Source organism: Echiichthys vipera (genome assembly GCF_963691815.1).
Source record: "Echiichthys vipera genome assembly, chromosome: 13".
Taxonomy (NCBI): Eukaryota; Metazoa; Chordata; class Actinopteri; order Perciformes; family Trachinidae; genus Echiichthys; species Echiichthys vipera.
In genome coordinates this window covers 863,163-1,151,520 of record NC_139838.1, presented here as the reverse complement: position 1 = coordinate 1,151,520, position 288,358 = coordinate 863,163, and the positions used below count along the sequence as shown (strand labels likewise).

General features: G+C 43.0%; 6 protein-coding genes and 1 long non-coding RNA gene across 9 annotated transcripts; 4 read left to right on the top strand and 3 right to left on the bottom strand.

Annotated features, from left to right (window-relative positions):
- Nucleotides 1-30,042: 30,042 nt before the first annotated feature.
- Nucleotides 30,043-33,834, top strand: LOC310955345. Its single transcript, XR_014593443.1, has 3 exons — nucleotides 30,043-30,157; nucleotides 33,363-33,465; nucleotides 33,746-33,834. It is a non-coding gene; the product is annotated as an uncharacterized lncRNA (long non-coding RNA).
- Nucleotides 33,835-33,843: 9 nt separating this feature from the next.
- LOC310955344 (uncharacterized protein) lies at nucleotides 33,844-62,206 on the top strand. Its single transcript, XM_083925158.1, has 7 exons — nucleotides 33,844-33,859; nucleotides 33,987-34,043; nucleotides 35,929-36,066; nucleotides 38,540-38,587; nucleotides 38,793-38,906; nucleotides 49,820-49,909; nucleotides 59,529-62,206. The coding sequence occupies exons 3-7, from the start codon at nucleotides 35,992-35,994 to the stop codon at nucleotides 59,634-59,636; spliced, it is 435 nt and encodes a 144-aa protein (XP_083781284.1). The 5' UTR covers nucleotides 33,844-33,859; nucleotides 33,987-34,043; nucleotides 35,929-35,991; the 3' UTR covers nucleotides 59,637-62,206.
- Nucleotides 62,207-116,823: 54,617 nt separating this feature from the next.
- Nucleotides 116,824-139,705, top strand: ilf2 (interleukin enhancer binding factor 2). Of its 2 annotated transcripts, none has more exons than XM_083925114.1 (15): nucleotides 116,824-116,933; nucleotides 118,499-118,558; nucleotides 119,107-119,149; nucleotides 120,834-120,938; nucleotides 121,044-121,121; nucleotides 121,484-121,586; nucleotides 123,547-123,612; nucleotides 124,553-124,669; nucleotides 133,878-133,956; nucleotides 134,063-134,150; nucleotides 137,618-137,679; nucleotides 137,770-137,884; nucleotides 138,114-138,204; nucleotides 139,269-139,432; nucleotides 139,555-139,705. In XM_083925114.1, exons 1-14 carry the CDS (start codon nucleotides 116,929-116,931, stop codon nucleotides 139,418-139,420), a joined length of 1,164 nt encoding a protein of 387 aa, XP_083781240.1. In that variant the 5' UTR covers nucleotides 116,824-116,928; the 3' UTR covers nucleotides 139,421-139,432; nucleotides 139,555-139,705. The 2 variants fall into 2 exon arrangements, with proteins under 2 accessions (XP_083781240.1, XP_083781241.1); XM_083925115.1 differs by having other exon boundaries at nucleotides 139,269-139,438.
- A 217-nt stretch (nucleotides 139,706-139,922) lies between these two features.
- pex11b (peroxisomal biogenesis factor 11 beta) lies at nucleotides 139,923-145,092 on the bottom strand. 2 transcript variants are annotated; one of them, XM_083926166.1, is made up of 4 exons: nucleotides 144,899-145,092; nucleotides 143,805-143,920; nucleotides 143,523-143,724; nucleotides 139,923-142,281 (listed from the first exon to the last, which is right to left on the bottom strand). In XM_083926166.1, exons 1-4 carry the CDS (start codon nucleotides 144,952-144,954, stop codon nucleotides 141,873-141,875), a joined length of 783 nt encoding a protein of 260 aa, XP_083782292.1. In that variant the 5' UTR covers nucleotides 144,955-145,092; the 3' UTR covers nucleotides 139,923-141,872. The 2 variants fall into 2 exon arrangements, with proteins under 2 accessions (XP_083782292.1, XP_083782293.1); XM_083926167.1 differs by lacking the exon at nucleotides 144,899-145,092 and adding an exon at nucleotides 144,208-144,831.
- A 36,614-nt stretch (nucleotides 145,093-181,706) lies between these two features.
- Nucleotides 181,707-243,602, bottom strand: smad10a (SMAD family member 10a). Its single transcript, XM_083926294.1, has 13 exons — nucleotides 243,474-243,602; nucleotides 218,105-218,180; nucleotides 212,247-212,487; nucleotides 192,367-192,541; nucleotides 192,164-192,187; nucleotides 190,839-191,051; nucleotides 190,367-190,624; nucleotides 185,814-185,915; nucleotides 185,267-185,320; nucleotides 184,780-184,963; nucleotides 183,939-184,107; nucleotides 183,608-183,746; nucleotides 181,707-182,238 (listed from the first exon to the last, which is right to left on the bottom strand). Exons 1-13 carry the CDS (start codon nucleotides 243,475-243,477, stop codon nucleotides 182,027-182,029), a joined length of 1,851 nt encoding a protein of 616 aa, XP_083782420.1. The 5' UTR covers nucleotides 243,478-243,602; the 3' UTR covers nucleotides 181,707-182,026.
- Nucleotides 243,603-264,860: 21,258 nt separating this feature from the next.
- On the bottom strand, nucleotides 264,861-275,179 carry snapin (SNAP associated protein). Its single transcript, XM_083926296.1, has 4 exons — nucleotides 275,055-275,179; nucleotides 270,134-270,180; nucleotides 269,906-270,024; nucleotides 264,861-267,929 (listed from the first exon to the last, which is right to left on the bottom strand). Exons 1-4 carry the CDS (start codon nucleotides 275,168-275,170, stop codon nucleotides 267,822-267,824), a joined length of 390 nt encoding a protein of 129 aa, XP_083782422.1. The 5' UTR covers nucleotides 275,171-275,179; the 3' UTR covers nucleotides 264,861-267,821.
- A 67-nt stretch (nucleotides 275,180-275,246) lies between these two features.
- chtopa (chromatin target of PRMT1a) lies at nucleotides 275,247-287,948 on the top strand. Its single transcript, XM_083926295.1, has 6 exons — nucleotides 275,247-275,491; nucleotides 280,883-280,972; nucleotides 282,063-282,213; nucleotides 285,656-285,830; nucleotides 285,984-286,133; nucleotides 286,675-287,948. Exons 2-6 carry the CDS (start codon nucleotides 280,908-280,910, stop codon nucleotides 286,875-286,877), a joined length of 744 nt encoding a protein of 247 aa, XP_083782421.1. The 5' UTR covers nucleotides 275,247-275,491; nucleotides 280,883-280,907; the 3' UTR covers nucleotides 286,878-287,948.
- The last annotated feature ends 410 nt before the right edge of the window (nucleotides 287,949-288,358 follow it).

Sequence of the window (288,358 nt, the reverse complement as noted above, 5' to 3'; positions counted from 1 at the left end):
CATGCTGGATGATGTTACAGGCAGCAGAACATTCACCACAGCGTCTCCAGACTCTATCACTCCTCACACATGTGCTCAGTGTGAACCTGCTCTCACGTGTGAAGAGAATGGTGTGCCAATTTGTAATTTGCCTGCAAATTCACATGGGATTGTATTAAGCAAACTCACTCTTGAAAGGATTTTAAACAAGAAGAGGCTCTGGCTTCAAAAGAATAAAGCCGATGTGGCTGCAGTGGCAACCTTCATTGGACAGCAACTGGAGACATCTGGTCAGTGCCATGGTTACAGATGGATGCACCAAAAATGTTGGTTAAATGGAATCCTGACTGACAGAGAAACATTTTTGACTATAACTACTGTTATTGGATGGTGAATAACTGTACTGTTGTAAAGCCACGTTTAACGTGTCCTCTATGTACTCACAATCCATCTCAGTGTCAAATTGAATAGATCTGACGGCAATGAGCTTTTTAAAAAAAACTGCTGTGTAAAAGTATCTCATAATTTAGACTTTTAATTCATTATTTCAATTTTTTTATCTCGTAATTTCAACTTTTCTCTCATAATTTCAACTTTTTTATTTCATTATTATGACTTACCATTGCAGTATTTTTTCTTTCAGTGGCGGAAACAGGCTTCCATATCTAGCAGAGATCTAGCAAAAAACAACAGCAAGCCAGCAGGCAGCCGCTTTGAATGGGAAGAGGAAAACACAAACTTTGTGTTCTGTTCAATGTGACTGAACAGTGTTTCCCAGTCAATGGGTAGTGACCATGCTGACTTCATATCCATACAGTCTACATGCATGGGCACTGAAATAACCTAAATATGGCAATAATTGAAAAATACCTTCCAAAAACAACAGTCTTTTTTACCTTTTATAATAGCTCAGGTGATATAATCTTCTCATCTGATTGTTGGTTAACACAGCAAATGAAATGGCTGATCCATTAGAAATATGTAATAGATTATGTTTAGATTTGTGGCCTGCTGTAAGCTATCTATCCAAAGGTTCATCTTTATAATTTTCACAATCACCACATGTATTATCTTTGGGAAGACAATGTCAATGCAAAGATTTCTATGTCACCCTGGCAGGGCTATTCCGTAGGTAAAAGAAGTAATCTATAATACAAGATTATGTCCAAAATATGTTCAACGTGAGGTTGGAGAGTGCCACAATTATGAAAATCCCTCATTGGAATGTGACGTGATTAATGATTGTGGACAGACTCACCAGCTGCAGCTGCAAGAATGTGAACTGTGAAAAATGCATTTCTTAGCTCCACAACATGACGCTGAACCCAGCTGTTACAACAAGACAAAAGAAGTGCTAGTTTCTAGGCTCGCACAGAGCGCTCAGTAAGACAGGCCTGTTCATGCATTTCCAACCAACTCAATACATTTTTTTTTCTGCCCATATGTAACTCCTACCATGCCACCATAAATCACAACTTCTTAGAGGCTCACCATATCATTCAAAAAGCACTGCACATGGAATCATTTCTTTTAAACCTTTCTTGTTTATTTGTCCTCAACAGCCAACAGAGTAACACTGATTACTTAACTGTTATATTAGTAAATCATAATTTTACTGAACTGTTATATTAGTAAATCATCATTTTAACTGTTATATTAGTAAATCATAATTTTACTGAACTGTTGTATTAGTAAATCATAATTTTACTGAACTGTTATATCAGTAAATAATCATTTTACTGAACTGTTATATTAATAAATCATCATTTTACTGAACTGTTATATTAGTAAATCATCATTTACTGAACTGTTATATTAGTAAATCATCATTTTATTGAACTGTTATATTAGTAAATCATCATTTTACTGAACTGTTACATCGTAGTGTTTACTCAACTTCTCACCTTTATTTTCTCCCAGTGTATAGGAGAATGCATGATTTATTGATGTGGATGAATATGAAAATATGAAGCCCTTTTTTAAAGCCTGCTGATCATCAGCGTATGTGTAAGAAACTCCCCGTTCATTTGTGTTGTAGTGCAGTTTTTTTGACTACTGTTAGTCAGCTACTATTTCTACCACATTTTCATAGAATCCTTTTTTGATTGACAGCTAAATGAGCGAATCAGCTTATTCTTCATCTTGAAGAATAAACATCCAGCAGAACATTTTCCAAGTTTTTCATTCCGTTGTTCTGAGCTGATCCGGAGTGTAGGAATTTTACACACAATACTTTAGTCAAATCAGAAGGACCTCACAGAGTATATATTGCGTAATTCAAATTCTACAGAGATTCCTGGAGTCAGCAGAGTCGTTGGCAGTTTAGTGCGCCAGCAGGCATTTATTAGCAAATGGACATCGGATGATACAGACGTCTGGAGAAATGTTCAATTCTCTATCTAGAGTAACTGTGTGCAACACAGTACCCGTGATCGGAGGCAAGAAGTTCTGATATCTATTCTAACTACTCCAGCATTTATGCTTGTTACAAAGGCGTGGTTTATGTGTCTGCTTGTGCATGCATATGTGTATTTCAAAAGTAGCCGCTGCTCCAGCGTCCATCTTCCTCCAGCCTCCATCTTCCTCCCCGCGTGTCGGGGAAACCTCTGTTTCTGCATGACTCTTCTTCTTTATCTGTGAAAGAAGCACATACTCTCATCCTCCCTGTCCCTGCTTCCTTATATGGTTGTTCCTGCCTCCTTATATGGTTGTTGTTTGCGAACGGCAATTCTCTAATCTCAACTAGTTGCTACGTGCGTTTGTGCAAGCTGGCTATTTCATTGTCTTGTGACCTTGACTGGCTGCCAAAGGTTTGTGTGCTTTGCAGAAAGCAGAAAAGCTTGAGCCTGGACTAATAATCACACTATCACACTCTTAAATGATTATACTTATTGCTTCTTATTATCACACTCTCATTAATCATTACTAATACACACGCTAACACATGATTATGATACTTCACTCATTGATTATTAATTCTTCAATTCCCCCTGTTGATCACTCACCAGAGTGTGGTGAGTTGATCACTCACCAGAGTGATCATTCCTCTGAGACCACAAAATCCTGGGTGTCTAAAGGGATGCCACGGACGTGGCCTGCCAAGTTCCATAACTCTAACAATTATCTGACCATGCCCATATGAGATAAATTACCACTAAAATAATGAATATTACAATTAACACACTAAGTGTCCACACACACACTGTTTGTTTTTCTGCTCCATTTTTTTTACCCTATTTATCCACTCTATATACTGTGGTGTTTTTACTAATGGTGTATGTGGGTCAATCATAGATTGTATGTATTTACAGAAGTCCCTTAACCCTGTTTGGTTAGATCTGTTCTGACTTGGTCTAGGGACCTTTTGGGCTCCTCCCCTGTCTACACCTTGAAAGGTGAATCCACTTGTCACTGCCCTGCACTTTTACTGCAGTGGAGGTTCTCTCCACCACCTTATGGGGTCCTGTCCACCTGGGGTGTGTCCACTTTCTTTTCAATGTCTTTACATATACCCAAGGTTCTCCTAGCAGAGTCAGTGGGGCGGGTGCTGGTCCTGACCCGCCTTGGCTTCCTGCCATTGTCTTCACCCAGCCCTGAAGCTGAGTCACGTAGGACCGTGCTAGTCCGGGTGTGGCCCCTGGCTGCAGAGGTTCCTGTTGTCTTGGTCCGGGGATGGTGCGACCTGTAAGTAACTCATAAGGGGTACATTTCTTTTCTCTGTTCACACTAGCCCTCATAGAGTGTAATGTCATAGGCAAGCAGTCTAACCATGATAGACCTGTAGTTGCCATCATTTTTGCTATTTTCTCTTTCAGAGTCCTGTTACATCTTTCTACTCCTCCCTGACTCTGGGGATGGTATACGGTGCCATAAGTGTGTTTGAGCCCAAACAACCCTTCAACACATCTAAGGTCCTTTGATCTAAAGTGAGTGCCATTGTCTGAATGGATCACTCGGGGCATGCCATGTCTAGGGATCCACTCATTAGTCAACCATTTACAAACTGTCTGTGCATCCTCTTTCTTTGCAGGTACGGCTTCTACCCATCCTGAAAATCTATCATAGATAACCAACAGTTATCTAAAACCTCTGCATGTATCCATCATGTCTGTATAGTCAATGCATATCTCCTCTCCTGGCCCTGTCAATTTTGGACGAGCCCCTGGCTGAGGTGAGAATGTTGGCGCTACATCATAGGTGTTACAAACGGGGCATGATTTCACTTTGTTTTTTTTATCATAGCTGTCATGAACGGATGCCACCATCCTTCCATAGTATTCTGCATTTGTCTGGTTCCCTCATGTGTTGGTCCATGTGCTTCGTCTAACAGGTCAGGTCAGCTAGTGAGGATGGTAACACTGGTTTCCCTGTCTGTGGACATCGAAACAGTCCTTCTGCATCTTTAACTGCTCCTCTCCCTATCCACATGGATCTTTCCTCTGGGGAGGCCTCTTGCTGGCGAGCTACTAGCTGATCGACTGTCCATCTTGGAGGTAATGGCTCTGTTAATTCTGCCTGCATCATTAGCAACGGTACTCTATACCCTGCTGCTTTCTTTGCTGCTGCGTCTGGCACCGCATTTCCTGCCGCTGTGTCTGTCTTATCTGTACTGTGACCTTTACATTTTACTACCGCTAGTTCCACTGGTTTCATAAGAGCTTCTTTCAGTTTCCTCATTTCCTCCTCATGCTTAATAGGCAGACCTGAAGCTGTCACAAACCCTGCTCTCTCTCCCACTCTTTTAGCTGACAATGCACTGCTGCACGGGCATACGCTGAGTCTGTATATATGTTTACTCTCTTTCCCTCACCATGGTTACAAGCGGCTGTCACTGCCATCACTTCCGCTAGCTGAGCTGACGGTTTTTCTGTCACTTCTCCTGTACTTAGTGTCTGAAACTTTCCCTTATCTTTGATAACCACTGCCCATGCTGCGCTTAGTCCTCCATTATCTTTTCTTAAACAGCAGCCGTCTACATACAAGTCCATGTCTGGTCGGTCTAGTGGTTTTGCATGCAAGTTGGGTCTCACTTTAATGGCTTGCGCTGTCAGTGGAATGCAGTCATGCGGGTTTGTGTCATCTGGAACTGCTAAACAGCTCGCTGCATTAACTCCTTCGTGTGTGTACGTTATGTTTGGCGCATTTAAGCCGTCCTCTACTTTCCTCAGTTGAGAGCCTGAAAACGGATGATGAGATTAACGCTATTACACTATGCCTGGTCAAAGTTTTGAGTGGATGCCCTGCCACTAGGTGTTCTACTTTCTCTAGGACTCTGGCTAGTCCTGCTGCGTGTCTCACACATGGAGGTTGTCTTAACTTTATGTGATCTAATGGTGTGCTTACATATCTCAGTACTGCTCTCCCTTTTGGTGTTTTCTGGTATAGTACTGCATTCATTGTCCCATCTTTCTCTGATGTGTCTAGATAAAATGGTTCTTTGTAGTCTGGAGTCTGTAGAGATGACGCTAACGCCATCTCTTGCTTGAGTCGTATGAACGCCTCTTCTGCCTCTATATTCCAGTTCAAAATCCCCTTCTGATTTCTCATCCCTGCCTCTAAGACCATTCTTCTCAATGGGCCTGCTTTGTTGTTATAGTCTGGGATGAAATGTTTGCTATATCCTGAAAGTCCTAGGAAGCTCAACATTCCTTTCATGTCTACTGGTTTTGGATTTCTTAAAATCGTCTCTCTGTGTGCCCCTGAGAGACTGGTTCCTTCTCTGTGTTCTGCAACACTGGAGCTTTTTCCTTGAGGCTTTGTAGCCTGTTTTAGATAGTGCTTTTAAAACTGATTCTGTTGCTTGTAGGCAACGGTCTGCACTGTCTGATGCTATCAACAGATCATCTACATATTGTAGAAAAAACAGTGTTCTCTGGGAGTGCTACCTCCTTCTTTAAATGCTGATTTAATACTTTCTTGAACACTCCGGGTGAGAGATTCATTCCTTGTGGGTAACATGTGTATTGATATCTCTGTCCCTCCCATGTGAATGCAAAGTATTTTCTTAACTCTTGTTCCAGGGGAATGGAAAAGAACGCATTAGCCAAATCTATAACTGAGAAATGGGACATTTCCCTAGTGAGTTCTGCTAGTGCTGTGTGTGGGTTTGGGACCGGAATAGGAGGGGTTACTATTCTTCTGTTGACTAATCGAAGGTCATGTGCCATTCTAAAAGTGCCATCTGGTTTTGGGACTGGTAGAATAGGAGTGTTCCAGTTGCTGTCGGAGGGTTCCAACACTCCATTCTGTTTTAGTTCTTCTATGGTTTTAGCTATGGTTTCCTTTGCTTTTACATTTGTGGGGTACTGGGGTACCCACACTGGCGGACCTGGTTTTACCTTAAATCTGGGTGACTCTGGCGGTTCACATCGTCCTACGTCATTCTTTCCCTGTGCCCACACTGTGCTAGGTATTCTTCCTAACATGGCTTCTGTCTGTTCATGATCTGTACTTTCCCTGCCATGTGTTTGTGTGATTACCTTTTTCTCTAATTCTGACTGCGAAGCGGTGTGATGAGGAATCTTGTACACCTGTCCTTCTTTAGAGTATGTGACTGCCGGGATTGTGGTTTGTTGGCATTGGCTGTCCTCCAAATCCCACAAGGTCTATGGAATATTTGGAGAGCTGTTGACCGAACTGAGGTTGTATCAGAGTCGAATGTGTTGCTCCTGTATCGACTAAAAAGTCCACTTTTCGTTCGTTCACTACTCCCCGTAGCAAGGGGTCAGCATCTCGCCTTGCCCTTGACCCTGGGCACCCCTAGTATTGGTCTGGATACCAGGTGCCTTGGGGCAACTGCTTACCTGGGGCCAGTTGTGGTTGCGGTGGCACATGCTGTTGTTGATGCTGTGGAGGGGGTCCCCCTCTTGGTGGCCCTCTCTTGTTTTGTGGACAGTCTCGTGCCCAATGTCCATGACCTCCACACACGAAACACCCATTGTCCCTAGCGCCCGGTGATCCGCCCCTGCCCCTTCCAAAACCTCCTCGAGGATTAAAGCCTCGTCCTCTTCCTCCTCTATAATGTGATTGTGGTGGGCCCCATGGTCCTAGCGGGTTCCATGGTCCCTGGGAAGGGGATTCCCATGGACGCTGGCTCCGCCTGTTGTTGGCTCATCTGTGCTTGTGTCTTTGCTTTGGGTGCTTGTTTGTGACTTGCGCCTTCCTCTCTAGCTTTTGCTAACTGTAATTTAGTCAGTTGTATTTTCAAATTCTCTACCTCTGTCTTGCTTGCCCCTCTTCTCTCATCTGCTCTACGCACGTGATGTTGGAGTGTCCTCTTCCATATGTGTAGTCGCTCTGTGTCTGCCCTGGGGTCATCCTCCATTTTTGCCTGCACTTCCTTATCTGTTCCTTTCATAACAGCGGCTTTAAACATTGATCCCTGTAATGGATCTGACCCTGAATTCATTCCTGATCTCTCCTGCCAGTCTTTTCTACATCTCTCCACATAATCTGCTGGTCCCTCTCCCTCTTTTCTCACAAATGCTACGGTGTGATGACTACCCTGCTGTGGGAATCTTTTCATCAGGGCCCCTCCGTATGCTGTGGCGTGGTGGCTGTAAGGGTCTTCGTTAGGAACTTATATGGTCCCTGCATCTTTATCTAATTGGTCTGTTGTCCCTAATCCGTAATTCTGTCCAATTAATTCTCTCACATCACCTATGGTAAGCTCTGTGCCTACGGTTAGACCAGCTAATTTCTGTAACCATATTCCAGCTCCGTCACTGAGCGGTGGTATTTGTGCATTCATGTGTTCCTTGTCTGCTAAACTAAATGGTTTATATATTGGTGGTCCTGACCCTTTCGAGAGCACCAGCGGCATCATGATGGATGCTTTAGCAACACCGCTACGTGTTCTACACGATATTGGTTCTTCTATTCCCTGTTGAGCTAATTTCTTCAGTCCTTCCTCTAATTCATGTTTGTTTCTTCCTTCCATTTCCTCTAACTTATTCATATAAGCTTCCACTACACTACCTTTGGGCCTTCCTGCCCCGCCTTTTCTTCTCTCTCTCACTGAGGCATCCTGTTTTGATGAGGCGGCGGATCCTTGGCTCGCACAATCTGACCACATTTCTTCATCTTCTCCTTCATCCTCTGAATCTGAACTAGCCACGCTTATTTTCAAACTAATGTGCTTATCTTTAAATCCCCCTTTCTTTTTCCCATGTCTATCACTTTCCTGACTCCTATGGTCATAGTCAGAGTCATGATCTGAATGGTCTGAGTCAATCTCATGTTTGGGTCTGCCTGCTTCGTGTCTGTGTCTGTTAGTAGGTGCTTTGTCATTGAAGATCAGCCTTGTTACTCCCCCTGTTGCTCCCACTGTCTCTTCCTCTAATTGCTCCCCGAAAGCCCTCCTTTCTGTTGTGCCTTCTCATACACCCTCTCTTCCTCATATCGCGCTCCTCTCTGATGCTGTCTCTCCTTCTCCTTCCGCTTTCCTCCTTCCTCTTCTGTCTGAAGTCTCACCCTCTCAGATTCACCTGTTATTATACTATAGTCATCCTCTCTTTCTTCCCTCTTTTTTGTATCCTCATAATCTGCGTTTCTTCTCATTCTTACCCTCATACTTCCTTTTGCTTCAATAGTAGGTAACTGTAAAGACAAATCTGGATAAATGCTGCTTGAGGGTGGGGCTGACGGTGGCGGGGCTGGGCCTGGATAGGGTGGAGGCCCTGCGTGTGCCTTTTTCTTCTCTACCCTATTTCTCAGCTGTCTCTGCACTACCTCAGCTGCCATTCTGGCCATGTGCAAATCTGCTCTTCGCACCTCCCTATTTTCTTGTTCCTTCTCCTCCTTTTTCTCTTATGCCACAACCTACTCTGACCATTATTTCTATTTCCCACTACTTCTTCACGTGCCTTGTCCTCCTCTAACTGAAGTATTTTTACCATATTCTCCGGCTCGCCCTCACCCCAACCTTTACACGTCTTTAAATATTCCTTCAAATCTGTCAATCTAGTCTCATGTTTCTTTTTATCCTGACTATGAGCAGGCCTTCCGAAAATGGCCTGTCCTACTACTCCCTGCCAGTATTCATCCCAACCTAATCCTGGGCCTGCCATAGTTATTTCAGCTGTTAAAGTACTATTCACAGGTATTTATTTGTTCTTTATTCACACACACTCGTTATCCGGTCAGTGGATCCAATCCCCAGTGATCCTCCCCTCACTCAAGCTTCTACTCTACCGTGATAGAGCGGAGTGAGACAATTAATCACCAGTTTTAATGACCAAAAGCCGAGTGTCACAGCCCCGTTATTTATGTACCCCCAGATAAGAGAAGACCAGTGGTGAGTTTAATCGTCAGGCTTTTCCGTGAGGTCTGCAACAAGCTTCTACTGACAGTGTTTCAATATCAGCGGCTCCAGACAGGGTGTATCCAACCTCACATAAACCTACTCAAACTTTTATCTGTGTGTGTTCTCTATTATCCTCGAAACCTCCCACACAACAATCCCACAGACAAACACAACTTTTAGGTATTTCTTATACTTTGGTTCCCAGAACCTCAGGTCCCAGACCTACAATTTTTCTTTGGTTCCCAGAACCTATCTCCCAGAGCTACAGTGGCTCTCTAGGCTCACCTAGGGGCTATCCCCCTGTGGCGCTTTTAGTCTTTAATGCCTAATGTATATTTGAGGGTCTCTACAGCCTCCCGCCTTTCTGCGTTCCCTGAACGTCTTACTGAGCACCGCTTATGCGCCTAGGACCTGTCGGGATTTAAGATCCCAACACTCCTTTACCTTTTACTCTTATACTGATTCCAAATCAGTTTACCAGGCCTTTCTTTCAAATTGTCAGTCCACCGGCTAAATTTGGATCGAATTACCCTCTAGGAAACATACTGACTTTCTCCACCAATTTAGATTATAGGCCAAATCACAGTCTCTACTTCTTAAGAAGAATAGGTGACTGCTTACCTTTTGTCAGTGATGGGCCCTTGTGGAGAAGTTCAGTCGGTCCCAGGAGGTTCCCAGTGACTCCGCTTGGTCACCGGTCCAACCTCTGCAGCTCCTTTTACCTACTCCTCCTTGTAAGAATCACGTCGGGGTCACCAACGTGTAGGAATTTTACACACAATACTTTAGTCAAATCTGAAGGACCTCACAGAGTATATATTGCGTAATTCAAATTCTACAGGAGGCTTCCTGGAGTCAGCAGAGTTGTTGGCAGTTTAGTGCGCCAGCAGGCATTTATTAGCAAATGGACATCGGATGATACAGGCGTCTGGAGAAATGTTCTATTCTCTATCTAGAGTAACTGTGTGCAACACAGTACCCGTGATCGGAGGCAAGAAGTTCTGATATCTATTCTAACTACTCCAGCATTTATGCTTGTTACAAAGGCGTGGTTTATGTGTCTGCTTGTGCATGCATATGTGTATTTCAAAAGTAGCTGCTGCTCCAGAGTCCATCTTCCTCCAGCCTCCATCTTCCTCCCCACGCGTCGGGGTAACCTCTGTTTCCGCATGACTCTTCTTCTTTATCTGTGAAAGAAGCACATACTCTCATCCTCCCTGTCCCTGCTTCCTTATATGGTTGTTCCTGCCTCCTTATATGGTTGTTGTGTGCGAACGGCAATTCTCTACTCTCAACTAGTTGCTAGGTGCGTTTGTGCAAGCTGGCTATTTCATTGTCTTGTGACCTTGACTGGCTGCCAAAGGTTTGTGTGCTTTGCAGAAAGCAGAAAAGCTTGAGCCTGGACTAATACTCACACTATCACACTCTTAAATGATTATACTAATTGCATCTTATTATCACACTCTCATTAATCATTACTAATACACACGCTAACACATGATTATGATACTTCACTCATTGATTATCACACTCTCATTAATCATTACTAATACACACGCTAACACATGATAATGATACTTCACTCATTGATTATTAATTCTTCAGGAGACTTTACCTATCCCCAGAGACTTTGTCTTTGCTAAAAGCGACTAGTGCTGTGTTTGGTGACTCTGTTCTGTCACTGTGCGGCTTCTTGGATTTGGCCTCTCATGGTTAGAGGTCAAATCTGACTTTCCTCCACATATTCATAAAACCTTATGGTAAGCATTGACTATGTGAGACATTTTCTTATAAAATGCACAATTGTTGTACTTATCCGCTTCACTAATCTTGCTTTTGAGTTTTCTAGTTGTTTTTTTAAAAAAAAAATGTTTTATTGATTTTTGCAGACCGGAGCACAGAAACAGGTAGAACACATGTACATTGTGTCTGCTTTAAGGTGAAAAAAAAAAGAAAAACATGGACAAAAACAGAAAAAACCCAAAATGAATCCCGTTATCCCTCCCAACAACCCATGTCAGACACGGTCACATAATAATAATAAAAAAGTAACCGAATAACATGTAACATAAGTAGATAACGTGAGATAAAGTAAGAAAACTAAATAAATAAATAGGGGGGGGGGTGCTGGAGGTTCCTACTTTCTAGTGTCCTTCCAGCACTAGGAAGTGTCCTCAGCATCATCAGGAATAACAGTGATGCTATTGCTAATAAAAGCCAGCAGTGGGTCCCAGGTTTGGGAGGATCCCCTCTGTGAAAACCTTAACCTCTTCAACCAGAAACATTGTAAAATTTCACGGATCCAACTATTATGAGTCGGAGGAGAAACATGTTTCCATTTAAGGAGAATGATACGTCTGGCGAGCAGAGTGGTAAAGGCCACGACACGTTGTGTAGTGATGGGTAGATTTTTAGACAGTGAAAGCCCAAAAAGAGCAGTCAGGGGATTTGGTTCCAAAATTGAGTTAAGAGCCTGTTTGAGGGTTTGAAATATATCAGACCAAAATTCAGCAAGCTTCGGGCATGTCCAGAAAATGTGTGCATGGTCGGCTGAGGACTGCTTACAGCAGTTACAAGCGTCACTGTGACTAGGGTATATCTTAACCAGTTTGCATTGGTGAAATGGGCTCTATGAAGCGCCTTCCACTGTAATAGGCCGTGCCTGGCACAAATTGAAGATGAGTGGACCAGTTTCAGAATGTCCCTCCACTGGTCATCAGTAATGTCTACCCCCAAATCCTTTACCCATGCATTTTAGGCGATACAGTGGGAACTGGGCTCAGAGGACGAATCTTATTATCAATGACAGATATCAGTCATTTGTGTTGTATGTTGAGAGACAGGAATTGGCCCATCTCAGCTTCAGGGGGGCAGTTTGGAAAATGTGGGAATTACTTTTAGATAAAATGTCTGGCCATAAGGCAGGATGTATTTGTCCGACATAAGAGTATTCTATTTATTAGGATGGATAAATCTTAAATATGTGTGATATTTTTCATTTTCTGATTTTCATTTATCCCTTAGCATCTGAAATCACTCTATTAAGGCAGGAGCACTGCACTGAAAAAACATATTTTTCAGTTTCATGGGAAGGAGTACAACTAGCATGCCACTTTTCACGTCATATTACACATTTCAAGCTTTTCATTGTCCTCATTCATAACTCATCACAAAGGCTACAGATGCTTTCAGGACCGTCACTTTTATGCATTCAACTATGAGGTTTCACAATGGTCTCAGGTTTGTGAATTAAATGAAACGTAACTTTAGCCAAAAAAAAAACCCCAGGTGTTTAAAATCAGCAGTTAACATAAGCAATATAAATTGAGTTTATATTATTGTAAGTTTCTGAAACATATTGTGGTTCGGGTCTTTGGGGGTCTGGGTTAAAATTAGGATAAAAGGACATTATGTAAATGAACCTATACGTTACTAAACTACTGTCACCTCAATTATCTTGTTCTCTCTACCATATACAGAATGAAATCACAACCACTTCTGTCATCCATCATAAGAAGGACTTAACCAGTGTTTTTAGTACACTATTCAATTCAATCAACTTTATTTATCCCCGCAGATTAATTCAGTTTGCAGCCCCAGTAACATAAAACAGAGACAACCAAAACACATACAGCATCCATACTGTCAGTACAACAGGTTGACACGGGCAATCTGAGGTAGTAGCAAGAGCAATAAGAAATAAATAATGAATAAATAAAATAAATATACACATCCAGGCTCTCAAATTTACAATGCTTGATCTGTCAGCTGTCAACAGCATTTAAAAGCCTGAAGGCTGAAGGAATAAATTAATTTGCAAATCCGTTTGTCTTCCTCTGGGATGCAAGGTAAAGCCGCCCTGAGGGCATCAAACAGAATTCCTGACTGAGGATGTGGTCAGGATGACTAATGACCTTCCTAGCTTTCTGGATGATCCTTTTTTTCCCCAGATGGAGCTTAATCTGTTTGCTGGACTCCAGTGATCTTGGAACAGACTTTATTATTGCTGCTCAGACAGTTCTTCTCCTTCACAGATAGACCATAAAACCATGTAATCACATAAAATGTCAACAGACTTTCAATAAAAGAATGATAAAATTAACATAAAATGCTCTTGGAAACTTTAAAAGAATTCAGCTTCCTCAGTAAATGGATACATTGTTGGCCCTGTTTAACAATAGACTCCGGACTACTTTCTACTACAGAAAGTAAATGATAATAATAGTAATAGCCTAAAAAAGGATTTAAATTTAATCATTGCAAATAATAATAATGAAAATAATAAAAAAGACAATTGCAATTGTTATTTGTATCATTATTATATTTACAATCCAAAGAAAACATCCTATTTCAGGATCAAATTAGTTTTTTTGTTTTTTAATAACAAGATTTGTGAAATGTTATGTTTACATATGCAAATAAATGGGACATTATCTACTGAAAATGCATACATAGTCAGAATTCCAAATATTGGAAAAATCCTGTTTCAAAACTCATGCTTTATTTTATACTGTACATCAGAGCCAACTGTTTTTTACAGAGGGGCAGTTGGATGTCTCTTTTTATGGCCAGATCCGGCCCGCGAATGAATCATCTTGGCCTCCGGGATGATATTTGATTAGTATTAGAACCAGCCCGCACGCCACAGCCGCCTGCTGGTGTTTTTACGCACCAAAACAACATTACCCACAATGCAACGGTAGCCCGCAAACTCACTGCAGCGCCGCAAGTGGTCCGTACCGTGGCCCTGAGGGGAAAATCACAACGACAAATCCAAAATGACAAATCCAAAACGACAACGACAAATCCAAAACGACAACGACAAATCCAAAACGGCATCGACAAATCCCAAAAACACAACGACAAATTGGAAATCAAAACAACATTAACTTAAACCAGAAAGGGTAGGTCTCTCTGATCAGAGGATGGACCCTCCTGATTGGACAGACGGACTGTCTGTCGTATAACAGGAAGAGAGAGGTGGAGAACCCTAAGAAAAGCCTATTTTCAAAGCATGAGTATTTCCGAAGATACTTTCGCTATTATTAAGGATTATTTTTGATGCAGGTCATCCGTACGGCGTGACAGATGATATGTTGTCGCCAAACCTAAACATCAGGATGAGTATATCGGACTATGTGGGAAGTACATCAGCAAAAACACCAGCTGCGCGTTAAACGCAACCTTTGATAACGGCAGATAGCCGAGTAGCTGCCCTTGTCCACGCAGCTCCGTGAGGACGGCACGTCTCACCTCATCTGGATGTGAACAGTTTTCTTCTGTACAACCCTGCTTCACTCAGACGTGACTTTCATTATGTGCCACTACACTACGTGTATAGGGCTGTAACGAACAGCAGGAGAGTGAGGACAGAGAGAACTCATTTATTATTTTGTTTTATAGGAAATGTTGACTCATCTCTGAACTTGCAAATACGACTAAATAGATGAATAGTAATATTAAAAAAGGGTATCCTATAAATAAAACAGTAAATTTAAAACAATGTGGGTTATTTTCTGTACTATTTTTTCAAGTATGAGATCATTACCTATATCTACCTTTGAAATGTTTCTCTCATTAACTGTAGGCAAGGCAAGGCAAGGCAGCTTTATTTGTATAGCACTTTTCATACACAAGGCAGACTCAAAGTGCTTCACAGCACAACATGTCATGAATTCAAATGCATTACAGGAAGACAAAGAGAATAAAAACATAGACAATAATCAAAACAGTGCGGACGTTAAAAGTGCGAAGATTTAGCAGAAAGCTAAGGTGAACATAAAAGTTTTCAGTCTAGTTTTAAAAGTGGTCAGAGTGGGTGAAAGTCTCAAATCTTCAGGAAGTTTATTCCAGCTGTTTGTTGCATAATGACTGAAAGATGCTTTCCCTTGATTTGAGTTTACTCTGCGAACCACTAACAGATTGGTCTCAGAGGATCTTAGTGATCTAGAAGGCTTATGTAGTGGGAGCATATCAGTGATATACCTCGGCCCTAGACCATGAAGTGATTTATATGTGAGCAGGAGGATTTTGAAATCAATTCTCTGACGTACAGGAAGCCAGTGTAATGATTTAAGAATTGGTGTAATGTGCTCACATTTTTTGGTCTTTGTTAGAACTCTAGCAGCAGCGTTCTGAACAAGCTGTAGCTGCCTGACAGTTTTTTTGGGAAGACCTGCAAGGAGACCGTTACAGTAGTCTAGCCTACTGGTTATAAAGGCATGGACAAGTTTTTCTAAGTCTTGAGCTGACATGAGCCCTCTAAGTCTTGTTACATTTTTAAGGTGATAGTAGGCCGATTTTGTTACTGATTTGATGTGACTGTCGAAATGTAAATCAGAATCCATAATAACCCCAAGATTTCTGGCTTTATTTGAGGTTTTCAGGGACAGTGATTGAAGGTGTTGGATGACTTTAGACCTTTCTTTCTTAGCACCAAAAACAATTATCTCAGTTTTATCCTCATTTAGTTGAAGGAAATTTTGGCACATCCAGTGTTTGACTTGCTCAATGCACTGGCACAGAAGATCTATGGGGCGATAGTCATTTGGTGATAGCGCTACATAGATTTGGGTGTCATCGGCATAGCAATGGTGGTCAATGTTATTATTTTGCATGATTTGTCCTAGTGGGAGCATATAGATATTAAATAAAGTCGGCCCCAAGATTGAACCTTGGGGGACTCCACACGTTACGTTGGTTTGTTCTGATACAAAGTCGCCAATGGAAACAAAATAGTTCCTATCTTGTAGATATGACTTGAACCAGTTTAGGACTGTGCCTGAGAGCCCCACCCAGTTTTCCAACCTGTCCAAAAGTATTGAGTGGTCGACAGTGTCAAATGCAGCACTGAGGTCCAATAGCATTAGTACTGAAGTTTTGCCAGAGTCTGTGTTAAGACGGATGTCATTTATAACTTTAATAAGGGCCGTCTCTGTGCTATGAAAAGGTCTAAATCCTGACTGGAGGTTGTTGTGGCAGCCAGTAGAAGCCAAGAAGTGAGTTAGTTGTTGGAGTACAACTTTCTCAATTATTTTACTTATGAATGGTAGATTTGAAATTGGTCTGTAGTTGTTGATAATAGAGGCATCTAGGCTCCGCTTTTTTAGAAGAGGTTTAATGACTGCGGTTTTGAAGGCCTTTGGGAAATTGCCCGATTGAATAGAGTTATTAACTATTTGCAATACGTCTGTTGATAGGCAGTCAAAAACATTCTTAAAGAAGTTGGTAGGTAAAGCATCGAGACAGCAAGTGGTTGCCTTTAGATCGGTCACTGTTTCCACTAGAGTTTTAGAGTCTATGGCATTAAAGCTTGCCATCATTGCTGTGTTATTTTGGCCTAAACGGGGTGGTGATCCAACTTTTTTGTTTGAGATATTGATGGCACGTCTGATGCCTTCAATTTTATCAGTATAAAAGAATGCAAACTCATTGCATTGCATGTGTGGAATGGAGTTCGGCTGGTATTTGTGTTGGGGGGTTGGTCAGTCTGTCGACAGTTGCAAATAGGGTTTTGGCCTTATTAGTGTTGCTGTTTATGATATTGGAGAAGAATGTTTCTCTAGCACTTTTTAAGACTAAATTGTAGGCCTGGAGCCTCTCTTTATAGATGTCATGGTGAATATGAAGTTTTGTATTTCGCCAGATTCGTTCAGCCTTCCTGCACTCTCTTCTCTGGGCTGTTACAACAGCAGCTTTTCTCCAGGGTGCCTTTTGCTTACCAGAAATCGTTTTAACTGTAACCGGTGCAATGACATCTAAGATATTCACAATTTTGGAATTAAAGTTGTTTACAAGATCATCAGCATGGCATGGGTTTAGAGGTGGTAGTGAGGAGATGGCATTTTTAAAGAGTACATTAGCATGTTCATTGATGTAGCGCTTTTTGACATTCTTTGATTCTGTTTGTGTCTCCGGAATTAAAGAAATATTAAAGAAAACACAGAAGTGATCAGACAATGAAAGATCAGTCACAAGAACATCAGAAACATTGAGACCTTTTGTGATAATCAGGTCCAGGGTGTGTCCTTTACAATGAGTAGCCTCTTTCACATGTTGAGACAGGTCAAATGTATCTAAAATAGTAAAAAGTTCCTTTGCACCCTTGCCATTCGAATCGTCAATATGAAAATTAAAGTCACCAGTTATAACTAGGCAGTCAAAGTCAGTGGAGATACTAGACAATAATTCGGTAAAATCATCGAAAAAAATTTGCTGAGTATTTAGGTGGCCTGTAAATAATTAACAGAAGAATTTTGGGAGAGCATTTCAACACAGCACACAGGTATTCGAATGATGTAAAATCACCAAGTGACATCTGTTTCCCCTGAAATGTGTTTTTAAATATAGCAGCAACCCCTCCCCCCCTTTTCCCAGATCTACATACATCAATAAAGTTATAGTTGGGGGGTGATGTCTCGATCAGAATGCTTGCACTGTTATATTGCTCCAGCCATGTTTCAGTTAAAAACATAAAATCAAGTTTGGAAGTAGTAATAAAATCGTTGACTAAAAATGATTTGTTATTCAGAGACCTAACATTGAGCAGACCCATCCTGATGGTGTTATTGACAGGCTTCGATGTTGACTTTGATTTGGAGAGGATAGGAATGAGACTGTTAAGGTTTGCAGGGTGTCTACGTTTCCCAATGTTCTCTCTCTTGGTAGTCACAACAGGAATGTAGAAGGTGCCAAGCTTTGACGTAGGCAGCCTTGGGCCCAGCTGATAATGTGGTCTACTGCTGAACCCTGTTTTGTATCAATAATATTCAGGACTGCTGTCAGGGCGGGGCGGGGGTGGCCATGAGGGGGGGGGGAGGAGGAGTGGGCAGCGTCAGAGCTGGAATGAACTACTGGAGGTGGACGTTGAGGGAGTAGAGGGGGTTTACGTAAGAGGGGCGGAGTAGGGCTGAGGGTTTGTGAAGCACACTTTCGTGGAGGGGGGGGGGGGGGAGGTGCCACTGAGATGACGCTGAGGGGGGGATCGCTGAGGTCGGTCAAGGGGAGTAAAAATAGGAGTAGGGCGGGGAGTGGGTGGGGGTAGCTCCCGGAACTCCAAAGGGGATAAGGGGGGAGAAAGGCTTACTTGAGGAAGGGAGAAGGATGGAGACCTGGATTTAGGCTTGGGGGGTGTGGGGGAGGGATCTTCACGCCCATTTGAAATGAAAGGGGAGGTAGAGGGGGATGGACACGTCTCCTCTTTGCTCCGGTGTCTCTCATGGTCAGCGCTCTCCTTTTGCAATGGGGGTCCTCCTTCGACGTTCATGATAAGCTGTGTTGTGTCTGTCTTTTCCGTTGGCTCCTCTTGTCTCTTGTACTTGGCAGTGATGATAGATGGATGACGCAGTAAGTAAGACATGTTGGTCATGAAAAGCTTTACTCCCAGCTTATTTAGACAAAGTCCGTCTGCCTTAAAAAGATGCCTGCGGTCCCAGAAAAAGCTAAAATTGTCAATAAAATGCATCGAACTAGCAAGAAAAACGCTGGAGAGCCACTCATTCAGCGAGTAAAGTCGACTGAATCTCTCAGCTCCTCTCCTGATCGGGGGTAGAGGACCACTGATAAACACCTCAGCATTCACAGCGCTGACTGTTTCAAAGAGTTTATTGAAGTCCTCTCTCAGCTCCCTTGATTGTTGTTTTTCAATGTCATTAAAACCAATGTGCAGAATGATATTTTTCACATTTGGGTGTGCAGCCACAATATCCAGGATTCTTTTTTCCAAGTCAGACACCGTATCCTTCGGAAAGCAGAGTACTTTGGTGTTATTATTGCTTTTCATATCTTTTACAGAAAAGTCACCCACAATCAGATTTTCAGGCCCACTTGTTAGCTTTCTCGGTGGTTTTAAGTTAGCAGGTCTTACCCTTCTGCGTGGTGATGGTGGGTTATTCAGGCAATCAGAGGGGGATCCATTGTCCGACAACAGTGGAGCAAACCTGTTCTTTAGTTGAACACTTGCTTGCTGGGGAAGTTTCTTGGTACTTTTCCTCTTCTCAGCTGTCCGCTGCTGTGTCCTCCGTGGCAGGGGAGTTGATGAAGCGCTATGCCTGGATAGAGATGGTAGCGCAGGCCAACCGGTCAGATCAGAGATATCGGGGCGCTGGGTCCTCCCGGTTATCCGTTCTCCCTTGTCGCAGGGAGGTGGTCTTCTCTTTGGCTTTGCCCCAAGTGTGTTCCAGGGAGGATTATCGCTGGTAGATTTATTACCCTGTACAGGGACCTCCCGTTTCCTCGTAGCTTCATCATTGCTAGTTTGCTGGGTTCTGGCATGCCCCTGTCCACTGTTTTCAGTCAGTGCTAGGGTGGTATTGTTGTCACAATATCCATTCACTTCTATAAATACTTCTAACCGATTAATTTTTGTTTCCAGCAGCAAAATCTTCTGTAGTAGTTTGTGGTAATCTTCCATAGAGAAGGGAGGCATCTTCTGGTGATTACCTTTAGCACTGTAGCACAGGCTCAGGGTTATCTTGAATGGTAGGCCTCCCTGCCTAGCGTTGAGGAAGTCGTAAAAATATTGAAAAATGCCTGTTATCTAAAAGAAATATAATCCCACTGGTTTTGTAAGTATCCAGGAGCTGTTGCTCTTTGTTTCTTATTGAGGAGAAGCAAATAGTAGCAGATAGTAGCAAAAAATGCAAGCAAAGGCGAGAGCAAGCAGAAAAGCGTCCGCACTGTAGCAAAGCAGTGTGTTATATCTGTATATCTATATAACTGTAGATATTGTGTCCATATAACAACGCACTATTATTACACAGCTAGGATGCAGGTCGTCTGCTCGGCCTGTGGCCGGCACAGAAAGCCCTTACCTTCACTAGGTCCATCATCAGGAGACAGTTTCCAGAAGGAGAAGGACTTTAGATTATGAAATGTCCCGTTTAGGTGACAGTCTACAAAAATACTCAGTGTCATACTGTATAAAAACATTTTATGCAGTTAAGATCAGTTACAGCATTAATGTTAGGTCTGCATACAGAAGTGAAACTATTTACCAACATCCCAAAATATACAAACTATTCATGTACTTTTATATTCAGGAACTACAGTTAAAACAATAAGAAACATTCTGCAATACAAATGTAAAATAAGTATAACTGCACCAGCAAAACTTTAAACACAAGACTGGATCTTTTTGAAATATGAATGTGGATGTGCCAAATGGTCAAAAGTTTAAAAAAAAACAACTAGAAAGCACTCATTAGATTTGTACGATCCTAAATTAACTATTTTATTATTAGAAAATATTTTAATTGATCAAAATACATAGACAATCATGAGTTATATGGAACTTTTTTTTTTCAACGTAGTAAAATATGCAAACATGAATAGTGACAAAGGTAAAAACAAACATCTTGCAATGTTTTAGTAAACATTTTTTTTATTCATATGAATTTTAGACTTTGGTCTGACTTTTTCTTGACGAATAATAATCTTAAGCTTAAAACTTTCACACTGATGTCCTGTGTTAAACTGCAAATGTTGTGTGAGAGACAGGCTGTCCAGCTGTCCCCGATGATGTTCTGGCAGCATGTGGAAAGGGCAGGCAGCACGGCTCTCTGGTACAGCAGTCTTTGATGAGGTGATGATGTGATAAAGACCTCTCTGTGACTCTGTTAGGGTCGACGTGAAGGCTGAGGAAGCAAACACATGCTTTTAGATCACATTCAGGGATTCAGCTTCTCTTCTTGATAGGGCGATCAGACGTCACCATCACTGGTCCATCAACCTCTCAGCTGCCATCATGGTTTATAAGCAGGGCTGCCAAGAGAAGCCTGGAAAAAAATGTGGATATGTAAATATGTCTATTTCTATTTCTTCCCTTTTTACTTGCTTATTTTTGGTATTTTTTATCTTATTTTGTATTATGTTTCTGCTTGTTATATTCTGTTGCTGCTGTGACAAACGAATTTCCCCGTCTGCGGGATATTAAAGGTTTTCTGATTCTGATTAGGGGATCACTACCACTCTGATAAAACTGTTGTATTAAACACTGACAATAAATAAATAATGTAGTCAAACACAAGGGCCCTGCAATGAATTCAATATGCATGACGTTTATAATGTGTTTGTTCAAACTGTTAAAGAGATGCTTTAACTTTATTGTTTTTTTATGAGTCTGCAGTTGAATCGTATTTGAGGTGTTTATAAGTCCAGCTTTACTGAGATAAGGTCATCACATTATGTCATTAAGATTATCATATAATATTATCATTGAGGTCAGAGGGACTAGTAGAGTTGTGTCTGACTGCATTATACTCAGTGGTGTTATTTTACACAGCATCATGTCAGTGGAGTGGCTATATCTGTTTACTATAGAACATGTACAGTCAACAGTTCATGCTTGATAGCAGAGTAAATGCACATGTTTTTGCTCTGAATCTACAACATTAACAGCTCTGTAACTGTAGGTGCATCTGTCCCTACATGAACGTTACCGACAGTCTCTCCATTAAACTTAGAAACTGACGCTAACACACCAACATCGCTGTTAACGTTACGTGCCTGATAGCTCCGTTTAACTGTCTGTGGGCTGTCTGGGCCCAGGCAATAACAGTCCTTACAACCGTAAATTATAAATACATTAGCTGTGCAAACATATTATCAAACCAACGCTCTGTAACTACACTACGAGGTTTTAACATTAGCGAACTGATGTTACAGATTTCGCCGGGTTAACCTGTAACGTTAGGTTTGATAAAATCCGATGCTAACCGCTAATGCGGGCTAACAATAGCGTTAGCTTGTTAGCTGGTGTGTTTAGGCTGCTTTACAGCAAGAGTACTAACCACACTTCGGTTTTTATGACTGAAACACTTATGCTGGTTTATGTGGACGCTGACAAACATAAAGAAATTAAGCTTACGATGCACAGTTCATGTTTTCATCCAGCTGAATCTTCACGGCCATTGCCATCCCTCCCACCGGGGCGTCGACAGCATTGGAGGAGCTGTTCAGTGAAGGAGGTGCAGCAGCTGTCTGCCTCACATGTGTGTCGGCTTCGGCTTCGGCTTCAATATCTCACTCTTAAACCCGTCATATCACCGGGAAATTCAGAGCACCCTAACGTTACACGGCCATGTAGAGCTGCAGCGGGTTCCCCACCTCTCTCTTCCTGTTATACGACGGACAGTTCGTCTGTCCAATCAGGAGGGTCCATCCTCTGATCAGAGAGACCTACCCTTTCCGGTTTAAGTTAATGTTGTTGTGATTTTGGATTTGTCGTTGTGTTTTGGGGATTTGTCGTTGTCGTTTTGGATTTGTCATTGTGTTTTTGGGATTTGTAGTTGTCGTTTTGGATTTGTCGTTGCCGTTTTGGATTTGTCGTTGCCGTTTTGGATTTGTCGTTGCCGTTTTGGATTTGTCGTTGTCGTTTTGGATTTGTCGTTGTGATTTGCCCCTCAGGGCCACGGTAGGTGGATTCACCTTATATATGCTTCCCTTAGGAAATATTATTAGGAAGCACTCCATAAATTTTCATTGTTATGCTGATGATACACAATTGTATTTGTCGATCAAACCAGAAGAAACAGATCAGTTAGATAAACTTCAAATGTGCATTAAGTAAATAAAAGCTGGATGACCTGCAATTTTCTGATGTTAAACTCAGAAAGAACTGAAGTTATTGTACTTGGCCCCAAAGGCCTCCAAAACTCAATATCTAAAGATATTGTTACTCTGGATGATGTTGTGTTGTCCTCCAGCACCACAGTAAGGAACCTGGGTGTTATTTTTGATCAGGATATGTCGTTCGATTCTCACATAAAACTAACGACAAGGACTGCATATTTTCACCTGCATAATATTGCGAAAATTAGGAACATTGTGTCTCAGAAAAACTAGTCCATGCATTTGTTACTTCTAGGCTGGACTATTGCAACTCCTTAAACAAATCGAAGAGAACATTTTTCTCCTGTTTTAGCCTCTTTGCACTGGCTACCTGTAAAATCTAGAATAGAATTTAAAATCCTTCTCCTTATCTACAAAGCTCTTATTGGTCAGGCTCCGTCGTATCTTAAAGAGCTCATAGTACCGTATTACCAGACTAGATCGCTGCACTCTGAGAATGCAGGGTTACTTGTGTAGGAACATCGAGGTGAAAGTTCTCCTTTTTGGGACATACATACCTGATCCTCCTTTTTTCTGCTAAGCGTCACAGGAAGAAAGTGGGAGATAAGACGTTTTATACTTGTTTCAATGTGAGATAAGGTGTTTTACAACCTCAAACCCTCCTAGGGTAATTAAAACCCAGAACTCCAGGACACTTCCTCCAGGATGGAGAACCTTTTATCCTAAATCAACGTCAAATCTGATCGCAATTTGAACTGAAGGGTCGGTCTCTCCCTCACCCAGGAGAAAGAGTGACAATCAGTGATAAGGACCAGAAACATAACTTGGAAAGTTGGAAAAACAGTTAAAGTTCGCTGTTTCATCGCAACTGGCTGTTCAAAGACATTCTTTCAAATGTGTAAAGGTGTATACATTATTGGTATCTTGGTTGTGATTATGTTTATGTGGTTTCAGAAGTGCAAAGTCTCTGTCTAATTCCTGAAATATTCTGTGTTTTAATAATACTTCACTTCACTCAGTAAGGTTATCTGTTAAAACTGCCCACCTAAAGATTTTGTTTAATTTGGATATCAGAAAGATTAATAAGGGAAAATCAGCCAGAGATAGTTTAATCTTCCCTGTTAGAATTCTGGAATATAAAGCAGTTAATTCGCTCAGAACCAGAGGGTTGGGTTAGGCCAAGACCCCTTTCTTGCTCCTCCAGGGAAATAAAGAGTCGATTCTCCCCCTCTTCTGCGCTTCCTGCGTTTTGTTTTCTATTGTTTTTTTTTTTGTTCAACTTTGTTGTCCCAAAGTTCGCAAGAGACGTTACTTTATATTTTGTTTTCTCATTAAAATATTTTTGTTTATTAATCTATTTTTATCGCGCAACTTTATAAGTTTTCTACCCTACGTTTTTATCTTCTATAAGTATAGTAAAACCCCTCGTGCTGTCTTTGCTTTTTTGTCTGGCAGGCAAATTGCATCGAACTCGCAACACTAGTCCCACAGAACCGGTCAGAACTTCTTTGACCACTAAACAAAAGCCACGTGCAGAGCTGCAGCCACTTGAAGAGCTGAATCCAAGCCAGGACAGGAGCAGACAATCCCCGCTGATCCAACTGCGCAGACGACCCAGTCTACAGACCAGAACTCAGGTATGCCAAACACCGGGGCTCGGACCTACGGAACCTGATTCGGTACTGTAAGATGGACGAGCTGGCGGGCCTGGTGAAGACTCAGTGGATGTATCGTGTGAGCAGTGTGCTGTGTTTCACAGAGACATGGCTCCACGAGGACATCCCGGACTCTAACGTAACTGTGGAAGGCTTTCAGACTGTTCGGGCGGACAGGAGTCACCGTGAGAGTGGCAAGAGAAAAGGTGGGGGACTTGCTATTCTTATTAACAACAAGTGGTGTCATCCTGGACACGTTACTGTAAAAGAGCATGTGTGTAGCCCGGACCTTGAGCTGCTTGCCGTGAGTCTTCGGCCTTACTACCTGCTGAGGGAGTTTTCACAGGTGATCTTCCTGGTTGTTTACATTCCGCGACTGCAAACGCGGCGCGCGCGAGTGACGTCATCCACACCGTCGTCGTGGGCCTTCAGACATGGCACCCAGACGCATCTCGGGACTTCAACCACATCACTCTGGCTGCAACACTGCCCACTTTCAAGCAGTTTGTGGACTGTCCCACCAGGGAAAACAAGACACTGGACCTGCTGTATACTAACGTTAAGGAGGCTTACAGCTCCACTGCCCATCCTCCGCTTGGAAGATCAGACCACAACCTCATCCACCTGCAGCCGCTGTATAAGCCCCAAGTCCAGCGGCTTCCTGTGACCACCAGGACTGTGAGGAGATGGTCACAGGAGACTGATGAAGCTTTACAGGGTTGCTTTGAACTCACAGACTGGGATTTGCTCTGTAATTCACAAGGAGAGGACCTTGATGATCTCACGGACTGCATAACAGGATACATCAATTTCTATGTGGACAGCGTTGTTCCTACAGTGACTGTACGCTGGTTCCCAAATAACAAGCCGTGGGTCACCAGAGACATCAAGGTCCTGCTGAATGCGAAGAAGAGGGTCTTCAGAGAAGGGGACAGAGAGCAGATGAGGCAGGTCCAGAGGGAGCTTAAGAAGAGGATCCAACAGGGCAAAGACACCTACAGGAGGAAGCTGGAGCACAAACTCCAGCAGAACAATTTAAAGGACGTGTGGAGCGGCATGAAGAGCATCACTGGTTATAAACCATCTGGTAGCCAGACAGTAGGAGGTGGTACTGAACGTGCCAATGAGCTGAATCTGTTCTTCAACAGATTTGATGAAAGGGCTCTGGACCACCCCCCCCATGGCTCCTCCACAACCATCCACCTCCAAACCTCCAACCCTGCTGACACCTCCCCCTCAATTCCTTCCTGATTTTGCCCTACCTGTCCCCTCCCCCCGCCATCACCTCTCTCCACCCCCACCAACACACACAGCAGACAGACCTTCACTGCAGAGCAGGTGAGGAAGGAGCTGTGCAGACTCCGCCCAGGCAAGGCAGCAGGTCCCGACGGTGGCAGCCCGAGGGTCCTCAAAACATGTGCGATCCAGCTGTGTGGAGTCCTGCAGTACATCTATAACCTCAGCCTGAGTCTAGAGAAGGTCCCTGTGCTGTGGAAGACATCCTGCCTGGTACCAGTACCAAAGAAGGTGCGTCCCAGCACCTCCGAAGACTACAGACCGGTGCCGCTGACATCGCACCTGATGAAGTCCCTGGAGAGGCTGGTCCTGTCACTTCCCGGCCCCTGGTCAGCTCATCACTGGACCCGCTACAGTTTGCCTACCAGCCGAGACTAGGTGTGAAGGACGCTATCATCTTCCTGCTCAACCGTGCCTTCGCCCACCTGGACAGACCGGGAACCACATTGAGAATCTTGTTCATGGACTTCTCCAGTGCGTTCAATACCATCCGGCCTGCTCTGCTGGGACGTAAGCTGACGGTGATGCAGGTGGACCCTCCCCTGGTTTCCTGGATTACAGATTACTTGACGGGTCGACCACAGTATGTCAGACTGCAGGACGGAGTGTCTGACACTGTGGTCAGCAGCACTGGAGCTCCACAGGGAACTGTTCTTTCCCCATTTCTGTTCACCCTGTACACCTCAGACTTTCAGTTCCTCTCTGAGTCCTGCAGAAGTTTGCTGACGATTCTGCAAATGTTGGCTGTGTCAGTGAGGGAAAGGAGGAGGAATACAGGGGCGTTGTGGACTCCTTTGTCGACTAGTGTGCAGCTAATCACCTGGTTATAAACGCCACCAAGACTAAGGAGCTAGTGGTGGATTTCTGCAGGAGTAAATCTGCCCCCACACCCAACTCCATCAACGGCGTGACTGTGGATGTTGTCCAGGATTACAAATACCTTGGAGTATACCTGGACAACAAACTGGACTGGTCCAAGAACACTGAGGCTGTTTACAAGAAGGGCCAGAGTCGTCTCTATTTCCTGAGGAGGCTCCAGTCATTCAATGTATGTAACACCATGCTGAGGATGTTCTATCAGTCGGTGGTAGCCAGTGCCATCTTCTTTGCTGTTGTGTGCTGGGGCAGCAGACTGAGGGCAGAGCGCCAAGAGGATCGGTAAGATCATCAGTAAGGCTGGCTCCGTCCTGGGGGTCGAACTGGACTCTTTGGTGGCGGTGTCTGAGAGGCGGATGCTGTCTAAACTGCACAGCATCCTGGACAACAACTCTCACCCTCTCCACCATCTGCTGACTTCCAGCAGAAGCACCTTCAGCCACAGACTCATTCTCCCCCGGTGTAATACTGAACGCCGGAAGAAGTCTTTTCTTCCGGCGGCCATCAAACTTTATAATTCATCTCCCCCTGGTCAGGTAAGAAACAGTGGAGACACTGTATCCTGAAAAATGTCACTTTGTCACTTTATATCATCACTGCACCACTTTATTCAGTTGTACTGTCACTTACTTCAGTAAGAAATGCTGCTACACTTACACTGTCACTTTATACCACCACTACTTCACTTTATTTTGTGGTACTGTAACTATCTGCTGCTACACTTACTGTGCTTTAGGACATGCTGCTACATTTCACTGTGGTTTACTGTAACTCACTGTAACTTACTTCAGTAAGAAAGGCTGCTACACTTCACTGTACTTTACTTTAACTAACTTACTTCAGTATGAAATGCTGCTACACTCCACTGTGCCATACTGTCACTTAGTTCTGTAGGAAATGCTGCTACATTTTTAACACTTATAACTTATCGCTCCTTCTCACTTATTTAGTTTGTACTTATTTCATTTCAATCTGCTGCTAAACTGCACAGTGCGTATTGTTGTATATTGTATTTACCTACGCTTAACCACAATGTCTGTTGCACTCTGTCACACTGCCGGGGGATAATACTTTTCCTGATAGTCTGACCTTCTCTCCTCTCTGTCTGTATCATTCATGTCTCATCAATGCATGTTACTAATTCAACTAACTAACTTCTTCCCCGGAGTTGTTTGTGCTTTGTCGTCTCGCAGGTCTCTGCTGATCGTGGTGGTGCCTGCTGCCGTGGTCCTGCATGACGCTTCCTTCTACTATTATAGCTATTAGTCATATATACTATCACTAGCAGGGGTGAGGTGGCCTGCACCGGCCCACAACGGGCTCAACCCATCCCCTCCACCAGGGCAGGGGGGTGCCTCTCCGTGTGTGTGTGTGTGTGTGTGTGCGTGTGTGTGAAACTCGCGGTGCAGAACGTGATATGACGTCACCGCCCCACTGAGGAGGAACTATGCAGAACTCGGCTCAAATGTTTTGCTTATTCGCAACAATGTCTAAGCTTGAGCTAACCGTTTTCCTGTCAACTCACCTGCATCACTAGTTTACGCATGCTTGTTTCAGAATAAATCCGTGATTTTTGACCATTTTGACTATACCTACTCTGTAAAGTGTCCTGAGATAACTTTCGTTATTATTTGGCACTATAAATAAAATTTAATTCAATTGAATTGAATTAAGGCAACATCTCAAGACATCAGCCAGGAAGTTAAAACTTGGCCACAAATGGGTCTTCCAAATGGACAATGACCCTAAGCACACTGCCAAAATAGTTCAAAAGTGGCTTGAGGACAACAAAATCAATGTCTTGGAGTGGCCATCACAAAGCCCTGATCTGAATCCTAGAATTCCAGCAGAGTACTGTCAGAAGCTTGTGGAAGGTTACCCAAAACGTTTGACCCAAGTTATGCAGTTCGAGGGGAATGCTACTAAATACTAAGGAAATGTATGTAAACTTTTGACCTTGAAGAAAGTAATAAAAAATTATACAAAATATACTCTCTCTCATTATTGTGGCATTTAGCAAAAAGAAAATAATTTTGATAATTCCTAACTGACCTGAAACAGGAGCGGTTTAGTCTGGCTTAACTTCAGACAGTCTTTTTGCACTGTGTATGTAAACTTCTGGTTTCAACTGTATATATATATATATATATATATATATATATATATATATATATATATATATATATATTGCACATGATTTAGTTTACACATTCTGAATGGAGGGGTGTCCCCCCCAATTTCTGAAAAACATGAATTCTACCCCCAATAAAAATACCCTAAATTATTAAAAATTGAACCAACATCTAAACAGAAATGATTGAAATGGCGAAACAAATGTTTTAAAAACATATTTCTGACTCCACATTCCATCTATGCTCTCCTCCACAGTTATGCAAATTAATGGGTAGACCCTTAAAATGATGACTCACTAATATAACAGTTCAGTAAAATGATGATGTACTAATATAACAGTTCAGTAAAATGATGATTTACTAATATAACATTTCAGTAAAATGATGATTTACTAATATAAGAGTTCAGTAAAATGATCAGTAATGAATATAACAGTTCAGTAAAATGATGATTTACGAGTATATCAGTTCAGTAAAATGATGATTTACTAATATAACATTTCAGTAAAATGATGATTTACTAATATAACAGTTCAGTAAAATGAGGATTTACTAATATAAAAGTTCAGTAAAATGAGGATTTACTAATATAACAGTTAAAATGATGATTTACTAATATAACAGTTCAGTCAAATGATGATTAACTAATATAACAGTTCAGTCAAAGGATGATTTACTAATATAACAGTTTAGTAAGCAGTGATACTCTGTTGGCTGTTTAGGACAAATAAACAAGAAAGGTAAGAACAGTAAATAATTTCATGTGCAGTATGAATAATAGCCTATGGTGAGCCTCGACAACGTTGTGATGGTATGAGTTGCATACCAGCAAAGAAAAAAAATACTTCTGTGTCCTCCCCAATCCTGACAACGGATCTGCACCCCTGCGATGATGGTAAACAGAAAGGGCATGCATTACGTAATAACACATGGCGTGTGTGTGTGTGTGTGTGTGTGTGTGTGTGTGTGTGTGTGTGTGTGTGTGTGTGTGTGTGTGTGTGTGTGTATTTAATGTGTGTCCTCCCACAGTGACCTGAGACTCTCAAATTGTATGAATAAAGCATCATCTCAACATCCTTCAGTGTTAGCTGTGAAAGTAGCCTACGGTCTTCTTCGTAACAGGAGCCAAGCCTGCTGGCTGCTCTGTCTGCAGTCGTGCATGTGACGTGCATCAGACAGCAAGTCTGCAGAACAAGTCGCAGCATCAGTGTGCTGCAGTGCTGCTCCAGCTCCTGAACACACCCTGCTGCAGCCTGCAGAGCATCAACACGACACTGACAGTACAGCCGGCTGGACACCTTTACCGAGCGGACAGGAAGACACGGAGCTGCTGGAACACGGCTGAGGTAAGATCATCTGCTCACCGCAGTGTTATGTCCCGCAGGAGGAACTGGGACAGGTGAAAGGACAGGACGAAGTGCCGTTGCATCACAATATTCTGTATGGACACAGTTCAGAAGGAGGACGAATTACTAAAAAAAAGATCCAGGAACTCTACACGTAACGGCCCGACCTGTGTTAGGGCGGCTCCTGGAGATGCGCCAAATCCCACTGCGGAACTGTTCAGACGTCCCGAAATATCCGGGACTGTCCCATTTACAAGCAGTTGTCCCCAGTCATGTCAGGGGCACCTCATGTCCTACATGAGTTATGGCTGTTGTAGATTTGATTGCGTATCGAGGAGACCTGGGATAGTTGCAACATTTTTGACATTTCTGTCTGTATCTCGGAGTTCTTTTAAGCCAGTGCATTCTAAATGTGACATAAACAAGAGTTATGAAGATGTGTCTGCTATTAAGTGGTGTAGCCTAGTAGAGTGTGTTCATGTTATTTGGGGGGTATTTTGCTGATAACGATAATTGACGACATTTTGTCCCTCATAAATGTGTTTGTAAAAGCATCAAAGGCCTATTGTACCAGATGATTAGATGTGAATGATCATATTGACAAAAAACAGGTCTTATTTATTAACTTAAAACTGAGTTATTGTAAGTACTATCCAAAAACGCTGAACTCACCAGTGCAAGTATTGAGATCAAAGAAGTATACGGAAACATGTCAAAGTGGCTTATAGGATTGATATCATAAATATTGAACAACCAACAAAATCATGAGAGCATTTTAATTTAAAGGTATAATATGTAGAATGAGCAGAACATCGCCATTTAGTGTCTCAAGATCGTGGATGCAACAACCAAAAATAATTCCACCCGTTGGGTTGCCAGGTTCGTTGCCGAGGAGACAGGAGGGCGGAGTCTGTTTGAGCCTGTTTGAACTCATCCCCTCCGGCAAATCACACCATAAAAACAAGTATTAGGGGAGTTTGGCTGACAGTTAGCGTTAGCGTTAGCCGTTCCAGCTAAGTAAAGATGAAAGTGATGTTAGCGATCAAGGAGAAACATAGCCATTTGGGCGTGCGTTTTAATGGCATTTCTCTCTTGGGCGTGCGTTTTAATGGCATTTCTCTCCTTTCTCTCAGTCCATTTCACCCAGTGCAATGGAGTTGCAATACTTTCATTTTGTACCCCTCAAAATGCCCCGCTGGTGTATTCTTTTTTTTTAAATATATAGATTTTAATGAAAATTCTACATATTCAGCCTAAAATGAATGTAAACAATGCTCATCATATTTGAACTACAAGGAATGAACATTAGAATGTGGAGAGGCATTTAACTGCTGTTCTCTAAGGCACTGGTTCTCAAACTGTGGTACTTGTACCGCTGGTGGTACTCAAGCTCTCTCTGGTGGTGCACAAAAGAATCTCCAAAATAAAAAAAAGGAAACATTAATTACTCAATTAATATAATACTTAAACTTTTAGGATCCTTGAAATGTAATTTTGAAGTTTAGCATTTCCCGTCATATTTTTGTTTCTGGAAAGTTTCCAGGAATTTACCAAAAATGTACTGCCCCTTTGCAACCCCAGTGTGATAGGTTGCCTATAGTGTCTCAACCACATTTTAAGAATGCAAGGTAACTGGAAGGTAGGAAATCAATGGCACCTCTTGGTATGTTTGATGAAATAGTTCAGGCATGTTAAGAGAGCCGAATTACAAGCTATACTGTGATGGAAGAGAGTAATGATTGGTTTGAAAACACTGACATGTCAGTTCTGATGCTACACCTTCATACAACAATAAATAACCTGATTAGGAATAAACCTTCCTGTCTGTAAGTTAATTGTGTCTTAGTGGTGGGACTTAATAGAGCCTGATATTTTCTGAGGTGGTACGTCATGTACAAAGTTTGAGAACCACTGCTCCAAGGTGTTTTCTTGTCGCGGTCGACTGCTGACTGTCAAATGTTCTTCAAATGGGTCGACTGTGGCTCAGTGGCAGAGGGGCAGTTTCCCCCACCTCCCCTGGTCCACATGTCGAAGTGTCCTTGGGCAAGACACTGAACCCCGGATTGCTCCCCGTGCTGCGCATGGGTGTGAGGATGTGGTGTGAATGGTTAGATTAGATGGTATGTAGATGTCCACTGCCAGCAGTTTGTCACATTCACTTTCTGGTGCTGTTTGTTCACTCATTTTTAACTTCAGCCATACATGCAGCTAGATTAGCTTGGTTTGTTGTTGTGAAGCGTGAACATGGTATGTGTTCTCGATGCACACGTGCTGCAGTCAGGGCTGCCGAATTGAGATTACATTTCCAAGCCAGACACAAAACCCTGACAAAACCGCCCAAATCTTTTGGCTTATAAAAGTCCAACCTGGCAACAGCGGCAGTAGTCTTGTCTTACTAGGCTTTATCAAGCAGTGAATGCGTGGCCTCTCAAAAAGGTGTGTTTTGTTAGTTTTTTGCAAAATGAGGGACATACTTGATATTGTGATATCACACATCGTGAAAAAGAACAATTTAGATACTATCGTAGACCACATATATGGCACACCCCTGTAGCCTAGCTGTTATTTCTTTAAAACAAACAGAAAATGCATGGTTTAGTCTCAAACTCAAGGAGTCAAATGTTACAAGATAGTCTGGGTTAGTTACAGTATATTTACCTAAATGTATTCCCAAACCTTTTAACCATCCTCTCTGTTATTTTAACCAGACTCTGCCAGATGAATTGATTCTCATTGTCTCAGCATATCCAACTGGGAACTCTGGTTTGGAGTTCTTTTGGGAAGGGGCGGACATACTGGTTGCTGATTGGATAAATCATCTGTCTATCACCAACATACGGGCCAAATCAACCAATTTGATCAATAAAGCATATCACGTGCTAACAGCATTGGGGCAAAGCTCAGAAAGTAAACAACATGTGGGTAAAGGATATTTTCCGTTTGTGTAACGTGAATTTATGGAACAAAGGCCCAATTTCCGGAGCCCGATCCATATTAAACAGAAGGATCCCAGAGATTCTTGTTGCATCACACTTTGAGCTGCCTCAAAACCAACACTGATTGGTGCGGTCGCTTGGGCAACTGTCTCCAAATTTTCTCTGCCGCAAGTTACAAGACTAATCTGTGAGTAAAATACAATGGAGCTCGTACTGTTATTTAGCTATACTTATGCTCTTTGACTTAATCATTTCTTTTTCTCTATCAGCAGCAGAATGGCTCTTAATGAAAAAGACCCGATGCCTGCAGTGGGAACACTCTCCCCAGGCCAGCTGCAGTCCCACCTCAAGATGGAGCCCAAGACTCTAGGGGTGAGCAGGAGCATTCCGAGTTTGTAAACTAAATCATGTGTAATATCAGATGTCTACTATAATAATAATTATAGTAATTAATAATATTAATAATGTTTTCAAGGAGTCTAACCCAGAAAAAAGAGGAAGTATTGGCTTGGTTTTTCGAAATCTGATTTAAAGAGCTATTCCAGTGCATTTTCCCAAAAGAGAGCTTTGTTACTATTTGCCGTATTTTGAATGCATCTGTAAGACTCAATATGCTGATCACCTCTTCCTGTTCTTTACCCGCCCGCCTCAGGCAATCCAGATCGTTATTGGGGCTTTGATTCTCTGTCTGAGTGCCTCGGTGCTCCAGATCCATGAAGTCCACTTTACGGGGGATGTGGCCCTATTCCTGATTGTGGTCATACAGGTCAGTTAGAGGCCACTGAATGGAACATTTTGGTATATAAAGTATGGGCTTCAATGGACTTCAGTATCCAAATGCTTTGTCAAAGTAAGCTTTAATGTAAACCCCCCCCCCCCCCCCCCCCCCCCAGGTGACCTTGTCGGGTTCAGTGTTGGTCCACAGTGGGAGGAAACCTACTCTGTTCTGGGTGAGTATACTGAAACATATCACTGTTGTACACACACAATCAGCTAGACTCGACTCATTCAGTCATAATCTAATCATCCACCCTACAACACACTATAACACATAGGCCTCTAGCTTCTCACACACTTGGTAAGCCGGCAGTAATAGTGGTGTGTGTGTGTGTGTGTGTATGTGTGTGTGTGTGTGTGTCTGTGTCCTGAATATCCCACTTACTCTTCCTCCTAACCTGGATGTCAGACCCTAACATATTATACTGATGCCCTACACTAAAGTGATCATGAATTTACTGTTTAGTAGCTACAACAACAGCTAGCAACTAAATGATATGATAAGGTACAAATACAAGACTGCACTATCATTTACTGTAAGAATATTTTAACAGTTTTTACGGGTGTGAACAGTAACAAAATAGCTGCAAATACAAATCAATGTAATATATTCTAAAAGCATACGTTTACACAGGGTCACTGATTGATCATTTTATTTTGATTAGATAAGTAGTACCATAGAATCAGACTAGAATAACCATGGCTGATAGTAAGAGGTGCAAACAACAACAGCTTTTACTTCTTGCAACTGGTGCATGAAAGGAAGGACATTATTAGAGACAGATAACTTTAAATCAATTAAATATTATAATATATATATATATATATATATATATATATATATATATATATATATATATATATATAACTTAAATATTAACTTTGTTTTAATTTGGACCACCACCTGACGCACTCAGGCTGAGCATCGCCCAAATGGTTTTACTGCATTCTCTTATCAAAGTCACTTTCATTTACTAATTGGATTTGTAAATGCACATGTACAAATATGGAATTTCACTCGTAGATTCTTAGAATTGTTTAGATTAATTGGTGGCTTTGATGAGAGCATAGCATGTCTTCAGTTCCTCCACATAAACTTAAAGTCAAATTCTGGCGTAAAGTCATTCCAGGGTCTTTTTCGGCAAATATCGAGACAATTTTTGTCGTGTATAAACTATTAACGGAGAAATCCCGGAGAGTCGCTAACAGCCGGTCGTGGCTAACACTGATTAGCTCGGGGTAGCACGGTGAAGGCATTAAAACAGCTTTTTTAACCACTAATACTGCTCAAAATAACACCAAACCTCTGCAATAGCATGATAAGAGTCCTTGCACAGAAAAAGAAGCACCAACTATGTAGTTAGTGAACCCGGAGTTTATTGAAAGTGTTTGTGAAAGACTTACCTACTGGCCTCGATACCAGCTCCTCTCATAGTAAAGTCCATTCAAGTGGATTACCAAAGTTAATCCAAAAGGAAGGAGCCCAATGGTGCTTCGTTTTCTGTGTAGGGACTCTTCTCATGCTGCTGCAGGGGTTTGCTGTTATTTTGAGCAGTATTAGTGGTTAAAAAAGACGTTTGAAAGCCTTCAACGTACTGCCCCGAGCTAATCAGTGTTAGCCACGTCCGGCTGTTAGCTACTCTACCAGAAAACTGTCTCGATGGCTTATTTGATGTGTGCAAGTGTCGACAAAGACCATTGGATGATTTTACACCGGAATTTGACTTTAACTATGAACTGTACCATCCTGTCTGTTTTGATAGACATTCTGGCCGTGAGTCCATGTTAGTCCATGTAGCTATGAAAAACATCAGTATTTCACGTATTGATGAACAGTTTGTGAGAGCGGTGTGGAGTCAATCCAAGCCCGCTTTTTCCCAGTATTTCAAGCTACTTTAAGTCAATCTTAAATAATAAACAAAGACCAGTGGAGGCCTTTTCACAGGCAAATGTGCATGTAGGCATGATGCAGTACCGAAACAATGTGCTTTTATGTGCTGACTGTAGGTTTTGTGTGATTACCTTATTGTACATGAGCACTTCTGTTATCATTGGCAGGTAAAATGTGTCCTGGTGCTGCACCTCATCAGTGCTGCATTTGCCACTGCTGCTCTGGGTCTGATGTCCAAACACCTACCCTACCGCCAGGACTCGTACCACTGTGAACACTGCCGAAGACTAGAGCTACATGCCGTGGTATCATACACACAGAGGCCAGAGCATCATATGAATTGTTAAGGTTTTAATGATCATAAAATAATCTGTGGCAAAAGAGCCACTACTGTAACAAAGCTTTTCTGACAATCCACAGCACATGGCTGAATTACATCTGCAAGATGAGCTTAGATGAACATTGTTATTGAAATGAATTAGCCGGTGGTCTGTCTGTTCTCTGTATTCTTTATCTTTGGAAGATGCGAGTCTTGCCTGGTGCAAGACTGAAACAATGTTTGCAGGACACAAATATATTCCCTAACAAAGGAAAATGTCAATGGAGGGGAACATCTCTTTCCATCTCTCTCCATATTGCTCTGCTACTACAACCATGACTATGAGGCGATGGTCGACCAACAAAAGGCGAAGTACAGTTTTATATCGCGCTGTAACTAGTTGCCTAAAGTCTCATTTGATTGTATTAATTTAAGTGCAGGATGAGTCATCCAACATTTGAAATTGTTTTATTTGGTTATACAGAACGAGAAATGACAAGCAATTTTAATGTTAAAAATACTCTAATGTTGTTTTTTACATATATTTGCAATATATTAATACAAATAAACAATTAGCACATGAAAACAGATTAAAACTTGGACGACGAAACAATAGGCGACCACTCATTTAAAACAACAATGGCAGTTCCTAAAGAGCTTAGCTTAGATGCTGGCGTTCAAATCAGACAGTCAGTGCCTGAATTTCCCTGTTCATGAAGAAAGTATAAAATGTAAAATATCAACTCCCAAACCCACAATTGTTTATGTTTTGTCGATGTCAAGGCACCATGATATGTCACCGCAAAGTGCTGTCCCATTCCTATACCATACCCCACTTTCTAGGTGATGTCAGTTGAGTCCCTGAGGTTTCAGGGTTTATGGAGGACATTAGGACTGGTTCATACACTAAGAGTGAAACTCTTTGCTAGGACTCCTAGTGGTAAGATGTGGTGCTTTGTGAATTTTTGAAACATTTCAACATGTTGAAGATGTCATAGACACAAAGAAAATGATAATTTACAGTTAGATTTTGTTTTGTATCCAGTTGATCTTTCACCACAATTATAGCAGTACAGAGTATTTCTAGAAAAATGCCATTAATTCAATACAATTGAATCTTATTTACAGTGCCAAATCATAACAAACGTTATCTCAGGACACTTGTAATATAGAGTAGGAAAAGACCACATTCTATGACTTATTTATGATTTACAAAAGACCCAACAATCCCTCAAGTCCAGAGTGGCAACAAAAACCTTCCCTTTAACAGGCAGGAACGCCGAACAGACCCAGCTCTCTGGACGACGGACATCTGTCTTGAGCAGTAGGGAAGGAAGAAAAGGAGAGAGAAAAGACAGACAGATGGACAGAGAGAGACAAAGGCTGACACAAAGACAGAGAGACCAGAGATGCAAGCAACTATAAAAGTAACAGTAAATATAATAATATCTATAGTAATGTGAATATGACTTATACGTTATGGCAGACAAAATAGGAGAATAGCAGAAACAAGTACAGCTAAGGTGATAGAATATGACAATGATAATTATTATGGTGATAAATATGATCAATAATGAGTAGTGGTAATAACAGCTGTGATTCAATGAGATATATTACTGATGATGTTTTTATTGCAACAAATTTTATAATTTATCAAACTAATGATAGGATATATGAGAAATAGTAATAATAGCAGCAGGAAGCATCATGCACCACCACGATCAGCAGAGACATGCAAGACTACAAAGCACAAAGAACACCGGGGAAGAAGTTAAATTTGTAACATGCATGAGACATGAATGATACAGACGGAGAGGATAGAAGCTCAGAGCATCAGGAACAGTAGTATCCCCTGAGAGACTAGGTCTATAGCAGCATAATGAAGGGCTTGTCAGCCCTAACTATAAGCTTTATCAAAGAGTAAAGTTTTAAGTTTACTCTTAAATATGGGGATGGTGTCAGCCTCCAGAACAACACTTGGGAGTTGGTTCAACAGGAGAGGAGCTCGGTAGCGGAAGGCTCTGCCCCCCATTTTACTTTTGGAGACTCTAGGAACGACAAGTAGCCCTGCATTCTCAGAGTGCAATGATCTAGTTGGGTAATATGGTACTATGAACTCTTTAAGATACGACGGAGCCTGACCAATAAGAGCTTTGTAGGTAAGGAGAAGGATTTTAAATTGTATTCTAGATTTAACAGGTAGCCAGTGCAAAGAGGATAGTACAGGAGAAATATATTCTCTTTACAGATTTCACAGAAAAACAGATATAACAGTCTTTAATTGAATCAAGTACCACATGCATGGATATTTTTGTCGTGCAGAAGAGGAGGTAGAATCAGTTTGTAGCATCCACAGAGCCATCATTGATGCCTCAGCAGAATCACATGATTTCATAATTGACACTACATGTTGTGAAAAAGCAGACTCCTTGTTTCTCTGTTTTTACTGTCCACTGCAGCAACATTGTTTCAGGAAATGCACCGGGCTGATCGAGCAAAAGTGTAAAGTAAGTGATTGACTACTGTTACAACACAATACTTTGGTCAGATAGCTTATGCTGTCTTGTCTGCATGTAGTGATAGACAAAATGTCCTGAGTGTTTTACATTTCTGTTTTGATAGAATAATCAGTGTCAGAGCAAGAAATACTTTGTTTCAATTGACATACTCTTCCTGTCTTCTCACCTTCTGCTCTTGGATTTCTCTGGCTAGCTGTTGATTGATGGGATCCTGGGGACCCTGGTCATCTTCCTGGTGCTGGAGTTGTTGATCTGCATCACTGCCATGCTGTTTGGACTCAGTGTCCTTGCTGCTGGTGGAACCCAGGTGAGCTCTGATACCCAAATAATGCAGTGCTAAAGCAATGAAATCATATAGTGGTAAATAGCGCAGTTCAGCAGATGTTTAGGTGACCCAGGTGATGCCAAAACCAGATGTGCTAAATTGCCCAGTAGGAGCTAAAATGCATGCTAAAGATGTACTAAAGTGGCCAAATCGCGTGCTAAAGTGTCCTCATGGCAGCCAAAACATTAGCTTAAGTGCCCTCTAGCAGCCAAAACATGCGCTAAAGTGCCCCCTGGGAGACAGTAGACCTTCATGGGTTCCAAAACACATCTTAAAGTGCCCTCTAGGAGGCCAAAACGAATGCTAAAGTGTCCTCATGGGGGCAAAAACACATGCTTAAGTACCCTTTAGTAGCCAAAATACTTGCTTAAGTGCCCTCTAGGAGCCAAAATGTGCTAAAGTGGCCAGTGGCCTGCTGTGTTTCACGGAGGAATGGCTGCACAGGGACATTATGGACCAGAACGTCTCTGTGAATGGCTTCCACACCATACGGGCTGACCGGGACTGCACAGAGAGCGGTAAGCGGAAAGGAGGGGGGCTTGCCGTTCTAGTAAACAGCAGATGGTGTAATCCTGGTCATATCACCGTTAAAGAACAGCTCTGTAGCCCTGATGTTGAACTGCTGGCCGTTGGACTCTATCCATACTGTCTGCCTAAAGAGATCCCACGTGCTCACCGTTGTTCTGTACATCCCTACCTCTGCAAACCCGACATCTGGAAAAGTGCTTCTACCACAACCAGACCTGTTAAAACATGGCCTGAAGGTGCTTCTGGACGGCATCTCGGGACAGGTGCTCCAGGACTGTGCAGACCAGCGGTCTGAGTTTTTTACCACCATTGTTAACCAATCACTGTCCCAGGGTGCCGTCACTCCCTGTCTCAAGTCCTCAACCGTCATTCCAATACCAAAAAAGACTTCCATCAGTTACCCAAGTCATCATAAAATGCTTCTAGAAACTGTTATGTACACACATTATTTCAAATCTCCCACCCAGGTTTCACCCTCACCAGTTTGCCTACAGAACCAACAGGTGCACAGAGGATGCTATCGCCACAGCTCTCCATGCTGCTTTGTCCCAACTGGAGCAACAGGGGAGCTATGTGCGGCTCCTATTTGTGGACTTCAGCTCAGCATTTAACATCAAACTCCCCAACAGCCTTGGATCAAGGACTTCCTGTCGGACCGCTCCCAGAGGGTGAAGGTAGGCCCCCACATCTGCACAGCCCTTAGCCTAAACATCGGCTCGCCTCAGGGCTGTGTCCTGAGCCCCTTATTCTACACCCACTACACGCATTGACTGCACCCCCGCACACTCCAGCAACGCCATCATCAAGTTTGCTGATGATACCACAGTTGTAGGGCTCATCTCTGGGGAAGTTGAGTTGGCTAACCCGGACGAGGTGGAGCAGCTGTCAATGTGGTGTTCAGTCAATAACCTTGTACTGAACACCTCCAAGACCAAGGAGCTGGTCATAGACTTCAGGAGGAAAGCCAAAACAGACACTCAACCCCTATTCAACAGGGGGAAAACAGGTGGAAAGGGTAAGGGATACTGGAGGACTTAACTTGGAACATTAACACCACAACCACAATCAAGAAAGCACAACAGAGACTGTACTTCCTGAGAATTCTCAGGAATAACAATCGGACTCCAAAAGGTTGTTAACACAGCCCAAAAGATCGTTGTTTGCTCACTCCCCACCCTGGAAGAACTGTACAGCTCTCGCTATCTTAGTAGGGCTAAAAACATCCTAAGGGATTCGTCCCATCCAGGTCACCAACACTTTGAATTATTGCCCAATGGCAGACGTTTCAGGTCTCTAAATGTTCGGACTAATAGACTTGAGGACAGTTTTTTTTCAGACTGGTGGCCCTGATGTCCCACATCATTAAGACCATGGAGAGACTCGTCCTGGAGCAGCTAAGGCCTATGGTCAGGCCCTTCACAGATCCACTACAGTTCGCTTACCAGCCCCGCCTGGGAGTTGAGGACTGCATCCTCTACTTGCTGAAAAGAGTTCAGAGGTACAGTCTTTTGGACAAACCTGCGAGCACTGTGAGAGTCCTTTTCTTTGACTTCTCCAGTGCATTCAACACCATCCGTCCGGCTCTACTGGATGAGAAGATGGCTGTGATGCAGGTGGAGGCCCCATTGTGTCCTGGATTGTGGATTACCTGATGGGCAGACCACAGTATGTACGTCTACAGAACTGTGAGTCTGACAGGGTGGTCAGCAACACTGGGGCCCCAAAGGGGACTGTCCTCTCTCCCTTTCTCGTCAGCCTCTTCACCTCAGACTTCAACTACTACACTGAGTCCTGCCACCTTCAGAAGTTTTCTGATGACTGTGCAATAGTTGGCTGCATCGAAAAGGGGGATGAAAGTCAATACAGGACTGTTGTGGGCAACTTTGTCACTTGGAGTGAGCTGAATCATCTGCAGCGCAATGTGACTAAAACAAAGGATCTTGTAGTGGATCAAAAGAGGGTGAAAACACCAGTGAGCCCTTTTTCCATCCATGGGGTCCCTGTGGACACTGTAGAGGAGTATAAGTAACTGGGGGTGTACTTCAATAATAAGTTGAACTGGACTAGAAAAGCAGAGGCTGTCTACAAAAAAGGCCAAAGTCGCCTCTTTTTCCTGAGGAGGCTGAGGTCCTCTAACATCTACCGGACGATACTGAGGATGTATTACGAGTCTGTTGTGGCCAGACTGGAAAAAAATTATCAGGAGGACTGGTGATGTAGTGGGGGAGGAGCTGGATACCCTGACGGCCGCGGCAGAGAGGAGCATGCCCTCCAGTCTATCTTGGACAATGTCTCCCACCCTCACTATGACATAATGGCCCAGCAGAGGAGCACCTTCAGCAGAAGACTCCTCGCACCTAAATGCTCCACAGAGCGCCACAGGAAATCTTTCCTGCCTGTGGTCATTAAACTATACAACACGGAGGGTTTTATAAATGCATCCTATTCATCTGAGCTGAGGTAGAAAAATACCCTCATGGCCTGTCTGCCCCATGACATCTTGGCACCCTCTGCTGACTACTTTAATGTCTGTTCTGGCATTATTATTAATACTATTTCTATGTTTTATTCTTTACTATTATTCTCATGTGACTTTAAGGGGTCAAACACTGTTTGATTAGGGGGGAAGCTCAGTTTAGTGGTTAGTTCGAGCTAGAGAGCTCAGAATGTGTTTTTTCTATGGGAGTAGCCCTCAGATTGGTCACATTGTTACTGTCCTGTTAAATGTCCTGTATGTTGTTTTTGTTCTACTTCATGGGCGTTTGGGCCTTTTTTTTGTTTTGTTTTTTTGTTTTGTTTTTTGTTTTTTTTACCCTCCCTCCCCACTCTCTTCCTCCACTACTACAGATTACTTTAAGGTCATGCAGTGTCATTCTTACTTATTGTTATGGTTCCTATGGCTAATGCTGTAAAGACAGGTACTGGAGTGCGTCTGATCTCCTGGAATACTAAGGGAATGAACAAAGTGATCAAAATAGGTAAGGTCCAGTCCACTGACACAGTTGCAGCAACTTCAGGGGGATGTGATGTTTCTGCAGGAAACACATCTCAAAAGAGCCGACACCTCACATATTAAGAGGGTGTCGATGAGCCACCTATTCCACCTTCCAGCAGACAAGGGTAGATGCACAGTTATTCTCAATACAACTGATTATCAGGCAAAGATCTCTGCACTACTCAGTGACTCTAACACTTATGAAACTCTGAAACGAGACCCTACCAGCGACTTAACCAAAAAGAAGGTTAAAGAGTGTCTACAGCAACTACAAAAAGAAGGAGTCATTAGCAAACCACAGTATTACAGGCTTTACCCCCAGGAGTCAACCCCCTGATTATATGGACTCCCAAAAATCCATAAAGAAGGGGCCCCGCTCAGGCCCATTGTCAGCAGCATAAACTCGGTCACTTACAACATTGCTAAGCATGTTGCCATATTCTGGCACCACTGGTGGGCAACACCCCACGCCACATCCAAAACTCCATAGAATTTGTGAACAATGTCGGAGACCTAAAAATGGATCCAGATGAAACCATGGTGTCCTACGACGTGACTTCTTTGTTCACCTGTATTCCAACCATGGAGGCTTTGGCCACAGTAAGAGAGCGGCTCACGCAGGACAACTCCTTCTGGAGTTGTGCCTGAATACCACATATTTCCAGTTTATTGGCATTTTTTACAGACAGAAACATGGCTGTGCCATGGGTTCACCAGTATCCCCTATTGTGGCAAATCTGTACATGGAGGAGGTAGAGGACAAGGCTTTGAACTCCTTCAAAGGAGTAACCCCCAGTCATTGGTTCAGATATGTGGACGACACATGGGTTAAAATCAAATCCAAAGAGGTGCAAACTTTTTCTGAACATATAAACTCTGTGGACAGAAAAATCAAGTTCACCAGAGAAGATGTCAAGGACAATAGTTTGCCTTTCTTAGACTGTGATGTCCATATGGACTACGACAGGAGCCCCCACATTGGGGTATACAGAAAACCCACACACAGATCAATATCTACTGTTTGACTCTCACCACCCTTTGGAACCCAAGCTTGGAGTTATCAGAACACTGCAGCATAGAGCTGATAACGTAGCCACCAGCTCACAGGCCCAGGGGTAAGAACGCAAGCACCTGAGAGGCGCCCTCACAACTTGTGGCTACCCCAGCTGGACCTTTGTGAAAACGGCAGCTGCTTCCAGAAAGAAAACAAAAGTGGTTGAGAAAGAAAAAGAAAACAAGAGAAACAGCGTAGTCATTCCGTATGTGGCTGGGGTATCAGAGAAACTCAGGAGGATCTTCAACAAACACTGCATCCCTGTGTATTTCAAACCCGGTAACACAGTCAGACAGAGACTAGTACATCCCAAGGACAGAACACCGCACACCCACAAAAGCAATCTGGTTTATGCTGTCCAATGCAACAAGGAATGCAAAGATCTTTACATTGGAGAAACAAAACAACTACTGCATAAATGCAAGGCCCAACACAGGAGAGCTAACTCCTTAGGCCTGGACTCCGCTGTCCACTTACACCTCAAGGAGAAAGGCCACTCCTTTGATGACAACAATGTCCAAATCCTGGACAGAGAGGACAGAGGGTTTGAAAGAGGAGTAAAAGAAGCCATCTATGTAAAAGTAGAGAAACCATCGCTAAACAGAGGAGGAGGTCTGAGACACCACTTATCTCCAATTTACAATGCTGCCCTTTCATCCCTTCGCAGGAGATCAAACAATCTAAACTCAAAGAACAACTGTTCACAGAAGGCCTCCTGTGACTCCAACGACCGTCGTTTAGACTCAATAGAGCACTAACGAAGTCGAAACCAACTTCCCACCAACGACTGCCACTCTAATGACAGTCGTTGGCACTTGGAGCACAAAGGGTTTTAGTGACATCATCGGCCTTGTGAGAGGTTAAATACCTGGATCTCACATCAGCTAGTTGGACCAGTCCCAGCCTGGTCAGATGCGTACATGAAGTGATGAAGCCTCTTGGATGAGAGGTGAAACGTCTTCAGTTGCTTTTGACTGAAATTGCTTTGAGGACACCTATTCCACTCAAAATGTACAGATAAAGTTAGAGGGGCAGCTATCTCCATTCATAAAATAGTCCTGTTTGAGCCAACAAATGTAATCCTAGATACTGAAGGCCGCTATGTCATAGTCTCTTGCACACTCCAGAACACACCAGTGGTCTTAGTTTCGGTTTATGCACCCACCTGGGACAATGAACAGTTTTTTACAAGGCTATTCTCCAAAATCCCAAACGCTGAGACTTCAACTTGGTGCAGGATGTGACTCTTGACAAATCTTCTCCTACACAGGTTAGGCTATCCAAATCAGCACACACAGTAAAAAAAAATATGCATCACAGTTGGGCATTTCTGATCCCTGGAGGTTTAGAAACCCCCATGGGAAAGCTTTCTCCTTTTTTTCCCATGTACTCCACACATTCTCCCGAATTGATTTCTTCTCAATCGATAACAACCTCCTCGACTGCGTGAATGCATGTGAATATCATCCAAAAGTCACTTCTGACCACGTTCCTACCACAGTTGACATTAGTTTTCCACGAGATACAATTCCACGTTCACCGTGGCGGTTCAGCTCACACTTATTGTCGGATAGTAAGTTTAAAGATTTTGTTGCGACTCAAATTTCTTACATAGAGTTTAATGGCACCCCTGATGTCAGCAGCGGCACTCTATGGGAAGCACCTATAGCTACTGTATGAGGACAAGTTATATCTTATATTTCCCGAATGAGAAGGTAGGAACGGGCTAGGCTTGTGGAAATTGCGGAGGAACTAGTAAAACTCGATGGAACTTACTCCATCTCTCCATCCCCCCTCTATATAAGAAAGGGCTAGTGGAGAGACAGCTACAACAATCTGAACAAAACTTTTTTGAGCAGGGAGATAAGGCAGGGAGACTCCTGTCGCAGCAGGCCTGCGCAGCTAGTGCTTCCAGACTGAACTCTAAAATTTAGCTACCAGACGGTAGCCACACTTCTGACCCAGTGATGATCAACAAGTCTTTTTCAGATTTTTACACCGCATTTTATACTTTTGAATGCAACCCAATTACTGCAGCGACCCCCAACCCCTTAGACTGCTTAACATACCCTCAGATTTTGATTTTTACATCGCTATAGAGCTCAGTAGACCCATCGCTCTATTGGAGGTGCATGAAGCAATCAAGACTATGCAGAACAGGAAATCTCCTGCTCCCGACGGTTTTACAGTCGAGTTCTTTAAGGCATACTCAACACTATTGGCTCCCATCCTTGTGAGAATGTTTAACGACTCCTTTGATGAAGGCAGACTGCCAGCGACCTTGTATGAGGCAACTATTTCATTGCTACTGAAGAGAGACAGAGATCCTACTTCATGTGGCAGCTACAGACCGGTCTCACTTTTAAACATAGATTGTAAGATTCTTGCTAAGGTCCTCACCCTCCGCCTCCAAAGTGTGATGTCATTGATAATTTCACAAGACCAGACAGGCTTCATATTGGGGAGACATCCATTATTCAACACCAGAAGGCTGCTCAACATCATATTCTCACATGAATCGGACACTCGGAGGTCGTAGTGGCACTAGATGCGGAGAAAGCCTTCGACCGGGTAGAGTGGGGCTTCCTATTTTATATTTTGGTGAAATTTGGCTTTGATTCTAGTTTTATTGCTTGGGTTAAGCTTCTGTATACAACCCCCTCTGCATTTGTAAACACTAACGGCGTCCGTTCAGCATGTTTTCCCTCTCTAACCCTTGTTGTTCAACATAGCCATCGAGCCGTTAGCCATTTGGCTTAAATCCCAGAATGAGTTTGAAGGTATCACTCGTTTTGGCCTAGTCCACAAACTCTCCTTATATGCCGATGACCCTCTCTTATTTATTTCAAACCCCACAACCTCCTTATTCCATCCTTAATCAGTTTGGACACCTATCGGGGTATAAATTGAATATTCAAGAAAGTGAGTAATTCTTTGTCAGCAACTTGGCGAGATCACTCCCACAATCCATATTCCCCTTTAAAACAGCTGGCGAGGGGTTCAAGTATTTGGGGGTGTTTATCACTAGCTCCTTCAGTGACCTTTTTCAAAAGAACTTCCAGCCACTATTGGATAAATGCAAGTCAGACTTGTCTAGATGGGAAGGCTTCCCCCTGTCCTTTGCCGGCAGGGTTAATCTTAACATTGTCATTTTACCAATGTTTCTGTACCTTTTTCAACACCTCCCAATTTGTCTTAACAAATCATTCTTCACTAACCTGGACCAACAACTTAATGCCTTTATCTGGCAAAATAAACCAGCTCGTATCAAAAAATATATTCTTCAACTCCCTAAACCTGAAGGTGGACTAGCACTCCCTAGTTTCCGCCACTACTTCTGGGCTTGCAACATTAATAACCTTTTATATTGGCTCCCCGGTGAAGTGGCAGACGCCTGCCTGCCATGGGCTCATACTGAGATAGCATCTTCCTCCTGCTCTTTGCACTTAACAATTTGCTCACAGCTCCCCATAACTGCCCACAAGGTCTCATCCAATCCGGTTGTCGTTAATTCCATTAAAATTTAGATCCAGTTCAGGAAGCAGTACGGCTTGCAAAGGGCTTCGGTCCTTGCCCCAGTTTTGAATAATCATGTGTTTCTCCCTTCCTGCACCGACCCTGCATTCCGCATATGGTCAGATAAGGGCTTCAAAACTCTTAAGGCCCTGTATGACGAAGGGGTTTTTGCGTCCTTTGCATTTATTTCAGACAAATACAGCCTGCCTAATAGCCACTTTTTCTGGTACCTTCAAATGAGACATTTTACCCAAAAGCAATTCCAACATTTCGTCCTGGACATGGAACAACGGACCAGCTCTTCACTCTCGCAAGGATCCTGGAGGGGGCCTGGGAGTATGCCCATCCAGTCTACATGTGTTTTGTGGGTCTAGAGAAGGCATATGACCGGGTCCCTCAGGAGATAATATGGGAGGTGCTGCGGGAGTATGGGGTGAGGGGGTCACTTCTGTGGGCCATCCAATCTCTGTACACCCAGAGCGAGAGCTGTGTCCGGATCCTCGGCAGTAAGTCAGATTCGTTCCTGGTGGGGTTTGGCCTCCGCCAGGGGTGCGCTTTGTCACCAATCCTGTTTGGGATTTTCATGGACAGGATATCAAGGCGTAGTCGGTGGGAAGGGGTGGCAGTTCGGTGGGCTGAGGATCTGGTCTCTGCTTTTTGCAGATGATGTGGTCAGTGACCTTCAACACTCACTGGATCGGTTTGCAGCCGAGTGTGAAACGACTGGGATGAGAATCAGCACCTCTAAATCTGAGGCAATGGCTCTCAGCAGGAAACCGGTGGATTGCTTACTCCAGGTAGGGAATGAGTCCTTACCCCAAGTGAAGCAGTTCAAGTACCTCGGGATCATGTTCACGTGTGAGGGGATAATGGAGCGTGAGTTTAGCCGGAGAATCGGAGCAGCGGGGGGTGGTGTTGCAGTCGCTCTACTGCACCGTTGTGATGAAAAGAGAGCCGAGCCGGAAGGCAAAGCTCTCGATCTACCGGTCAATCTTCGTTCCTACCCTCACCTATGGTCATGAAAGCTGGGTCATGACTGAAAGAACGAGGTACAAGCGGCCGAAATGGATTTTCTCAGGAGGGTGCCTGGAGTCTCCCTTAGAGATAGGATGAGAAGTTCAGCCATCCGTGAGGAACTCGGAGTAGAGCCGTTGCTCCTTTGCGTTGAAAGGAGCCAGTTGAGGTGTTTCGGGCATCTAGTAAGGATGCCCCCTGGGCGCCTCCTTAGGGAGGTGTTCCAGGCACGTCCAGCAGGGAGGAGGCTTCAGGGAAGACCAAGGACTAGGTGGAGAGATTATCTCCACACTGGCCTGGGAACGCCTCTGGATCCCCCAGTTAGAGCTCGTTAATGTGGCCCGGGAAAGGGAAGTTTGGGGTCCCCTGCTAAAACTGCTGCCCCCGCGACCCGACCCCGGATAAGCGGTTGAAGATGAGATGAGATGAGACACCCTAGCCACAGTGACACTTGGAACCGTTGTAGGCAGTCCCCAGCCGACCATGCACACATGTTCTGGACGTGCCCGAGGCTTGCTGAATTTCGATCCGATATATTTCAAACCCTCAAAAAGGCTTTTAACAGAGAATTTGGAACCCAATCCCCTGACTGCTCTTTTTGGGCTTCATCCATCTAAAAATCTGCCCATTACTACACAACGTGTCGTTGCCTTTACCACCCTGCTCGCCAGACATAACATTTTACTTAAATGGAAACGTGTTTCTCCACCGACTCATAATAGTTGGATCCGTGAAATTTTACAGTGGTTCCGGTTGGAGAGGTTGAAGGTTTTCACAGAGGGGATCTTTGGAGGCATTCCACAAAACCTGGGACCCACTGCTGACTTTTATTAGTAAACGAATCACTGTTATTCCTGATGATGCTGAGGACACTTCCTAGTGCTGGAATGAGAGACACCCCCCCCCCCCTTATTTATTTATTTTTTGTTGTCTTTCTCTTTCTTGAATTACGTTAATTATTTTTGCTATACGTTTTAATGTGTTTTCCTCTTTCTTTTCCTTTTTATTTTATTTATTTTATTACACTGTTGATATTCCTTCAGCCCACTAATGTTACCTGAATGTGTACCGTACCTATGGCAACAAGTATAGGCTGACGTTAGTTTAGCTAAACCTTCCAACAACAATAAATCTTAAAGATACATCTTGGCAATTTTGAACAAAACCAACTAAAACTACCAACACTTATACGCCTCAGGACCTTAGAAGTAACTGAAGGCACCTGTAAGGAGAAATCGATCATTTAATTGGTCAATACTACACCTGGAATCCTATTGGTTGAGGACTTTTGATAAGGTTGTGACACGAAAAATCAATCAATCCGCAAGCAGAAAACTGGAGAGCGCACAGAATCAGTGTGAGGGTAAGGAGAAGAGCTGAAGCTGGGAGCAGGAAATCTATGCGAGCAACAACATATCTAAGTGTGAGCAATAATATATATGCCCAAAAGTATACAGTTTGAGCAGGAAGAAACTATTTGAGTGCGAGGGCAGAGTTTAAAGGAGAGAATGACAAATCTGAATGTGAAATCAGTAAAAAATGTGTTCAAACCGAAAAAAAACACGCGAGAATAAATGACTCCATAGATACTGTAGTTTGGCTGGGAGCTAAGATGAAACTACTAGTGACCAAACATAAAACCTTTTTAATGTGTGTGTGTGTGTGTGTGTGTGTGTGTGTGTGTGTGTGTGTGTGTGTGTGTGTGTGTGTGTGTGTGTGTGTGTGTGTGTGTGTGTGTGTGTGTGTGTGTGTGTTTGTGTGTGTGTGTGTGTGTGTGTGTCCTTGCAGGCTCCAAGTCAGAGACCTGTCTATCCACAGACGCGCCCCCCACCTGTTCCAGCTGTTCAGGCAGCTCCAGCTGCAGCCATGCCTTCTCAGGTACCACAAAACCAGTCTTTGTTAAGGCCCTATTTTTGATATTTTATGCAGGTGCAGAGTGCTGCCTTTCAGCAGGTAGATTTCACCCAACTGAAGTTATTTCCTCAGTTGCCTCATTTGGTTTTTATATGTTGCTGAGACACTGTGCTAAAGTGAGAAGATCAAGAATGACTTGGTGCGTATCTATGGTGCCATATATTTGGGCTATCATGTACACAGTTTGGTTCTTGAGCCGGTGCTCGTTATCAAGCAGCCGAAGCTTGTCAGGGGTTTTATAATCATTAGACTCAGGTGTGTTGGAGCAGGGAGAAACCTAAAACATGCAGGACAGTGGCCCTCCAGGAGCAGGGTTCCCCACCCCTGACCTACACTGACAAACCTAGCCTTGAAAGGCGGGGAGGTGGTTTTGCTGCCATCCACAGAAAGGACATTAAAATCACCACCATCTCCACCCCGGGTGCCCTGTCCATTGAACATCTTGCCCTCAAACTCTCTGGTCCTACTCCCCTTGTCACTGCCATTATTTACCGCCCTCCCAAACCAAATTCCACCTTTCTCTGACTTCACAGATCTTCTCACCCAGCTCTGCGCCATATCATATATTAATTTTCACATCAACGACACCAACTGCAAACCTGCTACTGAATTCCTGGACCTGTCACACAGCAAATCAACGTCCCCACTCACTCCCATGGTCACATCCTCGATCTGGTCTGTTCCACTGGACTCACATTAAACCATCTCTCTAGCATCAACCTCCACATCTCTGACCCCAAAAGAAAAATGCAAAATCTCATTCAGAAACATCAAGTCCATCAACCCATCAGCCCTCTCAGCCTCTTTCACTCGTGCAGTATCCACCTCCCCATCAACCTTGCTGACTATTACAACAACACTCTCTTCTCCTGTCTCAATCTGCTGGCTCCCACTAAACCCAAAACAGTCACCTTGACACACTCAGCTCCCTAGTACACTCCCGAACTCCATCAAATTGAATCCTGCAAATGACAACTGGAAAGACTACAGTAAAACAGATCACATACATTGACCATCTCCACTTATACAAAACTGCTCTCGACACAGCCCGGTCCACTTACCACACCTCATACACTCTGGCTCCAACAACCCCAAGACTCTTTTTTCTACAATCAATAAACTTCTCAACCCGCAGACAACATCTCTACAGCTTTCACAGTGGACATATGCAACTCCTTCCAGTCGTTGTTTCAAAATATCTAATCGTCAAAGTCATAAATTCCTCCCTCGTCTCTGGCTGTGTCCCCACTTCCCTCAAACTTGCTGCTGTCACCCCCATCCTCAAGAAACCAGGTCTCAGCTCTGTCATTGTGTCCAACTTACATCCCATCTCAAATCTCCCCTTTCTGTCAAAAATACTGGAACGTGTTGTCGCTGCTCAACTAAAATCCCACCTTACCACAACCACCATTTCAATCTGGATTCCGCCCACAACACAGCACTGAAACACGTAAATCACACCACCAGAACTGCCTTTTTCTACCTTTAAAAACAATGCCCGTCTCTGCTCATCACTCACCTTTTCTGCTGATGAAACTTGGATTCACACATTCGCCACATCCAGAATAAACTACTGCAATAGCATCCTCTACAGTTCATCTGCCAAAATCCTTAATAGTTGACAGAAACATCTACTGATGCACAACCTTGGACACATCATCAGTGTTGTTTCCTGGGATCTCTGGGTGTTACGGGTCTTACAACAGACACCCTCCTCCAGGCGACCCAACCAAGGCTGATCAGACCCCGGCCTGTGTCCGAGTGGCACTCTACTGCCCCCACTGCTCTCCCCTCTTCAGCCAGAGCCATCTGGACTCGCTCTGCTGCTTCCACATTGTTGCCTATATCTCTCCTTCGGTTGGCACCTGTTATGCCCAGTGTGCCATAGGCCTTGCTTAAGGAGTGACTGGCAAATCCCGACTGCCCACCTCCACTGGCATACACCTGGTCCTCCAACCGTTCCTCCGACAATCTTCCACCAGCTCTTCGTACTTTTCCCTCTTTTGTTCATGAGCCTCCTCCATCCTCTCCTCCCAGGGAACCATTAGCTCCAGCAAGAAGAGTTGTTTTGTGGCCTCTGAGACCAAGATGATGTCAGGTCTCAGTCTGGACTGGGTTATGTGTGGTGGAATTTTCAGCTGTCTCTCAAGGTCAACCGTCATCACCCAGTTTCGGGCTGTGGAGAGCATACCAGCAGAGCAGTTCTTTGGTGTTTTCTCTGGCTTTTCCCCTTCCCTGACAAAGTTAACTGTGATTTGGGTGTACCGGCTGCTCTTGATCCCTTTGCTGATTGCCTCAGCAATGGATTTCAGGACCTGGTCGCGCCTTGAAGCAGCTGCTCAGGATGTGTTCTAGGGTTCCTATTTTGGAACACAGGGGGCATGCAGGTGTTTCTATCTTGCCCCATGTGCACAGGTTTGATGGGCTTGGTAGGACATAAACCCCCTGGATCAGGAACTTGATCCGCTGGGGGTTCCACTTCCAGATGTCTTTCCAGCTGACATTCCGCTCCATCGCCTGCTCCCACTTCATCAACGCACCCTGCTGCCGCATAGCTACTACTCTGCTGGTTCACTCTTCCTCGACTGAAGCTCGCACCTCCTGCACCAGCCTCTGCCTCTCCCTCCTGCTGGCAGTGTCATACCTGGTTACTGTTCCAAGGATGGCCTTGTGCTTCAATTGGGTCTCAGCTTGCTGGACTGCCTCGGCTGCCCTCCACTTCCTCCCTGTCCTCACCACAATCCCTGCCCCGGACACTTTGGCATCTTTGGATCCAGAGTCCTGCAGGTGTTCCCGTGCCCTCGCCACAATGAACTCTTCCCTGCCCGATGTTGCTTAGGCTGCTCACCCTTTGTTGAAGCCTTCTACAACAGTCATGGGGACCTCATATATGAGCAAAGGCCACAAAATTCTTGGGAGGGGCGGCAGTATCTCAGTCCATAGGTGACTTTGCTGGGAACCGGAGGGTCGCCGGTTCGAGTCCCTGTGAGGACCATGAATGGAGCGTGGACTGGTGGCTGGAGAGGTGCCAGTTCATTTCACTGCCGAGGTGCAGTTGAGCAATGCACCGAACCCCCAACTGCTCGGGGCGCTGGTCACTGGCAGCCCCCTCCCTCTAACATCTCTCCATTAATTGCATGTATATAGGTCCTGTCTGTGCATGTGTGTGTATTTCGGGCCAGTGTATGTGTAACATGAATAACAATAATAGAGTGAAAAAATCGAATTTCCCCGTTGCGGGACCAATAAAGGAATTCTTCATCTTCTTCTTCTTCTTAATGATGATCAATCCAGGCCTTGAATCTTCCAGGGAGCCCGGACTTGTCCACTGTTCTCAACCAGCTATGCAGGTCAGCACTGGTTGCTTTGATGCAATCTCTGTCATTCAGGCTGCTCAGTCACTTCAATACAAGCAGAACTCTGCTCTGGATCCCACACCCGCTCCCAAGACCACACAACCCCTTCTACAAAATCTCCATTGGCTCCCTGTTCCCCAATGCATACAGTTCAAAGTCCTCCTCCTCACCCACTGTCAGACCTGGGCAGGAATGAGGACTCAGATGCGGAGGTACGCAGATCAAACTGGTATTTATTCTTAAAATCCAAAACGTGAGGCATAGAGCCAATAAACCACAGAACAAAAGGTCGCTCTGAACTGGAGAAAAAATAATTATCAAAGTACAAAACAACGTCGCTCTGTCCCGGAGGAAAAACAGTCTTCAAAGTGAACAAATAAAACACAAAAGCAAAGTCGCTCGGACCAGGAGTAAAAACAAGGTGAACAAAAGGGCATTCAAAAAGGGTTAAACTTACTATGAAAAACAGGGAATACAAACACCTGAGCAAGGATACTAAGATCTCTATGAAATGAACAAGGCTGTGAAAACGGGCTGGAAACATTCGGTATAATGGACGAAATATTCTGGCAACGAGACAAGGGAAGACACGGACTATATACACATGAAGGGAGGGGGACCACAGGTGGAAACAATCAAGGATCAGGGGATGACGTCAGCCGGTGACACAAGAGGAAGGGCAAGTGACCTGAAACGAGAGGAGAGTTACTTTTCAAAATAAAACATGAAATTCTCAAGACAGAAAACCCAAAGCCCTCCACAACCAGGCCCCCTTCCTACCTCACGACCTGCTCCACCATCACTCTCCCCCACCATAACCTTCGCTCCTCTGACACAAACCTCCTCTCCTTACTTGTCAGCACCAAGCACCGTACCTGGGGTGACAGAGCCTTTTCCATTGCTGCCCCCTCCCTCTGGAACTCACTGCCCACACACATCCGTGACTGCACCGACCACCACACCTTCAAATCTGTCATCAATGCTCTCTCTCTCTCTCTCTCTCTCTCTCTCTCTCTCTCTCTCTCCCTCTCTCTCTCTCTCTCTCTCTCTCTCTCTCTCTCTCTAAAATTGCCTTTGACCTCCAATAATCCACTATTTCATTTAATTTTAATTTTTTTGCTATAATTCAATTAAATTCAATTTTATATATAGTGCCAAATCACAGAAAAAGTTATCTCAGGAAACTTTACAGAGTAGGTATAGACCACACTCTATGACTTATTTATGATTTACATAGACCAAACAATTCCCCCGTTGAGTACGGTGGCAACGAAAACCTTCCCTATAACTGGCAGGAATGTCGGACAGACCCAGCTCTATGGAGGACGGACATCTGTCTTGACCGCTTGGGGAGGAAGAAAAGGAGAGAGAAAGAGAGAAAAGAAGGACAGATGGACAAAGAGAGACAAAGACAGACACAAAGACAGAGACAGGCACACTTCCAGTAACTATAATAATATCTATAGTAATGTGAATATGACTTATATGTCATGGCAGTTAATACAGCAGAATAGTAGAAACAAGCACAGCTAAGGTGATAGATTATGAAAATGATAATAATTATGGTGGAAAACATGATAAATGATGAGCAGCTACGACACAGCGAAACATACCACCGATGGTGCCTCTATGGCTACAAATGCCATTCAAATTCCACAATCAGCAGAGACCTGCGGGACGACAAAGCACAAACAACTCCGGGAAAGTAGTTGAATTAGTAACATGCATTGATGAGACATGAATGATACAGACGGAGTGGAGAGAGGGTCAGACTATCAGGAAAAGTATTATCCCCCGGCAGACTAGGCATATGGCAGCATCATTAAGCAGAACAAAATCAGCTTAAAAATAACAACGTTGCTAAGGGCTCGTAAGCCCTAGCAGTAAGCTTTATCAAAAAGGAAAGTTTTAAGTTTACTCTTAGGGCGCACTCACACTGTTCTTCCGCACCGGGCCAAAACCGTTTTTTCAGCTAAAGCCTAGTGCGTTGGAGCAGTGTGAGTGCACCCGCTCCACACATAACTGCAGACAGCGGGCCGTCCACGGCCCACCTGAGAGAGGTGGGCTTTTGTAGAGACGTCCTTTATGTGCGCCTGTCCGAACATAGAAAATAGAAGGAGGGACCATGTGCGGACATTTAACAACAACAACAATGGCGGCGAAAGGTTCACGTTGGTGTGATGCGGAGGTGGAGTGTTTACTGCAGATTTTGGTCGGATGAAAATATTAAAAAGATGCACAAAAACTCAGAGGTCTATGGAAAGATTTGTAAACAAAGCGACGCATCACGATGATGTCAATCAATGCGTGTGACGTGTTACGGCGTGATGACGTATGGACAGCAAGAAGCATTTGCGCGAGGCCCAGGCAGTGTGAGTACAAACGGGCCTGGGGCGCGGGGGAGAGGGAGGGAGGACAAGTACCCTAACGCCCGGGGCGCGGTGCGGAAGGACAGTGTGAGTGCGCCTTTAAATATGGGGATGGTGTCTGCCTCCCAAATGACACATGGGAGTTGGTTCCACAGGAGAGGAGCTTGGTAGCTGAAGGTTCTGCCTCCCATTGTATTTTTTGAGACTCTAGGAATGACAAGTAGCCCTGCATTCTCACAGCGCAGTGATCTAGTCGGGTAATACGGTACTATGAGCTCTTTAAGAAACGACGGAGCCTGACCAATAAGAGCTTTGTAGGTAAGGAGAAGGATTTTAAATTCTATTCTAGATTTTACAGGTAGCCAGTGCAAAGAGGCTAATACAGGAGAAATATGTTCTCTTCGATTTGTTTAAGTTAGTACTCGAGCTGCAGCATTTTGGACCAACTGGAGACTCTTAACAGATTTATTGGAGCAGCCTGAAAAAAGTTGCAATAGTCCAGCCTAGAAGTAACAAATGCATGGACTAGTTTTTCTGCATCTTTCTGAGACACAATGTACCTAATTTTCGCAATATTACGCAGGTGAAAATATGCAGTCCTTGTCGTTAGTTTTATGTGTGAATCGAAGGACATATCCTGATCAAAAATAACACCCAGATTCTATACTGTGGGGCTAGAGGGCAACACAACATCATCCAGAGTAACAACATCTTTAGCTATTGAGTTTCAGAGGCTTTTGGGGCCAAGTACAATAACTTCGGTTTTATCTGAGTTTAACATCAGAAAATTGCAGGTCATCCAGCTTTTTATTTCCTTAATACACAGTTGAAGTTTATCTAACTGATCGGTTTCTTCTGGTTTGATCGCCAAATATAATTGGGTATCTTTAGCATATAAGGTGAATAGAATCGGTCCAAGGACAGAACCCTGTGGGTCTCCATGACCAACTTTAGTGTGAATGGAGGATTTGTCGTTAACATGTAAAAACTGAGATCGCGCTGATAAATGCGACTTAAACCAGCTTAATGCCGTTCCTTTAATGCCAATTAGATGCTCCAGTCTCTGTAGCAGGATTCGATGGTCAATAGTGTCGAAGGCAGCACTAACATCTAGTAAAACAAGTACAGAGACAAGTCCTTTGTCTAAAGCTATTAAAAGGTCGTTAGTAATTTTTACCAGTGCTGTCTCAGTGCTATGTTTCGCTCTAAATTCTGACTGGTGGTCCCCAAATTACTCATTATTATGTAAAAAGTCACACAGCTGACAAAGTCCCCTTTTGTTAAGAAAAAACGGAAGAAACACACAACTAATTTCTTGAGGATTTTAGGGAGAAAATGAAGGTTAGATATAGGTCTATAGTTGGCTAGTTCTTCTGGATCAAGACTGGGCTTTTTAAGAAAAGGTTTGATTGCAGCTACTTTAAAAGACTGTGGTACATAACCTGCTGATAAAGACATATTAATCGTATCTAATACAGGAATGCTAACTAAAGATAACACTTCTTTAAGTAACCTGGTTGGAATAGAGACAAGAGATAAGTAGAAGGCTTTGATGCAGAAATAGTAGAGGTTAATTTGTTAAGGTCAACTGTTGAAAAGCAGTTCAAGAATGTATCAGGTTGTACAGTTGTGTCTAAGGTTCGTGGGTTTGAAGAACAATTAGTGCCAAGCGAGTTGATTTTGTCTCTTATAGTTATAATTTTGTCATTAAAAAAGGTCATGAACTCGTTAATACTGAGGGTTATAGGAATACAAGGCTCAATAGAGCTGTGGCTCTCTGTCAGCCTGGCTACAGTGTTGAAAAGAAATCTAGGATTGTTCTTATTCTCCTCCATTAAAGATGAGTAATATGCTGCTTTGGCATTACGGCAGGCCTTCCTATATATTTTTAGACTTTCTTGCCGAACTAAGCAAGATTCCTCCAATTTAGTGGAATGCCATTTAGTTTCAAATTTTCGCGACACTTGTTTTAATTCACAGATTTTTGAGTTATACCATGGAGCTAACTTCCTCTGTTTCATTATCTTCTTTTTTAAAGGAGCAACAGAGTCGAGTGTTGTTCGTAGTGAGCCTGCAACACTGTCAACAAGGTGATCAATTTCAGGGATCTTAAATATTAGGATAAGGCATTAAATTAAATGCAGATGGAATCGCTTCCTTAAATTTAGTTACAGCACTATCAGATAATCTAGTGTAGAAACTTTTGCCTAGAGGTGAGTAGTCCTGTAATATGGATTCAAAAGTTATTAAATAATGGTCTGATAAAATAGTATTCTGTGGAAAGACTATTAAGTCATTGATTTCCTCACTATAAGCCAAAACAAGGTCGAGGTTGTGAATAAAACAATGAGTAGGTTTATGTACACACTGACTATAACCAATAACCAATCTAATAGAGAGATAAACGCAATACTAAGGCTATTCCACGTGAATATTAAAATCTCCTACAATGATTACTTTATCAGATTTAAGGACTTAATTTGACAGAAACTCTGAAAATTCAGATAGACTACCGACCAGGAGCACGGTACACTATACAGTAAGTATAATTGGCTGCACAGTTTTCCAGGTTGAATGTGAAAGACAAAGAACAAGTCTTTCAAATGAATTAGAATTTAGTTTAGGTTTGGGGTTTATTAATAGGCCTGAGTCACAAAATAGCTGCAACGCCTCCTCCTCCTCGGCCACTGCCTCGAGGAATATGAGTATTAATATGACTAGGAGGAGTGGATTCGTTTTGGCTACAATATTCTTCATTACACAGCCAGTTTTCAGTCAGACAGAGTAAATCAATAATTTACTAATACAGCTTTAGATGGCAGAGATCTAATGTTTAAAAGTCCACATTTTATTTTCTGATTTTATCGCAGATTTGGTGTTGATTTGTATCAAGTTTTTCTATATAACTTCTGTTCATTTTTGATCTGGTTAATTTAAATGATCGTGGGGCAGACAGCGTTTGTATACTAAACTGAGCGGGAAAGTGCTCCACAGGGAGCGCAGAGAGGTGTGTAAGACTGCAACTCTGCTTCCTGGGCATCTGTAATAAGGGCAGCGCAGAGAGGTGTAATAAACTGTGACTCTGCTTCCTGATCCCAACATTGGGTTATCATGGTTTTAGACCTCTAAGAACTGCGTCCATATGTTGTTCTGGGGATGTGTGGGAAGAGGGACTATTAACTATTTGTTATCTGTGGGGAGAGGGTGTGTTATCTTTATTTGATGTCCAATTCTCCCCTCTGGGACATTAAAGAACCTAACCTAACCTAACCTAACTTGTAAATATGTGTGGGATCCCTTGTCCCATTGGCAGGTAAAGAAAAGAGAGAAAAGGAAGGTTCGATATAGGGCTATAGTTGTCTAGAAACTCTGGATGAAGACTGGGCTTTTTAACAAGAGGTTTAATTACAGCTATTTTAAAAGATTGTGGTACAAATTCTGTTTATAAAGACATCTGGATCATATCTAGAACATGAGTGCCATTTACTTTCCAGTTTTCACAATGATTGTTTTAATTCATGGAGATGGAGGTCCATAGATAGTTATTTCAAGTGAAATATGGGGGAACTAAATAAATGTATGAGTGTAAGCAGTGGAGTGTTAACATGCACATCAGTAACCTGAAAATAGAATAGGTTTATTCTATTTTCGGGTCAAAAGCCACTGCCACGGAGTGGGAAGGGGGGAAGGCTGTTTACACGAATAATCAGGGTACTTCAGGAGTTATCTAGGTCTGTTCACCGGGGTATGAGAACTCAGATTTTACCCGGGGTACGGTGTTTACATGGTGTTTGAGAAACCGGAGTATGCCCTTGATTTTCTGCAAGTCACTTTTAACTAATTTCTGTGTGTCAACAGGTTGCTGTAGTTGTGACTGAACCAGATTCAGAGCAAGTTGAGGAAATCTCCACCCCACCCACTGAACCCCAGGTGGAGCCAATAGAAGGTGTGACCACAGAGCCCTGAACTCAACGCACACTGCTCCGTGTGGTGACATATCATGTCCGAGTGTAAATATGGATGTTAATGAAAAACTACTCCTGTCAGCCTCATTGGAACTACAGTGCCTACAGAAAATCATGATACCCTTTTGAAATACTCACTATTTTTGTTTTACAGCTTGAAATGATAATACATAAAAAAAATTACAGCTTGATTTACACATTTTGTCTTATAACATTCCAGTGAATTTCTTTTGCAAAATTTCTGAAAATGAATTAAAAAAATGAAAAACTAAAATAGAAGGGTTGGAAAATGTATGATACTTTGCTTTAACTACTGCCATCAGTCTGTTTGGATATGTCTCTACCAGCTTTGTGCACCTAGATTGGGAAATATTTCCCCATTCTTCCTGCAGAACTGTTCGGGTTCATTCAAATTCTGTGGTGAGCGGTGATGGACTGCACTCTTCAAGTCCATCCACAGATGTTCTGTAGGATTGAGGTCAGGACTCTGACTAGGCCACTCTAGGACATTCACCTTCCTATGCTTTAGCCACTGTGTTGTTTTATTGAGGTGTGTTTTGGGCCGTTGTCATGCTGGAAGGTGAACCACCAGCCCATTTTCAAGTGTCTAACAGAGGGATGCAGGTTTTCCCTTAAGAATTTGGGTGGACTTGGCAGTATCCATTTTCCCTTCAATCCTGATCAATTGCCCAGTCCCTGCTGAAGAGAAACAAGCACACAACATAATGCTTCCACCACCATGCTTCACTCTAGCTATGGTGTGTTTTGGATAGTGTGCTGTTTGTTTTATGACACATATAGCACTTGGAGTTCAGCCCAAAAAGTTCATTAAACAACACTCAGTGTGACATTTTTCAGAAGAGGCTTATTTCTTGCCACCTTGCCATACATGTAGAACTTGTTGTCACATGAACAGATCGACCAACCTCTACCATTTAGACTTCAACTCCTTCAAGGTCACCATGGGCCTCTTGGTAGCTTTCCTGATCAATCTTTTCCTGGCTCGGTCATCCAGTTTGGAGGGGCGGCCCCGGTTGGAGCCATATGCCTTCCGATTCTGGACAATACTCTGAATGGTACTTAGAGGAATAGTTAAAGCCTTTGAAATTTTTTAGATCCTTCTACTAACTTGTGCCTATCCACAACTTTATCCCGGAGCTCTTTTGAAAGCATCTTTCCAACCATGGTGAATTCTTTGTGTTACCATGCACTACTAGGAGTGGAATCAAGGAAGAGCTGATTTTATTCTGAAGTAATCAAAAACACCACAGTTGATGTCAGGTGGAGGCCAATTAACTTGTTGTGTAATCTGGAAGGTGATTTGTTATACCTGAGAATGTTTATAATTATTTTTAAAGGGACTCATCACTTTTCCAACACTGCTTTTCTAGTTTTTAATTTTGTATTCATTTTCAGAAATTAAAAAAAAACAAACTTGTAAGGCAAAATGTGTAAATCACGCTTGAATTTATTTTATTTTATTTATTATCATTTCAGGCTAAAAAGTGACTATTTTAAAAGGGTATCAGGACTTTCTATAGACACTGTATGACTCAGTAATGGGATCAGTCCAAGTTAATAAACATAATAAGGATTGGTCAAAAAAATAAATGGGTTGCACAGAATAAGTTTGAGCACTGCTGAACCTACAGTACTATATGTGTTAGTTATGATACTGTATGGATCAGTGTTTGTAATGTTTTATTCTTCAACTATTGAAATCAGTAAAATAAGTATAGAGCAGAGATATATTAAAAAAACACATTCAGCTTCAATAGTGAGGAGATCTTGGGTCACCTTTAAGAGTAGGATGTATTCACCACTATAAAATATTCAGACTTTTAGTGCACATGTGTTAATTAGAGTGAAGGTAGATTCAATATGTAACTTAACCCTTTCTTGCCTAAAAGTATTTGATTATTAAATTAAGATTTTGTTGTTATCTTATTATAAAATTGACTTTTTGCTATTCAAAACTGGTTGGTTAATGCCATGTCTATTGTCCATTCACTGTTGGTTCTAAGATTTCCTGTCATTTAGTTTTCTTTCATAATGGTGGGGGCCTCAAAAGAGGCAGCAGTGGGTGAAGTATTCACACTTTTAGTCCCTAGAACACTGTTTCCTAAAATTTCCCCATCACAAGGAATAATAGGAATAATGCCCTTTATAAGCCTTCCCACCCTGGTAAAATGCCACTTTTTTAAATCTATGTGTAGCACAATGCACACTCTGTAGAGACAAATTTCTGCTTTGGGGAAAATAAAAATCCATCAATGGATCCATCACTGTTCACATGAGAGTTTTCTAACAACTGAGAGAATAAAAACATCTGTGATGCCCCCCCTATAATTATACCTATAATTGGAGGGATTACATAACTCAGCTGTAGTAATGCTTAAAGATCTTGCAGGAAGTTCTGAAGAAGGTTGGGGAGAAGGACGCGAATAAGCACTGGGAAATCAATGAATGAATACAGCCACCACTTACATACTAGTATGTTGTTGGTAACTGTTCAGGCCTACAAAACCCATTACCCCTGCTGTACACTCCCAAACACAAGCAAACCATTAATGTAACACTGAAGCCATTCAAACAGGAATCATCTGCAATGGTGTTAATCCTGAGCTATGTATAAAAAAGACAGAATTTATTACGAGCTTACTCTCCCTCATTATGACTGCTGTGTCTATTCATGAATCAACTATGTTTCCAAGGTGGAATCATTGGCTTAAATATGATCACCTTAAAGGCACACCAGTAGGGCTGTGGCCACTGTACCAGAGGTCTGTGAGAACTTGTGTCTGAAAACGCAGTTGTAACTGAAGTCCTTATAGTTGATTATTGTTCTAAGCCAACTAGTCAGAAACACCTGTTCTTCATAAAATGGGACTAAGTTGGGGCTCATGACATGAATATTTATATTATATGTTAATGAAGGCCGCAGTTTGTTTTTGTGTCCAGATCCATATCAGACACTTTTTTTCCCTGTACTGCCTTGTTAGTATTGCTAGGATTCTTTGTGGAAACCACAGTAGGGTGTGATTTACTGTTAATGAATGTATCAACATTTTAATCCCAGTGAAAATAAAGTTACTGCTGCACCAATAAAAAAAGAACAATTTTTATTTATCATCACTCTCACCAACCACTAATAATTACCTTACTGTATAGTGTTGAGATGTTATTAAAGCTTTTCTTTTTCAAATGTCTTCATGTAGTTTCAGACACAGTATATTTGGGACTTTAAAGTCCCCCTCCACTCAAAAAAGGGTTATATGTGTATTAATATGACTGGGAGCAGTGTATTCATTTAGGCCAATGTATTCTTCATGACACAGCCAGTCAGACAAAATAAATAAATATGATTATCTGATATCAAATTATTTAGTAATTCAGCTTTAGATTTATTAGTAACCGCACCGGTGGCCAGCTAGCTACCATAGCATAAGACTGAGCTTCCATGGAGCGGACCATGCCTCTAACTCACGAAGTCTCGCTTCCAGCGCTACAAATACATTACACTTATTACATTTATCATTATCACTAAAGGAGGCAGAGGAGTAGCTAAAAATAAGACACTCTGAGCAAGAGAGATCAGGGGAGAGAGTGGGGGAAGCCATCACCAGCTGTTTAAATGTCGTTAATGCACGCTTGAAGTTAAGCTAACTCATCGGTTTCTTCTGGTTTGATCGGTAAATATAATTGGGTATCATCAGCATAACAATGAAAATGTGTGCTTCCTTTAATAATAATAATATAATAATAAAAATATAATATTTCCTAAGGGAAGCATATATAAGGTGAATAGAATCGGTCCAAGGACAGAACCTGTGGAACTCTGGGACTGAATTTAGTGTGCATGGAGGATTTGTCATTAACATGTACAAACTGAGAGGGATCTGATAAATAAGACTTAAACCAGCTTAATGTGGTTCCTTTAATTCCAATTAGATGCTCCAGTCTCTGTAGCAGGATGCGATGGTCAATAGTGTCCAAGGCCGAACTAAGATCTAGAAAAACAAGTACAGAGACAAGTCCTTTGTCTGAAGCTATTAGAAGATCATTAGTCATTTTTACCAGTGCTGTCTCAGTGCTATGATTCATTCTGAGTCCTGACTGGTTCACTTAAGCTTCGTCAAAAAGTCAAATGGGTTTATCAGAGAGCCATGGAGACCGCACCTACCCTTGGAGATGTCAGGATGGCTCCTCCGCTGCTTCAAAATAAGTCTGATGGGGTTCAGGGAATGCAGATTCAGGACAGACAGGTAAAGAGTTTATGAACCCGAGTTTTAAAAGGTTTGTGCAGGCTAGGCAAAACTGATCATAACAGAACAAAACCAAGAACCATGAATACTCCTTTCCTTGACCTCATGATATTTTCCATCAATGTCAAGGAAAGGTGGTTTGGAAAAGACATAGGAGATACTTTTTTTTGACAGCTTCTGATCATCATCCATAGGTTAGGCAACAAAATCACTAGGTCATTATAGGGGTTTGGTTAAAAATAAACCCTTACTGGCATAAAGCCCTGAAGGCTGACTTCTCTCTGCCATGGGGAAGATGTTCACAGGCATAGGATATATGCAAGAGACTTTTAAGTGATAATCATAAGCTTATTTTTTAGTATTCAAATGACAAATTTGAATGTCAAATGCCACATTCTGGCTCCCTTCGACTTTTTAAATTAGAATATTTTGGTTCCAGATGAATTTTACATACACATATGAATGAATATGATGATTTGTAATTCACTGCTTGGAGCATTAGGTGTCAGCATAGAACAGTGGTCTGACTGGTGCAGCTGCTGTTAAAGGACCAGGGCCCCATTCTTCCAATGTAGCCTGACTTATTCAGACCATCATGCTAAATAATCCTGTTTATACTCACCCAGCTAATTTGGTTCTTTGGAAGCAGTTTGAGGATTGATCTGTTAATCCTGGGTGTAAGTTATGTTAAGTAACAGTAATAACAGCAATTTTATGTAACTGCATTGTTACAGATTTCATATTGTTCTACATTGTGCTCCACAGTATTTCCTCACTTTATTTAATTCAATTCAATTTTATTTACAGTGCCAAATCATAACAAAAGTTATCTCAGGACACTTTACATATAGAGTAGGTAAAGACCACACTCTGTGCTCAAGTGGGAATTGTTGGGTCTTTGTAAATCATAAATAAGTCACTGTCGCGTTGAAAACCTTCCCTTTAACAGGCAGGAATGTAGAACAGAGGAACAGACAGATGGACAGAGAGAGACAAAGGCAGATTCAAAGACACTCCCAGAGATGCAAGCAACGACAAAAGTGACAGTAACTATAATAATATCTATAGTAATGTGAGTATAACTTAGACGTATATTATGGTAGTTAATATAGCAGAACAGTAGAAACAAGTACAGGTAAGGTGATGGAATATGACAATGATAATAAGTATGGTGGAAAATATGATCAATGATGAGTAGTCTTAATAAGAGCTGTGACACAATGACAAATGAGTATTACTGATGATTTTTTTATGGCTACAAATTTTATTATTTATATGGACACTCCATATATCGTCCTGAATGTCATCTCATCTCATCTCATCTTCACTTATCCGGGGTCGGGTCGCGGGGGGCAGCAGCTCTAGCAGGGGACCCCAGACTTCCCTTTCCCCCGGCCACCCAGGGGGCATCCTTATTAGAAGCCCAAAACACCTCAACTGGCTCCTTTCAACGCAAAGGAGCAGCAGCTCTACTCCAAGTTCCTTTGCCTTCCGGCTCAGCTCTCTTTTCGTCACAACGGTGCGGTAAAGCAACTGCAACACCGCCCACGCTGGTACCTGAACTCCTTCACTTGGGGTAAGGACTCATTCCCTACCTGGAGTAAGCAATCCACCGGTTTCCTGCTGAGAGCCATGGCCTCAGATTTAGAGGTGCTGATCCTCATCCCAGCCGTTTCACACTCGGCTGCAAACCGATCCACTGAGTGCTGAAGGTCACTGACCGACGATGCCATCAGGACCACATCATCTGCAAAAGGCAGAGAGGAGATCCTCAGTCCAACGAACTTCAACCCCTCCCCACCACGACTATGCCTCGATATCCTGTCCATGAAAATCACAAACAGGATTGGTGACAAAGCGCACCCCTGGCAGAGGCCAACCCCCACCGGGAACGAGTCCAAGACAGCCCCTCCAAACCCAAAGCTTTCAGCATTTCTGGACGAATCTCATCAATCCCTGGAGCTTTGCCACTGTGGAGTTGTTTGATTTCCTCAGTGACTTCCGTCAGAGATATTGACAATGATTCCCCATCAGCCTCCAGCTCTGCCTCTACAAAAGAGGGCGTTTAAGTCGGATCAAAGAGTTCCTCAACGTGCTCCTTACCTCATCAGCTGAGGTCACCAGCTTCCCATCCTTACTGTAAACAGCTTGGATGGTTCCCCGTTTCCCCCTCCTTAGGTGTCGAATGGTTTTCCAGAAGCACCTTGTTACCCAGCAGAGGCGGCAGCCCTTCTGGCCCGTCGGTACCTTGCAACTGCCTCTGGAGTCTTTTGGGATAACAACTCATGGCTCTGCTACAGCAGCTGCAGATAGCTCAGCTTAAGTCCCTGTTAGGTCCAAGATAGCTGCTACATACACCAGTAAAGTATACCCCCACAAGGCAGGGGGGCCTCGCTGTCCAAAAGGGCCCCGTCATGACCGTCAACATACAGTCTATGATCCAGACAGCAATACATTTCCGTTGTAGGTAGCGTTTTCTACCACTGTAAATTTGTTTTGAACATATTAACTGTATCTACATCGGCTCAGTTTGCGTGTGTCTGTGTCACAGGTATCACCTCATTCACTGTACAGAGAAATAAGTCAATAAATCATTTACATACTGTTGATTTCTACTCAACACAAAACTATTATGGTTTAGTAAATATCTGTCAGTCAGCTGGTGAAAGCAGGTTATCCAGCTGCTGTCATTCGGCTCAGGAGCTGCTGATAGACAGCAGAGACAACCTGTTATCCCAACTTGTCCCATATGGAGGCTTCGGGTTTGTCAGGTTGGATGATCGCTTATATGGCGACACTGCACCTATAACCGGTAGCCTGATGTTAAAGAAGCTCCAAAAATCAATGGTATTAAGTGGTCTGTATAATTTTGTTGTGCGTTTAAGGTTTAAAATTATGCCAATGCTCACTTCTTCACTATGTGTGATTTGCCTTTTTTTGGGGGGGGGGGGGGGGGGTCACGTGTTTGGGCTATATGTATAGAAAATGGACGTTGCATAAGGGCTTGGGTATACGGTGCTGCTGGTAAAGGCAAAACCGGCTGAAAGTGTGTTTAAAAACATCATTAGCACTGACATTAAAATTAAGTCAGTTCAATCAGGCACAAAAAGAGGTCCAATTGCACTCAGCTACAAAACTTTAAGGGTGTATTTGTACATTAGTGCAATATTTTTTGTGAATGTGGCGTTGCAGACAGCAGTGGCATGTGAAGCACAATTCTTGGTGCAAACAGCAAAAGCTATTTTCCATCAATTTGAAAAAGAAAAATATTCCCATTGGGGACACAACACCGTTTTCAGACATGTTAAACTGTGACAGACTCACCATGAGCCTCTTCTGTTGGTTCTGACAAGCTCTCTACCATTGAAATACCTGATGCTCCAATAGTCTGAGCAACATCTTTACCAGATTCTACAGCACAATTACAGTTGCTGAAATAGTTGCTCCTGAATTCACAAGAACCTTATAATGAAGTCAATCTCATCTGTGTGTTCTAATCTGAGTTTCTCTGTTGTTTTGATAGCCAGTACAGCCACGCATGCATGTAAGTGCATGTGAGTGCCTTGTGCATTGGTAATAGCTGATGCTAGGCTCCATGACAAAACGTCAGTATCTGAAATGTTTAGGAACAGTCTTTATTTTCACAGGGATCTGTGACGCTAGCATACAAACACATACCTGCTGGGAACTCATTGTCTAATTGCAACTATTGTTAATGGCATTGTGGTACCAGAGCACTGGGCAGGTAACACTAGTGACAACTGTGCTCTCAACTCTTTTAACAGGAGTTTCTTATCAGCACATAAATCATAACGATAAAATACTGAGTGTTGTGTATATAGTTATCCATGATTAACTCCACTCTTTCATGTATGTTTGAGAAGCAACATTACTCAGAGCTGTTAATAGGAAGATTAATGGCTGCTGCATTGTGCAGAACAGTAGGCAACTGAAAGGCACTGTGAAAAGGCAACAACACAATGCAGGGTGTAACCAAATACAATGTCAATGTGGCGACGTGAATGTAACAAAACCACGCACACACAGTTGAGTTTAATCTGTGGTTATTACCATTATTATATATCTTTTTAAGCATCTATCCAGAGCACAGTTGGAGCAGGTTGGGCTTCCGTCTTTACCAACACAATGAATACAATGGGAGAACATTGTATGTATGAGATCTGTGGGCATGTGTCTATACATGCACTAGATAATGAATCTGTGGACATGCTCAGATATTTGCATGCCACATTGTTGGAATGGCAAATATGGCCTTCTTGTCTTGTCATAGAAATGTTATTATTGGCATTCAACTCCTCTTAGGGCGCACTCACGCTGTCCATCTGTACCGTGCCCAAACAGGTTTTACGGGTAAAGCTTCGTTTGACCAGTGTGAGTGCAACCGCACCGCGCCTAGCTGCAGCCAGCTTGCCGGCCACGGACCGTTTGGGAGAGGTGGGCTTTTGTAAAGCACGTCTGCACATGTACGAGCACGAGCATGCGCACGTGTACGAGCACGAGGCCTACGGCGGCTCTGACGTCATTTTATGTGTGACTGTTCAGACATAGAAAAAAAAAAAAGACGGACCATGCGCGGATATTTAAAACAATGGCGATGAAAGATTCAGTTGGTGTGATGCTGAGGTGGAGTGTTTACTGCAGATTTGGTCGGATTAAAATTTTCATAAACAGTCGGACAAGTCGCACAAAAACTCTGAGGTCTATGGATAGATTTGTAAACAAAGCGACGCATCGCAATGACGTTGATCAATGCGTGTGACGAGTGACGTGTTACGACGTGATGACGTATCATAGACAGGCAAGAAGCATTCGTGCGAGGCCCAGGCAGTGTGAGTACAAACGGGCCTTGCCTGTGGGGGGAGACGGAGGGGGGACAAGTACCCTAAAGCCCGGGGCACGGTACAGATGGACAGTGTGAGTGCGCCCTTAGAGCCTGCATGTACGGGGCCTAAGCTGATTTTGTTCTGCTTAATTCTGCTTCTATAGGCTTAATCTGCCAGGGGGGTAATCCTGTTCCTGATACTCTGAGCTTCTCTCCTCTCTGCCTGTATCATTCATGTCTCATAAATGCATGTTACTAATTCCACTTCTTCCCTAGAGTTGTTTGTGCTTTGTCGTCTCACAGGTCTCTGCTGATTGTGGTGGTGCATGCTGCCGTGGTCCTGCATGATACTTCCTGCTGCTATTATCACTATTACTATATAAACTATCATTAGTCTTATGAATTATAAAATTTGTGGCCATTAAAACATTATCAGAAATATATCTCATTGTATCACAGCTGTTATTACCACTACTCATAATTGATCATATTTACCACCACGATTGTTATTATCATTGTCATATTCTGTCGCCTTAGCTGTGCTTGTTTCTACTATTCTGCTATATTAACTGCTACTTGTGTGGTTTTGCTTGCTTGAAGTGTCTCTCTGTCCATGTTTTTTTTCAACGCCACTGTGTGCACAAGATTGCTATTGCTGCTCATGGCGGAATTGTTGGGTCTCTATAAACCATAAATAAGTCATAGAGTGTGGTCTTTACCTACTCCATATGTAAAGTGTCCTGAAATAACTTTTGTTATGAATTGGCCCTGTAAATAAAAATTAATTACTTTAATTTGGTCAGACTGTTCATCTAACAGTTTGGATCAGACTTAACTACAACTGCTGAGCTGATTGTCATGAGCTCAGGGGCCTTGGGGCGCTGTTGCTCAGCTGGTAGAGTGGGTGTTCCCAGTGCCAAAGATCAGCTGTTCAATCCCGGCCTACCCTGACTCGACTTGTCCACATGTCTAAGTGTCCTTGGGCAAGACACTGAACCGCCAAATTGCTCCCTTTGCTGTGGGTGTGAATGGAAGTCGCTTAATGAAATGTGATGTGTGTAATTTAGAACCATTGTGTACGTACAGATATAAAAGGTGCATATGCCAATTTCTAAGCATGACTTGGGATTTATAAAAAAAAACTTGGAGTTTTCCACCTATCCATTGCTTCTTTAAAGTGTAAGATTTTCATCTATTTAAATGTCTTTTAAGTTCCTATCTGAGTTAAAACAATGGTGGTTAATCATTTGACCCACTAATGAAAGCACTTGTTGCCTCTTTGCTGAGTATTCACATCTGTGTGTCTGTGGAGACATTTCCTCCCTACATGCAAATGCACCGCCATGTTAATGACGCTAATGACAGTGGTTGGTTTGCCGGTGGGGATTGGCACTGCCGGTTATGCTAAGTTCACTTGTAATCGGAAAACTGGAGTTTGGCTTGTAGTAAGGGCATAAGTGTAATAGGAACATGTGTGTGTGTGTGGGCGCATGCGTCACGAGCTGGTATGGCGGCGGTAGACATGCAGCACTAACAAACAAAGTTAAAATCTACACCCGTCGTAACTGCCGGCGAAAACACAGAAAGAGCCAATTGTGCATCAGGACCACTCACAATTTATCAATCTTGCGTGAAAACGGGCGCAGATCTTAGCGCAGAATTGGTCGTAGGACAGGACACACGTGTGATTTATGAAACATTCGTATCTGACCAATCTCAGCATAAGAATGAGCGGGCCTTGATAAATGCTGCAGTTGAATTCGATCATCATTAACATGTTACGCCCTTAAATATTCCTGGTTCGGAGGCCTTGCCCACTGAGGTCAAACACGGAGAGACGAAACACTGGTAAGAAAACTTTTCCGACACAGAGATCGGCATTCTGACACCCGAGATGGAGCAAAATAAAGATGTGCTTTTTGGCTTAAGAGTCTTAAGAGTGGAATAAAAGGGGCCCATAAAAACGCTGTATGGAAAAGAATAACGGAGGCAGTCAACCCGAAGCAGCGCTCCACTGTGACCCGTGTGCGTGTGTGCGCACTGCTGAACCTGCGCTACTGCTCTGTAGCGGGGTTTGCCAGCGGGGTTATTAGGTATTCCGTTAGAGGATAACCTTTATCACCTAGAAGAACCATACCAAAATGTTAATCATCTGATACCTTGTTTGATTTAATGCAATTTATCAAGGGTAGCCACTAACCGAGGAGATGACTTTGGCTCTGCAGTGCGTCTTGCTGCAGCCGCGCGCCAACACTTTCATTCATTCATTCATTCATTCATCTTCAACCGATTGTCCCTGTCGGGGTCGCGGGGGGCTGGAGCCGAGCTGTTTTGAAATATAAAATAATCGTGTGTGTCCCCCTGGCCACCTGGCCACCACTTTTAAAAGCGACAGCTTGGCATCACAAATCACCTGTACATTTATCGAGTGGTAGTTTTTGCGATTGATGAATGCGTAATCATTCACGGATGGTGCCTTCAGACGCACATGAGTACAATCAATTGCTCCAACCACAATTTTATTTATTTTTTATTCATTTTAAGAATCCGTTTTGATCTGTTCTTAATATGTGACTGCTTATGCTTAATGACAGCTGAGGTTTGTTAATTATTTTCAGTCAGATTTTGCACCGCAAATACACAGGCTCAAATTTGCATACACGATCTCAGACCTGACGTGAGATTTGATCGTAGCTCCCGCTCACGTCCAAATTGATAAATGCCGAATTTTGCCAGGAAATGGTCGTACGCATGTTTTTCTGCCGTACGTTCGTTTCATAAATGAGGGCCAAGGTGCTTAGTTTCAACCCTGAAGTCCGCGACCAAGACTGCACTATGGAGCGGTAATATCCATAACCTCGGATGGCGAATCCATGACCCGACAAATGTTTGTCTGGAAAGTAACCATTGGAACGCCGCCTGGGCAAACTTTGAACATTACAATCGCCCACTCTCAACCCGCAACCTCGGACTTCACCACAGAGGAGATTTCAAGAGTACTCTGCAGCCTCCCGAACAACAAGGTATGTGGTGCAGACGGTGTGACCTACGAAGTACTCAAAGCAACAAAACAGTTCTCAACAGTGGCCCTTACACAGATTTTTAATGTCTGCCTAGTCAACCGGAAAGTCCCTGACTACTGGAAGGGGGCTATCATTCATAGGATCCCCAAAAAGAACAACGTACCAGAAGACCCTTCCACCTGGAGGGACATATAGCTACTTCCCACTATATACAAGTTATTTATGAAGTGCATCCTAAGCCGCATATTACCCTGGCTGGTGGAATCAGGAACACTGACAACAACACAAAAGGCATACATAGAGAGGCAAGGAATGAATGAGCACATATTCTGTTTGAAGACTGCCATTGACCATTTTAAACATGAATCATCCCGTTTTTATGCGGTGTTCCTTGACTTTCGAGGCGCTTTTGGTTCCCTGCTCCATAGCGTTATGCTTCATTCCCTTGAGGAAATAGAACTGCCAGAACAGTATATACATATAATCAAGGATGTATACGACAAATCATTCCTACAAGTGATCTGTGGACAACAACTAACGAGACCGGTCAAACTTGAAGTCGGGATTAAGACGGGTTGCCCCTGGAGTGCTGTGAATTTCATAGTGGCCCTAAACCACTGGCTGAAATGGCTATGCCTCCTTGCCCCACCTGGAATAACATCTCCAAACCCAGTCCAGGCCTTTGCAGACGATATCCTCATAGTATCGAGAGAGCAAAACGTCATTAACAACATGCTGTCATTAACAACATGCTGTCATACACCGATCGCTTTCTGCAATGGTCTGGACTTGAAGTCAAGAACAATAAATGTGCAGTGTTCCACGAACGACGCAGTGGTGGCAATAGATGGTACAAAGGTACAAAAGTCTGACCAGCCTCCATCATTCACAATCACAGGGAGCCCAATCAGAGTCTATACAAGACATGAAACATACACCTACCTAGGACATAAGTTTAATGTCGCAGGAGAATGGCAAGAACAGGTGAGCGATATCTGCAATGAATACTCTAGCAGATTAGACTTGATAGATCAATGTCCCCTACCGACCTGCATGAAACTCCAGGCACTTCGGGATATAGCCCTATCCAAGATCCAACACCTGTTCTCCAATGTCCACATCTGCATGAACTGAACAATAAGGCCGTGCAGCTAGCAAGAAAATGGTTAAGTCTCAATACACACACAACAAGAAGTATTCTGTTCATGAGTAAATCAGAGGGAGGACTAGGGATTCCCAACATCGAATGGATATACACAGCTACCAGAATAAACCACCTACTGCAAATGCTGAATAACGATGACCTTACAGTCCGAGAAGTGGCCCAACGCTCACTGCTGCTGGATCTAAGCAAACGTAAGGTCCCCTATGCTACAGACTGACAACCAGATTTCCTTGGCTTCAGAAAGAAACCCAGTGGAAAGCTGGATACTAAGGCTACGGGATTTGGAGTACTTTCGGATTGGCCCGATCTGAATGACTTGTGTACCAACAATAACATACAGTTGAACTGGGCACAAACAAGCGGGGAGCAGGTAAACATCAGCGAGGCAAAGATCATGGACTTAAACGTGCTTGCTGAGGCAACTATACATTACACTGAAACCAGCAAGAAACTGTACACTGCTACGATGACCTAATTTCCCCTCGGGGATAAATAAAGTTATCTATCTATCTATCTATCTATCTACACCCGGACGTGCAGGTATGAAATACTCCAACACTTCCAGGCGCAACAGCGCGATATTGGGTCAACCTGCGCCTTCAAGGTAAGCTTGCATGCCTGCAGAGCGCTGATCACACAGTCTCACACTCCGCGCTACAAAATCCAGCCGTTAACGAAGGTGTCTTTAAATTTGTTATAAAAACTCGGCTGCAAACTCTCCCGACCAAATACAATTACAACCTTTCTCTCTGGTTTCCAAAACATCATGAGCCATTCTGCTTACTACATAGTGACAAAACAATGGAATCTACAGCACACATTATAAACGGGTGCACTGCGTTTAAAGGCCTTTACATCGCGCGCCATGACCGCATCGTAACCATAACAGCACAAGAACTGCGTAAAGCTTTTGGACAAAGTACAATACACACAAATAAGACTGTCGACAACGAAAATGCTTTGAGAAGTGTCCTCAGAGAATCACCGAACACTCCAGACATTGTAGTTGTCAATGAACTCTCCAAGAACATTGTAATTCTGGAAGTAGGCTGCTGCTTTGATGCATACATGGACCTGTGTTTTTCTGAGAAAATGCTGAAATAGCAGCCATTAGCAAATGCTTTAGCAATGTGTGGTTACTGTACCAAACTGTATATCCTGATCTATGGGAGTTTAGGACATGTGCAGAGACTCTGTGTTAAAGGCAAATGTGTGTGTGTGTGTGTGTGTGTGTGTGTGTGTGTGTGTGTGTGTGTGTGTGTGTGTGTGTGTGTGTGTGTGTGTGTGTGTGTGTGTGTGTGTGTGTGTGTGTGTGTATGTGTGTGTGTGTGTGTGTGGATTTAAGATATAAACATATAGGGGACAGACTAGAAGTAGAGAGGTGAATGTGTGTCAATACAGGTTATAAAATAGTCAACACACATAGTGACCATGAATGTGACAAGATGGAGGCTCTAAAAGAACATACTCACCTGAAGTTACATCTTACTGCCATGTGTGTTTATTGTGTGATTTTAATTTTAATTTTTTTTTTATCATGAAAAGTGTTATATAAATGCAAGGAGTCCCAAATAAGACAACATTAGTGAATGTCAGAATCTATAATAGTCACATTTTAAGGTGCAGTGAGAGAGACAATGAGAGTGTCTTTTGCTTTGTGATATTGCAATGACGATTTTTTTAAAAACAATTTATTGTGAAGCCCTACTGGGTGATGCTTTATCATGCTATTGATTATATAACAAGCGTCAGGCTATTCCAGTAATGTAGCTTAATCATGCTTCTTGGACTTATTGTTATTATTGATTTATTATCCATTGTTAATTGAGTTTTTCTCATTTCTGGTTAAATCTTGTAATGCTACACTGAGGAAAGTATATTTATTATTGATAATGAGTTGTATGCGCAGGCTGCAAATATCTGTCCATCATCGATCTGGTTTGGACATTTAATGCAATTTATTTGTAGCCTAAAGATGTTCTTTAGCCAACTACAATTTATCAATTTGCTTCATGTGTCTTTACAGGAGATATACAGTATATCGTACTCATCACTGTGTATGAAGGGTATAGACTGGTCCTCACTAGCAACAACGAGAGAATTAAAATCTGTCTATAACAATCTATCTATAAAATTATCCTGCAGAAGCTGCTTCATCACTTCACTTATCAAATTTGAAACCATCACCCACTAGACCAGATCTCAGGACTGTTTAACTCCAGCTACCCTTCGGGTGAATACTGAACTTGAAAAGACTGCCCTCCCTACTTTACACCGTATAAGGAATGAATTATAGATTATTTTATAACTGGAATGTGTCATCCCATAGGTTGATTTTAAACGTTTCAAAATCTATTTATTGAGCTCCGTGATTGTCTCTGGCTTTGTTCTATGTATAGTTATGTGGATGAAAATGAATGGAAGTCAATACACAGTAAAAGAACCGAACATGCAAAAACACTGGCATGTTACTTTTATCCTATTGAGACAGATTTTTAATTTCGATATTTAACATACAAAAAGTGCATAACAAATATGATAACAATTAAGGTATACATATTGAGTCCTGTGAATTTATTGTATGAATCAATGTTCCTAAAATAATGCAGGAAATCGTTAAAGGAACACATCAGCTATTTATCATTGGCTTGTAGTGAGTGTTTTCTGTTGCAATGCAGAAAAATAATGTTGCCATTTTCTATATTACATAAAATATTTATTCATATTAATCTGATATATGTCAGCTTTCTGTAAATATATATATATGGCAATAAAAAACAATTGTGCAATAAATAACATATCATGATAATTGTTAATGCATGCTCTTTTTCCACGGTCGATGTTTCCTCACTCTGCCTCTGCTCACTGCAGTCTGCCTATAAGGACAAGCACAGATCTGATTCAGTGGGTGAAATAAGCACTGACATTTTACATGATCCATTATCTGTTTTAAAACGCACTTTACAGTGTTCAAAGATGCTGAACAACATTCAACAAAATCACAGAGAAAAGAAGATGTATGAGGCTGCTACATGAGTTCACTGTCAGAATAGCGGAACAGCCTGATGCCTTTCGTGTGTTAAAACTTTGGCAGTCTGGGCAAAGTTTGATTTGTATTTTCGGTTTGTACAACATAAAATGATGATGTAATTTCAATACAATGTTACTTGGCTCCATTTTTTTTTTTTTACCAGTTTTGCTGTTACTGTTTGAGAGAAATGTTATCAATTTTGTCATCAAATAGAAGACTGCATGATTTCAAATTAGACCATACAAGAAAAAGTTCAGCCATCCGTGAGGAACTCGGAGTAGAGCCGCTGCTCCTTTGCATTGAAAGGAGCCAGTTGAGGTGGTTCGGCCATCTAGTAAGGATGCCCCCTGGGCGCCTCCCTAGAGAGGTGTTCCAGGCACGTCCAGCTGGGAGGAGGCCTCGGGAAGACCCAGGACTAGATGGAGAGATTATATCTCCACACTGGCCTGGGAATGCCCCGGGATCCCCAAGTTAGAGCTGGTTTATGTGGCCCGGGAAAGGGAAGTTTGGGGTCCCCTGCTAAAGCTGCTGCCCCCGTGACCCGACCCCGGATAAGCGGTTGAAGATGAGATGAGATGAGATGAAGAAAAGTTGTAAACCCCTGACACTACTGACATTTTGGCTGCAGTTTCAAGTGAACTGAATCAGAATTGTCCACTCATGTGACCCATATCTGATTTCTTTTGACTTGTGAACAGCACAGGTCGCATTGAATCTGGCATTTTCCAATCAGAATTAGGCTACTTTCAAATGTGCTACTGAATCAGATACATATCAGATTTTATTTAATGAGACCGCAATCTGAACAGACAGGTCACACTTTGACGTCATTCTGACCCACGCTACACTGTTTTGGAAATTAATGACAAATAAAGTTGATTGAAAAATATCAAAACAAACATGGATGACAGCAGTGAAGCGGCGCTAAGGCATGCCGCATATGAATTATTTTCTCCTCTTCCTCCTTCATTATATCACCCACTCAAAAATTTACCACACACTGTTTTTAGCATTAAGCCATAACGTTCTGTAATACCGGTTGCCGTGGCCATGTTGGCTTCCGTAAACATCGTTGTGGTGTGATGTCAACAATGATCAACTGCGCATGCGTGTCACTTCAGTAGCGTGAGTTGTTCACACAGCTATCTGTAGACAGGCCACATTCAAAGACATAATGTGAACAGACAAACAAAAAAATCGGATTTGAGCAATAAATCGGACTTGTGCATTAAGACCTGCAGTGTGAACGGGGCCTTGGTGACATATGTGTTGTGGACTTAACAAAAGCATAAGCATACCTTAGAAACTCATAGAAAAACACAAAGCCCAGCCTCCTTTTATTGTCAGACAGCCTTGGTGAGAGAGTCAAACAAATGTTTTAATGAATAAACCATGATTCAGATCTACTGTTGAGAGAGTGGGAGAGGTCAGAGACACTTCACTCCCTTTGCAATACAACACGGCATTAGATCAGTTACAAAACATGAAGTCCAAATTCAACTGTATTTATTTAACAATTAATTATAATGTTTCTGGAGATAAAAACACTTGTATCGCCAACATGTCAAATCTTCAGGACCTAGCTTTGTATTGGGATTGGTAACAATGCATATTATGCAGATAATGCACTGAGTTTTATCATCCAATAGGTAGAAGAATTTCATTAACCTACCATAGAGAAAGTACTGCTTAGTTTTTTTCTGAAAAAGTGCATTTTCATAAACATGCCTTTAACTCAAATCTGGCAATGTGACACCCAATTTCAACATGTTTTCAACAATTCCGATATGTGGTTTTCACAAGTCTTGATCCTTCAATTAAAGTTTTAAAATATTAAAATGAATAAATGTGTTTTATTCATCCAACAGTCTAACAAACCTAGCATGAGCCTAACAACAGAATTAACTATTGAGCCTCAGAGCACAGGATGTGGCTCATCACATATGTTTATCACTGTTCATCAAAAATCACATTCTAGACAGGCCAAACATCATTCATCCCTGTATATATATATTGGTGTGTCAAAGCAACAATACTTTGATTGATATTCCCTGGATTGACATACAAAGTTGGCTACCTGTTGCTTGATGGCTCCATTCATCCAGAGAATCTCAGGGATTCACTGCATAGAACCCTGTCCTATTCTTCTTGGGTGTGTCCCCCTGTTGAAATAAAGGAGACCAAATGTGTTTACATACATGTTAAAAAATTAAAATAAATGTGTCATTTCAAATACAGAGTGATACAAATATGTAAGCAAAATATAAAAACTGCACAGGTCTTACGGTACCTGCAATACTTACAATAATGACAGGGGTTGACCCCGGTTTCTGTGTCACTGGGGTTTGAGGTGAGTACACAGGCAGAGGGTCCTGGGGCGGTTGTTTCTTTTCAATGTTATATGGATCATCAGCAGTGTCCTTTTGATGGCTTTCCGGTTTCTTACAACACCATCGAACCAACTGAGACAACGGAGCGTCAAAACAGAGTTCAGAGAGTAGAAAGTAGAGTAAACAGCCATATCAGGAAGCTTTGTCCCAATTCAGTTCCTCAAACAAATGGCATGCCTTTAAAGGATACAAAGGTCAAAAGAGGGATCCTATGCCCCATCCCAAAATCCTGCACCTGGTCTCACACAGACAAAAATCAAACCATCTGAGCCACAAAACATGTGTGTCCTCTTGTCCTCCAAATGTGAGCCAAAGAAGGCTACATTTCTGTCCATTTTCTGTCCATATTTGGAGCAGCCATCAGAATGGGACAGACTTGCTTTATATAATATATATATATATATATTCATACATACATACATACATATATATATCCAACTGTTACTGTAATACGTCATATAGATTGTAGGAAAAAAAGTATATTGTATTACACCTGCTTGATAACTCACCATCATGATGAAGATGATTATGAGTAGCAGCAAGATGGCAGTGGCTAATACTAGGAGCGCAATACCCCATCCAGGTACCCAGTCACTCCCATTGCTGCTGCTGCCACCTGATGTCAGGGGATCAATGGGTCCTACACTTGAAAAAATGTGTGGATCTGTGTGTTTGTCCTTTGGATTCACAGTTGTATTGTGGTCCACTGGTAAGTCTTGTGTGGGATCTTCTCTTCCATCTGTTGTGTAAATTTCGCTAAGGTTTCCATGATTTGTCTTGGTGGGTGAAACCGATACGGTGTTGTCAGAAAAGGTGTTTGTTTTTCTTGAAGATTTTGTTGTAGGATTTTGGACTGTAGTAGTAGAAGATGTGAGTGCTGGAGTTGTTGTCATAGTTGTTGTAGGTGTGGTAGTTGTAGGTGTTGTAAATGTAGGTGTGGTAGTTGTAGGTGCTGTGGTTGTTGGTGTGGTAGTTGTAGGTGTTGTGGTTGTAGGTGTGGTAGTTGTAGGTGTTGTGGTTGTTGGTGTGGTGGTTGTAGGTGTTGTGGTTGTGGATGTGGTAGTTGTAGGTGTTGTGGTTGTAGGTGTTGTGGTTGTGAATGTGGTAGTTGTAGGTGTTGTGGTTGTAGGTGTGGTAGTTGTAGGTGTTGTGGTTGTTGGTGTGGTAGTTGTAGGTGTTGTGGTTGTTGGTGTGGTAGTTGTAGATGTTGTGGTTGTAGGTGTTGTGAGTGTGTTAGTTGTAGGTGTTGTAAATGTAGGTGTGGTAGTTGTAGGTTTTGTGGTTGTGGGTGTGGTAGTTGAAGGTGTTGTGGTTGTTGGTATGGTAGTTGTAGATGTTGTGGTTGTAGGTGTTGTGGTTGTGGTTGTTGGTGTGATAGTTGTAGATGTTGTGGTTGTAGGTGTTGTGAGTGTGGTAGTTGTAGGTGTTGTGAGTGTGGTAGTTGTAGGTGTTGTGGTTGTGGTTGTTGGTGTGGTAGTTGTAGGTGTTGTGGTTGTGGGTGTTGTAGTTGTAGGTGTTGTGGTTGTGGGTGTTGTGGTAGTAGGTGTTGCTGTTGTAGTCTTGGGCACTGTGGTTCCGCTTATACTGTCACCTACAGAAAAACACGAAGTATTGATTATATATGTAAAACGCCACTTTAAGACCACATGTACACCACAAAAGAGGAATAATAGTAATTATATGAACAAAAAGAGATCTTACGGGTAGTATAGTCCAGATTAAATTGAAGAGTTTGGGGTTTGACGTTGTTGGCATTGGTATTAAAGTATATATAGACAATGGCTGGATTGATTGAGAGGGTATTGAAGACTACAGTTGCATTTACAATCACTGATCCAGAGCTGTGAAAGACAGTATTATTATAAGCACAGTAAAGAAGATGTTATACACAAATATGTCTATGTATATCAGTTGTGACATTCTCCGAAGATCATTTAAACTCTTTTTACATTTTACATGCATATGTACTGGTTCTTTTGAAAAATACTGAGATACTAAATACAAACATGTCAAACCTCCTGTTGTTGACTAGGAAGTGGAGTCTATGCTGCCACTATCAACTGGCATAGTGTATAGGCCCAAGTGTAGTTTGTCATGATTAAGAGATCCATGATATTGATGATACCTGAAAGTCATTGCACCAACACCTCCATAGAAACTATTTGTTGGACAAATAGTGTGGTCAGGGCAGGCATAGACACTTTCTAACTGCAAAAGAGAGGAAAAAACCCAATTCAAATCATATCAACACATTATACCTTGACTTTAAATACAGAGTTAAATATAGTGACAATTGACCATGGACTATTATGTAATTTTCACCACATACCTTAGACTCTATATATCACTGCTAGGCCTACCTTGTATATAAAATGTACCTGGATTACATCCAGACTATGTAAAACTCACATCTCAAAGCATTCATGGCCAAAGCAACAGTATCTCCATTGGTTGCATTCCAGAGACTACATAATCTCTTCTCTTGTGAGGCACAAAACAGCTCTCTCAGGACAGCAGCGTGGGATAAATATTCTGTCTATACACAGTATATTTGCCATTTGTAATCCAATATACTTTTGGATTACTTTGAGCTTACTTAAAAGTGATGTAGTTAAACGTGTTTATCTTGGACACTGATTTTAGTTCACACTTGAATTAGAGAACGGTCTTATTCTTGTCTTCAGTGAACATGTTGAAAGATAGGTTAGCTACATAGTTATAATGCAATATTTCTAAAATGGGGTGGAACACACATCACCAAATATTAAAAAATCTATTCATCATGGGTGTGAGGTAGACATCCTCAACAAAAAAACATAAAAGCTTCCCCCCAACAAGGAGATAAAGCACAGCTATCTGTCTGTTTTTCTCTTTCTAATATTTGGCATCTTGCAGTCAAACACATTACAGGTGACTAACCAGCAGCAATATATCTTCAGATATAACTATTAGTCTATATCTATCCATCTACCCATATATCTACCTTTCTATCTGTCTGTCTATCTATCTGTTTGGCTGCAGTTTAAGATGGCAGTGTGTTTTCCGCCATCTTACACCCGTACTGTATTCTGAATACACCAATTTAAACTATAACGGGATACAGTTACTCACATTTTATATATAATGCCGTTACATGTAATCCATTACACCCCAACCCTATATATGTACATATATATATGGACATCATATATATGGACATCATTCTGGGCTGAGTTGTTTGTAAGTATGCCCTTGGTTCCCTTATTTCCATGCCAATTATACTAACCTCATAGAAACAATGGGAGAGGATATGGTCGTGGTACTTATCCTTCTCTAAAACATACATTTTATTTGTACATTATACTTTAACTTGTTCTTTTATACACTAGTTTCTGTAATTTATATTTGCCAGAAGAATGTCTAAATGCTATTTAAAATTGTCTCCCCACTACCAGGAATATTTCAGGAATTCTGGTGGAGAAATACTGTATGCATCATGTACTCTGACTTAAAGAAGTCAAATAACTACTTGAATCCCTCTATAAAATGTGTGTAAGTGTTTCATTTAACTTTATAATTCATCTCCCCCTGGTCAGGTAAGGAACAGTGGAGACACTGTATCCTGAAAATGTCACTTGTCACTTTATACCATCACTGCACCACTTTATTCAGTTGTACTTTATTCAGTTGTACTGTCACTTACTTCAGTAAGTAATGCTGCTATACGACACTGTGACTTTATACCACCACTACATCACTTATTTGTCGTACTGTAACTTACTGCTGCTACACTTTACACTGTCTCTTTATATCACCACTACATCACTTATTTATTTATTAATGGTACTGTAACTATCTGCTGATACACTTACTGTGCTTTAGGACATGCTGCTACATTTCATGTGGTTTACTGTAACTTACTGTAACTTACTTAAGTACGAAATGCTGCTACACTCCACTGTGCCATACTGTCACTTAGTTCTGCAGGAAATGCTGCTACATTTTTAACATTTTTAACACTTATAACTTATCGCTCCTTCTCACTTATCTAGTTTGTACTTATTTCATTTCAATCTGCTGCTAAACTGAACAGTGCGTATTGTTGTATATTGTATATACCTACGCTTAACCACGATGTCTTTTGCACTCTGTCACACTTAGTTCATTGCTTGATTTATCTGATGTTAGCTTTGTTTTGATTTGATTTATGTTTATGCTTATTGTTACTCTGACCCTTTTCCACCTTTGTATTGAAACTGTTGCAAAATAATTTCCCTCGGGATAAATAAAGCTTCTTGAATCTTGAATCTTGAATCTTGAATTTTGTTACAGATTGCAGGACATGAGTTCACTGTCCTCAATGGTACATACAGCCCTAGTGGTACTAAAGTAGTTATCACCATCTATTGTTATTCATCCTACCAGGTCAGCGACTTCTTTAAACATGGTCTGATATTCTTCAGACGCCGGGTTGAGCATTGCGGTGGTGAAGACTCTGTTGATAATCTCCATTGGCAAAATGAACGCTTTCTGTGGAGTAGAGCTGAGTTGCTCTTTACTGAAAAAGTCATGCAGGCGAAGAGACTGAACAGCCAGAAGCCCTGCAGGTTTCACAGGACATATTACTTATTAATAATAATAATAGTAATAATAGTAATAATAATATAGTATAGTACTGTATAGCACCATTTATACAAGAAATGCAGCACAAAGTACTTTACAATTTGGAAATTACATATAATAAAATGAGCATAAAAACAGGGACTGTGAAATAAAACATGGATAGAATACAACAATTAATGGAAAATAGGATGGAAAATAGTAAAAAGTAGTTCTCCTCAAGTGCTCTCTCTACCAATTGGCGCTCAGGTGTCTTAGGTTATAAATTAACTTTTGACCAATGGACACAACAGACTCACCGCAGGTCTTGATTACAACGAGATATCATTTTTCAGCTACCTCAGATTATTTGTTACATGTACCATCACTCACACATTTAAGTTTCCAATCTAATTTGACACTTCAAAGCCCTGGATATGGCTACACACATTTCAAGATCAGTAATGAATTTTCAGTCTTTACTTTTAAGCCACAATGGTCATGTTCTTGAAGTTCTCAGAGGAATGTAATTTAAACATCTACAATTCACAAACAGGGCCACTAATATACTGTTAAGACACTTGATTCATACCTGCCTGTTATATTGCCTCTAGGATTTTGACATTGAAAACCTCTTGAACATGGCCAACAAATCACCAAATAGTCACATTTCAGAGAATCATACAACCAATACAGTCATTTATCTAGAATATCTAACTTTCTTTGGTAAGGTAATGGTATAAGTATGAGCAGCAACGCTCATTTCATTCTTCCAAGTATGTCTTACCTGAAGTAGCCATGGTGACTAAACACAGAGCATTGGTCCACAGCCATGCCAGTTGTACCATGGTGAATATAAGCCAGTAAAGTTCAGTCCAATATTGCTCCGATTATCTGTGGGATGTTCTCACTTACATAAATGGTGTTTCAGTGTTTCATGTCAAGAGTTTTATTCGTTCAGGATCAGAATGGGCAGGGATTAGAGGCTGGGCCACAACTGAATGAAATCTCTTCTATATTTCTGATTCTATGATTCAGACATGAGAGCAAATCTGCCTCATATACACCTTCAGAGTTTACTTTGGCTAGAAACTGAGCTTGATTTAGATATATGTGTTCTGTATAAACTTTTTTATTACAATTATTATCTAATCTTAAATTTACATGCAAAATAAGGTGTAATAGGAGCCTGACTAAAAGCCTTAGGATAATGCTTCATTTTAATATGTATACTGTATATATTTCTTAAAAGTTTTACATAATATATGTTTTCGGCGTATACTATTTGTTGTTTGTATATCTGGAGTTTCGTAGCAAAAAAATAACTTCCCCCTGGGATTATTAAAGTATTTCTGATTCTGATTCTGATTTCTCAGCTACAGCTTACCAATGGTTGGTTTTAAGTTGGAGATTCAACGGATATTCACTCCGGTTCCAGCTGCGACTTTAACCAAGGTTTGCCCAGTGTTGGCACCAGGAGAACGGCCCCAGGACCTTGCGCTGACTGAAACTGATTTATGCCCCGTCCTTAAATTACTTCCCATAAATATGTGAATAAAAACTGACTGCATTTTTTTCAATAGCTTCCACATCATGTGACCTAGTGACTCCAAACCAGATCCATTGTATTGCTAAAGTGGAAAAATATGACACACTACTTTTTAAGCTATTTTAGAGCTGTGTCTATTTTTATGAATATTAATATGCAGAAATTACCTTATTTTTTCAATAGCTTCCACATCATGTGACCCAGTGACTCCAAACAGTATCCAATTGCATTACAAAGTCCCAGAACTAAGACACACCACTTATTCTGTTTTTTTTAGTGCTTTGTCTATTTTTAGAGATAAATTACCTTATTTTTTCAATAACTTCCACATCATGTGACCCAGTGGTGTGTCTTATTTTTCCACTTAAATTATACAATGTGAGAATATCTGTCAAGATCTGGTTCTGTCAGTGCCCTCCTCTCCTTTGTCTTGTGTGTGTTTGTCTCCCTCTGTCTGCGTTTCCCTGCATGTGCTTCTCCCTGTCTGTCAGTAGGTCCGGTAGGCGTGCCTCCAAAGCTGCAGCCTGTTAGCTAATTACACCAACACCTTAAAAGACTGAAGCTGGCAGGTATGCAGCGCCGGACCGTCGTTGAACCAACCTTGGTAAAACTATTCCCCCCGGACTGGCATCCCCTTTCTCGTAGTGATTTTCACGCTCCCTGTTGTAAGCATACTAATCATGTTTTGTGTTCTGTTTTCTCTCTTTGAGTTTCTCGTTTTCCCGTTTTCCCGTCCGTCTCCCGATCTCCCGACGTCTCCCCGTTCTTGTATTTCCGTGTTTGTTTAGTTAGTCTGTTGTTTGATTATTTGTAGTTTGTTTCCGTTTGTATTATTAAACGTTTAATTTATAACTTTCTTTTGTCCGTGTCTGCATTGAGTCCACCTTTGTGTTATCCCTGTACCGTTCTTGACAGAACGGTCCGGCCATAACATGTCAACATATCAAGCCTGACGCACTCTCGCGGCACTTTGGACCTGCCGAGGAGGAGGAGTGCGGCGTAGAGAACATCGTCCCTTCGTCTTGTGTTATGGCAGCATTAACCTGGAAGATCGAGGCCACGGTCAGGCAGGCGCAACGCTCACATCCTGCATGGTGGTGGACCACCGGGACCCCTGTTTGTTCCTTCCAGTGTTCGCTCTCAGGTACTCCAGTGGGGACACTCGTCACGGCTCTACTGTCATCCCGGAATCACCAGAACTCTGAATCTTCTTCGTCGCCACTTCTGGTGGAACTCTATGGTACCAGATACCAAGCAGTTTGTTTTGGCCTGCACCGTCTGCGCTCGAGGGAAGGCTTCCCATCGACCTCCTGCTGGCCTTCTGCAACCTCTCCCGGTTCCTGGTCGACCATGGTCACACATCGCCCTGGATTTTGTTACCGGACTTCCCATGTCTCAAGGTAAAGACACCATTGTGACGATTGTGGATCGCTTTTCCAAAATGGTGCATTTTGTTCCCCTACCTAAGCTGCCATCTGCCATGGAGACTGCTCTGATCCTCGTGGACCACGTATTCCGCCTCCATGGAATACCTGCAGACATCGTCTCCGACCGTGGTCCTCAATTCACCTCCCGGGTCTGGAAGGCTTTCTGCCAAGCATTAGGGGCCACGGTCAGCTTATCCTCTGGTTTCCATCCCCAGTCAAATGGTCAGACGGAGCGGGCAAACCAGGATTTAGAAACTGCCCTTCGTTGCATCTGTGCGCGCAACCCTTCTTCGTGGTCTTCGCAGCTTTCCTGGGTCGAGTACTCCCACAACTCCCTAACCAGCACCGCTATAGGTATGTCCCCCTTCGAGGCGTCTTTGGGTTACTTACCTCTGTTCCCGACCCAGGAAGCAGAGATAGCCGTGCCATCCGTCCAGCACCATCTCCGCAGAGTGCGTCGGATTTGGAGGGAGACCCGCGGGGCGCTACTCCGTACGGCAGAGCAGAATCGGAGGATGGCGGATCGTTATCGCATCCCCGCACCCAAGTACCGACCTGGACAAAAGGTTTGGTTGAACTCTCGAGACATTCCCCTGAGTATCTCTTCTAAAAAGCTGGCTCCCCGGTTCATTGGTCCTTTCAAAGTCGAGGCCATCGTGAACCCCAGTTCTGTTCGTCTCAAGCTCCCTGCGTCCCTCAAGATCCACCGGACATTCCATGTTTCTCAAATCAAGCCCGTCACCACCAGCACGTTGTGCCCGCCTGCCGTCGCCCCACCACCCCCCCGTACCGTGGACGGCCATCCGGCTTACACGGTTAGGGCAATCCTGGACGTGCGACGGCGTGGACGGGGGTTTCAGTACCTCGTGGACTGGGAGGGCTATGGACCCAAAGAGAGGAGTTGGATCTCGAGATGTCTCATCCTGGACCCGTCCCTTATCCGGGACTTCTACCGGGCTCACCCCGAAAGGCCCGGTAGAGCGCCTGGAGGCGCTCGTTGAGGGGGGGGTACTGTCAAGATCTGGTTCTGTCAGTGCCCTCCTCTCCTTTGTCTTGTGTGTGTTTGTCTCCCTCTGTCTGCGTTTCCCTGCATGTGCTTCTCCCTGTCTGTCAGTAGGTCCGGTAGGCGTGCCTCCAAAGCTGCAGCCTGTTAGCTAATTACACCAACACCTTAAAAGCCTGAAGCTGGCAGGTATGCAGCGCCGGACCGTCGTCGACCCAACCTTGGTAAAACTATTCCCCCCGGACTGGCATCCCCTTTCTCGTAGTGATTTTCACGCTCCCCGTTGTAAGCATACTAATCGTGTTTTGTGTTCTGTTTTCTCTCCGTAGTTTCTCGTGTTCCCGTTTTCCCGTCCGTCTCCCGATCTCCCGACATCTCCCCATTCTTGTATTTCCGTGTTTGTTTAGTTAGTCTGTTGTTTGATTATCTGTAGTTTGTTTCCGTTTGTATTATTAAACGTTTGATTTGTAACTTTCTTTTGTCCGTGTCTGCATTGACTCCACCTTTGTGTTATCCCTGTACCGTTCTTGACAGAACGGTCCAGCCATAACATGGACTCCGCGGACATGGAAACCGAACCCCCGGGTTTTTCCGTGCGTCACGCGGTTTCTTCTCAGGGTTTACTCCTCGGTAAACATTCTCAGACGCTGCAAGGAATTCTGGAGACTCTCAGTCAGTTGACTGCCTGCGTCTCTCGTCTGGAGTCGAGTGCTCTCTGGTGTTCGGTCAGCAGCCCCGCACATATGCTAACGACTGCACCAAGATAACATATGTGCTGGGGTTGTTGTCCGGTAGGGCTCGAGCCTGGGGAGCTGCGTTTTGGAACAATCCCCTGACTCGGCAGGCTTCATTCCAACAGTTCTCCAGTGAAATCATGTCTGTGTTCGATCACACCGTCGCTTATAGTGATTCCAGCAACCGGTTGCTGGATTTACGTCAGGGCTCCGCTAGCACTGCAGATTACTCCGTTGAGTTTCGCACGTTAGCGGCAGAATTAGGGTGGGATGATCGGGCACTTCAGTGTATTTTTGTTAAGGGTCTTAATGAGGAGGTTAAAGACAGTTTAGTGGGTAGATCTGAAACTGCTAACCTTCAGGAACTCATTAACCTCGCCATTAAGATTGATCACCGTATGCGTGAGAGACGCCACGACAGACGGTCTGAGTTTCCCTTGACTCCTGTTCCCTCAGTTAGCTTTCCCGAGCAGATCCCTGTGACACCCGTGAGCCGCCGGGTTCCCTTATCCTCCGTCCCTGACCAAGAGGAACCCATGCAGCTCGGCCGTAGCCATCTGACCCCCGCGGAACGCGAACGGCGTTTCCGGAACCGTTCATGCATCTATTGTGGGGATCCGAACCACCAGATTTCTAACTGTCGTAAGAGGTTAAACTGTCAGACTCACCAGTCACAGGCGGGGTACTGGTGAGTCGTTCGGTGGTTCCTAATAATCCCCGTCAATGCATAAATTTGAAAGTGGTCTTGTCGTGTGAGGGCAGGGAGTTTCCCTTCAGGCACTCGTCGACTCAGGTGCCGACACTTACATTATTGACTGTGATTTTGTTGCCAATAAAGCCATTCCCGTGAGCCAGCTAGAGACCCCCTTAAGTGTCAACAGTCTCAGTGGGAGCGAACTCGCTCAGATCTCCGCAGAGACTTTGCCCTTAACAATGTCTCTGGTTGGTAACCACTCAGAGGCTATTGCGTTTCATGTCATGCCCTCCACCAATGCCCCAGTTGTTCTGGGACTTCCCTGGTTGATTACTCATAACCCAGTAATCGACTGGGTAACTGGTCGGATTGTGAGTTGGAGTAGTTTTTGTCATTCCTCCTGTTTACGCTCAGCTCCTCCTAGTGGTCCTTGTGTTCTCAGTTCCCATGTACCTGATCCGCCTGATTTGGCTTCCGTACCTCCCGTTTATCACGATCTGGCCGAGGTCTTTAGTAAGACTAAGGCGCTTTCCTTACCTCCTCACCGTCCTTACGACTGCCCCATTGAGCTTTTGCCGGGATCAACTTTTCCCACGAGTCGCCTATATAATCTGTCTGGTCCCGAACGGGAGTCAATGGAAACATACATAAATGACTCACTTAAATCAGGGATTATCCGTCCCTCGTCATCTCCACTGGGAGCAGGGTTCTTCTTTGTACCTAAAAAGGATAAATCCCTGCGTCCCTGCATAGATTACCGGGGACTTAATAATATCACCGTTAAGAATAAGTACCCGCTACCATTGATCAACTCCGCCTTCGAGCCGCTGCATGGCGCTACCGTTTTTTCCAAACTCGACCTCCGTAATGCTTATCACCTTGTGAGGGTGAGGGAGGGGGACGAGTGGAAAACGGCGTTCAACACGCCACTGGGTCACTTTGAGTATCTCGTCATGCCTTTTGGCTTAACTTATGCCCCGGCTGTATTTCAGGCGTTAGTTAATGACGTTCTTCGGGACATGCTCAACCGCTCAGTTTTTGTGTATTTAGACGATATCCTGATTTACTCCAAGGACTTGAATGAGCACGTGGTGCACGTTCGTCAGGTTCTTCAGCGTCTTCAGGAGAACCGTTTGTTCGTCAAAGCCGAGAAATGTGAATTTCATGTTTCGTCCGTGGCTTTCTTGGGGTACATTGTCGAGAGCGGACAGGTTAGGGCTGACCCTGCCAAGGTCACGGCTGTGACAGAGTGGCCCACACCTACCTCTCGCAAACACCTTCAGAGGTTTCTGGGTTTAGCCAACTTCTACCGCCGGTTCATTCGCAACTACAGTCAGGTAGTTTCCCCCATGACCAGATTAACCTCTCCCTCCACTCCATTTTTCTGGTCCCTTGCTGCTAACAGTGCATTCTTGGCCCTTAAGAAGCGTTTTTCTTCCGCCCCTGTTCTCGTGCAACCAGACACTGGTCTCCAATTCCTCGTTGAGGTGGACCCTTCTGACCTAGGGGTGGGGGCAGTCTTGTCCCAGCGAGCGGTTTCCGACAACAAGATTCACCCTTGTGCCTTTTTCTCCAAGAAACTATCCCCGGCAGAGAGAAACTACGATGTCGGAAACCGTGAGCTACTAGCCGTCAAACTAGCACTGGAGGAGTGGCGTCATTGGCTGGAGGGGGCGGAGGTTCCATTCGTGGTCTGGACTGACCATAAGAATTTGGCCTACATACAGACAGCCAAAAGACTCAACTCACGTCAAGCCAGGTGGGCCCTGTTTTTCGGAAGATTTAACTTTACCTTGACCTACATTCCAGGGAGCAAGAATATCAAGCCTGACGCACTCTTGCGGCAGTTTGGACCTGCCGAGGAGGAGGAGTGCGGCGTAGAGAACATCGTCCCTTCGTCTTGTGTTATGGCAGCATTAACCTGGGAGATCGAGGCCACGGTCAGGCAGGCGCAACGCTCACATCCTGATCCTGGTGGTGGACCACCGGGACGCCTGTTTGTTCCTTCCAGTGTTCGCTCTCAGGTACTCCAGTGGGGACACTCATCACGGCTCTCCTGTCATCCCGGAATCACCAGAACTCTGAATCTTCTTCGTCGCCACTTCTGGTGGAACTCTATGGTACCAGATACCAAGCAGTTTGTTTTGGCCTGCACCGTCTGCGCTCGAGGGAAGGCTTCCCATCGACCTCCTGCTGGCCTTCTGCAACCTCTCCCGGTTCCTGGTCGACCATGGTCACACATCGCCCTGGATTTTGTTACAGGACTTCCCATGTCTCAAGGTAAAGGGAGATTTGGAGGGAGACCCGCGGGGCGCTACTCCGTACGGCAGAGCAGAATCGGAGGATGGCGGATCGTTATCGCATCCCCGCACCCAAGTACCGACCTGGACAAAAGGTTTGGTTGAACTCTCGAGACATTCCCCTGAGTATCTCTTCTAAAAAGCTGGCTCCCCGGTTCATTGGTCCTTTCAAAGTCGAGGCCATCGTGAACCCCAGTTCTGTTCGTCTCAAGCTCCCTCCGTCCCTCAAGATCCACACGACATTCCATGTTTCTCAAATCAAGCCTGTCACCACCAGCACGTTGTGCCCGCCTGCCGTCGCCCCACCACCCCCCCGTACCGTGGACGGCCATCCGGCTTACACGGTTAGGGCAATCCTGGACATGCGACGGCGTGGACGGGGGTTTCAGTACCTCGTGGACTGGGAGGGCTATGGACCCGAAGAGAGGAGTTGGATCTCGAGATCTCTCATCCTGGACCTGTCCCTTATCCGGGACTTCTACCGGGCTCACCCCGAAAGGCCCGGTAGAGCGCCTGGAGGCGCTCGTTGAGGGGGGGGTACTGTCAAGATCTGGTTCTGTCAGTGCCCTCCTCTCCTTTGTCTTGTGTGTGTTTGTCTCCCTCTGTCTGCGTTTCCCTGCATGTGCTTCTCCCTGTCAGTCAGTAGGTCCGGTAGGCGTGCCTCCAAAGCTGCAGCCTGTTAGCTAATTACACCAACACCTTAAAAGCCTGAAGCTGGCAGGTATGCAGCGCTGGACCGTCGTCGACCCAACCTTGGTAAAACTACTCCCCCCGGACTGGCATCCCCTTTCTCGTAGTGATTTTCACGCTCCCCGTTATAAGCATACTAATCGTGTTTTGTTTTTGTTTTTCCCCTGCTTGTGTCTTTCTGTTTGTGTTTGTCTTTCGATGCTGGTAGGCGTGGTTCCATCCAGCTGTGCCTCATGCCCTCATCAGCGCCTGACAGATAAAAAGCTGGATGTGGCTCACATTCGGCGCCAGACCGTTTTCGCATTTACGTGGCATCGTGTCTTTCTTGGTTGGCTCCCATTAACCTATGCTCGTTTTTTCTACTCGTGTTGCTCTATTCTTCGTTAATTGTTTCTTTTGTTTTAGTTTCCTGAGTTCCTGCTTTCCTACCACTCGTTCGTGTTTGTCTCCTGATCCCCGAGTTTGTTCTTCATCGTCTGCACCTGGACCCCGTTCCTGTTTTCCCTCGTTCCCTGGACACTGTTTGTTATTTGTTTTCCAATTAAACATTATTTTTAAATCTAACTCGGTATCCATGTCTGCATTTGGGTCCCGCTCCCCAGAGTTATTCCCTGCACTGTCATGACAATTACTTTTTTATCGCACACTGAATGGAATGCTTTGAAACAACAACCACCGCCTTTAGAAAGTTATGTGGTAAAATGTATAGAGGAGAATGGTAAAAAAAAAAATGGTATCCAATATATATAAACATTTACAAATACATTTATCAGATAATTCTTTGGATATAAAGGGAAAGTGGGAGTTAGAAATGAACGTTGTTATTGAGGATGAAGAGTGGCAGGTGACGTGTGAGCAGGGTCATAAAGTCACTCATAGTCAAGTGTGGAGGGAATTTATTTGGAAATGAGATACTTCGAGACATCTTTTTTTACAGCAAAATATAACAAAAAAATAATACGAATTTATGCTGGAGGAAATGTAAACAGATTTGGGACCACACCCACATTTTCTGGGAATGCCCGATACTGATTACAGTTGGGCAGGGGATCCAAGCAGAAATTAAAAATATTTTTTAAATTAAATTACCATTGAACCCATTACATACTGGGTATGATGCCAAGGGAAGATATAGGGAAAAGGAAAGCCCAGCTATTACAGATTCTCCTACTTGTGGCAAGAAAAATGATAACCCTGTCCTGGCTCAAGCCTCTACCTCCCACCCTTCAACAATGGCAAGAGAGACTAAAGAAAGTTTATGTAATGGAGAAAATAACTGCAAAATTTCAGGTGAAAATGGACTTGTTTTTGGTTTTGTGGGTCCAACTTTGGATGGCTAGACAGATGAACTGGTAAGTCTCAAGTTTATTTATGGTTAACCCCTTGAGATGAGCAGTCATCTCGTTTTCGAGGGGGTCCAACAGAACATAAAATACAATACAAGACAATACATTACCATTACAACAACAACAGACACAACATACTTAGAGGCTCTCATCAACCCACCTATCCACACACCAATCCCAAAACCCCTCCATCCCTACCTGCTGCAGTTTATAACATTTGCAAATTGGCTTGACATTTCATACAATAACCATGCCATGTGCTACAGCATAATGTTGATGCACAATCCAACATACAGTACGACACAAAAGTATAGAACCATACCAACATACACTATACTCCTATCCAAACAGCATACACCAGACACCTCATCCATTATACACGTATACATACTGTATGCAACATGCACACAAATACATGCATGTACACACGCACACGCGCACACACACACACACACACACACACACACACACACACACACACACACACACACACACACACACACACACACACACACACACACACACACACACACACACACACACACACACACACACACACACACACACACACACACACACACACACACACACACACACACACACACACACACACACACACACACACACACACACACACACACACACACACACACACACACACACACACACACACACACACACACACACACACACACACAACTCAAAACAAAAGTCAACATACACTTAATTCGCAGCTATATATACCACCTACCACACAACACACACCAATACACAAGATCAACACCACTGTATGACATATAATTTCATGACATTGTAAACAAAATCTGATACAAGACCCTATAGCACTATGTAACACAATAATACATAAGTGCAATCGCCATGCATACACAATAGTGATGTCAAGTTATCACACAGAGCAAGATGATAAAAGAGCATGAAGACTCTGACACTAGTAACAGCTACATGGCTTTATAAGGAAGGTGTGTTCCAGTCAGAAGGAGCTTAAAATTTAAATGCACGTCTCCCAATTTCTTTGGTTCTTGGAATGAAAAAGAAGGGTTGCTGAATATGTCTTAGTGGGTATGAGGGTGTGTATGGAAATAGGTATTGTTTTAAATAAGAAGGGTAGTTGAGATGGATACATTTAAAGATGAACTGGAAGCATCTTTGAGCATGGGGGGATAACAGCATTGTTGATGCATAAAACAGTGGTGAGTTAAATATGGACACCTTAAAATAAATCTGCAGAGACTATTATAAATTACATTGAGGGGTTGATGTGAATCAAATGTATTCTGATATACAATGTCAGCATAATCCAGTATTTGTAGTAATAGTTGAGAAACAATTATTTTCCTCATCTGAAAGGTGATATGACAATAAAGAATAGCTAGATTACAGCTGAGTTTTTTATAAATCATCTCAATATGCTGCTTAAATGAAAGAGCTGGATCGAGCCAAACACTTGTGACAGTGGTGACGCTTCATTAAATGATATAGTCAGATCAACAGAATTACCAACTGCATGATTTATTTTTTATTTAAAATGAGTTTGTTACATAATAGCCATTTCTGAATAGAGGTAAGGTCTGATTGTTGGGATCTTTCAATTTCGGACGTATTAGTACTAGATGTATATAGCACTGCATCATCAGCATATAGTTGTGTTTGACAGTCAGAATAGATATTAGGGAGATCCTTTATAAAAATAGAGAAAAGGAGTGGTCCCAAAGACGAACCTTGCTGGACCCCCTTCTCAACAGTTAAGGAGTTGGATTGACTTCCATTAAATGTGGTATATTGGCATCTGTTATGAAGGTATGAATTAAACCACAGTTGATCGCTTTGAGAAAGACCAATAGAGTGAAGTTTATCTAGCAGTAGATAGTGATCAACAGCATTAAAGGCCTTGGTTAAGTCAAGAAAGATGGCACCGGTGAGTTTACCATCCTCAGAAGCAGGGAACTCATCGCTGGTGAGTAGGTCTGAACCCAGACTGGCATGGGGATAGAATGTTTAAGGTTGAAACATAATGTGATAGCTGGTTGAACACTAGTTTCTCGATGATTTTGGCCATCGAGTTCATAATTGAGATGGGGCGGTAATTAATATTGTCATGTGAGTCACTAATGCAGTGGTGTAACATTGGCACACTTCCATGCAGAGGGGAGGGAAACAAGTGGGTATATTAGAATATCAGTGCCTAGCTTAATGAATTTGGTCTTAATACCAGCTGTTCCAGAGCCACAATCATCTTTTAGCTCGTTAATAACATGTAAAACGTCAACCAGTGTTATTTTTTTAAAGAAAAAAAGCTTCTACATGTAGAGGTAGCTTGAAAGTCACGTATACAGTGCATCCGGAAAGCACCCATTTCACTTTTTCCACATTTTATTACGTGAGAGCCTTATTCCAAATTGTATTAAATTAATCTCTGTCCTCAAAATTCTACACATAATGCCCCATTATGACCAGGTGAAAAAAGTTGAGTTTTGAAAATTTATTAAAATTAAAAAACAAAGAAATCATATTTACATAAGTATTCACAGCCTTTGCTTAATACTTTGTAGAACCACCTTTGGCAGTCTCAAGTCTTTTTGAATATGATGCCACAAGCTTGGCACACCTCTCTTTAGGCAGTTTTGCCCATTCTCCTTTGCAGTACCTCTCAAGCTCTATCAGGTTGGATAGGAGACGTCTGTGCACAGCCATTTTAAGATCTCTCCAGAGATGTTCAATTGGATTCAAGTCTGGGCTCTGGTTGGGCCACTCCAGGACATTCACAGAGTGGTCCTGAAGCCACTCCTTTGAGATCTTGGCTGTGTGCTTGGGGTCGTTGTCCTGCTGAAAAATGAACCGTCGCCCTAGTCAGAGGTCAAGAGCACTCTGGAGCAGGTTTTCATCCAGGATGTCTCTGTACATTGCTGCATTCATCTTTCCCTCTATCCTTACTAGTCTGCCAGTTCCTGCTGCTAAAAAACATCCCCATAGCATGATGCTGCCACCACCATGCTTGACTGTAGGGATGGTATTGGCCTCGTGATGAGCAGTGCCTGGTTTCCTCCAAACATGACGCCTGGCATTCCCACCAAAGAGTTCAATCTTTGCCTCATCAGACCAGATCATTTTGTTTCTCATGGTCTGAGAGTCCTTCAAGTGCCTTTTGACAAATTCCAGACTGGCTGCCTTGTGCCTTTTACTAAGGAGTGGCTTTCACCTGGCCAGTCTGCCATACAGGCCTGATTAGTGGATTGCTGCAGAGATGGTTGTCCTTCTGCAAGGTTCTCCTCTCTCCATGGAGGAACGCTGGAGCTCTGACAGAGTGACCATCCGGTTCTTGGTCACTTCCCTGACCAACACCCTTCTCCCCCGATTGCTCAATTTAGACGGCCGGCCAGCTCTAGTAATAGTCCTGGTGGTTCCAAACTTCTTCCATTTACGAATGATGGAGGCCACTGTGCTCATTGGGACATTCAAAGCAGCAGATATTTTTCTGTATCCTTCCCCAGATTTGTACCTCGAGACAGTTTTGTCTCTGACGACTACAGACAATTCCTTTGACTTCATGCTTGGTGTTTGCGCTCTGACATGCAGTCAACTGTGGGACCTTATATAAACAGGTGTGTGCCTTTCCAAATAATTTCCAATCAACTGGATTTACCACAGGTGGACTCCATTTAGGCTGTAGAAACATCTCAAGGATGATCAGTGGAAACAGGATGCACCTGAGCTCAATTTTGAGCTTCATGGTAAAGGCTGTGAATACTTAGGTAAATGTGATTTCTTTGTTTTTTTTATTTTAATAAATTTTCAAAACTCTCAAGAAAACTTTTTTCATGTGGTCATAATGGGGCATTGTGTGTAGAATTTGGAGGATAGGGATTAATTTAATGCAATTTGGAATAAGGCTGTAACGTAATAAAATGTGGAAAAAGTGAAACGCTGTGAATACTTTCCGGATGCACTGTAATAGATGGGTCAAATACAGCAGCGCTATGTACAGTGGAGAAGTGCTGGTTGAATGCCTTAGATATAACAGTAGGGTCCTGAATTATGTCATTTTTTACCTTAATCTGAGTGCTGATATTTAGATTTTTTTTTTTTTCTTTTCCAGAACTTTGGGGGATTTTGCATGTCTTCAGAAAGATGTTTTTAAAATAACTTGATTTTGCATTACGTGTTTTTGTCGTACATTGATTCCTTAGGGACCTATATTTTTCCCAATCAGCAGGGTCCTTTGTTTTCAAGGCAGTTTTCCAGACTTTATACCGCTCATTGAAAAGGCTTATCAAATCAGCACTCATCCATGGTAAATGTTTTGCTTGACTTGTATTTCCCTCCAGGGGCCGTGCTTGTCAATAACTTTTTGTGACTTCAGTATACACAAGTTGAAAACTGTCCCAGTTAATTGCACTCAGGTCATAGTTGAATTTCCTACACAAATATGTTTTGGAGGGAGACGGGATGGTTGAATCTTTCACACACAGAAAACTGCAGAATGGTCGCTAAAGCAATCCGACAAAATCCCTGATATTAAGATTCGGTCGGGATGGTTGACAAGAATCCAGTCTAATAGTATTGTCGAATTGCCATGGACTCTGGTAGGTTTGTGGATTAACTGGGTCAGGTTTATACTTTTAAGCAAGTTTTTATCGTTGAAAGAAGAACGATTAAGCCAGTTTTTATTGAAGTCACCAAGAAGCACTAATTCACATGGGTGTTAAATTGAGGTGACGGTGGAAATTAGGGACTGAGCTGAGTCAGAATGAACAGGGGGAGGTCGATAGATAGTGCCAATAATTAAATGTTTATTCTCATGAAGTTTTAACCTAATGAAAAGGGTTTCAAAGAGAGATTAGGTTACTTTAGGGATGACAGGTTCAGATATAAAGCGAGTTGACACATAACAGGCCACACCTCCAGCTCTCATAGGCCTATCTGCTCTATATAATGCAAAGTAATCAATGTAAATATCATTATCACAGGTTTCATTATGTAACCATGTTTCTGAAAATGTTATTCTATCAGGTTTATTCTGTGAAATCCCAACTCTAATTAAGTCACTCTTTGGGAGAAGACTCCTAATGTTCAGATGGATAATTATTAGGCCTTTAGCTTTATCAGTTGCAGATCAATTGGGTGTAGATAAGGTTGGGGGAGTGGGGCAGTGAAACATGAGGACGGGGACGAGAGAGCCACATACATAGATGGACACCATGGACGTAGAAAACACAAACACACACAAACAGAAGACAGGACAGAGAAAGCACACAATATCGAGCTGCGCCACTGAGGGAGATAGAAAGAAAAAAAAAGAAAACAAGCATACACAGCTCAGTCAGCATAGCTCGTATGGATCAAAGTTTGGGTTCCTGAACCATTTAAGGTAATGGGGCTTTATGAAGCCCAAAATAACAACTCATATTAATGCATATGATTAGTAAAAATAAAAGAGAAAAAAGATCTAGATTAAACTTCATATGCCTTTTAATTGTTAGTTTGTCAAATCAAATAGTTGTTAATTAATTATAGTAAGTTGTTTATAGAGATCAATCCTTTACCATCCAAAAACATTTTACATTTTGCAATAGAAAACCATGGTGGAAAACTCAGTTCTTATGGCACATTTTGCGGCAAACAGTAGTAAAGTAGCATCAGTAGAAAAACTCTCATAACAGCTGCAACTTTTCAAATAAGACACAAAATCAATTCTGGTCCAACCAATAAATTATTACAAGAAGAGTCGCCGGCACCATTATTTTAAAACAAAAGTAGAGTAGGAAAATTTATAGAAAAACCTGACCAGGGTTTGTATGTTTGCCGAGGGAATTAATGGCCCGAGCACCGACGAACGTCGGGCCAGCGAAGGCCCTATTGAAATTGAAGGAATTATTTTTTGTTTTTGTAATTCATGCAAATAAGTTGCCTTTTTGGAAGCTTTATCATACTCAAAAACTCCCCCATACTTCAAAATTCAAGCTCGGTGAAAATTACGCTTTCCATTGTTTTCAGAAATAGGCGTGGCAAATTGGCTTGCATGCGCCCCCTAGAGTCAGCCAAGGCGCTACGAATGAGGTACATTTACCAAAATCGGTAGGCATGTAGAACTCTTTCAGACAAACAAAAAAGTTTCTTGGAGCTACATCTTAAACTCAAAAGGAAGTCGGCCATTTTAAATTTACTGGCTATTTTTTGACATTTTAGAGATTTGCACGTGTCATACTTTAACAAGGGGCGACACGGTGGTCTGGTGGTTAGCACTGTCGCCTCACAGCGAGAGGGTTCCAGGTTCGAATCATGGCTGGGGCCCTTCTGTTCTCCCCGTGTCTGCGTGGGTTTTCTCCGGGTTCTCCGGTTTCCTCCCACAGTCCAAAGAAATGCTGAAGATGAATTAATTAATGAATACTTTAACAAACTCCTCCTATAGATTAAACACGATCGACTTCAAAATCAGTCAGTACCATGTTAAGACATGTCTGACCAAACGATACTGAAAACTTTGAGTTTTCACTGCAACATTTCACAACAAGTGGCCGTGGCTTGGCGCCAAAGTTAAGAAACAGGAAGTTGCTGTAATTTCATAAAACATTTCCCAATCTACACCAAATTTTTTGATGCATGACAAGAGTTCAGGCGTGAAGACACTTGCATGACAATATTGACTGACAGTGATAGCGCCCTCTGCTGGCACCCTCTAAATTACAGCCCCTCCCCTAAAATTGACATAAAATCTGAACATCTGTAAGCATATAAAACACCTCCAGAAGAGTCACGCCCTGAACACAAACCCATCTTAATATTGACTCAGTCATAACGCCCCCTGCTGGCAACAGGAAGTCACAAGTTTTTTTCATGACTTTATACTTTAAAAAACTACTCCTACAGATTTTAGACGATCAACTTCAAAATCAGTCAGTACTATCTAAAGACATGTCTGATCAAACCATACTCAGTGTTTACATTTTGACTTTCTTTTCGTTTTTCGTAACTTGACCATACACACACTTACATCTCAATATTGACTATTGAATATTGATAGCGCCCCCTATTGGCAAACAAACAATTCTAAAAACTTTTTAGAACCGGTAGGTAGGCACACAAAGTCAACATCGAGATGTACAAATAAAGCCTCTTGGACTGAGGCTAAAGTCAACAGGAAGTCAGCCATTTTGAATTCTATGGCCATTTTTGCACATTTGCAACAAACTCCTCCTAGGGATTTAACATGATTGACTTCAAACCAGCCAGTATCATCTAAAGACATGTCTGATCAAACAATACTCTGCACTTTTTATATTTTTTGCTCTGTGTTGCCGTAGCTTGGCGTCAAATTTAGGCCTTTTGCCATAGTGAAGAAACAGGAAGTAGCTATTATTTCAGCATACATACATTGTCCAATCTGCACCACTTGTCTCATGCATGACAAGAGTCATGGCCTGAACACACCTACATCTCAATATTGATTCACACTGCTAGCGCCCCCTATTGGCAGGATAAATAATTACAAAGATTACATGAAATTTCCAATGTGGATTCTGAACTTTATGTATGGACACATAAGGCATGTTTTGTGAATGTTGGGTAATGGCATGGCGGCAATTTTGGGCTTTTCACTATGAAACAGGAAGTCACTCTAACTTAAATATACATTGTCCAAACTACATCAAAATTCCTGAAGACAAACACGTGCCAAAATTTACCAACAGCCACAGCGCCACCTACTGGCAACAGGAAGTCAGCCTGATAGGACAAAATTCATCTCATTTACATGAAAATTTTAATGTGCGTTCTACACTTGATAAAGAACTACACAAAGGGGGATCCAGGAAGTGCTGCAAGAATGGCGATAGATACGGAAATTTCCATTGTGTGTTTATTTATTTCACATTTGAAAACATAAGGCATGTTTTTTGCATGTTGTGTAATTGCATGGTGACCATTTTGCGCTTCTCGCCATTTAACAGGAAGTCACTCTGACTTCAACATCCATTATCCAAACGCCACCAAATTTCCCAGACATGATGAGAGTTCAGGCCTGAAGACACTTGCATGGCAATATTGACTCACAGTGATAGTGCCCCCTGCTGGCACCTTCTATATTACAGCCCCTCCCCCAAGATTGACATAAAAATATGAAATCGGTAAGCATATTAAACACCTCCAGACGTTCAAAAAAGCCTCTTGGACCAATATCCTATAAGCATATACAACTCTTCTAGATGTACAAAAAAGACTCCTGGAGTGACATGCTAAGGCAGGAAGTCGGCCATTTTTAATTTCATGGTCGTTGACCCACTTTTGCATGTGTCCTACTTTGACAAACTCCTTCTAGAGATTTAACATGATCAACTTCAAAATCAGCCAGTATCATCTAAAGACATGTCCGACCAAACGATACTCGGCACATTTTCTATTTTTGCTGTGTGTCACCATCGCATGGCGTCCAAGTTCAGCCTTTCACCTTCAAACAGGAAGTCGCTCTAACTTGAGCATACATTGTGTAATATGCACCAAATTATTCATGCATGACCAGAATCATGTCCCGACCGCACCTAAATCTCAATATTGATTCACAGTTTTAGCGCCCCCTCTTGCCAGGAAGAAAAATGGGAAACATTATCCAATTTACATGAAATTTTCATTGTGAGTTCTGCACTTCATGTACAGAAACAAAGGTATGTTCTGTGCATGTTGTGTAATGGCATGGCAGCCATTTTGTGCTTCTCTCCATGAAACAGGAAGTCGCTCTGACTTCAACATCCATTATCCAAAAGCCACAAAATTTTCCAGACATGATGAGAGTTCAGGCCTGAAGACTACATGCAAATGCTGACCAACAGCCACAGTGCCACCTACTGGCAACAAGAAGTCAGCCTGATAGGACAAAATTCATCCAATTTACATTAAAATTTCAATGTGTGTTCTACGCTTGATGAAGAGCAACACAAAGTGTGTTTGCTACATACTAACTCGCACCACACAGGAGACGCAGGAAGCGCTGCAGGAGTGGGGATAGATAGCCCTTTGCCCTGCGGCCCCGCATCCTCCATGCAGCAACCCACAGTCGAGTTAAGGCACAGTCACGCCCGCTGGTGTCCGTCCGGCTCCCCCGACGCGCAGCGGGAGCGAGGCCCCGTTCGTCACCGCTTGCGGCTTTTATTGTTCTTTTTTTTGTTTGTTTGTTTTGTTGTTCTCTTTTGTCCTAAATTTATTTTTTTGTGTGCTTTTTTTAGGGCTGGGACGCGGTAATTATGATCAATTAATTACAGACAAAATAACGTGACAAAAAAACGCAATTAATCGCAATGATCCCTGCACTGAACAGGCCGCATAACGCACAAGATAGGAATTAAAGGAATCATTGAGGCAGAGATTTTGCCTCGATGCATTTTTTGTAATCGAGTAACTCAAGTTACTTGAGTAAATAGCGCTGTAATACTACCAACTGGAACATGTAAAAGATTTACAGTGAAAAGGGGAATCTGTCAAGGCTGTCCAGCCCTACCTTTTTATTTAAGTTGCAGAAGTTTTGGCAGTTATGATTAAACATTCAGAAAATATACAGCAGTTAAATGTTATGGGAAGACCTTTAATCATCAGCCAACTGGCGGATGATATGACTCTCTACTTAAAAAATGCAACACAGATACCAGAGGCTCTAAAGTTTATATCTGTTTTCTCTAAGGCTTCAAGGCTCCATCTGAATCAGAGTAAATGTGAATTAATGGCAATTCATGATCAACCTCTGGTGTCTATTCAAGGTATTTCAATCAAAAAGGAAGTTCAATTTCTTGGCACTATTATCTCTAATAGTGGGGCGCATTAGCTCAATATTTTACACCAATCGTTCACTTTGTGATAAAAGCATGACATTTGGTAGATGTGGTGGTGAATGTTTCAAACAAATCTGAATATTGAATATACCATTAAGTCTATGTCGTGGAATGCCTACTCAGTACGTGTTTTTTTGCTAAAACACATACATAACATTCAATGTAAAAGTTTTTGCAACCGAAAGTAACTTAAATTGGAGTTGTATAGCCTTTGATCATAAACAACTCTGAATTAGCCTGAACAGAGGGCTGTGTGTGAACCCTCTAAAACGGTCACTCATTTCAATTTGAATAAGCTAATATCTGTGTAATATATCCTCTATGGTTTTTGAGTATAAAGGTGGTATTAAACTATACCTAACAAAACTAAATTCACAATTTTCAGCAATTCAGAAGATGGTGGAAAAGAATCTTGAGATTTGATATGTCTTGCCTTGTTGAAATGTTGTTGGCAGCACAGTGTATAAGCCTACCATTTTGCTCAAACAAAATTCAACGGACCAGCTCTTCACTCTGGCAAGGATCCTGGAGGGGGCCTGGGAGTATGCCCATCCAGTCTACATGTGCTTTGTGGATCTGGAGAAGGCACGGGAGATACTGTGGGAGGTGCTGCGGGAGTATGGGGTGAGAGGGTCACTTTTGTGGGCCATCCAATCTCTGTACACCCAAAGCAAGAGCTGTGTCCGTCTCCTCTAGAGAGACTAGTAAGTCAGATTCATTCCCGGTGGGGAACCCTTTGGATTGCTTACTCCAGAAGTTCAAGTACCTCAGGATCTCGTTCACGAGTGAGGGGACGATGGAGCGTGAGAATCGGAGCAGCGGGGGCGGTATTGCAGTCGCTTTAGAGCTGAGCCGGAAGGCAAAGATCTACTGGTCAATCTTCGTTCTTACCCTCACCTATGGTCATGAGAGCTGGGTCATGACCGAAAGAACGAGGTCACGGGTGCAAGCGGTCCAAATGTGTTTTCTCAGGAGGGGGGCTGGAGTCTCCCTTAGAGATAGGGTGAGAAGTTCAGCCATCCATGAGGAACTCGGAATAGAGCCGCTGCTCCTTTGCATTGAAAGGAGCCAGTTGAGGTGGTTCAGGCAACTAGTAAGGATAACCCCTGGGCACCTCCCTAGGGAGGTGTTCCAGGCACGTCCAGCTGGAAGGAGGCCTCTGGGAAGACCAAGGACTAGGTGGAGAGATTAATTATCCACACTGGCCTGGGAGCGCATCAGGATCCCCCAGTTAGAGCCGTTAATGTGGCCCGGGAAAGGGAAGTTTGGGGTCCCCTGCTAGAGCTGCTGCCCCTGCGACCCAACCCCAGATAAGTTGTTGAAGATGAGATGAGAGATGAGACCACCGACAGAAACCTGAATAGATACATTTGGTATTTGACTTGAGTGCTCAGTTTGATGGAGTTTCACTAAATGATGTGCTACTTGCAGGACCGAGCCTTAATAACAGCCTTTTAGGGGTCCTCCTCCGTTTGCAAAAGGAACCCGTGGCTATCACAGCAGACATACAACAAATGTTTTACTGTTTTGTTGTTAAGGAGGAGGACAGAGATGTCTTACATTTTTGTGGTACAAAGACAACGACCTCAACAAGGATGTGGTTGACTACCGCATGAGAGTCCATGTCTTTAGTAACAGACCTTCTCCAGCTGTATCTGTCTTTGGACCGAAAAAGGCAGCAAGGGAAACAGAAAAACACTATGGCAGTGATGCCGTGAACTTCATACAAAGGGATTTCTATGTTGATGATGCCCTGAAGTCTTTTTCAACTGAAGCTGAAGCTGTCTATGTACTGCAAAGAGCACAAAAATGCTTGCTAAATCCAACATTCATCTCCACAAGATTGCATCCAACAGACTGGAGGTGATAAATGCCTTTCCCATTGAAGATCGGGATAAGGACATTAAAGACTTGGATCTTTCAGGAGATGAGATTCCAACACAGCGTAGCTTGGGAGTTAGCTGGAACGTGAGTTCTGACACATTTACATTCCGAGTTCGTCAGAATCAAAAGCCCTTCACTTGACTTGAGTGGGACAGCCTTTTGCCTCAGGACATGTACAATGAATGGAGAGGATGAAGCAAGTACACCGAGCTCTGTGTTCTCAGATGCTTCTGCTGTGGCTTATCTGAAGGTATCCATGAGAGTGGTTAAAGTGAAGTTGGTTTTGTGTTGGGTAAAGCCCAGCTAGCTCCTGCACCAGAGCCTACTTTTCCCAGACTAGAACTCTTTGCTGCGGTACTTGCTGTGGAAGTGTCTGACATCATTGTTCAAGAAATAGACATGGACATTGACAGAGTCACCTTCTACACTGACGGCAAGGTTGTGCTGGGATATATCCATAATGAAAGCAGGCAGTTCTATGTGTACGTGAACAACCGTGTTCAGAGAATTAAGCAGTCTTCTCAGCCAGAGCAGTGGAAGCACGTCCCATCTGAGCTCAGTCATGCCGACCATGGCTCGCGATTAGTGACTGCTGCTCATTCTTCACCACCATGTATCAGTTAAGCATCAAGGAAGGCACATAACCTAGGGAGCTGTAAGATCAAGTGGCTTATGGATTGTGGGAAGAAAAAGAAGGATCAGTAGCGTTCTACACAAATGTGTATTGTGCAGGAAGTTACAGGGTCAGATGGAGCAACAAAAGATGGCAGATGTGCGCTTGCCGATGGATCCCCCATTCTGATATGTTGGGCTGAATGTTTTTGGCCCCTGGGAGGTATCTGCACGCCACATCAGAGGTGGACAGGCCTATAGTAAGAGATGGGCTGTTCTGTTCACTTGCATGTCAACAAGAGCAGTCCACATTGAGTTTATAGAAAGTAGGACTTCCTCCAGCATGGTCAATGCCCTCTGCAGATTTTTTGCCATTAGAGGACCTGCAAAACAACTAAGGTCAAACTGTGGAACAAATGTTGTTGGCACATCCAAGGAGCTAAAGTTGGACCATCCACACCCTGGAAAGGTTAATGTTGAGGACTACCTGCTCCACCAGAGATGTCAGTGGGTTTTCTCAAAAACTGACCCACGTTTCTACATTTTTTTAAAAGAACTGCACCTTTTACTTTTGTAGTAGCAAATTTGGGGTTTTATTTTGATGTTTCAGTTTGTGTTCTATTTTGGTGGGGTCACGTCTTGGAGTAAAGGAAGTGACGTAAGGCACTACAGACACAGGGGTTATATAGGTGAGCCTGAGCAACCGCTGGTGTGACTGATGAGGCAAACATTTCTTTACCGTGACATGGCGTGACAAGCAGTGATGGAATTTTACCTTGTTTATGGAAATAAGTAATAAATTAAGTTTGAGCAACAGCCACCATAGGAGGGACTTTCTGTTCATGGGTTGGAGGAACAGAAAGGCTGCTACAACTTTGATTCATTAAAACGTATTAAATCAAAGAAAGCCCTATTGCTGAAGTTTATCAACTTAACTTTTGATTCATCCCCTATAAGAAAATGTTTTTTTTATTTATTTTCTGTTGCTTTACTTTGTATTATTGTTCTGTGTGTATCCTATTCTTTTTGAATGTAAGAAATGCTACGCTCAGTTCTGAAATTCTTATTTAGTTCTTATTTGTATTAGATTTTGCACTTTGCAATAAAAACATTTTTAAAAACATGCTCTCCTTCACTTCCCCTCAGCCTTTTGTATTACGTAACAGAACACGCCACACGGAGGCCACTTGGAGAGCTGAGGGAAATTGGGCGGGTGATGAAATGGAACGCACGTGCCCTTGTGGTGTATTATGGATCCACCACCAGGTGCAGTTTTAGAGCTGTACTGCTTAGACTCATTTTAATGAGATGAAGGTGTTTTCTACGGATGATTGCAATATGTCTGCATTTATAAATAGCTGTATCCGTCTTTGATTCAGAAACTTCTGTTTGTGATCTGTATCATGATTATCATCATTATTTGCTATGATATATTGCAAAAAAACATTCATTCCATGCGTTTACAGATAATGTTGAGAAGAAACCAGACAAGTCAAGTATAGATATATAAACTAAAATAACTAGACTAAATAAGCCTGTGAATGTTCTCATTCGTCCAGGTCATCGTTATCCTCAAAGCAATTTCAGTCAAAAACAACTGGACTGGTTTTTTGTCTAGGAAGACGTTTCACCTCTCATCCAAGAGGCTTCATCAGTTCATGTACGCATCTGACCAGGCTGGGACTGGTCCAACTAACTGGTGTGGAGATCCAGGTATTTAACCTCTCACAAGGCCGATGATGTCACTGACACCCTTGTGCTCCAAGTGCCCACGCCCGTCGTTAGAGTGACAGTCGTTGGTGGGCAGTTGGTTTCGACTTCGTTAGTGCTCTATTGAGTCTGAACGACAGTCGTTGGGGTCACCCGGGCCATGTGTGAACAGTTGTCCTTTGAGGTTAGATTGTTGAATCTCCTGGGAAGGGATGAAAGGGTGGCATTGTAAATTGGAGATAAGTGGTGTCTCAGACCCCCTCCTCTGTTTAGCGATGGTTTCTCCACTTTTACATAGATGGCTTCTTTTACTCCTCTTTCAAACCATCTGTCCTCTCTGTCAAAGATTTGGACATTGCTGTCATCAAAGGAGTGGGCTTTCTCCTTGAAGTGTAAGTGGACAGCCGAGTCCAGGCCTGAGGAGTTAGCTCTCCTGTGTTGGGCCATGCGTTTATGCAGTGGTTGTTTTGTTTCTCCAATGTAAAGATCTTTGCATTCCTCGTTGCATTGGACAGCATAAACCAGGTTGCTTTTGTGGTGGTGTGGTGTTCTGTCCTTCGGATGTACTAGTCTCTGTCTGAGTGTGTTACCGGGTTTGAAATACACAGGGATGCAGTGTTCAGTGGCTACGGAATCAGCTATAAAGAAAAACAACCTTAATGGAACTGAGGCTGAACAGCTAAGGTTGAAGGTGTCAGCAGCGTTGTCCTAGGCTAAGGTCCCCCCATCCAACCTCACCATTGAGGAGAGAAAAGCAGTAACGGCACTGAGCAAAGACCACAGCATCACTATCCTTCCAGCAGACAAGGGTAGATGCAGAGTTGTTCTCAATACAACTGATTATCAGGCAAAGATCTCTGCATTACTCAGTGACTCTAACACTTATGAAACTCTGAAACGAGACCCTACCAGCGGTTACAAAAAGAAGGTGATAGAATGTCTACAGCAACTACAAAAAGAAGGAGTCATTAGCAAACCACAGTATTACAGGCTTTACCCCCAGGACTCAACCCCCTGCTTATATGGACTCCCAAAAATCCATAAAGAAGGGGCCCCGCTCAGGCCCATTGTCAGCAGCATAAACTCGGTCACTTATAACATTGCCAAGCATGTTGCCAATATTCTGGCACCACTGGTGGGAAACACCCCACGCCACATCCAAAACTCCATGGACTTTGTGAACAAAGTCCGAGACCTAAAAATGGATCCAGATGAAACCATGGTGTCCTACGATGTGACTTCCTTGTTCACCTGTATTCCAACCATGGAGGCCTTGGCCACGGTAAGAGAGCGGCTCACACAGGACATTTCCTTACAAAACCGAACAAATCTCAAACCAGACCACATTTGCCAACTTCTGGATTTGTGCCTGAATACCACATATTTCCAGTTTAATGGCATTTTTTACAGACAGAAACACGGCTGTGCCATGGGTTCACCAGTATCCCCTATTGTGGCAAATCTGTACATGGAGGAGGTAGAGGGCAAGGCGTTGAACTCCTTTAAAGGAGTAACCCCAAGCCATTGGTTCAGATATGTGGACGACACATGGGTTAAGATCAAATCCAAAGAGGTGCAAACTTTTACTGAACATATCAACTCAGTGGACAGAAACATCAAGTTCACCAGAGAGGAAGTTAAGGACAACAGCTTGCCCTTCTTGGACTGTGACGTCCATATGGAGAATGACAGGAGCCTCCACATAGGGGTATACAGAAAACCCACTCACACGGATCAATATCTACTTTTCGACTCTCACCACCCTTTGGAACACAAGCTTGGCGTTATCAGAACACTGCAGCACAGAGCTGATAACGTACCCACTAGCTCACAGGCTCAAGGGGAAGAACGCAAGCACCTGAGAGGCGCCCTCACAACTTGTGGCTACCCCAGCTGGACCTTTGTTAAAACGGCAACTGCCTCCAGAAAGAAAACCAAAGTGGTTGAGAAAGAAAAAGATAACAGGAGAAACAACATAGTCATCCCATATGTGGCTGGGGTATCGGAGAAACTCAGGAGGATTTTCAACAAACACTGCATCCCTGTGTATTTCAAACCCGGTAACACACTCAGACAGAGACTAGTACATCCGAAGGACAGAACACCACACCACCACAAAAGCAACCTGGTTTATGCTGTCCAATGCAACGAGGAATGCAAAGATCTTTACATTGGAGAAACAAAACAACCACTGCATAAACGCATGGCCCAACACAGGAGAGCTAACTCCTCAGGCCTGGACTCGGCTGTCCACTTACACCTCAAGGAGAAAGCCCACTCCTTTGATGACAGCAATGTCCAAATCTTGGACAGAGAGGACAGATGGTTTGAAAGAGGAGTAAAAGAAGCCATCTATGTAAAAGTGGAGAAACCATCGCTAAACAGAGGAGGGGGTCTGAGACACCACTTATCTCCAATTTACAATGCCGCCCTTTCATCCCTTCCCAGGAGATTCAACAATCTAACCTCAAAGGACAACTGTTCACACATGGCCCGGGTGACCCCAACGACTGTCGTTCAGACTCAATAGAGCACTAACGAAGTCGAAACCAACTGCCCACCAACGACTGTCACTCTAACGACGGGCGTGGGCACTTGGAGCACAAGGGTGTCAGTGACATCATCGGCCTTGTGAGAGGTTAAATACCTGGATCTCCACACCAGTTAGTTGGACCAGTCCCAGCCTGGTCAGATGCGTACATGAACTGATGAAGCCTCTTGGATGAGAGGTGAAACGTCTTCCTAGACAAACAACCAGTCCAGTTGTTTTTGACTGAAATTGCTTTGAGGATAAGTAGACTAAATATTTACTGCAACTAATAATTTTTCAGTGAAATATTAAGCATCAATGAGATTTTCTTCAGAAACTATCTGCTAAACAGGCATTTTTTTTAATGATGATGTAACAGACTGTTCTGTGTTTATGTGTGGAAAGGAGGTGTGTCCCTCTGATTTGCCGTACGGCAGAAGTTTTGCGGGGTTTTACCGCCTGTATTGTGGTCTCGGTCTGCAAAATAAAGTGGAGAAGAGTTGCATTGCTGGACACGCTATCCCGTCTCCTGTCCCGTTTATTGTTTTTATATCACTACAGTATAGGCGAACCCCCAACGCTCGGCTAGAATGATAATAAAGAGTTGCTTTATTGATGCATAGTGTTCTCCTTTAGTGGTGAACAATCTTGGACAGGTCCATTACTGCCACCTACCCATATTGAAACGACACACAGATGGCGGCGGGGATTCCCCCAAGGGCAAGTAAATGAGGGCAAGTGCTGAGGGGAAGTGAACGAGGACACCAATGAAACACAGAACAAACAGCAGCAGTAAAAATGAAATGAAAGATAAATATGCAAAAAGGTTGACAAAAAAAGTAGAAGTCAATATGGTAGTATAGTGTAGTAAGGTTGAAGTTTAAAGAATAATCAAAGCAGAAATGAAAATAAGTGTCAGGAACAATGTAACAGGGAAACTAAAGGAAGATGATTCTGTAATATCCAAAAGGGGGTAAGAGTAATGAGAGGGAATGAGTAGAATGAGATTTGGGCATACTGGGCAAAATAACTAACTTAAAAGAAATGGAAAACGTGAAACTGGTATGTGTGAGCACTATAATAATTCGATTATTTATTGTTCAAAGTATCAGAAGGAAAGGAAGATTTCTACAAAATAAACTAGGAAGAGAACATATCAAATTAAATATTAAAGAAATACTACAATTTAACTCAGGTGGGGTATAGGGCAATACTTATCTATTTGCAAGAGACCGGAATTATTAGGGGAATATAGAGTCGTTTTCTTTTGCTGTTTTTATACTTATTCATTTAAATTATTTTAATTTTATTGTTATTTTTATCATCCAGTAGATTAAGACCATTTTGAGGAAGAAGAAGAATAAAGCGGATGTGGGTTGTGATTGACCGTTTAGCAGTTGTGATCTTGCTATTAAAGACATTTGCTGTTGAGATAATCTAAAAGTCGGCGACGCCCGGGAGACTCGTGGACTTCCGGGAGGAGCGGTGTATGCTTTTGAGTTCGGCTAATAGAAGAAGTTTGCATTGCTTTGTTTGTTTTGTATAAATAAAAGTCACAATAATTTTTCAAGGAATAGATTCAGTGGAGACAGTATTTTGCGGGAGTATCGGCCGACGACCTGTATAGGCCCGGTATACGATACGCTTGTACATATTCTCTACCATGGCAGAAAATCAGGAAGATAGTTGTTGCAGTATGGATGAAGTGGATCAAGACGATGGGCACTGGCAGACAAGGAGGATAAATAAAGCAAAACGGACTAGGGAAGTGAAAGAGAGTGAGGATAAATTGAATGTCGTGGTGAGGTTTGAAGAGCCAGGAGTGAAGAATTTGGATCCAATAAAACTGACAAAAATAATTAAGAATCAGGTTGGCGAGGTAAAATACGCTAGAATTCTAAATGATGGAAATTTGTTAATAGGATGCAACTCTGAAGAGCAGATTGGAAGAGCTCTAAAGCTGCAAGCTATTGGGAGAGCAGTGGTGGTAAAGGTGGTAAAAGTGGGTGAACAAGGAAGTAAAGGAGTGATTTATGGGATTCCGTTGGCAATTGAGATGAAAGAGCTGGTAAAGAACTTAAAAGTAAAGTGTGATACAGTTCAGAGTGCAAAGCGCTTAACCAAGGGAGCTGAGAAAAAAGAATCTGAATCAGTTCTGATACAGTTCAGTATAAAAGAGTTGCCCACTGAGCTATACTTTGGATTCATGAGGTACAGGGTAAGAGATTTCACTCATAAGCCAATAAGATGCTACAAGTGCCAAAAGTTTGGTCATGTAGCTAAATTGTGTAAAGGGACAAAAATATGTGCGAAATGTGGTGGGGAGCATGACTATGGAGAATGTGGAGAGGGGGTAAGACCTAAATGCTGTAATTGTGGAGGGGGACACAGTGCGGCCTACTGGGGGTGCAGAGTAATGAGAAAGGAGACTGAAATTCAGAGTGTGAAAAGTAAGGATAGAGTTTCTTATGCCGAAGCAGTCAAAAGAGTGGAACAAACAAAGAATAAGAATGAAGGAACTTCTGGAGGGAAAACACCGACAGGAAATCTGTGGATACAGAGGCAAGAACAATTCAGAGAGAAGGAGAAAAAGCAGAGGGAGGAAAAGAGGGACTTGGTTATTTTTATTGCTGGAGTAATCAATGCAACAGCTGAGGTTAAATCTAAAATTGAAAGGATTCAAATCATTACAAAGGCAGCAACTCAACATTTGGGCATGGTAGACTTAAAATGGGAAGAAGTAAGGGACTGTCTTACTGTGCACTCAAACCAGGAAGTAGAGAAAGGATGATATGTTCATTTTACAATGGAATGCAAGGAGTCTGTTGGCAAATGGTCAAGATTTTAAAAAGTTTATAGATAGTAGGAGTATAAAACCAGAAATAATGTGTGTTCAAGAAACATGGTTAAAACCTAGATTTGATTTTGTTATATCTGACTATACTGTCATCAGACAAGACAGAGAACAAGGAAGTGCTGGGGGATGTGCTATAGGGCGTTGGGTACAGGGAAGGGACAAGAATATGTGGTAGTGGAAGTATGGGAAGTTAAAAAGAAAATAGTAGTGATTAATTATTATAACCCTTGCAAACAGCTAGCATTAAATGAACTAGAGGAAATAGAAGGTCAGGATAGAGATAATGTTGTATGGTGTGGAGATTTTAATGCCCATAATACACTGTGGGGAGGGGGGAAGACTGACAACATGGGCAAGCAATTGAAGACTTAATGAATGATAGGAACTTAGTTTGTTTGAATGATGGTAGAAGCACTAGGATTGATATTAGAACTGGTAAAGAGTCAGTACTAGACCTCACAATTTTGTCCAGTAGAATGGCTCCAAAATGTAAATTGGGAAGTGCACGGAGAAGGCACTATTGAAAGTGATCACTATCCAATTCTATGTAAACTGGATGTTGATGTAAGGTTCAATTCAATTCAATTCAATTTTATTTATAGTGTCAAATCATAACAAAAGTTATCTCAGGACACTTTACAGAGTAGGTAAAGACCACACTCAATGACTTATTTATGATTTACATAGACCCAACAATTCCTCTGTAGAGTACAGTGGCAACGAAAACCTTCCCTATAACAGGCAGGAACGTCAGACAGACCCAGCTCTGTGGAGGACGGCCATCTGTCTTGACCGGTTGGGGAGGAAGAAAAGGAGAGAGAAAGAGAGAAAAGACACACAGATGGACAGGGAGAGACAGACAGACACACTTCCAGAGATGCAAGCAAAGCCTAACAGTAACTATAATATTTATAGTAATGTGAATATGACGTATATGTTAAGGAAGTTAATACAACAGAATAGTAGAAACAAGCACAGCTAAAGTGACAGAATATGAAAATGATAATAATTATGGTGGCAAACATGATCAATGATGAGTAGTGGCAATAGCAGCTACAATACAGCTACAAATTTTATAGTTTATTAAACTAGTGATAGTATATATGAGTAACAGTGACAATAGCAGCAGGAAGCGTCATGTAGGACCACGGCAGCAAGCACCACCACGATCAGCAGAGACCTGCGAGACGACAAAGCACAAACAGCTCCGGGGAAGAAGCTGAATCAGTAACATGCATTGATGGGACATGAATGATTCAGACAGAGAGGAGAGAAGCTCAGAGTATCAGGAAAAGTATTATCCCCCGGCAGACTAGGCCTATAGCAGCATAATTAAGCAGAATAAAGTCTCATCGTAAGCCCTAGCTGTAAGCTTTATCAAAAAGGAAAGTTTTAAGTTTACTCTTAAATAAGGGGACAGTGTCTGCCTCCCGAATAACATTTGGGAGTTGGTTCCACAGGAGAGGAGCTTGGTAGCTGAAGGCTCTGCCTCCCATTCTACTTGAGGTTGAGCTCAGAAGATCGCCAGGGAAGGTGGATTTTCAAAAAAAGCAGAGTGGAAGAAATTTAAGGAAAAAAGTAATTTGTACATTAGTTCAATCCAAGAAACAAATGATGTTGAAAGAAATTAAAGTGAGTTACGACACAGTATTTATATGGCTGCAATGGCTTCAAAAACAAAAAGTTCAGGAAAACTAGTAAGGAAAGTGGTTCCATGGTGGGATGCTAAATGTGAAGAGGCAGTTCGGGAAAGAAACAGAGCATTTAGAAGGTTAAAAAGAACTCATAACTTTCAATATCTGATTGATTATAAACAAGCACAGGCAGTAGTGAGAAGGTCTATAAGGCAAAGAAAAAGAACATACTGGAGAGATTATTGTACCTCAATTGGAAGTACTATTAATATAAATTATGTATGTGGAATGATCAAGAAAATGGAAGGTAATAGAAGAGAATGGAATTATCCAATCCTGTCAGATGGAGAACAGTTCGCTATATCAAATCTAGAGAAAGCAGACATGATGGTGAACACACTGAGTAAGGTACATAGTTCAAGTAATTTATCAGAAGAAGAAAGAAGGGGTAGGGAAGAAACAATGAGTCTATATACTGAGAATATTCAAAAGAAAGACAAAACAGAGGATAAATATAATGTTCCATTCACAATGAGAGAGTTAAGAAATGCTTTGGATAGATGTAAGAACTCAGCTCCTGGAAAAGATGAAATCTGTAGCATGTTAAGACATTTAAGTGAAACAGGAATTCAGAAGGTTTCACATTTATTTAATAAAGTATGGGAAGAAGAAAAGATCCCTACAGGATGGAAGGAGGCAGTTATTGTTCCAATAAGAAAACCAGGAAAAGATGCTAGTAATCCAGTTAATTATAGGCCAATAGCTCTAACTTCTCACTTAGGTAAATTAATGGAAAGGTTGGTAAATGGAAGGATAATGCACTTTATTGAAGAGAGGGGGGGTGATGACTAGTTGTCAGAGTGGTTTTAGAAAGGGGAGAAGTACTATTGATTCAGTCATATGTCTTGAGGATGAAATAAGAAAAGCACAGGTAAAGAAAGAGACTGTTGTGGCAGTATTTTTAGATGTGGAAAAAGCATATGATATGCTATGGGTAGAGGGCCTTTTAATCAAAATGCATATGTTAGGAATTAGAGGAAATATGTTTAACTGGGTGATGGACTTTTTAAATAATAGAAGTATTCAGGTGAAAATAGGGAAAGAAACATCTAGAAGGTGCTTGGCAGAAAACGGGACACCACAAGGAAGTGTGATTAGTCCATTACTGTTCAACATCATGATAAATGATATTTTTGCTAATGTTCAGCCAGGTATTGGAAAATCACTATTTGCAGACAATGGTAGCTTATGGAAAAGGGGGAAAAATATAAAGTACACCCTGAAGAAGGTACAAGAAGCTCTAACACTAGTGGAGGACTGGGGAAGGAAATGGGGCTTTAGATTCTCTATTGAGAAAACTAAGGTTGTGTTTTTTACTGGAAAGAAAATAGATGAAAGTATAAAACTGGAGCTGTATGGTAGGAATTTGGAGAGGGTTAAAAGTTTTAAATTTCTTGGTGTGCTTTTTGATTCAGGACTTACATGGAGGGATCATGTATCAAAATTAGTAGATAAATGTAAAAAAGTAATGAATTTAATGAGATGTCCTGCTGGAACAGTATGGGGAGCAGATATAACTTATTTGAAGCACATGTATGTATATTTAATCAGAGCAAGAACTGAATATGGGTGTTTGGTTTATGGATCTGCAGCCAAATCAGTTTTAGCTGGATTAGATAAAGTCCAAGCTATGGCACTTAGAATATGTACAGGAGCAGTGCGATCCTCTCCAGTATGCTCTATGCAGGTAGAGACAGGAGAAATGCCACTCTGTCTAAGGAGAAAGCAGCTTCAGGCTAACTATTGGGTCAGCTTGATGGGTCAAAGGGATGACCACCCAGTTAAAATAACAATACAGGAAAGCTGGCAGAGAGAGGTGGCAAGACTCCCAAGTTTTGGGTGGACCGGGAAGGCAGTGGCACAGGAAATGTCAATATATGACAAGAACTTTTGTATAGGAGTACTGTGGCCATCAGTACCTTTATGGGAACTGGAGGTACCAAAGATCGACTTAGAGGTACTCGAGATTAAATCACATAATCCTGACTCAAATTTGGTGCATCACTTCCAGTGTCATGTAATAGAACAATATCAAGATCACATATTTATTTTCACTGATGGTTCAAAGGATCCAGAAACAGGTGTTACAGGAGCAGCTTTCATTGTGCAGGGATGGAATGCTCAAGCTTTGAAGAGAACCTCAAATTTCCTAAGCGTGTTCACAGTGGAATTATATGCAATCCTGATGGCAGTGCAATGGACAGAGCAGATCCAGAACCATAAGGTTTTGATATGTAGTGACTCTGTGTCAGCGATCAATAGTGTTGGGAAAGGATCGTCAAAGAGTCGGCAAGACATAGTATATGACATTCTTCTGGCCATAAGAGATGTGAAAAGGAGAGGGGTAGAAATATAATTTCTGTGGGTCCCAGCTCATGTCGGTATTGCTACTAATGAAAAGGTTGATAAGTGGGCCAAGAAAGCTGCTCTAAAGGAGACTGTAGATATCAACATAAATTTATCAAAGTCAGAGGGTAAAAGTATAGTTTGGCAGGAAACCATTTTTAAATGGCAGCAGCTCTTGGAGCAAGAAAACAAAGGAAGGCACCAATTCTCATTATCTAGTAGGGTAACTGATTCAGTTAACATCTGCAAAAGAGGGGGGTTAAGACGTAAGGAAGCGGTTATTATTTCTAGATTGAGAATTGGTCACACGTATCTGAACAGCACTTTGTTTATTCTAGGGAAACACTAGAGTGGCTTGTGTTCCTGTATGGAACCTGAGACAGTACAGCATGTTTTGTTGTCTTGCAGACAACAAAACATCTAAGAGAATTGCAAAAAATTGGATTAAATGAAGTTTCTCTTAAAAGTATTTTGGAAGTGGGCTCAAGCAGGAGGGGAAAAGGCTGTTTTTTCAGATTCTTAAAAGACACTGGGGCGTATAGTAGAATATAGAGCACTAAGGTGCTAGTCCCATAGGTGGCAGCAATGCAACTTTTGGATGAAGACCATTTTAAGCCAAACAGCGGGTGGCGGTAATGCGGTAAAAGTTGTTTGCCAACCGCCATGAAAAAACAAGAAGAAGAAGGAAGCGCAGCGGCAGTACCCTCCAGCTTTAGCCGAGACTGCAGATACAGCCCTGTCACAGTTCTCTTGGGATCTTTTCATTAAATCATCAAAACGTCGTACGCAATGAGGTAATTTTATTTCAATACATTGAGCATTGCAAAGTTTTTTTTACAACACGTATTAGTTAACTTCTGTGTTAGTTCGTTAGCTCGCAGTTCCTGGTAAGCTTCGTGTTAGCGTATGACGAAGCTACCGGCGTGCATTGTCTGAACGCTGGCTACTAATTTTATGCTAGCTAACAGAGGTATGTTAGCGAATTCATTAGTGTTATCTATATAAATGTGCCATGGTCGTGGAGCTTGTTAATATAATTCTTTCTTTAAAATGCGGGGGCTTTTTTATTTAGACACGGGTAACATCATTTTAAAAACTAAATAGTCGCACAGTGGACTGATGGCTAACATTGCTTAACAGATAGCCAAGTAGCTAAATGAATGAATGACTACTGATGTGGATGGGAGCACCGAGTAATGTTAAGCTAACTAGCGAAGGCAAGGCGAGTTTTTTAAAACATTAAAGGCATTGTAAACAGACAATAACAACATGACGTTAAAAAAACGAATTGCAGAATAGAGAAAAAGCAAAACTAATATTTAGGAGATAATGAAAAATAATAAAATAAAGAATATTAAAGGAATAGAAGTTACAGTGCAGTATTAGCGATTAATAAGTTGTATTGTTTACTGAGAGGCAGCAGCAAACAGAAAAGTCTTAAGTCTTGATTTAAAATAACTAAGAGTTGCAGCAGACCTGCCGTTTTCTGGAGGTTTGTTCCAGATATTTGGTGTTTAAAAACTGAACGCTGCCTCTCCATGTTTAGTCCTGACTCTGGGAACACAGAGAAGACCTGTCCCATGTTTAGTCCTGACTCTGGGGACGCAGACCTGTCCCAAGTTTAGTCCTGACTCTGGGGACATAGAGTAGACCTGTCCCATGTTTAGCCCTGACTCTAGGCACACAGAGCAGACCTGTCCCATATTTTGTTCTGATTCTGGGGGCACAGAGCAGACCTGTCCCATGTTTAGTCCTGATTCTGGGGAAAAAGAGCAGACCTGTCCCATGTTTAGTTCTGACTCTAGGGACACAGAGCAGACCTGTCCCATGTTTAGTCCTGACCCTGGGGACACAGAGCCGACCTGTCCCAGATGAACAGAGAGGTCTGGATGGTTTGTAGCTGAGTAGAAGATCTAAAATGTATTTTAGTCCTCAACCATTCAGTGCTTTGTAAACCAACAGAAGTAATTTGAAATCAATTCTTTGACAGACAGGAGTGGAGTGGAGAGGAAAACTGGAGTGATATGATCGACTTTTTTGGTCTTAGTGAGGACACGAGCGGCAGCGGTCTGGATTAACGGCAGCTGTCTGATGGACTTTTTAGGGAGACCTGTATAGACATTGTTACAGTAGTCAAGCCTGCTGAAGATAAATGCATGGACAAGTTTTTCTAAGTCCTGCTGAGACATAACTTCTTTAATCCTTAACATATTATTTAGGTGATAGTAAGCTGACTTAATAGAAATATAGCATCCATTTCCACAATGGGATTAAACCATGCCTGGGTTTTGTCACCACGACAACTTTGATGAGCAAATGTATGTGAGCAGTTCCAACATGTAATTTTGTCTTTATCCAGAGGAGATCGCGGCAGGGGCCGGGGAGGCCGCTTCGGGTCCCGTGGAGGACTGGTCCAGGGGTGAGTTCATGCCTCTACTGTGTTGTATTCATTAGCATCTAATTAGAAAAGGCTACATGATTGAAACAGCCAGTATGGCTAACATGCTGTAAAAATTGTCTTAGTGTATTGGCAAGAGCTTTTCCCTTCTGCCTTCCCTTCTCTGTATGTTTTTCCCATGCAGCATAAATGTGCACATCAAGAGATGTTCCGGTTCCCCTTTTCCTTCCCAATTTGATCCCGATAACTGAAAGAACTTGCCTGTCAGCTGTATACTACTAACCTGTATTGATGTGCATGATTGTTATGACGGCAACCACAGTAAAGGCTGTCACTGGGTTAAAATTGGAAACTCTGCTGCAACATTAAAATCATTATTTGTTTTAAGGATTCTGTTATTCTGGCGTTAACTTTTGTCATTAACACCCACCACTACTGAACTGTGAAATAATTCCATACATGCATACTTAGCCCCAAATTATTTACACCTGCTACTCTTTTTAAGTCCACTGCTTGAAGTAATTATTACAAAACTACAAACTGTTGAACTTTTCTTCATTTCTGTTTAGGTACCGTCCATTTGTCCCACACATCCCATTTGATTTTTATGTGGTGAGTACAGAACATTTGGGTGGGGATGGGGTTACATTTAGACATGAGCCTCAACATGGGGAAGATGACAGTTGACTTAAAAAGAAACTTAACAGCAGGCTGGAAGGCAGTGTGTCACTGCCCTTTATTTGAAAGTCTTTTTCACCACTGACTGACTTAATTTTTTGCTCTTAACCTATTCATATGGAAATAAAAGCTAACATGTAGGAAAAAGTGTTCAAATGGAAAGGGGTGAGATTATTTTTAAATGAATGCCGCAGTAGTGTCATAGACCCTGTTTCCATTTAGTGAAAACATCCTCTCCAGATCACAGGTGGACAGCTCTCAGTCTGTGTGTTCTCACCTGCTGCAGCCCTATCTACATGAGTCTTCAGTGAGCACTTCCCCATTCTGTGTGTAAATCAGAAACGATGTATGTGTTATAAATCGTTTCCGTTTAGGATATCGATAACCTACATATTTGTTTGTTAATGTTGTGTGTGAATTTCAGTTGTTCCTCCTATCTCACATTAATAATTATCACAGAAATGTGTTTGACTCATGAAAGAGCAATTTCATACTTCCTTTTCTCTCTCACAAACAGTGGTGTTTGTGTGTAACATGTTCAGAATACCGGGTGTATTTTATGAACATATAAATAACGATGTTAACCTGCTGTAATTTGTGCAGGAGAGCAGAAAGAAATCTACTTTTAAAAGTCTCTGTGTTCAGTTCGCTGGCTGCTGTAGTTTACCGTCATGTTAAATGACTGCAGATGAAGCCCATTTCCTGTTTCACTGCTTCACAATAAAAGCATTTGAATAATAAAACAGGGGTTTTTTATTGTGAAGAATTTATAGGAAATAAACAGGTTTATCCATTGTACAGCTGCTTCGACTCATTAACAGCAACAGCTGATGTTTACAGGAATATCTGTAGCAATTTATCCACATATTAGGTAAGTGCATCTGCAGCTGAATAAGGAACAGACACATCACCAACAGTCTGATAAAAACACCCAGAACACACGAGTCAGTCTGTGGTTTCTGTGACAGGAGAAATACTTTCAAAATAATAATGTTTAAAAATATTTTAAATAAATAAATTAAAAAAAAAAAAAATCCAATTTCCCCGTGTGGGATTAATAAAGTAATTCTTCTTCTTCTTCTTCTTCTTCTTCTTCTTCTAAATACACAGAGCTACAGGCTCAGATGTTGTGGACACAGTCCATGAATGAGGATGTACTTCCTTCACACAGAGGGCTCAGTAGAGTAGGCGATCTCTAATGAGTCATATACTTGTTCTCACTACTATTAGAATGTGGACACACTGAGCGGCCGGTGGCACAATGGTTAGATCGGTTGGCCCATGTAAAGAGGCTGAAGGTCCTTGAGACAGCGGCCACGAGTTTGACTCTGACCTGCGGCCCTTTGCTGCATATCTCTCCCTCTCTCTCTCACCCCATTTCCTGTCTGTCCTACCTAATAAAGGCTTGTAAAACTGCCCCAATTTTTTTTTTAAAGAATGTGGACACATGTGACCTGAACCACCTCTGAATGTGGTTTTTGACATCCGATCTCAATGCGTCCTGAGAGTGTTTTCACCTGTAGTTAGAGCTATCCACTCGGATCATTCAGACCACATGTTGCTGCTAAATGTAAACAGGGTCATAGTGTGAGTACTGACATGGGCTGTTAATCACCAGTGTGAGATGGCCTTCCCAAGAGTGAAGCCTGCACCTGACGAGACAGCTTTCAGTGAGTGTCTACTGAAAAGAAACCAGGACCTGAGCCCCACACCTGCAGAACAGGTCAGTCCATAAACATAGGCTGACTAGATCTTGGTTTTTGTTCATGTAGTGGGTTGGTTACATTCACTGACAGAAACCATGTTTATTTGTTCGTTGCTGTTTTAGTCCTCCATCCTGTCCCTGGTCACAAAGATCAACAATGTCATTGACAACCTGATTGTTGCGCCAGGCAACTTTGAAGTGGTGAGTCATCTTTCTTTCACTGCACCAGTGAACATTATTGTAGTTCAGATCAGTGTGTGCAGTGCACCATGTCACTACATATTATGTGGAAAAAGAGTTATAAGAAATGATGAACTGTTTAGGCTCCCAGTTTAACAATGTATCAATGTGAGCTTAAATAATATCAAATGTTTTAAGTGTTTAGAAAAGTATCAGCATTGTTTGAATCAACATAACTGAATGAGACACGTATCTAAAACCATCATAGTTGGTGTGTAAATATTTGCAGAATAGAGTTTTTAAAGTGGGTAAATAGATGTGGAGCCAGTTAATGTTGCTAGGACATTACATGTTAATAATATTGTACCTGTGTCTCTTCATAGCAAATTGAAGAGGTGCGTCAGGTGGGTTCTTACAAGAAGGGCACCATGACAACAGGACACAATGTGGCTGACCTGGTTGTAATCCTCAAGATCCTCCCTACATGTGGGTAATCAGTAGAAAGTGATGTCATCTGCTTGAAATGGAAGAAATCTGAAGGAAGTGTAACACCATGCGAGCGTCAGACTGTCGCATTGACGCTCTCTGCCCAATGTGTGGAACAAGCTGTAAAATATGCCCCTGAAAAGCTGTTTATGTCCCGTTTAACAGTGGACTACTAATGTGTTTAACAAGGAGGCAGCAAACGTTACCTCAGAAGCCGCCGTTCGCCCAAACCTGAGGACTACACACTCTGCTATGAAACTCATTTCCTCCAAGCTTCCTTCGGCATTACCTTATCTGGCCTGTTTAGCTACAACAACGTATGTATTTAGGAAAAGTTAGCAAAGTTCAACTCAAATTACGCACAGCATCCCTCGTGGCCAGTTCCAATAGGAAACAGTGTAATCAAAGTGATTTTATCACTGATGCTCACTTGTGTTGCATGCTGTGTCCCAAATCAAGCACTGCAGTCGGTGTACTGACATTCGGGCACTGTGTGCCCTATGTACTGACATGATCAGTACACTAAATTCCCCCAGTACGTGCTGTCTCAAATCACACACTGTCGCCGAGCACTTACCGGAAACACAATCGTATTTCTTCTGTGTATTTTTCCAAAAGCTTTTCACCGCCAAAAATCCTTGTGATCCTCTTTTTACATTTTTAAAGTGAATCTAGTTGTTACTGCTCTGTTGCACTGTTGTTCCGCCATTTTCCAGTTTGAATACAGTCCAGCCTCTTCCGCTATGTAGACAAAATGGCAGCAATTGAGTGTTCAGCGATCCACACTCAACGGTTTGGCTGTTTTTGAGTGCGCGACCGGATAAATGCAGTACACTGCATTGTATCGACTTCCGGTGTGGACACACTTCCACTCTCAAAAAAGCCAGTTTGAGGATGGAAGTGTGCGATTTGGGACGCAGCAACTGTCTAAAAGAAAGCTTCTGGCAATGTACGTATTGTTTTTGAGTCTCGAACTCAGATGATGTCACACCAAGGTGTCTGCAGCCAGTAAAGTCTCCAGAGATGAGACTATTCATAGTCTGGCAGTATACTCTTGTACTGTTCAGAGCCTCGGATTCAGAATGGTCTAGTGTACATGCTTCCATACAATATGGAAGCATCCATTTTTAGCAGCCAAATGTAGACTGTTTCAGTACAAGTGCTGAAAGTATGATATCTGACTGTCAGTACAAATACCAAAATTATACTTTTGTTCAATGCCTGACATTGAGAAATGCAGCAGAAACATGTTTTTCTACAGAGCCTTTTTTTATTGACCAAAATAAGTCACGATCTAAACGACCTTAACACAAGCAGCCAAATTGTTACTGAAAAACTAAAAGGTAAGTGTAACACTGAAATTAAACAAAACTTTACATTTGAACAGACATTTGAGTATTTCAGTTTTCAATACTCTTGTGCAACAGCCACATTTTGATTTGCAGCAAAAACATTAATGAGGTTTAACCCTTCACACTATATTTCCTAAGAAACCGTGTTTCAACCAAGAAGTCCCGGGTGACTTTGTCCCAGGACTACTTTTCCAGGAACTTTAAAGGTCTTTGAGCATGTTTTAATCAATGTTTCCACCACGGTCTAAAGACCCCTGAAGATTAGGCAAATTACTATGCTGAAGTATGAAAAGGCAACATGACTTGACGATGGCAGCTTGTGCTCTCAGGTAAGCATACTCTGCAGGCTGTAGTGCAGTGTGCCTGCCTGTTTCATCTTAATGCTGCAGGCTGGATGCAATTAATAAAATGCAGAGGAGGAAAATTAAACTACCAGAGTCTGTCTCCACAGCAAATCATCTGTTGGTCATTAATTTGTGCTTATTGAAATGCCTGTTTATTCCCTTAAAGTCCCCTGTGGATCAGTCATTTTAATGTAAGGAGAGCTTTATTCAGCCCTTTGTGATTTAATCTGTGTAACGTTGGAATTTTTTTTTTTTTTTTTGCAGTGGAGGCTGTCGCTGCTCTCGGCAACAAAGTAGTGGAGACCCTCCGCACACAGGACCCTACTGAAGGTAACACACTGAGGGGCTGTTGGGATAAACGGAATACAAGAGCGAAGACTTACTGTGGCCAGTTTATCTAGTAGATGTTTATTGGGGTTCAGTAAAGAAGGGGTTTTTATTGATCATGTGATATTTAGTTTTCAGGATTCAAACAATGTACTTAATTCTGAGATAACAGATTCAGCAACAATACAGATACACCACAACGCCTACTTTGTTTATTCACATGGGACTAAGCAAAGGGCAGCGTAATGTAGCCCCAGTGTGATTTCAGCAGCCGTCAGACGAGAAGCAAAAGAAGCGTCTGTGTTTAGATTGTGTGAGCTAATCTGCACCATTAATCAATCACTCAGAAGCCGACCGAACTCACAAACTGCCAACTGTATACATGATGGTAGCCCAACTGTCAGTAGAGAGAAGGACAGACTGCAGCACTGTGGCACCCACGTTTTTGTGAGAGGGAGAGAGGGGAAGAAATGGGCCTTTGCTCTCAGTGTTTCTGTAAGTTATTAGTAACTGAGGATACTCTGAAGCCTGTTTTCTCACTTTTTGACCCTATTGTAGGTTGACTCGTGCATCTCTATTTTGTGTTGTTCCACCCTGCCGGCTGTCCCTTTCACACAGATGTTGGTTTGGCTCTTTTACAGCTCTGTGACAACCTCTGTTGCTGGCTCAGAGGCACAGTAGATCTGTCCCCACTGCGTTTCTGTACATTTCACACGCACGGCGGGGCGTCATAAAGGTGCAACAGCTCTGCATGAACAGGCAGTGAGAGGACCTTTAGTTTATTTGTGACGTGTCTTGTGAAAAGAGCCCAAGATCGATTGTATTTCTCAAGCTTTTAGTGATTAATTGATTATTGATCACTGATGTGGCCACTCTCATCAGGTAATGTGACATTTCTAATGGAATGTGTATTGGCAGCTGACTGTGCATCTGCTGCTTTCAGTGCTATCCATGCTGACCAATGAGACAGGCTTCGAGATCAGTTCAGCTGATGCTACCGTCAAGATCCTCATCACCACTGTCCCTCCCAACCTGCGCAAGCTGGACCCCGAGTTACATTGTATGAGCTTACACACACACACACACACACAAACATACACCCAGTATAATTTGGAGATCAAAATTAGAGAACAAGTTATTCTTGAATTCTGACTATACTGATATTTTTTTTATTGTTCAGAATTTGATAAATGATCCACTGTGGCTATAACACTGCTGTACTAGCATGTTTTTTAAATGACCAAGGTACTTCAACAAAAACCTTTATTTTGTTTAAAAAAAAAAAGCAAAAAACTTTCAGATCCCTCCCAGTTATTGGTGTTAATCTGGCACATGGTGACAAGTGACTTCATGGTTGGACACACCCTATTTATCTGGCAGCTCTCCTGGTTACTTTGAAAGATGGCGAGCTGCTCTAAGGAGACTGAACCCTGAGTCAGCAGGTTGTCCAGATGAAGGCCAAAGGGATGACCCTCTCAGCCAGAGAGGTGTTGGGTGTTCATAGTCTGTGATTTCAAGAAGATTAAAACTTTACAAGGATACAGATTAATTTATGTCCCTCAAAAAGGCCATCGTTCACATAAAACAAGTGTACAAGAGGACATGAGAAGACTCTCAATGGGGAATCAGTTCAACACTGCAGCTGGAGTTGGTCTCCAGTTCAGTGCTGAACAGGGCAAGGATCTGTCTCTGCACACTGTCTTACCGTTAAAGACTTTTTGGAAGGAAAGCCAACTCTGCAGTGACCAAACCTCTCATCAGCAGAAATAGTAATGTTGGGTCTATGTAAATCATAAATAAGTCATAGTGTGGTCTATACCTACTCTGTAAAGTGTCCTGAGATAACTTTTGTTATGATTTGGCACTGTAAATACAATTGAATTTTAAAAAGGCTAGACTTTCCTTTGTTGAGGAGCAGGTTGTGTGGATAGAGGAGAACTGGTCCAGATTGCATTTCAGTAATCAGAGTATGTGCAGTTTATTTGGGTCTGATGGGAAACATTATGTTGGGCGTAGGACTGGGGAAAGACTGAACCCAAAGTGTGTAAAGAAGTCAGTTACATTTGGAGGAGGAAGTGTCGTGGTTTGGGGGATGTTTTCTGCAGCAGGAGTTGGGCCTCTTGTACAGCTACATGGCAGGGTGAATTCAAATGTTTATGTGAATCTCTGTCAATCTGGGAAATCCTTGGCAACAAATGAATGTCTAAGAAACCCACTCCAGTTAGTGAACTGTGGAAGAGACTGAAGAAGAATGGACCAAGATCAAACCAGAGCAGTGTGAGAAACTAGTGATGTCCTGTGGGCACAGATGTGCTGAAGGCATTCAAAGCTATGGCCTCTACACTTCCTGTTCATTTTGAATCCTATAGAAATCTTCTCTTCTGACACAATGGTTACTGTAGGAGCGGTCAGTAAATCAACGCGCATTCTTTCGTAGTGTCACAATAATACGTTCTTTTATTGCTTAACAGTAACAGCAATATAAATTAAACTCATATTAAACAGAGAAAAACCCGCTTTGTCTCGAAATGCGGTTGAAAATTGTTTGCCCTTCCGCTCTCTGGCCAAACACACCCCCTTACCTGTGCTCAGGTGACATCTACATATAGAGTTACCACCCCCTGACATCATCATTGCATCATCATCATCATCATAATCGTTTCAGGAATATCACATCAACATGATCAACAGGATTTCATTATGATCAGCATAATTTGATATATAGGCATGATTAGTTACTCGCAGCTGCTGGGGGCGGCTGTGGCTTGGTGGCAGAGTGGGTCGTCCTCTGTTCGAGAGATTGGTGGTTCGATCCCCATCTCCCCCCGGTCCACATGTCGAAGTGTCCTTGGGCAAGACACTGAACCCCGAATTGCTCCCCGTGCTGCGCATGGGTGTGTAAATGTGGTGTGAATGATTAGATCAGATTAGATGGTATGTAGATGTCCACTGCCATCAGTGTGAATGTCTGTGTGAATGGGTGAATGTGACAAACACTGTGAAGCGCCTTGAGTAGTCAGATGACTAGAAAGGCGCTATATAAGTACAAGTCCATTTACCATTTTACCATAAATATGATATAGGTGAAACACAGATCGGTGTAATGGCTTCAACACTCCGGCCCCTAATTGACCGGTATAGGGCAATTCATACATTTACATAGGAAGCATACACTCAAGAGTCCTTTATGATAATATTCAAGATTGTCCATAGAATTTCAAAAAATATGCCAAAAAATAATCCAGTTAGTTCCAATAGTCCATTTGTCGAGACAAGTTCATAAAAATTCAACAAAAAGAGTTCAATGCAGATCTTTGTTTGAGAAAAAGAGAAAAGAGAGAGAAAAAATGTTCAACTAAGGTTTCAGGGGTCAAATAAGAAAAAAGGGCATAGGTCAGGCCTGTCTCCTCAGGTCATGTCTTGTAGAAGGCACAGCTTTGTGATGGGCCTTTCCAAGGTGCCATTTTGTGTCTTAATCTTAACCCGACGTATATGTCCTTTTTTGTCTGGGAAGATTTCCGTGATTCTGCCCATGGGCCAGGAGTTGCGTGGTGAGCTTTCGTCAATGATCAGCACTATGTCTCCATGCTTTAGATTCTTTTTAACCTTATTCCATTTCTGTCTTTCTTGTAGCAATGGGAGATACTCTCATGTCCAGCGTTTCCAGAAGAGATCGGCCATGTATTAGGTCTGTTTCAATCTTCTTCTGGAATAGGTATCACTTTTGTCAAAGAGTCCAGGTGGAAGAGTAGGCCTTCGCTTCATTTGAAGCAAGTGGTTGGGTGTCAGAGGTTCTGGATCTTTTACATCCTGAGATAAGACTGTGATGGGCCGGTCATTCATTATCGCCTCTACTTCACATAGAGCTGTTTGGAGACTCTCGTCATCCAGGGTCTGTTATCTTGTGATGGAGTAGAGGATCTTTTTGATTATCCGGATGAGCCGCTCCCATACGCCTCCATGATGAGGACCATAGGGTGGATTGAATGTCCATTTGATACCTTCAGCGTGAATCAAATGTTGGATTTTACTGAGGTTAAGGTAAGTAAGTGCTTCTTGAAGCTCCCGTTCTGTCCCAACAAAATTTGTACCGTTGTCAGAAACAATTTCCTTCACTTGGCCTCGCCTACAGATAAATCGTCGGAGTGCAGAAATGCAGGAGTCTGTATCCATTGAGTAGGCCATCTCTAGGTGTACGGCTCTGCTTGCGAGGCACGTAAACAAGGCTCCATATCTTTTTACTTTGCTGCGGCCACGCTTGACCTCTATGGGACCAAAGTAGTCCAGTCCAGTATGGGTAAAGGGTGGCAAGTCAGGTGTTATCCTGTGTAGAGGTAGGTCAGACATTTTTTGCGTCATTGCTGTGCCATGCCATCTCCTGCAGAGTATACAATCCCGTGTTATCCTTCTCGCAGCGGAGTTTGCTCTAATCATCCAGTATTGTGTTCTGAGTTTTGCGATCATTTGATTTCTTCCACAATGACCCACCAAGGCATGGGTGTGGTGAAGGAGTATCTTTGACAGGTGGTTGTCCTTGGGCAGAATGGCAGGATGTTTGGTTTCCTCTGGCATAGCCAGCTTACTTAGTCTGCCTCCAACTCTCAGGATTCCATGTTGGAGGATGGGATCTAGTCTATACATCCTACTACTTTTCTTTATGGGCAAGCCCTTTTGTAGAGAGGTCATCTCATCTCGGAAAGATTGTTGTTGGACATAGGACACGAGTGATTTCTCAGCCTTGGTTAGATCCTCCACAGACAGCTGTGACCCAGTTGGGTCTGAGTCACTCATTTTCTTTTTTAAGTTCAATTGTCTCAGGTTTTCTTTGATTTTTAAGAGCCAGGCTGCCGATCGAATCAATTTGTCCCATGATGAGAAGTGCTCAATGAAACGAGTCAGCGGACTTTGATTCTGCAGCACGCTTGTAGTGAAAGCCACAGCCACCTTCTTGACCTCTGGGTCACTGTCGGACAGTGTGGGTGGTACTTGAATCACTGGCCAGTCTGTTTCAGGTTGCATCAGGAAATCTGGCCCTCTCCATTGTCCTTCATGAAGGAAGCTCTCAGCTTTCATACCTCTTGATGCACTGTCTGCGGGGTTGAGTCCAGTCTTTACGTGGCGCCATTGGGATTTGTGTGTCAGATCCCGAATAGTGGACACTCTGTTAGCCACGTAGGTTTGAAACCTTCTGGAGTCATTTTGGATGTATTTTAAGACGGCGGTGCTGTCGGTCCAAAACACTGAGTCTCCGAGGATTAACTCAAGCTCTCTTTTCAGCATCCTGTCTATCCTAGCAGCAAGGACTGCGCTGGCAAGCTCCAGCCTTGGGATTGTCACCACCTTTAAAGGTGCAACTCTTGCCTTTCCAATCACAAACGCAATGTGAGGTAGTCCATCGTCTTTAGTCAGCTTCAGATAGCTGACGGTCCCATAACCTCGCTCACTTGCATCGCAGAAGTGGTGTATCTGTGCTTCAGTAACTTCAAAATCTGGTGGCTTAAGGCATCTCCTGATTCTTAGGCTGGAAATCAGGTTAAGATCTTTCAGCCACTCCTTCCATTTATCTATGTAAGCAGTTGGTATCGATTCATCCCATCCACAATTCAGCCTGTACAGGTCCTGCAGTATTCCTTTCCCTGTCAGCATGACTGGTGCTAGGAACCCAAGAGGATCGTATACTGAGTTCAACACGGACAGAATACTTCTACGAGTGATTGCTGGTTGTTTAGGGGTGATCAAGAAGAAAAACATGTCTGACTCAGTGTCCCATCGCATGCCAAGAGCTCTTTCCATAGGCAGTTTGTCTTTGTCGAGGTCTAGATCTCTGACCTCTTTTGCCCTCTCCTCAGCTGGAACAGAGGCAAGGACTGCACGACTGTTACTGGTCCATTTGGTGAGCTTGAATCCACCTGTGGCGCATACTGATCTGAGCTCTTTTACCAGACAGATTGCTTGGCTCTCACTTGGGACAGATTGGCACTCTTTCTGCATGCCCTTTCCTCAAGACATCCCTCATAAAGCCATTATAGTCTTTCCGAAAGGCTTCATCTTTCTGGAATCTGCGGGCAAGACTTAGTGCTCTTTGTTCCGCCACCTTCCTGTTGTTAGGCAGGCTGATGTTATCCTGACGGAACGGAAGTCGTATTTCATAGTGGCCGTCTTTCCTTTTGACTGAGCTGTTCATCACATGCAAGAATTTCTTGTCTTCAAATGAGTTTTCTTGTTTTTCATCGTAGGCCAGCTCTGAGAAGTCCTGGTTGTATTGGCGTACAAGAAGCTCTTCCAACCTAACCACTGATATCTTATTGGAACTTATCCGTGGTCGACCATGCTCGTCGGTAGGTGCAGTACTGCCAAGAGGTCCATTTATAGTCCAACCCAGGCTTGTTAGGACTGCGTAGGGCCCCTCACCTTGACTATTGATCACTTTCAGTGGTTCCATAGCCTTTGGGACATTTGCACCGATCAATAGGCCTACTTCTGCCTCGATGGGTCTTAAGTGGACATCCTTTAGGTAAGGCCATCCTTTTATGTCCATCTCTGTCGGAATGTTCTTTTGACTGACAGGAATGGCATTTTGTGTGAAGACCTCAGGAAGCTCTATGAAGCTGTTGCCATCCAGGCTGCATACTTCCAATCCTCTCATAACATGGGTTTTCACAGGCTTTTCATGACCCATCGTTCGGAGTAGGATCTCTGTTTTCTTTCCTCTGACAGACAACTGTTCCATCAGTTTTTCCGTGACAAAAGTAGCATTGCTTCCAGGGTCTAAAAACGCATAGGTTTCTATCAAACAGCTGCCTTTATGTGCCTTCATTTTTACAGGTACCACTGCTAACTTGTAGCTTGTAGTTCTGTCCCCTGTTTGTGCTGCTGATGACACCATAGCAATTTGTGCTGCCGCTGAAACTTTAGCAATGCAATTGCTCCTGGTGTCTGAATCCTGCTTAGTTGCTGGTGTAAAGTTCTCTATATGTAAGACAGTGGGGTGTTTCTTCTCACAGGAATGACACGTGAGACGTTTCTTACATTCTTTACTCATATGACCTCTGACCAAGCAGGCAAAGCAGAGTCCATTTTTCTTTAGCAGCTCAATTTTGTCCTTGTGGGGAATCTTTGCTATTGCTTCACATATTTCCATCACATGATCTCCTTTACAGAAGGCACAAGGCTTGACGAACGCGTCCATGGCCGCACGGATGCTCTCTGGCCTGTCTGCCTTTTTCCATGTATCGATGTTCTTGTTGGTTTCTGTCTTGGGAACGACAGTCACAGCAAAGCTTTTCTTGCTGCTAGATCTCATATACGGTAAGTCTCTTTTGAATTTTCTCCCATTTGTGCTTCCAGCAGGGTCCTGGATATCCCCGAAGATGGGATCTTGAATTATTCTGGCCTGTTTTTCCATAAACAGAACAAGATCATGGAATTTAGGTCTCTGCTGTGTTCTTTCAGTGATGTCACATACAGTAGACCGCCATTTCTCTCGAAGTTTAAATGTGAGTTTGGAAACAAGTCTTTTCATGTTTGAAGGTAAGTCCAGCTCTGACATGTATGGAAGGTCCTGAACTGCATTACCACAGCCTCTTAGATAGAGGGCGTAGCTTTGAAGTGCCTTTCCATCATCTGTACGTATTTGGTTCCAGTTTAAGGCCTTTTCAACGTATGCAGATGTGACCTTGAAATCATCGCCAAAATGATATTTAAGTAGGCGCTTTGCTTCCTCGTAACCAGTTGTGGCGTTCATGTGAAAGCAGCTTTGAACTAATTCTTTTGGCTGACCTACAGTATACTGTTCCAGGAAGTACAGTCGATCCTCGCTGCTGTTGGTTTTGTCCTCGATGTTGTGCTTAAAAGCCTTCATAAATGGTCTGAAAGTGAGAGGATCGCCGCCAAACACCAACACCTCCCTTCTTGGGAGTTTAGACTCTTTCTGCTGTGTCACTAGTAGATCCGCCAAGTCTGTCTGTCTTTGTATAATGTTTGTGAGATCGCTGCTCTGAGCTATTTCACTTCTGGGAGTGGATTCACCTCTGTGTGGTCTATCAGATACAACGACTCTAGGTATGTGAGGGTTTGTTGTAGCCCTTGGTGGTTGCTCAGACCTTTTTGTGATTCCAGTTAGTGGTGGGCACTGAGTGTGTATCATCTTTTGTAGGGGTGTTTTAGGTATGGTTCCTATCCGTGCAAACTCCAGTTCTGCTAGGCTTCCTTCTATTTTCTCAGATGCATTTATTTGTTCCTCCATTTCTTTTCCAGATTCTGATGCTTCGTCACTTTCAAATTCCTCCAGAGCCTTTAGCCTCGCATCAGCTGCAGCAATATCTGCTTCCAAGTCCAGGGATTCCATTTTTAAACCCAGCCGATACTTCTCCATTTCCAGTTCATGTTTCCTTTCGAGAGCTTCAGCTCTGGCCTGCAGCGCAGCCTTGTCTGCAGTGCGTGCTGAAGCAACGGATGAAGATTTTGAACTTTTGGAACCTTTAGAACTTTTAGAACCTTTTGAACCAGTCTGTGAGACACTGTCTCCAACATCCACAAGAGCTTGTGGGTCAGGCGGAGTTTTTATCCATTGACCCACCTCAGTTAGAAAAGCATCATAATCAGCCATTTTTGGCTCGTACCAGTCCAAAGTTTCATTCATTTTCACATCCTCAGGCAGCAGTTTCTGAACAGATTCATGACACCTTTTAAATTCATCCAGCAGTCTTGGAAATGAATTTGCACCTTCAGTAATATTGTCAACATCAGCACCCTCTTTCATCATTGTTTTTATTTCATTCATTTTCCGTGTACAGTGTGAGAGTTTCCCTCTGCGTGTTGCGCTGAGTGACTTGAACGCTTTCCTTTGTTGCGCAGCGTCCATCTCAGTAATACCAGCTTCAGTGACTCCACAATCACTTCCTTCTGCCATTGTTTCAGTTTTTGTTCTCAGCCTTTAATATTCGTTTGTACAGGTTTTTTCCAAGTTTATCCGACAGCTTCGTCTGAATATTCGTTAGTATTTCGGTTATTTATTTATTTATACTCTTTCATGCGCACAGCCGTGCTTTGTTTCCGTTTCAGTCCTTTATAGGTTATTTAAGCCTTTATTTAATTCTGTGAGCGTATAATTTTATTTTAGACCTCTTTTAGCACTTTATTTCGTATATGACATTTTATTTCCATCTGCTCGTGATATTTTCATTCATGTCTTCGCGTCGCTTTTAAAGTTTTCCGCTTTCCGTGCAGCGATATTGATCCGCGGTGTCCTGCTGTCTATAGTTTCAGTGATTTCATAGTTTATAGGCAGTTCATGGATTTATTCGTCTGCTCATCAAAAAACTTCCTTCTTTTCATTTGTCACTTTTAATGTTTGATCGTAACCAGGTTCAGAAAACAGCGCATCCGCTCGTTTACTCACGGTACCGGTGCAATCAGATTCTGGCAGCAGTCCAGATCAGTCCAGGAAGACACTGACTCCGGTCTCATCCATTCATTTCCACGTTGACTGGCGTCCTTTCAGGCGTTCAGATGGGCAATTTTCAACTTAATTGTAGGAGCGGTCAGTAAATCAACGCGCATTCTTTCGTAGTGTCACAATAATACGTTCTTTTATTGCTTAACAGTAACAGCAATATAAATTAAACTCATATTAAACAGAGAAAAACCCGCTTTGTCTCGAAATGCGGTTGAAAATTGTTTGCCCTTCCGCTCTCTGGCCAAACACACCCCCTTACCTGTGCTCAGGTGACATCTACATATAGATTTACCACCCCCTGACATCATCATTGCATCATCATCATCATAATCGTTTCAGGAATATCACATCAACATGATCAACAGGATTTCATTATGATCAGCATAATTTGATATATAGGCATGATTAGTTACTCGCATAAATATGATAAATATGATATAGGTGAAACACAGATCGGTGTAATGGCTTCAACAGTTACTGTTCTCTAATTTTGCTCACTGTTTTTTTCTCAAAATAAAGGTTTTTCTTTAAGTGCCTTGGTTATTTAAACAAAACATGCTAGTACAGTAGTGGTATAGCCATAGAGGATATTCTATCAAATTATGAACAATAAAAAAACAGTATTCCTGAAAAATTTAGGAATTAATAGTTTTTTGATCCTCACTGTATAACCCTGTAGCTCAGGGGTTAACACATGAACCATGATCTGCAACGTCTCAACATCGCTAGCTGAGGTCAGAGACTTAATTTCCACCATTCTCTCTGCTGTCTGATTATTAATCAATGAATTGTATTTGTGCTGTTTCTTCAGTGGACATCAAGGTTCTGCAGAGTGCCCTTGCTGCCATCCGCCACGCCCGCTGGTTTGAAGAGAACGCCTCTCAGTCAACGTAAGAGTCTCTTTTAACTCTCATTACGCCTGCTGTACTCTATTATGCATTAGCACGACCACACAATATGCTTGCATGAATTTGTTTTGATGTTCATAATTTTCAGGGTCAAAGTGCTGATTCGCCTGCTGAAAGACCTGAGGCTGCGCTTCCCTGGTTTTGAACCCCTCACTCCCTGGATCCTAGACCTGCTGGTAAGACCACAAGTCTGTTGCTTTACACTTCCTGAGTCCTGAAGTTTGCCCGACAACATGGCCAGAACAAAGGGGATTTTTTGTATTATTCAACCTGGGCCCTATTTCCGCATATATTTCGGTGTAAATGACTAATGACAACTTTTTTTTTTAAAAAGTATTGCACTTGCCCTTGCAGCTCGGCCGCCGCAAATATATCTGCAAAGTAACCAAATGGAGCAAGAATGACAGTCAGTATATGTAATGGTAATTAAACTGGTGAGAAGAAATAAACTCTAGACAAAGATCTGTCTTTAAGGGTTATTTTATAAAAGGTTTTGAGGGCAAATACAGAATCACACTCGACCAAGAGCTGTTAGAAACATGACGTATTTATCATTATCAACTTAACATACGTGATCAGACAGGTCACGTGAAATGTTCAGACACAGGAAAGAACACTGGCAGAAACAAGAACTTGCTAAGGGGAAAAGCTGGTTCAAACATATACATATATACAGTTAAGATAAAAATTAGAGAACAAGTATTTATATTTGATTTATTCTGAAATATTTTCATTTTCTATTGTTCAGAATTTGATAGAATATCAGCTGTGGCTATACCACTGGTGTCCTAGGTGAATCTGTGTCCTTGTAAAGTTTCAATCTTCTTGAAATCACAGACTGAACGCCAACCTCTCTCTGATGGCTGAGAGGGTCATCCCTTTGGCCTTCATCTGGACAACCTGCTGACTCAGGGTTTCAGTCTCCTTAGAGCAGCTGCCATCTTACAAAGTAACCAGGAGAGCTGCCAGATAAATAGGGTGTGTCCAACCATGAAGTCACTTATCACCAGGTGCAGATTAACACCAATGACTGGGAGGGATCTGAAAGTGTTCTCTAATTTTGATCACAATTTTTTTCCCAAGTGCCTTGGTTATTAAAAAAAAGATGCTAGTACAGCAGATACTCTTTCAAATTCTGGACAATAAAAAATAACTATAAATAAATAAATCAAGAATTAATAACTCTAATTTTGATCTCCACTGCAGTTGTTTCCAGGATATTTAGGATGGTCTACGATGGTATGTAATCATGGAGCTGGGACTCCTTCCAGATTCAGGCATGTTTTCAGCACCACAAATATCATTTAGAGACATGTTACCAAACAAAAGCTTTATTACACCAACAGAAAAGAATATAAACTTTTATGACATTTTATTAGGTCTCGATATTCCCATTCAAAGGCTACGGCCTCCTCTTTGGCTTTAAGAATTAATACTTTCTCTAATTTTGATCTATGTATTTCTATTTTCTTCAGTTGTTTCCTCTTATTCTGGTTTATTTTTTATACTTCTGCACTGTGACCTAGACACTAGATTTACCATTAGTCGACACACTCTTCCTCCTAAAGAGGTTGATTATTTTGATTCTCCCAACTTGGCTCCTGCTCCACAAGCAGGCATGCATGGTAGTCCATTTGCCCTGCAACCACCAGTGGTATTTCGATGAGGACTCAGATGGAGGCAGATGTTCTGGGGGTATAAAAAATATTTGCCAGTAACGATTTTCTTGCTAAAAGTTTGTAGAACATGAGACAAGTGAATCAGAATCTTTCTGCCAAAGAACACTGCCATTGCAGGGGTGGGGTGAGGGGTTCAAGTAGTCAAGGTTGAATTTTGTTTCAGCAAAATGGTAGGCTTATACACTGTGCTGCCAACAACACTTCAATAAGGCAAGATATATCAAATGTCAGGATTCTCTTCCACCATCTTCTGAGTTGCTGAAAATGTGAATTTTGTTTTGTTGGATGCATTACATATGTTTTACCTTATTCAAATTGAAATGAGTGACTGTTTTAGAGGGTTCACACACAGGTCTCTGATCAGGCTAATTCAGAGTTGTTTATGATCAAAAGTTATACAACTCCAATTAAAGTTACTTTTAGTTTTAGGTGCAATAACGTTTAAGCAAAAAAAAGGGTAGGTGTCCAAAAACACGTACTGAGTAGGCGTTCCACAACATAGGCTAAATCGTTTACATCTCTGGTTCACCCCAAACAAAGACAAAACCTTACAGTAATTTCCCCAAATCGAAAAAAAAGTATGTAATAATGTCAGCGCAATTTAGACAAGTCCAATGGATTCATAGACCCAGAAAACATAGGGTTAGACATTAAGTTTACTTGGCTAGGTCAAGTAATGGAGTTAGGATATTTTAAGGGCTTTTTGCCCATCTTGGACGCCATCTTGAAAATTACACCTTTCCAGTGGTCAAACTTTGGGTTAGGTGGGTTTTTTTCATATATGCAGCTGCCTATATTAAGCTTTCACACCCAACAGCCACTGATACATGTTCCAAGCTAACTAGCTATCTTAAGTACATATTTTTGCTATCTTGCTAATTTACTTTTACACCAAGGCCCATGATTGTTTTTCTCTTTAGCCTTTATGATGTGCATAGCATATTTTATTTAAAATTATAACAGGTGAAATAAAATATTTAGGCAAACCTTTATGGACAGTCTACTGCACTGCTTGTCCCAGAAAGCAAATGGTAGTTAGCTCATTTGCTTGCTAGCTCGATGGCTAGCCGGATTGTGGTGGGGCAGAAAAAATAACAGTGTCTAACTGGATTTTTATTAATTTAATACGTTTAATTACATTTTTAATTTAGTTTTATTTTTTGTTAGTTTACGTTTTAACAAAGAAAATTACTGTTATCGCCACTAGGAGGCAAATTTGTGACCAATTTGTTTGAAACACATCCACCAAATTTTGTGCTTCTATCACAAAACAAACAATTCTTGTGATTTATAATCCGCCCCACAGGGATGCACATTTTTGGGGGGCGCTACCCACACGTTTAGCCCCGTTGCTCATTCCATGAATGAACAATCATTACAAGCTGTACCTCGTTTTAAAGGTGACTAATTGGGCTTTCCAACACTATACAATACATCGCCAGTTGCCACGGCCACAAGGGGGTGCTTTTGAGGTGGCCCAATATTCAGATTTGTTTGAAACATATTCACCAACACATCTACCAAATTTCATCCACCAAATTTTCAACGATTGGTGTAAAATATTGAGCTTATCAGGAAAATGTACTTTGGGAGGATTTTTTTTCCTCTTTGGCCTTGAAGTGGTCAATTTTTGCTACACAAAGTGTAGCGCCACATTTAATTGGCACGGATCAGAAATACACCAAAACAGTTGTTCTGGCTTGTGTGATTACATTGCATCCTGGTTCATGGCGGCCGGGCTATAGTGTTTCTGCTCAATACTGGACCAGTGTCAAAAGTTGTCACTTACAACTTAGTTGTTGTAGTGACTTAGTAATACACAGGAAAATATGTTCCAGGTTAAAAAAACTTTAAAAAAAAACAAAAACAAATGTGTGATTGTATGTACAACTCAAACCTTAAATGGTAAACTCATCATCAGTGATGAGGTCATAGCGGTGATGCTGGTGTTTATTGTGTTCTAGGGCCACTCTGCGGTGATGAACAACCCATCCAGGCAGCCCCTGTCCCTGAACGTAGCTTATAGGTTGGTTCCCACCAACTTCAGTTTTCACTTGGATACAGTCACTGTAGATTGAACGTTGTTTGAAGATTTGCGTTGGACTGTGTTTTGAAGGCGCTGCCTGCAGATGCTGGCTGCTGGTCTCTTTCTGCCCGGCTCTGTGGGCATCACTGATCCATGTGAGAGTGGAAATTTCCGAGTACACACCGTCATGACTCTGGAACAGCAGGTAGGTCTGCTCATGGGATTTTACTGCAGGCCATACATAGAGCTTAATCATTCTACTCTGAAGTGTGTTGTTGAAGTGATTCTCATCATTGTTGCTGTTTTCATGGAACATGGGCATCCGGAGAAAAACCCAGCATGGATCACACCAGCTGTTTGAGGGCTTTCAATTTTAAAAAGTGTTGCATGAACCGGATGACAGTGGGCTAATTTTTAGTTGTCTGTTTGTGCAGGACATGGTGTGTTTCACAGCTCAGACACTGGTGAGGGTGCTCTCTCATGGAGGTTTCAGGAAGGTTCTTGGCCTCGAGGGAGATGCCAGCTGTAAGAAAATCTAATTCTTCAAAAATGAGTGTATATTATTATATTATTCAGTATAGACAGCTTTCCCTTTCACACACACATTGCTGCACTGTCAAGATGGCTTACATTTGAACATTTTCAGCATATAGTATAGTAGTAACGTTGGCATGATATTGTTCATGCAGTGTAAACAGACAAAGCTTCACTCATAAACTGCCAATACAGACATTTCATAAGCATTATCATAAGTGTTGTCCGTCCAAAGCCATTCGACTTCATCTCTATCAGCTCCCACCAGTCACATGTCAAAATATTGATCAAAGACATCATAACTATATTAGATAATTACACACAGTAACACCTCATCAAGGGCCACAGGTAGAACCAATGTGTTTACCTATGCAAAAACATGCGTATGCCATTTCCACACAGTGTTATTTCTGAAATAAAATGTGCAGGGAGAATGGACAGACCTCAGACCAGGCAGACACATAGCTTAATATATGGGACGCCTATGCATGTTTATTATTGTGACAATGCATTGGTGTATTTTTTTATTTTGAAGTACAAAAAATCTGTCAGTTCCAGAAACTATTTTCCAAATACTCATGTGCCTACATGTACTATGTACTGTAGTTAAATTATTCCTTTCAAGCCTAACTGTAATATAAATTAATCTGAAGCTATAGTATGGATCATCAGCAGTCTGAGGTCGCACTCACATGTCCATCCGTAGACTTGTAAAAAAAGCGACGCATCGGGATGACGTCAATCAGTGCGTGTGACGTGTTACGGCGTGATGACGTATGGATAGGCAAGAAGCATTCGGGCCTGGCCCGCGAGGGGAGAGGGTGGGGGGGACAAGTACCCTAAAGCACGGGGCACGGTACGGACGGACCGTGTGAGTGCGCCCTCAGTGTCACCACTCATAAAACGTGGCAAATGATTGTGCTCAAACTGAATTTTTGTCCAATATGACGATCTCTTAAAAACATGACTTTTAGAATTAATGGATGTGGCAGCAGCCTCAGGCATTTTCTGTGTTTCTGTTTCCATCACTACTTTGACACTGTTGTCTGTTGCAGACCTGGCAACAGAGATGTCTACATGGGATGGAGTGATTGTCACTCCTTCAGAGAAGGCCTATGAGAAACCTCCAGAGAGGAAGGAGGAAGAAGATGAAGCTTTGGAGGAGGGAGGAGATGGCGAGGATGAGAGCATGGAGACCCAGGAGTGATGAGGACTTCAGGTTGGAGTATGTTTAAGGGTTTATCCAGGTTTCTGAAAACGGGATATGTTACGCTTCAAAAACCTGATCACAAACAAGTTATTCAATACCTCCGTCCATCACTTGCTCTGCTCTTTCCACAGTTGTGCTTACCAAGACAATTGAAGAAGTCCTTTGAGCGGGGTCATGGTGTGTTCTTTGATGTTACCTGGACAGAAACACCTGCAGGAAAAATGTCCCACATGAAAGCCACTGGTCTCCAGAGCAGCTTCATTTACCGTCAGTTTTTATTATGTGTCTACTTTCTGTTTTGTTTGGTTTTTACTCACAGTAAGTTACTTCAACTTCCTGAATTAAACTTTTTTTCATTATTTAGCTTGAGTCTTGTGATTTGTGCCAAAATGAAAGCAGATATTGATGACTCAAAGCTGAAAGAGGATCATGTAGTCCAGTTTATGCTCTTTATTGCAAGCAGTATTTATCACTCAAATCCAGAAGGATTTCAGCACACACATATAGATGGGAGTAAATTGTGACAGATCTCTCTCCCCGACAGTTAGGCCCCAATGACAATTATTTAATTTCTAAAAAATGGCATTAGATCATTAAGTCCAGTCCAAATACAGAAATACAGGCAGTGATTGTGATATTTCAGATTCTACTTAGAAAATTGATATTTATAGTAAATTTAAATAAGGTGAGACATTTGGTACCAAACAGTTATGACAACCTCTTAACATGTCAGACTGTGAAGGTGTCCTCTTTCTACACTGACATTCTCTTTAACAAAAGGAACAACTGACAGAGGATGACCAAAACAGTTGTGTAAAACATGTGGGGACAAAATGAGAACGTGTAATCCAGATCAATGACTGGATTCTTTATTCTCTGTACTCTATTTGAAGGGAACCTTTTATGCTTTTCCTTAGTTTCTATCATATATATCTTGTTATAATGTCGGATGTTAATGCTAAACATCACCAAAGTCTCATAATTATGTAACCGTGTTTATGGGTAACCAGTCTAACCCCCATGAGCAATCTGCTCAGGATACAGACTGCTGTCAACACCTTCTATTTGGGCATTTTTTTCTACTTTCTCAGCAGTCTGTCAAACCTGAACAGATTTTCAAGTAAGGTAATCTGCTACAGGCCCACCAAGGTACAGCTACGCACAGCTCTGGTAGATTGTGCTGCTGTTTACTACATGTAGCTACATGCTAGCGGCAGAGAAAGCTGTAATATTTGTTGCTTGTGTTAATTTTTCCCCAATACAAAGAAAAGAGCCCATGCCTGCTACATCTCCAGTTGTTTGTTTTATAAAGCGTTTGTATGATTTCTGAAAGTAGACGCGCTGCTTTATTGCAGAAAAGGAAAAACATAGGAAAAATATTACAACATTGTTTGGGCTTCAGGATCAAATACTTCACCAGCCATGCAGATGTTGGAAGTTGCAGATATGTTACTCCTCTTTTACAAAAAAACAGGTACCACCACTCATTTAGTGTCTACGGATTGCCTTTGGAGGTTACAAGATTTAAATAGCCTATTTAAAGAATTTAAAAAAGTGAGCATGCAGCTGTTGCCATCTATAATGTGACATCTTGCATATTGAAGGGGTCCCTTGAGTCTCTGCACTTACATATAATTAATTGGACATGGATTTATTAGCAACACATTTATCTCCTCACAAGATTTATTGTGGAGTTTATTGGGATCCTGCATCTCTATCTCACAGGACTGGCAGTAAAAAAAAAAAAAACGTATAGTAAAAGGCCTTATACAGTTAGAACGCTGAAAAAACAAACAAACTGTATGAACCAGGAGGTCAGGCATGTGCATATTAACAAAACAAACCCTAATAGTTTTAGTAGTTGGACTGAAAAATTTGTCTTCCATGAAAGTCAAATGTGTGGTTGACATTTTGATTGGTCAATAGGGCGGGTCTTATCTAAAACAAGCATGTTGGAGGGTCATATGGGAGTTTAATTAGATAGTTTTTATTTTGCACCAGTCTTATGTGGTTTGTTCCCACCTTGCAGACTATTAACCATCGGGTGAGTTTTTATTTTCAACATTCTTTCTGTAAAGAACTGTGTGGGATACCAGTTCTGAGTATTGGGACATGATAATGCGGGACTGTAATATGTAGAATGACATCATGGATGAGGAATGGCTAGCTTTGTGTTGAGTGCAGGCTCTGCTGCACTGCTGGGTCACAACTTCCATGTGAAGAATGAAGCTGTAACTTTGACTAGTTCAAACATGCAGGTCACTAATCAGCTGGGAGCTGTTAATAAGTGAAGCAGTATGTGATGCAGAGTGGAAGAAACTCTGCATGGATGCAACCTGTTTGAGGAAATTTGAAGGATTTGGATGCTCAGCCATTACGGTGTGTGTTAGCTCTGTTAGATTCTTATCTCAGTTCTGCTCAGATGGACCCCTCCACTATTTCTCTGGGTTCATGGCTTGAGTTTAAGCCACGGGTGGACCATGGTGAGGATGGAGAGGACAGAGGAGGCCAGGCCACAGGCCCCGACAAAGCCTGGTCCTGTAGGGTAAATCCTCAGCCGGTCTAGGGGAATGAAGATATCACAACTGTTCTTCAGCAGATCCAACAGCAGCGGTGGGTTGCTGTACAGCACCGTCACCAGCAGATGGACCTGTCTGTGAAGCCATGCCAACATGACAGGCAGGGCAACTGTGGCCGGGGCAGCAGGTGTGGAGGGGGAGGACAGGTGGTCAGCAGGCAGGGTGGTGCTGGGGTTGGATGGGGACTTGGCAGCTCTGTAACGTGCTTCATACTCAATGAGGAGGTGGAGCTCGTACACGTCTCGAGTCAGGTTGAGGATCAGAGCAAAGAGATAGAACCTGTAGATTTCAACCACACAGTTGGTGTTAGCACAGTACAATCATTATTAACATGATGTATCAAACGTCAGGATCAGATTTTTTTTTTTTTAAAGACCTGGAGACAGAATCGTTGTCAGTGCTTACATGGTGTCCTAACAGCACATGGAGGGGGAAAATCAGTGATGCTCTGGGCCGCAGCATCAAGGCACTGGACACCCTCTTCAGGGAGGACTACTTTGAAAATATGCATGTCAACAAACTAGAAGCTTGGTTCAGTGAGCTGTGCATTTGTCCTCAGAAAAACCGAGTGGTGTGCTGGAAGTCCAACAGGCACCGGGACTAAAACTGAGAGTTCTGTCTGTGGCGGTAGCAGCTGATCCCCGCCACCTTTGTGCCAGAGGAGCGCCTGTTCTCCACAGCAGGACCAATCATTCACAGAATGGGAACAATGATTTCATCACGTTTTTGTAAAGAAACAATCTTTTAAAGTTGTGGTTGGGAAAAATCAACCCTTAAAAGGGGAACTGTGACTGTTATGACTGAGAATAAGCATTAGGTGTTGGGTAGGCTGTATTGCTGCGCATCATTATTCCTGCAGGAAGATGTGTTGCGTTTTAGAAATAGATTTGGAAAAAACAAGTACTCGATTTGCCCTCAAGGGATTGATGCGATCCCTCGATCATTCTTTAGTTTTTGTGCATTTTGTGTTTGATTTTCTCTGTGTGAAATGAAACTAAATGAAGTTCACAAACTCACCAACGGATTCAGACCAGAGCAAACCAACTACAGGTGTGAAAACACTCTAAATCCCATTAGGTACCTATCCTTTTCACATTAAAATAAATATATATGTTTTGGATCTGTACAGAAATGGCCCTAGCTGACTAATGACACGGCCATAACCTTCAGTCCAAGTCAATACTTCAAAAGCAAATGAGCCATGGGCAGTCCTGGGTCACTTCATGCCACTTCAGAACCAGTTGCCTTTACATGACTGCTGCTGCTGAGAGCAATAAAGTCAAACTCATCTAAATGTAAGCAGGGATATAATCAGACAGTCTCTTAATCCCAGATCAGATTTCTTTAGCTCAAATCACGTTATTCTATTTTACATTTTTATCATATATGATCTTATGAAGATAACAGCGTCAAACTTATGTTTGTAACATAAGTCTAACTTGTGTAATTCCATTTCAAAAGTGTCCCCTCAGCCTCAGATTATTTTTTTTACTGATTATTATTTTAATAAGGCGTCTCACCTGAAAGATCTGTGACTCCATTTGTGCTGGTCCAGTTTCGAGATGAGCCCTGTTTTTCCAGCCCACAGGACATTGTCACAGGCAAAGTACATGGCTCTGTTGAGGTGGCTGATTGTCAGGCAGAGCCTCAGCACAATGTCAGAAAGGTGTATGGCCCTCTTGGCGGCCTCCAACGCCTCCACAGAGTTTCCCAGACGCAGCACTGGGAGAAACAAAAACACATCAGCCACAATCTTTCAGCTTTGGTGCTTGGAAAAGAACTCAACTGGCTGCTTCACTCACACTTTCTTGTTAGGCTCATGTGTGATTCCAGCTGATTGACAGTTTTGTGAAGTTCAGATGCTGTGCTGCCCTTCTGCAGAGTGTAGCCCAGCAGAGTGCACGCATACTGAGCAGCCCTGTGTGCACAACACAAAGGAATGACAGCAGACTTATTGTGAAGAGTAGAGGTAGACTGATAAATCAGCAAGGCTTACCTTTTTACTGCAGATATCTGTATTAAAATCGTATATAATTTAGAAACGGTGTCTCTATTACAGAGTTAATATGTTAGTTATCCTTTAAAAAATTCCTTCTGTCTCAACTTTCTGACAAATAAACCTACCTGCAGCATCAGCTACCATGGCAATCTAGCAAGGTTAAAAGAGAACCACCATTGAAAACTTTGACTTTATGCTCAACATACCTCATTAACCCATTTATCTCACTTCGTAGAACATCCCAAAGGCTAGTCTGGAGGGATCCGTTTCCATGGCAAGTGAGATCAGACCGATTTAAATTCAGAATATCTTGATAACAACCAGGTTTAACCCCTAATCTTGTTTATGAAAGCAGGTTAGTCTGGTAACTCCCCCCTCTGAATGTTTTAGATGAGCAGTCAGCATTTTCTCCAGAAATGTCACCACACACCCAGCTCTTAATACTGCAAGTATATAAATATAGCAATACTTTCATCAATGACTTGTGTTATCTCCTTTAGCTTAACATTTAACTAAATACAATCTTCGACATTACATCTTTAAAGTAAGGGGAACATATGATTCAGACAACACGCCGAAACAACAGAGAATATCTGCAGGTTTGTTTCGCATCCAGTCCCCTAAAGTTAGTTGAATCTGTTTGGACAGACTGGGCGTTAACTGGTAGTCTCAGCTACTGTAACGTTGGACTAGAAGACAGAATGTATCTTTCAATCAAATAACATTATATAAACCAACTCACAGAAGTTACAGCAAAGTAGCCAGTTTGATCACTATGCTGGCAGAGTAGCGCTAAAGCTAGCTAACAAGCGGATTTAGCTATGATTGACATTGACATCTTTAGCTAACTTACATTGCATTTATAAACGTTATTGTGAATAACCATGGTATCATTACCTAATGACTCTCTCCTTGGCTTGGCTCTGGGCGTTAAACCGAACCCAAGAGTCCATACTGGCGTTTTGTTGGCCTGTAGCGTTAGCAACTGCTGCTGAACTTAACTAAATATAACGTTAACTGCTAACGTTAGCTGTCAACTTGTTTATGTCCGTAACTCATGGGCTACTAGTTAGCAGCTAAATATGCGACAATGAAGCTTCGGTACGTGCTTCAAACCATAAACTACAATTCCATAGAAGCACTGCTTCAAAGGTTGCTTCGGTGCGAGAGAAAAAAAAATCACGTGACATATGACGCTTCGTTTCCTGAATGAATGACTGTTTCGCGGTCCAATCAGGTGATTCACTGCCCTGCCTCGTCTCCATTGACAGATGACAGGTGACAGGTTGAGATAGTTTGGAATTTGAGGGCCTCAACTTTAGAACCGCTCCAAACAGTGCACCGTGTGTGGGTTGTCATTGTAGGTGTGTTATTGCTGTTGAATTGTTGGTATTGCATCTATACTGGATGATTAATGGAGCTAGTCAGTAAGAGAGGACGTTCTGAAATGTCGGAACACTTCAATCTGAAAACTCACAAAACTTCCAAGTGAGCAAGTTTTTCCAAATGTGGAAAAAGTTGTAAGTCATTACAACTGTCAGTTGTATAACCTTCCGCCTATATTCATTTAGGAAGAGATCTTCATAGGCGTTCTCAGTGTCAAAGAAAACTGTAGCCATTCCTTTCTTCATATTAAGGTTGTTGTTTTTTTCAATTTCATGACTAATTACTTTAATAAGTAATTTGTAGTCGTTTAGCAAAATAATATGATAACATGTAAACAATAATTTTTCCATCCATTTACAGAAGTGGGAGGCTGTTGGTTTATATCCTTTCCTGGTTTATGCCATCTTCCACAAAACAGGTAGGCCAGTCTTACTTCCGTCCATAGCCTATTGAAAAGTTTCAACACTATTTCCAAGACTCCCTCTGTAATTATCAGTCTCCATTATCTGTAGCTGATTTTGCTATGCTTACTTAATTATGCTACTATAGGCCTAGTCTGCAGGGGTTTGTTTAATCCTGTCCCTGATACTCTGAGCCAGTTAAAACATCCAGGGCTGTAGCCCAGAAGTTCAGGTCCTCTGCAGACAGAAGGTTCTCCCCTGAGAAATTTTTGAAATTGCGCTGATAAACATGCAATTGTGACGTAGTTTGAGAAGGAAAGACCAATGGTCATGTGTGACTCACATCGAGGCAGCCCTACTGAGTAGCTTAATGTTTCTGTCAGGAAAGGTCAGCACAGACCTCAGCAGCAGAATGAGACATAAGAACAACCTACAGCCTCAGAAACACTGACATGCACCGACCCGATGTCAAGTGGACCACCTGTCAAGTGGACCGCTTGTCCCTAACGGGGTCGTGGGGCTGGAGCTGATCCCAGCTGACCTTTGTTGTGAGGAGGGGTACACCCTGTACAGGAATCCAGTCTATCACAAGGCACATAGAGACAAACAGAGACAGACAACCATTCACACTCACACCTACGGGCAATTTAGAGTCATCAATTAACCTAAAAACTGCGTGTCTTTGGACTGTGGGAGGAAGCTGGAGAACCTGGAGAGAACCCACGCAGACACGGGGAGAACATGCAAACTCCACACATAAGGGCCCCAGCCGGGATTCGAACCAGCAACCCTGTACCACAGTATTTAATAACTATAATAATTATTCATCTCTCATCTCATCTCATCTTCAACCGCTTATCCGGGGTCGGGTCGCGGGGGCAGCAGCTCTAGCAGGGGACCCCAAACTTCCCTTTCCCTGGCCACATTAACCAGCTCTAACTCGGGGATCCCGAGGCGTTCCCAGGCCAGTGTGGAAATATAATCTCTCCACCTAGTCCTGGGTCTTCCCCGAGGCCTCCTCCCAGCTGTACGTGACTGGAACACCTCCCCAGGGTGGCGCCCAGGGGGCATCCTTACTAGATGCCCGAACCACCTCAACAGGCTCCTTTCAACGCAAAGAAGCAGCGGCTCTACTCCGAGTTCCTCACGGATGACTGAACTTCTCACCCTATATAATAATTATTACTGTTTTTTATTATAGATAGTGTTTCTGCTCATGGGGAAGTGTTGGGTCTCTGTTAATCAAAAATAAGTCATAGAGTGTGGTCTTTACCTACTCTAAAGTGTCCTGAGATAACTTTTGTTATGATTTGGCACTGTAAATAAAATTGAATTGAAATGAGGGCGACACGGTGGTGGTCAGCACTTTCGCCTCACAGCTGGGGCCCTTCTGTGTGGAGTTTGCATGTTCTCCTTGTGTCTGCGTGGGTGTTCTCCAGCTTCCTCCCACAGTTCAAAGACATGGTTAATTAGGTTCATGGTGACTCTAAATTGCCCGTAGGTGTGAGTGTGAATGGTTGTCTGTCTCTGTTTGTCTCTATGTGCCCTGCGATAGACTGGCGTCCTGTCCAGGGTGTAGCCAGATGTCAGCTGGGATCGCAATCATCGTGTATCTCCAGCCATTACCACAGCCTTTTCTCTAAGTATTGCCTTGCTAGTATTTTTGTTTCCTTGTTTACCTCTGAAGAAGAGTGATTTTTTTGTTTCTTGAAGTTTTTAGGTCAGCTTGAGTAGCTGGTTTACTTTCATCATGCCCTTGTTTTTTCTCCTCTTGGAGTGTTTTTTTATTTGTAGTTTCTTTAGCTATGTGCAGGTTTTTTTTTTTAATTGACTTTTGTTTTCTCCTAATTGTGAGTGATATTCTTTTGTATAACTTTAAATAGATAGTAATATAGATCAGTGTAGTTATCGCCTGTTGTCTTTTCCTCCCTCAGGAATGATTTTCAGTTTGTTAGTGTGGTGTTTCTTGCCACATTTGTTTTCTGTGTTAATTACCTCGTCCGAGCTGATGAGCTTAGAGTTTTGTAGCCTGTTTGTTTATTGTTCCGTCTTAAGGTGAAACAGTATGTCAGAAAAAAAGCCTGCAATTACTTTTCCCTGACTGAATTTGAGTCCTCCTTTGCGAAACCCCTGACCCGGTCCGGACCAGCTAAGTTGAACTTTTCAACTGTTCTATTTCTATTCTTGGCACGTATTATTGATATGTCTAGACAAATAATGTGAGGGGTACCGATGGAGACTTCTTTTTTTTATCTGTTCGGGGTTAGTCAGTTACTCTGTATTTGCTCTCAAAACCTCTTTATAAAATAACCCTTAAATACAGATCTGTGTTTATTTTAGAGATGTAGGTTACCAGATGAATGAGGCCGGTCCAGCATTCTGACCGGCCCTGCAGAGTCGAACCCCTCGCACAAACTTTTCCCAAAATGTATTCAGAACATCACACGTACTGTCAGGATCCCTGTCCTGTCAGGCTCTTCCCTCTTCCTTTTGTGTGGGTTTGTCTCTCTCCCTGTCTGTTTCTCCCTGCTTTTGTCTTTCCCTTTGTGTTTGTCTGTCGGAGCTGGTGTGTCTGCATTTGGGTCCCACTCCTAGGAGTTATTCCCTGCACCGTTCTGTCATGGCCACAACATGGACCCCGCAGACATGGAAGTCGACCGTCCATCAAGCGGTATCGGCTCAGGGAATCTTACTCGGTCACCATTTCACAGACGTTACAGGGAATCCTAGATAATCTGAGCCAGCTGTCCGCCTGTGTTTCCTGTATGGAGGGAAGACAGGTTAGGCCTCACCTAGCTTCCGCTGCTGATGCTGAGTCACCCGCTACCCCTGTGAATAATCTCCTGTCCCGCAAACCTTATGTCCCTGCGCCTAAGCGTTATGATGGGAAGTTGGGTGAATGCAAGGTATTTTTGTTTAAATGCTCGTTAGTGTTCGGTCAGCAGCCCCTAACCTACTCTAACGATAGCTCCAAGATAGCATACGTGTTAGGCCTACTCACCGGTAGGTCCCGAGCCTGGGGAGCAGCTTTTTGGCACAACCCTCAAACACAACACGCTACCTTTCAGAAGTTTTCCAGTGAAATGCTCTGCGTGTTTGATCACCCAGTTTCTAACTGCGACACCAGCAGTTAACCTGCGTCAGGATTCCGCCAGTGCAGCAGATTATTCACTGGATTTCCGTACCCTAGCAGCAGAGTTAAGGTGGGACAATAGGGCCGAGTATTTTCTTCAGGGGGTTAAACGAGGAGGTGAAGGATTGTCCAGTGGGGAGATCTGAGACCAGTAGTTTACCGGAGCTCATCGGCTTAGCTATAAATATCGTCAACCGCCTCCATGAGAGACGCCGTGAGAGACGCCGTGAGAGACGCCGTGAGAGACGCCGTGAGAGACGCTGTGAGCGACGGCCTTCACCCTCTGTATCCACATGCCCACTCACAGTTCCACTCGACCCAGTTACTAGTCGACCTAGCGTTCAGGCTGTAGGTGCAACCGGCGCCCAAAGATGATTGTTCATTTTCTGGATTAACTCAAACTGTCAGTTTGATTACAGTAGGCCCACAGCCTGCTGGAACAAAGACCTCAAAATGCCTTCACCCCCACAACAGGTCACACCCAGGTGTGAATCCTCCAAGGCACCCAAACTGTTCATTGGCTGAATTGACCCCCAGGTGATGACATCATCCGGGCCTATATAAAGTGAAGCACACAATCTCTCGCCCTCTTTCTACTGAATCTTTTCTACTGGATCTTTCGACCGGATCTTCCTCCTACTCTCCTCCATCTCTCCCTGATCACTCAACTCCAGGAGACCAGCTTCCAGCTGTCCCCTCGGCCCTGGACCTGGCCTATGGCGTGGGATCACCACGAAGGTTAACCAACCGGTTATCCTCAACTGAGCACAGCATAGAGCGATCTGTTTCCTCTTTTGCCTAAGAGCCACAATCAGACAAGAACTACCACGGAGCTTCCTTTCTTCACCCAACCACTGGCATCAAGCAATGCGCAACATCTCCCATCTCATGGACTGGTAACTAATCACCAACTGGGCATTACTACATGTTATAGGACTGTATGCACGGCTAGATACCATTGTAACTTTGTCATAAGAACTGAGAGATCAGGCTTCCGGCCTTTGTGTAACAAAGAGAATGTTCACACCTTCTTCGAGCCCCCACCTCTTCTCTTTGCCTCTCTCTCTCTCTCACACACACACACACACACACACACACACATACACACAAACATACGTTTGCTGTTAGCTTTAGTTAGTTTATTGTGTTTTGTTTGTTGCATTTATTAACCTGTTAATAAATCTTTGTGTTTACCATATGTCTGATTATTTAATATTACACAAAGATGAATGAGCCAGCTTCTACTAAGAAAAGAACTTCTTAAATCCTTCAACTACTTAAACTATTATATTTATCGGTGTTTAACCCTTAATTAGTAGTTTAATATATTAAATGAGACTTTAATATTAGTTATCACTCCGTCTATGACGGTGGTGCCCCGAGGAACTCTGGTTTGACTAGAGTCATTTTTAATATTATCTTTGATAATTATTAGTGATAACTAATATTTCCTTGATTAACGGTAAGTTTACTGAGAATACTCAATCTCATAATCTGAACGTGAGTCAAGGCACTATATTTGATTGGTTCTCCGTGTGACGTTTTTAATAAAGTGAAGTAATTAATTTTTAGTAATTTTTCTTTATTAATTTTCCTTATCAAATATTTCATTTGATAGTCACACTATTGATCCAATTAAACCCAAAGTACCTACAAGGCTAACCCAGTGTCAACCAGTTCTCCGATCTTTCCAGGGAGGAACCTATGCAGCTAGGTCATAGTTGCCTAACCCCGGCAGAACGACAACGACGTTTCTGAGGGAGGCTGTGTATTTACTGTGGGACTCCTAACCATCAACTGTCCGATTCGGTTAAACTCCCAGGCTCACCAGTCGCAGACAGGGTTCTGGTGAGTCGATCTGTTGTCCCTGCTTTTCCCCAGAGACGCGTTAATTTGGACATTGTTTAGAGTTGTGAAGACAGGGATTACCCCCTTCAATCTTTAATCGACTCAGGGGCGGATACTAACATTATTGATTCCGAGTTGGTACATAGTAGTCAGTTTCAGACTGTTTTCTTATATACTCCGCTGGTGGTTAATGGTCTCAGTGGTGAGGAGCTAGCTCAGATCTCTGCCGAGACGATTCCCATGACCCTGCCACTTGCTGGTAATCATACTGAGACCATAGCCTTTCACGTCATGTCTTATGCTAATGCCCCCATAGTTCTTGGTCTCCCCTGGCTTATTGCTCACAATCCTGTTATTGACTGGGTAACAGGCAGGGTTGTGAGCTGGAGCAGTAGTTGTCACTCATCCTGTCTTCGTTTGGCCCCAGCTTGGTGCCTTAGTGACCCCAGACCCTCGTTGCCTGAACCTCCTGATCTGTCCTCCGTGCCGCCAGTTTACCATGACCTCGCCAAGGTGTTTAGCAAGACGAAGGCACTATCCTTGCCGTCCATACGATTGTTCTATTGATTTGTTACCCGGGTCAACCATCCCAACCAGTCGTCTATATAACCTGTCAGGACCTGAGCGTGAGTCTATGGAGACTTATATCAATGATTCTCTCAAATCCGGGATCATTCGGCCTTCCTCCTCTCCACTGGGAGCTGTTTTTTTCTTTGTGGCCAAGAAGGACAAGTCTTTAAGACAATGTATTGATTACCGCCGTCTGAACAACATAACTGTGAAAAAAAGTACCCGTTGCCTTTGATTAACTAACTCTTTCTCCAAACTGGATCTCCGCAACGCGTATCACCTGGTTCAGATTAAAGAGAGACGAGTGGAAGACCTCCTTCAATACACCCTTAGGTCACTTCGAGTACCTGGTGATGCCGTTTGGACTAACTAATGCCCCTGCTGGGTTTCAGGCCTTAGTTAATGACGTTCTCCATGACTTGTTGAACCGCTCCGTGTTTGTTTACCTGGATGACAATCCGATCTTCTCCAAGGACGTCTCCTCCAGCGGGCCTTCTCCGTCCTCTTCCTGTGCCCGGCCATCCTTGGTCGCACTTTGCGTTGGACTTTGTTACCGGTCGGCCGGTCTCCCAAGCTTTTATGACTATCGTTGACCGTTTTTCTAAGATGGTTCATTTTGTTCCCCTGCCGAAGCTGCCATCATTAATGGAGACAGCATCCCTTTTGGTGCATCATGTATTCCGTCTCCATGGGATCCCTCTGGACATTGTCTCAGTTCACTTCCCGGGTCTGGAAAGAATTCTGCCAGGCTTTGGGAGCTAGTGTCAGCTTGTCTTCGGGGTACCACCCTCAAACGGACAGACGGAGAGGGCCAATCAGGATCTGGTGCCCGCTCTTCGTTGTGTCTGTGCCCGCAATCCCTCAATGTGGTCGTCTCAACTGTCCTGGGTGGAATACTCCCACAATTCTCTCACCTGCTCCGCCACAGGTATGTCACCCTCTGAGGCCTCATTAGGGTACTTACCTCCTTTCTTTCCTGCCCAGGAGGCAGAGATTGCTGTTCCCTCAGTTCAACACCACCTCCGAAGGGTCCGTCGGATCAGGAGAAAGGTCCGAGGGGCACTACTCCGCACGGCAGAGCAGAATCATAGGATGGTCGATCGCTGTCGCATCCCTGCTCCTAAGTACAGACCGGGTCAGAGGGTCTGGCTAAACTCTCGTGACATTCCCCTGAATATCATCTCTAAGAAGCTCATTCCCCGGTTCATTGGTCCTTTCGAGATTGAGGCGATCATCAACCCCAGTGCCGTTCGTCTCAAGCTCCCTGCTTCCCTCAGGATTCATCCCACATTTCAAGTCTCCCAGCTGAAGCCGCGTTTGTTCTTCCTCGTCTACACCCGGACCCCGTACCTGTTTTCCCCGTTCCCTGGACATTGTTTGTTATTTGTTTTTCTATAAAAAATTGTCTAAATCTTATGTGTCTGCATTTGGGTCCCACTCCTTGGAGTTATTCCCCGCACCGTTCATGACACATACAGTTCTAAAAAGAAAAACATTTACACAAAGTAACAGTGACTATAGTGATATATATATATATATATATGATATAAAGCAATGTGAATATGACTTATATCTTATGGCAGTTAATACAGCAGAATAGTAAAATGATAATCATTATGGTGGCAAACATGGAGTTGAATTAGTAACATGCATTGATGAGACATGAATGATACAGACAGAGAGGATAAAAGCTCAGAGTACCAGGAACAGTATTATCCCCCGGCAGACTAGTCCTATAGCAGCATCAATGAGCATGACAAAATCAGCTTAAAAATAACAACATAGCTAAGGGCTCGTAAGCCCTAGCTGTAAGCTTTATTAAAGAGGAGAGTTTTAAGTTGACTCTTAAATATGGGGACAGTGTCTGCCTTCAGACCCAACACTTGGGAGTCGGTTCCACAGGAGAGGAGCCTGGTAGCTGAAGGCTCTGCCTCCCATTCTACTTTTGGAGACTCTAGGAACGACAAATAGCCCTGCATTCTCAGAGCGCAGCGATCTGATCGGGTAATACGGTACTATGAGCTCTTTAAGAGGTAGGTAAGGAGAAGGATTTTAAATTCTATTCTAGATTTTATAGGTTGCCAGTGCAAAGAAGCTAAGACAGAAGAAATATGTTCTCTTCGATTTGTTTTCGTAAGTACTCGAGCTGCAGCATTTCAAACCAATTGGAGACTTATTGACTGAAACAGACTTATTGGAGCAGCCTGAAAATAAGGAGTTGCAATAGTCCAGCCTAGAAGTAACAAATGCATGGACTAGTTTTTCTGCATCTCTCTGAGACACAATGTTCCTAATTTTCATAATATTGCGCAGGTGAAAATATGCAGTCCATGCGTTAATTTTATGTGAGAATCGAAGGACATATCCTGATCAAAAATAACACCCAGATTCCTTACTGTGGTGCTAGAGGAAAACGCATCATCATCCAGAGTAACAATATCTTTAGATATTGAGTTTTGGAGGCCTTCGGGGGCCAAGTACAATAACTTCAGTTTTATCTGAGGTTAACATCAGAAAATTGCAGGTCATCCAGCTTTTTATTTCCTTAATGCACATTTGTTTAGTTTAGTTTGTGTATCATCAGCATAGCAATGAAAATTTATGGAGTGCTTCCTTATAACATTTCCCTAAGGGAAGCATATATAAGGTGAATAGAATCGCTCCAAGGATAGAACCCTGTGGAACTCCATGACTAACTTCAGTGTGCATGGAGGATTTGTCATTAACATGTACAAAATGAGATCTATCTGATAAATAAGACTTAAACCAGCTTAATGCGGTTCCTTTAATGCCAATTAAATGCTCCAGTCTCTGTAGCAGGATGTGATGGTCAATAGTGTCGAAGGCAGCACTAAGATCTAGTAAAACAAGTACAGAGACATGTCCTTTGTCTGAAGCTATTAGAAGGTCATTAGTAATTTTTACCAGTGCTGTCTCAGTGCTATGATTCGCTCTAAATCAAATAACTCATTATTATGTAAAAAATCACACAGCGAATTGGCGACTAATTTCTCAAGGATTTTAGAGAGAAAAGGAAGGTTAGATATAGGTCTAAAGTTGGCTATAACAGGATCAAGAGCGGGCTTTTTAAGAAGAGGTTTAATTACAGCTACTTTAAAAGACCGTGGTACATAACCTGCTGATAAAGACATGTTAATCATATCAAATACAGGAGTGCTAACTAAAGGTAACACCTCTTTATGTAACCTAGTTGGAACAGAGTTGAGGCTGAAATAGTAGAGGTTCATTTGTTACGGTCAACTGTAGAAAAGCAGTCCAAGAATATATCAGGTCGCACAGTTTGTAACAGACGGAGTCTAGATGTGCTTTTACTGCAACACTGAATAGCGCCACAAGGTGGTGGTGCTTCCTTTTCTTTGGGTTGTGTACATGGGTTTACGGATCCATCTTGTTGTTCACCCTGTCTCTTGCTCGGTGAACTTCCCCAAGAAAGAACTCTCAGTAAAGAGCTGGTGCAGGTTGCGCTGTGTACGTATTACTATACATGTATGTCTTGTAAACGTAGCACCATGGAGACCTGGCGTTGTATGGTCGATGCTGTATATTGTAGAATAAAGATGCAGAGTGGAAATGCCCATTCTGCCTGGTGACTCTCTGAAGCTAACCTGCTATCCGAAACCTCTGCTAACAGCTAATCTCGCTAGCCTCTCCGCCTTCACCAACTCCCGTTACAAGTTGTTTCTAAGGTCCCTGGGTTTGAAGAAAAATTGGTACAAAGCGAGTTGATTTTGTCTCTAATAGTTATAATTTTATCATTGAAGTCGTTACTACTGAGGGTTATAGGAATACATGGCTCAATAGAGCTGTGGCTCTATGTCAGCCTGGCCACAGTGCTGAAAAGAAATCTAGGATTGTTCCTATTCTCCTCTATCAAAGATGAGTAATAAGCTGCTCCTGCATTAGGGAGGGCCTTCCTATATATTTTTAGACTTTCTTGCCAAACTAAGTGAGATTCTTCCAATTTAGTGGAGTGCCAATTTACTTTCCAATTTTCGTGATACTTGTTTTAATTATGGTACAGTGAGTATGTTTATGTACACTCTGACTAAAACCAATCATATCTAATAGAGAGATAAGGCTATTATTATCAATGTCCATGTGAATATTAAAATCTCCTACAATGATTACTTTATCAGATTTAAGGACTAAATTTGAAAAAACAGCCAGGTTTCAGTCAGACAGAGTAAATCAATATGGTTATCTGATATCAGATCATTTACTAATACAGCTTTAGATGGCAGAGATCTGATGTCCACATTTTATTTTCTGATTTTGTTGCATTATCCCAGATTTTGTGTTGATTTGTATCAAGTTTTTCTGTATAGCTCCTCTTCTGTTAAGTTTTTATTTAATTAATTTAGATGACCGTAAGGCACACAGCCTTTGAGCTGGAAAGTGCTCCACAGGGAGCGTGGAGAGGTGTGTAGGACTGCAACTCTGCTTCCTGTGCGTCTGTGGTAAGGGCAGCGCAGAGAGGTGTATTAAACTGCATCCTGGTCCCAACACTGGGTTGTTGTCAGGAGGTGGTGGTGGTGCAGGACTGGACAGTCAGATCAATGTTGGCAGATAAAAGTCTGGGTCTGTTTAAAAAAGCTGTAAAGTTGTCCACAAATAGAATCCTTTCCCCCAGGCAGTATCCTTTAGGAGAAGAAGGCTGGCTCTGTGATTGGCTGCAAACAGGACACTCTGGAGGCTGTGGTGGAGAGGAGGACACTGAAAAACTGTTATCCATCATGGATAATCCTCTCCACCCTCTCCAACTCACACTGGTCAGACAGCGGATCACCTTCTCCAAAAGGCTGCTTCAGCTTCGCTGTCGTAGCAACAGATTCAGGAAATCTTTCCTGCCACAATCCATCATTATTTATAATAACTCTCTCACCTCTGCCTGACAGAGAACTCTGCTCTCTCTACTGTTTTTTTTTGTTTTGTTTTGTATATATTATTATTGTTATAGTATATTTGGCATATTTTGTTGTATATATTATTATTGTTTATTGTTTATAGCACACTGTGCACTGTATATATACACTATGTATATATTTGATTCTATTTAAGTTATGTACAAAGTGTTTTATTTGCTGACCCACTACTGCTGTTACAAAATAATTTCCCAATCTGGGATCATTAAAGTAATTCTATTCTATTCTATTCTATTCTTTAAGCCAGAGGTGCAGCTGGCGGGGGCTGCTGTACATGACGTCATCAAAACGCGATGGGGGTAGCAGGCCGGAAATAATCAGACGCTTCCCTGTGTCTAGCAAGCGGTTCACCTTGGACTGGTGGTTCTTTAAATCGTTGGTACCGGCTTGCAGGACCAGCGTGGAGGCTTACCTCCTGGGTCGGCGAGAGCCACGACCAGCTGGATGGTCGGATCCCGGGGATAGTAAACAGTGTCTTGCTACTCGACTACTACTAATTCAGGTCCTTATTAATTCACAACATTGTTTGTACATCACAATAAACAAGGCTTTAGCCTTTTTCTTCTTCTCCTTGGCACCACTTTCATATTTCCGTTTATTTTTGCTGTGTCTGCTTTTTTTTAAATTCTACAAACTAACGTGCATTCACATGTACGGGCACAACTGTGTGCGCACATGTACGAGCACGAGCACAAGCATTGACGCAACAGACATTTAAAAAGATGCGCCGAACGGTTTGCGTTGGTCTGATGTGGAGGTGGAGTGTTTGCTGCAGATTTGGTCAGATGAAAGGTATGAAAACCGTTGAACACAACTAAATATCCAAGGGGTGGTGATGTATTAGCAACAAGCAGTCAAGCCGAGGCTTGGATCATTTCAAGTAATGTGAGTGCAAGTGGGCCTGGGCTACGGGGGAAAAGGGAGGATCACACACAGTGTGAGTGCGCCCTAAAGCGGCAAGTGGGCACGGGGCTTCTACCAGTAGGGGGCCCCCCGCACCGCGGGGCCTGCGTTCGCAGTGCACTTCACATGAAAGTGTTATTTATTTCTTTTTGTTGCTTATGTGTGTGGGAAAGAAGGTGAAAAACGACAACCAGTGCTAGCAGGCAGCAGCCATTTATGAGCGTGCAGGCAGGTCAAACATGAACATAAAAGCACCGCTCGAGGACTGAGGAGTAAACCCCGTGACACTCTCTACTACATACTCCTTGCGCCCTCTGAGGCACATAGTGTGCAACACCTTGAACAGCAGGGTGATGTCTAACCTGACACCCTTTTTAACCTTACTATAACATTTGCTGTGCTTTTCTCTTAAACACCACAGCTCCTCCCCTGCAGCATTAGACTTAAAAAAAATTCTGTTCTCTTAAGAATATTTACTCCAACACCAAGCAAAAAAATATTACAATTGAACTCTTTCACTTCCTTGAGTACAACAGTGGTGCTTATCAACAAAAAGAGAATCAATACAGATTAAACACAGTGGCCCTCATTTATCAAACGAACGTACGGCAGAAAAACGTGCGTACGACCATTTCCTGGCAAACTCCGGCATTTATCAATTTGGACGTGAGCGGGAGCTACGATCAAATCTCACGTCTGGTCTGAGATCGTGTACGCACATTTGAGCCTGTGTTTTTGCGGTGCAGCACAGCAAAATCTGGCTGAAAATAATGAACAAACCTCAGCTGTCATTAAGCATAAGCAGTCACATATTAAGAACAGATCAAAACAGATTCTTAAAACGAATAATAAAAAGGATTGTTTTATATTTCAAAACAGCTCGGCTCCAGCCCCCCGCGACCCCGACAGGGACAAGCGTTTGAAGCGGTTGCGCTTTCCTGAATGCAGTGCACTGCAGAGCCAAAGTCATCTCCTCGGTAAGTGGCTACCCTCGATAAATTGCATTAAATCAAACAAGATATCAGATGATTAACATTTTGGTATGGTTCTTCTAGGTGACAAAGTTCTAAAAGAATACCTAATAACCCCGCTGGCAAACCCCGCTACAGAGCAGGAGCACAGGTTCAGCAGTGCGCAAACACGCCTCAGTGGAGCGCTGCTTCGGGTTGACTTCCTCCGTTATTCTTTTCCATACAGCGTTTTTATGGGCCCCTTTTATTCCACTCTTAAGTCTGCCAAAAAGCACATCTTCATTTTGCTCCATCCTCGGATGTTAGGATGCCGATCTGTGTGTCGGAAAAGTTTCTTTTTGTACCAGCGTTCTTCCTCTCCATGTTTGACCTCAGTGGGTGAGGCCTCCGAAACAGGAATATTTATGGGCGTAACGTGTTAATGACGATCGAATTCAGCCGCCGCATTTAACAAGGCCCGCTCATTCGTACGCTGAGATTGGTCAGATAGGAATGTTTCATAAATCACACGTGGGTCCTTTCCTACGAACAATACTTTGCTCAGATCTGCGCCAGTTTTCACGCAAGATTGATAAATGAGGCCCAGTGTCTTTCCGAGACATATTATTAAGTCCAAACGCTGAGGAGGATGCACATTTCTCTTAGGGCGCTCCCTGCATCCTGAACTTGAAGATTTTCCCAGAGCATTGTCCATCCTCCCTGACCTCTGGTTCTCTTCAAGTGTTCTTCTTCGGATGTTTTACACAACCCAGTAACAGCCTCAGTGTCTCTCAAGTCATCGCCAGGATCAACAGGGTAATACGAGTATCCATCACTATTACTCATAGTCTGTTCTCCTGTCTTTCTCTTTTCATCCAGCATGTGATTTACATGTCTTTTTTACACATGTTCCATTTACAGACACCATGTATGTCACAGGACCAAAAACATCATTCAACCACTTCTCTCCTCCACTGTAGTTTTTCACAGGCACAGCCTGACCTGTAGAGAAGAACCTAAGTTTTCTCTTCATACCTGACTGGTTTGGTAGACTACCAGTAGGAGAGGACTGAGAGAAGTCTGGCTTCACTAGAGAAAGTCTAGAACGGACCTGCCTCTTCAGGAACAACTCTGCTGGTGTTTTCTTGGTGGTTGAGTGTGGCATGCGGTAGCTAAATAAGAAATTAGCAATACAATGTTGCAACATCATGCCACCCATGGCTGTGTTCTTGGCCAAAGATCTTTTGAGGGTTTGGAGCTCATTCACTGGAATTCACAGGTGGGATAACCCCATCAGCCTCCATTCTGTTTAGGTGGGCTTCCATGGCGTTCAAAAGGCACAGGCCGTGGTTTACAAAACTTGGGAACAGCCTATTTAACACCTGTACACAGGGTGTTCAAAATTAGCTTGCATCACAGAATAACCTATAATCATCTCACTTTTGCATTCTCTCTTACCCAGCCTATTAGAATTCTCAAACCTAAAAATATTTACACACCTTGATAAGTAAAAATTTGCTAAGGTAAAGTTAACTAAGTCAAAGTGAAGTAAATAAATAGATCAGAGAAACTACTCCAACAAAATTTTGCTTTGTTTCTGAGACCTTTAAAGAAAATTTCAACATTTGTGCAGACGAAGAAATTAACAAAACACCTGGCAGTTTAACGCCAATCAGCATAACAGACCCCTAGGAACACTTGGAGACAGCCTTGGTAGACCTACAATCGGGAGTTGATACCGGGTTATGTAGCCAAGATACGTGACACAACACCTCCTGGCCTGGAGGAAGTCATAAGCCATAACGCAGTACTGGAAGGTAAGGCCCGCGGAGAGATGTTGGCATCCCTGGCTGTGGTGTTGTTTTACAAGCTCAAACAGGCTAACCACCTGTTAGAACAGGACACGTGTAGACACGAGTTACAGGTACCTGAGACCCAAGCCCTCAAAACAGAACTCGAGGAAACAAAGCAGTCTCTAGTAGAAACCGAAGAACGAGTTTCTGAGTTAGAGGACCAACGTGAGCAACAGCGGGATGAATCCACAGCAGAAAGAAGCGAACTTCAACTCAAGCTGACAGTTGAGACTGTATGGCTCGCTAGGCGCCTTGAGTGGCGTGAACAACAGTGCAAGGAGTCAGTGGACGAGCTAAAAACGGCAACGGCCCATATTGGAAACCTTGACACTCGTCACGAAAAGATTAAAAAGCAGCTGGAGTCAGCTAAGAGCAAGCTGGAAACTTCTGAATTAGCTAGAGAAGCTTTACTTACACGTCAGGAAATTAGAAACGCTGACATAGAGGAGCTTCAATATGCTGTCAAGGCGGCTCGACAGCAACAGAAAAGAGCAGAGTCTGAGCTTGAAAACTTCAAGCAAAAGACATCCTACTGGGAGCATATCTTGTATCGACAAGACTCCTCAGCTACCGCCCTTCGTGAGGAGGAGGTAGATACCAAACCCCCTGAGAACATTCCTGAAACACCCTCTGCCGCCCACAGCCTCTGTTTCATATTCTCAAAATGGGTTAAAAAAAGTGCTCTCCCTCACCTCAACCTGCTCCACCATCCAACGTGTATCAGTCTTGCGGTTTCATTGATCCGGTGATTTGTGACGCAAATCGCGCTGGACCCAGAACAGGTGCCTCATACAACCTGTATGACGCGACCGTTCCACATTCCTTACCGCTCCCCACTCTAGCCCCTCCTTCACGGACTGGCATAGGGTTGACTGATCACATGAGTGGGGTTCCTCCCCCTCAGCCTTCCCACCTTCAAACGGTTACCCCATGCGTGGTCCCTCTGACCGAGACCTGGACAAGATGGCCCACAATGTAAGCCAATTTGAGCCTAAACCAGGTGGCTTACATGACATCGATTCTTATTTTGGAGATATAGAGTTTTATCTGCGGAAATTGCCCAATGCTTCAGTAGATGACAAAATCTATCTGATTAGGGTGACTTCCAACCAACGTGTCAGCAAGTTCATACAACGACAGCCTTCTCACGTCAAAGGTGATTATGGTAACCTTTGTAAAGCTTTGAAGGATGAGTTCAAAGGCTATACATCCACGCCACAAAAACAAACAATGGTGAAAATCACGGAACCTACCGGTCCTCACAGTCTTGCCAGTCAGAAAACAGACGGAAAGGTTTCCCCTCTCAACGACCTGAACCAGGACGTGAGCGCACACAAGCACCGTGGTCAGGTAAAAACCAATACTCACAACGGTTTGACTCAAACCCGTACCCCTCGGATTTTAATCGAGGTAGGTCTCCCCCCTAGCCGGGGGAACACCTGGCAAAACCGACGTGGGTCCCGAGACTACACCGAGCAGGGTAGACAACACCCGGGAAGACGCCGTCGCAGTCCGTCTGTCGATGAAGATCCAGACAAAAAGAACAAGCAAACAGTCAAAAACAAAGCTGACAAAACCAAAGGTAAGTCTAACCAACCACCATTGGGTGAAAAGGACATTGAAAGCATTAAACGCCTAATACAGGAACTGAGTAAGGAGGAGAGGAAAAAGGTGGAACTGTTTACAGTGATGGCCACTGCGCCTGAAAACCCTGCCTCCTCTACAACCACTCCCCCTAACCAGCCTGATGTGGTGGTAGAGGAAGAGTTGTATTAAGGTTCTGATGAACCTCGAAACATGACTCCGCCAAGTCCGGCTCCAGTAGCCCAGGTTACACCTACATCACCAGAAAGGAAGGGTGAGGACCCAGTCTCAACCGCAGTCCTAGTAGTCCAGGTAAACCGAAATGACACCCCAAACAGAGGTCACTCTCTCTTTCAGGGTGACCCACCTTTTCGACAGTTCTTAGGTGACCTAAAAGAAAAGGGGGTTGCAAAAAAGCCACACTTGAAAATGAGCTTCTGGACACAGGGGCAGATGTCACCCTAAAGTCCTCTTCGCTTTTCAACAAACTACAGGGAAGGGTGCGTCAATCCAACCGGAACTTGACCCTAGACCCTGCTCGCTGGAGATTCAGCCATACTCATCCACAAGTGAAACTGTGACGGCAAAGGCGGTGATTCACTTCACCATCGGGCCTATGAGCCTCATTCATCCAGTGTACTTGTCCCCTCTAGGGTCCATTCCTCTTCTAAACGGTCAGGACCTCCTTAACCACTTTGAGCCACTGCTTGATTACAAGCGTTTGGAACTCTGGGCCCTTCTCAGGGCGCTGTAAATTGGTCGCAATGACAATTCGACGCTGAGTCATTTCCCTGCCCTCCCAACCCACTGGTCTGAGCAGTCACTCGGGCCCAGGCAGCGGCTCCTACCCCCACTACGGCGCCGGCGGCCGTTTCTGTCGTGCCAGAGCTCACCGATCGGACCTGGTGTCCCTTCAGTCCCTTTACCCGGCTATTAGCCGGATAATTCTGACTATGACTGACGCTTCCGCCCACAGTGTCTCCGCCGAGGACCAAGCCATGATCCCTGGCTTGCGGCACCTGTACAATGCGCAGCCGTCTCTGCGCATCGTCAAGGGGCTACTCGTTCATGTCTCCAAGGACCTCACGTCTTCTGCTTTTGTGGTTCCTAGCAGCCTCAGGGGGGTGATGCTAATGCACGCCCATGACTCCCCATGCGCAGGCCATAAAGGAACTAAGGCAACATGGCAAGCGCTCCAACAGGTTGCCTACTGGCCACACATGAAGATGTAGCATCAAAGGCTGTCTTGTCTGCTGCCAGTTCCAACCATCGAACCCGCTTCACAGAGCCCCCTTACAAAGAAGAGGCATTTCTTTCCCCTGGTCAAACCTCCAAATTGACTGGGTAGGACCCCTAACAAAGTCAACTAGGGGCAACAAGTATTTTCTTACCGTCACCTGTGCATTCACCAAATGGGTGGAAGCCCTTCCAGCCCCAAATGACACAGCACAGACCACGGCCTACCAACTGATGAACCACATTTTCTCGCGGTTCGGTCTCCGAAGTTGTGTCAACTCAGATAAAGGCACACACTTCACTGCAGAGGTCATGCAGAAGCTTTGGGTGTGAAAGCCAATCTCCACATCAGCTACCACCCTCAGTCCTCTGGCCAGATAGAAAGAGCTAACCGGACAATCGTCAGCATACTGAGAAAGTATGTGGCACTCAACCAGAGGGATTGGGACATGAAGCTTCCTTTAGTTCTGATGGCTATCAGAGCTACTTCCCACAAATCAACGGGAGTCTCTCCTTTTGAAATGATGACTGGCAGACAGATGATACTCCCACTGCACCTGCTCTATCAACCAGGCGAGGCAAACATAGCTACATCACACACCACTCATGAATACATGACTGACTTGAACAAACACCTCAAGGCCACTTTTGCTTTTGCCCAAGAACACTTAGAGAAAAGCGCAGAAGGAAGCAAGTCGTACTACGACCAAAAAGCGTCCCACGGCGAACTCAAGGTGGGAGACAAGGTGTGGTACTATATCTTTTCCACTGAACAGAAAGGACAACCAGGGAGCCAGGAAACTTACTCGCAAGCTTCTCCCTCACTGGGCTGGTCCTTATGTAATCACGGACAAACTCTCTGCTAGATCAAGGTTAGCAGAGGTCAGAAAGAGCCAACGTTTAAATGGGTACATAGAAACCAGATTAGACCACACAAAAACCCCATGGGACTTGTAGGGGACGCCAACGTCTCCATTTAGTTCCTTAAAAAGGGATAAAAACACCTAAAGCACCAAAGGTGTCAATAGCGAGTAGAAAAAGAGGAAATCTCAGAGGTTTTTTTGTGTTGTGTTGTTTACAAATCCAAAGGAAGTTGACTGTAGATTCAACTCAAAGCCACCCAATTGAAGTACTGAGCACTAAATTGTATATCTAATCATGTGTATTCTTCTCGCCAGGATGACCTGGCTGCTGACACTCCTGACGCTCGGCCTGGAGACCTCTGCTGTCCTTCCTGAGATAACGGAACCAGGACCGAACTCCAGGATTGCTCTTAAAGAACAACCGGGGCTGCTGATCACCAATTGCCGTCTGCACACACAGAAAGTGTTTGTCAGACTAAACCCCCTCGACGTATGTCAGAAAAATGTGCCGACCACGGTAGAACTCACTAGCTGGGCAGGCCTACAATGGAATCAACTGGAACTGAGTGGGGTTAGTGGTCGACCCAAGCGGTTTATCTGCAGCCTCCTGGCTGCTGTCGTGGGCTCCCTTTTTGGATTGGGACTCTCCGCAGTCAACGCTGTCAGCCTGTCCACGGTAAAACTTCAAATGGGTGAATTACAGGCCGAAATTCCAGACCTCAGAGCACAGGTTAACTGACAACAGCGCAAGTTACAAGTGGTAGGACAGGAATTGAAAGGAACTATCCTCGTGGTGAACACTCACAGCAAGGCCCTGAACAAGACCATCCGCGCCTTAAACTCTCTTCTGTCAGTTGTTGCGGTTGATTATGCTCACACTCAACTAGTTACCCTGCTGATGAACGACATGCTGAGAGACATAGGATCGTCAGAAGATAGCTTAGCGATGGGTAAGATTCCCCCGTACCTCATTCACCTTTCTCTGGTGCAGGACATTCTCCCCCTCTTCAGGCCCATTTAGCATGTTCTCCAGGTAGCGCCGTTCCCATTTATGTAAGTCCAGAACAGAGAGTCTTTGGCTAGTTGAAAACAAGCTGTCCCTTCATTTAGGTAAGACCGAGTCAATACTATTTGGTTCAAATTCAAAGTTGAGAAAGTCTCCTGGGTTCAAGGTAGTAGCGGGTGAATCTGAGATTATAGCTCAAAACACTGTAACTTATCTAGGATGCATTCTTGATAATAAACTTACTTGGGAGAGCATGGCGGTGGAAGTTATTACCAAGATAAATCAGAAAACAAAATTTCTGGCAAGAATTTCCCATCTTATCAATAGAAAAGCCTTAGGGCCTACTCACACTGTCCTTCTGGCCGGGGCGAAAACCGGTTTTTCAGCTAAAGCCTAGTACCTTTAAGCAGTGTGAGTGCACCCGCTCCGCGGCCCGCTTGAAAGAGGTGGGCTTTAGTGGAGCCGTTTGCACATGTACGAGCACGAGCATGCGCACGTGTACGAGCACGAGCACGAGCCCTACGGCAGTAGCGTTATGTCCGCCTGTTCGGACATGTAAATAGAAGGACGGACCATGCGCGGACATTTAACAACAACAACAATGGCGGTGAAAGGTTCACGTTAGTGTGATGCGGAGGTGGAGTGTTTACTGCAGATTTGGTCGGATGAAAATATTCAAAAACAGTCGACAAGACGCACAAAAACTCCGAGGTCTGTGGAAAGATTTGTAAACAAAGCCACACACACGCGACCAATGCGTGTGACGTGTTACGGCGTGATGGCGTATGGACATCAAGAAGAATGGGCCGGCCCTGGCAGTGTGAGTACAAACGGGGCTGGGGCGCGGGGGGGAGAGGGAGGGGGGACAAGTACCCTAAAGCCCGGGTTGCGGTCCGGAAGGACAGTGTGCGTACGCTCTTGGAGACACTGACTGGGGCCCTAGTTCAAGGTCACTTTGACTATGCCTGCACCTCATGGTTTACTTACCTTCCAAAAAAACTCAAAACTAAATTACAAACATCCCAAAACCAACTAGTAAGGCTGATTCTCAAGCTTCAACCTCTCACTCATCTCACTCCTGCTCATTTTAGTAGCCTTAAGTGGCTGAAAGTAGAGAACAGGGTAAATTATATACAACTGAGTATGGTGCATAGAATTATAAAAAATGAGGTACCTAAATATCTATATAATTATTTTTCTAGAATACTGAACACACACAGCTACTCCACAAGGAGATGTGATGTCACCCTTACGAAAGACATTAATAACCTTTGTCCCAGTAAGCCCTTTATACGGGACAACACAGATGGAATTTGTGGACTAAAAGCTATGACCACCGACTCTCGTTGCCTGACAACCGTTACACCCAGATCCCGAATCACCACGACACCACGGCTGAGATTGTAGGAGGACGTTGGTTGGTTAATACACCAGTGAAGACAGCTACTCTGACCTATGATCAGCATGACACCGCCACTCGCATAACTCTACCCGACCAGACATTATGGATCAGCGTACCAAAGAACTGTTTTACTTTTAGCCTAGTCTAGTTTTAGTCGACTAAAGTCTGAGCATTTTAGTCTAGTTTTAGTCGACTAAAGTCTGAGCATTTTAGTCTAGTTTTAGTCGACTAAAAGTCTGAGCATTTTAGTCTAGTTTTAGTCGACGGAAATTGTATATTAGTCTCTTTTTAGTAATGCAATTATATTTAATCAATATGATAAAAGTACCTAGTAGTATTGACAAAACCAACATTTCCTTTGAGCCAAACCCATGCAGATATATAGTTTACATGCATGTACAGGTCTAGAATAAGTAATCCAATTTATGTTGATGCCAAATTCAGTTCAGTGTTATTTGCTCTGTGAAAAACAAAACTAGTTAAAGTATTTGGCCAACAAGGGGAAGTTTAGTGCACTTATAAAGTGAGTCAGTCAGGTAGGAACTAAAGACACACTTTACACTCTCACACACACACACAAACACACACACGCACAAGCACACGAACACACACGCTAGTCTCACACACAGACAAACACACACGCTAGTCACAGACACACACACACAAGCTAGTCTCACACACAGACACACACACACAAACACACTTGTTCGCAGCTCCAGTGGCTATGGTCTAAAGCTAGCGTTAAAACCAGACACATTAACCGTAGCCTCATGTCGCATGAGCTTTCTAAAACAGAAAGTATCGTTACGTTATGTCTTGATTTACCTAAATGTCATTATGGGATGCTCTGAGGTGTCTCTTAAGATCTGTGGTGTTTTTACCTGTGATTTTGTGGTCGCATTTCTCCAAACACGACCCCCGGCTGGTGTCACACTTCATTCTCATGTTTCTTTAGTTGTCGCTAACCCTAACTCTAACGTTAACGCTGACCCACAGCAGCGGCATCTTCAGAAACGAATTAATGCGCGTGTGGGGATTGAGGAAGTGACGTTGCCCAGACGCGAGACTGGGAGAAAACTTCAAAATAATAATAATAATAACGTGACTAAACGAGACAAAACAACGCTATTTCGTTTCGTTTTCGTCAACGAAAATGAAGGGACATTTCGTCTCGTTTTTATTCGTCAACAAAATTGCATTATATATTTTGTCTTAGTCATCGTCACATGCCCAGCATTTTTGTTTCGTCTCGTCTAGTTTTCGTCACGTGATAAAGGTTCGTTGACGACAATATTTCGTCATCATTTTCGTTGACGAAAACAACACTACTACATATTGATGACGTGGCACTCTACTACTTAGACTCGGACCAATACGAGAGTGAGATTGAGGTTTCTGAGATCTTCAGAAAGCATACTCTAGAACTCAGCCCAGAGACCATTCAGCAAGTGCACTACGAAGGGACTAGGACCATTGATCTGACTCCGGTTGATGATGTGCTTATAGAAATCTCCTCTCAAAAGAAGGACCCTATCCAGCCCATCACCTGGTTGACCCCTGACTCAGTGCTCGCAGCAGCTGTAGTGTTAGGTTATTTTATAACTTTCTTCATTGCTTTCTTCTACCTCAAACGCACCCCAAGCCTACAATGCAAGCTCAACAAGTGTACCAGTGGGTTAGCAAAGATAGTTAGACGCAGAGAGACAGAACCAAATCATCTTCCCGCCAGACTCCGCATAGTGGAGGAAGGGAGTGATGAGTCACATGAGTTTATTTTGGTCCAGCCCCCCTCGGCTTTCTAGCAGATTACAAATACCCGAAGAAATCAGTCTAGAGATAGCTAGGTCTCTTTATTAACGGTATGCCCCTATCTTTCCTTATTCCCCTTTTACCTTTACTAACAGTAACACACCAACTCTTAACCATGACCTGTGCCATAACCGTTTTGCCTCCTCAACGACGACGGGCAGAACACTCTGATGACCAGCAGAGCCCTTCCACGAGGACCTGCAGGACTTCTCGAGCCAAAGGGTTCCAACCCTTTTGGTCGACAACAGGGGGGAACTGTAGGAACCTCAAGGTGAACTGATCCTTTTGGGACACACATTCCTGATTTTCTCTGTGGCCATCTGCTAAGTTTCACAGGAGGGGAATGTCAGATAAGAAGTTTTTATAACCCTTCGGTGTGAGATAAGGACATTTTACACTCTTGCCCTTCTGCTAGTGTAATTAACACTGCATTCCAGGACATCTCCTCCCAGGACGAAGAACTCCCTTCCCTTTTAAATCCACGTCAAATCTGACCGCTAATTGACCTAAGGGTCGGTCTTTCCCTAAGGAGTTAGAGTGACATCCAGTGGTAGGACGGGGTAAGGACAAGGAACAGACTTTCACAAGGAACAGAACTAGGACTCATGTTGAAAAGTTGGAAAAACAGTTAAAGTTCCATCGCAACTGGCTGTTAAAAGACATTCTTTTAAATATGTAACTGTGTATGCTTTATTGGTATCTTGTTCTTGATTATGTTTATGTGGTTTCAGAAGTGCAAAGTCTCTGTTAGTTCCTGAATATTCTGTGTTTTAATAATGCTTCCATTCACTCAGTAAGGTTATCTGTTAAACTGCCTGTCTAAAGATTTTGGTTAAATTGGATATGAGAAAGATTAATAACGGAAAATCACCCAGAGATAGATTAATCTTCCCTGTTAGAATGCTGGCATATAAACGCAGCTAATTTGCTCCGAACCAGGAGGTTGGGTCAATTCAATTCAATTTTTCAATTCAATTCAATTTTATTTATAGTGTCGAATCATAACAAAAGTTATCTCAGGACACTTTACAGAGTAATTTACATAGACCCAACAATTCCTCTGTAGAGTACGGTGGCAACAAAAACCTTCCCTTTAACAGGCAGGAACGTCAGACAGACCCAGCTCTGTGGAGGATGGACATCTATCTTGACCGGTTGGGGAGGAAGAAAAGGAGAGAGAAAAGACACACAGATGGACAGGGAGAGACAGACAGACACACTTCCAGAGATGCAAGCAAGCAAAGCCTAACAGTAACTATAATAATATCCATAGTAATGTGAATATGACGTATATACCCTTCCTGCCCCTCCAGGGGATAAAGGGTCACCGGCAGAGGTGTCTCCCTCTCTCTTCCCTCTTCTGCTCTTCCTGCGCTTCCTGCTCAACTCTCCCGTGCTTCTCCTCACCTCTCTATTCAGCGCTGTCTTCCGCTGTTTTTGTTTCCTTTGTTTTGCAGCACCTAGTCTTTACGCCTCGTGAAGAAACGTTTTTGTTCAACTTCGTTGCTCAAGAGTTCGCGAGAAACGTCTTCTACGATACGTTTTTATCTTTTTATAAGTATAGTAAAACCCCTCGTGCTGATCTTTGTTATGTTGTCGGGCCGGCAAAGTACATTGAATTCTGCGCGACACCGGCTCAACAGAATTGGTCAGAACTTCTTTCTGACCACCAACGACGGCCAGAGCCAAGCCACCTGAAGGGCCGGAATCCAAGCCGGGACGTGAAGCAGAAAAAGTCCCGCCATTCCACAGAGAACTACAGGTCCGCCATTACCGGGACGCTAGTTAGAGCCAGTTTAAGTCCGCCAGTAATATTATAAACCAGCCCCTTAGGTCTGAATCACTCTGGTCTTAAACTTTTTATATCCACATTTAACCCTTTGTCACTCATCTATTCAGTATTGCACTATTCTGTATTATCCTTCTTAATTAACCAAATAAATGTTTATAACTTTACGTCGTTGTGAGAATCTTCCCTTCTGTGCAGAAACGGATGGTCACTGATGAAGGTTATGGTACGAACTAACGCGTTCAAGACGAGACTGATAAAATTTAAACAATCAATTACTTTAAGTTGCTAACAGGTATTAAACCTTCACCAAAGTTTAATAAACATCCTGTCTTATTTTGGTGCGGTGCCCTACTTCGAGGTAAAATAAATCCTAAATTTTAACGAGTCTGCTCAAGCTGTCGCATCCAGGTGCGTTGTCCACTTGGTCGGTTTATCTTTTCTCCCTGCTTGTCGGAATCTGCATGCCTTGGCGATGTGTCCTGCCTTCTTACACACCCGGCAGTCCTCCTCTTTGAAGCAGCACTCCTCCAGCGCGTGCCCTTTACCGGTGCATCTGTAACACGGTATTCCGCGCGCTTCTTTTTTTGACATGGCCGCCTTAGAAATGGCGTTGGCCTTGGAAGAAGAAGAAGAAGAAGAATTACTTTATTTTTATCCCACACGGGGAAATTCAATTTTCACTCTTATTATCATACATGTTACACACACAGGCCCGAAATACACACATGCACAACCAGGACCTATACATGCAATTGAGGAGAGATGTTAGAGCGAGGGGGCTGCCAGTGACCAGCGCCCCGAGCAGTTGGGGGTTCGGTGCCTTGCTCAACAGCACCTCGGCAGTGCCCAGGAGATGAACTGGCACCTCTCCAGCCACCAGTCCACGCTCCATATATGGTCCACACAGGGACTTGAACCAGCGACCCTACGGTTCCCAGCCAAGTCACCTATGGACTGAGCTACTGCCGCCCCTTTGTGTGACCACAGCTGCACATTTTTTTTTGTTACTTCATGTGCCAATCCCATATCATGAGCTTCTGACAATGTCAAGTCTTTTGAGTGAGCAGCCGTCAGCATGCGGTGTCGCACACAAACCTGTCTCTGAGATCGTCCCAAGTGGCACGACGCCGCTAGCTTTCTCAGGCTAGCCATGTACTCACTGATTGACTCATCTTCTCTCTGGTTTCTGGTATTAACTTGTATCTTTCAGCAATGAAGTTTGTCTTGGGCAGAAAGTTTTAACTCTCATTAACTGAATGACCTCTTGTAAATTTTTCTCAGCCGGTTTTTCCGGTGCACACAAGTCCATTAGCAAACATGTGGTTCTTTTTACCCAGCACAGTGAGAAACACGGCTTTGGACTTTTCTTCCCCTAGTTTTAGTACGATGGCCACGAAGAATTGTTCCAACCTTTCCACGTAGGCATCGAAATCATCTTCATTTTCGTCAAAGTGAAGATCTTCACTTTTCCTGAACGCAGCTTCCATTTTCCTCGCTGTCCTCTCCTCGAGTTTCACTGAACAAAACTCTTTTCACCCACACGAGATCCTATCCGTCGCCAAAAAGTCTGTCGTGTCGTCAGACTGTGTGGGAAAGGAGGTGAAAAACAACGACCAGGAGTGCTAGCAGGCAGCGGCCATTTATTAGTGTGCGTGCACCGCTCACTGACTGAGTAGGAAACCCTCTGACACTCTCTACTACATACCCCTTCCACCCTCTAAGTAGTAGTGCGTTTTCGTGGAGCAACTCCGTTTTACAGATCTGTCGATAAAATCAACTAATTGTTTGGGCGACAAAATTGTATGAGTGTATGTCAACAAATCAGGGACGGTCCTAGCTTTGTCTTTAAATATGCTGACATGGCTGTACCATACATCCCGTTATATTTTTCACAATGAGGGCCATCTGTCAGGTTGTCACATTATAACACTGGGGATGATCTACTGTAACTATGTTTTTCAATCCTGTTAGTGACAGTACTGATAACATCATCTTCACTTCCCTTGTACATCTGTGTGTTGAGGTTACATTGATCATGTACTATGCCGACTGCTCGCACCGGTTACCAGGCGTGAGAGCAGTGCCATAGTGGTGCGAATGCGCAGTGGAGATCTGCTGAATAAATGTTATTCATGGTGCTGCTGCCTTGTTAGGTGCATGCAAACATGCCTCCCTTTGCATGTCAGTGTCTTTTTGAAAGGCTGAACGCCAACAAATGTGGATTGAAACAGAATATTTGGTGGAAAAAAATGTGTTGTGCATGTTGGATGTGTTGTGCATGTTGATCTATCTTTTGTCAAACATTTTTTTTGCTTTCTGATATGTTTGAATCACAGGAGTCGGAAACAATCCTTATTTATTAGTTATTTATTTATTAGTTAGTGTTTTATTTGCGTGCAGCATTTGGCAGCCAGTAAGCAGCCTAGTAGTGTGCTATGAGCGAGGGTACAGCAGCAAAAAAATACGATGACGTCACTCATTCATTCATTCAGTTGGCAGCCCCCCTACTGAAAACATCTTCCCACGTGTCTGCCCTGAGGGACATAGTGTGCAACACCTTGAACAGCAGGGCGCTGTCTAACCTGAAACCCTTTTTAACCCTACTATAACATTGGCTGTGCTTTTCTCTTAAAAACCGCAGTACACTTTATTTGTTAATAAATAATATTAAATAAATGTATTCATTAATTTATTAATTCATTCAAATTCCTTAATTTGTTTCCTTTTTTAACAAGGCTAAATGTTTCTGTCAAGCCTGATGCCTTCACTCACATGGACAGCTATACGCTTCTTTCAGTCAACAGTAGGATCGGATCGGTATCAGGTTTCAGCCGATATGCTCAGCCCAGGTATCAGTATTGGATTGGATCGGAAAAAAATATATCGGTGCATCTCTCGTTTATTTTTTCTCACCAGTTAACTTTCCACCACATCAATAACATCTGTGGTCATACTAAATTATGTCACAGGTGGGGGCTCACACACAGCAGCTGCGAATCTATATTACTCATACTGGATTGAACGCTGTCAGTTGTGTTCTTTAAGCTATTGTTTTTTTTATATTTATTTATATATATTTTACTTTTTTTAAAATGATTTGTTAAGTATTTGAAAAAATGTCCTTACTGTTTCACTGGTGAGGTGTACCCCACATACACCACTCCAGTCAGGGCACCTGTGCAGAGGTGGTGGGTATATATTCATTTGTAAGTATGACACTGATATGTTTGAAACAATCGTTTCTGTCACATGATGTTTAAGGGCAAAGTTGTAAAAAAGAAGGGAGGGCTATTTTTCTCATCTGCAGACATGACATTAGATATAAAATATAATACTATTTATGTGTAAATAATAAAAACTGGAACATTTATACACATTTAAAAATAACATGGTTAAACCCATGGGAGAAAATGAGACATGTCTTCTCTCTCCAGTGATTGATTGATGTTCTTGTTTTCTGTGGGCAGTTAGTTAGAAAGCTGTTTTACACGGTTCAATGGTAGCGATTCGTCAACATTGTATAAATATGACAATGCCATGTGTTTGTATTGTATTTTAATATGCAGTCAACATTACAAGAGTAGCACATCTTTACAATAAAATAACTACAAATGAAAAAGGACAATATTCTAACATAGCCACAATTCAATACTTTACTACATCTATTGTTTAAGTGTCAAAATATATATGTTTAATGTTTTTTTAATGGGATGTTGGCACCAATACAACATCTGGACACTGGACATTCAAAATGAATGATAATGGATCCTCAGTAGTTTTGGTATGAAATTAAATCAGATTTGATCTAGCAATGTTTCTGCAAATTTATGTTGGTAGATATACAAATGTGAATATCCCCAAAGCAATTCAGTCAAAAGCAACTGGACTTGATTATTTGTCTAGTAGGATGTTTCACCTCTCATCCAAGAGGCTTCATCAGTACATTTACGCATCTGACCAGGCTGGGACTGGACCAACTATCTGGTGTGGCGATCCAGGTATTTAACCTTTCACAAGACCGATGATGTCACTGGAACCCTTTGTGCTCCAAGTGGATTACCTCTACACCTTAAATACCTGAAGCTGACAGGCATGCAGCGCCGGACCGTCGTTGATCCTATCTTGGTAAAACTATTCCCCAGTAGTAAGTTGATTAATCTTGTTTGTTTTCTGTTTCTCCGTAGTTCCCGTGTTCCCGTTTCCCGTCCGTCTCCTGATCTTCCGTCGTCTTCCTGTTCCTGTAATTCCCGTGTTCGTTTAGTTAGTCTTTGTGTTTGTATATCTGTAGTGTTTTTGCGTTTGTCCGTTTATTATATTAAACGTTTATTTTGTAACTTTGCCTTTTTGTCTGTGTCTGCATTGGGTCCACCTTTTGTGTTATACCTGAACTGTCATGACATGGACCCCGCCCGTTTCCATGTCCATGGACATGGAAACCGAACCCCCGGGTTTTTCTGTCTGCACGCGCTTACTTCCCAGGGTGTACTCCTCGGTAAACATTCACAGACACTGCAAGGAATTCTGGAGAATCTCAGTCAGTTGACTGCCTGCGTCACTCGTCTGGAGTCAAGACAGTTGGGAGCTTTCCTTGCTGATCCCGTGAATGCTGAGTCACCCGCTACTACCGTGAGTACTCTCCTCCCTCGTGAGCCCTATGTACCGGCACCAAAGCGTTACTGTGGAACGTTGGGTGAATGCGGAATTTTTCTTTTCCAATGCTCTCCGGTGTTTTGTCAGCAGCCCCGCACATATGCTAACGATAGCACCAAGATAGCATATGTGCTAGGTTTGTTGTCAGGTAGGGCTCGAGCCGGGGGAGCTGCGTTTTGGAACAATCCCACTCGGCAGGCTCAATCCAACAGTTCTCCAGTGAGATCATGTCGGTATTCGATCATCCCGTCTCTAATAGCGATTCCAGCAACCGGTTGCTGTATTTACGCCAGGGTTCCGCTAGTGCTGAAGATTACTCCATTGAGTTTCACACGTTAGTGGCAGAATTAGGATTGGATGATCGGGCTCTTCAGAGTATTTTTGTTAAGGGGCTTAATGAGGAGGTTAAGGACAGTTTAGTGGGTAGATCTGAGACTGCTAACCTTCAGGAGCTCATTAACCTCGCTATAAAGATTGACAACCGTCTGCGTGAGAGAAGCCGTGAGAGAAGCCGTGAGAGAAGCCGTGAGAGACGCCGTGAGAGACTCCGTGAGAGACTCCGTGAGAGACGTCGTGAGAGACGACGTGAGAGACGTCGTGAGAGACGTCGTGAGAGACGTCGCGAGAGACGGTCAGGGTTTCCCGTGACTCCTGTTCCCCCTATTGGCTTTCCCGAGCAGATCCCTGTGGTACCCATGAGTAGCCGGGTTCCTTTATCCTCCATCCCTGACCAGGAGGAACCCATGCAGCTAGGACGTAGCCCTCTGACCCCCGCGGAACGTGAGCGGCGTTTCCGTAACAGGTTATGCCTTTATTGTGGGGATCCAAATCACCAGATCTCTAATTGTCGGAAGCGGTTAAACTATCAGACTCACCAGTCACAGGCGGGGTCCTGGTGAGTTGTTCAGTGGTCCAAAACAATCCCCGTCAGCGCATTAATCTAGATGTGGTGTTGTCGTGTGAAGGCAGGGAGTATTCTCTGCAGGCACTCATTGACTCTGGTGCCCACACCAATATTATAGATTATGATTTTGTAACCATTAACGCCATCCCCGTGAACCAGCTGGAGACCACGTTATTTGTTAACAATCTCAGTGGGAGCGAACTCGCTCAGATCTCCGCTGAAACCTTACTCTTAACTATGTCCCTGGCTGGTAATCACTCTGAGTCAATAGCATTTCATGTTATGCCTTCCACCAATGCTCCAGTAGTTCTTGGTCTCCCCTGGCTAATCACTCACAACCCGGTCATTGACTGGTTAACGGGTCGGATTGTGAGTTGGAGTGGTCATTGTCACTCTTCCTGTCTTTGCTCAGCTCCTTCTAGTTGTCCTAGTGCTCCCAGTTCCACTGTACCTGATCCGCCTGATTTGTCTTCCGTACCTCCAGTGTATCACAATCTCGCCGAGGTGTTCAGAAGGACTAAGGCGCTATCGTTGCCTCCTCACCGTCCTTACCACTGCCCCATTGAGCTTTTGCCCGGATCTACTTTCCCCACTAGTCGTCTTTATAATCTGTCCGGTCCCGGTCTATGGAGACCTATATAAGTGACTCACATAAGTCAGGGATTATTCGCCCTTCATCTTATCCACTGAAGCGGGGTTTTTCTTTGTGGCTAAGAAGGATAAATCCTTGCGTCCCTGCATAGATTATCGGGGACTCAATAACATCACCATAAAAAACAAGTACTCTTTACCATTGATTAACTCTGCATTCGAGCCGTTGCATGGCGCAACCGTGTTCTCGAAGCTCGACCTCCGCAATGCATATCACCTGTGTTGTGGTGTTTCTCCATAGTTTCCCGTGTTCCCGTTTCCCGTCCGTCTCCTGATCTTCCGTCGTCTTCCTGTTCCTGTAATTCCCGTGTTCGTTTAGTTAGTTTTTGTGTTTGTATATCTGTAGTGTTTTTGCGTTTGTCCGTTTATTATATTAAACGTTTATTTTGTAACTTTACCTTTTTGTCTGTGTCTGCATTGAGTCCACGTTTTGTGTTATACCAGAACCGTTCATGACATATTTGTTATAGTATTACTTTGTTCACATTCAAGGGTGAAGGAACAGAGGCAACAATCAGAGAACCATACTGGTCTTTCAGAACTTGACCATGGAAGATCACTAAGGACATGATCTGCAGCAGGTCCACTTGCTAGATTTTTTTTCAGAGCTTTCAATCACCTCTCTCAGTCTTCATCCTCAGATGGAGTTTGCTGACCCTTATTCCCTTCTTTTTTTAAAGTGTATCATATCGGCTGGTGCGGGCTGCTGTGTTCACCGATAGTATTTTCCAGCATTATTCACAGACAGGCGTCCACAGGCAGCTCCGTGCTCTTTAAGACAACGGTAAGTTTTAAACTTTCAAAGCATCTTTGAACTGTTTAACTTAGCTGAAATATTGCCATACACTTTGCAAGTGGAAACACCAATGCCAAATGCATGCTCTGTATGTGTTTTGCTTTAAACTACTGCTAAGCTAGTTTGTGGGTCCAAATGTAAACATGAATGCCGAATGCCCCTTTATAAAACTGCTGCCATTGTGTCTCTATGTATTTATACTGTAGCCGTTACTGTAACGGGTTTGGTTGGGACCCAATAGCAGCACAAATACAGACAGGTATCGTTGGTAACAAACTTTATTGGCTTGATGCAGGGAATAATCAGAGTCACGCCGCTGCAGGTAGCCACAGAGGAGACTTGAGTTACACTCACTCTGAAGAGCTGAACCAGGTAACCGCCAGTTAGCCACAGGAGCCGACAGGCAGAATCCAGAAGGGGACAGGCGAGGATCGTGGTCAGGGACGGAAGGCTGAGGTGGTTTCGGAGATCGGTCAGGCAGGATAGTCAGCTGGGTCAAAACCGGGAGATCAGGCAGAGTAACGCTGGAGAGTCTGGTGCAAGCATCGAGAACAATCTGGCAATGAGTGAGTGTGGAGTTGGGGCTTAAATGCAGCCAGAGCAGAGAGCACAGGTGAGTGGAGTTGGCTTGATTAGGGGGGGGGGTGTCTGATTGGCAGATTGAAGCAGGTGCAGAGTGTGAAGCAGAGAGGAACTGTGACAGTTACAAACCCTGGTCATTGGATTTAGTAATACCGACGTTGTTCCGTGGTTCGTGCAGTGTTGTAGGATTTTTATTTAGCAATGTCAGCTGGGATCGGCTCCAGCCCCCCCGCCAGGGACAAGCTGTTGAAGATGAATGAATGAATGAATGACCACCTGGCTGGAGGTGTGGACGCCTGTTGGTTTCTCTCTCGCTACTCTGAGGTGTGTGTGTGCGTGTTTGAGCGGGGCTTAGTTCCCTAGCCATCACAGTGATATTATAGCGCAACCCCTCCTCAAGAAGAGGACTTTAGCCTTACCCCTTTACTTGTTCTACCTCACTTGTTGTTAATATTGGTTATATATTGTTTACTTCTTCTACCTCACCTTTTATAAATTCAATAAATGTTCCTTTTTTTTTTTTTTTAAATTGAGACTCTTAACATTTGTTATCATCATTTTGTCAGTTTTATGATGTAAATCGAGGGAGCAAAAGTAGTATCGGCTTCAGCCCTTAAAATAACATATCGGTAGATCCGTAGTCCTAATAGTGCCTGCCTAAACAATCTCTGACACTGATGATGACCATGGGTGGCAGGGTTCGTGTTTGCAGCCCAAACATCTGCACCAGCAGCTAAAATGATCACTGATAAGTCAAAGCATTTTTAAAAGTGTTGTGTTTTTTATTACATGTTTTTATATGGATACATAGTACTTATAATACCGAACCACAGATGTGACAACCAATCATATTTCTTATACCCAGGTATTTTTATTTTATCTTAGTTTTATTCTATTGTATTGTATCATATTCAGTTGTACAAGATTGCTGCAACAAAATAATTTCCCTTAGGGGATGAATAAAGTAATTATCTATCTATCTATATTCACCAACCAATGTGTGGAGCAGTTGGCTTTTACATTTTGTGTGGACTCGATAGAAGCAAACTTCAGACTTGTCAATGCAAGTTTGAAGAAAGCACCCTCCAGTATGGAAAAACTGAGATGCTTTATTTAACATGTCATCATTTCCAAGGTGTTTCCTGGAGAGATCTACAGTACCAGTCAAACGTTTTCTCATTCACGTCTGTATGTCATTTGGTTATAATTATGGGGGGGGGGGGGGTAAACTTCAGTTGGTTAACTTCCCATTAATTCATTCCAATTAACAGCTAGAGTAGTCCAGTCATTTCAGTTTAGTCCTGCATAGCAGTTCTTTGCCTTTTTTGGTACTAATTAGACCAAACTTTCCAGGAAACTTCCTCGTAAGAACGACAAACCCATAAAATGAAGTGTTGCCAACTAAAACTGTACAGGTGGCCCAGATGTAAAAAGGATCCAAAAACCCTGACAAGCTGCCCTGCTAACACACTAACTAGTACCAACTTCATCAGTTCAAACTGTTGAAAAGCAGCAGTGACAGAATGAAGCTGAGGCTCGGCTTTAGTTGTCTCGACAGTTTGACATGAAAAGAAATGCACAAAAGAGTACTAAATGCAAAGTCTTTCTGGACACATCGTGGAGGGAATATGATGTGATCGTAGAGAGACGGTGATAACCCTCTGATGACGATGATGATGATGGTGATGATGACGATGATGAGTTTGCTCATTATCTGAGAAAGCCTACCTGAACACTTGTACCTCCCTGAATATGGGCAGAAAAAGAACGGATACATATGACATCTATTTGTGTTGTCCATGCTAAGATTAAAATAGTGCAAAGCATACTCATTCATATTTTACACTCAAAGAACTAAGGCCATAAATAATACTACTCAGGTATGATGAGTGCTTTGTTAATAGTTTTTCTATCTCTAAAAACCAGTATATGATATCTTTAATGAACTACACAGATACCTGAGGGAACCACAGAATACTAGCTAAAAACCAAATCACAATGTGCATCATGAACCTTCATGTGTAGAACTTACAATCCAGTGTTGGTGCATCCAAGGTTGACAACAAAAGGCACAAATCACAAATATGCATATGGCTGATCTTTATAAAGCATTAATCATTTCACCATTCCACAGAGAAACTGGTTGGTACATTTATTCACATTTGGATCTATAAACAAACAATATTTCCTGTATAGCACGGTTGGATTCATCCAAAGATTGAACTTCGTGACATTTATTCCATTGTACCCTTTTATTGGGTCAACTCTGGTGTACACTCAGCCTACATGCCACTTCTCTAAAAGGCGGTTTGGAGCACTTTCTTTGAACTCTGGTGTGTATCAGTGTGAATCACTGGCAACTCAAAGCTTGTACACATAAAGTATACTGTGATATATGTCTGAGGTATGCATTATGCCATATGTACTGTATGTTCAAAGAGCTATGGATTGCTGTTATCACTCCTCTGCATACTGGCTTTGAAGTGAAGGGATCACTTACTCCTGTAAGAAACCCACAATGCTTCTTCTGTGCGAAGACATAGTCAAGTTCAGCTGAACATGATAGGTTTAGACAAATCCAAGTTTTGTTCTGGCCACAAGCCTACATTCAACTACTGGAACAAATCCCTTTGCCCCAGCGTTACATCCCAGAAACAATGTGAAACACAAAGAGGGAGTTTAGCTCAAATCCAAACATTTGACTAACTCATATTGCTGAAGCCTCATATGAGCTTGGACTGCATTTTTACACAGAACAAGGACTGTGGATTCTGCCCTCCATATCTCTACGAAGGCATCATTTCAACTCTCATCCCTTTCAGTGGACATGTGGCAGCTGAGGATTGTTTTCAGATACAGCTTAACTTTATCTCAACTAATGTTTAACAATGTAGAGTAAAATGCAAAAGAGATATGTCCATGAATAGATTTCCCCGATGCAAGCTAGGAGGGTCCCCACAACCCACTGTAACTGTAATCACAAGATCAGCACTCATATGAATGCCACACATTCATATGAATTCTGATCGTGGTTTCTACTCTCTGCTCATTTTGCCTTTATTTAAAAAAATAAGAGTGCATTGTTATTTAATATAACTTAATGCAGGATCAGCATCAGTTCTCAAACTGCTTCTAAAGAACCAGCTCAGCTGGATGAGAATAAACAGGAGCATTTCACCTGATAACAGCATGATGGTGTGAATTAGTTAGACGTTTGGAGATAGATACACTGCTAAATAAAAGTTTGGAGTGAACACACTGTAAGAGTTACTATGACCTTTCTGCTGTAACACTGTAGAGTGTAACTAATGTTCCACAGTAACATGTATCATTCAATGTATCTAGTACTGCTACTGCACATCACAGCACGGGACAGTATAAAGTGAAATAAATACAGAGCTCAAGGAGTGTTGGAGTAGGATCCTATCAGAGGGCTTCACTGAATGACTTGAGCCGCTCCGTAAGGAACTAAGTGTGTGCGCTTTAGGCAGAATACTAAACTGTGACTTTGCACTGCAGTTCTGAGGTATTTTGGTTTTGGTGATTTACACCAACCATTTGGTTACATACAGGGTAGCACTGTTTTAATTACAAATAACAACAACACTACTTTAAAGCTAAATGTTTTTGGCTTTTTAGTCTTTTGGTACAAAAATATTATAGCGTGAGCTGAGTATTATAAGAGGGCTAACCAGCTATCAATGCTAACAGTTTGACTTTAGATCAGAGACTGTATATAAAGACAGATTGACAGCTCTCTGACAGTAAAGCTATGTTAGCCGATGGGACATGGGCTAAAAAGAAATATCAAAGTACACCTCAAATAAATGTTTCCCAAAGATGGTTTCTGTCATTTTAGGTAGTTCTTATCACACTGATGTTTGTTCAAGTGTTCAATTTTCTGATCAATTTGGTTCTAAATAGTTATTGATGCTATAAAAATGGTCTGAAAAGTCATGACTGACAGCTGTGAGCGACTCGTATTTGGTCACGCAGATCACTACTTCGCAGACTCTGCACCATCTGTACAATTACAAGATGGTGGCGTCCAGATATTTTGGCTTCAATTTTGTAGAGTGGAAGGAAGTGGAAACACGTGGTCCATCTTTATATACAGTCTATAGTTTAGATCAACATACAGTGAAGAGCACAGTACAAGCACAGAGATGACATAACACTGGTTTTCTTAATCCATACTTCTACATCAGTTCTGATGCTGATAAGACATAAAGAGAACTGTAACGCTGTATGTTTTCAATGGAAATTTACTGACAGAGGTATGCAGTTCTCTTGCTGGAGCGTCTTTCACTCCTGGATAACTTTTACATGTCTGTGTGTATTCCATGAATGTATGTGCAGAACACTCCTACAAGTAGAGGAAATCCAAATTGCATACAGGGGAACTGGATTTCTGAAACATATCCCTGGATTTCTACAGTGCATACAAATGTCTCTAGGACAGAGACAAGTTGGTTCGAATCTTTACCTTTAGACCAAATCTCTCCTGTGTTTCACTTTAGGTTGTAGGGTAAAGCACTTTTATGTCTGTTTGGCTACATACAATTTAGTTGCAGTGTGTGTGCATGTGTGTTTTGTTTGTGAGATAGCATGTGTGCATTGATTGTTACAAGCATAATGTGTTGTTGGTCATCTATGTTTCATTGATTGGCTTTGTCTATCAATTATATAGCATATTTGGCAACATGTGTCTGTGTGCGCACATTCAGAGAATCCAGATTGGAATTTGAACATGGTCTTGGTCCTCAGCTAGCAGGCCCTGGGTCTGCCAATGGCATAGTGTGCAACACCTCATCCAGAAGCTGCAGAGCGCGGTGCAAGTGGACCTCCACCCAGCAGGGCGTGTGTTTGATGCTCTGCCGGGGGTAGTCGGGCCCCCAGCCCTTCACAAAGCTGAGCCGCAGAATACAGAGGCGCCTCAGGTCATCCACACCGATCCCTGCTGCAGCAGACAGACCTGTTAGTGAACAAGAGAGTGAAATTAGAAATGATATCTGATGATAACGGAGCAGGACTCATTCACTGTTTTGATGAAATCTGAAATCCTTTTAAGAGGCTTTCTCCCTGCTCAAAGCCGAGGTGGACACCAAGAGGTTAAATGTCCTGTCTGACAGTGAAGATGAAGCCAGCCCAACAGAAAACCACACCACCTTGTCCATCTCTGCCCCTTCTACACCTGAAAGCTCCACCAATCAGCTGAATAAGAGTATGGCCCTGCTGGAGCTGGACTTTGCTGAATCAAAGAGCTGACCCAGGCAAGGCTGTCTGACTCAATCGGGAAATTCCTAGACACAAACAAGCTTTTCCTAGTAAGAAAGTGCTGTCTAAACGCTGCAGCACCACAGGCCAGGCAATGAAGCTTTTACAAAAGGAGATCCTCGGGAGCCCCCAATGCCTGGTGATCCGCAAAGGAACAAATTACCTAAACAACCTCTGAAGGGACACTGCTGAGGCAGTGAGGAAGATGTTGGAGCATTCCACTACTTAATTCCCTGAAACCCGCACTATGAACTCTATCCTGCTGCCTAGAACAGACAGTCCACCCCACGTCATCCATGACATAAATATGGAGATCAGAAGAGGTTGTGCCACCTTACCAAACAACAACCTGGCCCTCCACTTAATCATTGGCACCTGGGACCTCTACGATGGAATCTCATCTTCACAGAGATAAAGTAAATGTCTTTGCAAAGACTGTCAAAGACAGGGCACTAGAACAAAATCCTTCCACACTCTCTTCTACCAGAAGCTTTAGACCATCACGCCAAACACCATTACTTCACACTGGTGCTTTTTTAAACTCTCAATTGCTGAACAGGGGATTAATCAATTCAATTCATATTGTCAACATGTGGTCTGCTTTCATTCATAATTTGTTTATCAAATTCATTAAACTAATTCATTGATTATTCATTACCCACTTTTCTTCATTATTATAGTGATTAGTTCAAAAAACCTTTAATTTATAAAGAACATTATCTAATTATGTGTACGTATTAAATATTAGCTCCCTGTACACCTGACAAAGAACTCCAGTTGCAACCTTCAAATTATGAGATTCGATGTATGAATATATTTCATATTCTGATGGGTGGTGCTCTGACTTGAATCAATATTGAACTCATGGTTTTGGATAGCCGAAGGTGAGTCACATTGGTCTCCTTTACCTTTAATGCCAGTTCTTTATTTATGTTACATCATTCTAAATTATGAATAATCATTACATATTTTGGTATTCATTCATTATGAATTACATATGATAGAATTCACCATGTATTGTCATATACATATATGTCAATGAACGTGAAAGTGTCAACAACACTTACTGACTGCAGGTGCAATGCCTCCCACGCTTCCTGGACCAGGAATATTTCCTGCCACAGCAGCTGCCTGTGCAGCAGCTGCAGCCTGAGCCGTCGCTGCCTGCTGCTGCATCTGTCTGTGGCACTGCCGCAGGTCAAACACCTGACCAAGACACAAGCAGCCTACATTACAGTATCTGAAGAAGTATGCTGCCATTCATTCTTTAATAACACTTGATCGGCAGCTAACAGTGTCATGCCACCTATAAGCTCAAATGAAGTAAATAATTAAATAGTTTAAAAATAGAGAACATATATGTGAGTGTCACAAACTGTGATTTCTGTGTGAGCTGACCTTGATGTAGGCTCCGGGGTAGATCTTGTGCACAGCATCACCTGGTGCTCGGCCTGCCTCCCTATCGAGATAGTAGCTCTGTACAAACACGGCATGGTCGCTCATACAGCGCATCCACACATCGCCCTCACCACGACACTCCAGCTGCACGCCTTTACCTATGTGCAACCTGGAACACAGGAAAAAACATGATCACAATCTATGGAGCCTTGACCTCCTATGTAAAATATGGTAAATACCAAAAGCCGACATGAAAATTGCATATGAATACCCCCTCATGTGGTATTTTCCACTTTGCCATGATGAGATAGCACTGTTTTTGAGCTGGTAAGGAAGATTTTGTGCTTCAGATAAGGGTAGACCAAGCTTATGTAGCTAAAACAGAAATATTATCTATCTCTTTTGTCGTTCTTCTAGTTATGATCAAAAAAAAAATTACAGCCTATTATTTACCGTTTGTGTTTTGATAAATCGTCTTTTTGCTGTAGCTGATGAATTAGGCAGTTTAAAATGGTTTTCCCCAAGTAACAGATCAGAATCTGTGGGTCCGCCATGTTTCATTTAACTACGACAACAAACGCACTTGAACACAACGCACTGGAAATTTCCATTTTACAAGTGGAAAGGACCATCTTTTCAGTATCTGTATTCATTATAATGCCATCTCACACAGACACTGCCACCCAACGACAACTAGGGAACAGAAATAGAACTAACAGCAAGTCAGTCAATTAAATTAATTAATTAATTAATTAATTAAAGAAGGTGTTCTTCTTTACTACTTAATCCAGGTTGTTTCACATAACATACATGCTATCTCAAATCTATTTAAGAGACGCACCTGGCTCTCTCACTTGCATCCGTGCGGTGGACGTTACTCAGCTGGCCGAGGCAGAAGCGATCGCCTCCAGATGGGTCAACATAACCATCCACGGTTACTACAGGGCAGCTTGAGGGCACCTTGAACATCTCACCCACCTGAACGTCCATTTCAAAGTAGGAGATAGAGCACCAAAATTCTGGACCTGCAATGAAAACAGAGTGTGTGACAAACCTGCAGGTCAGATGTCCTGCCACCTGTGTGCCCCAAACATGTGCACTTTATTTATCAGAAATGAAATACTTTTTTTCTATACCATCAACGTAGACAGCCAGGATGTACTGTAAATACTGTAATAATGACATATATGAAAAAACACAAAAGCTCCTCCCTTACTGAGCTGAACACCTTTCTTATAGCAACAGTAAACCATAGTTCAATGCCAGTCTAAAAATACTGCATGAAATCGGTGGCAACATTAACAAATAACAGTGTAATCATCTCTAACCTGGATGGTTAGACACAGAGGCAGGGAAAGAGGTTGAGCCGTGGTGCTGAGACCCTGAAAGCAGATGATGAGTACATTAGTGTGAACAAGAAAAAAAAACAAAGCTGAATCAGATGTGGACATTTGTGGGTTGTTGCATGTTGTCACATTTATAACTTGTAACTATCAGTGAGGCTGCAAGAACTGTGGTCAGTGGATAAGGGCCACCATAGACTGCAGTATAGATGATGAGTTCAGCTGTGTTTCAGGGTTGATAATGTTGTGCTCTAAATTAATATTTATCATATGTTATTATTTCTTGGGACAAAATATACAAATATAAAGCCTGTTAATGTTCTCATTCGTCCAGGTCATCGTTGTCCTCAAAGCAATTTCAGTCAAAAGCAACTGGACTGGTATAAAATGAACATCTACAGCCATTTTACAAAAAAAACGATCAAAGTTATTGTGGTGAGATTGATTTTACATAAATTAAAAAGATCACATAAGAGCTTCAATATAAAAAAGGATTAGTGTTAGTCTAAGAATGTTTTGAAGCATATCTTACAGTGATGGTTGGGATGATGGAGGGGAGGTTGTTGGTGACCACGCCCGTTCTGTTGGGGTCCTATGGGAGTATAGGAGGCTGTGCTGCTGCCTGTCCAAACTGCTGAATTACAGGGAAGTAAAGAACGATCAGTCTGACCATGTGCAGGGATGGAATCAAAGGGGGGATTAAAACCTTCTTTTACAAAAACATTCTGAAATAACTTTAACTTTATAAAACTTTATATATATAATACAGAACACTACGGTTACCAATGTAAATTAGATAACACAGGAGTGATGTGCTTATATTTTTGGTGCCTGTTAAAATTCGTGCAGCAGCGTTCTGCACCAGTTGGAGTCGGTGAAGGGAGCTCTTGCTGATACCAATATAAAGTGCATTACAATAGTCCAAGCCTGAAAAAATAAAAGCATGTATAACCTTATGTAAATCAGAAGGACATGAAAAAGATTGGATATTGGAGATTTTTTTAGCTGAAAGAAGCACGACTGAACAATACTCTTTACTTGAGTCTCAAAACAGAAATCTGTATCAAATGTTAGCCCCAGACATCGGTTTTATGTTGAATGAATGGTGCTGATAATATACACAGACCTTAACATTGGCATTAACACTGCAGAGTCCTCCAGACAAATCTAATAAACCCGTGAGCTCCTGCACAGTGTTACTGAAAGAAAATATCCCATGGGAATAACTCCATATCATATCCCGGCAGTGCTCGGTTTTGGCTCGACTGTTTTCAACATGGCGGCTGAGTCACAGATGTTCTCATTTTACAGGTAAACGGCACACTAATATAAGTGAAATAATTTGAAGTGAGAAATATGCACAACCTTGGTTCATATTTGAACAGCACTACTAAGTTTGATCTGAGTTTCGTGAGCCCAGTTTGTTGCAGTGAGCGGACCTTATTTGCATAAAGTTAAGGTCCAACTAATTTCCGATACAGTGAGCGGTCAGTAAACTGTATCCATCACGGACAGAAAGATCTCCTGCTCTACATAGAAGATGAATAGGATCCATCAACTTCATATACGTCATCTAAATTGGTGGATTGCGTGTCAATTTATTTTTATTATGCTTAAATAATTAGTGATATGTTTTTGATGGATGCCATCAGCTGAAAAAGGAAATGATTACATGACACAGTTTCCATTAGGCTTGAATACCCGGAATGAGGCGGGTCTATCTCGCCGAAATGCCCCTAATTTGCATGTGAGTCTCTTGAGCAGCCGTTTGAGCTGCCGTTTCCCTGAGAGAAGTCCAATTGCTGATTGGACGTAGCTCTCAGCAGGATGTGGCGTGTGGCCGTACAGACGCCACAACAACACGGCAAAGTAAAGTTGACACTTTTATCCAGTGGTGTAGTAGAACACCAGAAAATGATCTGTGCATGCACATCTTTGAATGGGCTTGTTAAAATGAGTGCTGCAGCGGCCGGGTTGGATTCTGACCTGTGGTCCTTTGCTGTATGCTCCCTCTCTCTCTCTCCCATTTACACAAAAACGCATACAGATAAGCTACAAGCCTGTCTGTTCATGTAACTTGTATGTAAGTTGACATTGTGAATCATACAGGCCACCTAAAATCAAACTGCAACTATTCTGTATTTCACACTTTGAGAAAGAATGGCGAGCCGCTGTAACACTGATCAGCTGAACACCGACTATCGAAACCCATTTAGAGTGATACGTTACCTCCAGAGTCTCCTAAATCCCTCTGGGGATTTTTTTTGTGATGGAAACACAGCGAGTGAAAGGCCATTTGAGAGGGCATGGAAACATGCCTATTATGATTATCATCTTGTCCAACCTTTGCTCATTTCCCAAGGCAATTGGGAAGTGCCGCAACAGTGGATGCCTACAAGTCTATTTAAAAATGCAGTATGCATGGTTTAAGGGCGCTTTCACACCTGATCAGTCTGATCCGTCTGTTTCTAGTCCACTTCCCTGGTGAGCACCAGATAAGAAAATTAATCGGGGTTTTTTCCCAGCTGGTCTAATTCTTTCCCATGTGTTCATTTGATCTGGTCTGAATCCGTTGATGACGTGATGAGGTTTGGGACAAAAAAGGAAAAAAGTGGTCAGATGTGTCTAGGGTGGGCGCAATAATTAGAATCAGAATCAGAAATACTTTAATAATCCCAGGAGGAAATTATTTTAATAAGGTAGATCCTGAACACCTCTCCGATTGGTCAGAACGCTGAGAATGTAAACAGTGTGACAGCAGACAAAGCATCCATCACAAATAAAGTCACAATGGAGAGACAACTGTGGGGCTGATTTTGACGTTAGTCCTCGTTATTACATGACTACTCCAGGTTTGTCCGCGGTGACTCTTGCTGGCGTGTTGCTGTTGTTTTTGTGTTGACAGTGGAGGGACTTAATCATTACGTAAATCACATAGCTGTCTACAGGAACTGGGTTGGTTGGTCCAAAAGTGCTTTCTGCAGTTAGTGCGGACCCAGGTCCGATCATGTTCTCACCACAAACAAACTGCACCAGAGTTAGTTTTGGAAGCGGACCAAGACCACCTCTTCTACCAGGTTTCGGCCCGCTTATTTGTTCCACTTCTTGTGCACACCTGAGTATGATCGCTGCATTCCCACCTGCACAAACAAACTGTAGCAAATGAGGTAGCGCAATCAAGTTCGATTCAACAGAACTAAAAAAGGCTGGTGTGAAAGCGTCCTAAGTTAACACACAATGCTTAAATGAGTAGAGTAACATATTTTTATTTAAAAATATATATTTTTTTCGTGTCAATATCTATCATTTTCATGATTAATTACTGTATTATTCCTTGTTATGCAAATGCTTACGTTTCCCACTCCCTTGAAAACAAAACAAACTACTGATATTAAACAATATCCATTCGTCCCCAAAGTAATTTCAGTCAAAAGCAACTGGACTTGGTTATTAGTCTAGGGAGACATTTCACCTCTCATCCAAGAGGCTTCATCTGTTCATGTACGCATCTGACCAGGCTGTGATTGGTCCAACTAACTGGTGTGGAGATCCAGGTATTTAACCTCTCACAAGGCCGATGATGTCACTGGAACCCTTCGTGCTCCAAGTGTCAACGACCGTCATTGGAGTGAAAGTTGTTGGTGGGAAGTAGGTTTCGACTCCGTTAGTGCTCTATTGAGTCTTAACGGCAGTCGTTGGAGCCACAGGAGGCCATTTGTGAACACTTGTTCTTTGAGGTTAGATTGTTGAATCTCCTGGGAAGGGATGAAAGGACAGCATTGTAAATAAGAGATAGATGGTGTCTCAGACATCCTCCTCTGTTTAGGGATGGTCTCTCTACTTTTACATAGATGAACCATCAGTCCTCTCCGTCCAGGATGTGGACAATGTTGTCATCGAATGAGGTGGCTTTCTCCTTGAGATGTAAGTGGACAGCAGTGTCCAGGCCTGAGGAGTTAGCTCTCCTTTTTTGGGCCATGCGTTTGTGCAGTAGTTGTTTTGTTTCTTCAATGTAGAGATGTTTGCATTCCTCGTTGCATTGAACAGAATAAACCAGATTGCTTTTGTGGGTGTGTGGTGTTCTGTCCTTGGGATGTACTAGTCTCTCTCTGAGTGTGTTACTGGGTTTGAAATACACAGGGATGCAGTGTTTGTTGAAGATCCCCCTGAGTTTCTCTGATATCCCAGCCACATACTGGATGACTATGTTGTGTCTCTCGTTTTCTTTTTCTTTTTCAACCCCTTTGTTTTTCTTTCTGGAAGCAGCTGCCGTTTTCACAAAGGTCCAGCTGGTGTAGCCTCAAGTTGTGAGGGCGCATCTTAGGTGCTTGCGTTCTTCCCCTTGGACCTTTGAGCTGGTGGGTACGTCATCAGCTCTGTGTTGCAGGGTTCTGATAACTCCAAGCTGGACGTTACAGTCTAAGAAAGACAAACTATTGTCCTTGACTTCTTCTCTGGTGAACTTGATGTTTCTGTCCAGTTTATATGTTCGGTAAAAGTTTGCACCTCTTTGGCTTTGATTTAAACCCATGTGTCGTCCACATATCTGATAAAAGCCATCTATGCAAAAGTAGAAAAACCATCGCAAAACAGAGGAGGAGGTCTGAGATACCCCTCATCTCCAATTTACAATGCTGTCCTTTCATCTCTTCCCAGGAGATTCAACAATCTAACCTCAAAGAACAAGTGTTCACAAATGTCTTCCTGCGACTCCAACGACTGTCGTTAAGACCCAATAGAGCACTAACGAAATCGGAAACCTACTTCCCACCAATGACTGTCACTCTAACAGCGGTCGTTGGCACTCGTAGCACAAAGGGTTCCAGGGACATCATCGGCCTTGTGAAAGGTTAAATACCTGGATCTCAACACCAGTTAGTTGGACCAGTCCCAGCCTGGTCAGATGTGTACATGAACTGGGGAAGCCTCTTGGATGAGAGGTGAAACGTCTTCCTAGACAAATAACCAAGTCCAGTTGCTTTTGACTGAGATTGCTTTGGGGATAAAGATGACCTGGACATATGAGAATATTCACAGGAATGTATGGTAGTTCATATGTGTGTGTGTGTGTGTGTGTGAACTCACTGTGGAAGGCAGCCTGGCTCTGAGAGTGTTTATTGCTGCTGTATCCGTTCTGTCCATGCGAGTGAGAAGGAGGTAGGGAGGGTTGTTGTGGGTGAGGGGGCTGTGAGGGTTGCTGGGCAGCCTGTTGATGAGGCTGGGGCTGGGTTGGGGTAAGAGGACGTTGTGCCGGTGTCATGACTTGAGCCTGTGGAGATGCAGTTTGAGGACGGCCGTCACCGTGACCGCCCTGCAGTGGTAGCATGGAGCTGGAGCCGGACACTGGAGGAGAACAGAGGCACACCTAAGGCTGAGTTCAACTGTTTCACCAGCTGACAGCCCACATTCAAATAAGTTTTTAGATGCATGATTTTGCTCTGTCCATCATCAGCCTATCCTGGCTCACATAAGAATTTTATGTGCTGCCTGCCCAAAATAATGTACATAGATAAACCAGAATAAGCACAATAATTCAATGCAAACATTAAGAGCTGACCTTTGGGTGAGACAGGCATGTTATTGTATCTGGTGACAGGTGAGGGTCCATGGGGCTCAGAGGACAGCTGTGGGGGAGGCAAGGGCTGACCATAGTGGTCTGGAGGAGGAAGCTTCAGGGCTGCTTGGTGGTCAGACAGCGGCATACCAGGTGGGAGGTCCATTTGTATACAGTCATGGATGTATTCCTCTTTAATCAGGCTGCCTGGTGCTGCTACAGAAGGCAGAAGGGGGGATCACTATACTGTATTGTAGTGATATTAACATGGGAAAAAGAGCTGACATTTAACAGAATCAGGTCATCAGAAAATTCAAGACAAGTCAGTCAAGTCATTAAGGAAAAAAGAGTTTCTGGGTTCATCACAGATTCATATTTCTTCCCATCTTGGTCCCACCTCAGCTTACATTACTAATTCTTGCAGAAACCTAGGTATTATCATTGATATCCACCTCAACTTACACCAGCAAATACATTCTGTTGTCAAGTCCACTTTTTCCAACAAAGAAAAATCTTAAAAAGTTCAGTATCCTGAGTAGTCATCCATGTAAGCTTATCTGAAATAATATCGGGTTTTGCATCTGTGCATTCTCCACTCATGTATACGTGGGGAACTTCAATAATCTGGGGAAAGACCATATTCGGGTTACTGCTGTGCATGAAAACACACAGCATTTACCTTGTGATTGTCAGACAAAAGGGGGGAATGGTTTCCTGCTTAGCTCAGCCCATGTATTGCTGCTGGCTACTTCTGTCAATCAGTGATGGTGTTTTGTCATTCAGACAGGGATGCATCAAGCTGACTTAAAAAAAACTAGTGGCACAAAGGTTTACAGTTTTCTTCGGTCGATTTGGTCCAGTTCACAGATCAGAATTGAAATTGTCAAAACCACTTGTTCTACCTCCACATCATCAAGTCGCCTGTACACATGGGAGGTCAACATGTTTCATTTGACTCATGCTTGATCACATGGGAAACAAGAAATGGAAGTTTGCAATGTCATCAAAATTAGGGGTGGGCAATATGACCATATTAGATGGTGAAGAATTATGCTGACAATCTGCCAAAGCAGACAGTTCGGGGTATCGTCTATAGGGCACATTCCATCCACTGCTGTTCTCTTCTCTGTATGCGGATCAACTTATCATAGCATACTACAGGCAGTAACGAGTATGTCTCATCATAAAATGAAAACGAAATTAAGGTGACCTAACAGCACGCAAGCGCCAGACTATCGCGTCACATTGACACTGAAATTGATGATATTTTTGCCATATCGGCCACCCCTACTTTAAATGATGATGTGGTTTAGTAGAATAGAACTCACCTGTATTTTGAAGGCTGAGACCAACTGTCAGAGAAGACAGAAAGAACATGAGATGAAAACAACATTATACAGAAAATTAAGCATCAGTAACAAACTCACTTCAAAAGGATGATATTCAATACGATTGCTGTACTATGCTGAACAATATTGGTCAGAGATAAAATTACTTTTAGCACAGAGACTGAAGTATGAAGCTGACCTACCGATGCCTGGTGACACCACCCTCTCATAATGGTAGGGGTTGACACATACATTGTCGTACTTCAGGTCAAAGGCGTACTGGCAGAACTTGACATGCTTGAGTTCATTTTTGTGGAGGTCCGGCCAGCGCCACAGCCGTGCATAAATGACGTGAGGAAAACCTTTCCTCCCTGCCACCTGAGGAGAGAGAGCACAGCATCATTGTATTCTGTCATGATCACCTCCATCTAATTAGGGGCCAAGCAGCGAAGCTATGAAACTCTATTTTTCTCCATTATGAGGTCATTGTAGATTCAGTGTGCAAACTTTAAGAAGTTTATCTCAAAAAGTGATTTTTTTGAAAAAACAATTTGAATTGTGTCATCATCCAAGCCATTGCGGGCAATGGAAAATATAGTGTCTATAAACATCTTTAAACCATTGTCTCTTTAATTTTATGCAGCCAGGTGTGTCATCTCAATAGCTCATTGAGATCAGCACTTTCCTTTGGAGTCAAAGGTTGTGAGTTCCAGCCCGGCCTGATGAACTTATACTTAATCAGGCATTGTGCTCCTGTCCTGCATCTTTTAGATGTGTCTCTGCATCAATACACTGACACAACTGAAATGATCAGTTCTTTTGTTTGTGTCCTGGCTTAACATGCTATTGTTTAGTCTGATGTTACTCTGTGGGGATTGGAGAAACAAGATATCAGAGCTATTTTCATTTTAGAAGATTTAAATAATGGTACTAGAGCACCCTAGGCCAAAGGTCGGTGATCGATTTTGTGATTGTATCATCTGATCAGAGGCCGTATGTTTTGGGCACTCGAGAGAAAAGAGGGGTAGAGCTGTCAACTGATCACCATCTGGTGATGAGTTGGATCAGAGGATGGGGGAAGATTCTGGACAGACCGGGTAAGCCCAAATGGGTAGTGTGGGTGAACTGGAAACGTCTGGAGGAGACCCCTGTCTGAGAGATCTTCAACTCACACCTCCGGCAGAGCTTTTCTGGCACCTCTGTGGAGGTTGGGGGCATTGAGCCGGAGAGGGCGATGCTCAAAGCTTCCATTGCTGAAGCTGCAGCGGTGAGCTGTGGGCTCAAGGTCTTATGTGCTACAAGGGGCAGTAACCCTCAAACACTGTGGTGGACACCGGTGGTCGGAAGGAGCACTTTGAGGAGCTCCTTAATCCGACTACCACGCCCTCTTTTGTAGAGGGGTGGTGGTTCCCCTTTTTAAAAAGGGGGACCAGAGGGTGTGTGCCTCCCTGGTAAAAGTCTACTCCATGGTGCTGGAAAGGAGGGTTCGTCCTATAGTCGAACCTCAGATTGAAGAGGAACAATGCGGATTCTGTCCTGGACGTGGAACAACGGACCAGCTCTTCGCTCTCGCAAGGATCCTGGAGGGGGCCTGGGAGTATGCCCATCCAGTCTATAGTAATGTGAATATGACTAATATGTTATGGCAGTTAATACATCAGAATAGTAGAAACAAGCACAGCTAAGGTGATAGATTATAAGAGTAGCAGGAAGTGTCATGCAGGACCACGGCAGCAGGCACCACCATGATCAGCAGAGACCTGCAAGACGACAAAGCCCAAACAACTCCGGGGAAGGAGTTGAATTAGTAACATGCAATGATGAGACATGAATGATACAGACAGAGAGGAGAGAAGCTCAGAGTATCTGGATTAGTATTATCCCCCGGCAGACTAGGCCTATAGCAGCATCATTAAGCAGAACAAAATCAGCTTAAAAATAACAACATTGCTCAGGGCTCGTAAGCCCTAGCTGTAAACTTTATCAAAAAGGAAAGGGGATATGGGGATAGTGTCTGCCTCCCGGATAACACTTTGGAGTTGGTTCCAAGGGAGAGGAGCTTGGTGGCTGAAGGCTCTGCCGCCCATTCTACTTTTGGAGACTGACCAATACGAGCTTTGTAGGTAAGGAGAAGGATTTTAAATTCTAATCTAGATTTTACAGGTAACCAGTGCAAAGGCTAATACAGGAGAAATACGTTCTCTTCGATTTTTTTTTAATTAGTATTCGAGCTTCAGCATTTTGGACCAACTGGAGACTATTAACAGACTTATTTGAGCAGCCTGATAATAAGGAGTTGCAGTAGTCCAGCCTAGAAGTAACAAATGCATGGACTAGTTTTTCTGCATCTTTCTGAGACACAAGGGGCCTCATTTATCAATCTTGCGTGAAAACGGGCGCAGATCTGAGCGCAGAATTGGTCGTAGGAAAGGACCCACGTGTGATTTATGAAACATTCGTATCTGACCAATCTCAGCGTACGAATGAGCGAGCCTTGATAAATGCGGCGGCTGAATTCAATCGTCTTTAACATGTTACGCCCCTAAATATTCCTGTTTCGGAGGCCTCGCCCACTGAGGTCAAACACGGAGAGAAGGAACGCAGGTTAGAAAAGAAACTTTTTCTGACACACAGATCGGCATCCTGACATCCGAGATGGAGCAAAATAAAGATGTGTTTTTTGTCAGTCTTAAGAGTGGAATAAAAGGGGCCCATAGAAACGCTGTATGGAAAAGAATAACGGAGGCAGTCAACCCGAAGCAGCACTCCACTGCCTGTGCGCACTGTTGGACAGGTGTTGTGCCGTATTCAGCACCCCTGCAGTGAAATGCACCCCCTCGCATAGGTGATATTCTGGATCAGAAGGCTGTTGTTTCCACCTAAAGGAGTAGTTTATATACAGGTAACCCAATTAAAAGCACACACCTTTGAACATATGAATTGCAAGATAAACTGGGATTATATTTAGGAAACGCTGAGTCAAATACATTCAACTTGCTCAAAAGATCCATTTCATTCATTTAGTAATTATGGCTGCAGTATATTTCCACAGAACATACAAAAAGGTGTTGTTTTGTGTTCGCTATTATCCAAGTTTGTGATTTTAAACTCTTTAAAATAGTTTAAAGACTGTAAGTAACCAATGTTCTGACCGTTGTGGGTTAGTTGAAATATAAAAGAATTGTGTGTCCCCATTTATCGAGTGGTAGTTTTTGCGATTGATGAATGCGTAATCATTCATGGATGGTGCCTTCAGACGCACATGAGTATAATCAATTGCTCCAACCATAATTTTTATTTTTTTTATTCGTTTTAAGAATCTGTTTTAACTGTTCTTAATATGTGACTGCTTATGCTTAATGACAGCTGAGGTTTGTTCATCATTTTCAGCCAGATTTTGCGGTGCTGCACCGCAAATACACAGGCTGAAATGTGCGTACACGATCTCAGACCAGACGTGAGATTTGATTGTAGCTCCCGCTCACGCCCAAATTGATAAATGCCGACGTTTGCCAGGTAATGGCAAACGTCGGCACGTTTTTCGGCCGTACGTTTGTTTGATAAATGAGGGCCAAGGTTCCTAATTTTTCGCAATATTACGCAGGTGAATATATGCATTCCTTGTCGTTAGTTTTATGTGAGAATCGAAGGACATATCCTGATTAAAAATAACACCCAGATTCCTTACTGTGGTGCTGGAGGACAACACAACATCATCCAGAGTAACAATATCTTTAGCTATTCAGTTTTGGAGGCCTTTGGGGCCAAGTACAATAACTTCAGTTTTATCTGATTGGTTTCTTCTGGTTTGATCCACAAAGACAATTGTGTATCATCAGCATAACAATGACAATTTATGGAGTGCTTCCTTATAATATTTCCTAAGGGAAGCATATATATATATATATATATATATATATATATATATATATATATATATATATATATATATATATATATATATATATATATGTATGATAGCTTCAGACAAAGGGTTTGTCTCTGTACTTGTAGATCCTAGTGCTGTTTTCGACACTATTGACCATCGCATCCTGCTACAGAGACTGGAGCATCTAATTGGCATTAAAGGAACCACATTAAGCTGGTTTAAGTCATATTTATTAGATAGATCTCAGTTTGTACATGTTAACGACAAATCCACCATGCACACTAAAGTTAGTCACGGAGCTCCACAGGGTTCTGTCCTTGGACCGATTCTATTCACCTTATATATGCTTCCTTTAGGAAATATTATAAGGAAGCACTCCATAAATTGTCATTGTTATGCTGATGATACATATATATATATATATATATATATATATATATCAATGAGCTTTTAAGATTCTGCTTTCAACAGTAAGTTTAGTGTAGCATGTCAATACTGTAAAACACTGTAGTACACAGAAAAAAAGATATGCACATTTGTACGTATGTAATGTAATGTATGTACGTATGTATGCAGTAAATGTACATTGTATATTATCAATGTGTCACATGCACTCGAAACAAAACAAAATTGTCAGTTATAAGAGTTTGACAATTTGACTAAGAATCACCTCATCAGTTTTGATCAGAAAGACATGTGCAGACAATAAAAGGTTGGTCTCAAGAATAACGGTAGTATACAAGCCTCTAAAAAGCATTCTATGTTTTTCATGAAACAAAAATGGGAGAGGGAATCAGAAACACAAATATCAGAAGAGATATATAACTATTAGAGACAAAATCAACTCGCTTGGCACTATCAACTCGCTTGGCACTATTTGTTCATCAAACCCAGGAACCTTACAAACTGTACGACCTGAAATATTCTTGGACTGCTTTTCTACAGTCGACCTTAACAAATTAAACTCTACTATTTCAGCATCAAAACCTTCTACTTGTCTTCTAGACTCTATTCCAACTAGGTTACTTAAAGAAGTGTTACCTTTAATTAGCACTCCTGTATTAGATATGATTAACATGTCTTTGTCAGCAGGTTATGTACCACAGTCTTTTAAAGTAGCTGTAATTAAACCTCTTCTTAAAAAGCCCAGTCTTGATCCTAAGGTACTAGCCAACTATAGACCTATATCTAACCTTCCTTTTCTCTCTAAGATCCTCGAGAAATTAGTTGCCAATCAGTTGTGTGACTTTTTACATAATAATGAGTTATTTGAGGATTTCCAGTCAGGATTTAGAGCAAATCATAGCACTGAGACAGCACTGGTGAAAATTACTAACGACCTTCTAATAGCTTCAGACAAAGGACTTGTCTCTGTACTTGTCTTACTAGATCTTAGTGCTGCCTTCGACACTATTGACCGTCACATCCTGCTACACAGACTAGAGCATCTGATCGGCATTAAAGGAACCGCACTGAGCTGGTTTAAGTCATATTTATCAGATAGATCTCAGTTTGTACATGTTAATGACAAATCCTCCATGCACACTAAAGTTAGTCACGGAGTCCCACAGGGTTCTGTCCTTGGACCGATTCTTTTCACCTTATATATGCTTCCCTTAGGAATTATTATAAGGAAGCACTCCATAAATTTTCATTGTTATGCTGATGATACACAATTATATTTGTCGATCAAACCAGAAGAAACCCATCAGTTAGATAAACTTCAAATGTGCATTAAGGAAATAAAAAGCTGGATGACCTGCAATTTCCTGATGTTAAACTCAGACAAAACTGAAATTATTGTACTTGGCCCCAAAGGCCTCCGAAATTCAATAGCTAAAGATATTGTTACTCTGGATGATGTAGTGTTGTCCTCCAGCACCACAGTAAGGAATCTGGGTGTTATTTTTGATCAGGATATGTCCTTCGATTCTCACATAAAACTAACAACAAGGACTGCATATTTTCACCTGCGTAATATTGCAAAAATTAGGAACATTGTGTCTCAGAAAGATGCAGAGAAACTTGTTCATGCATTTGTTACTTCTAGGCTGGACTATTGCAATTCCTTATTATCAGGCTGCTCCAATAAGTCTGTTAAGAGTCTCCAGTTGGTCCAAAATGCTGCAGCTCGTGTACTAACTAAAACAAATAGAAGAGAACATATTTCTCCTGTATTAGCTTCTCTGCACTGGCTACCTGTAAAATCTAGAATACAATTTAAAATCCTTCTCTTTACGTACAAAGCTCTTATTGGTCAGGCTCCGTCGTATCTTAAAGAGCTCATAGTACCGTATCACCCAACTAGATCTCTGCGCTCTGAGAATGCAGGGCTACTCGTCGTTCCTAGAGTCTCCAAAAGTAGAATGGGAGGCAGAGCCTTCAGCTACCAAGCTCCTCTCCTGTGGAACAAACTCCCAAATGTTATTCGGGAGGCAGACACTGTCCCCTTATTTAAAAGTAAACTTAAAACTTTCCTTTTTGATAAAGCTTACAGCTAGGGCTTACGATAAGACTTTATTCTGCTTAATGATGCTGCTACAGGCCTAGTCTGCCGGGGGATAATACTTTTCCTGATACTCTGAGCTTCTCTCCTCTCTGTCTGAATCATTCATGTCCCATCAATGCATGTTACTGATTCAGCTTCTTCCCCGGAGCTGTTTGTGCTTTGTCGTCTCGCAGGTCTCTGCTGATCGTGGTGGTGCTTGCTGCCGTGGTCCTACATGACGCTTCGTGCTGCTATTGTCACTGTTACTCATATATACTATCACTAGTTTAATAAACTATAAAATTTGTAGCTGTATCGTAGCTGCTATTGCCACTACTCATCATTGATCGTGTTTGCCACCATAATTATTATCATTTTCATATTCTGTCACCTTAGCTGTGCTTGTTTCTACTATTCTGTTGTATTAACTGCCTTAACATATACGTCATATTCACATTACTATAAATATTATAGTTACTGTTAGGCTTTGCTTGCATCTCTGGAAGTGTGTCTGTCTGTCTCTCCCTGTCCATCTGTGTGTCTTTTCTCTCTTTCTCTCTCCTTTTCTTCCTCCCCAACCGGTCAAGACAGATGGCCGTCCTCCACAGAGCTGGGTCTGTCTGACGTTCCTGCCTGTTATAGGGAAGGTTTTCGTTGCCACTGTACTCTACAGAGGAATTGTTGGGTCTATGTAAATCATAAATAAGTCATTGAGTGTGGTCTTTACCTACTCTGTAAAGTGTCCTGAGATAACTTTTGTTATGATTTGACACTATAAATAAAATTGAATTGAATTGAATTGAATAGATCTGGATGGAAATACGTGAGACACAAGTGACCAAACTCAAGATCACTGAGAGATTTCAATTGGAAGAATGTAGTGAGATTTTTTATAACTCCCAAAATGTCAGCACTGCAAACATGGATACAGAACCAAGGCCCCCCGGTGGAGACTATGTGAAACTTCTATGGCCAATCCCTTTCATGTTTTTAGGGCCTGTCCGTAATTCCAGTCATTCTGGAGAAAGGTGGCTACTGAAACAATTAAAATAATTAGGCTGGATTTAGATTTCTGTTTTGTTACTTTAAATCTCGTTAGAATAGCGGCAACAGTCCTACAGAAGGATAAATACTTCTGGCAAGCAGTAGGAAAGCTATAACTATAGCTATAATATATAAATGGTTGCAACTAGACCATCCAACATTGGACCAGTGGAGTGGGATCATCCAAGAAATTCATGTTTTTTGTTCAAGACACACACTGATCATGAGATTGTTTATTAAACAACTTTTTTGTTTTCTCTTTGTGAGGGCTGCTTGAATATTTGCACAATGTGTGTGAAGCACAGGTGTGACTGACATGGATGCAGGCTCAAGATTTTAGCTTATGTGGACATAAGTGAAAGTGTTCCCTGTTCCCCGCTCTCGAAACTAGCTCAAATGATTCTTGTCATACCCCGCACTACTCCTTAGGTTATGCTTTCCATTTCCATTGTGTTATTCATTGTTCCATTTTTATTTTGATATACTCACCTCTCCCTTCCTGCTGTGGTGTGTTTCCCACTTGTGTGATTGCCTGCCCCCCCCTATTCACCTGTCCCTCATTATCCTCATTAAGTTAGAGATAGATGACAAAAATGTCCCGCAGATGTAACATTAAGTCAAGCGAGTGTTTATTTTATGAGAAGCAAACTTTTTACAGAGTGCTGATAATATAATCATAGCATGTTAATGTTTGTCAATAATTTATTATATATATTGTTATTTATATAAGTAGAAAATGGTCTGATTAGAGCACAGACCTCCTCCAGATTTGGGTCATTAGTGTTGTACTTTATAACATGTTAAGTAGTTATAAAGCTCAGCAGCAAAAATATATATTTATATGACGTTTTAAGTGTTTAATTAATAAAAAGAAATAAATCATTTTAAGTTCCCAGTCCGTCATCTAATATTTTATTCCATTACTTTTTCCAAATTATTGCATTTCTGCAGACAGGCAAATAAAAGAACAGTTGAATACTGCATCAGAGCGTCAGCTTTAAAGTGAAAAAGAAAAACAGAAAACCCCAACATGAATCCCACGATCCCTCCCAACAACCAACGTCAGACGTAGTCACAGTAAATAACTAGTTAATTAAATAACATATAACATAAGTAGATAATTAAGGTACAATGATACAAAATAGAGTAAAGTATTGTAAATAATAGTAAAAGTAAATAAAGTAATAAAAAAAAGAAAAAAGGGGGTCTCTCTCTCCTTCCAAGTATTAGGAAGTGTCCTTAGTATCATCAGGAGTAACAGTGAGACTATTACTAATAAGAGCAGACAGTGGGTCCCAGGTTTTGTGGAATGCTGTCAAAGTTCCCCTCTGGCAAAATCTTAACTTTTCTAACCTTAGACATTGTAAAATGCCACGCATCCATCTATTATGAGTCGGTGGAGAAACATGTTTCTATTTAAGGAGAATGTTAGGTCTGGCGAGCAGGGTGGTAAAGGCCACTGTTGTGTTTTCTGTGGAGTTTTGTTATAGATAGTTTTGTTATTTCTAATTTACAATTCAATTAAATGTTTACATTAAACCAGAGCTAAAAAATGCTGTAAGTAACACTCATTGATAAACGGGTTTGAAAGGCCAAATAGTGTAGTGCCTCTTTAAGAGAGGAGTGCACTGCGGGTCCATGTGACCGGTGTTTACCCTGTGAAAAGGAAGAGCGAAATTAGTTTTCTTTGAACGTGATTCAACCCGGTGTGCAGCCACTTGGTAAGCTCTGTTAATTGTTTGTTTGCTTGCCTGCTTTCATGTTGTACGCGTTATGTTGTCTGTTTTCATGTTGTACGCTGATGTTGTCTGCTACCATGCTGTATCGTTGCACTGTTTACGTCCGCTCCCGCTTGTTGTACGGTAAAGTTACTCCGGTAGATTCAAGCAGTTATGAAAGTTATAAAAGTTAACGAAATGGCGAAGCTGTGGGACATAAAGCTAACACTCGGACTTAAACGTTGCTGTCTCATCCGTGTCCATCCGTGTTTGTTTTCTTTAGCTTTGTAAATGAATGAATGAATCTCAGGGACCGCTGTTTGACGTAGTGCTGTACTTCCTGATTTGCCGCGGGGCATCTTGGGAGCTGTAGTTTCTTATAGAGAAAGACTAAATGCTGTTTTCCATAGGCCTTTCAGTAGGATTTGAATATGGTGCATAATATTTGACATATCAAGCGTGTACATGAAATAATTATGTATTATTATTATTATATATTTCTAATTCTTAATTAATACATATGATATTTATTATGCTATCACTAGCTGATTAATATTTGGTGATATTTGTTATGGAAATGGGTTGATATTTATTAATTATTATTGCTTATTGTTATTGGGCTATTGTGGTGAGAGGTGATGTTTGTGTTTTGCATGAAAAGTAAAATGTTGCAATCCTTATATTTCAGGTTTATTACCTGCTTTCCCCTTTTTAAGGAATAAAATAAACAAGGAATAAAACAAACAAAAAGTGGAAGACTGAGTAGTATCCTTTGTGCACCGGGTTGCCCTTTCCGTGGGGAGAAAAACGGAACAGTAATAAACCAACGGTTCTGAGCGTGTCAAGCCAAGTCTGCCACTATCCTATCAGCGTTGACCTGTGAAGGGGCACCGGAAGAGGAATAGGCCGAATAGACCCCTCTGTTTGACAGCGCCTTGGTCAGTTCAGGAGAAGGAAAATGGAGTTGGCAGAATTAGTGGCTCTGAAAGGAAAACGCTCAACAGCACAAACCCTCTTCAGCAAGAGAGCCAATAAGCTGTCCCTCACTGTGGATCTTCTAGAAAAAAAGGGCACTTATCGACGAGATCAGAGCACTTGGTGTGGACTTTGGAAGAGTGCACGATGCTGGTCTTGAATATGCTGATGCTCTGGAAGAAGTGGAAAATGAGGAAGAAGCGGCTCATGCAAGGGAGAAAACGAAGAAGTGCCTTGCTTTATATACAGATACACTCCAGCTCGCTAAGGAGACATTATGGTCCAAATTCGCCTATGTCGATCTAAAACTGTACACTGACGGTGCAGAGGAGAAATGTGCAGAGGTTGAGAACACAGACGTGAAGGAGTTGCCGGAGGAAGACTGTCAAGTCCTGAGAGAGATCCTGATGGAGAGGATCAACATGCTTGAGCGGAAGGTACTTGAATGGGAAAATCTTGTCTCTGGGGCCAATACAACAGTGTACAAGCAGCAGCTATACAAACTGGGAAACAGACTGCATGACTGGGTGCAGAGCTGGCAAAAGTTGAAGCGGACAGAAGAGCTTAACGGGGGAGCAAAGGTTGAAGAAGCAAGTGCTGATGGAGAACACAGTGAGTCTGGCGAGAATCCCACCGGTCCACAGGCATCTGTATTCCCGAACCTCCCATATGCACCACCACAAGCAATCCCTGGCACACATCCAGGGGTGTATGGCTTCAGACCGCAGATCAATCTTGAAAGAACGCGCCTGCCCACGTTCTCAGGAGACATGACCGACTTCTACCTGTGGAAAGCTGAGTGGGAGGAGCTGGAACAGCTGGGAAATCCACAGAGGACGGCTGGTGTTACAAGGTTCCACCTCCTAGCAAGTCTCAGCGACAGGGTGAAAAAAGACCTGGTTCTATCCAGCTGCGCTGGATAGAACCAGGACTGCGGACTGCGGATGAAATGTTCAGGCGCCTCGACAACCGTTTCGGAAACAAGGCGAATATTGTCCTTAAAATATCTGAGGAGGTTCAGAGCCTACCCCCAGTAAAGGGAAACAACCCCAGGAAAGCAATTGAGCTGATCCAGGCTGTGGAGCGGGCCCTTAGCAACCTCGTGGTCCTGGGAGAAGAGGATGTTATAAAGAACCGTTGGGTAGCTCAGTCCCTTGAAAGCAAGCTCCCAAACTCTCTGAAAGAAAAAAGGATTGCACACAAGTCTAAGAAGTCTGTGAATGGTTTTGCTCCACCTAACCACTTTGACTGTTTACTGCGCTTCCTGAAGAAGCAGGAGGCAATCCTGGAGGAGCTGGATCTGCTGGAGGCAAGTCCTGGAGAAGGGTGCTCCTCAGTGAAAGGCCCAACAGACAAGCCAGAAAGAGGAGTCAAGAAGGCGTTCTCCAAAGCCACCTCAGGCCAAAGAGGGCCTCAGTCGAAGCCACGCTTGGGCTCATGCACTGCCTGTGCCGATGAAACACACGCTGGCAGGCTGTTTGCCTGTAAAGCCTTTAGGGAGATGGATCTTCAGAGGAGAAAGGCTCATCTAAAGACCCATAGCATATGTAATAGATGCCTGTGCTTCCACCTAAAGGATGGCCGTTGCAACCCAAAGTTTCTCTGTAGTAAAATGGACTGCCGCAAAGAAGAGCCTCACCACTATCTGCTTTGCTCCAAGTCCATCGCTCAAGAGAAAAACGCTGGCAGCGAGGAGCAAGGTGCCAAAAGGGTGGAGAGAAGAGGTCTTGGGCTGACCAGCCAGCAAGAAGAGCTCCTGGCGAAAGTCACCCCGGAACTGAGAGCTGAATTCAGGAAGGCATTTTCCAACAAAGCCTCAACTACGATCTGCACTGCTGGAAGTGGAATGAAAGAGTACCCAGTGATAATGATGTTGCTAGAAGTAACAACTAATTCAGGCCAGCTGATCGGCACTCTTATTGACCTTGCCTCTGACACCAACTATATAACAAACAACGCTGCTCAGCGACTTGGACTGATTGGTGAGAACATCAGGTTAATAGTTCATGGAATAGGTGGAATGAAAAGGACCGTCACAGCCAAGAGGTACTCCCTGCGACTAAGAGTGAAGACAGCCAAGGGGGCGGTAGCGGAACATTAACTGCTCTGCTATGGCCTGGAGAGTATCGCAGAGATAAATCAGCCTGTCACTCCGCAGCAACTGCAAAGAATCTTTCCTGGTGTCACTGCAGAAGAGCTGGTCCGTCCTGAGAACATCGATCTTCTGATTAGCCACAGGGAAGGTCGCCTAGTTCCACAGCCATTTAAGATGGAGGGAGATCTAGTCCTCTGGGACGGCCCACTGGGCAAAACCGTTGGCGGCACTCACCCTGATCTCTTCGAAGCGGTCGACCTAATGCTGCACCAGTCCGAAACTCACTTTGCAAGGTCCATGAGAACATCCTCAAGAGTGTACAAGGAGGTCCTTGTAGACACCATAGACCTGAGTGAGGGAGACCCAACGAGGATGGAAGAAGTAACCTTCAGTAGCACCACTGCCACAAATAAGGAGGTGTTTGAGTGGTTCAAGTGGGATAGTATTGGAGCAGCATGTGACCCGAAATGTGGGAGCTGCAAGTGCAGCAAGTGTCCCCCGGGAGGCAAAGAGATGACCCTTGGAGAAGAAAGGGACTTAGAGAAGATAAAAGACTGCCTCTCTTATGTGCTAGCGGACAAACACAGCGACGCCCCACACTGGGATGCAGCCTATCCATGGAAGGCCAGCCCAGCGATTCTGCCAGATAACCGCCGAGCAGTAGAAGCAACCTTCCGTAACACAGAGGCTCGACTGGCAAGAGAACCTGTATGGAAAGCAGCATATGGAGAGCAGATCCGTGAGATGGTATCAAGAGGAGCAGCCATCAAGCTCTCAAAAGAAGAGATCGAGGACTGGACCGGGCCGATCTGGTACATCAGCCATTTGGTCGCCCCAAATCCTCATTCTAGCTCCACACCAGTAAGGATAGTCTGGAACAGCAGGAGTTTAAAGGGTTGAGCCTGAACAACCTCCTGCACAAAGGCCCTGATGTCCTCAACCCAATCCGAGGTGTCCTCCTGAGATTCAGGAGCAGATTATACGCTGCTCTTGGGGATGTTAAAAAAATGTATAATTCAGTGTGGCTGAAGGACGAGGAAGTACACCTCCATCGATTCCTCTGGAGGGATGACCCTGAAGATGAAATCAGTGTGTTTGCCGTCGTCAGGGTCAACATCGGCGACAAGCCTGCCGGATGCATCGCTCAGGTTGCAATGAGGGAGACAGCAAACCTGCCCCAGTTCGCATCCATGGTTGCAGAACGCCGAATTCTAGCTGAGGACTGCTATGTGGACGATATATTGACATCACATAATGACCTCCAAACCCTGATTAAACTGACCAAAGGAGTGGAAAAGATCCTAAAAGCAGGCGGCTTCTCCCTCAAGCCCTGGGTCCTGACAGGCCAAAGTGGGAGGAGTGAAAAGTCCACTGACCCCAGCAAGATTGGGTCAACGAAGCCCAAAACCCTGATACTCCCCAACCAAATGCGGGATGAAGAGAATAAGGCATTGGGAGTGGGATATGAACCTGAATTAGACAAACTTCGTGTGCTGACGTCGGTGAACTTTTCAAAGAGGCGAGGGAAGATGAGGACCGGGCTAGATCTAAGGGAGGATGATATCAAAGACAGCACCCCTGACCCTCTCACCCGGCGCATGCTGCTGAGTCAGATCGCAGGGTTCTATGACCCCATCGGCCTGGCCTCACCTGCCAAGCAACGAGGAGTGATGCTCATAAGGGAGTCCTTTCAGGAAGCAGGTAGAAACCGTCCCTCCAAGGACACCTGGGATGATCCTCTCTCCCCATGTCTTCGAGCTGCTGCAATAAAACTCTTCGAGCAGTATGTGAGGCTTGGCCAAGTCAGATTCGAAAGGAGCCTCACACCCCATGGAGCCATAGGCCGCCCGATGGGGATCACGTTTTCCGATGGCAGCGAAGCTTCCTATGGAGCCGTTCTTTACCTTCGGTGGGAGACGGAAAAAGATGGAGTCATAGTGAAACTAGTTGAATCAAAGGCAAAGCTCACCCCGCTAGACCAGAAAGGAGATGCCATTAAAGCAGAACTGTGCGGGGCTGTCTTCGCTATCCGCTTGAAGACATACTTTGAGAAGCACTGCCACATCAAGGTTGATCGGTGGATCCATTTTGTCGATAGGCAGACAATCCTGGGAGCCATCCAGAAGGTAAGCTATGGCTATCAGACATTTTTTGCAAACCGGATTGGAGAAATCCAAAAGGCGGGACCAGTGGATAATTGGAGGTGGGTCGAAGGAAAAGAGAATATCGCCGACCTCATCACAAGGGGAGCATCCCCTGAGGAGCTTGCAGAGGGATCGGTCTGGCAGGAAGGCCCTGGATTTTTGAAATCGCCTGAATCAGATTGGCCCGTGAAAACTGCCAGAGAGATTAACCCCTCTGTCGCTGAAGAGATCGGAGGACTTCGGAGGAAAGCGTTCTCGGCCCTGGTCACAGCAGGAGCTCAGCTCAAGAAATGGTCAGGCCCAACCAGTGTTAAGCTTGTGCGCCTTGTGGATCCCCGAGGGTTCAGTTCACTGGCACGCTTATGCGGGACCATCGCCTGGATGAGACGAGCAGTGGAACTCTGGCTGGGTGGCAACAGCCAGGCCCCAGTTCAGTCGAAGTGGGAGGAAAAGCAATACCTGTCTGTGAAAGAAAGAGCATCGGCTTTCAAAGATCTAGCTCTTGCAGCTCAAGACGGTGTCGAATTCCGCGACACAACCCTGGATCGCTTGGTGGTTCAGAAGGAGGAGAAGACGGGACTTTTGCTCTGCGGAGGAAGAATCCAATGCTGGGATGAGGACAGGGTGTCTGTACCACTAATTCCATGCCAGTCGTGGCTGGCAACCCTACTGGCTAGGGAGGCACATGAAGAAAACCATGAAGGTGTCGCCTCTACCCTTCTACGGACAAGAAGGAAAGCCTGGATTGTGCAGGGACGAAGAACAGTTAAAAAGGTGCTGAACAACTGTGTCACCTGCAGAAAGCAAAGAGCTGCGATGTGCCAGCAAATAATGAGTAATCTTCCCCATGAGCGTACTAAAAGGGCAAGCCCATTTGAGTATACAACCCTCGATCTTTTTGGCCCCTTCGAGGTAAAAGATGCTGTTAAACGAAGGATAAGCAAGAAGGTCTGGGGCATTGTTTACTGTTGTATGGCCTCGAGAGCAGTCCATGCGGACCTCACCGATGACCAGTCGGCAGAAAGCTTCCCCCAAGCTTACTCCCGCTTTGTTGCTCTGAGGGGGCATCCGAGAAAATTATGGTCCGATAGAGGCACTAACTTTGTTGGCGCCAAGCAGGCTCTGTGTGAGCTGCATAAACATCTGGCTTGCTTGCAGGCTGCTTCTATGGAAGATGTAGCCGCCAAGAACGGGACCGAGTGGAAGTGGGAATTTCACCCTGCAGATGCACCCCACAGGAATGGAGCCGCGGAGGCTGCTGTAAAGCTTTTGAAGAGGGCACTCACGAGCCTCGGAGGAGCTACAGGGTCTCTCACATGGGGAGAACTCCAAACTCTGTTCTATCAGGCAGCCAACCTGACAAACGAACGCCCAATTGATGCCAGAGCTCAAGAACAGGAAGACTCAGTTGAGTATCTAACTCCCAACTCCCTAGTACTGGGTCGAACCTCGCTTGGAGGAGACACCAGCGGGCTTGACCGAGAGATCCATCCCTGGCGTCGACTAAGGGCTATTCAAATCGGAGTGGACCGGTTCTGGGCAAAGTGGAGAGAGCTAGCTGGCCCAAATCTGTTTGTTCGACATAAGTGGCACCGGACAGAGAGGAACGTCCAGGTCGGCGACATCGTCTGGATTGCTGACCCAAACGCTCTGAGAGGTCAGTTTCGTCTGGGCCGGATCCTGACAGTCTACCCCGACAGTAAAGGGATCGTCAGGGATGCCGACATCGCAACTTGTGCTGGCCTTCCTGTTTCCTTGGCAGGTGGCCGAAAGAAGAGTTCTTCACTGCCCAAGGCAGTTCTCAGAAGAGACGTGAGAAGGCTGGTGGTCCTTCTCCCGGTTGAGGACCAAACTCATCCACCCCAGCTGCCATGACACTTGCATCTTCCTGAGCCCTTCTCATTTTGCACACCACTGTCACGCACACACTCCTACCCAAACCCCAGTCACCGCTCTTACGCTTGTTGGCTGGCTGGTGTAAGCCTAGCGCTGCCACAATGCCCATCACTTTGGTGTAAGAACCAGCACATCCCTTGGCAGTGCACCGGACAACTGCCAAAGGGATGTGATTGACTTGGACATTGGACACTTACATTTACTTGTGGACATTGTGCAAAGCTACAAAAAAAAAAAAAAAAAAAAAAAAAGGTGTCACTAAGAGGGGTCTTTGAGTGATTTTGGTAAGTTTCCTAGATCATAAGATCAGGAACTTAAGTGGGAGGTGTTGTGTTTTCTGTGGAGTTTTGTTATAGATAGTTTTGTTATTTCTAATTTACAATTCTATTAAATGTTTACATTAAACCAGAGCTAAAAAATGCTGTAAGTAACACTCATTGATAAACGGGTTTGAAAGGCCAAATAGTGTAGTGCCTCTTTAAGAGAGGAGTGCACTGCGGGTCCATGTGACCGGTGTTTACCCTGTGAAAAGGAAGAGCGAAATTAGTTTTCTTTGAACGTGATTCAACCCGGTGTGCAGCCACTTGGTAAGCTCTGTTAATTGTTTGTTTGCTTGCCTGCTTTCATGTTGTACGCGTTATGTTGTCTGTTTTCATGTTGTACGCTGATGTTGTCTGCTACCATGCTGTATCGTTGCACTGTTTACGTCCGCTCCCGCTTGTTGTAAGGTAAAGTTACTCCGGTAGATTCAAGCAGTTATGAAAGTTATAAAAGTTAACGAAATGGCGAAGCTGTGGGACATAAAGCTAACACTCGGACTTAAACGTTGCTGTCTCATCCGTGTCCATCCGTGTTTGTTTTCTTTAGCTTTGTAAATGAATGAATGAATCTCAGGGACCGCTGTTTGACGTAGTGCTGTACTTCCTGATTTGCCGCGGGGCATCTTGGGAGCTGTAGTTTCTTATAGAGAAAGACTAAATGCTGTTTTCCATAGGCCTTTCTGTAGGATTTGAATATGGTGCATAATATTTGACATATCAAGCGTGTACATGAAATAATTATGTATTATTATTATTATATATTTCTAATTCTTAATGAATACATATGATATTTATTATGCTATCACTAGCTGATTAATATTTGGTGATATTTGTTATGGAAATGGGTTGATATTTATTAATTATTATTGCTTATTGTTATTGGGCTATTGTGGTGAGAGGTGATGTTTGTGTTTTGCATGAAAAGTAAAATGTTGCAATCCTTATATTTCAGGTTTATTACCTGCTTTCCCCTTTTAAGGAATAAAATAAACAAGGAATAAAACAAACAAAAAGTGGAAGACTGAGTAGTATCCTTTGTGCACCGGGTTGCCCTTTCCGTGGGGAGAAAAACGGAACAGCCACGAAACGTTGTGTAGTAATGGGCAGATTTTTAGACGGAGGAAGCCCAAATGTAGAAGCTATTCGAATGAACTAATTTTGGGTGTCATGACTTGAGAAGCTGATTTCCGCTGCTTCATACAAAGTGACGCATCTCGCTTGGCGAGGAAGCTGCACATTCCAAAAAGTTCCCACAGTTGCTTGAGCCCTCATTCTCATGATGTCCTTCGCCCTGTAAGCAAGCCCTTGCCTTCCCAGAAACAAGACGATTTCAGCAATGGAGGTGGCATATTCCCGGTATTCTTTTACGGTTTTCTTGTGAGCAGTGCTTATTTGCGCAGCAACACAGTCGCTTTGTGTGGACTGTTGATAGCTCTGCCACTTTTCCATACTTTGCTCATGTTGGTCAGATTCCGCTTGCTTCACCATTTTTTTCTTGATATTTCTCCAGTCACTGATCCCATTTACAGTAAAAGCCTGGTTCCTAACAATGCACAAAAACTATCGGCATGGGAAACAGAATATGGCATCAACCTGCTTGCTATACTCAAGCCATTAATAAGTCTTGACATATTCAGAACTAAAAGCTTTGGTCTGTTTACTGAACTCACTTTTGGGATATTCTGGTAAAAGTGGCTGTGCAGGACCGCTATCTTTACTCCCCAAATCTGATGGGCAACAGCTGTCTAGAGGGCGGCTGGAGTCTACAGAGAAACGGTGGGTGTCTGGACCGAGGCCAGTGTCTTGAAGGATGGCAGCTGTGGGGCCCTTGATAAAGTCTGGAGGGGTCTCGCTTGAGGGGTCCAGTCAGTCATTTTTCATTTTTACATTAAAAAATGTCTAATGTCGCTGTTCGTGGGCTGCTTTCTCTAAATGCTGTCCTTGAATAGCTACTAGCGAGGTGAAACTGTCTCTCCGTTAGCTTCTATGCTGGGCCTCAACTGTTCATATTATGAGATTGAGTATTCTCAATAAACCACCGTCACAGACAGAGTGACAACTAATATAAAAGTCTCATTAAATATATTAAACTACTAATTAAGGGTTGAACAGCGATTAATGTAATAGTTTACTCAGTTTAAGTTCTTTTCTTAGAAAAGGCTGGCACATTCATCTTTGTGTAATCATAAATAAACAGACATATTGTAAACACAGACATTTCTTAAAAAATTAATAAATGCACAAACAAAACACAATAAACTAACTAAATCGAAATAACAAATGTGTCTGTGTGAATGGGTGAATGTGACAAGTAGTGTGAAAGCGTCTATTTACATTTATCTTGTCTATTTACAGCCAGTGAAAGCAGTAACAATGTCATTAATATACAAGGAGAATTTAGCAGGTCCAAGGATTGATCCTTGAGTTACACCTTTTGTAGTATGAATAAAGTGAATACAGCATGTTTTCCAGTATGTTAACCGGGGTATGAGAACCCCAATTTTACCTGGGGTATGGTGTTTACATGGTGTTTATGAAATTGGGGTATGACCTAAACCCGAATATAATCTGGTTTTTCATCTGCATGCAAACGCAATCATTGGGAAGTTTGGTTAAGAGCAGTTCATGATCAACTGTATCAAAGGCCTTTGAGAGGTCAATAAAAAGAGCTGCAAAGTGTTTCGTCTTGTCTAAACCCAAGATGATATCATCTAAAACAAGCGTTGCAGCGGTAATGGTGCTATGATTTTCTCGGAAGCCGGATTGGTGAATGCATAGGACAGAGTGCACAGAGAGAAACTTTTTAAGTTGATCATTACCAATTTATCCAGTAATTTCTGCCCGACAGGATAGTTTTGAAATAGGCCTATAATTATTAAGGTCAGATGTTCCACCACCTTTATGTAATGGAGTTACTAAAGTAGTTTTACAAACCTTAGGAACTGTACCAGATAAACTAGAGAAGCGAAAAATACTGCAGGATTTTTCATTAGTGTGTTTTTTTTTTCTTATCATTGTCTATCACGTTACATTATCTTCTTTTCTGTTTTTTTCAGTATTGTACAGTGTTGACTATTCGCAGTAAACTTTTAACCAGAATCTAAAAAGTTCAGAGACAATATCGACATTCTTGTGTAGTACAGTAAAAAGTCAGTGTCAACAGTAGAAGAAAACAGAGAGTTGACAGGGTTGACTTCCATGATGAAAAACATCTAAACATTTTGACCAGTACATTTTATGAGTGGTAATTATAGCAGAACCTCTTGGATGTTCAGTGGTAGTACACTTCATGTTAAGTCAGTGGCCTCACAGTGTGTGTTCAGGCTTCCGTTATTGTTGTATCCATTCCTGAAAATAGCCACTAAATATTTGATCAACCTAAGCATGGTCTGTCACGTCTTTATACACCACAAACCCAACAGTACGGCTCATACGATGACAAAATAACTTTTCATTTTGGTGGCATTGGGAAAGCATTTGAAACTGTAATGCTACATGTCGGAGAAGCACTGACCTGCAGCCGTCCGTCCAGCGTCCTCTGGATGGTAACACACTTGCTGGGATGGACACCATTGGTGGTGATGGCAGTGATGAGTGAGTCCAGCTCGTCCTTCTTCTCCTTCAGTTTCTTTACCAGGCTCTCTATGGCCCGCTTGGCGAAGCCCTCATTCTCTCCACCCTGCCGGTGGCACATGAGACTGTGGACGATGCTAAGGCAGGCGTCATTGCTGCTTGGAGGGTTCACCGACATGATGCTGCTACCACAAGACACAAGAAGAAGACTAGTTATGCTCAATGAACACATACTTTCTGCTCTGGCCAACTCATACTGTCCCTTGATAGACACTCTGGCTTAAGGGATACATTATTCTCTAGATGTAAATCTCTTTTGCTGTTAGAAATGTGGTGGAAAAGATTTTTAAAATTTCCACAATATATTTGTGCATAAGGACCAATTGCTGTGCCAAGCATTTGCAACATAGGTGACTGCCTAGAGTGGCAAGTTCACTGTGAGCAAGACAAGGAGCTCACTTCACTCCAACAATGTGGACAAAAAAAAATGATGTTTTATGGTAAGCGCATTGCATAATTTCAGGTGCTTATGGGCGTTGGTCACTCGTTGTTTCACTGTTTGCTGCTCTCGCTAAATTCAGCTGTTTTTGCTATAACATTCACCACTGCGGCTAACTACCGCTTAACATTTAAACATCCACTAGTTCTACTCAAACACTCACAGCTCTCCTTCTTTCAGTCAATTTCTTGCTTGCTGACAGCCCGGGTGACTGTGAGATGAGGGCATAATTCGAAGCCAGCTCGGGGCTAACCATCCACCCGGTCATGTTTCAAACGAGTTTTCTCCACTTAGTTACACACCCGCTGAGGAAACAACACTGGTTATTGGCAGCTCCATACTGATGCTCCATCCAGAGCGGGCGACACTGAGTCCTATTTGAAACTGCGGACTAAGATAAACAAAATAAAGTTAGACTGTTATTAACGTCACCGGTGATGACACCCGTTTACATCAACTGGAGGTCACTAAAGTTAACGTGGAGTCGGTGTGTACATATGCAAAAACTATGTTGGACATTGTCTGTGGTCCCCTGCTCAACTTGATCAGCAATGACATGTATAGCTGCATGTTATCATTCTGCCGCTGGCTGTCGGGATGGTGCCCGGTAAATAATGTGGGCTTTGTGGATGATTGGCAGTCTTTCTGGGGAAAACCTGGTCTTATTAGGAGAGATGGTATTCATCCTACTTTGGATGGTGCCGCTCTCATACCTAAGAATCAGGACGAATTTGTCATCTTAAACCATGTAAAACCTTACACGTCTTACACACCTCTCTGTGCTCCCTGTGGAGCATTTTCCAACTGAGTATCCTATACAAAAGCTGTCTGCCCCTCAATCATTTAAATTAATTAAATCAAAAAATTAACAGAAGAAGAGCTATACAGAAAGACCTGATAAAAATTAACAACCACTCTGCAATAGGGCAACAAAATTGGATAATAAAATGTGGACAGATCTCGCAAAATCATCCCATGGTCTTTTTCGGCATTTACATATATCAAATAAGCCATTGAGACGTGAGAGTCGCTAACAGTTGGACGTGGCTGATTAGCTTGGGGCAGTACAGTGAAGGCAGTAAAATGGCTTTTTTAACCAATAATACTGCTCAAAATAACAGCAAACCTCTACATTAGCATGGTAAGAGTCCTCACACATAAAACAAAGCACCAGCAATGTAGTTAATGAACCCAGAGTTTATTAAAAGAGTGTTTTGAAAGAGTTACCAACTGGCCCCAGTACCAGCTCCTCTGTAGTAAAGTCCATTCAAGTCGACTAGCAAATGCAATCCAAGAGGAAGCAGTCCATTGATGATTTATTCCAGTAAAACACATAAACTTTGTGGTTTGTGGCAGTTTGATAAAATATAAGTTAATAATAGATGTAAAAGGTTTGGAAAAGTCCTAGCAGCAACTTTCCCTGCAGCACCGAAATGTCACACGAGATCTCAGGGTGCAGGGTACGTTTGTTGCCGAAAGGGGCTACAGGCTGTAGGCTACAGGTAGCTTTAGCTCACTATAGGTCAGTGGGTCACATTAGTGTCCAAGCATTAATAGACGGCAAGATTGAATTCACACATAGGAGCCGAAATGGCTGAGTCAACAGATTTCAATAAGACAGGTGACTTTTACGATTTCAATGGGCACCCATACCTATTTGAGCCAGAATACACAGCTACAGAGGAAGAGTTGCAGGAACAGGATGAAAGGAGTCGGAGGATTTAACTCGACTTCACATTGTCCAATCTGGTCCAAATTTTACATGCTGGATAAGAGTCCAGGAAAAAGTTAGTTTGATGTTCACAAGATTTGGTCACATCATTGAACTCCTCTTGAAGAACAGACTGACAGTTTTTCTTTTTTTCCGCCTATTTATTTATAACCTTTATTTAAACTCAGGAATATATTGATGAGCAACCTCATTTGCAATAAAGCCAAGATAAAAACACAACACATTTTTGACAAAGATATGGTCTATAAGGTTATAGATTTAAACCGTCCTAATGATAAGATTGTGGTAAGTTGCAGGTGCGGAGTAAGAAAAGCAAGATCTTCCTAATTTGGTGTTAACAGAGGGAACCTGCAGTGTGAGCCAGCACCTTGAGTGTGTATGATGAAGACTTGCATTAAAAGATACTAAATAATTGATATAGAACGGGATGAGACCGGTGAGAGCTTTAAAAACAAATCAAATACAGTGTCTATCACACCTGTTAGAGGGCCATTCAGCTTTTGAATACAGGCCACAGTGATGAGTGTTGTAGTTGTCGCGTAAATCTCAGGGCTGAATGATGTATGTCAAGTGGGTGTAGAGTTGTAGCTGATGCATGTAAGTATAAAATGTCTCCATAATCTAAAACTGACATAAAAGTTGCCTCAGTATGTTTCTTCCTGCAGTGGAGAGGAATGCATGATTTGTTTCTGTAAAAGAAAACGATTTTTTTATTTTCCAAATATTTGTACTCAAAGACTCTTTCAATCGTTGTAGCATTATTAGTGGAGATAATTTGATTATTGTAAGGGATATATTTTGATTTGGTGAAAAGCATAAATTTGGTTTTACCTGCATTAAGAACTAGTTTGTGCTTATTGAGAGCAACTTGTAAGTACTTGAAACAGCGCTGAAGAGATTTAATTGCAGAGGTTACAGAGTCAGAAATACAATACAAAATAGTGTAATCCGCATAAAGATACAGTTACAGTGGACAGCTGTGGCTCAGAGGAAGAGCAGGTCGAGACCGGCGGTTCGATCCCCTGGTGCAAGCTAGACTTGAAGGGTCTTATCGTAACCGATTTGTTTTTAGCATTAAGCCATAAAGTCCTACAATACCGGTTGCCGTTGCCATGTTTGCTTCCGTAAACACTGTTGTGGCGTGATATCATCAATGATCAACTGCACGTGTGTGTCACTTCAGGAACGTGAGCTATTTACACAGCAACCTATAGACAGGCCACATTTAAAGACGTAATGTGAACAGACAAACAAAATATATGATTTGTGCAATAAGACCTGCAGTGTGAATGTAACCAAAGGTTGCACAATACATCAGCCAGCTTAGGCTGATAGAACAGAAAAATAAATTAATAAAAATGAGTAACTTAATAACCAATTAAATATAGGGCCTCGACTCATGTTCATATAATGAGATTGAGTATTCTCAATAAACCACCGTCACAGACAGAGTGACAACTAATATAAAAGTCTCATTAAATATATTAAACTACTAATTAAGTGTTGAACAGCGATTCATGTAATAGTTTACTCAGTTGAAGTTCTTTTCTTAGAAGAGGCTGGTACATTCATCTCTGTGTAATCATAAATAAACAGACATATTGTAAACACAGACATTTATTAAAAAATTAATAAATGCACAAACAAAACACAATAAACTAACTAGATCGAAATAACAAATGTGTGAATGTCTGTGTGAATGGGTGACAAGTAGTGTGAAAGCATCTATTTATATTTATCTTTTCTATTTACCACCAGTGAAAGCAGTAACAATGTCATTAATATACAAGGAGAATTTAGCAGGTCCAAGGATTGATCCATGAGTTACACCTTTCGTAATATGAATAAAGTGAATACAGCATGTTTTCCGGTATGTTAACTGGGGTATGAGAACCCCAATTTTACCTGGGGTATGGTGTTTACATGGTGTTTAAGAAATTGGGGTATGACCTTAACCCGAATATAATCTGGTTTTTCACCTGCATGTAGAGAGGTCAATAAAAAGAGCTGCAAAGTGTTTCGTCTTGTCTAAACCCAAGATGATATCATCTAAAACAAGCATCGCAGCGGTAATGGTGCTATGATTTTCTCGGAAGCCGGATTGGTGAATGCATAGGAAAGAGTGCACTGAGAGAAACTTTTTAAGTTGATCATTACAAATCAATCCAGTAATTTTTGCCCGACAGGATAGTTTTGAAATAGGCCTATAATTATTAAGGTCAGATGTTCCACCACCTTTATGTAATGGAGTTACTAAAGTAGTTTTCCAAACCTTAGGAACTGTACCAGATAAACTAGAGAAGCAAAAAATGTGTGTTATACAATTCCCTATTTCACTTATATACTAAATTTAATTTTATGAACACGTTTTTATGCATAAAAATGCACAAAACTGTAAACACATGTTCAAACCAATTATGTTTTCAATTTGATTTTCATAATTTGGCTTGGGTGTGGCACGTCTTGTCTATAGCGCCCCCTAATTACTTTGAGCACTTGATCACATTTTTAGTATCCTTATTATACTTGAAAGCACACAAAACTTGGCACACACAATCAAAAACCTTAAACATTTGAGTAAATACAGTGATTTGGTTCATGTGTGTTTAGCTGGCCTTAGTTGAAACAAAGCCTGTCACCACCTTTGTTGGTGATAGACAGGCCAAATCAACCAAACATGACTTAATAACAGAGAGTCGAGGCAAAGTACACAACATGTCAGTAAAGGATATTTGCCGTTTGTGTAATGTGAATTTACGGATAAAAGGCCAAATTACAGATGCCCGGTTCATATTCCAACAGCAGGATCCAAGAGAAAAAAAAGTGTTATCAAGCGGCTTGCTTGATAACACGTTTCTGCTAAAGACGCTAGCAACTTAAAGCCAGCCCGCAAAGAAGCCACCGGGGCTTATACACATCGGCGAGGCTTTCAAAAAATCCAAGTAATTGGCCAGAAATGACCCACGGGCTAAGACTATTGAAGACTTAATCATGGAAATGATGGCACTTGAGGACCAGTCAATCATTTAAACTTAATTTTTTGTTAGTATGGAATGCACTTTTTACACAGACAAGTTTAACTTGGGTCGGTGCATAATGCACATTTTATTTACTGTTATTAACTTTTCAGATTGTGTGTACATAAACTACTTTTGAATCTAACTTGTCAGTGCATCAATTACTTCGGGAATGCACTTTTTCAGTTTGTAATGCTGATGAATATATTTGCAGCAGTTCAAGGGGCCCTTATTTTTTTTGGAGAGGCTTGCTAATAGTTTTTCATTGGAAATAATAAATGTCTCCAATTAAAGAGTGAAAACTGTTTTTGGGTTTGTTTATAGTATAAATGTCCTGATTATATGTATATGTGTTATCGATATCGTTATTGGCTTTTAGGAGCTGAAAGTTATCTGTTATTGGTATCTGCTTTAAAAAAAGTTATCGTGCATCCCTAAACGTTAGTTCAGTATTCAGTGGCTGGGGACTTCGCTACACTGCCTGCCCAAATTTTGGCCAGAAAAGACCCTGACTTGGTATTGCTGTCCTACATGTTTGCTGTCTTGCTTACCTGGTATTAAGTTGGTCAGCCAATGAGTGACCAGAGAGTTCACTGGCATCATGACGGCCCAGCTCTGAATCAGTCCCTGTTAGTAGAGTGGGGAGAGCAGGAATTAGTGCGAGCCAGTTGAGTGTGAAAATCTATTATTAGTGGTAGAAGTCAAAGTTGTCATACCAACACATTATTATTATTATTATTATTATTATTATTATTAATAATAATAATAAAAATAATAATAATTAGGACTGTCCATATGCTTGCTTTATGCAAGTATGTTTATGATTTTTGCAACATTCCAAAACAATGACAAATACTGTCCAGGATATTCTCAAGAATAACCTCAAAAGTACTGCATTCTCAAAAATATGCTGAAAGAGCATATTGACCTGAATGTAACATTACTTAGCAATACTACGAAATTCTAGGTTTAGCAAAAAAATCGATTCTAAAGATTAGTATCAAATTTAATTACTAACTTGCAAAAGTATCGATACTTTTGCCATCAATAATGCAATCTCCGCCTCCTCCAGCTGACCCATAACGTCACCCTGCAGCACTGCAGACAAAACATGACAGAAGCTACAGCTTGTCTCTCTGAGCACATAAACACTGGTTCAATCACGTTTACAACACTGAGCTGACTGAAAACAGCTAGAGCTGCTGCTGGAGGACCTTCAGACCTGTTTTAGTAGAAAATGAAGGATGGCTAGCGTCTAATAATTAACAGCAATGCTAACGGCGGAGCTAAGCAGCCAACATTATCAGTCATTGCATCGACAACCCCACCGCAATGTAGTGCAATCTATCCACCGTGGTCTGCCTTTGGTGAGGGGGAGGAGCCTCTCTGCATCGGCTGTATGCTTGGCCAGCAAGTGGTATTTGAGACTGAATGTACTCCGGTGGTAATTCACTTCATATGCAGATAACTTTGGTCTTGTCCAGAGGACTGGCAGGGCTTTGAAGCTGAACTTGACATTCAAAACAACCTCTTTATTCATTTATGCTCAAGGAAGGTGGTTTCTGTTTGCCATTCACAACATTACTGCTGCATCACTTCCGGATTTCCCAAACTACGGGGCAGGCTGAGGGTCACAATCACAGAATGTGCGTGTTAATCATCTGTCAAAAAAGGTGTGGCATTAAGAGGAATTTGCGTTAAAAGCGTTATTATCACATTCACTTTGACAGCCCTAATAATAATGTTTCTCTACTTTGTGAGCGACACATTAAAAATAGAATTCAGAAGACTCTTAGGGCGTACTCACACTGTCCTTCCAGACCGCGACCCGGGCTTTAGGGTACTTGTCCCCCCTCCCTCTCCCCCCCGCGCCCCAGCCCCGTTTGTACTCACACTGCCTGGGCCGGCCAATGCTTCTTGCTGTCCATACGCCATCACGCCGTAACACGTCACACGCATTGATCGCGTGTGTGTGGCTTTGTTTACAAATCTTTCCACAGACCTCAGAGTTTTTGTGCGTCTTGTCGACTGTTTTTGAATCTTTTCATCCGACCAAATCTGCAGTAAACACTCCACCTCCGCATCACACCAACGTGAACCTTTCACCGCCATTGTTGTTGTTGTTAAATGTCCGCGCATGGTCCGTCCTTCTATTTACATGTCCGAACAGGCGGACATAACGCTACTGCCGTAGGGCTCGTGCTCGTACACGTGCGCACGCTCGTGCTCGTACATGTGCAAACGGCTCCGCTAAAGACCACCTCTGCAAACGGCTCCGCTAAAGACCACCCGCTGGCCGCAGTTATGCGCGGAACGGGTGCACTCACACTGCTTAAAGGTACTAGGCTTTAGCTGAAAAAACGGTTTTGGCCCCGGCCAAAAGGACAGTGTGAGTACGCCCTTAGTCCCTGGTGTGGCTAATGCACTAAACACACTGACTTGTCTTGTGGTCAGACCTAGGGTTGGGCGATTGGACATATATAATCTCCTATCGATGATGCTTAAGTACATCGCTGGTTGTTATTTTTAGGGCAAGAGTTATTTGATTCCGTGGTCTGCCTCTAAAAACAAGTAGCTGCTGACAGACTCAGAAGCTCACACTTTGCTTATCAAGCAGTGGGGAAACGGTGTTTAGAGCGGTCATATTTTCCCCTCTTACTCTGTACATTGAGGATTTATATGGACCAAACCACAGTTGGTGATTGTTGAAACAGTAGAATGATTAATTAAAGATATAATCTGTAAGACTTTCATCTAATTAAAGGGATTAGAGCAAAAGTAATCTTCTGACTGAATTTTTTTTTCAGGACAAATTGTATTGCCTATCTTTAATTTGTATTTGTAAAACCATTTTTAGATTGATCCGAAAGATCCAAATTCACAATACACAATACACAATACAAAGTTTAGTGAAAGCATCATGTTTGGGGATTGGGGTTTGTGGTTTAAGGTGATTAAACCACCATAGAAAGGGGATAGATGTGTATACACAGTTAGAGAGTTGACTTGTCACTATGTATTGAAGCTCAAAATTAGCACTCTGTAAGTACTCCTAGTTTTCCATGTGTTTATGGCCAGGCAAAGCAGCCTATGTATTATTATTATTTCGTGTGGAGGTGCATCAGTCGGTCTCCAGAGGGGTGTACTACGAAGCGTGTTAAACATACCCAGACCTTCTTTGGATAACCTTGATGGACAAATACGAAACTCTCAATCAGAGTTAAACGGTACCACAAAGCTCCCTCAAGAGTTAATTTGTCTAGCCAGGGCTTCTGCTTTAGTTTCAATGCGCGTTCTCATGAAAAGGGCATGCATCGCGTTATTTGACTCATCCTTTGGACAGATCAAGGGCCGCATGTTTCACTCAAGAAGTGCAGATCATTATAATGAACTCACAAGTAGTTCAAGAGTATGATAACGGAAAGGGGCAACACAGTTGCACATAGGCTAGGGAGACATGCTGGCAAAAAGAAAATAGCAGATTGGGTAAATCCGTAAGTGAAAATTATATTGTCTAAAAATAACTTTGCCAAATGCAGAATTGATCGCCATTAATCCCAATAGAGTGTTGATTATTTTAAAATGCAAAAGCAACATCCAAACTGCTTTATTTTATATTTCAGGAAACGCAAAAATGTAATGCAACAAAAGTTTAATATCAAATGGCCAGTTGTAACCAGATCTGCTCATTAAAGTACCAACAACGTCATCCCACCAACTCAGCTTTGTAGAAGGGGGATCCAAAAAGAAGGAGGTGTATTCACAGCTCCAGAGAAGTCTTCTAGACGTGCAAAACACCGGGTCTCTCCCGAGGTCGAGGGCAGGCAGAACCAGGTCGTCACAGGATTCATCAGAGGCCAAGGAGTGGACGGGCTGTCCAAGAGGGTGGCATGGGACAGCCTCTCGATAGGGGACGCTTCACCGTGGCAACTCATATTCAGCGTCAAAGGGTCAGTTTTGTTGTGAACCCTAAATCTTCAGCTTTAAGCTTCTGCAGCTTTGAGTGAGGTGAATGAGAGAGTCAGTTGGTCTCTTCTTGCAAGCTCTTGGTGAGTACTGGATTTTGATATAAATTTTGCATTGTTGACTAAAGTGCAATTTCTCTGTTCGGAATAAAAAAAAAATGCTTATTCTCAAAAACAGAAGCACTAACTTAAAACGACATTTGACTGATTAATAAAATGTTATTTATCAAATAAAACACTGAAATTCTTTGAAACAGAGTCAGGCTGAAAGTTAGTTATACAAATAAAGACAGAGACACAGAAGCGACCGGAAAAAGCAAATGTTGGGGACTCATCATGTATGTGAACAACCGCTGGTGTAACCCAAGACACATCTCCGTAAAGAAAGTCTCATGTTGCCCGGACCTCGAGCTGCTAGCTTAGCCTACGACCATATTATCTGCAGAGGGAGTTCAGTCACATGATCACCGTCAGAGCGGACACAGCCACTGCCTGTGACAAGATCTACTCAGTCACTGCAAGGCTGCAGACACAGCACCCTGAGGCATTTATAATCCTCTCTGGGGACTTTAATCATGCAACTTTGGATTCTACTGTTTTTCACTAGGTTGTAGACTGTCCCACCAGAAACAACAGGACAATTGATCTCCTGTATGCTAATGTAAGGGATGCATACAGAGCGACTCTCCTCCCCCCACTGCGGAAGTCTGATAACAACCTGATTCACCTACAGCCACGGTATACCCCCCTGGTCCAAAAACAGCCAGTGACAACTCGCACCATCAGGAGGTGGACCCCTGAGATGGAAAGTGCCCTGAGAGACTGTTACAACACCACAGTCTGAGATGTGCTGATCGACCCGCACGGTGAGGACATAGAGGGGATGACACATTGTCTGACCTGAACTTCTGTGCAGATGTGGTCTCCCCCGTCAAGACTGTTTACTGTTACCCTAATAACAAGCCATGGGTAACGCGGGAAGTTAAGGCTGTCCTCAACAAGAAGAAGGCTGCCTTCAGGAGCAGGGACAGGGAGGCAATGAAGGCAGCACAGCAGGAGGTGAAATACTGTGTGAGGGAAGCTAAGGACAGCTACAGGAGAAAGGTGGAGCAGAAGCTAAGAGAGAATAACATAAGGGAGGTCTGAGAAGATGTGAGGACCATCACAGGTCACAACACAAAGACCAGAGCTACAGGGGGGCCAATGGAGAGGGCGAACGAGCTGAATGACTTCTTCAACAGGTTTAACCAGCCCTTGTCCCTCCCACCCCCACCCTCCCTCACCGCAGCCATCTCTCCTTCTTCCCTCTACACTCCCCCCCCCCCCCCCGACACCACTACACCCCCCTCCTCCACCTCAACGTAATCCCCGCCTCACATCACCACAGACCAGATCAGAGGACAGCTGAGGAAGCTCCAGCCCAGGAAAGCAGCAGGCCCGGATAAAGTGTGTCCGAGACTACTGAAGACCTGTGCTACAGAACTGGGGGAACCACTACAACGGATCTTCAACCTTAGCCTGCAGCGAGGGAGAGTGCCTACCCTCTGGAAGGAATTCTGCATCGTTCCGGTTCCCTAGAAGAGCAGGCCCAGCAGGCTAAATGTCTTCCAACCGGTGGCACTCACTACACACCTGATAAAGACGTTTGAGCGGCTCTTCCTCAATCTCCTCAGACCCCAGGTACAACACGCCCAGGACCAACTGCAGTTTGCGTACCAGCCAGATGTTGGTGTAGAGGATGCCATCCTCTACATGCTGCACCGAGTCCACTCCCATCTGGATAAGGGAAGTGGAACAGCAAGGATTCTCTTCCTGGACTTCTCCAGTGCCTTCAACACCATCCAGCCCCCTATACTTCAGGACAAACTGAACAGGATTGGAGTGTACCCTTATCTACCGGACTGGGTCAGAGACTACCTCACTGACAGACCACAGTACGTAAGGCTGAAGGACACCACATCTGACACTGTGGTCAGTAGCACTGGAGCCTCTCAGGGCACAGTGCTGGCCCGTCTTCTCTTCACCCTGTACACCTCAGACTTCTGCTACAACTCGGAGCTGTGTCACATACAGAAGTCCGCCGGTGACACAGCCATTGTGGAATGTATCAGGGGTGACAGAGAGGAGGAGTATCAGAGTCTGGTAGGGGACTTTGCTCTCTGGGGCCACACTAACCCCCTACAGCTCAACACCTCCAAGACGAAGGAGCTGGTCAATGATTTTTGGAGGTCCAGACCAAGACCACGACCAGTCCTGCTAGAGAGAGCTGAGGTGAAGGCCGTGGTCTCCTACAAATACCTTGGGCTGTGGCTGGACAATAAACTGGACTGGACAACACTTAAGTGCAATAATTTAATCTTACTGCTTATTTCTGTCATATACAGTCATACATATTTTATCTTATACATTTCCTCTACATGTAACTTATCTGATTTAATGTTTTCAATGTTTATTGCTCACTGATTATTGTTTTTTTCATACTTTCTGTATTTATTTAGCTAAGAGTTTATTGGTTATCCTATACTGTATTTTTTATACCTCCCTTGTGTTCTGTACGCTGCTGGAAACTTAATTGCCTTGCGGGAGTCATTCCAAAGGATCAATAAAGAGAAGTCGAAGTCGAAGTCGAAGGCTAAAGACAAAAATAAACTAGACAGATGTTACAAAATAACAGACTGTACACTAGGCAAGACCAAGTGGAAAACTAAAACAAGACTAGGACAAGAAAAGACAAAAAGACTAAAGACTGAGTAGACAGCTTGGGTTTTCTATCTTTAAGTCCAGTTCTACGGTGGAACTGTAAATGAACACAGCAACAAATAATGTTAGCTTTCGCTTAGTTAATAATCCTGTGGTAATGTTTTCAATGACACAATAACATCAGATAATAACATATTAATATGTTAAATTAATCATTCTGTGATAGTAGTCTAAATATATTTTCATAATGTGATAAAAAAAAATCCTCAATGAAAATATACCGCATGAATGATACATGCATACAGACTGGGATAAACTTAATATTTAAACTAAATGTCAATAATTACATGATCCTGTTTAATATAACCACATTTCTGTAACTTTGGCAATCTTGAACATAGAACGATGAGAGTCATTCTAAACGTCACAAATTTCTTTACAGATTAATAAAATACACATTCTAACAGTTAATACTTCCTATTAGGGATGCAAACAATTAATCGTTTATCGATAATCGATTGTCGATAAGAAATAACTTGATCAAAATAAATTAATTACAATCAATTGCGTTTAGAACCCGTAATTCCCAGCCAGTCCACATGAGGGCGCTCTTGACGCCAGATGTACATGACGCACACGCGGGAACACAAGCGAAGCAGTTGACAGGATGAAGAGGGCAAAACGTAGTGCAGTATGGAGCCACTTTAAGTTGGTTGATGACGACAAAGATGGCAAATGCACATTATGTGGAAGTGTCAGTCATGAAAATCACTCACCTTTTGGCGAAATTCGCCGTTTTGAAACCAAAATAGGTTACTTCTGTGAATTGTGTAGATCCAATGAGAAAAAATGGGGGGTATGGACGAGATATGGAGGTATACCAGAGATTATCAGTGAACTACAAACGTGCGAACGAGTGATGGAATATTTCCTGGCTTTTTGAGGAGAAGCCTGTGTGAAACAGTAATTCATGGCCGTGGTGGCCCGATGTTGACTGCTGTCCTGTCTGATCTCAGCGTGTCAAATCCTCAGACTTGGGCCATGTGCTTCCTGTAGGCACGCAGCCACAACACTCCGCACACTCCCGCTACGCTCTTCTTCGTGGGTTTCTGACTCCTCTTGGCAGCAGCTCACCAAGCTCCGCTCTGTTGTTGATCTCAATCGTTTGTGTCTGGTTAAACCCGTGGTTAAATCTCCACATCAATGTCTCTGTCAAGACTACAGTCTTGTCGGTCTCTTCCCTCTTCCTTTTGTAAGAGTTTGTCTCCCTCTGTCTGTTTCTCCCTGCTTGTGTATTCCCTGTGTGTTTGTCTGTTGGAGCTGGTAGGTATGGTTCCGCCCAGCTGTGGCTCATCTCCTCGTCAACGCCCTGGATAAATAGCCAGATGAGACTCACGTCAGCGTTAGGACGAAGGGTATGTGACTCCACGAAAGCGGGTATGTAACATGGTTATTACAGACATGCTGCCCATAAATGTCGCCTACGGACAGGGATTTTGAGAGGTAATAAAGTACATCGAGCCAGGGTACAATATCCCTTCAAGAACAACCATAACCACCCGCTTGGAAGCAAGCTACGCAAGAAAGAAGGCCGAGTCGAAAACACAACTTGCAACCGCGAATGTGGCCCTCACAACAAATTGTTGGACAGAAAATGTTTGATATGCTTCCAAAATGTTATTCCCTGCCCTCAAGTGAGTGATAAAGGAATATGATTTGCATAATTTCTTTATATCATAAGGAAGATAGTGTCACGCCGCGGTGAGGTTTGTCCTGTCTTTGGGTTTTTTGTCTTGTGAATTTCCTGTTTTATTTTTAAAGATAACTCTCCTCTCGTTCCAGGTCACTTGCCTTTCCTCTTGTGTCACCGGTCTGACGTCATTCCCTGATTCTCGATTGTTTCCACCTGTGGCTCCCCTTCCCTCATGTGTATAAAGTCCGTGTATTTCCCCCTGTTCCATGCCAGATTATTTTGTACCCTGTGTCGAATGTATCCAGCGTTTTGTTCTACAGTCTTGTTCATGCTTTTGAGTCCTTCGTTTCATCGTTAAGGTTTTTGTATTCCTTGTTTTGGTCCAAGTAAGTTTTCCCTTTTTGAATTCTCTTGTGACTTTGTTTTTTCCTCCTGGTTGGAGCGTCTTCATTTAATTAATTATTTTGTTCACATTTTAATTGTTTATTAATCCCGTACAGAGCGTTTTTATTTGGTACTTTGGCTTATTACCGACGACTTTGGTGTCGATCCGCAAACCTCCGCATCTGAGTCCTCTTTCCTGCCTGGGTCTGACAGTATAATCTGGCCAGTATGGACTCAGCGGAGGCAGATTGTCTATCGGAAGCGCTGCATACTCAGGAGGCCCACCTCGTCCAGCAAGAGGAGTTCCAGATGGCCACAGCCAACCACATGGGACAGCTTTCCGCACAGCTACAGGACCTGCTTGGGCATCTTGCTCGACCAGCGGCCACAGCTGTTGCAGGTTGCAAGGATGGCTTCCCCTGCACAGTATTTGGGAGAGCCCGGAACTTGCAAGGTCTTTTAATAGACTGCTCGCTGCATTTTGAACTTCTGCGTCATGCATTCCCCACGAACCGATTCACCCTTCATGATTTCTCACATGTCTGGCAGAGCCAAAGCCTAAGCGGCAGCTGAATGGAGCCAGGGCTCCACTCTCTGTTACTCTCTCCCTGATTTCCAGACCGCGCGACTCAAGACTTTTGACCCCGTTACCACACACCGAGAAAGGGCGCAGGAACTCAGCGTTCTCACGCAAGGCAGCGGGTCTGTATGTGACTATGCCATCTGGTTCCGCATTTTGGCGGTAGAGAGCGGATAGAACGCCACAGCTTTATACAAGGTGTTTTTGAAAGGACTTGCAGCTCCCATTCAGGACCTCCTCGTTCCTCTGGATCTTCCCACCGACCTGGACGATCTCATCGCACTCGCCATCCGAAGAGATAATCGGCTCGCACAGCTCAGACGACAGCGAGGCGGAGGATTCGCAGCAACGGAGCGACACTCTCGCTCTTCGCTACAGAGCGGACAGTCCTACCACCGTTCACCGCCAGAGCCACAACCTCGTTTTCGCTCCAATCAAGACGAGGAGCCCATGCAGCTGGGAGGAGCCCTGCTGACACCGGAGGAGCGAAGAAGGCGACTGCTGGAGGGGAGGTGTTTCTACTGTGGGGAGATCGGTCACCTCCTCGTCTCATGCCCAGCCAAGATTCCCCAGACGGTGAGTCCCGTTAAATCTTCCTACCATACTCCCCGTACTCTAACCACCGCCCAAATTTTGTATCATGCCTCGATCAATCAGAATGCCCTCATCGACTCTGGAGCGGATGAGAGCTTAATGAGTTGGGATTTAGCTAAAGAGCTAGGCATCCGCTCAGAGCTACTGGCCAAACGTATCCGGGCCAGGTCGCTCAACGGCCAAGAGATTCTTTCCATAACGGATGTCAGTGAACCAGTAAGAATGCGGATTGACAGTCACGAGGAAAGAGCTGTGGTGTCTGGAGCCTAGTGCTCCTGGTAGGGTCTCCCATGGCAGAGTGGTCTCAGGCAAGGGGCCGGACTAAGAATGGTTCACAAAGACTCAATGGACAAACTAGGAAGAGGAAGAGAGACCCTGCCCGGAGGAAGCCCGGGGCCCCCGTCTGGAGCCAGGCCCAAACGGAGGGCTCGCTGGCGAGCATCCTGTGGCCGGGTTTGCCACGGAGCCCGGCCGGGCACAGCCCGAAAAAGTGACGTGGCACCTCCCTCCTCTCCAGCCTGTGGGCCCACCACTTGCAGGAGGAACCACTTGGGTCGGGTGCGCTGCTGCACAGGTGGCAGTGAAGGTGAGGGGCCTTGACGGACAAGACACGGGCAGCAGAAGCTGGCTCTGGGGACGTGGAATGTCACCTCTCTGTCGGGGAAGGAGCTGGAGCTTGTGTGGGAGGTGGAGCGCTACCAGTTAGATCTGGTGGGGCTTACCTCCAGGGGTTCTGGAACCGTACTCCTGGATAGGGAGTTGCCCAGGGTGAGGCGCTGGGCGGGTGTGGGGGGACGAGAGGGTCGCCTCCTTACGCCTGCGGGGGAAAACTATGACTGTTGTTTGTGCATATGCACCGAACAGCAGTTTAGAGTATTCTGCCTTCTTGGAGACCCTGAATGGAGTCCTGCATGGGGCTCCAGATGGGGACTCCATAGTTCTGTTGGGAGACTTTAACGCCCACGTGGGCAATGATGGAGACACCTGGAGAGGCATGATTGTGAGGAACTGCCTCCCTGATCTAAATCCGAGTGGTCGTCAGTTATTAGACTTCTGTGCTAGTCACGGATTGTCTATAACTAACACCATATACAACATAAGGATGCTCATAAGTGTACGTGGTACCAAAGCACCCTAGGCCGAAGGTCGATGATCGATTTTGTGATCGTATCATCTGATCTGAGGCCGTATGTTTTGGACACTCGAGTGAAGAGAGGGGCAGAGCTGTCAACTGATCACCATCTGGTGATGAGTTGGGTCAGAGGATGGGGGAAGATTCTGGACGGACCAGCTAAGCCCAAACGAGTAGTGCGGGTGAACTGGGAACGTCTGGAGGAGGCCCCTGCCAGAGAGATCTTCAACTCATAGCTCCGGCGGAGCTTTTCTGGCATACCTGTGGAGGATGGGAGCATTGAACCGGAGTGGGCAATGTTCAAAGCTTCCATTGCTGAAGCTGCAGCGGTGAGCTGTGGCCTCAAGGTCTTAGGTGCCTCAAGGGGCGGTAACCCTAGAACACCGTTGTGGACACCGGTGGTCAGGGAAGCTGTCCAGCAAGTTTTCAGCAAGACCAAGGCCCTATCTCTGCCCCCACATCGTCCGTACGACTGTCCCATTGACCTCATTCCTGGCTCCCCCATTCCTAAGGGTCGCCTTTATTCGGTTTCTGGACCAGAGAAGGAGGCCCTGAAAGAGTACATCTCGGCCTCTCTGGAAGCAGGCCTCATCCGTCCCTCCTCATCACCTGCGGGAGGGGGGTTTTTCTTTGTCAAAAAGAAGGACGGATCCCTCAGACCCTGCATAGACTATAGTCCACTTAATGACATCACGGGAAAGAACCGTTATCCTCTCCCCCTCATGTCCTCAGTGCTCGATCAGCTTCAGCAAGCTCAAGTGTTCACTTAACTTGATCTCCACAACGCGTACCATCTGATACGGATAAGGGAGGGGGACGAGTGAAAGACGGGATTCAACACCCCTAGTGAACACTACGAGTATCGCGTCATGCTTTTTGGTCTCACCAATGCGCCATCAGTATTTCAGGCCATGATTAATGACGTGCTTAGGGACTTTCTTGACCACTTTGTCGACGTGTATCTCGACGACATCTTAATTTACTCCCCCAGTGCTCAAACGACTTCTAGATAACCATCTTTATGTCAAAGCCGAGAAGAGTGTTTTTCATGCCGACACCGTATCTTTTCTGGGCTTCATTGTAGCCCCTGGAAAGGTACAGATGGACCCGGCTAAAGTTAGCGCTGTGACAGTCACAAGAAGGTTCAGCAATTCTCTGGGTTTGCTAACTTCTACAGGCGATTTGTCAGATGCTTCAGCGCAATAGCTGCTACTCTCCATGCTCTCACTCCTACCCAGGTGCAGTTCCGCTGGTCGCCAGAAGCAGAGAAGGCCTGGCAGACCCTTAAGAGGTGCTTCACCGCAGCCCCCATCCTCACCATGCCAGACCCGTGCCGGCAATTCGTGGTGGAGGTGGACGGGGTCGGAGCAGTCCTCTCGCAGCGTTCAGAGCAGGACGGCAAGATGCACCCTTGCGCCTTCCTGTCGAAAATGGCTGTCCAAGACAGAACGAAACTACGATGTCTGCAACCGAGAGTTGCTGGCGGTGAAAGTCGCTTTGGAAGAATGGAGGCATTGGCTGGAGGGGGCCGACCTCCCATTCATAGTCTGGACTGATCATAAGAACCTAGAATACATCAAGAAAGCTAAAAGGCTAAACTCACGCCAGGCCAGGTGGGCTCTAGTGTTGCACGGTATACCGATACTAGAAAGGTACCGCGGTACCCAGCCGTTAAGAACGATACTTTTTCACGTTTTATTAGTATCGGTACTTTCTGAATTTTCTGCGACAGCGTGTCTGTGCAGCTTCTCTCTGCTTCCTCGCTGCCTGCAGACGGAGTGGGCGTGGCTTTACGGTGACAGACAGTCACAGAGCAGAGCGAGACAGACATGGCCGAAAGTCTCACGAGTGCTCCTGCCGACCGTCTGAGGCTTGTTGTAAAAGCAGACGCACGGAGCGAAATATGGAAATATTTCGCTTACATTGCAGACAGCGAGGGCAAGCCCACGGACACCACAAGGCCCGTATGTAAGAGATGCTATAAGTCGGTGATGACCAAGGAAGGCAACACGTCCAACCTGGCGAAGCATCTCGCGGACAGACACCCCGATTTGCACCGAGAGTTCAAAGAGCTGCAGGTTAGCAATAGATAACGTTAAATATCCCCCGGATGAAGTCAAGCGAACTGTTTTCCCCATCAGAATTGCAGGAGGCAGTCAGGGGAGAAGCTGTTTAACAGTCCGATGTGGTTCCACATATCTCTGTCTGCTAACGCAACGTTCACACTGGTGACATGAACTTTACGATAACATGCGCTGGTGTTCACAAGTATGATAATCAACAACACTCATTTTAAGTCAACCGGTGCTAGTAATATAATCATAGCATGTACATTATTGTCAAAAATTTACAAGATATATTGTAATTTACATTATTAGAAAATGGTATGGTAAGAGCACAGACCTCCACCGGGTCTGGGTCATTTGTGTTATACTTTACTGCACTAATGTAGTTTGCAGGCTGATAATACAAGGTTTGAATTTTATCAACTTAAAATACAAATTGCAAATTTCCCTTTTGTGGGACGAATAAAGTATTTTATTTTATGAATTGCCAGATTTACAATTATCCTGACAATCGCCTGTTTGTCCCCACCGAGTTGCGTCCACAGGTGATTCATTGGGCTCAAACCTTGCTGCTTTCATGTCATCCGGGAGTCAGAAGGACTATGTCTGTCATCTCCCGGCGGTTCTGGTGGCCATCCATGGAGCCGGAGGTCCGGGGAGTACGTGGAGGCATGTTCGGTCTGCGCACAGAACAAAACATCATAAGGGCGGCGCATGGGCTTGCTGCAACCTCTTCCGATTCCCTCCAGAACGTGGTCAGATATCTCTCTCAACTTTGTCACAGGGCTCCCGGTCTCCCAAGGTAACACCACTGTCCTCACTGTAGTTGATCGATTCTCCAAAATGGTCAGATTCATTGCCTTGCCTAAGCTACCCTCCACCAAGGAAACGGCGGAGGTCATGATGACTAGCATTTTCAAGATCCATCGGTTCCCCAACGATATTGTTTCTGACCGGGGGCCCCAGTCCGTGTCCCGGTTCTGGGGGGAATTATGCAGGCTCATCGGCGCCAAGGGCAGCCTGACTTCTGGTTACCAACCGAAAGCCAACGGTCAGACCGAACGCCTCAACCAACAACTGGAAACCGGCCTCCGGTGCCTGGTTTCACAGAATCCCTCCACATGGAGCAGGCACCTGGTCTGGGTGGAGTATGCACACAATGCTCTTCCCACATCTGCTACTGGTTTTTCTCCCTTTCACATTGTTTTTGGTCATCAGCCACCTCTCTTCCCAGAGAATGAGCGGGAAGTGTCGGTTCCCTCAGCCCATGCCATGATCCCACGCTGTCGCCGCATCTGGGCAGCCGTCCGTCAAGTACAGATTCTACAGGGGGATCGAGTTAAAAGAGCGGCAGACCGCAGGAGACGTCCTGCCCCTACCTATCAGCACGGCCAGAAGGTTTGGTTGTTGGCCAAGGACTTACGGCTAAAGGTCCCCTCCAAGAAACTGGCCCCACGATTCATCTGGCCCTTCCCAGTCACCAGACTCATGGGACCTGCGGCGGTTCGACTTCGCCTGCCCCGGTCTCTTCGCGAACATCCCACCTTTCCCGTCAGCCAGGTGAAACCAGCGAAGGAGAGCTCCTTGGTACCAACAGCGACACCCCCTCCTCCCCCGGAGGTGATCGACAGGGGACCAGTTTACAAGGTCAACAGATAGCATTTTATGTTAAGTATAGACCCTTTCAAAGTTGTAAACATAAACATTCTACATGTGTCCAAATTTGATTCCTGTTGCAGTGAATGTGAACGACATTAGCTGACAGGATGTTAACAAGGACCAAGGCTGTTGCCTAGAAATGGAATTCCATTAAAAAGGTTAACATGTTCAGCTTTTCAGAAGAATTGCCACTTATCAATTAATCGATCATCAATCGATAAGATGAAACAACTATCGATTAATGAATTACTCGATAATTTGCATCCCTACATCCTATAATAGTTTTCTTTAAGAACATATTTAAGTCTGAGTCTCTGTCTCCTTCGATCAGGTAAGAGTCATAAAAACTGTCACAGGTGTCTGTGAGGAGCTGTACTTCCTGTGAAAGGAATGCGGGGGTCTTGAGTTAGAGTCAGGGTGCAATAAACTGATCTCTTGAAAAAGGGGGAAAGTAGTGGGACTGAAGTCTTTCTCAACTAGTTTATTAAGTTTTTGACATTTTCTGTTCATGTTTCATAACACATTAGTCTTACAAGGTTCTTCATTAACGACCTTGACGTCATATTGTTCACTCTTCAATGAGTTTGAGGTCCCTCCGAAAGGTCAAGGGATCCCGAGAGTGGAAAAGCAGGGAGGGGGAGGTGAGTTCAAAACACATTTCCAGTTCTGATAAGGCATCAAAGATTTCTGATCAGACTGGCATCTAGAGGCGTCATCACAAATTGTGTCCTCATGCTTGGATGGCTACCTATAAGGGCAATGTTTCCTACACCTTTAGTAAATACGTTTTCCATGTGTCATAAGAATTGCTGTTTTTTTTTAAAACTATACATAAATGCACATCGCATGGGAAACAAACCCTGAATGCAGAATTACAAGATGGACGCACTGCCTTCACTCTATCACAAGGGAATCAAGCAGGGACAGTTGAAGGGATGGTTGAAGGGACGGTTGAAGGGACAGTTGAAGGGACAGTTGAAGGGATGGCTACGGCGGTCGAGAAGACATTTGAGCGTTCATGAATTTGTCGTCACTTCCTGTCTTCGTAGTCCGCCTGTTTACAACAGTAGAACAACGGATTTGATGTTGTAGACACTATGCCAAAGTTTTTACAGGTAATAATGAGTTTTTAACCCATTATAAAATGTCATTTTGTGTATATTTTATTATGCCGTTAGTAGTTTAAGGGATTATGAATATAAATTAGTTAATACCTGCAAATTTGACCAGTTTTCTTGTTTGTTTATAGACATGTCATGCCAGCAACGGCCAACGGCTACAGTGAGTAACTTCACAATGGATTTACGGCAGAGAAATACTTTCTATCAAAAAACTATTTAGTACCGTATGTTGAGGTTTGGCTAACTAACTATAGTATCCCTTATGTGTTTAGGGCCTCAATGGAGTGGACAGAGGGGTATGATATAATTCTTGCCTAAGAAGAGTGTCTGAGCCTTTAAAATCCAAGAAGAGCAGTGTGGAGAAGGGGAGGGCCTGGTCTAACATTGCAGAAACTTGAAATAGTTTTCAGGACCTGCAGTTTAAAGTGTCTCAACGGTCAGTGAGGGAGAGGTTTGCTCTAATTCAAGATAATAAAAAAAAATGAGGGCAGAGGTTGGGTCAGACCAGTTAGGGGCTGAGGGAGGATGGAGAAGTAAACAGCGACAAGCGAAGGACAAGTGGAAATGACTCGATTGCCTTTTAAACTTAAAATACTTTAAGGGAGACAAGTTGTCACAATGCTATTTTTCCATAACATACACACTGAAATCTAGTTGTATGCACTTGTTGGTAAAGCTATCGCTCTACAGCACTAGGTATCTACAAAGTATGCACTTGACAAAGATTGAATAAATTGTACACATTTTATATAGATTAGTCATATCAAACTCTCACTGTACACTCGTACAAATCTTTATAGATTACTATACTATCATAAACTAAATCTAAATCTCTGCAGCACTAAATACAAAGTATGGACTTCACAGAGTACAATGTACAGTTTATGTACACTACTCAGACCAATTTAGGCCACAAATTTAAAGTAGTTTGCAATGTCAATGTCCAAACAGCCACTGTACGGACAACTTCACTCTTCACGCTTTTGTTAAATTACATAATTTGGGGAGTGGGGTTGACGTTTCTGAATAGAACCTGGAGGACCAAGTGGATATGCAGTATCTCCATACACACACATTGGATGGCCAGCAGGGGACACTGCATGCTGTTGGAGGATAGGTAGCAAGCCAGCGTCTGCTAATAGCTCCGAGTCGTGTTTCCTTCCCTCTGCAAAACAAAACAGTTGTTATTTATTACACCAAGCTTCTCTACAGGAGTAAACCTAAATTGTAATTTTTCAATGTGACAATATGTCACATAAGTCTTACTATATGCCAACTTACCTACTGGACCATATAGATGAGCAATTTAGCCATTTGAAATTGCTACTGCCTGGTATTTTAGGCTGTGGACTCTTTGTGGCATCACCCCTGGCTCACTCCTGGTCTGGCGATAGGTCTCACAGTGCCATCTATAAAGCCGAAAAGGTTATCCAGGGGAGCCACCATCTGCTGTTTGCTGTCAGCATACGTTTGCAGAGTGGCTGGTTTCAATATATTATTGTTGCATTGTTGTGATCCTGTGGTGGTGTACGTTATAAATAAAATCCAGTACGCAGTTTGTTGCCCTGCACAATACTGGCACCCGTCAATTCCTAAACTGCTTGTCGCTGTAACGCCACAGGTACGTAAGCTTCTTCAGCAGCATGCAGAGCGCCTCTGTGCCAGCCACCACACTTCTTTGCTCGCAGTCAGGTAGGGCTGCAACGATTCATCTAGTTACTCGATTAAATCGATTATGAAAATTCCTCGAAGCAAAACATCTGCCTCGAAGCCTTGTTAAATTCCTATGACGCGCCTATGTGCAGGGATCTGATTGTTCCACACGGACCGTTTTTCAGGGAGCACTCCAGCGCGTCATACACGGTCATACATTCATACTTAGTTGGCGCCGGAGAAGACTCTGGTTGGCGCGATGGCGGAAAGTCAGACTCAGAATGTCCGTAAACAACAGAGAGTATCTAAAGTTTGGGATCATTATATATTGAAAGAGGGAGAGAACAAAGTGACCAACAGTCGCTGAAACAAGGTAATGTAGCCTAAGCTTTTACACTGATGTTCGCTGATTTTAATAGCATACTGTATTTGTAGCGATGTCGTGATGCGGTTTGACTAGATATGATGTTTAGCTTTGATGTTAAGTAGCCTAGCTATTCTAAAACGGATAGTTTCGGTCCTTGATTGTGATTGACTGAATCGCGTTAGATGCCATGATATATAGCACGATAAACACACACATTGACCGCATTTCGTTATATAGTAATGCGCTAGCACAACTAGCTCAAAAGTTAGAGTGGCTGCGTCTCGTTGTTGCATGTCAACCATTCATATGGAAATATATTTCTTGGCGGAAGAATGATTATCTATGAATCAGTGACGTGCAGTGAGGGTTGGGGAGGCACTGACTCACAAGTCAGATTTACAAACATACAGTAGGATGCCAATAGGATAGGATGAGAGAATAGGAGCGAATAGGATGCTGAAAACCATTCTTAAACACCAGAGCCACTGTATATTGCAGTATATCTTACCTTTACTTGTAAATGACTTCTTGCTTTGACTGAAAGTCCAGCTTTGAAAAATGTCTTAGTTTAGAAATCAAATCCTCCATTTTTAGGGTGAGAAATGACAGCTTGTCGCTAAGCTCTACAGCGTCGCACAGCACACTTCTTGTGTTTACTTTTTGCACACAGGTCAGAGTTCACCGTGACCTGCTGGCTATTAGGCTGCTCACTATCGCCGCCTGCCTTGAGGCAGAGGTACTGCCTGCCTCAAGGAAGCATTTTCCAGGTGGATTTATGTTTTATATCATTAAGATGTAAATATTACACACACACGTAAAATACATTACTGAACACCATGGAAAAGAAGAAGTATGCTTTTATTACATAAAAGTGTCCTCAACCATCATATTGGAAACATACACAGAAATGGGAACAAGCACAAGCCCTCTGCACGAGTGATTGCGCAATCATGAGGGAGGCTCGGCTGTCCATGCCTCTCTCTCTCTCTCTCTCTCTCTCTCTCTCTCTCTCTCTCTCTCTCTCTCTCTCTCTACCTCTCTCTACCTCTCTCTACCTCTCTCTACCTCTCTACCTCTCTCTCTCTACCTCATCTAGGTACATTTTCATGTTTGTTTTGAGATCACAGCTGAACAAGTCTTATTTATAATTTATTTATTTTATTTATAATTGTTTTATTTACATTTATTTTTATAAATCATACACAGTGTGTACCTGTTTGGCTTGATAATGTTGTATTAAGCAAACAAGGCCAAATGGCCTTTACTATTTAAGTTTGTATTAAATGTTATCCATGTTTTATCCAAGTTGATTGAACTGTATTCTATAATTAAATTCTCACTGGCACTTAATAAATGGGCTTAGTTTTGGAGCCAAATTTTGGAGTTGGAATGAATACCTGTTTGTTTTTTTATTAGAAATGCTTGATCATTTTACAGCCACATCATTTTCGCATTTTTTTTTTATCTGATTCATCGATTAATTGATCGATAAAGTGCTAGATTAATCGATTACAAAAAGAATCGATAGCTGCAGCCCTACAGTCAGGTATACCAAGAGCCTCCACAAGCAGTGATATGTCTGCCTTTTTCACCCGAAACTCTACTCGGCACTTGTCGGCAGAGCAGCTGGATTCAATATATTATTGTCCCACTCTGTGATCCTGTGGTGGTGTACATTATAAATGAAATCAAGTACGCAGTTTATTGCCCTGCACAATACTGGCACCCGTCAATTCCCAAACTGCTTGTCGCTGTAACGCCACAGGTACGTAAGCTTCTTCAGCAGCATGCAGAGCGCCTCTGTGCCAGCCACCACACTTCTTTGCTCGCAGTCAGGTATACCAAGAGCCTCCACAAGCAGTGATATGTCTGCCTTTTTCACCCGAAACTCTACTCTGCACTTGTCGTCATCCATTTCTCCCAAATTAAACTGAGGATATGCAGTGTAGGGCATATATAAATTGCTGGATCGATTTATGTCATAAAGTAAGGCAAACTCCCCGTCTGATAATAAATTATCTTCTAATACTACTGCCAAAAGCTCTGGGGCCTTTTTGGTTCGTTTCCGCAATTAGTCGTTGTGTTACTTAGACTCAGGCACGACTTCTTTGTGTAGCATTGCCAACATAAGGTCCAACTTGAAAGCATAAGTTACCATGGTGATAGAGCGACACTAAAAGAGAGCAGCTTTGCTGTCACAGCTGACCCAGGCTTTGAGCGCAACATACCTCGCTAACCCACTAATCGAGCTTCGTAGTACACCCCACAGGATCAGGCAATGCACAGGCCGTTTAGTGATTTGCCCTCGAGAACGGTCTTGCATAGGCTACAACAACAACAACCACAACAACAACAATATTCTAAAAACACAACCTAGCAAGCTAGTTGCAGGCTAGCAGCCAGATGGAGTCATATGACGGCCGTGGATCATATTCGGGACCCGTTTCAAAAAGACAAGAACACCAAATCTTATCATTTCTAAAAAATCAATCCTCACGTTAACTTGACAGCTCCAAAATAGATTACAGAAATCAGAAAATATATTATCACTCACCCGTTCCTGAGTCAGAAGCCGTCAGCATAAAACAAAAAAATCATTCCTGAATAGAATAATACAATCAGGGCTCCAGACTAACTTTTTTCACAAGGAGCACTGTGGCCCCCAACTGAAAGTTTTAGGGGCGCAACCAGAAATTTTAGGGGAACGCACTGTAAATCAATAATAGATGCTGAAATTACAATGTGCAGTTTCAAATTCAGGGCGCGCTCACACTGGCACACTGTCCTTCCGCACCAAGCCAAAACAGGTTTTACGGGTAAAGCCTAGCTCTTTTGACCAGTGTAAGTGCAACCGCTCCGCGCCTAGCTGCGGCCAGCTGGCCGTCCAGGGACCGTTTGGGAGAGGTGGGCTTTTGTAAAGCGTGTTTGCACATGTAAGAGCACGAGCGTGCGCACGTGTATGAGCACGAGCGCGACGCCTACGGCGGCTCTCACGTCATTTTATGTGCGCCTGTTCGGACATAGAAAAAAAAAGACGGACCATGAGTGGACATTTAACAACAACAATGGCGGCGAAAGGTTCACGTTGGTGTGATGCGGAGGTGGAGTGTTTACTGCAGATTTGGTCGGATGAAAATATTAAAAAACAGTTGGGCAAGACACACAAAATCTCTGAGGTCTATGGAAAGATTTGTAAACAAAGCGAGGCATCGCGATGACGTCGATCAATGCATGTGACGTGTTACGGCGCGATGATGTATGGACAGGCAAGAAGCATTTGCGCGAGGCCCAGGCAGTGTGAGTACAACCGGGTTGGCCAGCGGGGGGAGAGGGAGGGGGGGACAAGTACCCTAAAGCCCGGGGCCCAGGGCCGGGGCGCGGTGCGGAAGGACAGTGTGAGGGCGCCCTCAGTGTCTCATTTTTATTGTGATCTTTTGAAGATGCAACATAGAAGGTAAACCAACAGCACTATCACTGTCTTGACAGTACAATATTTAAAAAATATACCATACATTCAGAATAAGGGGTGTGACGAGACGATACGCGATATTAAGTTCACGAGAACAAGACGCAACAAGATTTTAACACTAGAGTTTCAGTATTTTCTTTCCGGGGGGTTGATTTTAGCAGAGAGCTGTGGGGGGGCTGCAGGTGTCTTTGCATAGTACTTGTGTTTGGCGCAGTGTAGCCTACGGTACTTAGGGTGGTAAAGTAACCCCCGAATCCGGTCCACTGCGGGGGCCTCGCCATCTAAAAGGGCCCCGTCCCGCACCTGTCAACATAGGGCACTGCTTCACGAGTGAGCGAGACAAGAAGCGGTGTGACTACCATTTTATTAAGTAGGTCGACTCACACCTGAGTTTCTCCCGCTGGATATGTTTTGTATGGACCATATGTACACTGACTGATCAGATCAGTCTGTTTATGTGTTTTAAACATCTGAACCATATCTACACTGACTGATCAGATCAGTCTGTATATGTTTTAAACATATGAACTGTATCTACACTGACTGATCAGATCAGTCTGTTTATGTGTTTTAAACATCTGAACCATATCTACACTGACTGATCAGATCAGTCTGTATATGTTTTAAACATATGAACTGTATCTACACTGACTGATCAGATCAGTCTGTATATGTTTTAAACATATGAACTGTATCTACACTGACTGATCAGATCAGTCTGTTTATGTGTTTTAAACATATGAACCGTATCTACACTGAGATCAGTCTGTGTCACCTGCTGCCTCACTCGCGGGGCAGGGAAACACTGATGATTTCTTCCCATAGACCCGACATGAAAACTATTTTGCTTTAGTACATTTCTGCTGTCACTCGTCACACAAGGATGTTTCAGGTCCTTCAGGTGCGACACTGTGACTATAACTTGTAGCCTGATGTTAAGGAAACTGCGGGAGCTCACATCTTAAAGTGGTTCCATACTGCACTCTGTTTTCGTCAGAGAACTGCTTTGCTTGTGTTCCCCGCGTGTGCGTCAAGTACGTCTGGTGTCAAGCGTACCCTTACGTGGACTGGCGGAGAATTAGGGGTTCAAAACGCAATTAATTGCAATTTATTTATTTTAATCGAGTAATTTCTTATCGACAGTTAATCGCATCCCTACTCACAGCCACAACGCCACCTGTTGGCAACAGGAAGTCCGCCTAATATGACAAACTTCATCCGCTTTACATCAAATTTTCAATGTGTGTTGTTGGTTTGATGTACAGCAAGGCAAAGCAAGTGTGGTACGCACTCTCTAGCGCCACACAGTGGACGCAGGAAGTGGGGCAGGTTATGAAAAAGGAAGTTGTTTAGCGTACATCGTCCTATCTTCACCGCATTTCTGAAGACAAGAACCCCGGACTGAACAGACCAATGTCTAAATATTAACTCACAGCCACAGCGCCACCTGTTAGCAACAGCAAGTCAGCCTAATATGAAAAACTTCATCAGATTGCCTATAGACCCACGCCCATCATACAGACGTAAGCTGAGACACAAGACCGCACCGGCCATAGTCCTCCCATACCCCCCGACATGCACCAGGTGCGAGGGCCCGTTCATCGCTGCTTGCAGCTTTATTATTATTATTATTATTATTACACAGTATTAGCGTCAGTTACTCTGTGATTCCTATCCAACATACAGGGAGATCAGTTAATGGTGAGTAGGGTCTCCTGAAACACGATCATTTAATATAGCATAATAATAGAGCCAGACCAATATTGGCCTATCACAGACATTTTGGGATCAGCGTATATGTGGTCCGATATGCGCCAATCTAAAAATTAATTTATACAGAACATATAATACAGAAAATTATGCTAAGGGTGAGTTAGAAATTGTGTAATTACGTAGTTTGTCCCGCAGAGTGTGGTATAGTTTATTTATTTCATTTTATTTATTCAGTATTTTCAGTTTTCATTACTATGATTGATGGACAATGTCATACATTGTATAATATTTAACAATGTTAAATATTCTTTAATAAATATATTTGTTTAGGAAAACAGTCTTCTGAGTACCTTTGCAGAGCCAGTCCACATAGAAAAGGTCTGTTTTCATTACACTTCAAATGTTCACTATATATCTGCCGACATACTGGTAATTGGTGAAATTTCCATCTAAAATCAGTATAAGGCAGTTCAGAATATTTGTAAACAACATGCGTAAAAATACTTCCGGGTGGCAGAAGGCAAGAGGCTTCCCCTGACCTGAAGCGATCCAGCCGGCTACTGTAAACACTGTTACATACTTGTGGATTGTTGTTGATCTGCAGTTGAAGCAATGAAGAAAACATGTTGTGTTTGGGGTTGCCCCGCCAGATATACAGCAAAAGGTGTAGGGTTTTATCGACTTTCTTCAGAAAAAACAAAATGTATCTAGCGGAATCTGTAGGTGAGGAGGTTAAAGCAAGTAGCCACTTCTAAAGGGGCAGACTGGAAACCAAACCTCCATCATGGTGTTTGTGGAGACATTTTCTTACAAAAAACAGATCTGTGTCACCAGTCGGACGGTTTTTGGCTAAATTCTGTCAAACTTTCTGTTTAGATAGGTGATGGTGTAATGTTTAGAGCTAATTTAATGGCGTTAAACTAAAGTCTAACTTCTTATCGTTGTAACCAAATATAAATGATGGTATAATGTTTAGAGTTAATTTAATGTTGTTAAACTAAAGTCAAACTTCTTATCTTTGTAAGCAAATATAAATGATGGTATAATGTTTAGAGTGAATTTAATGGAGTTAAACTAAAGTCTAACTTTTTATCTTTGTAACCAAATATAAATGATGCTGTAATGTTTAGAGTTCATTTAATGGAGTTAAACTAAAGTCTAACTTTTTATCTTTGGAACCAAATATAAATGATGGTGTAATGTTTAGAGTCAATGTAATGGAGTTAAACTAAAGTCTAACTTCTTATCTTTGTAACGAAATATCGTTTTAACGGCCTGATTTATCTTTGTAACAGTAAATGGTAAATGGACTTATATACTTATATAATAATAATAATAAAATATAATTATCAATACTTATTATACTTACTTACTTATATAGCGCCTTTCTAGTCTTCTGACTACTCAGGGCGCTTTCACACTTGTCACATTCACCCATTCACACAGACAGCAGTGGACATCTACATATCATCTAATCTATTCTAACCATGGACACCACATTTACACACCCATGGGCAACACGGGGAGCAATTCGGGGTTCAGTGTTTTGCCCAAGGACACTTCGACATGTGGACCGGGGGAGCTGGGGATCGAACCGCCAATCTTTCAAAGGGAGGACGACCCACTCTACTACTGAGCAGCAGCTGTTTGTGTTAACCAGTGGTCAAAAGGACGCTAACACCGGTGAATTAGCCGTGTGCTCCTCTCGGGCTAGTCAGACACCACAATCTCCTCTCCGTAAACACTGGGAGCTGCTGGTCGTCCACATGAACATCAATGCTGTCAATACATCAAGGACCATACTTCAGTCCTTCACAATAAAATGACATGCTTTAACAGCTCCAAAATAAACCGTAAAGTCTTCTTCATTTCCATTTTTGGGGTAATACAACACCTGAGTGTCATCCAAACGTTCTTACTGCTTTCTCGCATCAAGGTCACGTGACATGGAAATGTTCATATACATATGAAATTTCACTTGTTGATTCTTAGAAGTGTGTAAATAAATTCTACTTGCACTTCGGTGCAGATCACCCAGTAATTCAAGCCATTTACTCTGTTTTCTCGATCGCTTTGACCTGGTCAAATGACGTGGTTACTAGTGGAGCCATCAGAGAACGCTTCGGCTTTTGCCACCGGAAGAACGTATATTATTGTTGTGACGTCATGGTGAATAGTCAAATTGGTTTTAAAAAATCCCTTATTGGTCGGGCCATACTTAAATAACTCATCCAGCACATGTTGACAGCAGGTAACCGTTGCTACATACACACACACACACACACACACACACACACACACACACACACACACACCTTACGTCCATGTATCCTCTTATTGCCAACTGTTTGGGGCCCGAAGGAGGGAGGGCCACACACTTGAAATGAAAACTTCCAATGAAAACATGGAGAACCGAGCCCAATCTCAGGGTCCATGGTCCAGGCCATATTCACTTTACTGACATCCCAGACTGGTTAAACATGCCTAACCCTTTATTGTATGAGGACGAATCGGTCTGACCGCATGAAGTTTAGCGAATAGAAGGAAACAAGATATAGCAGAATACAGTAGATTACAATGAGCGGTATCATTGAAAGACCGAGGCAAGCGGAACAGCGGGTTTGCAGATAAAAGCAGCGTAAGCATCAATTTAGCAAGCTAATGTGCCCCCCCCCCCCCCACACACACACACACACACACACAGACACACATAAACACGCACACACACACATACACTCACTCATTCTTATTCTCGGTTATCCTGGCCGCAACACTGGGTAGGATAAAGAAAAGATGGAGATAATAAAGAGGAGTTTGTACTTACACATCAGCTGGTATGGAGAGAAGAAGTTGGACAGAAAGATCGCTGATAGCTGTACACCGCTGCTATCCTTTGTATTAGACCTGTGTTTTGTTCACGGGGCTGACGTTCTCCTAAATTCCTGTCATGGAATAAGCTAATATGGATTTTTCATATGTTGTACTGCGCTAGCTAGATGTTTCTCGGTTGTTTTATCCTTTTATCAGCCCTGCAGTTTCCTCGTGCATCCTGTCTGTTCTCCTCGCGCACTTCACAATAACAATAGAGGGGAGACGTCGTGCACGTCGATGTCTCGACATGCTGCAGCCAATAGGCGAGCAGGTCTCACAGGGACTAGTGCTTTCGGCCAACCACGCTGCGGTTCTCACAGCAGGACCGAGAGCCAGGGTCTGTCTGGTTCGTCTAGATTGACAGGTCCGCGAGACTGTTTTTTTAAAGTGGCGCCGCCGAGATTACCCCCCCCCCTCACACACACACACACACACACACACACACACACACGGATAGCAACTGTTTTTTGGTATACACTCCACTCTTTAATGGTCAGAATTACGATGCCTTAGTCAATGTTTTCCAAACCTTTTCTCTGCTCCTTTATCCTCAATTTAAGTATGAATGTAAGAAAATGAGATAAGCTAGTTCACAATGACAATAAATATATTTTCTATTCTAATTTATGAATATAAAAATAATTTACAAATATTTCAAATACACAAAATTACACCATGTTCACCAGACTGTGATCAAATATAGTATGTATGCTTATGGTCCTAAAGACAATAATTCCTGTTAAAACGGTACACTTTCAATTAATCGCTACAGTAACCTAAAGTAATTCAGTCAGTTTAGTCATCCGAATTATTCTACAGGCAAGGATACAGTTCAACATGTAGCTATGAAGAATTTACTTTCCAAAAATGAATACGTGGACTTTTGTTTAAATTAACCTGCTGAATTCAACACAACAGATAAGTCTTACTAGAATAACTATCTAATAACTGTATCTCTTATTTCCACAGAATTGAGCCCAAATTTAGGATTTAAGATATGTTTAGGGATTATTAAATTACACTGAGACAATAAAATTAAGTGTTCTTGGCCAGATTGCTATGAAATTTGCGGAGCACATTCATGCTCCTATTAGAATGATCACTCTCCATTTGAGTTTGAATGTAAACATAAATGGATGTTATACATGAACTGAAAAGCACAAGCAATATTTAGGAATTATTATGTTGCATAATCAATTAAATTAAATTAAATTGTATTAATAGTGCCAAATCATAACATGATATGCAGTCATATGCGGTCCTTGTTAGTTTTATGTGAGAATTGAAGGACATATCCTGATCAAAAATAACACCCAGATTCCTTACTGTGGTGCTGGAGGACAACACAACATCATCCAGAGTAACAATATCTTTAGATATTGAGTTTCGGAGGCCTTTGGGGCCAAGTACGATAACTTCAGTTTTATCTGAGTTTAACATCAGAAAAGTGCAGGTCATCCAGCTTTTTATTTCCTTAATGCACATTTGAAGTTTAGCTAACTGATCGGTCTCTTCTGGTTTGATCGACAAATACAATTGTCTGTCAGCTGATGCAACAGAGCTCTTTAAATGTCAGATCTTAACAGATCAACTGAAGCTGGAAGAGACGTGCTTAGTGGCGGATTCCTACCTTCATTCCCCCACTCCGTATTCAGACACCATGGCTGCTCTTAGGGCGCACTCACAATGTCCTTCCGCACCGCGCCCCGGGCTTTAGGGTACTTGTCCCCCCTCCCTCTCCCCCCGCGCCCCAGGCCCGTTTGTACTCACACTGCCTGGGCCTCGCGCAAATGCTTCTTGCTGTCCATACGTCATCACGCCGTAACACGTCACACGCATTGATCGACGTCATCGCAATGTGTCGCTTTGTTAACAAATCTTTCCATAGACTTCAGAGTGTTTGTGCGTCTTGTCGACTGTTTTTTAATATTTTCATCCAACCAAATCTGCAGTAAACACTCCACCTCCGCATCACACCAACGTGAACCTTTCGCCGCCATTGTTCTATGTCCGAACAGGCACACATAAAGGACGTCAGAACCGCCGTAGGCCTCGTGCTCGCGCTCATGCTCGTACACGTGCGCACGCTCGTACTCGTACATGTGCAAACAGGCTCTACAAAAGCCCACCTCTCTCAGGCGGGCCGTGGACGGCCCGCTGTCCGCAGTTATGTGCGGAGCGGGTGCACTCACACTGCTCAAATGCACAAGGCTTTAGCTGAAAAATTGGTTTTGGCCCGGTGCGGAGGGACAGTGTGAGTGCGCCCTGAATGAGAAGTTTGGGCAGCCATACCAGGTTGCATTAAAGAGGATAGACAGTGTTATGACCTCACCTGATGTTCGTCGGGGTGACACCGCCGCCTTTGAGAGGTTCGCCCTACGGGTTCAGTCTCTGGTGGGTATGCTGAAGACTCTGGGTCCAGCGGGTGAGATTGAGTTGCAATGTGGATCACATGTAGCGCGCCTGCTCAGTAAGCTGCTGCTGGAAATGAGGTTTTTCAGCGCTGTATGTTTCGCAGTCCAGGAACTACATACACCCTCCAGGACTGCAGTTTGGCTCCAGTATGAGACATGGTGTCAAGACTTTGATGGTAATTCACCTAACAAAGGGCAGAAAGGAAACCAGGGACGGAGGTCAGAGGGGCGTTATGCAAATCTTATGACGTCTGTCTTCCATGGGGCTAAGGATGCAGTGGGACAGGGAACCGTCCCCTCCCCCCCTTCGGATAAGAGGAGGCCTAAAGCAAAGGCATATTGTCCTTACTGTGACAATGAAGCACATCACCTCAATCAGTGCTCAGCCATCCAGGAGCTCACCAAAGCCCAGATCACTGAGTGGATACGGTCCAACAACAAAGGCTAGCGCTGCGGAAGGTCCCACCAAGCCGCACAATGTACCCTTAAGAAGCTCTGTGGCCTTTGCCAGAGCAAGCACTTACAAGTACTCCATGAAGTAAACAGCAGAGTGCCTAAGGAAGAATCAACAGAGACAAGTTGCCTTGTAAACACATCCACCCAGGTACTCTACCTAGATCGACCAACGGACCACAACCGTGTGCTGCTAAAAGTGATTAAGGTGATTCTGCGTAATGGTAAGCGCACCCTGGACACTTTTAACATACTAGACGATGGGTCTGAGCGCACAATGCTCCTTTCGCTGCTGCAGAGAAGCTGGGACTAGAGGGGACGCCAGAAGATCTTGCTCTTCGAACCCTCCGTCAGGACGTTGAGATCCTCAGGGGGGCGGCTGTATCATTCAGTGTATCTCCCGCCTCACAGCCCAAGAAGAGATTTTGCATCAACCGAGCCTTTACAGATGCTCGCTTGGGATTGTCTGACCACTCCTATCCTGTAGCTAGTCTCCAGAAAAGGTCCAGGCACCTAGCAGGTCTCTGCCGCCAGCAGTTTAAAAATGCCAGACCACTCATCCTCATTGGTGCAAATCACCCGCACCTCATAACCCCCATTGAGCCAGTGAAGTTGGGTCCCCTGGGTGGACCAGTCGCCATCCGGACTAGACTGGGTTGGACGCTGCAAGGCCCGGCACGGTTAGTGGAGCAACAACTAAGGCCACAGCAGTGTCTCCTGACGTCCACCGTCCCTGCCAACACGGAGCTCCTCTGGAATGTTGAGAAGCTGTGGCAGCTTGATTCACTGCCATATAGGAAGGATAAAATAGTGACCCGGTCTAGACAGGACCAAGAGGCGGTCAAGCTACTGGAAATGAAGACAACACATGTAGATGTGAACGGAGTACTGAGCTATGCCACACCACTTCTCCGTGAGAGGGACATGCCACACTTCCATGCCACCGAGGAGGCAGTTATGCCAAGCCTTCGGAGCACAGAGAGGAGATTGGCCAAAGATCCAGAGCGCACAACAGCTTACAAAGCTGAGATACAGAAGCTGGTTAAAGCTGGCTAGAGGCCTGAACCTCAACGAGTCTCTCCTGCCCGGACCGACGCTAGGTGCATCACTCCTGGGGGTTATGCTTCATTTCAGAGAGCATCCCGTGGCCATCAGCAGTGACATAAAAGGGATATTCCACCAGACAAGACAACCCCCCAGATGTCTTTGAGTGGCAGGTATTACCATTCGGTACCACTTGTAGTCCGTGCTGCGCGACCTATGCCTTGCAGAAGCATGTTTGGGACCACAGTGAACCTGGAGACAGTGTCCAGTCCTCAGTGGAGCGATGTTTTTATGGGAATAACTGCCTCCAGAGTCTACCAATGATAGTTGAGGCCAGGGAACTCACGGACAGGCTGGGGACCCTCCTAGCCTCCGTTGGTTTTGAGCTGCGCCGGCCCACTGGCAACCCAAGCGTCGTTGGTCACCTGCCAAAGGAGGCCCGATCAGATAGCCTGGAGCTCTGGCTCACCCAAGATAGTGCAGAGGTCCCTGAATCGACACTTGGGCTCAGTTGGCGCTTTCAGTCACACAGCCTTGGGTAGAAGCAACGGCTAGTGGAGTGTGAGGTACCGACCATGCGGAACGTGTACACAGTTCTGGCAAGCCAGTATGACCCTCTTGGGTACATCTTGCCTTATACAACCAGAGCCAAGGTTCTGGTCCAGCGTCTCTGGGACAAAAACAGAGAATGGGATGATCCCCTCCTCCCCCAAGAGCTTCTAGATGCCTGGAATAAGTGGGTAGAGGAATTACACGTCCTGCCATCCATCAGCCTGCCTAGGTGCAACACCCCTGAAGCAGTGGACAGTGCCAGCGTCACTCGTGAGTGCCACATATTCTGTGATGCTTCCGAAAAGGCATATGGGGCTGTGGCATATTTGTGGACAGGGAACAATCAGGGCAATACCTACCTGGCGTTCCTCATGGCAAAATCGAGAGTGGCACCCAAACGTCTCCTGTCAATGCCAAGACTGGAGCTCTGTGCAGCAGTGGTAGGAGCGCAGATAGCCACAGTCATTCAGCAGGAGCTCACTTTGAAGATCAGTAGGATCACTTTGTGGACTGATTCCATAACTGTGTTGATGTGGCTACAGTCCTATTCCTTCCGAGTGGCCAGGAAACCCTCCCCTGCTCAGGAAGAAGTATCGGAACTCCGGAAGCTGACCTTCTGTGGAGTCACATCTACAGTCGGTGAACCCCGAACCCAAGACGCAAGCAATTGCAGCACATTGAGGGAGCTTGTAGAGCTAACGGTGAAGGAGCGTCACGGCACGGCAGATCAGCACGGCAGGCCTATAGCTGCAGATTACCGGAAAGCAGAGACCCTCATCATCCAACAACCCAACAGTACAGCTTTCCAGATGAGCTGTGCCTCTTGAGAGCTGGTAAACCTGTTCGGTCTAGTAGCCGCTTACTTGCCTTATCCCCAGAGTTCGACGAGTCAGATAAAGTCATCCGGGTTGGTGGGAGGTTATGGAGATCACAGGAGCTGGACTACGCTACCCTGCATCCAATACTTCTGGACCCAATCCAAATTCGGCGTACGTTGTGGATTCTCAGGGTGTGTGAAGCTATCCGTCGCCACCAGCACACATGCGCAGATTGCCATCGGTGGAAGTCCAGACCTGTGGTCCCCAAAATGGCTGACCTACCAGCCGCTCGCCTTCGCCTCTTCAAGCCAGCCTTCCACTCCACAGGTATGGACTGCTTTGGGCCGTTCCCAGTGAAGGTGGGCCGTCGGCTCGAAAAGAGGTGGGGGATAATCTTCAAGTGCCTCACCACGCAGGATGTGCACTTAGATCTCCTCACCAACATTGACACAGACTTTTTGATTGCTCTGAGGAGGCTCGTTGCCCGCCGAGGGACTCCAGCAGAGCTGTTCTCAGATCAAGGAACGAACTTTAGAGGGGGAGAGAAGGAGCTATTTGCAGCACTGTCGCCGGAACTACAACAGAGCCTGGCCGAGGAGAAGATAGTATTTCTTTTCAACCCAACTGCGGCTCCTCACTTTGGAGGAGTGTGGGAGAGGGAGATTCGCTCAGTCAAACAGGCACTCTACACAACCTTGGGGGCTCAGGCACAGGCTGAGGAGGTGCTTAGGACAGTGTTGATAGAAGTGGAGGGCCTTCTCAACTTTAAGCCGTTGGGTTATGTATCGTCCAGTGTTGCAGATCCAGACCCTGTGACCCCAAGTCTCTTATTGATGGCGCGGCGAGGTGGGTCTCTTCCTACGGTAGTATATACAGCTACTGAGCTCTTAAGCAGAAGCAGATGGAGACACTCTCAGATCTTGACGGACCATTTCTGGTCAAGTTTCACTAGATACTATCACCCTGGTATGCAAGCTCGTCAGAGTCAACCTCGCTGAGGACAATGTAGTTATGATGGTAGACCCCCAGCTACCAAGAGTACTCTGGCCTATCAGGCACGTAATCGAGTTGCACACTACTGCACACGGTCATGTAAGATCTGCCGACGTGATGATAAAGGACAAGGTCTACACCAGGCCTGTCGCCCGCCTGGTCGTCCTCACAGCCATACCAGATGATGCAGATCAACCCACACCCTCCTAGGATGGTTATCCTTTCGTTGGTGCAAACCAACGAAAGGATAACCAGACGGCAGAAAGTGCAGAGAGGAGAGAGAGAGAGAGCGGAGGCTAGTTCATTTCCCTTTGTTTTCACAAGTTGATAATTATAGCCACCTAGCTTGGGGCTACTTGCTAATTTCACAGCACATGATTACTTTATCACATGATTGTTAATTGGTCAGCTAGAAGTGGATGTGTAGCTACGTATTTGTTCTGTATTTAAGCTAGTGAGTGTGCTGTTTATACTAATTAGTTACACTGCATATAATCTATAGAAAGTTGTGTGTTTATTACAAATGTTAAGGTGCACATGACAATATATGTTTTGTGTATGTAATGTGGGCCTGATAATATGTTTTCCTTTTTTTGGGCTGAACCACTCACACAAAGCTATGCCCATGTTCTGTATTGTTGCTTGAGTTTATTAAACAGTCAAACTAAGAAGAGTTGTCAGCATCTGTGTTTTGGCAGACACACCTGGGGCGAAGCTAGAGATCAGGATCAGCGAACAACCATTATACAGTCCTTTATTACAACCCTCAGTAACATGGTCCAAGGACAGAACCCTGTGGAACTCGAAGGCAGCACTAAGATCTAGTAAAACAAGTACAGACACAAGTCCTTTGTCTGAAGCTATTAGAAGGTTGTTAGTAATAATTATCAGTGCTGTCTCAGTGCTATGATTCATTCTAAATCCTGACTGGAAGTCCTCAAATAACTCATTATGATGTAAAGAGTCACACAGCTGATTGGAAACTAATTTCTCAAGGATTTTAGAGAGAAAAGGAAGGTTAGATATAGGTATATAGTTGGCTAGAACCTCAGTCATTACTACTGAGAGTTATAGGAATACATCCTGGTTTGCATCCACCCCAGAGCCAACGCAGTCACAGCCACTGAACACATCACAGACTCTTTAAACAAACTGGACCACATTTCACCGGACTCTCCCAAATTCATCTTGGGTGATTTCAACCACTGCTCCCTGGACAAATCATTAAAAGGTTATCAACAGTATATAACATGCCACACACGCCAGGAGAAGACACTGGACAAGTGCTATGGTTCAGTACCCGACACATACAGATCTGTCGCCCTCCCCCCTCTGGGCTCTGGTGATCACCATGCCATCCTGCTTGCTCCGGCTTACATCTCTGTCATGAGAAGGGTGAAGAAAGTTGTCAAGAACATCAAGCAGTGGACCAACGAAAGCATCATCACACTCCAAGGATGCTTTGAATCCACTGACTGGGACAACCTCCTGGCCCCCTCTGATGACATTAATGAACATGTGGACACTGTGTCATCGTACATTTCCTTCTGTGTGGACAACATCATCCCCTCCAAAACCGTCACTATCTACCCCAACAACAAACCCTGGATCACCAAAGAGCTCAAGGAGATCCTCAACAAGAAGAAAAGGGTCTTCTTCACCGGCTCTGAAACAGAGAAAAAGGAGGTCAACAGAGAGGTCAAGCATGCCATAAAAACTGCCAAGCTGGAGTACAAGAACAAAGTGGAGGAGTGCTTCACGCAGGGTAACCTCCGCTCAGCCTGGCAGGGACTCAAGAACATGGCTGCTGTGAACACTGCTGCCAGCAACACAAAAACCATCCAGGTTTCAGGCAGCAGCTCTTGATCTTTCCCCAACGACCTTAACTCTTTCTACACAAGAAGCGATGTCCAAGCTCAAGCCCAGTGACTCAGCAGCCTTCACCTTCAGTGAAGAGGACGTGGTGAAAGCCCTCAGGAAGACAAGGGAGAACAGCTCACCTGGCCCAGACAACATCAGCGGCCGCGTCCTGAAGCACTGTGCTGAGCAGCTAGGGGCGTGTTTCAGACCCTGTTCCAAAGACAGCAGCATAGTCCCCCAGCAATGGAAACACTCTACAGTTATCCCCATCCCCAAGAAGAGCGCCGTCAAATGTCTGAATGACCTCCGGCCGGTGGCCCTCACCTCTCTTGTGATGAAGGCCATGGAGAGGATCATAAAACAACACATCATCAGGGAAACCCACTCCCAGATGGACCCGCTCCAATTCGCTTATCAAGCTGGCAGGGGCGTCGATGATGCAAAAACACTCCTCCACTCCTGTCCTCAAAGCTGTGAACTACTGGTTTGATGCAACAATTCAACTTATTCTGTTCACTCTGTTTATAATGTTACAGGTCTGTTGCACTACGCCACTTATTTATTCTGTTTAAATGTTACTCCGGTCTGTTACTCTACGCCACTTATTTATTCTGTTTATAATGTTACTCCGGTCTGTTACTCTACGCCACTTATTTATTCTGTTTATAATGTTACTCCGGTCTGTTGCACTACTCCGCTTACTTATTTATTCTGTTATTATGTTCACACCGGACTTATTCTGTTACTATGTTCTTACTGGTCTACTTGATTCTGTTAGTTCTTTTAAATTATGGTATTAATGCACTACTCCACTTTATTCTGTCTATCAGGTCTTATATTGTATCCATCACAGCACTATGGTCACTTTATTTTTCAGTATTCATCCGTTACACAGAGCTAGCATATACTTAGACTGCTGTTTTTCTGCCATGCACCACTATCACTTCATTTTTTAGCTTATAGTTATATATTATATTTATATTATAATATTACTATTACTGCACTATAGTTCTGTTTACGTCTGCTCATTACACACATGTATCATGTCTGACCTCATCTGAATTCGATCACTGTCCACTTATATCTTTTCTGCACTACAGTTCTGTTTATACCTGTTTCAACAGTCTACTGCGTGTTTACATCTTATACACCCGTGTCTGCTTACATCTGATACACGCATGTCTTTCTACATCTCATGCCGACGATGTTCTCTGTATCTAACCTGTACTAACACACTAACATCCTGAAACTTATTCTACCTGTACTAACACACTAACATCCTGACACTTACTCTTCTCTCACACTTTATTCTTGTGTTAGGTTAAAATGTTTTTGTATAGTTGCACTGTCGTTATTTGCTGCTCTGTGTGCCCTGAATTGCCCCCCGGGGACAAATAAAGTTTTTTGAATTGAATGGCTCAATAGAGCTGTGGCTCTCTGTCAGCCTGGCTAAAGTGCTGAAAAGAAATCTAGGATTGTTCTTATTCTCCTTTGTTAAAGATGAGTAATAGGCTGCTCTGGCATTACGCAGGGCCTTCCAATATGTTTTTAGACTTTTTTGCTAAACTGTGCCAGATTCCTCCAATTTAGTGGAGTGCCATTTACTTTCCAATTTTCTTGATACTTGATTTAATTCACAGGTTTGTGAGTTATACCACGGAGCTATCTTCCTCTGTTTCATTATCTTATTTTTTAAAGGAGCGACAGAGTCGAGTGTTGTTTGTAGTGAGCCTGCAACACTGTCAACAAGGTGATCAATTCCAGAAAAAGTAACGTTAGTACAGGAATCTTGAATATTAGGATAAGGCATTAAATTAAATGCAGATAGAATTGTCTCCTTAAATTTAGTTACAGCACTATCAGATAAACATCTAGTGTAGAAACTTTTGCCCAGAGGTGAGTGGTCCTGTAATATGAATTAAAAAGTTATTAAAAAATGGTCTGATAAAATATTATTCTGTGGGAAAAGTTTTTTAAGTCATTGATTTCCACACAGCCAAAACAAGGTCGAGGGTGTGATTAAAACAGTGAGTAGGTTTATGTACATTCTGACTAAAACCAATCGAATCTAATAGAGAGATAAACGCAATACTAAGTCTATCATTATCAACGTCCACGTGACTATTAAAATCTCCTACAATGATTACTTTATCAGATTTAAGGACTCAACTCTCTGAGAATTCAGATAGAATTTCAGAGAACGGACCAGGAGCACTGTACACTATAACGAGTATAAGTTGCTGCACAGTTTTCCAGGTTGAATGTGAAAGACTAAGAACAAGACTTTTAAATTAATTATAATTGAGTTTAGGTTTAGGGTTGATTAATAGGCCTGAGTCATAAATAGCTGCAATGCCTTCTCCTCGACCACTGCCTTGAGGAATATATTCAATATATCCAATCGCACTCACCTACAGGAGTTGCCATCTTGTCAGACTTTGACTCCGCCTCATTTCGTCTTACCAAAATAGGGCATGTATGTGACGTTGGGAGGAGGGAGATACGTCCATCCGGCTGACGTATACCTCCGAGGAGAAGTGAGGGCCAGTGGTTTGCTGTCACTCAAGAGGCCGCACCCCTAATTATTAATAACTAGCCTGGTACAAAATAATCCCCCCCTCAGTCTTGACATGAAGATATGACCTAAACATGCAGACTAGAATGTTTTTTTTAACCAGGCCTTGAATAGGTTTAATAATGCTGTGGAAACGGCCTGTTTAACATAGGGGTCAATGAGAAACTGCTCTATCATACAAACTACTCCTAGTGGAGACTCAGAGAACTGCAGTTTTGGGCATTTCCAATTGGATCAACCAGGAAGTCGCTGTGGTGGAGGATTGGTATTAATATGACTGGGGGGAGTGGATTCATTAAGGCTAACATATTCTTCATGACACAGCCAGGTTTCAGTCAGACAGAGTAATTCAATTTAATTATCTGATATCAGATCATTTACTAATACAGCTTTAGATGACAGAGAGTTTATGTTTTAAAGTCCCCATTTTATTTTACAATCTTGTTGCAGTATTGCAGAGTTGGTGTTAATTTGTATCACGTTTTTCTGTATAGCTTCTTTTCTGTTCATTTTTTATTTAATTAATTTAAATGATCGTAGGGCAGACAGCTTTTGTATAGAATACTGAGCTGAAAAATGCTCTAGAGGGAGCCCAGAGAGGTGAGTAAGACTGCGACTCTGTTTCCTGATCCCAACACTGTGTTTTTGTCATTGTTTAAGACCGCTAACAAACATATTCTTAGATATAAGAGCGGCACCATCCAAAGTAGGATGAATACCATCTCTCCTAATAAGACCAGGTTTTCCCCAGAAAGACTGCCAAGTGTCTACGAAGCCCACATTATTTACCGGGCACCATCCAGACAGTCAGCGACGGAATGATGACATCCCGCTATACATGTCATTGCTAATCAGGGGTGGACTAGCCATCTGTGTGATCTGGAGAATCACAGAACGGCCGGTTAGTCGGCGAGCCACCACCACCTGTTTTTTCTTCCTGCTAATCTACTGTTTCACTCAACAGTACGGTAAGTGGCAGCAATGCACCTGTAAGTTGGATGCCAGCTCCCCCGAGGAAGAAGAAGTAAGTAGCAGCAGCAAAGACGAATCAAGACAAAATACAACGGATAACACTGGTAAAAAAATGGAAAGAAAGGGATGGGACTGAGAAGGCTAGGGAAAAAAATGGGACATTTAGATAGTGAAGCTGCTAAATGTCCAAAACTAAGTGACATGTTTAGCAGCACAGCCAGCAACAGAACCACTGTTCAGCCTCAACATGAAAGGGCCACCTGTGCTGATGAGGGACAGAGAGAGACATGAAAGAGGAAGAAAGAAAGTTAGTTGCTGGGGCTGATGTTAGGAAATGTTATTCAGGTTGATACATTTTGATCAGTTTCTGTTGCTCAGGACAATGCAAAAAAAAAAAAAATGAAATAATGACTACAGTAGTTAAAACAGCTAAATTTAAACATTTTAGCTGTAAAATGACACATGTAGTAGTAGCTAATATTAGGAAATTTGTTTTGCCTTCACTTTTTAAAGTAACAGCTAATGCTTACAAACTTTGAAGACTTTGAATACAGCTGTTACATTTGTAATGGTATTTTCATTCAAATGGGTGATTTAATTACTGCATAAATCAATTAAGATTATAATTGTAAGTAATAAATTCATTTTAAGATAGCATCGACTAGATTATATAATATGATGGTATAACATAAAACCGTGTTTTTTTTTCAAATTTCATGATCTTTTAGCCTAATTACATTTTTATTAGCTATGAATGTACCAAGGATACAATGTGTGTGTATTTGTGTGTGTGTGTGTGTGTGTGTGTGTGTGTGTGTGTGTGTCCACTACGTTCTTCTGGTAACTTTAGTTATTTTAAAGATTCAGATTATTAAATAAATTATCAACAACTTAAATACCATATATTGTTTTATATTAAGATACACAGAACAGCAGTATATAAAGTAAATAAATTAGCCCACCTTTATAACCTGCGATATTAAAGTGATATTTACTTAAATCTATTCATAATTATGTCAGAGGTGTCCTGTCTTGGGCTTTTTGTCTTGTGAAATTCATGTTTTATTTTGAAAGGTAATCCTCCTCTCCTTTCAGGTCACTTGCCCTTCCTCCTGTGTCACCGGTCTGCTGTGTTCCCTGATTACCTGATTGTGTCCACCTGTGTCATCCTCCCTCATGTGTTTTTATAGTCCTCATCTTCCCCAGTCTTGTCGCCAGAGTATATCGCCTCGTCGAGTGTCTCCAGCCATTACCACAGCCTTGTGTCTATGTATTGCCTTGCTAATATTTTATTCCATATTTCTTGTTTACCTCTGAAGAAGAGGGATTTTTTTGTTTCTAAAGCTTTTTGGTCAGCTGCATTGGTTTTTCATAGTGCCTTTGTTTTTCTCCTCTTTGAGTGTTTTTGAGTTGTAGTTTCGTTAGCTCTGTGCAGCATGGTTTTTTGTTTGTAGCCTTTTGTTTTTCTCCTCCTTGTGAGTGACTTTATTTTTTATTTTTTGTGAACTTTTTATAGATTATTCAGATCAGCGTAGTTATTGCCTGTTGCCTTTCCCCCCCCTTGAGCGATTTTCAGTTTATTTGTTTGGTGATTCTTACCACGTCCGTTTTGCTTGTTAATTCCCTCGTCCGAACTGACAAGCATAGTTTTTTTTTTTTTATAGTCTGTTTATTTATCGCTTTGACTTAAGAGTTTGCCCAGTGTGTCATAATAAAGCCTGCATCAATTGTTCCCTGACTGCATTTGAGTCCTCATTTTGCCATGTCCTAACAGATTATAATATTCTGAAATGGGCCATTATGCATAATGACTACTTAACTTTTTGTACTTAAAGTACATTTTGATACTAATACTTTTGTACTTTTACTAACTTACATTTTGAGTGTAGGATTTTTACTTGCGTAGTATTTCCAGTGTGGTATTACTTCTCTACTTAAGGAAAAGCTCTGAGTAATTTTTCCACCACCACATATACAGTATGTGTGTGTGTATATGTATGTATGTGTGTATATATATATATTTATACACACACTTATACCATACACTTAAATTGTATGTTGATGCTGAGTGTAACATTAAATTTCACTGCTTTTAATTTTTGAACACTTGTGCGTTCAGTTGGTCGGATATTGCACGTAACCCCTTTTCTCATTCAAAAATAGCGTCCAAATTTCCTTCTTACTAATGTCATGCTTCACTTCCTCATAAGTTTTCTGTTCGGACGCAAAGAACGCTGACCTCCAATTGGCGTAACCGGGTGTCATTACCGCCCACGTGAATAACAATCTAACCATATTTACGTTTATCCTTAGCCAGCAGTTTAAAATAGTACACAATGTCGCCCGCTCTGGCCCCTGGGATGCATTTGACAATGGTCCCTGGTGTAGCTCGTTTTCACGTTTCTCACAATGGAGCTGCCAATAATCAGTGTTGTTTCCTCAGTGGGTGTGTCACTGAGTGGAAAATAACCAGTTTGAAACGTGAATGGGTGGATGGTTAACCATTGGCTACGACTTAGAACTATGCCCTCACCTGGGGCGACTGTGGCTCAGAGGGCGACTGTGGCTCAGAGGGCGACTGTGGCTCAGAGGCATGGGTGGGTCGACCTCCATTCGAGAGATTTGCGTTTTCTATCCCCACTTCCACATGTCGAAGTGTCCTTGGGCAAGACACTGAACCCCGAATTGCTCCCCGTGCTGCGCATGGGTGTGTAAATGTGGTGTGAATGGTTACATTAGATTAGATGGTATGTAGATGTCCACTGCCATCAGTGTGAATGTCTGTGTGAATGGGTGAACTACTCAAGGCGGTTTCCACACTGTGAAAACCGCCTTGAGTAGTCAGAAGACTAGAAAGGCGCTATATAAGTACAAGACCATTTACCACCTCACAGTCAACCAGGGCCCTGGCAGCTCAGGGATTGCCAACGCTAACGCTTCACTATGTGGCTCCACACCTGCTATAGTTATAGGTGGCCCGGCTAGCAGAAGAGAGAGCGGGGGAGGCCATCACCAGCCATGAAGCTAGCTGCTAACCTAAAGTGGCTAACAGATAGCGTGTAACATTAAACCTATGCGTTAAACACTATAGAATTAGCGAGAAAGTGACTGAAAGGAGAGCTGTGAGTTTTTGAGTAGAATTAGTAATTTGTGGATGTTTATTTCAACCATAGTGCACATGCGCAAAAGTACTATGCTGCCTGTTACTGCTCCGGTCTTTAACTCACACTGTACTTCCGTACCGTGCCAAAAGACATTTCACGGCTAAAGTCTAGTTCGTTTGACCAGTGTGAGTGCCAGTGTGAGAGCCAGTGTGAGTGCAACGGCTGTCCACAGCCTGTTTGGGAGAGGTGGGCTTTTGTAAAGCACTGTTGGCACATGTACAGGCCCGAGCACAAGGCCTACGGCGGTTCTGACGTCATTTTATGTGCGCCTGTTCAGACATAGAAAATAAGAAGGACGGACCAGGCGCGGACATTTAAAACAATGGCAGCGAAAGGTTCACGTTGGTGTGATGTGGAGGTGGAGTGTTTACTGCAGATTTGGTCGGATGAAAAAATTCAAAAACAGTTGGACAAGATGCACAAAGCCTACAAAACATACAAAAGATTTGTAAACAAAAGCTACACACCGCGATGACGTCAATCAATGCGTGTGAAGTGTTACGGCGTGATGACGTATAGGCAGGCAAGAAGCATTCTGCCGAGGCCCAGGTAGTGTGAGTACAAACGGACCTGGCCCGCGAGGGGAGAGGGAGGGGGGGGCAAGTACCCTAAAGCACGGCGCAGGGTATGGATGGACAGTGTGAGTGCGCCCTAAGTTCACTTTTTTAAAACTTTCTTAACATTTATTCTCTTTTTGTTCCTTCTGTTTCTTCACCCTAACTTCTGTGAAGTTCTGCCTTCTACAATGAGGTTACTTTCGATTGTTTTTTTGTGTTTCTTTTCGTGCTGTTTTTATCAATGCTGCTTCCACCTGGACACACTGTAGTGGTTTACTACGGAGAACAGCTGATCGCCCTAATGCCGGCCGGTATAGCGGCCAGACCAACTGAGATTCAACCTGAACTCTGGAGAAAAACACACCAGGGATGCAGAGGCGGGAAGCAACGTTGGGGCAATAGAGGAGGGTCCAGACGGGACGGGCTTATGGAGAGGAGAAGATTTAATCCCCGTCTCCCCTCTTGTTGTTGTGGGAAATGTACAGTCTCTGTACAACAAAATGAATGAACTAACGGCGCTAACGCGGAGCCACCCGGAGTACCGTGAGTGCAGTCTGATGTGGTTCAATTCAATTTTATTTACAGTGCCAAACCCCGGATAAGCGGTTGAAGATGAGTGATGAGTGAGTGAATCATAACAAAAGTTATCTCAGGACACTTTACAGAGTAGGTATAGACCACACTCTATGACTTATTTATGATTTACAGAGACACAACAATTCCCCCCTAGAGTACGGTGGCAACGAAAACCTTCCCTATAACAGGCAGGAACGTCAGACAGATCCAGCTCTGTGGAGGACGGCCATCTGTCTTGACCGGTTGGGGAGGAAGATTCAAGATTCAAGATTCAAGAAGCTTTATTTATCCCGAGGGAAATTATTTTGCAACAGTTTCAATACAAAGGTGGAAAATGGTCAGAGTAACAATAAGCATAAACATAAATCAAATCAAAACAAAGCTAACATCAGATATATCAAGTAATGAACTAAGTGTGACAGAGTGCAAAAGACATCGTGGTTAAGTGTAGGTATATACAATATACAACAATACGCACTGTTCAGTTTAGCAGCAGATTGAAATGAAATAAGTACAAACTAGATAAGTGAGAAGGAGCGATAAGTTATAAGTGTTAAAAATGTTAAAAATGTAGCAGCATTTCCTACAGAACTAAGTGACAGTATGGCACAGAGGAGTGTAGCAGCATTTCGTACTTAAGTTAGTTACAGTAAACCACAGTGAAATGTAGCAGCATGTCCTAAAGCACAGTAAGTGTATCAGCAGATAGTTACAGTACCATTAATAAATAAATAAGTGATGTAGTGGTGATATAAAGAGACAGTGTAAAGTGTAGCAGCAGTAAGTTACAGTACCACAAATAAGTGATGTAGTGGTGGTATAAAGTGACAGTGTAGTATAGCAGCATTACTTACTGAAGTAAGTGACAGTACAACTGAATAAAGTGGTGAAAAAGGAGAGAGAAAGAGAGAAAAGACACACAGATGGACAGAGAGAGACAGACAGACACACTTCCAGAGATGCAAGCAAAGCCTAACAGTAACTATAATAATTTTTATAGTAATGTGAATATGACGTATATGTTAAGACAGTTAATACAACAGAATAGTAGAAACAAGCACAGCTAAGGTGACAGAATATGAAAATGATAATAATTATGGTGGCAAACATGATCAATGATGAGTAGTGGCAATAGCAGCTACGATACAGCTACAAATTGTATAGTTTATTAAACTAGTGATAGTATATATGAGTAACAGTGATAATAGCAGCAGGAAGCGTCATGTAGGACCACGGCAGCATGCACCACCACGATCAGCAGAGACCTGCGAGACGACAAAGCACAAACAACTCCGGGGAAGAAGCTGAATTAGTAACATGCATTGATGAGACGTGAATGGTACAGACAGAGAGGAGAGAAGCTCAGAGTATCAGGAAAAGTATTATACCCCAGCAGACTAGGCCTATAGCAGCATAATTAAGCAGAAGAAAATCTTATCGTAAGTCCTAGCTGTAAGCTTTATCAAAAAGGAAAGCTTTAAGTTTACTCTTAAATATGGGGACAGTGTCTGCCTCCCGAATAACACTTGGTAGTTTGTTCCACAGGAGAGGAGCTTGGTAGCTGAAGGCTCTGCCTCCACTTCTACTTTTGGAGACTCTAGGAACGACGAGTAGCCCTGCATTCTCAGAGTGCAGAGATCTAGTTGGGTGATACGGTATGAGCGCTTTAAGATACGACGGAGCCTGACCAATAAGAGCTTTGTACGTAAGGAGAAGGATTTTAAATTCTATTCTAGATTTTACAGGTAGCCAGTGCAGAGAAGCTAATACAGGAGAAATATGATCTCTTCTATTTGTTTTAGTTGGAGCTGCAGCATTTTGGACCAACTGGAGACTCTTAACAGACTTATTGGAGCAGCCTGATAAAAAGGAGTTGCAATAGTCCAGCCTAGAAGTAACAAATGCATGGACTAGTTTCTCTGCATCTTTCTGAGACACAATGTTCCTAATTTTTGCAATATTACGCAGGTGAAAATATGCAGTCCTTGTCGTTAGTTTTATGTGAGAATCGAAGGACATATCCTGGTCAAAAATAACTCCCAGATTCCTTACTGTGGTGCCGGAGGACAACACAACATCATCCAGAGTAACAATGTCTTTAGCTATTGAGTTTCGGAGGCCTTTCGGGCCAAGTACAATAACTTTTTATTTTTTTAATGTTTTGTCTGAGTTTAACATCAGAAAATTGCAGGTCATCTAGCTTTTTATTTCCTTAATGCACATTTGAAGTTTATCCAACTGATCGGTATCTTCTGGTTTGATCGACAAATATAATTGTGTATCATCAGCATATCAATGAAAGTTTATGGAGTGCTTCCTTATAATATTTCTTTCTTGACAAACTAAGTGAGATTCCTCCAGTTTAGTGGAGCGCCATTTACTTTCCAACTTTCGCGATATTTGTTTTAATTCACGGGTTTGTGAGTTATACCACGGAGCTAACTTCCTCTGTTTTATTATCTTCTTTTTTAAAGGAGCAACAGAGTCGAGTGTTGTTCGTAGAGAGCCTGCAACACTGTCAACAATGTGATCAATTTCAGAGAAACTAACATTAGTGCAGGAATCTTGAATATTAGAATAAGGCATTAAAGTAAATGCAGATGGAATCGCTTCCTTAAATTTAGTTACAGCACTATCAGATAAACATCTAGTGTAGACACTTTTACCCAGAGGTGAATAGTGTAATATGAATTCAAAAGTTATTAAATAATGGTCTGATAAAATAGGATTCTGTGGAAAGACTATTAAGTAATTAATTTCCACACCATAAGCCAAAACAGTAATGTGCATATGACTTATATTTTATGGCAGTTAGGTGATAGTAGGTAGGTTTCACAGAGACATGGCTGCACAAGGAAATTACGGACCAGAACGTCTTTGTGGATGGCTTCCACACCATTCGGGCTGACCGGGACTGCACCGAGAGCTGTAATTGGAAAGAAGGGGGGCATGCCGTTCTAGTAACCAGCAGATGATGTGATCCTGGTCATATCACCATTAAAGAAAATAGGGGAGAAGTACCCTAAAGCCAGGGGCGCGGTGCGGAAGGACAGTGTGAGTGCGCCCTAAGTACCTGGGGGTGTACTTCAATAATAAATTGAACTTGACTAGAATGGCAGAGGCTGTCTACAAAAAGGGCCAAAGTCGATTCTTTTTCCTGAGGTGGCTGAGGTCCCTCGTCCTGGACGATGCTGAGGATGTTTTATGAGTTTCTTTTGGCCAGTGCGATCTTCTTCGCTGTCACATGCAGAGGCAGTGGGCTGAAGGTCGCAGACACCAACAGACTGAGGGCCTGGCCACACGAGAACTTGTTTTCCTTTAAATGCACATTTTTAATACCGGTTAGGCCGACCATCCACAAGCAGCCGGCGTTATCGGAGCCTGAAAACGGTCTATTTCTGTAAACAGGTCCCAGAGTGGGAATATTTGAGAACGCCCCCCGTGGCGTTGTCGTCTGGACGGCGAAACTGCATACTTTGTTAACGATGCCGTCATCTGCACACCTCGGACATCTAACCTCCGTGGCGTCACATAACAACAACAGCGCTGCTGCGTTGAGAGAGACACAGACCCACAGACTGAACTGGACTCGGAGCCACATGTGTGGGAATGAATTAGGCCGACCAAAGATGTCTCCCTTTTTATAAATATAGTTGCCAAGAAGGTCGAAAAAAGTAGCGAGACGGTGCCCGTCTGTGAGTGCTTTGGGACGGGGAGGGGCTCACAGCAGCAACCTCTGCTCATTGAGATCACTTACTACAGAGTGATTCGTGCATCAGAGTCCAAAACACCACAAAAGTCTCCAATAACACCAGAAACAGTCGGCAGATTTCTCTCTAGAATAGATGAGGATTTGGGAAGTCGCCAGATTTGGCAACAAACTCTCCTGTGTTTGTATTATGATTCTACACAACAGCGCAGCTCCGTCTCTTCTTCTCCGTGTTGGTGTATTTCTGTGGCAGTTACAGCGCCACACCCAGGCCTGGCATGTGTATTACCGCGTTTTCAGCTGGTTTCACTGGTTTCGTGTGGACGCAGATATTTCTTGAGCCCAGTCTGTGTGGACGGAAAACTTTTCAAGAAGAGAGGGGAAAAAAAGGTTGTTTTCGATCGTGTGGCCAGGGCCTAAACAAACTGATCAGGAGGGCCGGTGATGTCGTGAGGGAGGAGCTGCACACCCTGATGACCGTGGCAGAGAGGAGGATGCTGTCCAGGCTCCGGCCAATGTCTCCCACCCTCTCTACGACACACTGGCCCAGCAGAGGAGCACCTTCAGCAGAAGAATCCTCGCACCCAGATGCACCACAGAGAGCCACAGGAAATCTTTCCTGGTCATGAATCTATAAAATACATCCCTTGGAGAGTCTGTCACCCCCTCTCTGTAATTCAGACTCAACCATAAACGATCTTTTCTGTGCAAATTAGTCTGGCATTTTTGACCTTGTATATGTTTGGTAGCGAAAATAATTTCCCCCTGGAATTATAAAAGTATTTCTGATTCTGATTCAGCGAGAGCAGCAAACAGTGGCACGAGTGACCAACACACACCAAGCACCGGAAATTACGTAATACGCTCACCGTAATACGTTAGCACGTTTGCTGTCAGCTCATAGGGTGTCTCATGGAGACTGGATCTGATGTCAACCCAATTTAATATAATTAATTATGATCTGTGTTGATTTTCACACACTTATGTTATCAGAGATTTACAGAGTGTAGAGGCAACAAAGTGTTGAAACACAAGTGAACATAAGTAAAATAAGAACAAGCATATCCAGCATAACTGAGGTTTAACTTAAACCTGTCACAGACCCTGTTGCACTTAAATACAGAAGCCCTAAGGTTCATACATACATACATTTTATTGCCTCCGTTTTAGAGGTAATTAATTTGAGATCTGAAGAAAACAAAACAATAGTGTAGTCTATTAAACCCTTGCAGGAAGAAGAAGAAAAGAAGAATTCCTTTATTTGTCCCGCAACGGGGAAATTCAATTTTCACTCTATTATTATTCATTTTACACAGGCCCGAAATACACACATGCACAGACAGGACCTATATACATGCAATTATTGGAGAGATGTTAGAGCGAGGGGGCTGCCAGTGACCGGCGCCCCAAGCTCAACAGCACCTCGGTAGCGCCCAGGAGATGAACTCGCACCTCTCCAGCTACCAGTCCACGCCCCATTCATGGGCCACACAGGGACTCAAACCAGCAACCCTCCAGTTCCCAGCCAAGTCACCTATGGACTGAGCTACTGCCGCCCCAGGAAACATCATTCAATGTATCAATGCCAGATGAGCAGGAAAATATCGATCCCCATCACATATCTCTTCAATCAAGGCCTGACACAGGCTGAAATAGCTTTATGCCTTTTTATTACAGATAATGTTTGCATTAGTGTGCATCATCTGAGAAGACGGTTAGTAAGGCTTGAGCTTTATAAGAAGCGTGAGTGAGCCTGATGTCCTCATTAACTACATAGTTTTTTTTTTTTTTTTTTAACAAACATTATTGTCAACAATATTATATTACAACAACATAAATACCAGTACAGGGAGGAGTTTTACAATGTGCACATAAATATACATATTACAGTTTAATATAACAGTAAATAACCAACTGAAATCATCTGTTAGTGTTGTCCTAGTGTTCTTCAAGATAATAGAATCGTTTACTATGCATGACATGTAAGATGTGATGAAAATCTCAGGCCTATCACGTTATCAATCTTATTGATTATGAATTATCTCGTTATCTTGGGAAAACGGAGGAACATTATCTCCACAAGAAAACAGATCAAAAAGATGTCATTATCACAGGAAAACGATCTCACTATCTCACGGAGGAAATTAAATGTATGTATGACCCTTTAGGGCTTCCATACTTAAACCTGCCACAGTCCCAGTTTAACTTAAAACTGCCACAGACTCTTTTAAACTTGGACCGGCCACAGACCTAGTTTCACTTAAACCGATAAACAGAGCCAAGCTTCAGAAGCCATATTAAGGCAATAATTTAATCAGCATTTCATCATCTTAAATTCATAGCAAGAATGACAGGTCTCGTGTTCAGACTCATTTATGCCTTAATTTCCAGCAGGGTGGACTATCGTAACACTCTTGTCTGGTCAAAAACACCGTCAGACAACTTCAGTTCATTCAGAATGTTGCTGCCAGAGTTCTAATGAGAACCAATAGAAATGTGCATGTTACAACAGCTTCCAGTCACTTATAGAATAGATTTTAAAATGCAGTCAGCAAGTATCTGGAGTCGGAACAAAACCGTATGAAGATGCTTTTAGCTTCAATGCTGCTCACAAATGGAACCAACTTCCTGTGCCATAACCTTAACCACTTCCAAATCTAAATGAAAAAAGATGTTATCTTGTGCCTTTGATTGACTGGTTTCTCTGCATGTCTGTTTCCTCTATTCAACAGCACTTTAACTGTAGTTAATCCACTTTATTTGTATTTTATGCAAAGCAGTTTATATGTGTGGTCTTTATTCATTTTGAGGATTCCCAGGATCTCTACAATCTAATTTAAGCACAAGTTGCCTGGCTGACTTAATGGGGAGTGGAAACTAAAATGTCACCAAAAAAAAAAAATAAAGTGGTGAAATATGTACTGCTGTGTGTACATTTCATTAACTAATACGCGCTAGAAAGCCTTCATCCTTTGTTCAGAATCAGCTACTTATCACAGGTAACCGGCCCAACTTCCTTCTCATTCAGTCGGACGCTCAGCTTCTAGTGACTTCAATGGGGAAGCGTAGAGCGGGTTGTTCCACTGCAGCCAAACAAGACGCTCATTAAATATTCAGAACAATATTATACAATAACACTATCAGAAGCTCAAGCAGATATATTATGGTTTTCAGGTTGGAGAACAACTTGGAAACAGTTTCTCACAGATTCACAGGTGGAACTAAATTCATCAATAATGTTGCATTGGGTGAGCAAATTGTAAGAATTTCTTTAATCGTGCATATAACATCACTTGTGGTGTAATTGCATTCACTGGAATATTGACTAATTATACAAGAATGTGGACTGGGAATAAGAGTGGAAACATTGCAGAACACAATGCAGATCTCAATAGTATTGCCCTTATATGCCCTTTATAGCCACATGACTTCCCTACTCCAGTGCACTCATGAATGTATATATCTTAATACATCCATGAGCTTGCTACATGAAGTTGTGGTGTTCATTTTGACGCAGCAATCAGGTGTTTATCCCCTTGCCGGCTCCAGTTTAGCTAAGCTAGTCAGAGGGTAATCGATAAAGTAACAAACCCCCACTTTCACTTCTTAGAAAGCTTTTTTAGATTACGCTTGTGAATAACCATCTCCCAAAACCACAGAGTAGAAAACAGCATGAAGAATGACAGACATTTGAAAAAAAAGGACAAGGAACAGCAAAACAAGGACCTGTTTTTTTTTTGGTCCACAAGACTACTCAGGCTGTGTCATCATCTACCCCGCATGCTGAGTGACGTTACAGTTGACGTTTATTTAATATTTTGCACATGGGTATAAGAATTAATCTTATCTGTAAAATCAAAGTACAGATTCTATTGTATTTTTCTATTTTGCAGATGCCTAACACTAAGCAGATAGCAGCCTGGGGCCATAGTCACATAACATTTGATCTTAGCTCTAACTCCTAAGGAGCACTAAAAGTTCTTAGTTCAGAGTAATTTCTTCAAACCTATTCCCAAAGCCTCTGAGACAAACTTTTATTAAGGACAGGGAGGGACTCCTAAGCTAAGACTAGAGGGTGGGGTTGACCTTGTTTCTATGGATGACATCATGTTCATCCCTAAGAGAGAATGTATGACAGAAACACATCAATGGGGAAATGAATGAACAGAGTTGTACCAACTTTAATCTGCGGTGATATTGGGTGTTTTTTTATTACTTGGTGAGGTAATACCACATTCAAAATGCCATCTCCATTAAACGATACCTTTTTAAAAGCTCACCATCATTTCATCTCTTTAAAATGTTGACTGCAGCAGTCATGTTAGGTCCTTCCTCATTTACTCTGAGTAACTTAGGAGTCCTCCAGACGACTTTTATAGTCCTAACATTCTGAAATAAATGCCTCTTATTTTGTAAGGGTTACTCCTAAATCAGTAAATTAGGACCTACACTTAGCCTTTAGATGTTTAGTGAATACGGTCCCAGGATTTTTTATCGTGACATCAGACAAAGCATTTCAGGACATCAGCTTGTCATTAGACAAAAAGCTAACTAAATGTCAAAGGAAGACCCATACTCCTGGTCAGGACAGTTCACAGAGCAGGAGGTAGGGGATCAGGATTTACTGGGAGAGCGGGAGGTGAACACTCCTGAAGCCTCCAGCATGGTCTTTCTTCGTGCTGTCTCCTTGACCACATTGTGGTTGAGTCGCCTCAGACGTTCCTGGGGACAGAATATTTAGGTTATGTGGCTGTTTTGTATATTGTTTTACTGTTTGCACTCCTTTTTCTGTTTTTAATCTTGGTTGTTGATTGTGGAGGTGATGCTAGTAGGTATAACAATAGTTGTAGCAGCAGCAGCAGCAGCAGCAGCAGTATAATGTTATTAGGGGTGGCAGTGATAGTAATGGTAAGATAGTAATAATACTAGTAGAACTTGAGTATTTGTAATGGCAGTTGTACTACATACTAATAGTAGTAATGTTAGCAACAGTAATGGTGGCATCTGTGGTGGCAGCAGTAATAGTGTCAGCAGTGGTGGCAGCAGGAATAGTGTCAGCAGTGGTGGCAGCAGTAATAGTGTCAGCAGTGGTGGCAGCAGTAATAGTGTCAGCAGTAGTGGCAGCAGTAATAGTGTCAGCAGTGGTGGCAGCAGGAATATTGTCAGCAGTGGTGGCAGCAGGAATAGTGTCAGCAGTGGTGGCAGCAGGAATAGTGTCAGCAGTGGTGGCAGCAGCAATAGTGTCAGCAGTGGTGGCAGCAGCAATAGTGTCAGCAGTGGTGGCAGCAGCAATAGTGTCAGCAGTGGTGGCAGCAGCAATAGTGTCAGCAGTGGTGGCAGCAGCAATAGTGTCAGCAGTGGTGGCAGCAGCAATAGTGTCAGCAGTGGTGGCAGCAGCAATAGTGTCAGCAGTGGTGGCAGCAGCAATAGTGGCAGCAGTGGTGGCAGCAGCAATAGTGGCAGCAGTGGTGGCAGCAGGAATAGTGGCAGCAGTGGTGGCAGCAGGAATAGTGGCAGCAGTGGTGGCAGCAGGAATAGTGGCAGCAGTGGTGGCAGCAGGAATAGTGGCAGCAGTGGTGGCAGCAGGAATAGTGGCAGCAGTGGTGGCAGCAGGAATAGTGGCAGCTGTGGTGGCAGCAGGAATAGTGTCCGCTTTGGTGGCAGCAGGAATAGTGTCCGCTGTGGTGGCAGCAGGAATAGTGTCCGCTGTGGTGGCAGCAGGAATAGTGTCCGCTGTGGTGGCAGCAGGAATAGTGTCCGCTGTGGTGGCAGCAGGAATAGTGTCAGCTATGGGGGCAGCAGGAATAGTGTCAGCTGTGGGGGCAGCAGGAATAGTGTCAGCTGTGGGGGCAGCAGGAATAGTGTCAGCTGTGGGGGCAGCAGGAATAGTGTCAGCTGTGGGGGCAGCAGGAATAGTGTCAGCTGTGGGGGCAGCAGGAATAGTGTCAGCTGTGGGGGCAGCAGGAATAGTGTCAGCTGTGGTGGCAGCAGGAATAGTGTCAGCTGTGGTGGCAGCAGGAATAGTGTCAGCTGTGGTGGCAGCAGGAATAGTGTCAGCAGTGGTGGCAGCAGGAATAGTGTCAGCAGTGGTGGCAGCAGGAATAGTGTCAGCAGTGGTGGCAGCGGGAATAGTGTCAGCAGTGGTGGCAGCGGGAATAGTGTCAGCAGTGGTGGCAGCGGGAATAGTGTCAGCAGTGGTGGCAGCGGGAATAGTGTCAGCAGTGGTGGTAGCAGTTATAGTGTCAGCTATAGTGGCAGCAGGAATAGTGCTAGCAATAGCACTAGCTGTACAGAATATTGAAAATAGAATATTAAAAGCTGAATCAACAATGGAAGAGGCCAAGCCAACATTTGATGTTATGTTTATGTCAAGCTGATTAATGCAAGTCCATCATTGTCTCTCTTTTAGCCCTTTTTTTTTAGTCTCCACCAACTTTTGAAGTAAATATCTGTTTCTTTGAGTGCTGTCTGCTGCTGAGCAGGTAGTGGACAGTGGCTTTATCAGAGCAGCTACCTGCTGCTGCAGGAAATCAGGGCGATGAGAGCAGGGCTTGCAGGCCAGTTAAAGCTATTGAAAGGCCCTGCAGGGGAACTGCAGAGTCACAATGAGCGATACCTTTCACATTAAAAACAGTCATTGTACAAAATATTGATTATTGCAACTCTAAGAAGTTCCACACCAAATGGTTGCCACTGACCTGAGCATTCTGCAATATATTGTTGACTAGCACTACTCTTCGTCTTGCATTCAGCAACTTCTTTACATAAGGGTCCAGATCTAGAGCCACCTTCTGATGTTCATTTATCCGGCATAACTCTGCAAAGAATGTAGATTAAAAAGGCACACAAGACCAAACCAAAGGTAAGCATACAACACCTGAGTCAGGGATTTAACAGACAAATACAATATACATACAATAATTTACCTGTGGCCAGATTGTCTATATGTTCTCTTAATTCTACCTGGCTTTCTCTGCAAAGAAGAAAAGAATCCCATTAATCCAGAGGAAGGTACTGTCCATCCCTCTGGTCAAGTGCAGCTCAGGTGAGAAACATCTTAGAAAACGGAAGCTAAATAAAAAATATAATCTTCCGTTAAGAAAATTACAAATATTTGCATTTTGGGGGATCGTAACCAGGTTGTAAGTCAAGCTTCAAAATGCAAAAAGAAGAAACAGGAGCAAGAGACAAAAAATATAAAGTAAACAATTTATTGAAAATTGCATTTGAACTGAAACAAGCTGTTCAGCAGCTGATCAAAAGTTCAAGGCCAGAGCCTAACAAAGTCAAAATCTGCGCTAAAAATCTGACTTTCACATCATTTTCTGTCAGACATTGACACTCCTCCTCCTCCTGATGGCAAAGGTATAAAGGTTTTCTGTCTTTAAAGCTAAAATGTAAGGCTATTTCTTTGGTGTTTGGTGCAAATAAATATAATAAACATTTTATGATGAAATAAAAGGTAGTTTTTCGATGAATTCCCAAAATATAATGCTCTGTGGATAAAGCAGGTTAGATTTTACAAGGTATTGTTGCATTGATTGCAAAACATAGTTGTACTTACGTCACCAGTATGGCTATGAACAGAGGTCCGTTTCACAAAGCAGGTTCAACAAACTCTGAGTCTTACCCTGAACTCTGAGTTAATCTACTCTGAGATAGGAAACTGCTTTTTTGGTTCCAGAACACCTGATTTGAGTTAGTTTGATCAACTCGGAGTAGTTTCACCTGGAGATAAGCGCGTGCACCATAAGTATAAAAAGACAGCATCAATGGAGCCCTGATTCAACAAGTCACCATGGCAACGGGGAAGAGGAGGGCTACGCTAGCAGTGGAACTGAAAATATTAATGAACTCATATGGTGAGCTTGAGCACATTTTTTGACAAAAGTTTAACACCGCTGCAGCAGCAAAAGAGAGGGAGAGAGCGTGCAGGACATTGCTGCTCGGGTCAATGTCCAAGTTTAAATGTAGTCTTTGCAATCACAATAATATCACAGGGGGGAACTTGAGTGGTAGCCTATTAGTTTATTTCATTGAGGTGCATTCCCGCAGGGGAGAAGTGCACTTGGCAGCAGCTTAAGATGAAACATAAAAACATTGTTCAAACAGGAAAAACCTGGGCACAATCTCATGGTGACACCTCATTTTGAGCATGTTTTACATTGTAAAGTAAATATTACCGTAAGTGGCTGTTTTATATACGTTGTATAAAAAAAACTCCCATTTGCAAAAAAAACGCAGCGCAACACACAATATCTGCTGGGATGTGAGAGCATGACTTTGGTTGGTAATGTTGGAAATGTAAGGACGGATGAGGTTGTGTATGTAAATGATGGACTGTGACGTGAAACGGTACCGCTCAAAAAGGGAATTGTCTGGAAATGAAAGAACATCTATCTCTGATAATCTCCAGACAAATATTTAATTCTCTGTGCAGTAATGCTGCACCTTCATCCACGGGATCATTAACAAAAGGACATGCCTTGGTAATGAAAATAGTGGCCACCTAATATAACTTCTAATGTAGGCCTACTGACTGATTTTTGCAATGATTTTCTCAGAAAACAGATGGAACTATAGCAGAACTATACTATGGACAGGCACTAAGTTATCTCTCTCTGTGAAACAGGCTAGAGCTACCCCTCTTGCTCTGCTTTGAGTTACCTCCCTCTGTGAAACGGAAAACTCAGTTTCCCTCATTTCCGGGTTAACAGACTCAGTTTTCACTAAACCTGCTTTGTGAAACGGACCCCTGGTAAAGAAGGTGAGGGGAAGATGTTTAGATTAAATGACTGCCAAAACCATTGTTTACTAGCCGTTTTAACCAGATGAATCCCCTCTCGTTAATAGGAATATTAATATATAATATTAATTTTTTTTTTTTTGCTGACCCACTACTGCTGTTACAAAATAATTTCCCAGTCTGGGATCATTAAAGTAATTATATTCTATTCTATTTTACGTATCTCAGTTTTTAATGCAAGCTGTACGTTCAGTCCAAAATGGCGGCCACTCCGCTCTGCGACTGTGCAAAGATGTTGTATGGGCGAGTCAATGGAGTGTCGCCTTTTAGTATGATAACCTCTTTGGTTATATCCATAGAAACAGTGTGGTTTCCTCTGATGTAGTCAAGAACTGTAAGTAAACAGTGTGATAGGTTCACATTTCCATAGCCTGTTTAGAATAGTCCTCGCAGTTTCGGGTCTTATTTAATGAAACTATTACGAAATTATTACCAAAGTAAAGGCATGATCATTTTCACACACACACACACACACACACACACACACACACACACACACACACACACACACACACACACACACACACACACACACACACACACACACACACACACACACACACACACACACACACACACACACACACACACACACACACACACACACACACACACACACACACACACACACACACACACACACACACACACACACACACACACACACACACACACACACACACACACACACACACACACACATTAATCAACTCTTTGTTTCTGTTCATTGTGCTGCTGTTCCAAGCCTATTCTTTGTTAGAGGTTGTTGTCAATGTCTTTCCACTGCAGTGTAAAACATTACATGTCTCTTGCTTTAGGGTGATTGTCCCCCCTCCCTGTTCCTCCGAGGCCCAGGCCCACTTCTACTCACATTTTAGTCAGAGATGAGCATGATGATCCATCACTAGTTTCCAATAGTTTAGAATATGACCTGCACTTCACACAGCTGGGCAAAATAGTGTCCTTTTATTGTATTGCATGCATCTTAAACTTACGCAATGCATAAGTCTGCTTATGTACACTTTAATAGGATAACTGTTCAGTGCTTAAGAGTCACAGCAAATTTACAAAACATAGGCTGGTCAGATTGTACTCTCAATTATAATAATAATAATAATAATAATAATAATAGGTCATTTTTTTGGATTGACTTTGTTTACTTCTGTTACGATCAAAAAAAGACTAGCAGACAGCCTTCCATAAACGTGAGATGACGTTTCACACCCAAAATCAAATTACCAATCGCGCGAGAGCCCTTGTGGCCAATCAGAGGCGAAAAAGGCGGTACCTTCCCCTACCATCCTGGGAAAAAAATATGCATCCTGGTCTGATCTTGAGGACAGTCATGGAGGCAGGTCAGCACCCTCTACAACTACGGAGGAACAACAACGGCTCTTTTAAGAGCCACACAGTTCATCTGAGAGCTCATTTCTGTTCTTTTAAGCATTCAGATCCCTGGTTAGCATTAGCTTCACTTCACATTTAGCACAACAGCAGAGTAGAGCTGCAGGCAGCTATTCTGCTTTTTTTTTTTTAAATACAGTCTATGGCTGCTACCTAACTGCCTCTATGCTCTAAACCAGGGGTGTGGAACCCTGCACCTGGAGGGCTACTGTCCTGCATGTTTTAGGTTTCTCTCTGATCTAACACACCTGAGTCTAATTCTCAGCTCGTTATCAAGCAGCTGAAGCTTGTCAGGGGTTTGATAATCTTTAGGCTCAGGTGTGTTAGAGGAGGGATAAACCTAAAACATGCAGGACAGTGGCCCTCCACGAGCATGGGTTCCCCACCCCTCCTCTAAACATGTGATGGTCCAAATGTGATCAAGCAGCGCGCTGCTCGCATTTGTTGACATTCATGGCATCTATCGCGTGCGGTGTGAACCATGCATTCACACCTAAAGCTATGGAGGCGATTAAATCGCCTGGAACGCGAGTATCGCGTCACTTGCTCATATTAATCACATTTTTTATCATCGCTTCAATCGCAGGTAGCAGCCGAGGCGGCAAGCTGACTGAGGCTCAGCCTACTCTGCTGTTGTGCTAAATGGAAGTTATGCTAGTGCTAACAGGGACCTGAATGCCTTTAAAAGAACAGAAATTAGCTCTCAGATGAAGTGTGTGGCTCTTAAAAGAGCCGTTGTGTTGTAGTGAGATCAGGCTGTCAGTGATTTAACCACTGTAGTCGTAATGCCTGGTCACCTCCTGCGCTAGCGGCTTTCTTCTTCTTCTTCCTCTTCTTTTGGATTTCCGGCAGACTAGATGCCTAAAGGCACGTCGCTGCCACCCACAGTTTATAGTTATATGTATTATATTCTATCCACAGGAACAGACTGGTTTCCCCCAAGGACTGCAACAATAGCGGCTTTGGTGAGCCCCTGGAAGCGAACTTCAATACCACAATCTCAATGCTGATTGGCTGTCGCGGCACAGCTTCACGCGATGTCGCTTAAAAAGTTCAAATTTTTCAACTTCAAGCGACACACGCGATGAGGCGGTAGACGCGTCATCGCTGAAACGCATCGCTCTTATCGCTCAGAACGCGTCGCCCGAAGTGACATCGCGTGTCATCACGTCATTGAATGCACGGTTAGGTTCACAAAGTCAGTTGACACGGTAATGACTTTCCCTCATCTCAGCAGGTTAACATATTAGGAATGTTCCAAAGTTATGCTTTCTGAATCAGGGTCCAATGAGGCTAATGAACGACTAACCACCATTTGTGAAACAAGCTGATAGGGCTCCAAATGAAAATAAAGGAGATGATAAAACATAACGAATCCATCACAGTGGAACGTATCTATTGAAAAGCATACTGGAGAGTTAGCTCTCATGTATCAAAAAAGTAGCCTAACGTCTCGATTGTCAAGTGTAAAATAATAATTAACACCACCTGGTCGACACCTATTGGAAAGTCACGAGACAGTCAAGGGATTCTCATCAGGGCTACTACCCGCAGCTAGCACGGATGACAGCAGTGGTGTGTGATGCAGACGATGATTAAAAACGTCACTTGGAGATTAAATAAGCAATTACATTTACCTGACTGAGTACACATGCAGGTCGAGCTGCTGAATAGCTGGTCTCAGGAGGTCGAACAATCCCTCGGCAATAGCATCTTTGCCTGAGGAAGTCCCTACTATAGACCCTGACGCCATTTTAGTAAACCATCACAACCAGACAGACCGGAAGTTACGTACTCATGACGTTGGCCATAAGGCCCTCTCCATTTTCTGGACATTCAGTTTGGCTAGTAGCACCATTTTAGGGAGACGTTTTGCAAAGCCCGTCTCCAGCCTTTTATGATTATTCTGAGACCCGAATCCAACTAGAGTTTGCTCATTTGTTACAGCGCTGAGTTGGGAAGGTAGAATATTCTAGGTTATATAAAACAAGGACAAACCGTGCCGGTACCAGCTAGCTACTAAAGCTAACCCTAGCTGACTATAAGGCTTTTCTCGACCGACGCAACATTCTCTGTAAGTATAAAATGTTAAGCAAGATTATTAAAGGCTCTTGAATTGTAATTGAGCTTCTTAAATGAAAAAAAACATAAATAATGCATCCCGGAAAACCGCGGGCCGATTTTCCTGTCATTAAAAACCTGTAAAATTTGAGAAAAGTCGAATGCCCTGGAACGTCTTGTGTTGTCCTGTGAAATGTATTTCATCATTTGCCTAATTTCCTTTTCTGATGAGAATGAACTACTACTATAAGACTAAGATTTGAGATACGCTATTTCCAGTGGTATATGGAATAGCAGGTAGAAATGTCATGATACCAAAAAATCAGTAGCTGGTGCCAATACCAGTGAAATTACACGAGTCTCAATGCCAATTCGATACCACTGTACAGACTATAACTTAACAGAACACATTACAACCATGGGTCGTAGTGCAACAGTTTAAGATAAATACATACATACACACCTAATGAGGCTTAAAATTTTATTCTATCTTTCCAGTGGCAGCAAGTGATGGGTAGGAAATGTATTTTATTTTCCTTTATGGCAGCAATATTTACTCTTTGTGTACTTTTTTTCTACTCCTAAAAAACAGTTTTGGACCATTGGCATTGAAGACATCCCAAACAATATTAAAATGTATCTGACCAAACCGTAGATCTCTATTGTCAGAAGCAGTGGTGTGCACAGACCTTTTGAAGGGCAGGGGCAAAAAGGAAAAAAAGGAGCACATTAAGCATGTCCTCACCACCGAAGAGGGCACTGAAGCACGCATTTTTGCTCCTAGAGGACACTTTAGCGTACATTTTGGCTCCAAGAGGGCACTATAGCATGCGTTTTGGCTCCAAAAGGGCACTATAGCATGCGTTTTGGCTCCAAAAGGGCACTATAGCATGCGTTTTTGGCTCCAAAAGGGCACTGAAGCGCACATTTTGGCTCCAAGAGTGCACATAAGCACACATTTTGGCTCCCATGAGAACACTTTAGCACACGTTTTGGCTCCTTATCGGTGGCTCTCGTTCACATCGCATGCTGTTAGGACCCAGAGTTAAAGATTTTCCGGAAATAATTAGCTGGCCTCATTCATCCGTCAGCTCGGTCCATTTTGCCGGCTCCACACTCAAATGTGTACTGCTTAACTTCTTTAAGATCGTTTTCAAATATTTAAAACCAAATCTTACAATTTTGTCACTCTGTTTTATGGAGACAATACATATGTCCATCTCTCTCCAGCGACCATATGTCAGAAGAATATGTTCATTTAAAAAAGAAAGAATGCGCTCATCCCTGTACATGATGAAGAGGTAATGTACAAAAACGTAATTGTAGTTCGTCTCAATTTCTTATGTGTATTTTAATTTTTTTATTATTATTGTTTCTTCCCCAAGCTCATTAAATAATTCGGTTTGCACATAATTAGACAGGGTTGGTCGTAAACCGGAACCAAACTAATTTTTTTTAGGCCAAGATGCAGTATTTTATAGACATATTGGTGGCAAGAATTAATGTTACAAAATGAACATAAACAAAAACACAAAAGCATTTAGTTGATAAGACTGACTCTAATGTAAAGATGCGTGGTACCTGATTAGTTGAGACTGCATTACTACAAGGTACAGGCTAACGTTAAACCTACAGCACGTATGCTACATAACATAAGGCATTATTGAAGCAGATGTGTCCGTGAGCCAAAAAAAAATCACCAGACAGAAGGAACACAATTATACAAGCAATAATTGGAGCCAGAATGCAAATACAGTTTAAATCAGTGTATTGCACAATGACCTACACTCGGCATCATTTAGAGCGTGCTCACATTGTCCTTTTTGGCCGCGGCCAAAACCGTTTTTTCAGCTAAAGTCTAGTACCTTTAAGCCATGTGAGAGCGTGCTCACACTGTCCTCCCGGACCGAGACCCGGACTTTAGGGTACATGTCCCCCCTCCCTCTCCCCCCCGCGCCCCAGCCCCGTTTGTACTCACACTGCCAGGGCCGGCCAATGCTTCTTGCTGTCCATACGCCATCACGCCGTAACACGTCACGCGCATTGATCGCGTGTGTGTGGCTTTGTTTACAAATCTTTCCACAGACGTCGGAGTTTTTGTGCGTCTTGTCGACAGTTTTTTAATATTTTCATCCGACCAAATCTGCAGTAAACACTCCACCTCCGCACCACAACAACGTGAACCTTTCACCGCCATTGTTGTTGTTGTTAAATGTCCGCGCATGGTCCGTCCTTCTATTTACATGTCCGAACAGGCGGACATAACGCTACTGCCGTAGGGCTCGTGCTCGTGCTCGTGCTCGTACATGTGCAAACGGCTCCGCTAAAGCCCACCTCTTTCAAGCGGGCCGTGGACGGTCCGCTGGCCGCAGTTGAGCGCGGAGCGGGTGCACTCACATGGCTTAAAGGTACTAGACTTTAGCTGAAAAAACGGTTTTGGCCGCAGCCAAAAGGACCATGTGAGCGGGGGGGAGAGGGAGGGGGGACAAGTACCCTAAAGTCCGGGTCTCGATCCTGGAGGACAGTGTGAGCACGCTCTTAATGTCTTTTATTGTCCAAAAGGTCCAAATAATGTTCCCCAATAGGAACAGTCCAAAGTTAAATCAAAAATCACTTTATGGTTTCAAGCACAACAAAGTAAAGAAAGAATTTTAGTTTGTTTAATTCTGTTTTGGTTGTTTTTTTGTAGGAGTAAATCCTCTTCTCAAACAAAATAATAAAGGATCTCTGTGACAGTAATGACTATTCATGCATGAGCCCACTCAGAGATTAAATGGTATTAGTGCTACAGAGTTAGGAAGGTAAATTCTGCTTGATGTCTGATCCGACTTGAACGAGTATTTGCGTTCACGCATACCCGCCAGGTAATGTCTAGATCATTTCAGATTTGCAGTGAATGTGTGAAAAGGGCTTAGGGCTTTTAATGTGAAAGGTAATGCAGAATGAGTGTAACTGGTAACTTTGTCAAGGCAGGTTTTTCTTTTCGGAGTCGCGGCCGCGGCCGCTGCCTCGAAGACCTTCAACCTCTTTACATGGGGCGACTGCTCTAACCACTAAGCCAGAGGCCGCCCCTTAACCCGAATATTATGGGGTTTTTAAACTGCATGTAAACATACTGGCCCTCATTTATCAATCTTGTGCGAAAACGCAGATCTGAGCGCAGAATTGGTCGTTGGAAAGGACCCACGTGTGATTTATGAAACATTCGTATCTGACCAATCTCAGCGTACGAATAAGCGGGCCTTGATAAATGCGGCGGCTGAATTTGATCGTTATTTACATGTTACGCCCTTAAATATTCCTGTTTCGGAGGCCTCACCCACTGAGGTCAAACATGGAAAGGAGAAACGCTGGGAAGAAAAGACACTTGCATCCTGACATTCGAGATGGAGCAAAATAAAGATGTGCTTTTTGGCAGTCTTAAGAGTGGAATAAAAGGGGCCCATAAAAACGCTGTATCTAAAAGAATAACGGAGGCAATCAACCCGAAGCAGCGCCCCACAGACCCGTGTGCTTGTGTGCGCACTGCTGAACCTGCGCTCCTGCTCTGTAGCGGGGTTTGCCAGCGGGGTTATTAGGTATTCTGTTGGGGGATAACCTTTGTCACCTAGAAGAACCACCTTGTTTGATTTAATGCAATTTATCGAGGGTAGCCACTAACTGAGGAGATGACTTTGGCTCTGCAGTGCGCCTTGCTGCAGCCGCGCGCCAACACATTCATTCATATATTCATCTTCAACTGCTTGTCCCTGTCGGGGTTGCGGGGGGCTGGAGCCGAGCTGTTTTGAAATATAAAAGAATCGTGTGTGTCCCCCTGGCCTTGGTGCCTTCAGACGCACGAGTACAATCAATTACTCCAACCTTAATTTTTTTTTTTTTATTCGTTTTAATCATCCGTCCTGATCTGTTCTTAATATGTGACTGCTTATGCTTAATGACAGCTGAGGTTTGTTAATTATTTTCAGCCAGATTTTGCTGTGCTGCACCGCAAGTACACAGGCTGAAATTTGCGTACACGATCTCAGACCTGACGTGAGATTTGGTTGTAGCTCCCGCTCACGTCCAAATTGATAAATGCTGAAGTTTGCCAGGAAATGGTCGTACGCACGTTTTTCTGCCATACGTTCGTTTGATAAATGAAGGCCACTGACTGATGGCATACATACCATCTGATGTAATCTAACCATTCACAACCACATTCCTCTCCAATGCGCAGCATCGAATTGTATGACTTAATGTACTAATAAAATTGATTGATCTCAGTGTCATACTAATTTAATAATAATAGTTAAAGGGAAATTCCGATGTAAAATAATCCCAGGCTCTTTTTTTAGGAAAATACACTCATCAAATAAGCCAGTGAGAAAAAAAATTTTGTGCACTAACAACTAACGAAGAAATCCGGGACAGTCGCTTACAGCCAAATGCGGCTAACACTGATAAGCTCGGGGCGGCGAGTTGCTCCAAATAACACCAAACTTCTACAGTAGCATGATAAGAGTCCTTACACATTAACCGAAGCACCAACAATGTAGTAGTGTAGTGTTTTGAAAGATTTACCAACTTAACCTGTACCAGCTCCTCTCATAGTAAAGTCCATTCAAGTAGATCACAAATGTAAACCAAAAGGGAGGAGCCCATTGATGATTTTTTCCAGCAAAACACGTAAACCTTGTGGTTTGATGAAATATAAGTTAATAATAGATGGTAAAAGGTTTGTAAAAGTCCCACAGTATCTTTCCTGCAGCACCGAAACGTCACGCAGATCTCAGGGGTAAGGGGCACGTGTTGCCGGAAGACTCACAGGGAAGTGGACTACCCTGCAACTTGAAGTGAAGAGAGACAGAATTTGTGTTTGTATCTTTACCGTCCGCGAAACAAAAATGAATGCTTCCAACCCTGAAACTTTTCAATGGCTGCCATTGCGGTGCTCTGATAAACTAGTGGTTTATTGTTTTGAATCTCGACATTGAGATGCCGATCGACATGCTTAGGCAGAGGGATTACCGTGTCTTCAGCAAACATCTGACCCAACGAGCCCAAAGAAGGCATGCTTGAGGAAGAATGCCATTCCACGAGTGCAGCAACTGACTACAGATAGACTAGAGATATTTCACCAAACTATCACAAACTACAAGGTTTACGTGTTTTGCTTTTGCTAAAACCTTAAATGGGCTCCTTCCCTTTTGGGTGACATTTGTGATCTACTTGAACAGACTTTACTATGAGAGGAGCTGGTGCTGGTCGAGTAGGTAAGTCTTTCAAAACACTTATAGACTGCAATGCCATGTTGAGTCAAATGTCCCCCCTGATACTGTATGTTATTGCGACCTAAATTTAGCTTACTTTCCTTTTTATGACTATCAACTGACCTTGTCTTATATTCTGTCCCATCTGTTTGTAGGAGCCTGCAAGCGAAGTCTGTCAAAATGAGCGCAGCCTCCTCTCAAAAAGTTGTCCTGAAAAGTACCACCAAAGTGTCCCTAAATGAGCGGTGAGACGCCACGCACCCTGTCAGCAGTTAGACACCAGATGCAAGGGGCCAGCCTTGGCTTGTGATGGTTCTAGTGCTCCCTACGGAAGGCTACATATGGGGACCGGACCCGTCATGGATGCTATTCTGACTGTCCCCAGTGTGTGCACTGCTCACTCAACTTTGTTGGTCCTGTGAACATTTCTTGATGCACCAGCAGAGTTAATTGGGATTGTCACATGGCATAGAATGGGCTGGCGCAGGCCAAATATCTTGTATGAGCAGTGCATACATATACCCACGGGAGAGGTAGTGGTCATACTGGGTGAGCCTTGGTTAGCCTATGTTGGACTAAACCACGGTCCTACAAATGCTCTGGCACTCCTACTCCCTGTTACTTAAACATCATAGTATACACCTATAGAGGGGAGAGTAAGGCTTAAGCTAAACAAAGAAGATGGGGCACCTCTTAATCCTTTCTGCTGCTCTCAAACCAGTGGAAGTGAAGCACATTCTCCTTTATCCTGTTCTGTCATTCTTTCTCCTCTGCTCCAAGTCTATAATGACCAGGTACCCAGTCCTAGCTTGGACGTGACAAAGAGCCCCCCCCCCCCCCCCCCATCTCTCCTTCCCTCCGAACCTGTCAGTGGTTTAAGGACAAGTCACGGTCCATGTTGTAAGTGGCTGGGTGGCCAAGCACTGCTCACGCCCAGGGCCTCTGCTACGGCAGCATGAGGACACCCCAGCCAGTCAGCTGGAGGCCTGTAAGTGGCAGATTGTGCTCTTCTTCTGGCACCTTCTCTCTGCTTCTGTCCTTCAGCCTGTCTTTGCACCAAGTTTTTTTCTTTATCTTAGTTTGCTTTTCTTCTTGTGCTTGTTTGAAAACGCATGTTAAAATCTTTTTCAAAATGATGGATTGTCATAGGATTGGTTGAGAAAATGAGTGCCAATAAGTGGAACATAAGTTTTGCATACAAAAGAGCGACCACAGTCTGGGGTTTCATCCATGATATAAGAAATTACTTGATGTGGAAACCTGCTTCCTCCCCATCTGTATATCCCCTGTCCCCTTCTTTTACTTCCTCCCTGTGTTTCCCTCCCACCTCTAAAGCTTCACTAACATGCTGAAGAACAAGCAGCCCACTGCGGTTAGCATTCGAGCCACCATGCAACAGCAGCATTTGGCCAGTGCCCGCAATCGCAGGCTGGCCCAGCAGATGGAGAACCGGCCCTCGGTGCAAGCTGCTCTGAATCACAAGCAGGTAAGAGCAAAGATCAGACAATCTCAATGTCAGTCGAGACACCATAGACTGACCTGCACCAATACTATATTTGTGTAAAGAGTTTATGTATGTTAGTTAAACTCAATACTTATTTGTGTAAGACAAGACTAAAATTAGGGAAAGGAATTTGGTTCTGTTTGATCACGTAACCCGATAACCTGATTGAACCTTGATCTGAGGTAAGAAAGTGTATACTTGTCATCACCCAAGAATCTGCCAGTCATCTGTGTCACTTAACATGCCAGGCAACTTAACATACGGGATTAAGTTACGTGAAACTTAAAGGAACAAGTTTAAAGTAAGCAACCTCTTCGTGAAGGAACAATGCTTTGTTGGTGATCTGATTAGCCTGTTTGTGGCTAGCTAAATTAAGTTGCTGTAGAGGGTCTACTTGCACTTATCATTCGTATGGTGCCCAAGCACAAATTACGGCTAAACTCTAGCTCGTTTGACACTGAGTACAACTGTTCCATGCCTAGGAACGGTACACTTCCCAGCCACTGCCTGGTTAAGAGGGGTGGGCTTTAGTAAAGCACGATTGCTCGTGTATGAGAATGCGAGCTGTTGTGAACATCTTCTCAATGAAACATCTTTGATGCGACGTCCCAGCTCTTTTGACCAATCAGAATCAAGATAACAATGACCTGCTTTTCGATGAATGAAGACAACTTTTTGCGGTGCTAAATTACAATTTCAGGTAACTTTTCTTCTGCCGTCTATATAATACGCTGTTTAACTAACTGGACCCGATACAGTAATATTAACTGAAATAGTTAGTCTGTAAGTAGTCAGGTAACTTTAAAGTATTAGTTAAATTTTCATCCAGCTAATTGTCTTTTTAAGTTACCATCTACCAAAGAGTGAGGTGAAACAATGGTGAATCATCGTATGACCCGCTAAAGAAAGCAATTTTACTGAGCTGAGTATTCCAATCTGTGTGTCTGTGGAGACATTCCCTCCCTAGATGTAAATAAGCCGCCATGTTAGTGAGGCTGCTGACAGCGGCAAGTCTGCCAGCCCAGATCATCACTAGGTTAAACTGCATTCACTTGTAATCGGGAACTTTCACCTTCCGAGTCAGGCTTGTAGTAAGGGCTGAAGTGTAATAGGAACGTGTGCGTGTGTGGACCTAATAATAGGGGAACATTATTAGGTGAAGAGTGAAGACTTAAGTATTGAATAACGTTGAAACAATTTACTAAATGATAGTTTCTAGGGGAAGACAAGACTCATTCAGAAAACCTGATGATTGCACTAAACTTTGTATTGTGAGGATAGTAAAACATAAAGATAATTTAATTTAATTTCAGATCCTTGGTGTTTGGTAAGAGTAAATGAAAAATATCTCACAAAATTCCCCTCACTTTGACTTTTTTATGACTTTTTCCCAAGCCCCCACCACAGCAACTTCCTTGTTGATCCAATACAGAAGTTTTTAACCAAAAGCAAGTTTACAATAGGGCAGTTTCTCATTAACCCCCCATGTTTCACTGCATCATTAAACCTGTTTTAAGGCCTGGGACAAATCAACATTCTTGACTGTATTTTATTTTGGGTCATATCTCAATGACAACACTGAGGGGGGTGAATTTTTTTGTACCAGGTTTTGTAATAGGGGGCGTGGCCTCTTGAGTGACAGCTAGCCGCTGGCCCTCACTTCTCCTCAGAGGCTAGTTGTCAGGATTAGCATGCTAACTCCGTCATCTCGACCATGACTGCGGCCATTCGTGTGGTGGTGTTACCATAAGTGACAAGATGGTTTGCTCTTCAATCAACTGTACACACAAATGGTTTAGGAACACATGTTAGCTCTGTTATGCTAGTTAAATAGCCGCACTTGCACAATGACTTTCAATAAAGCCTGCTATCTAGGGCATATACATTAAATGTTAATCTGGAGCAGTGGGAGAATTCGGGTCTATGAGCATGGTACTGTGTTGAATATCAGTTTAAATCATAGATCATAAATGCTGGCTGCCTGCTCTTGACTCTCGGAGCTGGTGTGTTCTCCGCTAAGACTGACATAGTCTGACACAGGAGCGCTTGCACTTGACTCTGCTAGAGACTGACCTCCACGACTACACCACCCTTCCATTTTGTGGGAAATTGGATCCAAGGATCCATTTGAAAACGGTTTTACAAATATAAATTGTAGATCGGCAATACATCGTGTAACTGCAGGTGATACTATAAAGAAGAAATGTAATATAAGTTGAGACTAACATTTTGTTAAGGTTTTTTTTTTTTGCCAATATCACTGACCTTTATAAACATAATGTTATATTATTTATAAGTGATGAATTGTACTATTTTTTGCATTTGAGCATCTTCTCCATGTTAATGTTTAATATGATCCTGAATTCTGAGGCACTTTGTAAAGTCAGTTTCCATGACATGGATGAATTATTGATTATCCTGACATCAAATAATAATTATGATTAAGATCTTACTGCCATTATTGTTCGCGTTATAGTGATGAATCAGCAAGGAGCTATAAATAGCCCAGTCATGCATAATAGGGTTGTCCCAAAAAAAAAAAGAATACTCGGAAAAATAATACAAAAAATTAGTATAGCATTAGATACTGAACACTGGTTCAATCGTGTTAATAACACTGAGCTGACTGAACACAGCTAGAGCTGCTGCTGGAGGACCTTCAGGCTAATAATGCTAGCGGCTAGTGTCTAATAAGAAACATTAACAGCAGAGCTAATCAGCTAATGTCATCAGCCCTGCCCGTCTAGCGTTAAGACACGTTAATTTAACAGGATGACACAATAACGTGTCTGAACGGTCGACCAACTGCAAGAGAGAAACAGTGGCAGCTGCTATACCAACTCTATTTAATCAGCAGAGATAATATGGAGCCAGGTCAGCAGAAACACAGAAAATAAACAGGACTGTAGCTGAATACATTAGCATGGAGCAGATCCCTGTTTACACTGTTCAGAAACCTGACTAACAACAACTAATCCGCCAACTGAATCCAAGGTTTAACCTCCTTCATAGAATCATTTAATGTCCACACAAATCCCTGAGCTCTACAGCACAAAAAAACAAATATTTGTCATACTTAATCCATTATGACAGCTGCTCTGTTAGAGAATCTCACTGCAACAGTCGGTGAAATCACACTTCCTTTGCCTTATTTCTCATTGACACAAGTATCAATATGCAAATTGTTGTTTAAGGGGGTTTCTATATCATTGGTGAATTGTGGGTGTGGAAATCAGGCTCATGCAAGTACCCCTGGCTGTACAGGGATTGAGATTTATAAACCTGAATCAGGTGCACATAAAACTTTTTTGATGCAGGGCTACTTTCATTGGAACGTGGCCTTGATTGAATTCCTGTAACCATCTGTAGGATGACACACTTTCTCATTTAAGTCATTATTGCATCCTTGAATAACTTGTCTCAGAGTCTGAAGCAGCGCCTGGGGAAGAGCAACATCCAGGCCAGGCTGGGTCGGCCCGTCGCGGCTCTGATGCGTGGGGGACCAGCTGGAGGCAGAGGAGGATTACGGGGGATGACCAGGGGCGGCCTCCGAGGACGAGCCAGAGGGGGAGTAATGAGGGGAGCTCTGTCCCTGAGAGGTGTGTATCCACAACTTTTACATAGTATCTCACCTATGAATATGGCTTCGATTCCACCTGCAGGGCTTCATTCTCATGGCTGTAGATTGTTCATCATCTTTACTGGTTGTCTTGAGTTTGCATTGAGTGATGATATTACTTTTTGTTGCCCAGGGAAGCGAGTGTCTTCAACAGGTGGCCCCATGCGAGGCCGTGGCTCTGTTGGCCGTCTGGCAATGCGTAGAGGAGGACGCCACCGTGGAGGAGCTGCTGGCAGAGGAGGAGTACTGTCCCGAGGAGCAGCACGAGGAGGCGTAGCCAGAGGTCGGGGGGGAAAGTGATACATTCTCTTCTCTAATTAAAGATATAATCCGTAACATTTTCATCTAGTTAATTGTCTGTTAACTTCCTCTCTATCTAAGAGTGAGTTAAACAATGGCGATTGATCATATGACCCACTAATGAAAGCACTTGTTGCCTCTTTGCTGAGTATTCACATCTGTGTGTCTGTGGAGACATTCCCTCTCTAGATGTAAATAAGCCTCCATGTTAGTGACTCTGCTGACAGGGGTTGGTCTGTGTGTTTGTGTGAGAGTGAGTGAGACTGGAAGTAGAGGTGAATGTGTGTCAATAAAGTTTACAGTTAAAACACAGCAACTGTGACCTTGACAAGATGGAGGTTTTGAAAGAACAGGCTCACCTGCAGTTACATCTTACCACCAAAGGGGCCGCTTGAAACAATGCATGGAAATTCTTACGGATTATGACTTGTAATTGTACTTTTAACTTTAAACTATTGATAATAAATAGACGTTGAATTGATTGGTGCTACTAAGTCACTATTGCTGTGTATGTTGGTTGACAGGTCGTGGTGGACTGCGTGGGCGTGGTGGTTTTGCCGGTCGAGGTGGTCGCGGTCGCGGGCGGGGTCGAGGTGTTAGCCGACCGGCTGTGACCCGTGAACAACTGGACAACCAGCTGGACGCCTACATGTCAAAGACCAAAGGTCACCTGGATGCAGAGCTGGACGCCTACATGGCCCAGGCAGACCCAGACAGCATGGAGTGACGCTGAAGGACTCTGAAGTAGACACACGGAGAGTCACTACAGAGCTGCACAGCTGAACTTACACTTACAGTGTAGACTTCCACCAGATTACTGGACTGAGAAATGATCGTTTGTAATTTAGATGAGTGGTAACAGTCCAGGACTCTTAGCTTTGGAACAACAAGAAATCAAGGTTTCACTTGAATGTGCTTCGGCCGCCATACAATTCTTCATCAACATGCTCCTGCAAACCCCTTTTGAATCTGGAATAACCGTTTTTTGTTGTTTGTTGTTTTTTATTTTAATTTTTTTAAATGGGATTTTAGCATTAGTGTGCTCAGACCATTGGGAAATAATTCATTAGCTTATTTTGAAAACATTTGCAATGCAAGACTTTTCTAAATTATTTGTTAAAAGAATGTAAGCAAAGAGGTTTTAAGCCAAGTATCCATTTATCATTGTTTTGTATTTAAAAGTGTTCTATAGTTTTTTGTTTCTCTGTATCTTCCACCTCTCAGTATCCTTTGGTGGACTGCTGACATTGTTAACTTGTTCTTGAAAGCATTTGTAAGACATTTTCCAAAGCAAGTAAAATAGGTTTTGATTAAAATGGAAATGGTTTGCCTAATTGTCAATAGTGTGAATTTGAAATGCCCTGGAGAAAAATGTCGACCGCAGATAAAATGGAGTGAGTTGAAATGTTGTGTATCTCGGAGTGAATAATTAAGTTTGCCATTAATGGTGAGACCTACAATTCCCCCACGAGCAACAGCAAGTCGAACTATATTTTAATTATTATAATAATCATTTTAGATAAACATGAGGCAAAATATTTGCTTTAATTTAGAGAAGTTCACAAGCGAATGGACCCCTGGAAGTAATGTATACTTGTAGCCCATGGTCTGTTGCATATGTCTATAGGTAAAGAGTGTTATTTTAGTTTTATTGCAATCGTTTTAGAGGTCTGAAAAGGTAAAACCAGTTATTGTCAATCGACAAACTAAACCTCCAACCCAAACTAGATGAAATGTATACTCGGAGCACAAGGAGCATTTGTTCGGTCCAGGGCTAAATGGATAAAAGAGGGAGAGAAAAACACAGCATATTTTTGTGGTTTGGAAAGAAGACAAAAAAATATCGATCCCTGACAATTAATAAAGAAATCACAGATGAAAAGTTAATCTCTTGGGAACTCTTAACGTTTTATAGCCAGCTTTACAGCTCTAACTTTTCTGAAGAGGATTCTCCTACATTTTTAAAGGATATAGCAAAATACATTCCCCAAATCGATGACAACTATAAAAAAAACGTGAAAATGAAATAACAATCGCAGAACTTGATACAGTAATAGGATGTGTCTCTCTCAATAAAGCCCCCGGCTCAGATGGTCTCACGGGAAACTTTTACAGACACTTCTGGGAAGACATAAGAATATTACTGTATCGAGCATTCTTAGAAATTTCCAGGACATGTATGCTCCCACCCACAATGAGACATGAGGT

Excerpts from the sequence above, each read along its gene's own strand:
- LOC310955344 (XM_083925158.1), top strand. The coding sequence starts at position 35,992 with ATGTCCAAACACCTACCCTACCGCCAGGACTCGTACCACTGTGAACAC. Across the intron at positions 36,067-38,539 it reads GACTAGAGCTACATGCCGTG|CAACATTGTTTCAGGAAATG; the intron begins GTATCATACACA and ends TGTCCACTGCAG. Across the intron at positions 38,588-38,792 it reads TGATCGAGCAAAAGTGTAAA|CTGTTGATTGATGGGATCCT; the intron begins GTAAGTGATTGA and ends TTCTCTGGCTAG.
- ilf2 (XM_083925114.1), top strand. Across the intron at positions 119,150-120,833 it reads TCCCATTTGATTTTTATGTG|TGTGAGATGGCCTTCCCAAG; the intron begins GTGAGTACAGAA and ends GTTAATCACCAG. Across the intron at positions 121,122-121,483 it reads CGCCAGGCAACTTTGAAGTG|CAAATTGAAGAGGTGCGTCA; the intron begins GTGAGTCATCTT and ends GTCTCTTCATAG.
- pex11b (XM_083926166.1), bottom strand. The coding sequence starts at position 144,954 with ATGGACTCTTGGGTTCGGTTTAACGCCCAGAGCCAAGCCAAGGAGAGA. Across the intron at positions 143,921-144,898 it reads GCCAAGGAGAGAGTCATTAG|GGCTGCTCAGTATGCGTGCA; the intron begins GTAATGATACCA and ends TTGTGCACACAG. Across the intron at positions 143,725-143,804 it reads CATGAGCCTAACAAGAAAGT|TGCTGCGTCTGGGAAACTCT; the intron begins GTGAGTGAAGCA and ends TGTTTCTCCCAG.
- smad10a (XM_083926294.1), bottom strand. Across the intron at positions 192,188-192,366 it reads GGTGGTGTCACCAGGCATCG|TTGGTCTCAGCCTTCAAAAT; the intron begins GTAGGTCAGCTT and ends CTTCTCTGACAG. Across the intron at positions 185,321-185,813 it reads CCATCATCCCAACCATCACT|GGTCTCAGCACCACGGCTCA; the intron begins GTAAGATATGCT and ends ATCTGCTTTCAG.
- snapin (XM_083926296.1), bottom strand. The coding sequence starts at position 275,170 with ATGGCGTCAGGGTCTATAGTAGGGACTTCCTCAGGCAAAGATGCTATT. Across the intron at positions 270,025-270,133 it reads TATAGACAATCTGGCCACAG|AGTTATGCCGGATAAATGAA; the intron begins GTAAATTATTGT and ends CATTCTTTGCAG. Across the intron at positions 267,930-269,905 it reads ATATATTGCAGAATGCTCAG|GAACGTCTGAGGCGACTCAA; the intron begins GTCAGTGGCAAC and ends TTCTGTCCCCAG.
- chtopa (XM_083926295.1), top strand. The coding sequence starts at position 280,908 with ATGAGCGCAGCCTCCTCTCAAAAAGTTGTCCTGAAAAGTACCACCAAA. Across the intron at positions 282,214-285,655 it reads CTGCTCTGAATCACAAGCAG|AGTCTGAAGCAGCGCCTGGG; the intron begins GTAAGAGCAAAG and ends AACTTGTCTCAG. Across the intron at positions 286,134-286,674 it reads ACGAGGAGGCGTAGCCAGAG|GTCGTGGTGGACTGCGTGGG; the intron begins GTCGGGGGGGAA and ends GTTGGTTGACAG.